The sequence below is a fragment of the Astyanax mexicanus genome, chromosome 14 (assembly GCF_023375975.1).
Source record: "Astyanax mexicanus isolate ESR-SI-001 chromosome 14, AstMex3_surface, whole genome shotgun sequence".
Lineage (NCBI taxonomy): Eukaryota > Metazoa > Chordata > Actinopteri > Characiformes > Acestrorhamphidae > Astyanax > Astyanax mexicanus.
This window is the reverse complement of record NC_064421.1, coordinates 26,199,078-26,442,870: the sequence shown is the minus strand read 5'-3', so window position 1 is coordinate 26,442,870 and position 243,793 is coordinate 26,199,078. Positions and strand designations below refer to the sequence as shown.

General features: G+C 38.1%; 7 protein-coding genes across 12 annotated transcripts; 2 read left to right on the top strand and 5 right to left on the bottom strand.

Annotated features, from left to right (window-relative positions):
• The first annotated feature begins 769 nt into the window (after window positions 1-769).
• Window positions 770-109,810, top strand: asap2a (ArfGAP with SH3 domain, ankyrin repeat and PH domain 2a). The gene is made up of 28 exons (XM_007252207.4): window positions 770-1,278; window positions 42,276-42,348; window positions 61,960-62,105; window positions 63,575-63,649; window positions 70,927-70,976; window positions 77,421-77,550; window positions 79,105-79,190; window positions 80,078-80,153; window positions 80,340-80,426; window positions 83,645-83,748; window positions 83,974-84,043; window positions 85,745-85,832; window positions 89,663-89,711; window positions 89,876-90,042; window positions 91,224-91,357; window positions 91,867-91,961; window positions 93,420-93,609; window positions 94,660-94,745; window positions 95,016-95,131; window positions 97,625-97,692; window positions 97,809-97,916; window positions 100,057-100,270; window positions 102,380-102,526; window positions 103,906-104,035; window positions 105,128-105,213; window positions 105,360-105,442; window positions 106,796-106,915; window positions 108,800-109,810. Exons 1-28 carry the CDS (start codon window positions 1,153-1,155, stop codon window positions 108,872-108,874), a joined length of 2,979 nt encoding a protein of 992 aa, XP_007252269.1. The 5' UTR covers window positions 770-1,152; the 3' UTR covers window positions 108,875-109,810.
• A 2,933-nt stretch (window positions 109,811-112,743) lies between these two features.
• itgb1bp1 (integrin beta 1 binding protein 1) lies at window positions 112,744-124,213 on the bottom strand. Of its 3 annotated transcripts, XM_049463366.1 has the most exons (8): window positions 123,959-124,213; window positions 121,052-121,178; window positions 118,207-118,285; window positions 117,982-118,112; window positions 117,385-117,477; window positions 114,716-114,865; window positions 113,383-113,497; window positions 112,744-113,311 (listed from the first exon to the last, which is right to left on the bottom strand). In XM_049463366.1, exons 2-7 carry the CDS (start codon window positions 121,121-121,123, stop codon window positions 113,426-113,428), a joined length of 597 nt encoding a protein of 198 aa, XP_049319323.1. In that variant the 5' UTR covers window positions 121,124-121,178; window positions 123,959-124,213; the 3' UTR covers window positions 112,744-113,311; window positions 113,383-113,425. The 3 variants fall into 3 exon arrangements, with proteins under 3 accessions (XP_049319323.1, XP_049319322.1, XP_007252266.3); XM_049463365.1 differs by having other exon boundaries at window positions 112,744-113,497; window positions 123,959-124,209; XM_007252204.4 differs by lacking the exon at window positions 123,959-124,213 and adding an exon at window positions 122,173-122,412 and having other exon boundaries at window positions 112,744-113,497.
• Window positions 124,214-124,834: 621 nt separating this feature from the next.
• On the bottom strand, window positions 124,835-126,901 carry LOC125780965 (E3 SUMO-protein ligase ZBED1-like). Its single transcript, XM_049463363.1, has 3 exons — window positions 126,611-126,901; window positions 125,438-126,506; window positions 124,835-125,329 (listed from the first exon to the last, which is right to left on the bottom strand). Exons 1-3 carry the CDS (start codon window positions 126,818-126,820, stop codon window positions 125,004-125,006), a joined length of 1,605 nt encoding a protein of 534 aa, XP_049319320.1. The 5' UTR covers window positions 126,821-126,901; the 3' UTR covers window positions 124,835-125,003.
• A 2,175-nt stretch (window positions 126,902-129,076) lies between these two features.
• Window positions 129,077-133,901, top strand: iah1 (isoamyl acetate hydrolyzing esterase 1 (putative)). Its single transcript, XM_007252202.4, has 6 exons — window positions 129,077-129,238; window positions 129,325-129,377; window positions 129,490-129,638; window positions 130,780-130,941; window positions 131,024-131,145; window positions 133,324-133,901. The coding sequence occupies exons 1-6, from the start codon at window positions 129,176-129,178 to the stop codon at window positions 133,495-133,497; spliced, it is 723 nt and encodes a 240-aa protein (XP_007252264.2). The 5' UTR covers window positions 129,077-129,175; the 3' UTR covers window positions 133,498-133,901.
• An 835-nt stretch (window positions 133,902-134,736) lies between these two features.
• Window positions 134,737-157,845, bottom strand: adam17a (ADAM metallopeptidase domain 17a). 2 transcript variants are annotated; one of them, XM_049463650.1, is made up of 21 exons: window positions 157,406-157,845; window positions 155,513-155,645; window positions 152,891-153,024; window positions 152,686-152,774; window positions 152,152-152,326; window positions 149,652-149,782; window positions 149,452-149,538; window positions 147,608-147,678; window positions 146,323-146,377; window positions 146,077-146,221; window positions 145,897-145,988; window positions 145,558-145,710; window positions 144,456-144,655; window positions 143,857-143,960; window positions 142,528-142,662; window positions 141,740-141,867; window positions 140,214-140,292; window positions 140,039-140,127; window positions 139,341-139,397; window positions 139,022-139,055; window positions 134,737-137,096 (listed from the first exon to the last, which is right to left on the bottom strand). In XM_049463650.1, the coding sequence occupies exons 1-21, from the start codon at window positions 157,524-157,526 to the stop codon at window positions 136,720-136,722; spliced, it is 2,589 nt and encodes an 862-aa protein (XP_049319607.1). In that variant the 5' UTR covers window positions 157,527-157,845; the 3' UTR covers window positions 134,737-136,719. The 2 variants fall into 2 exon arrangements, with proteins under 2 accessions (XP_049319607.1, XP_007252263.3); XM_007252201.4 differs by lacking the exon at window positions 139,022-139,055 and having other exon boundaries at window positions 157,406-157,843.
• A 2,167-nt stretch (window positions 157,846-160,012) lies between these two features.
• Window positions 160,013-225,619, bottom strand: rnf144aa (ring finger protein 144aa). 3 transcript variants are annotated; one of them, XM_007252199.4, is made up of 10 exons: window positions 225,421-225,615; window positions 225,165-225,245; window positions 224,486-224,780; window positions 193,777-193,928; window positions 190,332-190,436; window positions 186,623-186,683; window positions 176,431-176,641; window positions 174,309-174,456; window positions 172,234-172,323; window positions 160,013-165,036 (listed from the first exon to the last, which is right to left on the bottom strand). In XM_007252199.4, the coding sequence occupies exons 4-10, from the start codon at window positions 193,909-193,911 to the stop codon at window positions 164,905-164,907; spliced, it is 882 nt and encodes a 293-aa protein (XP_007252261.2). In that variant the 5' UTR covers window positions 193,912-193,928; window positions 224,486-224,780; window positions 225,165-225,245; window positions 225,421-225,615; the 3' UTR covers window positions 160,013-164,904. The 3 variants fall into 3 exon arrangements, with proteins under 3 accessions (XP_007252261.2, XP_015462093.2, XP_022528564.1); XM_015606607.3 differs by lacking the exon at window positions 225,165-225,245; XM_022672843.2 differs by lacking the exons at window positions 224,486-224,780; window positions 225,165-225,245 and having other exon boundaries at window positions 225,421-225,619.
• A 10,144-nt stretch (window positions 225,620-235,763) lies between these two features.
• On the bottom strand, window positions 235,764-242,617 carry rsad2 (radical S-adenosyl methionine domain containing 2). Its single transcript, XM_022672844.2, has 6 exons — window positions 242,207-242,617; window positions 239,581-239,742; window positions 239,099-239,328; window positions 238,547-238,696; window positions 238,049-238,081; window positions 235,764-237,210 (listed from the first exon to the last, which is right to left on the bottom strand). The coding sequence occupies exons 1-6, from the start codon at window positions 242,556-242,558 to the stop codon at window positions 237,046-237,048; spliced, it is 1,092 nt and encodes a 363-aa protein (XP_022528565.2). The 5' UTR covers window positions 242,559-242,617; the 3' UTR covers window positions 235,764-237,045.
• Window positions 242,618-243,793: the final 1,176 nt, after the last annotated feature.

Below are 243,793 nucleotides of genomic sequence, written 5' to 3'. Positions count from 1 at the left end.
GGTTTTATTTAGAAATATATCACTACTGCTGGGTTTAGATGGTAGATTACTTTTTGTTTTTGATTAAATTTGTGTTCTTTCTCTCATTCTCTCTCTCTCTCTCTCACACCCACAAACAAGCACACACACACCATTCCTGGCAGCTTTCCTCTTTCCAAGTTTTTGTACATTTACATCCATATATATATTATATATATATAATTTTACTGATGTAACACTATTTATTTACATTTACATCTCTCTCTCTCTCTCTCTCTCTCTCTCTCTCTCTATATATATATATATATATATATATATATATACACACATATATATATATATATATATAATTTTACAAAACACTAATTATTTATTTACATTTAAATAAGTTTTAAGGAGAAAAAAATCATTTCTAGCGATAAATCACATAATTCTGTTGTGATTTACCTGATTAATATTTTTTATAACATTTAAATATTATTTAAATAAATTATATAATTATATATTATTTTGTGATAGAAGATGACCAAAATGGACAAAAAGAAATGGTCAATGTTGAATAAAAATGTTGTGTGTTTGTGCGCGTGTGTGTGTGATTCTCCGCCTGGGAAAAACTTTCCTTCTCCACCTTAAAAAATACGCTGTCCTTCCCCGCGTCCGTATACAAAGAGACCACGCCCTGCGAGAAATCCGATTGGTCCGCGTTCAGCCCGCCGCGCTCGCTGATTGGTCGGCGCTGCCCCATTGAATCGCCTCCACCTTTACTTTGTCAAATTCGCTGCGCTGAGCGACCCTCAGAGCGGCGCTGTACCGAGAGCCGAGAGCCCAGAGCGCGAGTCCGCAAACACACACACACACACACACAGACACACACAACACATGCAGAGAACCGGAGCCGGCTCGGCTCAGCGGCGGACTGCTGGAGCGGATTAGCAGCTGAACGGGACAGAGGAAGAGAAAGAGAGAAAGCTGCGGAGAAAGAGAAAATAAAAGACCAGCAGCAGCAGCGCTTCATTCTCATGTGCACCGACTCCTCAACTTGCTCCTGCTCTCTCTCCACTACACCGCTCCACTCCAGCAATGACCGCGGAGCTGCTCCGGGTCTAGGCAGCTCTTTCTTGGTGTGAACGCGCGACCGGGAGCCTTGGCTTGGATTTTAACAAAAGGAATAACATGCCGGACCAGATCACAGTGGCCGAGTTCGTGGCCGAGACGAATGAAGACTATAAATCTCCCACTGCCTCCAACTTCACCACGAGAATGGCGCATTGTAGGAACACGGTGTCTGCTCTGGAGGAGGTAGGTTAAGCTATTAAGATACACGTTATTAGTATCTGGACAGTGCAGCAGCAGCCTCTGGTCTAACTAGTGGTGTTTAGTGGTTATTTATCCATCAGCTGCACTCAGAAAACTTCAGGAACTGCCTAGAGGTCTTTATTATTATTATAATCCCACCCCAAAGAACAGTGCAGCAGCAGCAGCAGCAGTGGGGCTGTTCTTTGTTGCTGCCCCCCTCCCTCTCCTAGTCCTCCTCCTCCTCCCCTCTTTTTTTCTCTCTCTATCCTCACTGCTATACAGCCACAGCAGCTGGTGTATAGGCTCTACATCCATGATCCAAAGTTTGGGTCACAACACTCACTAGTCAAGGGACCTGACTGGGTAGTCCAACTTGGAACCAGTAACTTTCAATGAGTTATCCATGAGAAGAAGCAGGGTGGCCCCACAAATTGCACAAATTTATTTAACAACAAAAAACAGGACCCTAAGCATAACTAAAGCTGCAACGATTAGTCGATATAATCGACAATGTTTGTTGATTAAATTTGTCTACTACAAAATTTTGTTGCTGATTAATCAATCAGGTTACACTCAACTTAAGCCCTATCTGGACGGGATTTCTTTCTCAAGGGGTCTGGAGGTAATTATTAGTTTTATGGGAGGAGTCCTCTTTGATTTTATTCCCATCCGGAACGACCATGTATGTGTTTTTCTCAAACGTACTCCAAGAAAATTACGGGTTGAATTACCTACTGTTTTTCGCTGAACTCTGTGATCATTCGGTAATCCTAGTCCCATCCACACGCACATCTCAGAGTTTCGTCACCTTGCGTTTAATAAAATAGCTATTTGTCCACTGTCACGCACCGTAATTACACTTTAAATGCGAGTTTCCACAGAAATCCATGTAATCACAACATCCTGCTCCATGTGCAAAACCTGATATCACCTGACAATGCGGTGTCATGTGACTGGGAAAGCCAAAAAACTCACTGGTCCTCCTGTTTTTTAAATTGCAGTCCGGATGCAAGAGTTTTAACACTCAGTAAAAGTGTGAAATATTTTTCATGGATGTCCCCCTGAGAAACTAATCCCATCCAGATAGGGCTTTAGTTTGTGTTTCCAGAAGTGCCCAAACACAACAGATTACATAGTTAATCACAAAATATCAGTATTTCCAAGTTTAAACAACATCCAGAAATTTAAACGCCTTTTAAATGTCATGTTCAGCTGTTTTTGTTGTTTTTAGAGATAACCTCTAGTCGATTACCAAAATAATCATTAGTCGCAGCCCTAACCATAACCCTCTAAAACAACATGGCTAGCCCAAGTGGGAACCATCAAGTTTGGTCCATGTTGGCTACAATATTTGGATGTCAGTGATGGGACCAGTGCAGGAAGGGATAAACATGGCCACCTAGCTAACTATCTAGGTTGTACACAATGCACTGTACATGGGTCCCACTTAGATGGAGTCCATGTAAGACTAAGGTGAGGGCTGCAATGATTGGGCCCATTTGGGAAGCCCACCTGCTCTCCACTTGATGTTATCTTCTAGCTCTCAGTCATGTAATGGATGGTTCTACTTGGAAATGTCCTTCATATCCTGGTTTTAGAAGAAACACTGAATGAGTAGGTGTCTACAGACTTTGACATATAGGGCTAGGATAATGCTGGTTTCAGGAGAAACATTGGAAGAGTAAGCGTCTACAGACTTTGACATATAGGGCTAGGTTCCTGACTGGGATCATGCATTCACTATGCCCTTCATTTCCTGTTTTCTGAAGAAACTATAGATGAGCAGGTGTCTTTTATAGTGGAAAAAAAATTGGCACACCCATAGTACCCATAGGCTACACATGTACAAGCCCATTTACAGCCCACCTGTTATCCACCTAGCCCATGTTTCACCTGCATTATGTGAGCCACACATGAGCATGTTGCCAGAGAAAATAAAGTGGGAATTCTGATGTTGTCTATTAGCCAAATGGTGGTCCTCCTTCTCCTTAGACAGGCAGTTAAACAGAAGATTAGATCCCCTCTTTTTCTAAAAGCACATTTCCAAAGCTGTTTTACAGTAATTAGATGTACAGTATCTCAGCAGCTCCAAAGATGCTGATGAGTTACAAGGATGCGAAGCCTCGCCCTGGCAAAAGGCTAAAAATAGAGCTTCTCAGGCTTTCACAGCAGCTTGGTGTGCTTTTCAATGTGACTTTCTGAGGCATCTCCATCCTTCACAGCTCAAGATCAAGGCTGCTGATACAAGCCGGAGAGACAGAACGGGTCACAAATGAAATGAAAGCCTACTGTCTTGCAGGCACTTAATATCAAATGCTGTGCTTAATCCCTGTCTGAGAAATCGACCCGTAGCTGTGTATGTCTGCTACAGTGGAAGCTAGCAGGTCATGCAGAACAATAAACCATCAGATTTATGGTTCTGCATGACCTTCTAGGTCTTACTGTCTCCTGTAGGCTATATCTGAATCAGCAGCACAGACACTGACTGATGTTATCTTCTAGCTTATGGTCATGTAATGGATGGTTCTATGTGGAAATGTGCTTGAGTGGGGTTTTGTTGCAGAGATAAACACTATTATTACGATTATGTACAGTGGTTCCTCACAGTATTGTTTCAAAGCATTCTTTATGTCCTTCTTATCCTGGTGTCAGGAGACACTTTGGATGAGCAGGTGACTTCAGACTTTTAGAAATGTGTGGTCAGTTTCCTAGACAAGGATTAAGCCTGCATTTTCCTTCAGTGATCTGAATGCAGTCAAATCCTCACAGCAATGTTCCAAAGCATTCTCTTTGTCCTTCATATCCTGGTTTCAGGAGAAATTACAGATCAGACTTTTGGATACATGTTGTCAAGTCCTAGACAAGGCGCAAGCCTACGTTTTTATCGAGTCTTCTAAATGCAGTTAAATCCTGACAGCAATGTTCCAAAAAAGTGCATATTATCCTTGGTATTTTCATTTTGGTATTTTGCAGGTGTCTACAGATTTTGGCTACATAAGGGGCACTTTCTTAGACAAGGTGTAAGGCTGCGTTTTTCCTTAAGTTGTCTGAATGCATTAAAATTTTGACCGCAGTGTTCCAAAAGCATTTCCATTGTCCTTGATATTTTCTGTTTTAGAAGATATTTACTTTGGCTGCACAGTTGTCTATATACATTTTGCTATATAGTGTCAGGTTCCTAGAAAGAGATTAAGGCTGTTTTCCTTTCAACAGTTGGAATGCACTCAATTCCTCACAGAAATCTTTATAAACATTCCCCTAAACTGAACAGATCAATAATATAGAGAAACTTTAAATAAGTAGGTGTTTACAGACTTTTTCATCCATTTTAACCTCTCCTCACGCCCTTTTTAACTTCTTCCTGACCAAAAGTCGCATTGCAATGTCCTAAAGTTAACTAGTTAACCAGCAGCTATGTTACTGAACGTTAGCGATTCTGATGACGTATCGGGTGCTTGAAGGGTTGTCCCAATTCTCAGGGTGGAGGTTTTTACCTTGTGCCCAAAGGGAAGGGTTACACTCGAAAGAAGGGGTATGGCTAAGTGATATGGCCGAGGGGCGAACTGGGATTGGGCCTTTGATACCAAATAAAAGTGGCCCAAATTTGAATTCAACATTTTTTGTTTTTGCTATCTCACATACAACAAATCTCATGTCACAAGTGTCACGAATGAAGAATAAATATCATATTTAAGTAGTTTTCAATGCTGTGTGAATGTAGCCTTGGTGACCCCAAAATAATCATCCTTTTTTTCCTTGTGTGCTCGAATAGGTTTCCCAATATAGTCAAATAGTTACTGTACTATCACAAGGAACTCGAATACTGTTTGTGTGCCCTGGCTATGCTTTCCATTGAGGCCCTCAGGAAGTCCGGCTTGGAGCTGGACGATTGTTTTTGCCTTTCCTCCTCTCGCATGCTGTTTTTGCACTGCGGTCATGACTGCGAGAGGGCATAAATGCAGACTGCAGTGAGTCCTACGCCTTCAGAGTTTTACAGAAGCTCTACTTTTTTGGAATTTTAAAGTCTCCCTGTGACCTCTCTGTCTCTCTCTCTCACTCTCCCTGTTTTGGTCCCACTGTGCACAGGGCCAGCTGTGGTGTGCGGTTAAGTGCAGCGTCTGTTTGCGCACTTACACTGTGTTCCATTGAGGACATGGGAAATACTTCCACATATTGTGTAAAGGTGAATGCCTTGAACGCTAAGAGTGACACGTGTGAGTCGGCTCTTGGCTGCTCAGTATTCTCTGGTTTACTGATTTATCTATCACTGTCGGGTTTTTCAGGATATATGCAGGTAGAGCTTGATAATTTTTCTACATTTTATTGTATTGTGATTATTTTTTACAGACCCAAACTGTACATTTTATGACTGAGCGAGTAAAAATTATATTAAACTAAATCATATAAATCACTGCATTATGCCCTAAAGAGTATTTAAACAGGAGTTTTTATGAATCTGCCATTCTTGGTATAATGGTATAATACTGTGTATCATAAGATTATCATTAAATACTGTGATATAATGGCATTTTTTTTATATTGACTGAAATGAAGAAATATATCATGACATAGATTTTGCCGGCTGTAGGATTGACTCAAATCCAGAACAGATTCGATCAAGCCAAAGTCACAAGGCCTGACTTTCACAGCAACCCGTATTTTCATTACAAGCAATGACTGCAGGTGATGTGTTGCTATCTAGTATCAACAACACCCTATTCATTCTCCCATAGTGGCTGTTGTGGTTTACCGCTTTGCCTGCTTTGATGAGGGCTAGCAGGGTCAGAACTGACATAGCATGTCACACTACACCTGTATTCCATTTCTTTCTATTCAGTTAGTAATGGAACACCATGAATGTGTTTATATATATTTTTTTATTTAGATTTTGGCACACAAAGGTTTGTGTGAATATTGAGAAATATTTGGAATATGTAATATTCAAGTTGAACTGGAAGCAAACCTTATTATAGTGATTCGGTTCTCAGTTAATTTTAGCTAAAAAGCACTAATACACCATATATCAACTTGTTTGATTTATTTTTTAATAATGCGATAACACTAAACTACAAGTTAATAGAGGCTGACCTGTAAAACGAATCACTCACTAGAGACACCATTAAAGACAGCTCCAGAATTAATGCCCATTTTATGATCATTTTACGGCCTGTTTCTTCTCTCCTGTTAGAGACGGCGTAGCTCTTTGTAAAAATATATTTTAGGTCTTTTTTGGACTTGTTTCTTTTTAATTCTGTTACAGGAAACTGGGTAGATGTTTGAGACATCAATAAGTAGAGACACTTTAGTAATATTGTTTTGATGTCCATTTTTATTCAAAGCGTTCTCTGAAGATACACTTTTGTCACGCTTTTAAACGCAATGTTCTACCACTGTATGCTCTCTATGCTAACAGGATGCTCTTTAGCCGTCCTCGCCTCGTATCAAGGTGAATTAAGGTTAAGTGGGCTCCAGATCAATAAGTATCTCTACATGATGTGATTTATAAAGCGTCTCTCTACCACATTGCAGCCAAAGAGAACGGCCTGTTAAGTTAATGTCTCTTCGCTTCCCAGCGGTTTTGTTTAATTTTTTTATTGCCTTTAATCTGAAGTGGCAGGTGTTCAAGGTAGCCTCTGTGTGTTTTATTATTTATTAATTTTTGGTTTACTTAAGAGCATGAGGGCTTATGTTAATAATTGCCTTCAAATAAATTGCACAGCTATCCCTTAAGCTGATTTTTTTTGGCTGTGCAAATCATTTATGGTAATTTTTTTGTAGGGATCAAAACACAGCTTAATTTTGATTGATACTATATAATTCTGATTGCCTTTAGTGTTCTGCCCTTTGTGTTCCACTTGAATGCAGCAAACTGATGGCGGTGTCATTTTTTAAGTGTATGTGTGTGTATGTATATATATATATATATATATATATATATATATATATATATATATATATATACATATATATATATATATATATATATATATATACGTATATATATATATATATATGTATATATATATATATATATATATACGTATATATATATATATATATACGTATATATATATATATATATATATATATACGTATATATATATATATATATATATATACGTATATATATATATATATATATATATACGTATATATATATATATATATATATATATACGTATATATATATATATATATATATATACGTATATATATATATATATATATATATATACGTATATATATATATATATATATACGTATATATATATATATATATATATACGTATATATATACATATACGTATATATACGTATATATATATATACGTATATATACGTATATATATACATATATATATATATGTACACATACATACAAACATACATACATCTTGGTTGTTTAAGCTGTTAGACCAGCTAACCCACCCATCATTTGCTATTGAAGAGATAAGCAGATAAACCAGCAGGAATCACTATTACTAGTCACTACTAAACAAGGGAAGAATTGTGGACTAGTGAATGACCCACAGTCCTACAACGGTGTCTCTCAAATTGCATTTTTAGCCTCCACAGGAATTACAGATTGTTTTACAGTGTTGCATCATTTTTTTCTATTTTTTGGCTGCATTGTCATCCTGTGCTAATGCTACCATGTCTCTCACAGCAGGTAAAGTGCAAATAATATTACATTAATGAAAGAGCTCATGTTTTGAAGACAGCATATTGCATATTGCTGAAGAATACTGTGTGATGTTTTAAATCAGTCAAGTCTCAGAAATGACCTCTTTAAATTTTCTTTGTTTTTTCTTGCTGGAACTAAGCAGCTGATGAAGCTAACGGTACTGAAAACAACATTAGCAACATTGCTTTTTGATCAAGGCATAAGAAGAGAGCTGAAAATGGACGACAGCAGTGAGGGAGGTATTTAGTATCAGGATAGAAGATAACAGACCTCATAAATATTTTGACTGATGTCTCTTCTTAGAGTAAATGCACAGGTACATATCGCAATCTGTGTTTTTAAAGAAATGGCTGATCATTAGGGGTGGATGATATGGCTCTAAAATAATATCACGATATTTCAGGGTATTTTTGCAATAACGATATACTTGCAGATATAGGACGCTAAAATAATTCATTAATTTCAGGAATATAGTATAAGAGTATAACAGCATAATCATAATGTGGCAAAATAAATAATATAGCATAAAATAATATAATGCAGCAAAAAATATTGCAGAATATTTAGTGCATGCATATAAACTGCAAACTAAAACAATTATACAATAAATACACTTAAAGCTTCACAATAAATAATAGACTACTTTTAAGACAGAACATCTCTATCACGATATGGATTTTTAATATCATGATATTTCTGTGTTACGATATATTGTATACAATATAATATTGCCCACCCCTACTGAGCATGACTACAAGAAGGCACCAAAGACACAAAGACAAAGATTGGCTGTGGCCGAATAATGCACCATTTGTTAAGTAAGCTTGAAAGCATTCTAATTAATAAATCTAGGTATCTAGAAAGGTCCTGTGATGCTGGCGAACATGAAACTGAAACTTAACATGATGCATTTCTTTTGTACCCATGCCCAGTTTAGGAACTGTTCAGTGTCAATAAGATAAAGATCACATTTTTAAAAAACTTTTTTTTTTAAACCTGTAAACAGTTTTATTCCTGTTTTATGAAAAGCACCAAGTTAAAGACTGTTAGAAACCACATGAACTGATTTAGAGTTTAGGTGAAGCTTTTATAGGACTTATAAAGAGCTTTGTGGCAAATGTGTGAAGAGTTAGACATATAGCTGGCGGGGTTTAAGCTTCTGTTACTTGTTAGCTGTTTTAGCATTTTAGCTCAAGCACAGAATTAAAAAGACACGTTTTAGAGAAGCAAATAACAAAACAAAGTGTTGGTCATTCAGTTGTGTTTCTGAGATTAGAGGAGAAATGTGTAAATCTGTTGAAATCAGTGTTTTTGTTTCTGTAAAACTGCAGCACAGTTTACTAATATCCCTGTCAGTATGCTAACAGAATGCTAATGAAATGCTGCTTCATCCCACTGTATTGTTGTGAATGTGGCATAAAGGTATTATTAAATACTTTGTTTGTTTTGTTGCTTTTGATTTATAAATGGTCAATTTGTGACTTTTTTTGTGGTTTTAGGAATGTTATTCTGCAAAACACAATAAACCTCAATAAGCTTTTTCTTTGGTGAGTTAATACTACTGTTCAAAAGGTTTAGTACGTCCCCATTTTTTTCAGTTTATATTTGCCATTTAAACTCTTCAGGTCCAGTCAATAACCAGAAATGGTAATTCCAGTATAGTGGAAAATAAATGAACTAGAACTAAAAAAAAGTATGTTTAGTAATTTTTTTAGCATGTCTAAATTTTCTTTGGAAGTATATTATTGCATACAATATATGTTGAGATTTTTACCAGATTGTTACAGAAGTCAATGATTCAAAATGTCATTATACTAATAATGCAATTCATATGTCCAGTATTGAAGTAAAATAAATGAAATTGAACAGATATACTGTTTCTTTTGCTAGAAACAACAAAAAGTTGTAATCTGCTATCCCATATGGCCCCAAAATAAAATCACAATATTTCATGTTATTTGTGTGGCGAGAATATTTTTTTAAATGGCGATATTATTGCAATACGATTTAACACACGGATATTGCTGCGGGCCGACTCCGACTTCAGACTCTGTTAAGTTGGGAAGTAATATCATAGTTGATTGTGGTTTCTGACACTGCATGATAAGTTAGGGCTAATATAGTATAGCTAATATGATCTTGAGGTCTGAATTTAAATGTGTTTGTATTTTTGTCCATTTTAACTTAAACAGTCTTTTGAACTAATTTTCACATAAATGTTTTAGCCATGCTTTGTCCTTGGGTGTTATTAAGATGTAGGTTAGACCACCTTTCACCACATGGTGCGGTCACTGGCCTGGTCAGCTGGAGGCAAAAGCCTGGGGTCCTGCCTGCTCCCTGGTGTCATTACAGGAGCTGTTTGCTGGAACAGGCCGGTGGAGGGGAGGGGAACAGCTGCTCCGTGAAACAGGTGGGAGGGAGGAAAGTTTTAATGAGCACCCGGGAAAGGGGATTAAGAATGCCGAAGCAATCCTGAGTCTAATAGCATTAGGACTTGTGTCAGTCAGGCGAGCCGGTGTGTAGCTTTGGAAGCTGGGAAGGCTGATGACCCTGGCCTGTCTTCCCCCTTTTTAAGAAGATTAGCAGTCTCGTCGTGGCCTGCCTAAAACTGTTTGGTGGGAACTAACAGGGTTGTCCTTAACTTGCTGACATCCTGTGTCCTCAGGTATCCATTAGGACGTGACCAATGTTAACAATTTGTTACCAATTTGGATTTTTATCCAGTAATACCATATTTTAATAACAATCCCTGAGTCTCAAATTATGGTTATTTCTCTATTTTTTTTTTTTAACTCAAACAGCTGAAAAACACTAAATCAGAAAGTCTTACAGCATCATAAGCACTTTTGCTGTCATAGCACTCATAGCTTTATGAACGCACAAATTTTCTTTTTTGTTATTTCAAGATCCATATCTGGTACTTTTGGAGCTACCGTATTTTTCTCACTATAAGGCACACTTAAAATACTTTAATTTCCCAAAAATCATCATAATCCGGTGCACCCTTGGTATGAATTTTACCAGTCAGGTTGTAAGGAGCATTAAAGCCACGCTGCTGAAGTACAGCGCTATAAAAGAGTTTCAGTTTAGTTATCCAGCAATTTTAGCACTAGCTGCTAACCGCGTGAAAAGCTAGCTCTTTGGCCATCCTGAGGTGAGTATTATCGGCCTGTACCCTGCTACTAACCCCGGATAGCACTGCTGGAGAAGCATTAGCATGAGTGACACCCCTGTTCCTACTACTGGTTACTAGTGTTGCATAAAATGTGCTGAATAATCCAGTTCGCCTTATGTATGAAAATAGACCAAAAGACAGATGTTTATTGATGTGCCTTATAATCTGGTGTGCATTATAGTGCAAAAATATGGTATGTGAACACACAACAGATTATTAGCTATTTTAGATTATTAGATTAGATTATTAGCAATTTTACTGATTATGGTCAGATTGCACCTTCTAGCGTGCCTAACTGTAAGTAACCATAACAATAATGTGGCAGTAAACATTCCTGAAGCATTACTGTATTTGATCTTGACACATTTTCATGATCCTGCCTTCTGCTGCTACTTACATAACTGTCCTGTAGTCTCTATAGTAGGACGCTGCATTTGTTATGAAATTGTCTTTAGGATTAAGTTAATTTGCACAAACCTCTACTGAACATATAGGGCACTACTGTGGTGCAAAGGCCTGATTTTCGAGACTCACAAAGTACGCTAGGGAGTTGGGAGCCATCTGGATTTTAGCTTTACTTTGATGTGCATGATGCATGTACTGGTTCACTCGTGATGTTATTCATTTGGATTTGAGCATGTAGGTTATTTCAGAGTGCAGGTGATTTCACACTGAAGAAATGAGGAATGGAAATTTTATATTAGTTCAAACACTGCATTCCTTATTATTGGACCAGCTGTTAAGCATGGGGGTGGTAGTATCATGTTTGCCATTATATGTATATTAAATATCCGACAGGTCATGAATAATTATCAGTGTTTGTTTTAATAATTTGTTTTCTGACTTTTTCCAGTCAAGTGAAACATCAGTTGAACTTGAGTTCATTGCTTGTACTGCTAACTTCTTTGCAGGTCACCTTGTTGTGAAACAGCTGCGCTTCTCACACTTTCACAGCTTGGGAGAGGGCAGGGGTAAGGTCATGATCCCGCCCCCACAGATTTGCTCCCTATCAGCTCCTTGACTATAGGCTATAACTACTGCACGTCCAGTGGCATGAAGGGGCCGGCCATAATTGAGGGCCTGAGGAAATTCTATTAATTGGGCGGAGAGGTGGGCATTGATTTGGGACAGGTCAGGAGTGCAAATGGCCTTTGTTGAGAAAGTGTTAATGGGAGTGGGCAGGGAGGCCCTCTGTTAAGGGGGTCTGTCACAGATTGCCAAGGGCAAGTCCTTTTCAGGGCTATTGTGGATAGTAAGTTGTGCCTCTTCATTAATGAACTCCTCATTGATTTGTTGCTGTATCTATAGAGAATGACAAGCCTCCCAGAGGTGCATTGTAATTATCAATACTGTCTATGTGGCTGATGGAAACAGCACAGTGAGCGTGAGAATGGCTAGTAGTGTATGACCTGAAGCTGAAATTTGGAATTGTACAAGCGTCTTTAGGTTTTTTTTTGAAGTTATTAGTTTGGTGGGTTAATTGAACCAGATGATTCTTTGTTAAATGCATTTAAAATCTGTTTGTCATTCCACAGAAATCACTATTGTGCATAAATAAGTATGTACTGAATAAAAAAGAGCAAGTGTGCAAAATGGCTACCAGTGTCCAGTTTTAAAACACTAGAGAGAGATGTTTGCCCCACTCCCTTCTGCCCAGATGCAATACTCTCATTGGTTGTGAAGTTGAGGACACTGAACACGCACAAGATGAGTTTAAGGACTTGACTTGTGTAATCTAAAGTGGTTCTTCTAGGACTGTGCTAAAAAAAACTGTTGATTCACCTTCAGTCAAACTCTGAGACAGAAGCAATCAGATTCTTAATTCCACATATAACATTTTTTATATACTGCTACCTCACTAAAATAGGACCTGATGTTCTCCAGAAACATAAGCTAGTACTGTCTTTGTTTATGCACAGCTTTACTGGGACATTATTGTATTCTAAATTATATTGCAGCTCAGATACAGTCTGTAGGTAGAGCTTAAGGTTCATGTTCTAGTTTTCTTTTATCAGTCAGAGAACTTCATTTGTCAGTCAGTCACTGTTCCACTAGCAGCACACTATTAATGTTGTTAATTGTTTTTTCCAAAACTCCATTCGCTAACAAAGCTCTTTATGCTTCTTTTCAAAAGGAATGTGCACAATATTGGGTTGTCAGTTAAAAAAAAAAAAGGTCTAGCCCCTTTTTGACACTGGACTGCATGTCATGCCACTAATTACTACTTTTAGTCTTTTTAGAGCTCTTAGATCAGCCTTTTGATTCAAACAGCCATAATAAATAAAGGTAAGTAAGTAATGTCTATTTAACTAATTTATTCTATTTTGTAACTGCCAGCTGCGGGAAAGGCTAGTGGATGGGTATAAAAAGCACAGATGTCACCTGCATGTCCCCACTTTGGCAGGCTCCCTGGTGTTTGGCAACAGTTCTATTTTTAAAGCAGCTGAATTTTTAATGGAGCAGAAAGCCTGCAGATGCCCAGCGAGTGCAAAGCAACAGCACTTGCCCAAATCGGGCCCTTCAGTCGGCCCCGGCCTTGAAGAGCAATCAAACTCCCTCCTGACTTCAAAGCCCAGCCATCCGAGCTCCAACAATGCACACTCCCTGATACAGCGCCTTGCTGTCACATGCTCTTTAGATTTCTCATCCCTGATCTTTTCCAGCTGTGGGGAGGGATGGGAATTCTTGTGCGCAATGTAAAAAGTAGTTTAGTAATAAATTTGCATTTTGCACAAATTTCTCTTTTTCAACAATATATTTTAAAATCATTTTAGTCTGCCAAGTTATGTGTCTGAAAGTTGCATCTAAGTTTTTCTTTATATTTTACAGTTTTAATAGGCTAATATAGATGCATGGATGGATGGATGGATGGATGGAGAAAAGAATAGCTTGATGGACAGATGAATAAGTAGAAAGACATTTGGTATGAAATTACAAGAACAAAATCTTACTATTTTGAGAAAAAGTAGCTTCAGCATTTTTAGACTAATAACAATATGATGCTTATGGGCCATAAGTTTGATCGATATTTATTCATTGGTTTATTAGTTTGTTATACTGTTTATAATATCAAACACTCATTTTTCCATCTCATTTAGTGTTTAATAGTAAAGCAGCATCTTTGGGTTCTAAAAATATACCTGCTAATCTGCACAGCTGACAGAACCTTTTTAATCAACTCTAAGTTCTGACTAGCGTCTTCAGGTGCTGTTAATTATTCTAAATGACTTGTTCAGGTGCTGTTAATTTATAGACAATTTATAGGTTAGCAGCAGGCCTAGCCGAGCTTAGCAGCAGCTCTAGCTGAGGTTAGCAGTAGCAGCCCTAGCCGAGGTTAGCAGTAGCAGCTCTAGCCGAGGTTAGCAGTAGCAGCCCTAGCCGAGGTTAGCAGTAGCAGCCCTAGCCGAGGTTAGCAGCAGCAGTCCTAGCCGAGGTTAGCAGCAGCAGCCCTAGCCGAGGTTAGCAGCAGCAGCCCTAGCCGAGGTTAGCAGCAGCAGCCCTAGCCGAGGTTAGCAGCAGCAGCCCTAGCCGAGGTTAGCAGCAGCAGCAGCCCTAGCCGAGGTTAGCAGCAGCAGCAGCCCTAGCCGAGGTTAGCAGCAGCAGCAGCCCTAGCCGAGGTTAGCAGCAGCAGCAGCCCTAGCCGAGGTTAGCAGCAGCAGCAGCCCTAGCCGAGGTTAGCAGCAGCAGCAGCCCTAGCCGAGGTTAGCAGCAGCAGCAGCAGCCCTAGCCGAGGTTAGCAGCAGCAGCAGCCCTTGCCGAGGTTAGCAATAGCCCTAACAGAAGTTAGCAGCGCTTAGCGCTAGTAAATGCCCCCCGACAGAGCTTCACTGAGCAAACCCTGAGTGCTCCGGTAACCCAGGACACTATAAGCTAGCTGTTTGTCTCACGTAGCTTGTTTTAACACTATAAACACACAAGCTACAATCAGATATCCTCACCTCTGAATGGGAGAAAGAAGTAACACTGCGGTTAGCTAATGCTAATAGTGCTCCAGCCTGGAGAATCTTTCCTGAAACTCCTTCATAATGCCGTACTTCAGCTGAGTGGCTTTACTGCTCCTTACAATCTGAATTCAAACATAAGGAGCACCGGATTATTAAGGCTCACTGACAATTTTTTGGAAAAATTAAAGAATTTTAAGTGCACCTTATAGAGTGACAAATACGGCAATGTAAAGTGATTCAACATAAAAGTTGCCAAGATATGATTTTTATGGTTAGGAACAGAAGATTCTGCTCCTCAATGAGAGCTGCACTTAGCAATAGTGTGTGTGTGAGGAGAACTTCAGGCTCTTGTTTACGTCTGTGATTCCTATCAGCCAGACACATTTGGTCTTCATTTCCTCATCGACTGCGTTTTCATCAGCCCCCCGCTGTTTACAAACTTCACCCAGCAGTGACTTCAAAGTCTGGTGCAGTCTCTAAAACGTCTGCTGGCCCTGGCGACCCTGCTTCTCATCCACTACGCTGCAGTTTTCAATTAGAGCTCAGTTAAGAGCTGAGCTACACCGGTGACTTGGACCTCAGATCCAGTTTACTCCTCTTCCCACACACCAGTTTCACATGTCCTTTATTTTACTCATTGTCTCTGATTCAACCTCAACTTGCTGTACCAGTTTCACTGGTGTCATGTTTGTCCAGTTGGCTAAAAGTAGCAGATTGTTTGGGTTACACCCGGTACTTTGGCATGCAGGAGCTCTTCAGATGTTTCTATTCAGCGAGAACCTCTTTAAAGCCAAAGACAAAAGCTGAATCGGCATATGTGAAACAGGCTCAGTCAGCCCGTAAGGCCATTCCCATAATAGTTGCCTGGAGACTAGTGTTACATGATGCTTCCTCTTCTACTAGAATATGGTAAACATGCTATTCAAATTACTAGTATAGATAAGGATGTTGAAATGGTGATTCTGCAGAGGAACCACTTTTGGTGGCATAAATAACCATGTTTCTGCAATGAATCATCAACCTAATCGACAGTGCCGACTATACAAAAACTTGTCGACTAATCTGTTAGCCGCTAATGCTAATGCTGCTGCACCCAGCCTTATTGGAAATAGGAAAAATCTAGAAATCTAAGCTTACTGTGAATAAACGAAAGCACTTTACTCACCCAAATAAACAGTTTTCAGGAGAGAAAATGTAGATTAACATCCAGTGCTTGTTTGACTTTGAAAATGTTTTTTTTAATAATTACAATTTAGTTCACTTGGCTTAGCTTTACTTAACTTCATTAACTACCACGACCACCTAGCAGCGAGATCTGCTGAATTGAAAACATGCCGACACTCCTGTTTCTTACTAGTGTCGCTTAATGTGCCTTATAATCCAGTACATCTTATGTATGAAAACAGACATCCATTGATAGTGCGCCTTATAATACAGTGCACCTTATAGAGCGGAAAATATGGTAATTTGATATGGGAGCTTATGTTGAAGCAGATAATTGGAAGCAATGATTAGGAATGACAGGCATAATCGCTGACTAATTGACGAAACTGAAAAACAATTGTCATATTAGTCAACTACCAAAATAGTTATTAGTTGATGCCCTAGATTGTTATAGAGTGTGAAGAACCTTTTAAAGGTCTAAAAAAACTACCTTTTTTGATACTCCCATATCTCTATTCCAAACAAGGTTCTTTATGCAACCAAAATGATTATTTTATGGTATCATTTCAAGAACCATTGGCCAATAATCGCCTCAAATTGTGCATGCTAGTTTCTGCTATACAATGCATTCCTACACTCAGATAAAAAGCACACACACACACATGCAGCTTGTGTAGTTCCTGTAGAGAAGTACTAGAATAACAAGTAGGGTAGTACTCACTGCAGCAGAGCAATATGTCTCTATATAATGGCACCATGCCTAATAATGTCAGACATGGGCTAAAAGGGTATAAAGCCTTCAGCATTGAGTGGTGAAGCTGAATTGTGTTCTCTGTAACAATTGTTTTTTTTTATCCAGTAATTTTGGGTAAGAGCTGGGAAGGTGGGGTGTAGAGTTTTGAGACAATATTGATGCGTCAAAGTATCGAATGTAAAGATTTGTAAGCCCTAGTGGGGTGGTAACCCCCCAAAATACTGACCTCATTAGTGCTGTTGTCACCGAATTTGATCAAATCCTCACAGCAGGGCACTGTAATCTAGTAAATCCTTCCCTGGACAGTTACTCCAACACAAGCAGGACAAAGCCTTTGTTTTGAAATACTTTTTTTTTCTTGATTTTACAAGAAAGAATGAATGAACAGGTATTCTATTATGTTTTGTCCATGAAAAGTGTATTTCAACTTTGTAATACTCTGTCTAACTTGAGGAAAATGAAAATCAGATGTTAAAAGTTTGGATTTTTGATGCTATAATAGCAGTTGACCATTAATTTTGAATGCACAGTGACAGTAAACATATGTATACAATAAGATGTAAAATATACTCAGTTACAGGGTGTCACAGTAATGGTAAGACAAGCTGAATTTTGCCTGAGCAGCAGGGATTTGAACCCAAAACACAAAAATGGTAGTGTTGTATACTTACCGCCTTCCAGAGAAGATGAGCTGCATCTGTGGATGAAGGAGGTAAATTTAGAACATCCATCCAAATGACCATACATCTACTCTTACTATTTTATGGAGGAAAAACCAGCATCAGAGCATCCTAACTGAGAGAACCAGCTCTGTTTTAAAGCTCTGAAGAAGCAGGCAGGCTGAGTGTGCTTGTGAGGTAGATTAGCTGTTAAACTAGCTGTGAGACTGTCTTCTCCAACAGCCTCACTTTACCTGATGTATCTGTTTCACTGGATTTAGAAGTAATAGAAGGAGATTTCCTCCAGAAAATGGTAAAAGCAGACAGACATACATGGAAATTTGAGTGAAAGTTTTAATTTCACCTTCTTTAACCACAGATACAGCTCCTGTTCTTTAGAAGGAAGTGGGTATAGGTGAGCTAGCTATGTGGTGCCCCCACACATGCCCCAAATAGCTGTAAATAATAGCCTACTGGAAGGTATGGTTAACATTGTGATCAGTGTCACAGCTTTAGCTACTGCAGACTGCATGTGATTCACTTTGAATATGAAATGACCCTAAAGCATTGAATATTATGAAGTAACCGACTGGTAATTCTAACACAATTGCGTAAGAAACTAAACTCTTGAAAGTGGGCGTGGCAGAATAAGGTGGGTAATAATTCATGGGGATTCGGTTCAGCAGAGGAAGCTTATCTTACGTCTAGTTTTGTTTGTCATGACATGCTGAAGTGTGTACCTCACCACATAGAAACCCACAGGCACGTAAAAACAAGAGGCCTCTCTTTGAAGTGGCCATTGAAGGGCAAAAGGTCTTTCCTGACTGTAAGTGCTGTTGTTCAGCCCAAATGGAGCTGGCCATTGAAGTGTGACAGTGTTGTAAGTGATGGGAAAACACTGGGGAGTCACCTTCCTCTGCTCTCTCTCTTTTTCTCTCTCTCTCTCTCACTCTTTCTTTCTTCACAGGTTTAATTACTTCAATTAAATCCCAGGCTAAGTGTGAATACTGGCACTAGCTTCTGGTGCGGGGTGTCCGTGTCCACTGGGCAGTTCCACTTTAGTAGTTTCCACAGAGGGGCTTCAGCTCTGTCTGTCTGTATGTGTGTGTGTGTGTGTGTGTGTGTGTGTATGTGTGTATGTGTATGTGTGTATGTGTATGTGTGTGTGTGTGTGTGTGTGTGTGTGTGTGTGTTCCCTTTTCAGCTCAGACAATGGAGTCTTTGTTGGGATTAACCGTCAGCTAGCATGGTTAGCGTGCTCTACTGACTACAGCCCAATGAGGCTTTAGTTTCGCTTGTTTACTCTCAGGCAAAATTAGCAATATTGGAAGTGTTTGTTTTGTGTGTTTGTGTATGTGGTTATAAATAGGGCTAAGGAAGCTATCACACCTTGCATTAAAAAAAAAACTACTACTACTATTTATGATGACAGATGCTGTACTTCTGGTGTCAAAATTACTTGAAGGTACTCTGTGGACAGTTTAGGATTGTTGGAGATTTCTTCCTGTGGTCTCTTATGGTCTGCTCTTTTGCTAAACTTGTTAGGACAGCTTGACCCAACCATGTTTGCAGTTGTTTACATGTTTTTTTTACTTGTAAAGGATTCTTTCTGAAGGCCTCAGAGACCTACTCTTATTAATCTTGCCATAGTGATACAAATAACTCCTAGTAATATAAGTAATAAAGAGCAAACCAAACTAAAACTGCATCCCAAAGCCCATTAATCAATGTAGGTTGGATTTCTGAGCTGCTTCGTAAAAGTAGATGCCACCAAAGGACGCAACTGATGTATCTTTCCTGGATTTTGGCCTCTCACGTTTCGCTGTGTAAAACAATAATATAAACAGCAACAGGAAAACTGTGAGAAAATGGCAGAAAACTAACTAATTGGTTTTAAAGGAGTTTTGTGCTGCTGTTGCGGGGTGGGGCTTTTCTGGAGATGGCGCTAAGAAGCTTTGTTTGAAATCAGGTGGCACAGTGGCTTAGTAGTTAGCATACTTGCTTTTTAGCACTTGGGTCTTGGGTTCAGGTCCCTATCTGGGTGGAGATTATGTGTTCTTCTTGTGTCCTCGTATGTTCCCCCCCACAGTCTAAAAAAACATGTAGATCAGGTAAACTGAATACTCTAAATTGCCCAAAAAATTGCATACTCTCAAGGTGATTGTTTGTTTCCATGCTGTCCGCGAATGACCCCCTATCTACCTTGTCTTAGCTTAGGTTTGAAAACAGCTTATACTCTTTTAAAGTGTCTGAAGTTCAAATGAAACAGGCTCATCCAAAATCTTTTCTAAAAATGCAAAACCACTTTAGTTTCTGAATCAGTTTACCTGATTTTGCTATTTATAGGTAATGAGAGAGGAATGGCTAAAATAACAACGTAGATGTAGACCTTTCGGACATCCAAGAATGCAAAGAAAACAAGTTCATATTCATAGTTCAAGTTTTAAGAGTTTAGAAATCAATATTTGGTGGAAAAACCCTGTTTTTTGATGCATCTTGGCATGTTCTCCTCCACCAGTCTTACACACTGCTTTTGGATAACTCTATGCCACTCCTGGTGCAAAAATTCAAGCATTCAAGCAAGAAACTCATCATTTTTTTAGTGGTGTCTCTTTTTTTCAGAGCTGTATTTTAAGAAGCTTTTTGAAGGTTGTCCTATGTATTTTTTTTACTTAACTGAATACATGCATACATATAGACATAGATTACATATGGGACACCTGTAGTACATGTGCGTATCTGAATGTGTGTATGTGTTTATGAGCAAGTAACAGCAGTGTGTGTTAAAGTGTGAGAGGCCAGTGCTTTAACCCTGCAAGCACACTTGTTGTTATGGTGTAATTAGAGGCCGTCCTCAGGGAGGCTGTGTTTGTTCACCTCCCGTCAGCTGCTGCTTAGGTCAGTCTCGTGACACTGTGGGAGAATAGACTCTGCCCTTACTCTACGCTGTCCACACACACACACACACACACACACACCCAAGCATTCACACACATACACACACCTTCTCTTCCGCACGGTCTTAATAAAGTGTGTTTAAAACGAGCTAATGAAGCACATTATCCAGCCTTGTGAAATTGCTCAGCCGGGCCCTGCGGTTACTGGTCATGTTATTGTAATAATGCTGTAATTCGTATCAGCAGGCTTATTGACCATCTGTTATATATGACAAATTGAAAATAATGACAAATTCTTGTTCTTTTTCCCCAGCCTATGTCCTTTTCCAGCAGCTAATCTGTATTTCTGTTCTGCTGGAGACCAGCTACAACTGATGTCATCATGTCTTTTGAGATTTAAAAAAAAAAGAGAGAGAGAGAAAGAGAGAGAATGAACTCACAGGACAATAAAACAGCGTCTTCCTCCCTCAGAGAGACACTGGCTTTGTAAAGCCAACTGGCCTTTATTTACAATCCATTAGTGCAGCCAAACCCAGTCTACTGCAGCCCAGCCCAGGCTCCAGTCAGTTCTCCTCCACCAGTCTTACACACTGCTTTTAGATAACATTATGATTCAAGCAGTTCAGCTTGGTTTGGTGGCTTGTGATCACCCATCTTACTCTTGATTATATTTCAGAGGTTTTCAATTTGGTAAAATCAAAGAAACTCTTCATTTAGTGCAGCTCAGCCCAGGCCCCAGTCAGGCCGGCCTACGAGCTCAGCCTCCGCTAGCCGACTGTAGGAGTGCAGAAACTGGAGGAATGTGTTCTGTGTTCTTATTCCTCCATCATATGGTTCTAAATGAGTTGCAGCTTTCCTTACTTCTGTTTCTCCTTCCTCTTGCAATTCAAGGTGGTGTGCAGCTGAGTTGCAGCACCAGACCGTGCCACGTGGATATTGTTTTGCTAACCCATGCTTAGCGCCCCTTTTTAATATCCACTGATCCACAGAATCATATTCATATATCATAGAAGGCATAGGAGGCATGGAAAAGGCATAGAAATGCAGTTGGTGGTAATGTGGCCTGACACGTAAATCCTGTTGGTCAGTGCAGTCCATGTACTTTAGCTTCCATGGGCCATACAAAATATTATGGGACATGATGCTAGTTCCTCATACTTTTAGTCTTATGACTTAAATAAAAAGAATATTAATTTTTTTTTCATGTACTAATTTGAACACTGCAAGTAATCACGTATTATAGTCATTTCAAAATGCATAGTCTTAAAGGAACAATCAGTAGTAAATGCATGTGAATGTTTGAAATGTTCGAACACCGGATAGAGCTTTCTACCCCAGATTCGAAGCTTACGTGGGTTGCCAGATACACAATGATAAGCAGCGACGAGTAATAAGAGACCACTTTAAAATGATGGGTTTCTTTGATTTTACCAAATTGAAAACCTCTGGAATATAATCAAGAGGAAGATGGATGATCACAACCCATCAAACCAAGCTGAACTGAATTTTGCACCAGGAGTGGCGTAAAGTTAGCTAAAAGCAGTGTGTAAGACTGGTGAAGGAAAACATTCTAAGATGCATGAAAACTGTGATTAAAAACCAGGGTTTTTTTCCAACAAATATTGATTTCTGAACTTATACAACTTTATGAATATGAACTTGTTTTCTTTGCATTATTTGAGGTCTTTCAGACATTTCTCATTTTCTGCAAATAAATGCTCTGAATGACAATATTTTTATGTGGAATTTGGGAGAAATGTTGTCCGTAGTTCATAGAATAAAACAACAATGCTCATTTTATTCAAACATATACCTATAAAATAGCAAAATAAAAAAAATGATTCAGAAACTGAAGTTGTCTCTTCCTTTTTTTCATAGCTGTATATGTGACCGTGTCTAAGATGCCTGTCTCTAGTATGCTTAGAAAAGGTTGGCAGATAAATAGCCAGGTTGCCCAGTTCTATGGCTGCAGCAAATTGTTTGTGTGCTGCTGTCTATACCTGGCAATCCAGAGTCTGGAAATGGGTCTGGGGGAATGGCCATGGACAGAAAGCTCTGTTGACAAGAGCTGTTAGTGCTTAAACTCAGCATGTGTCCTTAATATCTGATGACACATTCTTATCATGTTATTACATGAGTTACAACAAAATATACAGAAAATATAACCCTTAATAGTCCTATAAAATGCTTAACAGCTGGCACTTTTATTTCATTGTGGCAAAAAAAAAAAAAAGCGCTGTGACACACATCTCTGCTGTTGGATGACTCAAGCAGAATGTCATCTCTTTTTTTTTCTCTCTAGGGAGAAGCTTGTCTTCCTTGAATCACTGTTGAGTAATCTGGTAGCAGTGCATGTAAATATTAGCTGGATGATATCATAGTTATGAGCTGCCACAGCAGTTGAACAGAGGCAGACAGTATATTGTTTGACAATCATTCATATTCGTATTGCTTTTTTTTTTCTTTTTCCAGTACTGATTTTACAGAAGCATCTTGACCAACAGCTGAGTTTAACATTTTTAGGGCATTTTTATTAAATTTATATTTATTTATTAATTTTTTGCTCTGAGTTTCATAGAATTTTACAACCAATATTTAGCGCAGGTTTACTCTACTCATTTAATTAGCGTCACAAAGTGTAGTAATGAAGCAGCAACTTTAGTTAAGTCAAACTTCAGTGAAATTCAGTGGTGAATCGTAGGAAGTTTATTTCACCTACTCTATGTTTCAATAAAAATTCTGTAAAAATATATATATATTTCATGCCATGTATAAAAAATTATGCCACAAGCAAAAATGATATGATGTATATCAATATTTTTGTCCCAACCCTATACATTAGACTAGCTTACTGCATAATGAATAAGTGAAATTTAAAGTGTGGGGCAGCACGATGGCACAGTGGGTTCAATTCCTGGCTGGGGTGACCTGGGTCTTCTGTGTGGAGTTTGCACGTTCTCCCCGTGTCTGCGTAGGTTTCCTCTTGGTGCTGTGGTTTCCTTCCACAGTCTAAAGATGGCACATTCTTGCGAACTGAGTATTGGTTGAAATTGCCACCTAGGTGTGAGTGTGTGAGTGCCCCCCTGCGACCCTGATGGATAAAGAGGGTATTAACTATGGATGGATGGATGAATGGAAGTCAAAGAGTCAACCAATCACTTTTTTAGGTTTCAAAATTTTACGGAACTTGATATGCCACTGATTGTTCAAATGCAAGCCGTAGTCTACAGTACCAGAGTCATTTCTGAAATGTACCAAACACTGTACAGACTGAACTGACAGTCAATATTCAGTTGCTGGGAGGCACTCAGTCATGTGTGAATGGAAGTGCAGTTTTGTAGCCTTTATGTAATACGTTTCATAGGTTGAGACAATGCTAAAGGCTAACAATTGCACAGCTAAATACTTGTAGCTAGAAATACTTAACTGGTCAATATCTTGTCACAGGGTGGTGTTGTCATTGTGGTTTGCTAATACTGCTGGAGAACTAAACTGAAACTCCTGTATAACTCTCAGTACTTTAGTGAAGTGGCCTTACTGCTCCTTACAACCTGACTGGTAGAATTCATACATAAGCGCACTGGATTTAAAGGTGCACTGATGATTTTTGGGAAAATTAACAGATTTTAAGTGCACCTTATAATGCTAATAATACGGTTAAATACTTAACTTAGTTAAAACAACATGTATAATGAGCTCTAATCACCTTGCCCAGGAGAAAAGCACAAAGCCAAATTAGACTTTGTGAGTTTGTGAATTTGTTAATTCAGTTTATTTCACTTTCACTTAAATCTTTACAGCAGTTTTTGATGTTGGGTGCTTTAGCTGAAGCTATTAATATTTTTTTTTACAGTGTGGCTCAGTCTGTGGACTGCTAGAGGTCGTCGCTTCTTCATTTCTTTGTTGCTGCTCTGCTAAACACACCTGCTGTTGACAGTCCAGTCTCTTCTTATGGAAATTTCTAGGCACTCTTCCTCTTCCTCACTATAGCTGTGTGTGTGTGTGCGCGTGTGTACATGTGTGAGAGAGAGAGAACGAGAGCCATGATGGACCTGGAAGATGGACCCCTGCTGTCATCCAAATCGGCCTGATTTAGCATACAAGGTGCGGCCCCCGGAGCATTACAAAGAGGGGGGGCTCCCTAAGCAATCATGCTAATGGAGCACACCCAGACACTCTCACTCTCTCTCTCTCTCTCTCTCTCTCTCTCTCTGCATTAGAGTGTCTAGCCTTCTTTCCAATCAGGGATTGAATCGTTTCACAAATGTCAAGACTGTGTTTGCCTTTTTGATATTCATGTTAGGATGCTGCATGCTGTGATAATTCCATCTCACTCTTAAAGGGGAGGAGTGGAAGTACTGAAGTGCAGAGAAGGTAGATGTAGACATCAGTCCGGCACTTCACTATAGTCTAAAGGGGTGTGATAAATAGATAAACACATGCAAAAATGCTTTTTTTTGCCATGAAATTTATTCTACTTTTTAGTCAGTAGTCTAAAGCCTGGTTCATACTTATGCCTACACTGTTCTGACCCACCCAAGATGGCGGCGTGTTAACACGCAGCGGCCGTTCCGGGTCCGTTAAATGGTGCTTTTGTGTTACTATTTGTCGTTTTTTCCGTTTATTTCCTGCAAATATGTGCATCGGAACACCCGTGCACATGTTCTACCACCGCCAGACCCTGCTACAGTGGAGAAATCAGCCAGAAAACACGCTACCGGACGAGGTTCTGCAGAGGCTACTTGAGCTTAGCCTGCTAAGAGACCCAGGCCGCCAGCCCGCGGTGTTTCCTGACGCCGGAGCCCAGCGGAAGTGCCATCGCAAGCGATGCGATCGTAAGCGGAAGCGCGGAAAGGCTAAAGGCTAGTCCTAGCCGGCCGGCTATACCATCGCTCTTTCTGGCAAACGTCTGTTCCCTTGACAATAAACTGGACTACATCCGACTCCAGCGAACAACCCAGCGTGAGTTCAGAGACTGCTGTGCTTTGGTTTTTGTGGAATCATGGCTGAACGACAAAATTCCGGACAGCGCCATTCAGCTAGCCGGGCTAACCTCGTTCAGAGCAGATAGGAGCGCGGCTCTATCTGGGAAGACCCGCGGTGCAGGCGTGTGTGTTTACATCAACACGGAATGGTGTAACAACGCTGTGACTGTCGCCAAACACTGCTCTCCGCTGGTGGAGTTCCTGATAGTCAAGTGCAGACCTTTTTATTTAGTACGGGAGTTCTCCGCTGTGCTAATAGCTGCTGTCTACATCCCACCCAGCGCTAGCATTGGTGCTAATGCTAAAGAGGCTCTGTGTGAACTCTATCGGACTATCAGCGATCTGCAAAACAAACACCCAGACGGACTGTTTATTATCGCCGGAGATTTCAACCACGCAAATCTTAAGTCCCTAAATTCCATCAACATGTGGACTTTGCAACGAGAGGAGCGAGCGCGCTGGATCTTGTTTACACAAACATCCCCAGCGCGTACCGGGCGGAGCCCCGCCCCCACCTCACTTTCTCGGACCACATGTGTGTTTGGCTGACTCCAACATACACACCACTCATCACACGCTCCAAACCAGTTCAGAAGCAGGTGAAAACCTGGCCGGCAGGCTCCATCTCTGCCCTTCAGGACTGTTTTCCCATGTTTAGGGAGGCTGCTACTGAAGGCGATTCTGTTGATTTGGAGGAGTATGCAGCATCAGTCACTGGCTACATCAGCAAGTGTATTGATTATGTCACTGTCTCCAAGACCATCACTACACGCCCAAACCAGAAGCCTTGGATGACTGCTGAGGTACGTGCGCTGCTGAGGACCCGCGACTCCGCCTTCAGAGTGGGTGACAAGGTGGCCCTGAGGAAAGCGAGATCCGACCTGTCAAGAGCCATCAGAGAGGCAAAGCGCGCACACGCCCAGAGAATCCACAGCCACTTCAAGGACACGGGTGACGTGCGGCGTATGTGGCAGGGCATCCAGGCAATCACCAACTACAGGACAATGCCACCGTCCTGTGAACGTGATTCCTCCCTCCCTGATGCCCTGAACAACTTTTATGCACGGTTTGAGGCACAAAACAACACGATGGCGAGAAAGACCATGCCCAAGCCGGACGAGCAGGTGTTGTGCCTGACTGCAGTGGATGTGAGGAACACTCTGCGCAGAGTCAACCCACGAAAAGCTGCAGGACCAGACAACATCCCCGGCAGAGTGCTCAGGGAGTGCGCAGTTCCCGTTCCGAAGAAGTACACAGTGTCCTGCCTCAATGACTACCGTCCCGTTGCACTTACACCCATCATCATGAAGTGCTTCGAGAGGCTAGTCATGAGGAACATCAAGACATGACTGCCCTCTTCACTGGACCCCCTGCAGTTTGCGTATCGTCCCAATCGCTCCACGGACGATGCCATCACCACCACCCTTCATCTCTCCCTCACCCACCTGGAGAAGAAGGACACTTACGTCAGAATGCTGTTTATAGACTTCAGTTCAGCATTCAACACCATCATCCCACAGAACCTCATCAGGAAGCTAAGCTCGCTCGGCCTCAACACCCCCCTCTGCAACTGGATCCTGGACTTTCTGAAGGGGAGACCCCAGTCAGTCCGGTTCGGGGGCAGCACCTCCAGCACCATCACACTGAACACTGGGGCCCCCCAGGGCAGTGTCCTGAGTTCTCTGCTGTTCACCCTGCTGACTCGTGACTGTGCTGCAAAACACAGTTCTAACAGCTTTATCAAGTTCGCCGATGATACATCACCAAAGGCGACGAGTCAGCATACAGAGAGGAGGTGCAGCGGCTGACAGACTGGTGTACAGTCAACAACCTTCACCTGAATGTGGACAAGACAAGAGAAATGGTTGTTGACTTCAGGAGAGCACAACACACCCACTCTCCACTCAACATCGACGGGTCCTCTGTGGAGATTGTTAAGAGCACCAAGTTCCTTGGTGTCCACTTAGCAGATAACCTCACCTGGACCCTGAACACCAGCTCTACAGCCAAGAAAGCCCAGCAGCGTCTCTACTTCCTCCGGAAGCGGAGAAAGGCCCGTCTCCCTCCACCCATCCTCACACTCTTCTATAGAGGGACCATTGAGAGCATCCTGAGCAGCTGCATCACTGCCTGGTTTGGGACCTGCACCGTCTCTGACCGCAAGACCCTCCAGCGTATTGTGAGGACAGCTGAGAGGATCATTGGCGTCTCTCTCCCCTCCATCACGGACTATCTACACCACCCGCAGCATCCGCAAAGCAACCAGCATTGTGAATGACCCCACCCATCCCTCACACAAACTGTTCTCCCTCCTGCCTTCGGGAAGAAGGTACTGCAGCATCCGGTCCAGCACGACCAGATTCTGCAACAGCTTCTACCCCCAAGCCATCAGACTCCTCAACTGCAGAGACTGAACTGATGGTTTTTCTGTACATGCACACACACTCTTACCCCACTTACCCCAGAAAATGGAAAGCACTAAAAACCCTACTACCTCACTGGACTCTATTGCACACTGTGTAATAGAGGTAATTACTACCTCACTGGTCTTTTTTGCACACTTTTTGCACACTGCATAATTTGCACACTGTCTTGTTATTTATTATTCTTTGTCTGTATTGTGTTGTATTGTCTGTCTGCACTTTTGTACTGTTGCACTATTGTTCTGTATACACTGTGTTTATGTGCACCATGGTCCCTGGGGGAACGTTGTTTCGTTTCACTGTGTACTCTGTATATAGCTGAAATGACAATAAAAAACACTTTGACACTTTGACACTTGACAGCATTTATATTTGTGCTTGTGTGTGTTTGCATCGCTCTGCATTTTAATCACAAAAGTGGGAATTTGTGGGTGGTAACATAAAGCACTTTGGTCCAATTTATAAGCATATATAGTCCTTAGGGCTACACATAATTAGAGGTGAAAATAACTTAAAATTAGTATATTGCTAAGTGTGTGAACTAGCAAAATATAAGAACTACCCTTACGTATAGGGTTTAATGATATCACAGTAAACTGTATTTCACAGTTTCCCATCTTCTTATTGTTCTTCTTATAAGTATTACTTGTCATAATATTAAATATTTTGGTCTTTTTATTGTTTAAAACTAAGTTAAGTAAAGCTAAGCCAAGTAAACAAAACTGATTATTAAAAAAACACATTTTATCTTAAAGTAAAACAAGCACTGGATGTTAATCTGCACATATTTCTCTACTGAAAACGGTTTATTTGGGTGAGTAAAGCACTTTCGTTTAATTACAGTAAGCTTAGATTTGCAGATTTCCCCTAAGGCTGTATGCAGCAGCATTAGCATTAGCGACTAACTGTTAGCACTAGCTGCAGTTAACACTAGTAAACCCCATCCGAGAGCACTACACTGAGGAACCCTGAGTGTTCCTATAACGGCACCTCTGAACGGCAAAAAAGTTAGCGCTTAGCGCGGTTAGTGGCTAATGCTAATGCTGCTCCAGCCTCGGTGCTGGAAATCTAAACTGAAACTCCTGTATTGTGCTGTACTTCAGCGGAGTGACTTTACTGCTTCTTACAACCTACAACCTGGTAAAATTCATACATAAGGTAAAGTGACGATTTTTTGGGACAATGAAAGGATTTTAAGTACTTAGTTTAGCTATTTTAACATCACACTGCTCGTCCACCTACTGCTGCTGTCTTGAGCTTGCTTTGAAGACACTATTTTTTTTATATCATGATAAATGATCATCCTCATTTATTTTATTTATTTATTATTTGTTTAATTTAATAAAGCAAACTTGGCAAGGATTAGGAAATGGCAACAGGATGTTTTAAATTAGCAATGTGATATACAATATTTGTATATCTTCTGTACTTCAGATTCAATCTCGTGCTTTCTGAGCAGGCTTAGTCATGGCGTGCATTCTCACTAAGCTTTGTCAGTCAGCTTTGTGTTGGAACTAATTAAATGTAAGGATTAAGGCACGCCCATGTTTCTCTTTTATCGCATGTCGCATGGGTCTGTGCTGTAACTGGTGCCTGGAGTCTAGACCACACACTGTAAACCAGCCCACCAGCGTGACTTAATTCATGTCTCAGTGTTCATGTGAGTCAGTTTAACACAGCTTGCTGTAGACTGCTGTTGCTACTGTGCGCTCTGCTACTGCTATAAAAATGTGACAGAGAAATATACAGTAGGTATATATAAAAATGAGAATATGAGGTTGTATGAACAAAGGTTATGGCACATTTTATGCTGTTTGTTTTGTGTTTATTTGTTTTTGTCATTTATAGAAGACGTATTATGCAACACTCACTTATTCAGTGTATAGTATATTCACTTGGGAATACAATAGTGCTGGGCGGTATGGCCAAAAATATCACAATATTTTTATTATTAATATTTTATTAATATTTTTTGCATGACTGGGATTTAATATAGGTTTGTGAGTTACTGTACTGTTAGGAGTACATGTAATATAAAACATTAAGGCTTTAAATTAAGGCTCTGATTAGTATTGGGTTTACTTTGTCCCACTAAATAACACAATATATGAAGAAATCAGACTTTATTATCAGAAAAATAGCTAAAGAATGTAAACATTAGACCTTAAAAATAGATATTTAATATAAAATTAAATTTAATACAGCTCCCTTTAAAAAAATGAATATTTTAATAAGTAGTTCCATAAACACTATAAACAAACCTAAAATTGCTCAGTTTACAGTGAATGGTAAGGCCTTCTGTGACACAATTCTGGTACACACATGACACTGTGGATCAAGAAATGAAATGTCCCATGCATGTGGCACCAACTATCAGGCCTCACTCCAACTGTAATAATTCATGTCGCCTTGCTTTGAGCATACTGGCCAGATTGTTTAATTAAAGCTGTAAGCAGTTGGAGCTGTTTGTGTTTCGTTTTAATGTGGGATCTAGAGGGTAATAATATAATTAAATCCATATAAAAGGGCAGTTTTACAGCAGAATTATTATTTTTTAGATAACGTATTCCTCTCTACTATTTCTACTACAGGTCCCAGCAGTGTCCGATATCACACGAGCAGACTGCCCCAAATCTGCTCCACCTCCAGTCCACTCTGTCGGGGTATTTATTTGCCCTGGCTAAACATCTGGCGCCTCATTGAAGCTCAGATGTTAATCAGCTCTCGCGCTCGCTCTCTATCCCTGCAGTGAAATGCGTAATAACATTCTCGACAGCCTTTCTTGGCTGTGGCTCAACATCGTGTTCAGCGTGCTTTGCGGTTTTGCCCTGAAGGTGGGGAAAAGAGAGGTAGCTACCACAGTTCCATCTGGGGATGAAAGTAAAGCGGCAACATGCATCATCAAGGGCACGTGTAACGTAAGACACCCTCCCAAGCCCCCCCCACCACAGCCCTCTCCATGGGTTCAAAGGGAGTGGTAATGCTGGCGACTTAGCTCGTACTGGGATCCAGTGCAGTGTGAGGGGGAAGGAGGAGTATCTGAAATATGCCTGACTTAGCAGCACAACTGCTTTGTTTGCACTGCTTAATGTAAGGAATTGGAGGAGGGGGAGTGGGCCGCCCCAATGCTAGACGTGCCGTCATCAAATAGTTGCGGATCTCCAAACAATGGAGGTGGGGTCATCTCCGATCCCAGAAGTGCACAGGCCCTTCCAGTTCATGTATGCTGAGGAGCCCTCTTCCTTCTGTAATTAGGAAAGGGAAACCCGATGTTGGTTTTTGTGTAGAGTGAATTCTCTAGATCATGTAAATCATTGTGAGAAAACTTTCTAACTCCATCTTGATTTGTTTTCAGTAGAATATTCAGTTAACAGATAACAGTTAACAGTTCCTTTTTAATATAAAATACATTCTTAAGCAAAAAGAGTGGCATATATTGATGCCAATGAAAAGGTTTTTTTTCATGTCTAATAGTGGAACCATTTTTGGTGCTTTACGGCTCTGGAAAAAATTAATAGACTACTTCTGACCAGTTTCTGAATCAGTTTCTCTGATTTTGCTTTTTATAAAGGTGTATGTTTGAGTAAAATGAACATTGTTGTTTTATTCTATAAACTACGCACAACATTTCTCCCAAATTACAAATAAAAATATTGTTATTTAAAGCATTTATTTACAGAAAATGAAAAATAATGCAAACCTCAAACCTTTGAAAACCTCAAATAATGCAAAAAAAACAACAACTTCATATTCATAAAGTTTTAAGATCAGAAAATCAGTATTTGGTGGAATAACTCTGTTTTTTAATAACAGTTTTGATGCATCTTGGCATGTTCTTCTCCACCTTCTTCTTCTTACACACTGCTTTTGGTTAACTTTATGCCACTCCTGGTGCAAAAAATCAAGCATTTCAACTTCTTCTTAAATATTTTCCACAGGTTTTCAATTTGGTAAAACAAGGAAAAACATCATCATCATTACGTGGTCTCTTGTTTTTTTTTCCAGAGCTGTATTTACCCATTTTAATTGTAGACCCGTCTACAGTAATATTCTAAGTCATGGCATTCTAGTATGCAAATCAATCAGGAAGTGTTCTTTCAGAGGATTGCTTCGAAACACCAACACTTTTATAAACTGTGTGGTGTTCTGATTTGAGTGAGGTTGAACACTTGGCAAAGTTAAGTAAGGTCTATCATACAATGCCTTACCACCCACTGGGCGATGGGTTGTAATGATTGTGACCGACAGTGTCTGGCTCAAACTGACCAAGCGAACAGATAATGTCTTATCTGGGCAGAGCATTTGAGTAGCTCTAAATATAGAGTATTTTCGACTATTTCCACTTGTACTAAAGGAGTCAAATGGTGTTAAATCTGTGCGTTAAATCTGCGTGCGGGCCAACTCTGGCTTGCTCAGAGCCAGACAGCAGATGCCGGACTTGCTTTGGTCAGTCATTTTTGTGCTGATGACTAGTTGTGGTTGGGTACTTAGACCAGGCTTGGTGACCAGAAGTGTAGGCTGAGTGCTGGCAGACGCACAGGCAGGATGTGTGTTGGTGTGTGTGTGTGGTGGTGGCGGCTCTGGATAAGCAGTTTGCCGTCTCTGAGGAATTTAGTCATAAAATCTAAGAATAAGACTTATTTTGCTGCTGTTTGGAGTTTCAGTGCTACAAACAAAACATTTATACTCTTCAAATTAAGAATGAATGTATTTGTCAGATTTGTTTAGCCTAGTCATTCACATACAATTTATAATTGTTATACTTATTTTAAAAAAGGTGGGGAGGGCTATCATGTAAGTGCAAGGAGAACATACTTGCATTTATGTATTTAAGTACAGTGTGTCGTGATAGATTAGCCATGTTCTAATAATCACAGAGCTAAACTGGCAGATCTACAACAGAATATAACAGCTTAACTAAATTAGAGAAGGTAACATAGACATGACATAGAGCACACTAAAACAATGGCATTGATTCGAGTGATTACAGAGCGAGTGTAAGCTACAGGATGACCACAATTTAGGTCTTTATGTTCTCTTTAACCCAAATTTTAATAACCATAATGTTGTTTTAAAAGAAGATTGTGCCAATCAAATCTGTCTTATATACAACTCTGGAAAAAAATAAAAGACCACTTAAAAATGTTGACTTTCTTTGATTTGACCAAATTTAAACCTCTGGAATATAATCAAGAGGAAACCAAGCTGAACTGCTTGGATTATTGCACCATAAAGTTATCCAAAAGCAGTGTGTAAGACTGATGGAGGAGAGCATGCCAAGATGCATGAAAACTGAGTTATTCCACCAAATATTGATTTCTGAACTCTTAAAACTTTATGAATATAAATTTGTTTTCTTTGCATTATTTGAAGTCTGAAAGCTCTGGCCCTTTTTTTTCAACCATTTCTCATTTTCTGCAAATAAATGCTCTAAATGACAATATTTTTTTTGGGAATTTGGGAGAAATGTTGTCCGTAGTTTATAGAATAAAACAACAATGTTCATTTTACTCAAACATATACCTATAAATAGCAAAATCAGAGAAACTGATTCAGAAACTGAAGTGGTCTGAGTGAAAAAGTGGAAGTATGTTCCCGCCAACATACCAGCCCTGAGGATTAACAGGGGGTAATTGGTTGTTTTCTCTTCTCTGTCGAGCAGATCAGACGTTGTTTGTCCACTCTGACATGTGCTAACATCTGCTAGGTGGAAGTCCTCCTTTGCCCCTTGGTGCTAACCCCAGCAGTCCCTGCTGCAGTAAATCATGATTGGACGTAGACGTGTGAATTATCTGCCAGTGGCCGTGGGGGTATGGAGTGACACAGTGACCCCTGGTGAAGGCCTGGCAACCTCTGTGATGCTGTCCCCTTCAGACTGGAACAGTGCAGATGGCGCCTGACGTCATGCGGCCAGGGCTATTCATTTACTTGCTCTCCTCAGACCAGGCGCTACACTAATGTTGGCTTCTTTTAATCAAATGAGTGCCAGAGTAAATGTACACTTTGCAGTATTTGGATTATTTGTTGAATAGTTACGCAAAATGTCCCAGAACATGAGGTAAATCAGCAAGGCCAGATAATGAAATGAAATGCACTGAAATGTGTGAAAAAAAGTCCTTAAAAACGATTGATGTCTCATTTGTCAAATATGATAACAGAAACAAGACCTGAGACCAAATGATCTGTTTTTTTCATTAACAGAATATGAGTAGTGTGTAAATTTGTTTTGAGCTTTTTGTTTATCTGCTAACATCAGAAGAGTTGGGCTTTAGGTTCCAGAACAGAGGAAATGCTAATATTAGCAGTGTGTATGTCCTTCCTTTACCACTGGCTCTATATAAACTCAGGAAGGATTAACATATTTCTGTGATTTTCCTGTTTATTAAAGGAGAGTTAGCCATCATGTTAAGTTAGCTAAGTTAAGCTAAGTTAGCTCATAGCTTTATACAGTTTTTTATGCTTAAAGTGAGTATGGAATTATCTGGCATAGCTAAAGCTAAATATGGTTACATTTTGTATTTTGTTTGTGGTGTCTGTTAGCCTTCTGTTTTTTTTTTTTTACCTTTTTTTGAGTGTATTTTTACTGTTAATTTAGCTAGCTAACTGCTATCTAGCTAGCTAAGCTAACGTAAGTTTAACCCAGCTATACACTGTGGCTCTGTTTTTCTGTAACTGATAGTTAATTACTTTAAGATTTTACCAGTTAGCTAATGTTAGCATGCTAACCGCACAAAAATTGAGGATTTTTCACTGACCTTCTTATGGTTTAGGTCCAGTCGTGCCCATTTCACAAGGCCACGCAAACTGAAAATGTGGCCGCAGCTGAATAAGTAATAAAATAATTTAAATAATAATTAAATAAAAATAAATAAAATATTTTTTTCCCAGTTGAAAATACTGTTATTGCATAATTAATAAAATATGGTAAAAATGTCATATGAATATTAATGTACATTATGGTCTTTTTTTTTTCTTAATTTTTTTTATGTTGCTCTTTTCTTGTGATAATCATATGAAACAAAATTATTTAAAATAAATATCAAATTTATTCAGCATCATTTGTGGCCATGATTCTCAGAGTAAGAATATATAATATAATTTTATTGATTCATTTTAGTAAGAACAGTGGCCGCTGTCACTAAACTGTTTTCTCTGATCAGTTTTTTTCCCCTAGGACAGCACCAAGAAACAAGTATGAAATAGAGAGAGAGAGAGATTAATAGAAATTAGAGAAAGAGATGAGCTCAGTTGCACTTAATTCTGGTGATTGTCTGGCTTCTGTCCATTTTTGACCTCACCCTTAACACACTTAATGGATATTACCTCACCCAGCACACTTAGTAGGTATTAATCATGTCTCTGTCTGTTTAATCTTGCTAAGGGGAAGCTGCGGTAGCTGGATCTGCTTTTTATCTGTGCTTTGACATCAGCATGTTTGAGAGCATGTGTCTGGTATGTTTCTGATCCATTTAACCATGCTAAGAACATGCCGCAGGGACCCTGAAGGCATTTTAGCTTCCTTTATCAGCCCACCTGTGTTCACAGCTGCTTGTCAAGATCAATTTCACCCTGATCACAACAGTATTTGGTGTTTTCTTTTGAAGACTGTTTTATATGCCAAGAAACACGTAAAAGCTCAGCGTTTACTAGTCACAGATTGTAACCTATACCTTTTAGTTCCTTTTGATGTTTCAATGAACATCCAACCCAGCTGCAAGTGCTGCCGCCAGTATACCACAATGCTCAATTGGGTCATGATGACGGACAAATAAGAAAGAACTTCCTGAAAAGACAGTGTTGTCATAACATCGCTTCTGCAGACAGAGCTCAGCCCTCCCATGTAGAGATATTTTATCGTAAGATGATGGGTAGAGTGGTGTGTTAGCGCTAGGATCTTGTTAGTGATTTATAGTACATAATTAAGGAATTAGGAATGAGGTGTTTTATGCTGGAAGTATATATTTTAAGTCTATTGGTGAACTGGAGAGTCACTTTGGGATATGGAATTGATGAGGTTACTTTAAGATAAGGAACTTGATGGGGTTCTTTGGGATGTGGAGCTGGTGGACTTGCTTTCAGAAGTGGAGCTGGTGGAGTTGCTTTGGGATATGTAACTGGTGGACTTGCTTTGGGATATGAAGCTGGTGAACTTGCTTTGGGATACTGAGCTGGTGAACTTGCTTTTTGATATGGAGCTGGTGAACTTGCTTTGGGATGTGGAGCTGGTGAACTTGCTTTGGGATGTGGAGCTGGTGAACTTGCTTTGGGATGTGGAGCTGGTGGACTTGCTTTGGGATGTAGAGCTGGTGGACTTGCTTAGAGGTGTGAAACCTGTACTTGCTTTTGTTGTGGAGCTGTCGAGTTGTTGGTGTTGCTTTGAGTTGCTTTGGGATGTGGAATTGGCAGTCACATGAGGATGTGGAATAGATGGACTTGCTTTGGGATGAGGAATTGTTGGGTTACTTGGGGATAAAGAGCTGGTGGACTTGCTTTGGGATTTGAGTTGGCACAATGTAAAGGTGGTGGATTTGCTTTTGGATGTGGAACCGGCAGAGTTGCTGTACGAAACTGATGGAAATGCTTTCAGAATGTGGAGCTGTTGGTCTTGCTTTAAGCTGTTAAACAGGTGGACCTGCTTTCAGATGCTGAGTTGGTGCACTTGCTTTGGGATGCTGAGTTAGCACACTTGCTTTGGGATGTGAAGGTGGCAAACTTGTTTGGGATGTGGAGCTGAATGACTTGCTTTGGAATATGGATTTGGCAGAGTTTCTTGGGGAGGTTGTGCTGATGGACTTGCTTGCGGATGTAGAGCTGGCTGTGGGGATGTAGGCTTAGAGATGTGGAGGTGGCGGAGTTCGTTTGGAATGTGGAGCTGCATTGAACTTGCATTGAGATCTGGAGCTGAATTACTTGCTTTGGAATGTGAAGGTGGCAGAGCTTCTCTGGGATGTGGAACTCATGGAATTGTTTTGGAAAGTGGAGGTGATTGACTTATTTTGGGTTGTGGAATCAATGGATTTATTTCGGGAGGTGAAACAGGAACTTACTTTAGGTTGTGAAGCTGATGGACTTGCTAGCAAAGCTTTGTCTCATCATCCATCATCTCGTTTGTGTTGATGAAGCTTTTAGCATGTCTGGGGCTAAGTGCCTAACTTAGCTGGGAGATGAAGGACAGGGGATCGGATATCTTTCCAAGTGTCTAAATGCACAGAGCGCTGAGGTCTAAGGTGCTACTAAATGGGGCGGATGGATACAGTTTCAGATTACAGAGAGATGGATCCAGCAATCAGTCTATTATAGCTGTCCTTGAGCACTTACATTGAGAGTGATTACACATTACGCCTTAACATCTATGAGCTATAAAAGCATCAAGCCTGTAATTCAAAGGATGGAGCTTTGTCTGTGCTTCTCAGTTTTATTTTCCCTGGTGCAGGCAAATAACAGATGTTTTCTTTCTTGTTTATTGTAAGAGTCTAGCTCCATGAATAATCGTGCTGCAACTTTAATTAGCTTCCTTGCTTTGCATGGGAGATTTTCTCATTTCTCATTACTTTCATGGTCAGGCTTAAAATGTTTGTGTGTGCTTCATAAAAAGAGAGAAACACTGGCATAACCTACTTTTGCAGGATCATCAAAAAGATCTCAGCTTTGTAAAGTGTTTACTTAAGCATGTTTAAACTGATTTCTTGTGCTGGGATTAGTATTAAATGTGTTAGATTTTAATTATTTTCATAAAGTTATCACAGTGATATTGAAACAAACCCTGTCTTTAAAAAAAGAATAGTTATAATAGAAGAAAGATATGGTATAAAGTGTGTAGGGATGTTATGATGACCCCTATTTTACCCCTGCTACCAAGTTTACTATCCCAATCCTCAAGACCAAACAATATCTGGTAGAAAATAAAAACATATCCAATAAAAGTTTATTGGATAAATGAAACAATTCTTCAGATATAGGTAAAATACGACAGTAACCTAGATCTAGAATGTTTGAAAAAGCCAGTTAAAGGAGAAGGCCAGTGTAAAATTGACTTTGGGTGTAGTAAAACATGATCAAGAGTACTTACTTTTTTTTGAATAGCCCACCACTGCTCTCCCACAGCTTTCTGAGAGCCAGCAGTTTTATTCCGTTTGTCCAAACACCCTTTAGACTAGGTGATATGGGGCATATTTTGGCCCCTGCAGATGAATTGCTTTTTACATCGTTATCCAGGCACAAAGTAGCTCCACACCTCATTAAGACTTTTAAAAGTTCAGAAGAAGTTTATTAAAAACTACTGTTCACAACCCAAAGTGTAACCTACATCTCTGGGTGTCGCCATCTTAAAGTAAAGTCACGATCAGTACCACATCAATGCATTCCTAAAATTTTAACCAGGTTTGCTTACTAACTGGCACAGATTACTTGTGCTGCAGCAAAGGCTGGCACAAACATACATTGTGCTCTGTTGCTATTTGTTCTGTGATATATATTGTGCTCTTAATACAGGCATATTCACCATATTTCAATAAAAATCAGTGGTCCTAGTGCAGATACAATATATTTCCTATATTGGTAAAACCAATATAAAATGTACACAAAACCAAGCTAGATATAGATATAGAAAATGTTTTGATGGGACAGTATTGTCCGCATTGCCTGCAGTGGTTTACACTAGTAGGACATTCAAAGCCTACTGACCGATGTCACACACCCTCTCTGTTATCTGGGGTCAAGTTCAGGTCATCCCTAACCCCTTTCATTCTTTGGCCCACTGTTGCCCCTTCTAGGTTACGCCCTGCCATGCTGAACATCTAAATCTCTACAGTTTCTCTTCCATGACCTTCCAAAATGCAAACAAAGAATGTACAAGAAGCGTGGGCTCAATTTCTCAGTACTCTGTGAGGAATTTATATACGTGATATCTTTTTCTCTCATCTTGAGGCTGTTATTTATAGCCCCCTTGTTTTCTCATAAAGCCCTCTTTGTGCTAGGCTAGCCTCTTCGGATTAGCCACTGCTACGCTGCGGAGTGTGAAGGAGAGCATTGTCCATTCTTGCCCACTCTCCTGAAACGCTACACTGAATAAAATGAAGCACGGGCTGGGCTGTGGACGCTGAGCTGCTGGGTGAAATGTTTGGGGAAGAAGTATCACCTATGCAATAAAAACTGGATTTGGATCTTTGCAATTGACTCTGGGTGTGAGGGCTAATATGAGAAGAAGAAAGTTTAAGCAGGTGAAGTTGGGGGTTTTGTTGCAGATTTAGCAGTGAATTCAGTCAGGAATAGAGAGTAGTGCTTGCAATCTGTTGCTTAGAAATGATGCTAAGAGCTAAAAACATTAGCGCAGGGTCATTAGGTTACTTGAGTTTTCATTTGCTGAGCAGCAGGGTATACATATTACTTTTTAATGGTTTTACAATGTTTAATTATTTATTTATTTTTGGGACCTTCATACACCCTGTGAGAACTAGCTGAATCATTACCAGCTGTGTCATTACCAATTCTCACCCACTAGCTAGCTCTTCAGTTATTCAATTATTAATTTAATTTCTTCTTTTTAATTATTTATAGTATTTTTGACCTACTGCATGTCAGTAAACTCTGTTTCCAGTCTATACAGTTATGCAAAGGAACTTTAGATGATGTACGCTACCATTATTATGGACAACATTATATGTAGGGATTAATATTTTAGGGCCATTTGCAATCTTTTTTTTTATTGTCTATCACTACCCCAAAAACCTCCACAAAACTTTTGGGAGTGCAAACACCCCAAACAGTTTTAGGAGAGCGGTACAGGGTAATTTAGATGGACTTCAGCATTGCAGAAAGTGAAGAATTTGAAACAATTTTGAAAAGCTGAGTGTCATGATTGGACCACTCATAAGGCCAGTCGTTTCATGTTACTGGACACCTGCGCCAACTGATGGTTTATAAGCTGAACATGTTGAATACAATAATGGGTGACCACAGTTCATTGCTGTGCATTAGATGAATGTCAAGCAATAAGAATGAATCTATATTAGTAATTAGGAATAGTAGATTGTATGACATCATTTTTTTATGTAAAAAAATGAACATTTTCCATCGCATTTTTTTATAGTCTGGCAGTAGTGAAAGAGTCAGAGTGTATACTTTTTGCGATATGTGGGGATTCTTTGTTTTTCTATTTTTCAATTTCAAGTTTTTCTATGTGCATTTTAAATATTTGTGAAAATTTGACTGTATGGGAAGCCAGACGCTTAGACAGTTAAGCCACCTAGGTGCCCATTTAGTGTGCTTCAATATTGTGTCACTAAATCATTTTAAACTTTTAATATAACTACCTTTAGAAAGCCTGTACTTATTTTAGTTCTTCTCTTTTTTCCTTTTTATTTCTTTCCTTATTTTATGTTTTAAATAGTTTTTTATTATTGCTTTTTAACTTACTTATTGTTATTATTGTTATTATTATTATTTATTTTATTTTTTTATTGTTGATTTTATTTTTTTAGTTCATTTATTGTATTATGTAAAAGTTGTTTTAGCCCAATTTTATTTATTTTTTTTGTTGTATCAATCATATCTTCTTTTGATCTTAATTTCTTATCAATTAAACCAAGTTTTATTATAATTATTATTTTTATTTTCTATTTTTATTTTTATCTACCGTTATTTAAAAAAAAAAAAAATTAGTTATTATTTTCTTTGTGATGTCAGTTCCTGTTTTTGTAAATGCTCGGCTACGTTGAAAATGAGGGTTGCCTTCAATGTACTTTAGAGTCAAAATAAAGGTTGAATGATTGATTAATTGATTGCATGGTGCACTAAATAGTTTTACAACCTCTGCAACATATGGTCCAAATCATTCTGTTCCACCAAACAAAATGTACTGCTTACTGCACAAATATAATAACTGCCATCCACAGGACTAACATGCACTCTTTCTCTGTTGTACCTCCCTCCAGTCCAGGGAGGTGACATGTAGTGCAGTAATGACATGCTGGCAGGTAGGGATGTGTCCCTGTGTGTGTGTACTGCTGGGAATGTTTCCCCACTGTCTCCAGGTAATTCATTATTCAACAGAGTCCTAAAAATATGCTGAAACAATCCCAGCTCCACAGGGGCGAGGAAGCAGGCAGGCCTGCTCAGATGATCTCTCACTGCAGAGGCAATGCCAGGAGCCCTGCAGTGTGTGTACATGTGCTCACACACTGAGCGCAAAACACTGTTCAGTGAATTAAATTAGCATCACGCAAACTGAACAATGGAAAGAAATACAGATAAAATAGTAGGTTTCAATATACAGTGGCTGCTACTGGTAATGGGTTTTAAAATTCAACATATTTATGATGCTGACTGAGTGAATCACTGTTAAATACAATTATAAAAAAAAATAATAATATATATATATATATGCAGTACCACATTTTAGAACCTTACAGGTTGTTTTTTTAGATTAGGTTTAGGCGGTGTGAAGAATAGTCCGGCCCAAGGAACAACATTTGATCTAAAAGGTGGTCTTGTTCTGAACCATGGTCCATCATCACATATCAATCCTTGAAACACTATTAGTCAGTTATTTATTCTAATGCAAAAACTAAGTGCAGTTCAGCCACTGATCTAGTCTTAGAGTCTCTTTAAAATGCAAAATCCACCGGAGATCCTATGTTAACCTATAGTTACTTACACACAGAGGTAGGTAGTCCAGGTCCAAAAAGTAAAAATTCATCCCGGGGTTTTGTTGGTTTCTATGAAACCAATAAATGCCAATAACTCCATCATTCCTGGTATTTGCTTATTTTGGAGTATTTAATTCTCTCTTCAGTAACACAGATGGTGTGAAGTATCTTACAGAATTGTCTTGCAATACATATTAAGTATTGCAGAATCACAGTGTTGTGATATCATCGATATATTGTGATATTTTATCGTGTGGTTCCCTGTAATTTCCCACCCCTGCCTTTGTCAGATCCTACTGTTCTGATTGGATTGCTTAGAGATACCTTGCTTACGGTATTACAATATATTGTGATCTATTGAATCGTAACAATACGTATTGTATTATCAACTTCTATACACTCAAAACATTTATTATAAAGTATATGGGGATTTAAAACCCATAGGTGAAGATGAGCAAGATGCAGCAATGTCGTAGGTCGCTAAATGTTAGCTAAATTGCTAAACTCCAGTGTGAAACCAAATCCAACTGGACTATGTTTTTATAGAGTGTAAAAAACACATCAGCCTTGGTTTAGACTTTCAGGTGTGAAAACACCACCTTTTTTTCAGCTGTCTTTCCATAAAAAAAAAGTTTCATGCCTCTCTCTCTTTCTCTTTCTCTATGTAGGCCCTGGACGTGGACCGCAGTGTGCTGTACAAAATGAAGAAGTCCGTGAAGGCCATTTACACCTCTGGTCTAGGTGAGTGCTCATCTCTGTCCCCCCATTTACACCCCTCTCTCAGTCCAGCTCTCGAGAGGGCAGACGATTCCCATCTGGCTGCAGTATGTCCCACAGTGATGGAAATGGCGTTTCATTCCGTGAGTGCGGACGGACTGGATGTGGGTGTGGTTTGGTACAGCACGGTTGGTTTGAGAAACACAGCGACTTTCTGCTGACAGGTGTATAATTGTGGGGACGAGTGTGTGGGCACTGGTGTGTATGTGTTGATGGCTCTCCAAGTGTGTGAGTCTTGATTTGTGGAGCTGAGTTTGCGTCTGTCTCCATCTGTTCTTCGTGTGATGAATTAAGTGTGTAGAGGAAGAGAGAAGTGCACCAGTGCCATGGCTGTCTGCTTATATATATATATATATATATATATATATATATATATATATATATATATATATATATATATATATATATACACACACACATACGAACACACACACACACACATTCAGGCCATGAAACCCTATTGTGATGACAAGGCTTCTAATTACGCTGGAGTCCTGGAGCCTGTATTTAGCGACGTCACACCCACTATGACATTTGTGGTGTGTGTGTGAGTGTGTGTAGTGTGGTGACACTCTGTAGGCACAGACACAGTGGGTGCTGGAGGTGTACTTGAGTGAGTGTCGTGCTAGCTGAGTGTTTCATTTTGCTTGTTAAAGTTTTAAAAGTGGCTTTTTGTAAGGGAGTTAGTGATTAAGTTACTGCAGAATAGGGCTGTAATGAATATCATGCTCACATGACGTAACAGTAAGGATACAAAGATGTGGGTGCAGTTCTGGGCCGATGCCGATATCCGATATGATGATATGATGACGATACTGATTGATACATTTATTTCCCCGTTTAAATGTGAGTATTATCGGCCTGTAGCCTACTACAAACCCTGGCTAGCACTGCTGGAGCAGCATTAGCATTGCCTGCTAACCGTGCTAGCTCTTTCGCTGTTCAGAGGGGAGTATTATCGGACTGTAGCCTGTGTGTTTACCATGTTAAAACAAGATACGTGTAACGAACCACTAGCTAATTTTACCGGAACACTCAGGGTTCCTCAGTGTAGCGCTGTCGGGTGGTTAGGTGCTAATGCTAATGCTTCAGCCTTAGTGTTGGATAAATTCTGAAATCTAAGCTTACTGTAAATAAACGGTTTTCAGGAGAGAAATCTGTGTAGATTAACGTCCAGCGCTCATCTGACTTTAAAAAAAGATTTTTTTTAAATTACGTTTTTGTTTACTTAGCTTAGCCTTACTTAACTTACTGAGCTACCCCCTCCACCCCAACACCCCCCAGCGGCGAGACTGCTAAATTAGAAGTTCCTTATAGTGTCTCTTAAAATGTGCATTAAAATCCAGTTCACCTTATGTATGAAAATAGACGTTCATTGATAGTGCACCTTTTAATCTAGTGCACTTTATAGTGCGAAAAATACAGTACTGTCAAACGAGCGCTGGATGTTAATCTACACAAATTTTTCTCCTGAAAACTGTTTATTTGGGTGAGTAAAAAGCACTTCCGTTACAGTAGTTTTTCCACTAAGACTGGGTGCAGCAGCATTAGCATTAGCATTAGCAGCTAGCCGCTAGTGCTAGCTGCGATTAGTGGCTAATGCACACGATAGCACTACACTGAGAAACCCTGAGTCTTCCGGTAAGCCGGGCAATGTAAGCTAGCGGTTCATCCCACGTAGCATGTTTTAACATGTTAAACTGGCAGACTACAATCCGATAATACTCACCTCTGGACAGTGATAGAGCGAGCGGTTAGTACGATTAGCAGGTAATGCTAATGCTGCTCCAGAAGCAGGCTACAGATTGATAATACTCACCTCTGAATGGCAAAGGAGCTCGCACTTAGCGTGGTTAGTAGAGATTTTAAGGCGCTGATGACTTTTTGGGAACATGAAAGGATTTTAAGTGCGCCTTATAGTACAAAAAAATATATATTTCTATTTAATTGTCAACATTGCCAGTACGAACGAAACAGAAACTGTACCATTAATTTACAATATAAACTTGTGCTACGATCCAAAGTGGTGTTGTTTTATGCTTTTTATTTATTTAGTAGATATTCTGGGAGGGGGTTGGGTGCCAAAAAAAGCACAGTCCTTTTCAGTACAGGGCACTGTCAGCTCTGTGGTGCGGTGACGGTGCTGTTTGTTTCAGCTGTATAGGGGGGCGTGGTACAACACACATACTCACACAAAGACAGTGTGGGCCTACTTTGCTGAGCTGGGCTTTTTCCAGAACATTGCATGCACTGTTCAGCCATGGCAGTTGCACTCCATACTCAAGGGCAGCTGTGGCAGGACAGGACACACCCTCTGTGTACATGTGTGTGAATCCCTTATTTACTCGGCTAATGGGGTTCCCAGAAGTGCTGTCATGTCGTTCCTCTCTTCCTCCTCTCTGCCTCTCGATCCCTTTCACTGACTCATACGAGGCGCGGGAATCTCTGGAGGAGCACAAAAAGCTCATTTGATTAGGCAAATGAACGGACCGAGGGACACTGAAAGTCGTTTGCAACCAAGTCATTCACTCTGCCCCAGCATTTGAATTTTACTGGCCTGGTCATGCTCTCACAGTGCGCTGCCATTTATATTCTTGTTGCATTTCCATAACTGATGGCTGTGCTTTAAGCCTTACTGACGAACAAAGGGCCAGAAATCCTTGGAAATCATATTAGGCTTCTAATCACTGCTGCTAAAAAGGCTTGCTGGACTTGTATCAACTGTCTGAATTCCTTACAAACAACTTCAAGATAAAAAAATATATAAAATAACACCACAAGAAGGGGTTGTTGGAAATGAATTAAATGAGTTTTATACATGTACATTTATACATGATGGTAAACAGCTCTGGAAAAGATGAAGAGACCACTCCAGTTTCTGAATCAGTTATTCTGATTTTGCTATTTATAGGTATATGTTTAAGTAAGATGAACATTGTTCTTTTATTCTAGAAACTCAGAACAACATTTCTTCCAAATTCCAAATAAAAATGTTAAATAAAATGAGAAATGGCTGAAAAAAAACAAAAAAGATGTTTTCAGACCTCAAATAATGCAAAGAAAACAAGTTCATATGCATAAAGTTTTAAAAGTTCAGAAATAGGGCGGCAACTAATGATTAATTTGGTAGTCGACTAATCTGATGATTATTTTTCCGATTAGTCGATTAGTCAGTGATTATTTCTGCCATGTGCTCCATCTCTAAAAATGATAGAAACAGCTGAACATGAATTTAAAAGGTATTTAAATGTCTAGATGTTATTTAAACGTGGAAAGTGCTGATATTTAGTAATTAAATATGTAATCTGTTGTGTTTGGGCGCTTTTGGAGACACAGACTAAGTTGAGTGTAAACTGTGTGAGTGAGACATTTACCCATCTCCCATAGTGCTTCTGTCCCCAGCATTTTATATTATGAAATTTGTAGTCGACCAATTTAAATAATCAACATTGTCTATTATATCAACTAATCATTGCAGGCCTATTCAGAAATCAATATTTGGTGGAATAACCCTGTTTTTAATCACAGTTTTATTGCCTCTTGGCATGTTCTCCTCCACCAGTTTTATACACTGCTTTTGGATAACTTTATGCTGCTCCTGGTGCAGACATTCAAGAAGTTCAGCTTGGTTTGATGGCTTGTGATCATCCATCTTCCTCTTGATTATATTCCAGAGGTTTTTAATTTGGTAAAATTAAGGAAACTCATCATTTTTAAGTGGTCTCTTATTTTATGTCTAGTAGTCAATGATTTCTCACCAAGTGGTACACTACCCAAACGTAGCATCTAAGAGCTTGTTTATAGGGCAGTAAGGGAAGCACCTTTATGCCTTTTTGTGGCAAGACCCAGTGTCTGTTTTTTGGTATTCTGAACTCGATAACTAATGATTTGAATAAATTATAGTCATAATCAACATATCGTATCAACATATCAACAGAACCAGTCTAAACTAACCAGCACAGTGCCATAGATCTGTTTCAAAAACTAGAGATTAAGCTTCACTAGTTAGTTAGCTGTTGGCAGTTAGCAACTGTGGCTAAACCTTTTTTCTGGGCTTCAGAACAAAAGTTCTCAGACCAGGTTGTATTCATGAAAATATGTATACTAAGAACAATAAAGAACATCCAACGTGCAATGACATGCACTGCAGGTGGTGTCAGCTTTTATACTGTTCATGTTGATATCAGAATGATATTGTATCGACCAAAATTAAGAAATATATTCTGAAATATATTAATACACACTAGAGCTTGTATATAATTGAAAAGCTGCTTCATTACTACTGTCGAGCTCTTATAAAAAAAAAAGTGCAGGGCTGGCCTGAGTGGTTTTTGGGTGAGCACTTAATCGATTTCTTTAGGTTCTGAAGGCCTCTTTATCTGTTCTGGACGAAGAAGGTCTGATTTGGGCCAGGGCTGGAGAGGCCAAGTAGCTTGGGTGCAAATCTGGACTACTATCAGTCTTAGGCAGATGAATTGACCCTTGCTGGCTCCTCAAGTCTGTCTGAACAGGCATTTAAACACTCTTCATTTTTACACTTTACAAAAAATAACCTTTACACATCAAACTTCGTTATGAGACTCTGTACAGCGTGCAGTGACATCCTGATATTTCAGAGTTCCTTCAGATCATATTCTACAGATCCAGCAGGAAATGAAACAGAAGGACATGTATCAGGTTCAGAGAGGAAGATGGGCAAAATTCAAATGACTCCACTTTGTGATTGTGCTTAGCTTTAATTTGCAGACTAAATACTGTATAATTATAATAATCAAAAGAATAATAAATCTAGGATACTAATTAAACAAGTCCAGTCTATGTAGTCTATAATAAAATGCCCCATTTTTAACTTTTTTTTTTAGAACTGTTGATTAATTTATTTAGAATTTGTTTTTTATTATTGTAGTCTGTCAAAGAAAAACAGATACTATATTAACTCTCATTAAGCTTACAATGTCCATACATCTCAGACAACTGTCTCAGTAATGTCATATAAAGTAAAATAACATTTAACACTCTTATTTCTGACTTTCCCAGGATGTAAATCAGCAGTTTTTATTGTTATCTATGTACTTATGTACTTTAAAAGCAAAGAACTATTTACAATAAAAGTGGAGAAATTTTTCAATAAAAAGAGGAGAAAAGGAAAGATCCAAGTCAGAGATCACAAGGTCTACAAGAAATCTTATTGTTAGGGTCTTATATACACTAGTTATTTAGACCAGATCTGATTAAATTTATCAGTTTGAATTTTTAATGTATAAGTAAGTTTTTCCAATTATACAAATCTCATAATAATCATAGCTGTTGATTAATTTGAAAATGGATAGTAGTTATTTAAATTGTCCTGCTATAACACTGTGAAGAAACAGAAATATTGATCTCTCTTATTTTAAGAAAATATTTATTTTATTTTATTTTATTTTATGAGTGTAAAACTATTAATCATGGTGTAGCCAAGTAACGGGGATGTAAAATTGGCCTGTTTCAATTTGCATACTGTTGCTGTCCAATGAAAAACATGTATCTTCAAAACAGCAACAATTCAAGAGAGATAAAACCTTGAACATTTAAAATAAACATTTTTAAAGAGTTTATTTCAGGTCATTTTGAAGACTTTTTATTGGTCCATTCGTCAAGAAATTTTGATGGGGTGTAAGGGATTGTTTGTGTGTTCAAATTCAAACGTAATAAACTAAAAATCGACAAAAATGGAGATACTTGTTTTTATTGGACACATTATATATTGCCGTCACACAGCTTTGAATGATATTTTAAACTGCAATATTTATTTCTTTGTGATGTTAAACAGTAGTCAGTGACAGCTCTGGTGGAGATAAGCTGAAATACTGGTCTCAGCCAGCACACATGATGTAGTCAGTTTCACAGCGGGAGAGTAGACTGGGCTTTACTGAGATAGTGGGAGTTGCTCTTATCGTTGTGGGAGTGTAGACTGTGCTGGAAAGCCTGTTAGGGGATTGACTTTGAGTCATGGCGTGGGCCAGCGAAAGGTCAGACAAGCCCCTGTTTCGTCTAGTCCTTCTAGAAACTTACTGCTGGCCGGCCTGACTGTTCTTACTGTTTCTCTCAAAACATTTTTTAAATATCTGAAGCAAGCATCTGATGACAAAAAAAGAAAAAGGGCTCAAAGCAAAAGTTTAGACAGTACTTGATAATGCATCACTGTATCACTGTATCTGAGCTTGTAAATGCTTTTTGTATCCAGATAGGACTAATTCATGGTAATCATATTTCTACTAATGAAGGGCTGCAAATGCTGATTATTTTACTTGCCATCTAATCTGATGATTATGTTTTTGATTAGTTAGTGATCATTCCTGCCATGCCCTCAAGTCACTTTAAAAGGGGAAAAAACAGCTAAACGTGGGATTTTTTATATCCAGAAGATGTTGAATAATGTAGTTATAATGTGCAATTTAGTGAGAAAATACATAATCTGTTGTTTTTGGGGACATTTGGAGACACAGCCAAAGTTGAGACTAAACTGTGTGAGTGAGCCTATTACCTTCTCCACGAGGTTTTGTAATCAACATTATATTGATACTATATATATATATATATATATATATATATATATATATATATATATATATATATATATATATATATATATATATATTCTATCAAATTATTGCCAGAAATAAAAATAAAATAGGGTTACAAATGTGAAAGAACTGTTTGAAAAGGTTCCACCAGCTAAAATACTTAATTTTCTGGAAGTCGTTCATATAAAGACACTGATTTAAGTCTGTGATGCTCAAGTTATGAACATTGTTGATGCCATTAAATAGCCAACATGTTGCTGATATGGCACAAAACCCAAACAAACCAAACTATCAAATTATCGTAGACAGAGACACACTGATATTTTTGAAAACATCCGTAATTTCTGTTCAAATGTGAGCAAAACCAAACTGCGTTCGCTTTGATTTCACTTTGAACATGATGTTATGTCTGCTTTATTTAAAAAGTTTTTTTTTTTTTGTGAAATATGTAACATTTTTATATTCTAATTTCATTTTCTGCATTTTATTGACTTACTTAACTTTTTTTTAAATGGAGTACTTGCATTATTTTGCTACTATAGGTGAAAGAGGATGATCCTTTATTAATTTCATATTGAAGAAATGGATATTCATGCGCAATAAATGTATATATTTATTTATGTATATTTTTTTTAACAATTTGTCCACAGCCCTAGTCCACAGCCGCCATTGGTGGTCTTCTGTACGCATCATGAAGATGAAGAAGTGTTGCTTCTGTAGGGGTCCAGCGTCTTTCAGGGTCCTCTGGGGAAATTCCGCTGTGTTGTGGTTTATTTCTGTTCTGTTGTTAATAGATTTGCATAACATTATACATTATGAACTTGAGTCATGTGTATGAGTTTGCATTGAATTGTCTGTGTTGTCTTTTTTTATGGATGTGTGCTGTGCTTTTGCAGCTCGTTCTCGGCCACTGTGAGCTTTTAATTGGCCGACTATTCACAATAACAAAAAAACAAACAAAAAAAAAATCACATATAGTCTTTTGCAAGCCACTATTATTAGCGTTCCAGCTTTTAGACAGAACTGAAACTCATTATTTTTGGGTTAACTTGGAAAATCATGTTTACAGTGCAGTTTTGGGGACTAATAAGTCTTTATTTAAGAAGCATTCACTCTAAGTCCATGAGCACCAACAGGGGTAAAATGCATTCTCAACTGCAGCCTAAAAAAACTCCTGTCTGTCAGTGTGCTATTAGATATGCGCAGGAATATCAGGATTTACTGCAGAGGCAGCCAGAGTAGGGCAGACCGAGAGAGAGAGAAAGAGAGAGAGAAAGAGAGACATGGAGAAACAACGAAATGGAGAAAGAGATAGAGCCTGGCAGAAGAGGAGCACCTATTGTCTTTGCATGTCTTCACTTGTATGCAGCCTGAGGCCTGTTGGAGGTACCTGGCAATCAGCACCGGTGTGAGCCATCATCGTATGTCAGCACCTCCAGCATTTGCCAATTACAGATGGCTCTGCCGCTCAGCGGTAGGTGCTTATCATCTGTGCTACTGTGCTGCAACAACTTCTGAGTAATACCTAATGAGGTGGCTTTGTAGGCGAGCGCATCGGGGACCCGCGGCTTGAGGCGGACACCGCAGGTTTGATTAGCTAAAATTGAGGAGAGCTGCCGGTGCTTCTGGGAAGCGTAGTCTCATAGGGGAATATTGACAGCATCCGTAGTCATACTTTTGTGCATCACACTCTCGCACATCATTACAAACAATCCCGGACCCCCACAACCGGTGAACCCCCCTGGGGATTAGTTCTGCTTTGGTAGGTACTGAAGGGAATTTGAGGTATGGCTGGATGACACTGCAGTTTGTTATAAATGTGGGCCTCCAGGTGCACAGCATCCAGGTGTTGTGTCTACATTACATTAGTCTTTTAGGCAAGCAGCCAGCCTCAGGATAGTGCTGTGTAATCAACTTGCTGTGTTCAGCTGTGTAGGTTTGCTATAAAAGATCATTTTCATTATCGATTTGTATTTAAATTTATGTTCACACTGCAAAAAGATCTGATCTTGTATTTATATTTGAAGCTTATGTGTTATTTTTGTGGCACACAAAATGCATTAAATCTGATTTCTATTCTTAATTTGGGCCATGCTGTATGACTTAGGCTGAACAGCCAGATCAGAAATGCTGTGAGGACAAAGGAAAATGGACAACAGCCGTGAATGAGGGTTTCAGTGGCTTTGTGCTGACTAACAGGCTGATGTCTCTGTTCTAATTCAGTGTTTCCTATGAAATGGCTAGAATTAGTGCTGGGCGATTTTCACGGTTCATTTGGTTAATTCAAATTAATGCGATTTTCAAAATGCAGTCATTGCAATTTTACATACAAACATTTTATGTTTTATGTTTTTAATCTAAAATATCCTAATAATCTAAAAAGTTCCAGCACTTTCCACACAAACACCCAGTGGGATACAGCATATATTTAGCTAGAAATAAAATCCTACTGCAGCATCATTGCTCTCTGGTGAGGATCTGCGATGAATTGTGGAAATCAACAATAATCTTTCCTTCAAAGTTTCTTCTGTGACTTATTTAGTGCATTATTTCTCAATTTTCAGTCACAAACCGGCATTCTAAAGTACAATTATTTGTCATTCAGTGTGTGATATGAACGCATGGACTTGTAAACAATGTTTTGGATCATTGATTTACTCAATGAGTTGACTCAACCCAATATATAATTTATATATATAAAGTATATTTGGTGTTTAGACACGTTGGGTTGTTGATTTTTTTTTTTTTTATACAGGTAAACCTAGTTTTGAATAATTTCTTTGTCATCTCTAGTTTGATTTTTAGTAGGCAGGAAAATAATCTATTATTATTGAAAAGCAGATATTTTGTGCCATATTTGTGCCATATTAGTGCTGGGCCATAATTGCCCAACACTAGCCTTATGCCCCTAGTCTGATCCAAGTACTTTAATTCAGATTATTGCCCAGGCTATTACTGATACATCCGACCGATGTAGGTAATATATGTGACTAATTATTTTTGGCCTATTGTTTTTCTCTTAGTACACTTTTTTAAGATGGATTCGGAGTTGTTTCGATGGTGTTAAATGCATTTTGTGCTAAAGGCAGCTTTTTGTAAGCATCTTCTGACTATCTGCTGACTGCAGATAGCATGTTCAGCTAGCAGAGCTCATCAGCAGCGTATTAGCTCTGCTATGGTTTGCAAATGTTTTTTTAACCACCAGTAAATGAGTTTTTACTGTCACCGGGGGGGCTGTTGCTGCGGTTACTCTGTAAACGCTGTATTATTACATCGCTAGTCACTGGGGTGCAGTAGTTTGGGAATATTGGGACTACGGTAATCTAACGAGGCTGTTAAGCCTCATTTGCTGCCTCTGTTTGCTGCTGCAGTTCTTTATGATTTCATGTATGGATGGGTTTTTTCAAGTGTATGGATGTATTTTGGGGGTGTTTAGATCGGAACTTTATATGTTTATATGTTTATACATTCATTTGAGAGGAGGCTCTAGAAGCGGTTCGGGCTACTTCTAGCCTGGATGCAAGATGAGATATAAGAATGGTGGGCATGAAGGCATAAAGGTTTAGTATGTTATCCAACAGGACTTTGGTCCACAGTTCCTGTACACTCATAGGTTGTTAAAATTGATGTCATGTCTGATTTCTATAAATGCTTTATTGCTGATAAATCTGGCAACCAGGCAGGCCAAGGAAGCATTGCAATTTGTTGGAGACATTCCTGGGAAACTTGTTGTTGTTGTTTTTATCCTGTTGAAAAATGCTAATAATCTGGATTATTGCTAATATGTTGGATAAGTTGGATGTCATTAGAGGCAACACATAAATAAAATATTTCTAATAACTGCAATTTCCCTCTGGGACCAATAAAGTATTTCTAATTTAATCTATTTTAACAAAAGTGGCCGCAGGATGTCTAGCACATATCGCTGAGCTGTCAGTGTCTCGTGTGTCACTACTAGGAGTTTATTGAATTTATTGAAATTGCCATATTTTTCGCCCTATAAGTTGCACTTAAAATCCTTTACTTTTCCCCAAAATCTTCAGTGCTCCATATAATCTGGTGCACCTTATGTATGGATTTTACCAGTCAGGTTGTAAGTAACAGTAAAGCCACTTCACTGAAGTGCAGCGTTATACAGGAGTTTTAGTTTAGTTCTGCAGCACAGAGACTTGAGACTGGAGCAGTGTTAACATTAGCCGCTAACTGTGCTAAGCACTAGCTCTTTCGCAGCTAACCGCGCTAGCTCTAGCATTTTTTACCCTTAAGAGCTAGGACCTCAGTGGAAATCTAAGCTTACTGTTAATAATCGGAATCACTTTACTCTCCCAAATAAACAGTTTTTAGAAGAGGAATCTGTGTAGATTAACATCCAGTGCTCGTTCGACTTTAAAAGAAAATGCTACATTTTGGTTTACTTAACTTAGCTTAGCTTTACTGAAAGCTGAATTAGAAGGAAAACATGGTGAAACACCACTGTTCCTTACTAGAAAATAGACGTTTATTGATGATGCACCTTATAACTAGGCTAAACATCTTTGAATGTCTGCCAGTCAGTGATGTCTCGCACCAAGAGGTTTACTACCCAAAAGTAGTATATGAGAGCTTTTTTAAATAATTAAAAAATATACATTGACTACAGTACAGTTTGGAGACACAGAGACAGCAAGGGATTAAGCCAAGCGCCTGAGAGCAAGGAAGTGTGTCAGCCTGACTGCTATCACTTAATTAAACACAGATAAGTTTCAAACAACCAGCTGGCCTCCCGACGCTTAGATAATCTAAGGAAATGCTTTGGGCAGTATTTGTGCAGTACATTTCCAGCACAGGACACAGTCCTTTAGGAACAGGGCTTTTCTCTTTGTGCCATGCATTGTTCTGCCAGAGCTATAGTGTGTCGACTACAGTGCTGCTGACTTTGAGGGTCGGTTGAAGAAATGCAGACGTGGCAGAAGTCGAGGCTAGCCGTCAGCCGTTCATGCAGAATAACACTAAATCTTGACTGCCTGGCTGGACGCTCTGAAATGAGTGGGCCAGGGCAGAGGTTGTGCTCAGCAGTTTACGGTCACGCATGAGCAGGTCACGCTCGGAGCTCTCACGCCACTCTAACACCGAGCCGGAGAAGCCTTCCAGCCGTTTACATGGTAGAAGATAACATGGCTGTGTTTGCAGTCTAAACAGAGGCGCTGTTGAAGCTGTACACACACCGCAAAGTCTGGAGGCCTGTTTTCATAACATTAGATGCAGACAGACAGTGGACATTATCAGAATCAATCAGTATCAAACCAGATGGAATACGTGCCATCTTCATCCGGACTTCACTAATGCTCTTGTCGCTGATTGAAATCAAATCTTCACAGCAACTGCTCTAATGTATAGTAAAGTAGCCTTCTCTAGACCGTAGAGACAGTTAATCCAACTAAAGCTAAATAAAATGTCTTTTTTTAAATAATGTTCCTTGACTTCCTTGATTATAGATTGAGACAGAAATGTGAAAATTAGCTTATTGACTTGGTTGCAGTGGACAGTGACGTAATATTAAAGCCTGTGGATTTCAAAGGGATGCCACTGAAGTTTATATTCGACTTTAAATTTAAAAAGTTTAAATAGAAAAACATCAAGCAAAAATATAATAAAACACTCCTCAATATGGAATGGAATATAGAGATAACAGACCCCATAAATACGTGGACTAACGTCTCTATTCCAGTCATATTAGAAGGCTTGTGTTGCAGTCACTCTTGTGTTTCCAATGAAATGGCTGAATACTGCAACAGAATGTGGCTGATGTGTCAAAATAAAAAAAGGACAATAAAAAGCTTAAAAGGTTGAAAGTTGATGAGGCTAACTGTCAGCTAATGGGACTTTTTCGTGATTCAGTGCTGTTTTGCACATGCTCATTAGTTACACAGCGAAGCAATTTAAACAAATGTTAGATATGGGTCACATTCTAAAATTAATTTGAATATATTAATTTGTGTGCACCACCTAAAATAAACATAAGATTTGTTCAGAAACTAAATTTAGATCAATTCCTGGGTCGTACTGTATGAATGTGCAGGAGCAACATGGAGGTGAAGTTTCGATATTTAAAAATATGAGTAAGCACAAAGTCCTCCTTCCTCCCTAGAGAAATAAAAGCTTTAGAGCTCTCAGATCAAAGGTTTCATTCAAAGCTTTCCTTTTATTTTCTCAAGCCGTGCTTCAAGTGCTTCAATAGCGAACGCCCACACCGCTGAGGGTTTCATTCTGAACATGCTTACATGACACAAGTCTGCAGAAAGCACAGAGTCTGGTGGCCTGTCTGGACTTTAATGAGATTTGATGAGTCACAACAGAGAAGCAGGTGTTTGGAAGAGAGCAGCACTTCACACTCTTTCACGCACCGTCTCACACTCCCCGCGCTCCTCTGTTTCCTCCCCTGTGCTGAGAACATAGCAGTGACTTGCCTTTGTTTCTCATGTGAGCAAATCATCTCACCCCCTCCGCTCTTAAAGAAGCAGTTTGGCAAAAAAGAATCCAATTCACTCTAGTTTCTATTTTCATATAATGTAAGCCTGGATTAGTTGAATTTACTTAAATAATTGAAGTAATTTTTTTGCCTCATATTAAATTAAATTTGAACCTTTGTCAGATTTTAAGGTAATTTATATTATTTGTTTTGTTGTCAGTTATCAGATTTATACAATTATTCTACTTTGGACTTTTTAGACTCTACTTTATGATTAGGTAAATGAAATAGATTTGCATTAAGTGTTCTTTTCGATTTCAAGTCAAAATATGAATTTGAAATACTTACAGAAAATTGGATGAAGAAAGAAAATGCCATAAAGTGATCAGTGTAGCATGCACACAAAACAGAGTTAGCTGCTCAGAGTTAAAGGCCAGGCCATTATATATGATCTACAAGTTTACCTAAGATAGCCTGGGGATAATCACTAAACACTGAGGATGAGTGTCAGAAAATGAGGGACACACCCAGCATGCAAATATATGGTGCCAGAAGACAATAGAAAAGAAGTGATCAATGTCAACAGATTAAACTTTATTTTTTTTTTTTTAGAAGATTTATTCATTTTATTATAAAAAAAAATATATACAGATATATTATATATATATATATATATATATATATATATATATATTATATACAGAAGAAAGAAAATACAAATCACAAATAAAATAAAAGGCAGCAGAAAGAAGAAAAAAACTTATAATCTTATAATAATATCTTCCCCTTTTATCCCAAAAATAATTTAGAACAATAGCAAATTTCCAAAAAAATCTAAACTAAACAAAAACATCAAATCCTTCTCAAACAACAGTTTATATAGTTACACATTACACTATTTCATATTTTTTTAAACAGACCAGCTTTTATCATTCTTTTAAACACAAACATTGATCTAGCATTTTTAACATCACTCTCCAAATTATTTCAGAATCTTATTCCTTGAGTTACAGTACACCGCTAAACTAAACATTTTGCAGTACATTTTGATAGTTAAAATTATTGACGTACCTTTATTAAACTGGAGTCAAAAGTGTTTGTTTTTAACACTGCACTGATATTACACTGTATGTGTGTGCCTACCGCTCTCTCTCCTGCTCTTTCACACGCTACAGGTCACACCCACACCGAAACCTCATTGGCCAACTAAGTATAAAGAAATGCCAATCAGGATGCTCAGGATTTGTCACTCTCTCACTATGTGTGTGTCTTCCTCTGTCGCATCTTTTTGCACATTAACGTCGCGTCGATAATTACATTTTTAAAGTTGACATTGTCGATTTCACAGACTAATCATTGCAGCCCAAATGTTAAGGGCGATAAGAGACTGGACAATGTGACATTTGCAGATGTGCAGACTTGAGCAGGTGAGGTAAAACATGCATTGGGACAGGAGCCACACCCACAGTAAGCAGTGCTTGGGGGATGGCAGGAATAGTTGTTGACTAATTAACTAATAAAAAAAAAAGCTCTATTGAACAGCATTACCAGTATCGCCTGCATCACCAATTTGGCTAGCATGACTAACATGGAATGTTTTAAATATATATATATGATCTTTTTAAATCAGACTTAAAACAACTTCATTTATTGACATAGATCAGTCTTGTCTTTGTCATTTGAAAGTCAGATTTGAGTCACTTCAGACTAATAATATGAGTGCAATCTTAGTAACTGATCTCTTAGTAACTGAGTGGTATCTGTTAGCATAACCCCTTAAACTCTAAGTAAATTGTTTGTAGTCTCTGGTCAGCATTTCAGACTGCATGCAGTTTACACTGAGTCCAGGCAGACGGATGAAAGTAAAAACGAAAGAAATCTGTTGGAGTGTTTCCTGTCCGGTCTCCCGTTCTACCTCTTTTGTTTTGTGCCATCTCTGCTGTGACTTCAGCTCTGGACCTGCTCCAACATGACAGCTCAATACTGCCTAACTTCCTGCATCTTTGTATCCTGACAATGGAAGAGAAAGAGAGAGAGAGAAACAGAAAGAGAAATCTCTGACACTGACCCTCACCAACTCCACTTTAAGCACACTAATGTATTATTCATCAGAGGCTATTGATTCTTGCCTGGATGCATATCAGCAGGAGTTTTTAGTCTGGTGGTAAGTAACTGTGTCCTGTAAATGGCTACGTCAAGCTCCATCTCAGCCTGAGTCTGCAGAGGTGAGTTAGCTTGGCCTGGTAACTGACCTGGTCACCAGTATCAAGAGTATAGCAATCAGTTAGCTTGTCTTGGTTGGTATTTTTTTTTTTCCTTAAAAATGTTCTTCTTGCCTCTGTAGGGGGTTGAGATGGCTTGTGTCATACTACAGAATTCACAGAATGGTCTGTGACTGTAATATAAAACACGTCCTGTATGACCTTAGTCAGATAATGACGCAAACATTCCTTTGTCAAACTCTCAGTCTTGGTCAGACTAATATGAAAACTGTGTTTAGCCTAATTAAATGTGGTTACTAAGTTCTTGAGGGAGAACTTAGAGAGTTTCAGTGCTTATTGCTACCTTACACCCTGCCAACAGTCTATTTCCACATCTTGGGCCTGCATCGTATAAATAGCGATGGCACTTGTGATTATATCTACGCCAATGGGCATGCTGGTCTCGAAGTGAGGTGTGTTCAGGTAAATTTCTGGTGCTTAACTGTCTGAATTTAATCTAGACAACAGTCATCAGTCAGATGTTCATTGCTGTCTTGGCAACACATATGTGCATTAGGCACTTAACACGAGTACACCCCTGTTTGTTACGCACACATGGACACAGAGGAATGCACAAACTCAACTTTTACATCAACAATAAGCAGAATACAAAATAAAGTAACTCTGCTGTTCCTGTAAGTGACCTGCTCATGCACAGTATGAGCAAGCAGGTCAGTTTTTCTCTGCTGAGAAGTGCTGGAAGTTGCACTGTTAAAAAGTCTGTTTTAAGTCAGAGCGCACTTGGCTTTTAGAGGGAATGACAAGTGACAGGCTGAGTGGTTCATTTTACATTACACTCAAAACATAACTGATAAGTTGTGAGAATTAGTACATACCTTTACAAATTATGAGCTGTGCAAGGTGTACTTTTCCTGTCGTTACGATAGCAAAGATTAGGACACTGACACATTCTAAATCAAGCAAAAAGACATACAACTAGCAGTCTTTTTTTATGCTTGTTATAAAGAATTTGGCCATAAACCTTGAAACTACACATTATAATATGGTAATATAGTGCTAATAGTCACTTTTAACAAGGAAAATACGTACATTTATGTGTTTCTTTTGGTCTCTTGTGCCGCCATCTTACCAGTGATTCTCATACCCCTCGGTTTAAAGTGTGCATCTAAAAAATCTCTGTGTGAAGGGCTAACAAACCCTACCTCTTCCCCCTATCCCTCAAGCCTGACAAGAATTTGGTGTGCACGAGGGGTAGGGGTAAGTGGTAGGGCCAAGAGTGAAATGGTCATACGCAAAACTGTCATACGCAATGGCTTGCTAGATCTTCACACCAGCATTTGAAGCAGTATTTTGCTTCAGAATTGAGGCAGAATTAAAACTCTTGTTATGAGGCCTCCATACTGTAACTTGATAGTCGTCGTATCAAAAGAAAAAAAGAAAAAGGATAAGGGTTGAGTAGCAGTATAGGTTACTAGATTAGTTTTTTTTTTTTGTCAAATTTTGTACAGTCTTCAATTGTTTATTTTAGTGTCCTGATAATTCATCAATAACTGTAAACACACTTTAATGTATCTTGTGTTTAATGATACCAAGGCTTTTAAAATCTACTCTACAGTCAAGCTAAGAACATAAACATAAAAGCAGACATAGCACATATGAGCAAAACCTATAAACACCCCAGGTGTTGATTGCGACCCCCCACCCAACACACACACACACACACACACACGCATTTACAGCTTGCAATACACTTTTAATGGCATGTTTGGGCTTGTGTGTTACACACTTTCCCGGAGGCCAACTGAAAAGGTGGTTAATTGTTAACAACACTGGAGCTTTTCCTGTCAGGTTGGGGAATTAGCTGATTGCATGTTTTGCTTTTGGGAAGCTCTCTCAGTATTATCTCTGGGGCAGTGGGGATGGAGATATAGGGACAGACTAGTCTTATTTTGCTGCTCTTTAAGGAAGTTCTGGATTTTTGAACATGTGTTTAAATTTCCATTCGCTTCTATCAGTGGCATTTAGTCCCATGTCGCAGGAACAATGGGAAGAGAGTGGGAATGGAGGGTTTATAATAATAAACAGGTCCCGTGTGTTCCTGGCTCCACACAATAGGAGTGACAGAAATGAAGCCAAAATCAAGAGACACAACAGAGGCATTTGATAGCGAGAGACCATGCAGACCATGCTTCAACACCAGCAGCATTAAACTAGGCCCATCACTGCTGATTTTATTAATAATTGATTTCATAGACAGTATTTTAAGGTGCATCGTAATATAAGGCACACTGTCTATTTTCTTGTCTATTTTCTGGTTTATTTTAATACATATGGCGCACTGGATAATAAAACGCATTTTAAGTGACGATAGTAAGAAACAAGTAAACAAAACTGTTTTAAATTCTTAAAACAAAAAGTTAAACAAGTGCTGGATGATAATCTGCACAGATTTCTCTCCTAAAAACTTTGTTTATTAGGGGGAGTAAAGCACTTACATTTATTTACAGTAAGCTTAGAATTCCAATATTTTAGCTTGGTTAGCAACAGCGCTAGCCGTGGTTAGTTAGCAGCGCTAGCCGCAGTTAGCAGCACATAGCGCTAGTAAATGCTGCCCTACAGCACTACACTGAGGAACCCTGAAAGCTTTGCTAAGCCAGGGCGCTATCAGCTAGCGGTTCGTCCAACATAGCTTGTTTTAACACTGTAAAAATGCAGACTACAGTCTGATATACTCACCTCTGAACAGTGAAAGAGCTAGCGTTTAGCACAGTTATCAGCTAATGCTAATACTGCTCCAGCCTCAAAAATATGGTAATGATGTAATTTTAGAATTTACAGCAGGGTGTCCAACTCTTTTCAGTTCTCAGGCACATTTTTACAGAGGAATGTTTTACAGGATAACCTGACATGGGTCTGCTGACTGATAAATGACAACTTTCTCTGTCTGAAAAAAGACCAACAGCCCCTTACTGACTGCCCAGCACTGACCCTTAGCTTTACCTGCAAGCTTTTATTTAATTTATAATAAATTCATAAAATTATTAAAATAAATGTTACCTGGCAAAAAATCCTATAAATGACATTTAAAAGTAATCAGCATTTTTTTTTAAATCTAGTTAATTTTGGTAGTGGGCACTCACCCTTAATAAAACAGTAAACTGTAAAATAGTCATTGAAAGTGGAATATACATATTATTAACACCAGCTTCTTAATGTTAATAGATTCTCCTCACTAAGGCATAATAAATATAATTGAATATATTGAGGTCAGCAATAATTATGAATGTAAAGTCATGTAGATTTATTGTAAAATGAGTCAAAATCATAACTCAACCTTTTTTTTCAGCTTATCCAGATCTTTCTATACATTTTCTGATGCTCAGATACACTGATGTCTTCAGTACATCCTCAGTAGTCTTGTGTCTAGTCTCTGTTGTTTCATGTGATAATCATGTGTTTTACATTATGGTATAATCAGTCTGTGTAAAGAATTGGGAAAGGTTTTGCCTGATGACCTCTTAAAAACTGTTCATTGCGAACTTGTATTAACCCTTTTCACCTCATTACTGAATATGTAATTATTGTATTGTAAATGATGTAGCTTGTAGCCTTGCAACGGTTGGTTGTCATAATTGGCATGGTCGATTAGAATTTTTTTTTCTACTGTAGATATCTTTAAGTAGTATTTGCACATACATTGCTCAGACATTGTTCAAATGTACTAATAAATGTCATTTTTTGTTATTTTATTCATTAATTTAGTTTCATTTTTGTTGTGATTACATGGATTAATGCTATAAATATTATAAAAATTGTTGATTAAGGCATTAAGCGTAAGTTTAATATGGTCTCTTGTTTGTGTTTCATGGGTCTTTATTTTAATTTTAAAGCAGGAGATGGGCGTGTCACAAATAATTTCTGACTAATCGAATAATCAAGAAAATAATCAAAAAATTAGTAGACAACAAAATAATAGTTACAGCCCTAGTAGCTTGTTTAATATTTTATTTTAATCTTTGTCTGCAAAACAAGCAAAATGTTTATTATTGTTTTACCAGTTATGCTTTATGAAAAGAAAACACTTTTCCTTTTACTACCTATTGCACAGCCTTTGGCAAAATTTAAATCTGGCAAAATTCTTCATATTTTGTTAAAATATTGTGAGGAATAGAAATTCTTTTTTAATTTGTAGGTATTTGTGTGAGGGCAGTGGTATAGTCCTATAAGACAAATTAATTGAATAGCAAAATTACAGTATAAGAATACATATGGACCTTTTAAAGGTAAATAAATTGCATTGTTCTATAGTTTGTCACTGTTTTGTCCGTTTGCTCCTCAGCTCATGTGGAGAACGAGGAGCAGTACACTCAGGCTCTGGAGAAGTTCGGTGAGAACTGTGTGTACCGGGACGACCCCGACCTCGGCTCAGCTTTCCTCAAGTTCTCCGTCTTCACCAAGGAGCTCACCGCACTCTTCAAGAACTTGGTGAGCTGTGTGTGTGTATATATGTGTGTGTGTGTGTATTTGCTACTCTGCTCTTGAAGAGCAAATGGATTTTGAACACATTTGCTTCCTGCAGTTAATGCGTCAGGACCCTTGAGTCCAAACGTAATCCTCAATCTTCAGTCTATAGGGTGGATCAGATTTCATGAACATCTCCTTATTCAGTTCAATATAATTCCACTCAAGACACTTTACACATTTATAACATTTGGCTCTTGCAGTTTTACTACCAGCAAATTGTTTGAATGATGAAGAAAAAAATGATAAAAGTCTGGCAACAAAAGTGAGTACAACCCTAAAAGAAAATGACCAAATTGTGTGTTTAAAAGGTTTTTTTTGTGTGTGGCCACCATTATTATCCACTCTTGTCTTAACTCTCTTGGCCATGGAGTTTCCTAGAGCTTCACAGTTTGCCACTATAATCCTCTTCCACCCTTCTTTAACCACATCACAGAGCTGATGGATGTTAAAGTCCTTGTAATCCTACATTTTCCAATTGAGGATGCCCCACAGATGCTCAATAGACATTAATGGCTGCATGTTGTTGATTTATTTTGAGGGCACAGCAAATTTACACGGTTATACTGTACACTTACTACTTTACATTGTACCAAAGTGTCATATCTTAAGTGTTGTCCCAGGAAAATACATAATAAAAATTATTTACAAAAATATGAGGGATGTACACACTTTTGTGAGACACTGTATGTCTCTCCGATTTATGTTGATTTTAAGTTTACTAGATAATTTGAACAGACAAACTGTCCTTTACACTGTGCCAAGATTTCATGATGACTGGACCAATAGAAATACTTTAAAATGACCTGAAATAAACTCTTTTTGCACTGACTTCAATTGAAAGTTCAGATGTTTTTTTCTCCCTCCTGTAAAGCAGCTTTTTGAGTTTTGGAGATATTTATTTTTTTATTAGACAGTGACAAGACAATATGTAAAGCATGTTTTTTTTTTGTCAATTTATGATTATTCTGAAAAGTGCTTTATAAATACACCTTCTTTACATATAAAAAAATGATTTATTGATTTGCCAGAAACTGCAGCATGTAGATATTTTACCAGGGTGTTTCAGCTGATTATTCAAGATTTTTAAAAATGTCAGTTAAGAATTGATATTCATACTTAGCAATTCACAGTTATACGCAAGTATGTCATCATTAACAATCAGTTAAAATTTTCGCCATCAAACTCAAATGATGTAGGCCAATAGTATCAGCCTCAGAATCTGCACAGCTGTCTAAGTACCCTGTTAGTGAGTTTGTATTCAGAAAGCGCTTTGTTTAACTGCTAATCACTCTCCCACTGCGAGAAAGCACTTTGCTTCCCTCAAGCTGTGTCTGTGTCTCTCCACGTAATTACGATCTCCATCGAAACGGAAAGCTGGAGCTCAGGGAAGAATGGAATAAGAGTTGTTTAATGCGCTCTTTCTTTTCTAGTTTCAGAACATGAATAACATCATCACGTTCCCTCTGGACAGTTTGCTGAAGGGGGATCTGAAAGGAGTTAAAGGGGTAAGTAAAGTTCATTTTAAGGTTTAAATATTAGTTACATTTTATAGCTATGAGACTTCTGGCCTGTTTAACTGTTCGTTTGTATGGACACTGGGACATGCATGGACCACTGAGTTTTTAAACAAACACATTTACAGTAAAAGTATAAAAGTGAGTATAAGAAAAATAGAACTTATACATTTTTTAGCAGCTACTGGTAGAAATTCCTGGCAGATATTATGTAGTAGAGACACTGGAAAAACATGGAAACTCCACTCAGATAGGGACTTGAACCCAGGACCCCAGTGCTGGGAGGAAATTTAAGCAAATATATACAATTTATTATAGAGCTTTTTGTTCTGCTAAAGACTGAGCATTTAATAATTAAAAATGTTATGTAAATAAAATAATTAGTGGTAGATTTGCTAAATTAAATGATAATTATATTAGTGGTTTAAAACTACTAAAAATTGCATTAATCACAAGCTTTTAATAATTTATGCTTTTAATAATTTAGATAATTTTTTTATGTAAATAAAATAATTATTCATAAAAATTTACACCACTGATTTTTTCAGATTTAGAGGAGAAGAATACAGCTGAATACAAGTGTGCTATGATATGCTAATGATTAGCTTTTAAACATTTTTTTCGGGTCTTCAGGGCTGGGGCAACCCTTTACACATTTAGGGCTATATGTGGCATCTTTTTTTTCTGTTTGTAGTAAAAAAAAAAAAAGTAACAAAGAAAAAACCCACATTTTTCTTATTTTCTATTAAATATCTATTAACAATATGCCATATTATATCATATGCGATTCTACTGCCAAACAAAATGTAATATTCATTGTGTTGCAGTTTATGTATTATTATTTTATTAATTTTTTACAGTTATTGCCAAGAATAAATTTTGTGCAGAAATATAGTGATATTATTTTAGAGCCATATTTCCCATTCTTACTATTGGTCATGGTTGTAAATTAGCATGTCAGACGTTCACTAAAATAATAAATAAAGTGCTCAAGTTTTCATAGAACATGTATTTGCGCTGGAAGCTGTCTAAACAAAAAATGAAATATCTCCATGAATCCAACTGAAATTAATGTCATATGTTAAATCACAGTATGACACGTTTTATTTCTTTTTTTTTTTGTATTGTTACAGCCCTTATTCTGCTGTGTGTACATGCACGTCCTGTGTCATTTCACTTATTGCATACTTAATGCAGAGATTTTAACATCATTAAATCGCCTGAAGGCTGAATAGTCACAGTGCAGTGGTAATTGCAGTGGTAAGTGGTGCAGTCTGGTGCCAGAGTGAATAGTCATGCTGTTATTTTTTTTATATGAGAGAGAGAGAGACTTGAGCAGATGGACAGATTGGTGAGCAGAGTTCTTTTAGGACATCTTCCCCCATTAATGTCTGTCCTGACCTCCTGACCCCTCAGTACCATGTGACTGTGATTCGTTAGCTCCCGCAGGGAGGGTGATGTGATTTTGCTCCTAATGAGGCCGCTTCCCTCCACTCTCCATCTCGTTTCCCTGGAGACTCGCTCCTCCTTCGCTCCCTCCTTCTCCCATTCTCTCTCTTTCTTGGTTTCCCGTGGTGATGGGGCCCCGGCTCCCTGAAAAGTGAGACTCTCTCAGGGAGATGTTCCTCCACAGCCAGACACTCAGCATAGCTCTCTAATTGGGATCTGCTCCAGACTTGACACAGAGAAGACCTTTCAAGCTTTTCTACTTCCTCTCCAACTTCTACAACACCTTTTTGCCCCATGAACAGCTACCTGGACAGTAAAGATGACTGATGACTTTTAGAGATGTGTATTGGCAATGCATTAAATATCATGATACAGCGGTTACGATTCAGCATAAATGATACTCTAAGCATTTATAGGTATATGTTTGAGTTTAACAACTATTAACAACTGACAACTTTTCTTACAAATTCCAAATACAAATATTGTAAATTAGAGCATTTGTTTGCAGAAAATGAGAAATGGTCAAAATAACAAAAAATATGCAGTGCTTCCAGACCTAATGCAAATAACACAAAGAAATGATACAAAGTTCATTCATTCAATTATACTAATTGTAACAATGAAACAGTATTTTTTACTCAGGAAGAGTTTAGAAATCAATACTTTGTGAAATAACCCTGATTTCGTATCTCAGCCTTCATGCTTCTTTGGCATGCTCTCCACCAGTCTTTCACACTGCTTTTGGGTGAACTTTATGCGCAAAACTTCAATCAGTTCAGTTTTGTTTAATAGCTTCCTCCTGATTTCATTCCAGAGGTTTTAAGGTTTTCTTATTATATAACCATATATTTGGGGAATATGTAAGAAATGTTATCAGTAGCTTATAGAATAAAGCAACAATACTCAAACATAATATAAATAGTAAAAACTGATCATTTTAAAATTATCTAAATTTTTCCAGAGCATTCTTACATACTTACAATTACACCTATGTAGCACCTTTTTGCCTTTCTAGGCAAAGAATTGCAATTGCATTTTACAAAGACATACAATTACATTCTACACAGAATCAGTTCAACTCAGCACTGAACCAACCAACTCACACCAGATAGAAGCGGCAATAGCGCACAGTGCACTGTAAATTGGAAACGACTGTCCACCTAGAGGACCGCTTCGGGTACTAAGGAGAAACACCAATAAAACAAATTTCTGAATAAGTTTCTCTGATTTGCGATTTATAGGTCATTCTTTTTTATTCTCCAAACTACGGACATTTCTCACAAATTCTAAATAAAAATATTGTTATTTAGAGCATTTATTTGCTGAAAATAAAAATATTGCTGAAATAACAAAAATATGCAGAGCTTTCAGATCTTGAATAATGCAAAGAAAACAAGTTCATACTCATAAAGTTTTCAATATTTGTTGAAATAACCCTGGTTTTTAATCACAATTTTCATGCATTTTGGCATGTTCTCCTCCACCAGTCTTACACGCTGCTTTTGAATAACTTTATTCAAGCAGGTCAGCTTGGTTTGATGGCTTGTGATCATCAATCTTCCTCTTGATTATATTCCAGAGGTTTTTAATTTGGTAGAATCAAACAAACTCATAATTTTTAAGTGGTCTCTTTTTAAGTACAGCTCTTTTCCAGAGCTGTATTTGAGGTGCATGTCCACCTCCTCAGCTCATCTGCAACTTCCCAACTTATCCGAAAGGTACTGGAGAGGATGGAGCATGATCATTTTATAGAACAAATTTTTCAGTGCTCCACAACTCTTATTAAGCATAATGTCAACAGTGTCATGTTTATCTGCTCTAGAGAATCCTATTCTATTAGCAGTACTTCACTACAGGGACAATACGAGCTTGTACATGCGTGTGCATTTGCATATTGCGTCAGCATAACTAGCTTGAGTTGCCCATTTAACCCCACATACATAAAGACATAAATCACACTTTATTCTACTCCCATCCACAGGGTTCAGGCTAAGGACAGATGTCTTATTTAAGCAAGCCTTACCCTAAGAGCATTCTTAACGGCTGTACTGCGAGCAGCATGCTAACAGGCTAATTCTGCTCTGCTTGGGGTCTGATGTAGTTAGCCACTAATGGATTAAGATTACAGGCCTCTGTGCAGGTTGTCACTCGAGCCATTAACCTCCAGCCTGTGGCTTTCACGCTCCATCCACTGCAGCACTTTTTACATCAGAGAGGAAACCCTGCTTGAAGCAGAATGATTGTGAACGCTGTGCTGCTTGCAGTTGTTTTCTGTAAACACGACACCCACAGGAGTTTGGTTTTAGTTTGGTTTTTAGTACAGCTCTAGGGGGTAATAACCTTGAAGGAAAGCTGGAAATAGAAGGGGTATATTTTATTACAGTTTTAAAGAATTTGATTTGAAGGTTTTGAGTGTGCAGTGCAGTTTACAACTTTCCATTGCATTCATGGTCAGCCAATCTACTTCCAGTAATCTTGTTTTGTTTTCTTTCCCATTTTCTACCCAATTTACACGGCCAATTCCAAAACCCCCTATCACTAGTGATGCCCCAACACCAGGAGAGTGAAGACTAGCACAGCCACTCCTCTTTTCGACCTGCTGCTCATGTAGCATTGCTCAATAGCATCACTGATGGCAAGCTACATGAACAGGATTCGAACCAGTGATCTCCTGATCATAGTGGCAGCGCTTAGCCCGCGTGACCACTCGGAGCCCCTGCTTCCAGTAATCTAACTTTTGCACTACATTGTTTAACCTTTAAGTCAGAAAAGGCAGGGAACAATATGGAAAATTAAATAAAAATAAATAAATAAAAAAACATGTTTTTTTAGGACACTTTTACACTGGAAAGTCTGGACTAGAGTTCGCATCGAGTCAACCTGGTCTATATTCAGTATATTCAGGTAGTCAGCTGACCTCACGCTTTCAGCACATACTGTTGCTGAACCTAGACCTGACCAACTGCGGCAACCTCACATCATTTACTTAGTTAAATCCAGTTGGCGACTTTTTTTTTTTGGCATTTATGAATGTAACTCTGTATTGTAATGCTTGACAAAGGTTTGTCAGTGTAATCCCTTGCACATGTGGTCACACTATTTTCTGATGTGTGGGTGTAAACTGATTTTTCATGAATTCATTACATACTTAACTAACTTACATACTTAACTACTTAATTACTGTCTATTTTAGTAGACAGTGAATGTTTAAAAAGCTGAATAATAGCAGTAATATTTTTTGAACAGCTAAAGGTTAAGGAACTGTCGTATGTGTCCACAAAGAGATGTTTTTCTTGTGTGTGAAAGAATGACCTGGCTGCCCCGTGTCCTGACCCTGCTGCTTATCTGGCAGCAGTGTGAGCCTTGAAAACACACACATGCAGAGCTGATGTCACACTGAAAAATGCTGAAGCTGACCATCCCATTGCCTCTATTGTCTCACACACTTGTGTGTATCTGTGTATGTGTGTGTATGAGATTAATTCTGAGCTCAGATTTCACTCACACATGCGAGTTTTTCCATTTTAGGAAGTTCTTTGGATGAAGGGCACTTGGTTCTGTGTTCAAACCTATTGACTCACACACACACAATCATGAAGTTCTACCTCAGGGGGTGGCTTTTAAACACCCACACCTGTATAAGTGGTGAGGTAGTATCTTGTGAGTGAGGTTGTGAAGACTGGCCAGCATGAACTTTAGGAGATTGAGCATTTCTTGCGCCACAGTGTCATATGGATTTCCAAATGCCATGGGACATAACTGTCCCATGACATGTGGCATGTCCGTGTTAAGCATTTCTAATGCTTGGTTAGAAGGAGACTCTTTTGATTCCATTATAAATTTAAAGCACTAATCCAAACTAAACCAAAACCAGGCAGCACTTTCACAGACCAATTAAAAGAAAAAAAAGCTAGTTGTTGGAATCAGCACAGTTTTCCACTTGCTGCATTGGGATATTACCCAACTTAATCTGTGCCAATCACATGCTGTATAACCATGATGTAATAGGTTATATGCGTAATGGTGTGCATGCTTAGTCACACACCATCACACACTGTTTTGTAGTCTACTTATAGATCAATCTAGTTAATACTTTAAACCATAGGTCGGCAATAGGCAGCAAACATCTGGCCCGTGAGGTTGTTTGAACTATAATGAACGATAAGGGTTCATTATAGTTGGTAATGGTTTGGTTACATTTCTACCCTTTCTCTCGTTTTTGTTTTCCACCTGTTCTCTGGCTCCTTTTTTTTTGGGGGCTCCAGCCGTTTTTGCTGTTTTTAGTGTATTGGACCGTGACCCGCGTTCGATCCTGCGTGAGGAGCGGTGTGTTTATTTATTTATTTTTTCCCTTTTTTCTTGGGTTTACCTGCTTTGAGATCAACTGTTCTGCAGTTGGGTTCAACAACCCTCTGGACTGGAGAGCTACTAGTTTGTAGCATTCCATCCTATTAGACTTTGTTTTGCATTTCTGTCATAAGTACTGTTAAATTATTTACCTTTATTGTAAAGTGTTACCATCACTTTAAATTAGCAGGATTTTCAGTCCAGGCTTTGCCGATATTGTGTTATTTCTAATTTACTTTATTTTTTATTTTTATTTTTTTTAATAGCCAGACCTTGTTGGGCAGTATAGTGTAATAAGAAGAATAGCCTACTGTTGCAACTTCAGTCTTGGAGCTGTTCTTTTGGTGAAGCTGACCGTACAATGCATTTCAATGCTGTGTACTGCTGTGATATCATTAAAACCACCTAGCAACACCATAGCAACCACCAGGAATTTCCTAGTAATTACTTAACAGGAAACCATCCATTTTATAATCCAGTTCATTTATATCAATAAAGCAAAACATTTTATAAAACACACAGTTTTCACACAAGTCAAGCCAAGTACCATTGTTTTAGCATGGTAGCCTACAGGAGTTGGACAATGAAACTGAAACACCTGTTATTTTAGTGTGGGAGGTTTCATGGCTAAATTCGAGCATCCTGGTGGCCAAACTTCATTAATTGCACATTGCACCAGTAAGAACAGAGTGTAAAGGTTCAGTTAGCAGGGTAAGAGCACAGTTATGCTCAAAATATTGCAATGCATACAACATTATGGGTGACATACCAGAGTTCAAAAGAGGACAAATTGTTGGTGCACGTCTTGCTGGCGCATCTGTGACCAAGACAGCAAGTCTTTGTGATGCATCAAGAGCCACGGTATCCAGGGTAATGTCAGCATACCACCAAGAAGGACCAACCACATCCAACAGGATTAACTGTGGACGCAAGAGGAAGCTGTCTGAAAGGGATGTTCGGGTGCTAACCCGGATTGTATCCAAAAAACATAAAACCACGGCTGCCCAAATCACGACAGAATTCAATGTGCACCTCAACTCTCCGGTTTCCTCCAGAACTGTCCGTCGGGACAATAAATTATTGTGGTCTAAACCCAGGTGTTTCAGTTTCATTGTCCGACCCCTTTATTTTGATTGATTGAGGTCTTTTTAAAGCTTGTTGATGTTGCTTTTTTTAAAACACTACATCATCGGTATCAACATCATTATCAACCAGGCTTTATCACACACTTCTGCTGTTAATAATTAGAATTTAAGTCTGATGTTCCTTGTGCTTGCTCAGCAACTGCTGTATTTTATGTAACACCAGTGGCAGCAGACTAAGGCAGCACTGCAGATCTGCAGGCTGGCAATATTGGAGTTACTTGATCTTGATGTTTGTTTACTGTTTGATGTGTTTCTTTAACTACCTCTATAATTTTAGTGCTGTTACTCATTTAATGTCTCTGCTTTTGTTGTTTAATTTCTTGGCAGGATCTGAAAAAGCCATTTGATAAGGCCTGGAAAGACTACGAAACCAAAGTGTAAGTCTTCATTTTTTTTTACCTTTTGTCTTCCTTCATCCAGTGACTATTGTTAACCCTTTCAAATGCGGGTCCTGAGTGTTCCAGAATGAGAGGATGAACCTCGTGAGGAGAAACCTCATGTTTACTCTCAAGGGAGAAATACTGTAAGATTTACAATGACATGTCCTATAGCAAACCTACAGCTTATATGCTAATGAAATGAAGAGTGATGGATTGTTCATTTCCTGTCTTTTTTATTAAATGTCCTGTCAGATTTGTGTGTATTTATGTGTGTTTGTTTGGGATTGCAGATCCATGCTTCACTTTATTAGAGTGATTCCAGCACTTTAGCTAATGAACTGTTATTTTCTTCACCTCATATCCCCCAGTAATATTGACTGTCACACTAATTGTGTATTTTTTCCCCCTGTTCACACTTCACTGTGTAAGCTTTTTTTTTTTATAGCTTTTTTATATATTTTTTCAAGCTGCAAAGGACATTCTTTACTGAAAGGGTAATCGTTTTTCTATACCATGCTGTTTGACCAGACAAACAGAAGCCAGGGTGCTTTTTATGTGCCATTTCTAATGTTTGAAGTCATTATTTTTCATCTTCAGCTGCTTGAAGTGCCTCATTGAGACCCTCTCTTGCCCACTACTACATTTTGGCCACATCGGCTCTCATTGCTTTTTGGGTTTATTGGTGAAAAACACAATATAGTGATAGTTTATCTCTGATAGGAGTTATCTTGTTGCCATTTATCACTGTTGCCACTGCAGTCTGGTTCCATTCTGAACCCCACATCCGTGCAAAAGCTGTCTGGCTATAGTGTTGTTCGTGCCTTCACTTAAGCTCTCTTAATGAGTTGGGCTGTGGATTATTTTGTGCAGATGTCCTACTAATGTATATCTCAGCCCTGGATGTGCATGTGTGAATGCTTCTTGAAAGAGAGAGAGACTAAGACAGAAAGACGGACAGAAAGAGAGCGAGAAAGAGAGATCTCAAATCACACCAACCCAACCTTCCCCAATAAAACACCAGCATTTTAATGTCGCCTATGTGTTTTTAAACATCGTGAAAGGGTGGGGGCCATTCTGAATTTGTGTAACCAGATGAAAAAAAAATCAGAATAGCGTAAATGGAAAAGATCAGGAGATTTGTGAGGAAGCTGAGATATGGAATAAAAAATATAGAATATTCTAGAACACTGAATGGACAGAGCAGTGTGAAAACATTATAAAACAGGAACTTTCTAAAACAATGTGAGAAAATGGAACATTGTAAAGTGTAAATAGAGCAGTGTGGATGAAGAATGCACTATAAACAAGGAACTTTCTTGAACAGTGAGAATGCATGAAAGACTCTAGGACAATGCAAATGTATAGAGCAGTGTGAATGGACAAAACCTTATAAAACAGGAAATTTTCTAAAACAGTGTGACTGAATAGAACATTCTAGAACAGTGTGAATGCATAGAATATTCTAGAAAACAGTGTGAATGCATAGAATATTCTAGAAAACAGTGTGAATGCATAGAATATTCTAGAAAACAGTGTGAATGTATAGAATATTCTAGAACAGTGTGAATGTATGGAATATTCTAGAACAGTGTGAATGCATAGAATATTCTAGAAAACAGTGTGAATGTGTAGAATATTCTAGAAAAATGTGAATGGTTAGAACATTCTGGAATATTGTTGATGGATAGAATGATCTAGAACGCTGTGAGTGAAAAAACACTATAAAAAGGAGACATCTTAGAACAGTAAATGGATAGAATAATCTAGAACACAGTAAATGTGTACAACAGTGCGATTGTAGAAAGCACTGTAAAAAGAAGGAATTCTAGAATAGTGTCAATGGATTAAACATTCTAAAACAGAACACAGTCTAGAACAGTGTGAATGTATAGAATATTCTAGAACAATGTGAATGGTTAGAACATTCTGGAATATTGTTGATGGATAGAATAATCTTGAACAATGTGAATGGAGAAAACACTATAAAAAGAAGACATTTTAGAACAGTGTAAATGGATAGAATAATCTAAAACACTGTGAATGTATAGAACAGTGTGAATGGAGAAAACACTATAAAAAGAAGACATTTTAGAACAGTGTAAATGGATAGAATAATCTAAAACACTGTGAATGTATAGAACAGTGTGAATGGAGAAAACACTGTAAAAGAAGACATTTTAGAACAGTGTAAATGGATAGAATAATCTAAAACACTGTGAATGTATAGAACAGTGTGAATGGAGAAAACACTGTAAAAGAAGGCTTTGTAGAACTGTGTGAATGGATAAACCATTCTAAAACAGAACACAGTCTAGAGCAGTGTAAATTATGATTTGTGTTCTTAAACAATGAGACTGTATAAGCATAATTTATATTTAGGTTGCTGAGAGAGGTTAATATTCTAGAACAGTGTTAAAGGTAGATAGCATTTTTGAGCAGTCTAAACTAATAAAAAGAAACATTCTAGATTGGTAAATAGAAGGGCACATTTTAGAACATTCAGTGAAAGAGAAGAACATTACAGTCATGTGAATGAAGATCTTTACTCTTTAAAACTATTTAAATGAAATCTACAACATTGTCGTGTCTCAGGTACGTGTATGCCACAGCAGCCCAGCTCATTTTTGTTTCTTGGAGAACGTTGGGTGAGTGGGATCTGGTTCAGGTGTGAATGCTGGAAGAAACAAGATCAAATCAAGGCAGTGCGCAGTGTGGCCTCTGAATCATTAAAAGCATAAAAAAATTAACAAGTATTATAGCCCAATGTCTCTAATTTGATTGGGTCTAACGATTTATAAGCCCTTTATTACTCTATTTATTGTCTCCTGGCAGTTTTTCAGCTAATTTTAAGTCTGTTTCAGCTTGTGAATGTAATTTTTACAGCATTTAGTAACTCATATGATAAGAAACAGGCTAGTAGAACTCTCTCCTCTCGTTACTTAAAAGCTTTTTGAATGGCAGCTGCTGTTCTTCCCTGAGGACATATGTGTTTTGTAATATGAGTTGCTGCCAGAGAGAGGAAATTGCCTTTCTGTTGATGGTTACAGTTGATTTTAATGAACCCGGTGTTTTAAAAAAAAAAAAAAAGGTGTCTCCTTTTCTTGTTTTTTTTTTAGCAGAAGTGATGTGGCCGCATGTGTGCGGTCAGCCGGTTTCCTCCTCAGTACTTTGTCTGTGTGACTCTTCTGGAATGAATTATGGCTACCTTGCAGAGATGTTCAACCGTGCCACCACATGCTAACACATCTATCGCCTGATACTCTGTCTGTCTTTTGTCCTTTTACTGTTTTTTTTTTTGTTTGTTTGTTGGTTTTGGTTTGGGGAATGGCTTCGGGTTTTTTGTCAACGTTTTTGACAAATGATTGAACACCCACCAGGCTTTACACTCAGTCACAGGGTCCAGAGGTGGTCATCCTATACGTGGTTTATGAAGTGCAGAAACAGTAGATGTTAATAAAGGCTTTCTACTTCTACTTCTGGGACTGAAGAACACAACATTCACACAGCATTTACAGCAATCAGTTAACATTCTTTACAACAGCTTGTTCGAGAAATGAGGTGACCGAGTGGTGCTCCAGTGACAATCTGGCTCATCAAATAACCTAGTGTTTGATATCACTCAGTGTAGATGAAGTACACTATGTAAAGTAGTTTATTCAGTACAATATTGCATTGGACACAATGTATCGTGACAAAATCTGTATTGTAATAATAGCATTATTCTTTTTTTTAATCTTTTTTTTCCCATTTTCTCCCCAACTTACACGCCCAATTACCCAACGCACTCATTAGGACTCCCCCTATTAATAGTAATTGCCCTAACACCAGGAGCATGAAGACTAGCACATGCCTCCTCTGATACATGTGAAGTCAGCCACAGCCTCTTTTCAAACTGCTGCTGATGATACGGCATTGCCGAGTAGGATCACAGTGCGCTCGGAGGAAAGTGCAGCCACTCGGTTCCGACACATCAGCTCACAGATGCATCTGCTGATTGGTATCACCCTTTGGAGTGATGGGGGAAAAGGGTGCCATCTATGCACCCAGAAAGAGCAAGGCCAATTGTGCTCTCTCAGGACTCTTGTAGCCTATGACAAGCTACATGAACAGGATTCGAACTGGCGATCTAAAAGCACTTTTCCGTTCCACCGGCCACTGTGATCTGAGGATCATCAGCAGCCAGAGTCTGAGAGAGCACAATTGGCCTTGCTCTCTTTGGGTGTGTATATGGCACTCTCTCTCCACATCACTCCAGAGGGGATGTCAGTCAGCACAGGCGTTTGTTAGCTGATGTATCAGAGCTGGGATGTTTCTTTTCTCCAAAGCGCAGAGGAATTAGCAGTTTGAAAAGGAGGTGGAGGTGGCTGACTGCATGTATATTGCAGGAAGCATATGCTGGCCTTCACCTTCCTACTAGTGATAGTCCTAATGAGTAGGTTGGGTAATTTGCCTTCCAAATTGGGGAGAAAATAGGATCGAATTAGCTTTATAACTTCAACATCATATGAACACAAATAAATGTTGTAATGTACCTAATTAAATGTGGAATTTGGTGTATTTTAAATTCCTAGAAGCTACATAATGTCATAGTTTGATATGGTAGCTATGAGTTAGTTCAATAGGTTGGTCTATAGGAGAACTGCATACAGACCAAAGAGAAGTGTGGTCAATTTAAAAAGCCACATTTCCGCTAACTTTAAACTGGTTCTATTGCTTTTAGCTCTGACTTGTTAATGTGCACTCTGACACTGTTTGAACTACTGCTCTCAGTAAAAATAGACAAAAAAACTGAAGTACTGTATAAAAAGAAGCTATAAGTACTTCATCAGAATCTTATTTAAAAGTGAGGTGACAAGAAAGTTTCATTTAAAGCTACTTGTAATGGTGAGCCAATAATAGAGACTATAGTCATTCAAAGATATAATTTTACATGGTTAATTTAACTTTGTTCCTCAGTTAAAATTAATACAGTTTCAGTGTTAAGAATTCTACTTCACGTTGCTTCCATGTCACAGACAGGAGGAGCTGGAGACATGTGACTACACATGCAGTAGACTGTTTAAAAGAGAACTGGAACATAGTACAAGTTAGAGCTGGGCGATTGATCGATTTTATCTATCAATTCGAATTTACAGTTAAGAACGATGTGTTTTTATGAAAATCGATTTTCTCTGAGTTTTAATTTTCACCACTGATGCTCCCTGAGCTTAGCCCCGCCCCTTTCTCCCGCGCGCAGCAGGAAAAAAACTGCTCTTATGATAACATTTAACAACACGGCAAAAAACTGATTTATGTAATTTACGTAAAAATAAAGTTATTTTGAGACGTGACTGCCTATTTAAAAAGCAACAGAAGTTGTTCATTTTTTGAAGTTTATTTGTATCTTGTTTGTATTTCTAACATATTTAGAGTGTTTTTTACTCACTTTTTTCTCTCTCTCAATGTTAATCCTTTACAGCTCCAAAAACATGTATTACGCAAATTAGGCGATGACGTCATTTAGCGACTTCTAGCAACTTTTAGGAGGCTTTAGTAGGGGAAAAATTCAATTTAAATCGAAAATCTGATTTTTTTTTTTTTTTTTTTTTTTTTAATCAAAGATTTTTTTTGGGCCATGTCGCCCAGCTCTAGTACAAGTATTCAGTTTTAGTAATACTTGAGAAAAGTACAAAATCAAAAAAAAAAAACACTTAAATACAGAAATGAAGGTCAAAAACTAAAGTATTGATTTCAAAAAGTACTGATTTCAACTTTGCTGCTAGACTTAAACAAAAAAAATCAGGTAAAAATGTTCTGCTCTGTTCTGGTTTTGTTTTAACAGAAAAAATTGTCCATCCTTTAGCTACATAGGGTTAATATTAAAATATCGTGGCTTTTGTGTCCACAGCATAGCGGTTTAAATTCATAGTGACAGGAGCTCTATCTATTAAGTCTTAAATATAATATTTAACACCCATGCATGTTATATCAATAAAATCTCATTTATTTAATCCATAATCCTATGTTATGTTGTAAACTGTTCATAAATGCTCAAATAGTGCTTTATTAATACATTATTCAAAGCTTAAAAAGTGATTAATCTTAGACAATATGATTTCAAACTAGTCTGAAGAAAAAAAAACATATTTTTTTAAAATATTACGTCTAAAAAAAGTAAATAAAGAGTAATTAAGTTTCCAGAAGGTTTGGAGTAGAAAGCTTTCAGTAAAGCCCGAAGCTGAAGTAATGCCGCCTCTGGAGACCTGTGATTGTGTCTGGCTTTCCTTCACTCGGAGGAAACCCTGCATCCATTACAGAGGGTCCACTATGCTGAATGGAGCATATGGAAAAGAATGCCCTGTTGCATGAGTAGGACTGTTTGAGTATGATCTGTATATACTGTGTATTAAGTGTGAGTTTGAGTGTGTTGGTTCTGAAGGGCTGTTCTGTGTATTTCTGCAGCACTAAGATTGAGAAGGAGAAGAAGGAGCACGCTCGGCAGCACGGGATGATCCGGACGGAGATCAGCGGGGCAGAGATCGCTGAGGAGATGGAGAAAGAGAGAAGGTTCTTTCAGCTGCAGATGTGTGAGGTCAGTAAGGAGAGGGGGGGGGGGAAAGCTGTCTATTGCAGATACGGACTATAGAGAAAATTCCTGCTGTTCTCTTTTTCTACAATACATTACGCTACACTGCAAAATCCATTTAAATCTAATCTAAAAAAGTGAATGACTCAATCTTTACATTATTGTATGAATAATGTAAGATTATTCAAATTATTACTAACTAATTTTCATTGCACTTTATTTGAATGCAACCTACACAGATAATCTTTGAATAAGGTATTAAAGATATTTATGACTAGCTAATGGTATTGCTTGCAACATGACATAAGCTCTATGAATGATTTTTAAGTCCCTTAAACTAAAGTGTTAACACATTTTCAATTTATAACACATTAATAGACATGCTATGGGTTGGAAATATTCTTTTATGCCTTAATTAACTGTTTTCATAAACCATATCTATCAGGTTTTAAATATAATATTGAACCCTTGCATGTAATGTCGATATAATCTCATTTATTTAATCCACAATCCTACAGCTCTGGACAAAAATAAGAGATCACTTAAAAATGATGAGCTTCTTTGATTTTACCAAACTAAAGACCTCTGGAATATAATCTAGAGAAAGATGGATGATCACAAACCATCAACCCAAGCTGAACTGCTTGAATTTTTGCACCAAGAGTAGCATAAAGTTATTCAAAAGCAGTGTGTAAGACTGGTGAAGGAGAACATGCCAAGATACATGAAAACTGTGATTAAAACACAGAGTTATTACACCAAATATTGATTATTGATTTCTGAACTTGTTTTTTTTTTGCATTATTTGAGGTCTGAAATCTCTGCCATTTCTCATTTTCTGCAAATAAATGCTCAAAATGACAATATTTTTATTTGGAATTTATTTGTAGTATATAGAATAAATCAGCAATGTCAAAATCAGGGAAACTGATTCAGAAACTGAAGTGGTCTCTTAATTTGAGACCTTAATTAAAAGCTGTATGTCATGTTGTGAGCATTGGCATAAGCTGTTCATAAATGTTCAAATAGTGCTTTATAAAAAAGCTATGAAGCTTGTAGCTATGCTTTTGATAATGTGATACTCTTCTTTTTATTTGTTTCAGGTCAGTTTTATCCGCTGTTTTATTAGACTTACTTGGCTTGTTTCATACATTATATCTTATCACAAAATGTCAAAATAATCTGTTAATTTTTGAATTAGTAAAAAATAGTCTGGCAATAAAATAAGACACTTTTAGTAGACAAAATAACTTGTCAGTATACATCAATAATTTGTAATAATACTACAATACTTGCCATTTCACTCATTTCTGGTTTCAAGCCCTAATGTGTTACAGGCTGAAGGTCTTGGTCAATGAAAATCTTAATTAAAATATATTCTCACACAGTTTCTAAGCCAAGTTTTACCATATTTCTACCTGTTTTTTTATCACACTTTTCAGGATTAAATGCAAAATTTAATGTAAAACCCTCATTATAATATGTAAAAACGTGTAAATATGAAAATGTGTTTAGTCAGTGGAAGCTATGCTTTACCTCATTTGTGTTTCTGGTTTTCAGTACCTGCTCAAAGTGAACGAGATTAAAATCAAGAAAGGTGTGGATCTGCTGCAGAATCTCATCAAGTACTTCCATGCACAATGCAAGTAAGACGTCAGATCCTCTCTGGTACTTGTCTTAATGCTGTTTTTGAGGATAGACTGCAATAAATGAACACATACAAAGTAATAGAGTGATTTTTACCAATTATTTGCTGAATTTAACATTATCTGAACAAAAACAAAAAAACATCATATTGCAAGAACAAAGCAGGGTGTCTGTGGATTCTTAAAGTCTTAAATATCTTTATTTATTTTCATCTTTCTAAAAATAAGGCCTTATTTGTCTGGAAAGGTCTTGCATTTCATTTCCAAAGGTATTTAAAATTTTACAGACCCATTGACATTAGTATATTTCAGTTTATTTGAGCTATAATTTTGCATTAAAATGTGTAAGTAGTGGGTAGAATCATAATAATTATGTGTCTAGTTTATTGTGCTTTTTGCCCTTTTATTGAAGCGGTAAAAAAATGTCTTGAAAGGTCTTATATAATATAATTTTCTGATACCTGTAGATACCCTGACAAAAGCAATGGCATCTGTTTAATCAGAAAATAAATGGATGTTGTGCAATAAAAAGGCACGAAAAATAAGTTTGCTCACTTATGTTCGCTTAGAAAAGTCTAATTTTATAAATGCTAAAAATATTCCTGTTCTTTAAGTCCAGTGTTGACAGAGAACAGATATTCACCACTCTAAAAGGTTAGATATGACCTCCTCCTGTAAGATTTGCCCAATTATTTCAGAAGGTCAGCAGGTAAATGCTATTTTAGAGATTTTTAGACAGTTGGGAAAGTGCCCTTGTGTGCAGGTGTGCGCGCGTGTATATGTGTGTCTCTCTATATTCTGTATGTGAGAAGATCGGGGAGCTTTTGTTGGAAATGTGACGCTAATTTAATGCTGTTTTTAACTGATTGGACGTCTTTTTGTCTCAGTTTCTTTCAGGATGGCCTGAAGGCAGTGGACAACCTCAAGCCCTCTATAGAAAAACTGGCCACAGACCTGCATACGGTGAGCAAAATGAACAACTGTTTGCATATATTTGATTGTTATTTGAAATGTTATGGTTATGGAATGGTTTTACATGTATATGTGTGTTTGCTGTGTTTGATTATGGAAAGCCTGTGTTCAACCTCACTTACAAGATAACACCTCACTTAATTTACAGGTCTTTGCTGACTTTTATATGTGTTCTAGATCAAGCAGGCTCAGGATGAGGAGCGCAGGCAGCTCACGCAGTTACGAGATGTGCTGAAGACAGCTCTTCAGGTGGAGCAGAAGGAGGTGAGCCCATCTCCTCTCTGCTCACTTTACTTTACATCAGCAACCACTATCTTACTCTTAGAGACACAGCAGGAGTTAAAGGGCGAGGGTTACATTTGAGACTGTGGTAAAAATTATTCTTGCATTTTTGCTGGTCTACATACATGACAAGACATGACAAAAAATGATTCTTGCATTTTTGATGGTGTACACTAACAAGACACAAAAAGACAAGATAAAAAAATATTTTTGCTGGTGGACATGGTCAAGACACATCAAGACAAGACAAAAAAAATATTCTTTCTAGACACGGCAAGACACGGAAAGACAAAAAATTGTTCTAGCATTTTGCTGGTGTACATTGACAAGAAACGCCGAGACATGACGAGATGAGACGAAACATGACAAGACAAAAAAATATTTTAGCTGGTGTACATTGACATGGCAAGACACGACAAGACAAAAATAATTCTTGTACAAGACGTGACAAGACAAAACGTGACGTGAGGACACGACACGACAAAAAATTGTTCCTGCGCTTTTGCTGGTATACAGTGACAAGAAATTACAAGACACAACAGGACAACGAGAAAACAACAAGACAAGAAAAGACAAGACAAAAAAATATTTTTACTTGTGTACATTGACACGACGACAAATTACTTTTACATTGTTGCTGGTGTACATTGACAAGACACGACGAGATGAGACATGGCGCTACACGACACGACAAGACACGACAAGCTAGATGAGACAAGACACGACGAGACAAGACGCTACACAACGAGACAGGACAAGACAAGACAAAAAAATTATTACATTTTGCTGGTGTACATTGACAAGACACGACAAGACAAGACACATGATCTGGGCATAAGAATTTTGCCTTTGCCTTAAACCCATCCATAAAATGAACACACATACACTAGCGAGGGTTAAGGGCCTTCTTTAAGGGCCCAACAGTATTGAACCCGCAACTTTTTCTTCAATGTCCCTGTGCTCTAACCACTGAGCCTCCACTGCCCTCAAATGTAACAGATTATAATGGATTGTAATGGATTTATCTGCTAGTGAATTCCTTCATAAATGAATAGATCAGATGAACCTTCATACCCACTGATTTCTGTTTCTGTACTACATTCATGCCTGCTCCTGCCCTTCTTCCATTCTCCAGCCTTAGGTGTTCCTCTTTACCTCGAGCAAACAGCTTTGTCTCTTGTAATCCCTGCTGATTAAGACTTTGCATTCCATTAATCCAAACATAAATCAATCAGAGTTTAACAGCCTTCTTAACACGTGAGCTGCGGCTAAGTAGCCTGAGGATTGTTTAGCTTAGCATTCGACATCTGTGCTTGCTTTCTGATGCTTGTCTGGCTGTTGTGTTTAAAGTGTCTGACACAATGCTTTCCACTCTTCTTTAATGCTTCCTCCCTTTGCCAATGAAGTCTAGGAGAGTAAGTGCCTTTTTAATGTTAATTTTTTTGTGCTGAATGTTGCTGAATGTGGGGAAAGCTCCTCAGATACTAAATATGAATGTGTCCCAATTTTCTGAATGTTCTGAAACTGATAGAGACAAATCTTGAAAAAAAAAATTCTAATTCCATTGTCCTTTCAATACTTTTTAGTTCATTTGGTTAAGTTGGTGTTTTTGTGTGATAATGTAGGCATACATGCTTTTTAGAAAGCAGCAGTAGAGCGTCAAGAATTTTAATCAGTACGATAAAAATAAAACCCATTACAAAATACAGAGCAGTACCAACACTAACCATTTTTAACCATGATTTTAATTATGTTTTACCACAGAATATTGCTTTGACACAGTTATGTTTTTAAATAATTGACCCCCCTACTATACATTTCTCTTAATTTCTCTTAGAAAATATAACACTGGTTCTTTGCGTTTAAATATCGACTTTTAAGCTTAAGTCGGTAACACTTTACAATAAGAGTCACACTTAACAGTATATATAACGACTGTAATACACATTGTTAAATGGTTAAGTATTGTCTCATTTAAGTATTTATTTCATTTAAATATTTTTTCCTAAGGATCGAATTGGGTGGAAAATATGTGAATCACTAATTTATCAAAAATGTAACACTATGCCAAAGTCTCTCAGCCTCATTCACTCACTCGTTCTCTCTCTCTCTTTCTCTCTCTCACACACATTAAAAAGGCAATATAGGCAGCTACACTAGCATTTATTTCCTCCATTAAGGCCCTGTTAAACTCTTTAGCTCATCAAGTTACAGTATTCTAATTGAAAGCATATAACTTCACTATATTATAATATAGATATTATAATACAGTAAAAGTCTAGTCTAAATCTAGTCTGCCAGTCCGAACCCACACTACACTATTATTACTGTCCCATTAAAAAAATATATGAATCATAATCTTAATTATGATTAATCACAGAATTGTTGTTGTGTGCCCTTTTTTATTTAAGAAAAGATGCATATATGTATAAATATATATCATTTAAAAGTATATGCATATATATTACCTGTGTATTTTCTGATTACTGATACTTGTTTTTTCAATAAAAAATAAAAATGTATTAAAAAAAAAAACATTAAATAACAACTTGGAAGTGTTCTTTTTTTTTTCTACTGCATTGCCAATGTATCAGAGGGTGACTCGGTAATAGAAGATACTCAAAATCAAATTTATCAAAAAATGTGGCCGGTACATCCCTAAATAAAACTACTTTATGTAGAGCTCCTACTGATCTGCTAAAGGCATGAAGATTAAAATATTTATTAAGCTGTTTATGTGCCGAATTTATTTTAGTTTTGTTGCAATGTTTCATCATTTAGGATAAGACATATTCCATTTGACTAATTGGCTCTTCTCATTAGCTATTTTATATTTCTATATGTTAAAAACAAGTTGACAAGGGCTTGGTTTAATTTACTTCCTTAAACTCATGTTTTAATTAACCTCTATTATGTTTAATTGTATTAATCTTTAATTCAAGCTGGTTATTTTCTAAAGTTTCAGGCTTGGCAAGCTTACCTTGCTTTGGTAATGTGTTTAAAAATTGTCGCTAACTGGGGGAGTTCTGGGAAGTCCACTATGGCCATTTCCTCAGAGGAAGTGACCACACTGAAGTGCAAAAACAACATTTTCCCTTCCTCTGACTGCAAGATTAGCCAGTTCTTCCACAGAGTTTAACATAAATTTGCATGTGCCACATACAAAGCACGTCCTCATTTGCCCCTGTGCTTGTTTGTAGGATTCGCAGGTGCGACAGAGCGCCACCTACAGTTTGCACCAGCCCCAGGGGAATAAAGAGCATGGGACAGAGCGCAGCGGAAACCTGTACAAGAAGAGCGATGGGTGAGTTGACAAGGCAGTTGACTTGAGACTTCATTAAAATGCCATTCGCAGTGTGAGAGCATATTCATTAGAGCCCCTGAAGCTCAGGCTGCATTATTCATCACGGAGCACATGGCTCGAAGCTTCATTTAACTGCAGCTGAAGTTAGTTATTGATGGAAAAGAACACTGGGGGCTGAAGGACAGTGAGGATGCATGGTGATAACTTCCTGTTTCCTGTCCACAGCCTACGGAAAGTTTGGCAGAAGAGAAAGTGCACAGTCAAGAACGGCTACCTGACCATTTCCCACGGGACGGTGAGTAAAAGTGCTGCTTGAAGTTCAGTTACATTTATTTTCTCACAAACTTTACAAAACAGCTTATTTACATTAAGTGTAATGTTTATTACAATCAGTTCTATTTTCTGTAAAAAACAAAATAGACAAATCAACATTAACTTTTCCAATTGAAATAAAGTGAAGACAAATTTGGTATTTATTCATTTTTATTATTATTATTATTATTATTATTATTATTATTATTATTATTTTTGCCTTTTGCAAACAGAATTTCATGAAAAATGAAAAAAAAATGTATCTTCTCTTAATTCTCTTAAATAAATGCATCTTGTAACATAAATCTAATGGTATATTCCGAACTTATCTTTATTGCCTTGTAGCAAAAATGGGTAAAATGGATTCAGCACTGCTATTGGACAGTTAAAAAAAATAGGGGTGTTCTAAAACCTTTGACTGGCAGTGTGTGTGGTATTCCTTAGGTTTCCTTAAGACAGTCTAAGAAGAGTTTTGTTGTTTCTTTTCTAATTAAATATAGCCACAATATAAAGGCATTTTCTAATTATTTATGAATAAAATGAAAAAAAAAATTTACCTCTAGGATATGTATGGATATTTTCAGGACGGTTTTTCCAGCTGTGAAGCATGAGGGCGGTGCAGCCAGTGACACTAGCAGAAAGGATTCCTTTTCATAACCAGCTAATTGTGAAAGCAGGAAATATTGTTTATTTTGGAAATAAAGTAATCTTTACATGCTTAGCCAATTACAGTGGTCAGTTTATTTACATAGGGCTCTGGGAAAAACATACGAGACCACTTAATGAGGTTTTCTTTGATTTTACCAAATTGAAAACCTCTGGAATAAAATCAAGATGGATGGATGGATGATCACAAGCCAACAAACCATGCTGAACTGCTTACATTTTTGCAACAGGAGTGCAGGCATAAAGTTATCCAAAATCAGTGAGTAAGACTGGTGGAGGTGAACATGCCAAGATGCATGAAAACTGTGATTAAAAACCAGGGTTATTTCAGTAATTTTCATTAAATATTGATTTCTGAACTCTTAAAACTTGTTTTCTTTACAATATTCTTTACAATATTTTTTTTTGTATTTCAGCCATTTCTCATTTTCTGCAAATAAATGCTCTAAATGACAATAGCAAATAGCAAAATCAGAGAAACTGATTCAGAAACTGAAGTGGTCACTTCCTTTTTTTTCTAGAGCTGTATATATATTATGGTCTCCTAAACATTTTCATGCATTTGCTTTTTAATTGTTGCGTAAAAAATTCAACTGATTGCTTCTGACCTTATCATAGAGTGTCCATTGCCTTTGATGTCTGCACTGGTGCAAGAGTCAGCTAATTAATTAATTGTATCAGCTTGATCTGTTTTCTTCCTCTTGGTGTGATTTTGTCTCCTCTTAGAGAGAGAGAGAAATGTTTAAAACTGTGTCATTAAATGTGTCCATCAAACTTCTGAGGGGATTAAACTGAAGTGAAGCAAATGTGTTCACAAGGGAGGATACTTTTATAGAAATATACAGTTCATAAGCAGTGTGACACTCTCTCTCTCTCTCTCTCTATCTCTTTCTATCCCTCTCTCTCTCTTGCTCTGTCTCTCTTTCTCTATCTCTATCTCTCTCTATCTCTATCTCTCTTTATCTCTCTCTTTCTCTCTCTCTCTCTCTCTCTCTCTCTCTCTCTCTTTCTCTCGCAGGCAAACAGACCACCTGCCAAGCTCAATCTTCTGACCTGTCAGGTGAAGCATAATCCAGAGGAGAAGAAGAGTTTCGACCTAATCTCACGTACGTGACGCCCCACAGTACACACACACCACAGACAGACTTTGCCTGAAGTATCCAAAGAAATATCCCCCCTGTCTCCCCTCTCACTGCTGAACCTGCAGCTCATCTGTGAATGTGATGAAGGCTCTTTTGTAAATTGAATGCTGCTGGGTGCTGTGATGGAATTTCAGACCTGCAGATCTCTACAGTAAGCAGGGGGCCTTTTTCCTGCAGAGTTCATTCTCCTTCATAAAAAAAGAGAAAAAGTAAAAAGAAAAACTGTTTTTGCCTCTGTAGTGCCTACAAAACCAGGGATAAATGTGAAGACTAGTGTCAGGAAACGTAGTCTTCATTTTCACAAAAATACTCACCATATTTTTTACAATTTAAGGCGCACCGGATTGTAAGGTGCACTATTAATAAACTTCTATTTTCTGGTCTTTTTTCAAACATAAGGTGCATTTTGTGCGACACTAGTAGCTAATAACTAGTATTGGAAGCAGGGGTGTCACCATGTTTTCCTTCTAAATTCAGCAGCTAAAGCTAAGCTAAGTAAACAAAACATTTCAGACAAGACAAACAAGCAGATTTCTCTCCTGAAAACTGTTTATTTGGGTGAGTAAAGTGCTTCCGCTTATTTACAGTAAGCTTAGATTTCCCAATTTCCACTAATGCTGAAGCATTAGCATTTGCGTGCGTTATTAGCTAGCGGTTCTTCCCACATAGCTTATTTTAACACCGTAAATGCGCAGACTACAATCCGATATACTCACCTCTGAACGGTCAGCGGATAATGCTAATGCTGCTCCAGCAGTGCTAAAAGGGGTTAGCAGCAGACTACTGGCCAATAATAATACTCACCCCTGAATGACGAAAGACCTAGCGCTCAACACAGGTTAGCAGCTAATGCTAATGCTGCTGGAGAACTAAACTGAAACTCCTGGATAATGCTGTACTTCAGCTGAGTCACTTTACGACTCCTTAATACCTGACCTGATGATTTTATAGTGAACGAAATGACAGTACCAGTTCTATTCTATACATATATTATATACTATACATTATACTTACATTACTATAGAAATAGAATAGAAACTTGGATATAATTTAAGGAGTAATTAGTTTACAGCTTGTAGATCAGTACAGATTTCTTCAACACACAGACATTAATGTCTATAACGCTGGCAACACAAGTGAGTACATTTCACAGTAAACATTTGTTTCATTTTCTCTTTGTTGCTTTGGGTACAGTTTTTGCATACCTCATGGCAAAGAACTCTCTGAGGATGTAAGAAATACAGTTGTTGAGATTGCTGTCTCCTTAAATCCTCCATCTCTTAATCTCAGTTTTTACAATTTTTCATTTTTTGAAGTTAAATCTGGCAGATGTTGTTTTCATTGTCTGTGAAGCTTTTTTTTCTTCTGCTGATGACATTTTGGATACACAAGGTTTTTGTATGACAGTGATTATATTCTACCCTCCAGGGTGGACTAGAGTCTGTGAGGAAGTAGACTGTGTGGGGGATTCCCACTCCTACTCTCATGTGTAACCAAAGGAAACTGGTGGAAACAGAGCTGCAGTGTTCTGTCCTTTTAATTATTAGAACATATAACGTTTTACCTGTCTACTGTATGCTCAGTGTGCTGGTTCTGTAGGATGAGCTCTGCAAAAATCACAGTTAATTTAATTAAAAAATATTGTGCACAACTCACAATATGGAGATTACTGGCATTTCTGTCTCTACAAAGATTTAGTTTAGTTTCTCATTTTGATAATGTTACAGTGGCCTGCACAAGTATTCATATCCCTTGAACGTAAATGTATTTTATAGAGACTTTAAGTGATAAACCAACACAAACTAGCACATAATTGTGAAGTGAAATGAAAATAATACATTGATTTCAAAAGTTTTATAAAATAAAAATCTGAAAAGTGTGATTCGGGCCCTTTACACTGAACCCCCTAAATAAAAGTGCAGTTAATTGTCACTTTACTCTGAACCCCCTAAATAAAAGTGCAGTTAATTGTCACTGAATAAGTTATTAGAGTCCAGCTGTGAGTAATTTAGTCTCAGTATAAATATAAACACCTGTTCTGTGAAGGCCTCAGTGGTTGGTTAGAGAACACTAGTGAACAAACAGCATCACGAAGACCAAGGAACTCACCAGACAGGTCAGAGATAAAGCCGTGGAGAAGTTTAAAGCAGGGTTCGGTTATAAAAACATATTCCCAACCTTTAAGCATCCCAATGAGCACTGTTCAATCCATCATCCAAAAATGGAAAATGTGTTCTACAGCTGCAAACCTACCAAGATATGGCCATGGTCCACCTAAACTGATAGATCGAGCAAGGAGAGCACTGGTCAGAGAAGCAGCCCATGATGTTTCAAATGCATGCAAAAATAAGTATATATTTTTTTTATTAGATTAGATTGGTTCTTTTGCTGTTGCTGCTGTTGTAAGTGAAGCATACAAGTATTCACTTGGTCTGGATGATTATGGGTTAAACCAAGTTTTTAAAGGATTTTTCAAACATTTTTAGAGCTTTATAACATTAGTTTTAAGCATTAAAACATAAGTGTTTGTTTTGGAATCTTTATTTTTGGCTGGTGCTTTTTTTTTTTTTTTTTTTGAATACTCATATCAGTGTGTGCACACCCACCGGGGAATACACTGATGTTCCCAGCCTTTTACAGCATTGCTTTTAGCTTCACAGCCATGTTTGCAAGACACTCTGGTGACCCTTTTGCCTTGACGTTACCACAAAGTTTTTTTTTTTGTTTTTTTTTCAAACCACTGTAGGCCTGCTGAATAATCCCAGTGCGTTTTCGCAGATGCTTGACATTTTTAGAAAGTGGTTTCTTCAATAGAAAACGGATGTGCTGTGGTCTCTTGGCTGCTACTGACTGAAATTACATTTCAGTGCTTTTATAACAAAGGAAATAAGTAACACTCGACAATAATCAAAACAAAACTTTATTTTTTTTGAGTGATTTGTTTGTATAAGGGCAGGAGGGCAGTGAGTGAGGGAATGAGGGAGTTTTATATTACAGCTTTCAAGGACTTCTGTAAATGAATAACTTTCACTTTCCTAGCTAGTGTGAAAGTGAAATCTAAATGATGCTGGTTGTCAAAATATTTAGAGAACTAGCTTGCAGTTTGGATTAAAATAAATAAAAAAAAGGATGCATGCAAAGGCCAGTACCAAAAGTTTGGACTCTGGTAACTGGTAACTAATGAAATGATCCTGTGCAACAGTGGTAACCCTTTGTCTTCCTTTCCTGAGGCGGTCCTGATGAGTGCCAGTTTCATCATAATGTTTTTCATTGTCTTTGCAACTGCACTTAAGGATACTTTCAAAATTCTTGAAATGTTTGGGATTGACTGACCTTCATTTCTTAAAGTATTTTTTCTTTACTTAGTTGAGTAGTTTTTGCCATAATATGGATTAGAACATAACTCAAATAGGTATATTCACTGTATACCTAAACTCTACCTCTTCACTTTACAACTGATGCTCTTAAACACAAATTAAGAGAACAAGAAATTTTAAGTTCAGCACAGCTCTTAACTTAAGGCCATTTCAGGTGACTCTACCTCATAAAACTCTTAGAGCTGTACTCCAAAATCTAGTGGAAAGCTATCAGTTGATATTTGATATTTTATAGATTCACTATTGTGAATAAATTTTTTAAAGAGAATACTCTGCTTAAAAAATTGAAAATGAGATGTTGATATGATCCAGTTTGGCCCCCTATTTAAAGTGCTTGCAAATATCAATTCTGTACTTTTTCCTCTTTTTTTTAATCTTACTTTTCCTCCTCTCTCTCTCTTCTTTTCAATCAAACAGATGATAGAACATATCACTTCCAGGCAGAGGATGAGCCAGAATGTCAAATGTGAGTATGTGTGTGCATGTGCATGTATATGTATTAAGGGATTTCTGCATTTAGGTGGAATTATTAAGTTCCTTTTCCTGACTCCTAATTGCCTCTTTCCAAACCGACTACTCTCCTCTTCCTCTCCACTCTCTGCTCTCTCTCTCTCTTCCTGTGGCCCTCAGTTGGATCTCGGTGCTGCAGAACAGTAAAGAGGAAGCTCTGAACAACGCCTTTAAGGGAGACCAGCACGTGGGAGAGAACAACATCGTCCAGGAGCTGACCAAGGCCATCCTGGGTGAGGTCAAACGCATGACTGGCAACGACGTCTGCTGCGACTGCGGCGCGCCAGGTGAGTGACCCGCAAACTGGCAGGAAGGAAAAGGAAGATTTAGGGCAACAAAGGGACAGCGAAACCAGTCCGATTGCGTAATTCATACACTACATCATAAGCTAATGAGGCTTCAGCTCACTTGTGAAGTGTGGTTTATGTTATGTTGAGATCACTAAGTGAGATGTTTTTATCCTGAATCCCTTGGTCCTTTATTTCCTGCAGCTGCTGTTTGGTTTCTAAAATGCTACGGGGAGACGTATTCAACTAGAAACTTAAGCTCTTAAAGGGATTGAAGATGTTTTTTTATGGATGTAATGGTCACATGATTATATGATTTTTATATATGATATGATACATTTTCACACTCTTTTGTGTGCTGCTGTTTCGGCTAATCAGCTGTACTATTGAATTCCTAGCACAAGCAATTTTTTGGTTAAAATAGCTTCTAGTTCTTTACTTGTTCAGTCAGTCGTTTAGTCAGTTGTTTACTCGTTCAGTCAGTCATTTAGTCATTCAGTCAGTCGTTTACTCCATCAGTCAGTCGTTTACTCCATCAGTCAGTCATTTAGTCAGTTGTTTACTCGTTCAGTCAGTCATTTAGTCATTCAGTCAGTCAGTTGTGTTCAGTCTGTCGTTCAGTCAGTCGTTTACTCCATCAGTCAGTCGTTTAGGCGTTCAGTCAGTCATTCGTTTACTCAGTTGTTCAGTCATTCATTTACGTCGTTTACTCATTCAGTCAGCCGTTTAGTCATTCGTTCAGTCAGTTGTTCAGTCTGTCTTTCAGTCAGTCATTTACTTGTTCAGTCCATCAACCGTTTAGTCAGTCGTTCAGCCAGTTGTTCAGTCTGTCGTTCAGTCAGTCATTTACACGTTCAGTCAGTCGATTAGTCAGTCAATCAGTCAGTCGTTTAATCAGTCTGTCGTTCAGTGAGTTATTTACTTGTTCAGTCAGTTGTTTAGTCAGTCAATCGGTCACTTATTCAGTCTGTCGTTCAGTCAGTCAATTAGTCGTTCAGTAGGTTAGTCATTTAGTCAGTTGTTTAGTCAGCCGTTTAGTCAGTCGTTCAGCCAGTTGTTCAGTCAGTCATTTGCTCGTTCAGTCAGTCATTCGGTCAGTCGTTCTGTCTATCTGTCAGTTCTACTCACTCACTCAAACTCAGTTCTGAATGTTTCTTCTTCGTATCCTTCCTGTATTCCAGGTCCCACATGGCTCTCCACTAACCTGGGCATCCTGACCTGTATAGAATGTTCTGGAATCCATCGTGAACTGGGCGTTCACTACTCCAGGATTCAGTCTCTCACGCTGGATGTCCTCAGCACATCAGAACTGTTGGTTAGTATTTTATTGCACATTTGATTTACGCAACCAGAAATGTCTATTATACATACTGTATGTGCGAGTCTGCTCTCTGTTTCTGGTTGTTATGCGGCATCTTTTGGGTCTTCGTTTCCATATTCTTCATTTTTGTGGATCAGTATTAAAACAGTTTGTCTCAGAGCGAGTCAATCCACACGAGCGCTCTTGGCCCCGTGGCTCGTAGCCTGTCATGCGTAATCATTACTGTCATTACAGTAGACGGCAGAGCTGCTGGCCACAGTGAGTGAGGCTCGAACCGCGGCCTTTGTTCTGTTGTTGATTTCTGAGTGTTTGACTCTTGTTTGGTGTGAGACTGACGGGTGCTTTTGTTGAAAAGCCGTGTGGGTGAAATGAACCGTAGGTAAATGGGTGGTGCTGGGAAGAGCTGTTGGTTTTGGGAAGGGATCCATTGTAATAGACTTGTGTTCGAAATGGTCGGTGGACTGGTCATCAACTGTGTGTTTGTGTATGTGTGTGTTCTGCAGCTTGCCAAGAATGTGGGGAATGCTGGCTTTAATGAGATCATGGAGGCCTGCCTGAGTGCGGAAGATGTGGTCAAACCGAATCCAACCAGCGACATGTAAGTCATGCTCTATCTCTCTCACTCTCTCTTACACACACTCACTCTCTCTCTCTGTTTCTCTCTTTCTGGCTTGCAGTGTCTTTTTCTTGCTTTTAATTCAAACGAGAGAGTTGTCTTTAAAGCAGGGCCCCCTCTCACCTTTTATTGTATCTGTCTGGCCAGATATCCAGGCCTTATCAGTCCATCTGATTAGCTGTCTAATGATATTCTTGTCCTGCTAACTTGCCATTTTAAAGCAGCAGTCGCTAATCTTTTTTTTTTCCTGTCAAATTGAAAGCAGTAGTACTCTTTGTTTGGAGGGAACAAAAAATTCTAATTAATGGTATCAGTTTCCTGGCATGACAATACCTTCAATGTCTTAACATACAGCTCTAGATAAAAAATAAGAGACCACTTAAAAATGATGAGTTTGTTTGATTTTACCAAATTGAAAACCTCTGGAATATAATCAAGAGGAAGATGGATGATCACAAGCCATCAAACCAAACTGAACTGCTTGAATTTTTGCACCAGGAGTAAAGGCATAAAGTTACCCAAAAGCAGTGTGTAAGACTGGTGGAGGAGAACATGCCAAGATTCAAGAAAACTGTGATTAAAAACCAGGGATATTCCAACAAATACTGATTTCTAAACTCTTAAAACTTTATGAATTTGAACTTGTTGTCTTTGCATTATTTGAGGTCTGAAAGCTCTGCATCTTTTAAGTTATTTCAGCCATTTCTCATTTTCTGCAAAGAAATGCTCTAAATGACAATATTTTTATTTGGAATTTGGGAGAAATGTTGTCTGTAGTTTATATAATCAAACAACAATGTTCTTTTTACTCAAACATATACCTATAAATAGACAGAAACTGAAGTGGTCTCTTATTTTTTTCCAGAGCTGTATATATTTTAAAATCAGGTATGTTTGGTATGTTGGTTGGATGTTGGATATATTTTCTCCACTTTTTGACAGTATTACATAAACAAAAAAAAAAAACAATGGTAAAAAAGTATTTTACACAAACACAATTTATTTACATTAACTTACATGTACTCTTCCATATGATCTGTGCAATTAAACTTCTCAGCGCAAATTTAACATTATATATATATATATATATATATATATATATTTTTTTTTTTTTTTTCTACATTGTAGATTAATATTGCTGACCATATTTGCAGTTCCTTCACATCTGTTTGAAAGGCATTTTACCCGTCTCTTAATGACCAGGATATCAAAAGTGAAAGGTTGACTATTTAAAGAACCGGTATAACTGGAAATATGAGAGCTGTATCACTTTTTTTTTTACTGTGGAATTGCGCTGTATGAATTCTTCTGATATGTGAAGTAGAAATAATTTACGATTAGGTGTGGCTGTGATTTTAGCTGGGTTTTTTCATGGGTGTGTGTTATGGGTAAGTATGTAAGGCTTTACTGTTTTTGTTTTATATCTCCTCTGTCTATCAGGCAGGCCAGGAAAGACTTCATCATAGCCAAATACACAGAGAAGCGTTTTGCCCGTAAGAAGTGTCCGGATGCAGCATCCAAACTACACACGCTGTGCGATGCGGTGAAGGCCCGGGACATCTTCTCCCTCATCCAGGTCTTTGCTGAAGGGGTGGACCTGATGGAACCCATTCCCTTGGCCAATGGGCATGTGAGTTCATTTCTGTCCGCTCTATGATTGGCCAAGAAAAAGTACTTCCATGTAGGCCTGTGCCATATCTTATCATTCCATGTTTTACAAGCCACTCTAGTATCTTAGTGTGGAATCTGTCTTTCATATTTTAAACTGTTCTATTCTGTTAAAGGTCTTATTCCATCGATTTTCATTTTATTTTATTCATTTAAAAATGTCTAGTTGTGCTCTCCAGTATGAATGAATGCCATGTGAGCTGTTTTTTGTAAAAAAAAAAAAAGAGCAGTGTTCGGGATGGGGGGACGATAGGTTTTGGTTCTTGCTCATAAATATTCATATATGCAAACATATCACCTCTGATTGCCTAACAGCACTGTGACACCAGCAAGACGGACAACAGTTAGAAATATTTAAAAAATAAAGACTGCTAAGTGCAGTTCAGCCACTGACCTAGTCTCAGAGTCTCTGTAAACCGCAAAATCCACCGGAGATCCTACGTAAACCTAGTTTGAAAATCCAAGAATCCGCATCAGAACCGTCCCAGGCAGTTGAAAGAAAACCTCAAAGTGGATTTTTACTTTTAACTAGTGTAAACAGAGATGTTTTAAACACATACACCTAACTATCTCAATTGTACTTCGCTGGTAGTGTTCCATAGACAAATTCTGACTAACATTTTTACCTTAGCTCTGAATTACTGGGTAAAGCATATAACACTGATGTGTTATTTGCACAAATAACACAGGAACGAACTTGCCATGCTGTTCCTAGCTCTGTTAGCTCCTGTTTGACAAAACGGGCGCTCTAACGAGATGGGCGTTCACGAGCCAAGGTGGGCGAGGCCATGAATACTAATTCACGGGTTGACGTAGACACTGTGCTTTACCTGATCCACTCGTTTGTTTTTTTTATTTTCTTTTACTAGCTACTGCAGACAATGGTGTTAGAGGAACAGTTTCATGTGCAGCGTACATATACCACTTCGAGAGACCTATTGCATTTCACAAAGAACAAGAAAAAGTGGATTTTAGCATAAGGACACCTTTAATTATTGCTCTGTTTTTACAGGAACATGGCGAGACAGCCCTGCATTTGGCCGTCAGGCTGGTAGACAGAACCTCTCTTCACATTGTGGACTTCCTCACTCAGAACAGGCAAGAACTCCACAGCAAACCCACATACATACCTGTACTGTTATTCCTGCACTCTGCTGATCAGCGTAATACTATTCCCAAAGCAGCAGTCAGGCTTATTTTTGTCTGTGCATCTGTGTGTTTATATGCAGATAAAGCCTTTTTAGCCCACTTAACATTTCTTAAAGAGAGTTTTGCCCTTTTAGAAACACTCTTTGAAGGACAGTATAAGTATATAGTACCTCCGGGAAAGTGGCTGAACTGTGTTTTTTTTTTTTTTTTTTTTTGTAGTCTGAATCTGGACAAGCAGACAGTGAAGGGCAGCACTGCACTACATTACTGCTGCCTCACGGACAACAGCGAGTGCCTCAAGCTGCTTCTACGAGGCAAGGCTTCTATAGACATCGGTAAGTTTATGCCTCTATCAGCCACACAGCTTTAGAACCATCTCTTTGAAACCGTAGTTCAGGTCAACGTCTTACCTGTATGGAACAGCCCAGATATGGTTTCCTTTACTTTTGAACTGAAACTGCTTAAAAAAATATAGAGTACAAGTGTTATGAAAGCTTACAGCTCATTAAAGTGACAGTCCGTATATTGTATTTAATGGTACCAGTGTGATGAAATGACCATCCCTGCTAAGCCTAATATATTCATTCAATATATTATAAAAACTGGGGTGTCGGGTCGCTTTTCGCAGCAGTTCTTCTGTCACATATACGGCCTCTAAAAGAGGATCGATCTCAGTTTTACTGAACCCGAGTAGCTGGTGGAGCAATGGAGACTTCAGAAGAGGAAACTCAGACCTCAGCAGCTCATTCACTCATAGTAAAAACAAAGTGTGTAGTTGAAGTGAAGTTTCTGACTGAGTGTGTGCACTCTCTCTCTCTCTCTCTCTCTCTGACTGAACATAACCTGGAATCAGATTCATCCGCTCTGAAAGGAGACCGCATCACACCCACCCAGTTTAAAATGATTCTTCCGCACGCTCTGTGCAATTACCCATTCTCACCAGAGAGGGCCCTAAAATCCCAAAACTAGTACAGAAGGAACACTAAATCTAAACGCTCTTGCCTTGAAACGTATAGATTTTTAAAGTGAGAACATTTTATCATGTCAAAGTTTCAGAAATCTCATAAGCAAGCCAGTAGTTTGAGGCAATAATGGGTATATTGGGTTAAACATTTGCTAAATTTATATATTTTTAGGCTATTTTTTAACACAAAAACCTGCTGTGACCAATACTAATCTGTTACCACTTTTAAAAAGTAGCTGAAAAAAAGTATTTGTTTTAATAACACTTTTAAGCTTTTTTTTAGTTTTGTTTATTTTATATAGTTTCCAAATAATCCATTTGTGTTACTATATTTTACATTATTTTATCTATCCACTATACATTATTTTAGTTTTGTTTGTTTTATTGAGATCTGTTGTTTTTTATGTATATATTATTTTATTGTAAAACACCTTGAGCTGCATTCTGTGTATGACAGGTGCTATATAAAAAAAAATATTATTATTATTATTATTATTATTATACATTCTGGATGTGTTGAATATAATACACAGTACAAATCCAAGATTAAATGTATTTTCAGTAAGTATAGATAAACAAGTGATCAGGTCAGGAGATCAATTCTATTTTTGTTCTATCACTGATTTGATAGTTCAGGCATTAAAGGGTTAACTTTATAAGGCTCTACAGAAGTAAAATAATAACTTTCTGCTGAAGCTTTTGCCGGATGCTTTGTTTTGTTTGCTTGTATCCTTCCACATTCTTGTGCCTGGCAGAGGGCTCTGCTGAAAGCTGTTTTGACTCTGCTGAAAGCTGGATGTGGTGATAAGAGTGTGGAGCTGTAGCTGGCACGGCTCCTGGTGTTGAGTATGAGAATCACACTAATTAATGCTCTTCTAACGAACGCAGAAAACAAAGGAGCTAAGCCAGAACAACGGGTGGCCTGGCACTGGGATGTGTTGGGTGTTTCACTCGTTTAATATGACCCAAATGTTCCAGTTATGATGGGAGGATATGAAATGTATGATGTTTTGACATTTACTGGTTGATGTAGGAATAAAGTCATGATTTGATTTGTGTGTGGAAGTGGGTAAGGCTGTTTTTAATCCCTTAACTGGACATTAACAGGTTAAACGCTTTCATTTATTGCACTTTATTGATGCAGAATGTTTGTGTGGATTAACAGTCATATTTGTGTCAGACAGAAATTAAATAGTCATAACATAATAGACTTTGAATAGGGACTATGTGAATGTGAGTCCGGACAATTCTAGCCAGATACATGTGAAGTCAGCCACTGCTTCTTTTCGAACTGCTGCTGATGCAGCATTGTCGAGTAGCATCACAGCGCACTCTGAGGAAACCGCAGTGACTCGGTTTCTTTGGAGTGATGTGTGGAGATAGCGCCATCTACCCACCCAGAGAGAGCAAGGTCAATTGTGCTCTCTCGGGATTCTGGCAGCTGGTGGCAAGCTGCATGACTGGGATTCAAACCAGCGATCTCCTGATCATAGTAGCTGCGCCATAGTCTGCTGGACCACTCTGAGCCCCAGTTGTAAATATTTATTAGCTCCTAGCTTCAACTTATATACATACTAGTTTGTGTGGTGCAACCTAATAAGATTTAATATGGCATAACTCTGAATTAAGTAAACACTTACGTTACAACTAGTCTACATTTGTACTTATGCACAGCTGGCCCCAGGAGTGTAAACAGCTTTTTTTTTAATACACACTACAGTTCCATGACTTTTGGTTTCTCAGTGTGTGTATGTTGATTTTGATTAGTACAGTAAATTACAGTAATTGCTCTTCTGTTCTAGCTTCTCTAGACATAATTTTATTGTATGTGTTTAATGTTTGCTCTGCTTAATTTTGTGTGCAGCTAACGAGGCGGGAGAAACCCCGCTGGACATCGCCAGGAGACTCAAGCATCTGCAGTGTGAGGAGATGGTGAGCACCATTTACTCAATAAGATAGTATCTTCTGTATTACTATGTAGAACAACATCAATAACAAAGACATGCAAAGGTAATCAACCCCCTGTGTGTTGTTTGTGGTGTCTGTAGCTGACCCAGGCGCTGGCTGGCAAGTTTAATGCGCATGTACATGTGGAATACGAGTGGCGGCTACAGCATGAAGATCTGGACGAAAGTGATGAAGATTTGGATGAGAAGGTAACATCAGTTAAAATCCTTTAATTGTCCCAAAAATTGTCAGTGCATCATATAATCTGGTGTACCTTATGTATGAATTTTACTAGTCAGGTTCTAAGGTTCAGTAAAGCCACTCTGCTGAAGTACAGAGTTATACAGGAGTTTCAGTTTAGTTCTCCAGCACCTAGACTTGAGACTGGAGCAGCATTAGCATTAGCCGCTAACCATGCTAAGAGCTAGCTCCTTAGCCGTTCCAGGGAGAGTATTATCAGCCTGTAGCCTGCTCCTAACCCGGGCTAGCACTGCTGGAGCAGCATTAGCATTACCCGCTAACCACAGTGCTAGCTCTTTCACTCTTCAGACGCGAGTTATATTACACTATATTTGTGAAAACAGTTGCAGAAGTAAGCTGTGGGTGATAATGACCTTGTTGATCTGATCTGGTGCTTGATTACTTTGGTATTTTGACAAAAAGTCTAGGCGTGCGTCATTTCGTATTGTGCACAATATATAGTAATATTAACTTAACAATAGTAATAAGGGTATTTTTTGTATGATGGTGTATGTTTGCAGTTCATATAAATGCACTAAATATTATTTTACTACATTGCATTAATTTTATGTTACATTTTGTTTCTTATAGTGTTACTTTTACAAAATCAGAAACTCTTACTCTTTACAGAATAAACAAAATTTAGATTTTTTTTTTGTTTCTGCTAAATGTTGAACAATATAATCAAATATTATTCAATGTTTCCTCATCACCAAGAATATGAGGAAAACCCGAAAATATTGTGCAGTATCGCCCACCCCTTAACATGCCACATTTCTTTGAAACTCTAGGGAACTGTGTGTTACTGAAAAATACATAATCTTAATATTCATTATTATATAAAATCTGCAGTTGTTTTTTCAGTAGCTATTCTACTATAAAATGAATATGTAAGTTGTGTAATGATGAGAAGGAGGAACTGATATTTAGACCCACTTAAGACTGAAGATGAAGGTCACCAGTCTAATGTTTAAAGCAGTGTATTTTTTTCTATGAAAGAAAAGGGACGAGTTGTATTACTCTGTATAAAAAGGTTGTCTGCGATCTCAGAGAAACTATCTACACTCAGCCTTTTTAATGTGTCTCATTCATATAATGTGCAGATCTACGTTTCATTCACACCTGGCCACTTGAAATCCCCTTGGTTATACAAACAAGTCAATGCTGAGTTTACCCCTTTAAAATGCAAATATGAAATAATGCCAGGTGGCACATAAATAGCTCCTAGTTCTTTGTAGAAATGGGGGTAATAGGCTCCATTTTTTTTACAATGCTGATAGAAGAGATGAAGAGTCAGCGCTGGCTGAGAAATTATTTCTAAGGTGCTTTTAACAATATATAATATTGATATGTAGCTCTGGAAACAAACTAAGAGTCCACTTCATTTTCTGAATCAGTTTCTTTGATTTTGCTATTTATATGCATATGGTTATAAACCTGTGTTTATGTTTATGCACATTGTTGTTTTATTCTATATACTACGAACAACATTTCTTCCTAATTGCTAATAAAAAATTGTCATTTAGAGCATTTATTTGAAGAAAATGTTTGAAGAAATGGCTGATATAACAAAAAGGATGCAGAGCTTTCAGATCTCAAATAATGCAAAGAAAACAAGTTCATATTCATAAAATTGTAATAATTCAGAAATCAGTATTTGGTGAAATAAGCCTGTTTTTAGTTTTCATTCATCTTGGAATGTTCTCCTCCACCAGTCTTACACACTGCTTTTGGATAACTATATGCCACTCCTGGTGCAAAAATTCAAGCAGATCAGCTTGGTTTGATGGCTTGTGATCATCCATCTTCCTCTTGATTATATTCCAGAGGTTTTCAATTTGCTAAAATCAATGAAACTTTTCCAAAGTTGTATTTGAATGGTAACAGCAGTGGATTAGAATATTATATTAAAGTACTGCATCTTTTAATGATGGCTTAGACTGAACTCTGAATATTTTAGCTTCATTTGCCAAATGCCACAGTGCCGAAATTCAGACCATTCCTTTGGGTACTCTTTATGTAATGGCTAAACTTCAAAATGCTTTAATTAGAATTTCCATGAAAGCTTCTTCTTCTCTTTTCTGTATCCGCTGACCTTTCTCTGTGCAGCCCAGTCCCTTGCGGCGAGATGAGAGGCCGGTCAGCTGCTACACCCCCGGGAGCTCGGTGCTGCAGCCCAGTCCAGCCGGCCTGTCCAAGGACAAGCGCTGCTATGTGCCCAACCTGGTCAACAACGAGACATATGGGACCATCCTGAACACGAGCCCCCCAACCTCGGGCCCACTGTCCACTTCTGCACCTCCACTGCCCCCAAGAAATTTAGGTAACTGATCGTGAACTACTTATATCTTACTACATATCTTTAGCATGTCTAAGCATTGACTTATTTTTTTATTAAAATGGTTTTGGTAAAGTAGTCAACAAAGAAAAGGTGGAGCACAAAGTCAATAGAAGTTAAATTACTTGATAATCTTACAGGAACTCCACTAATTATAACGGCTGCTGTATTAATAACCCTCACATATCCCAAAATCCCAAACTGGCAGAACTCTCACTTGACCTGTCCTTTTTCAGAGACTCCTTAGGCCATTTTAGAGAGTAGGGAAGGTCACTAGGGCATCTTGGCAGGTGGCATGAACAGCTGTGCTCCTCTGAACAACTTACTGTACTTGCATATTCTCCAAAATTGAGAAAATGAGTGCACTGAACTGTACACACAATGCTTCTTATATCATATTCAGAATTAGATCTTTTTCTTTTTAAAGATTTGCTTCAGTGCATGTGTGAGTATTCTGAAAGAGTTCTGAAGATATGCAACAAATATTAATAGTTATTAAATCAGTTATTAAATCATTAAAATACACTACTATTGAAAACAGTAATATTCTTCTTCTTCTTCCTCTGAAAAAAAATGAAAATGTGCAGCCTAGACCGTAAGTTGTAAATACATGAAACTTGGTAGGTAAATGTAGGATTAGTGAATTTTGGTGCACAACAAAAACATAATCAATTGCTATAAACAAGGAAAGTTCTTTTTGTATATTTTGCGCAATAACTTAAAAACCATAAGACCTACACTTATACAATTCTTATTTTACTGGATACCAACAACATTGCAATTTGGACCATGGACTTCAGCCCACTTTTTTTCAGCCCATTTTTTTTTTGCTAACTTGCATAATATGAAAACCTACTCTTATAAACTAGTCCTAGGAAATTTGACCAATCTGACATATTTGGCATCAAAATACTTGGGAGATACGAAAAAGTTCAATTTTCTTTTTGCCATATGCAAATGAGTCCTTCTGTAGTGTGCCAAAAGTTTTTTTTTTATTATTATTATTTGAATTAACCACTTTTCATAATTTCATTGGAGCAGAGCAGAACCGTATCAGATTCTGGTTTAGGGACATGGCCAAAGTACAGTCCACATCTATAAGTTCATGTTTACAGCATAAAACAATGAAACCCATAATAATAAAAATACATATAATAATAAACAGTATTTCATAAACAATATCTTTATTTTGTAATAATAATAATAATAATAATACGATTTTTACTGCATGAATTTATGTTTAAAGAACCATCTTATGTATGTATTATGTTTTCTATGGTATTTAGCCGATGTTCTTATCCACAGCGACTTACAAGGTTATTCCTGTTACAGAAGTGAGCCGATGTAGGTAAGGCGCAGCATAGTCACCCCAGTCTCCCACAAAATGTGGTAGCTCAATTGCAGGGAGTGGTGTTATCCACTGTGCCACACCAGCCACCTTCATATAAATTAAGGTTATTTATGTGGCTGTTACAAACAGATATATTTGCACATTTCCAGTTTCATCTCAATAGCATCTCAAGACATTTTCTGAAGTGGCCTTTTCATGATATGATAGCAACCCAATTAGCCTTAGATAAAATAATTGAAAAAGATCTTTTTATTTTGGGATTAGTTGACTGGAAGAAAGTTGAAAATATGCAACAAATGTACATATTTATTAAATATCAAGTGTTTCCTTCATTTTCTTTAGCAGATTTAGCCTTGTAGCTCCAGTGCTAAACAAAAAAAGGCTAACTTCAGACCATCCTAGAGCCTTTAGTTGATAAAAATAAAGGCGTAAGTTGGTTATAGGGGCTTGTTTATTGTTGTTGGGTGAATGGCTGTTGACTCTCTGCTCTCCTGACAACAGGCCTCAGTTCATATTGTGCCGTTTCCTCACAGACTCTAATGTAATTAAAGCCGAATGAAGCTCTGCTGGCCTGGAGCCAAGCCAAAGCCTCGAAAAAGAAACTGACACATTCTGGAACTTTCTCTTCATGTAGAGGATCAGGGAGCGACCTCTTGTGATGCACAGGGACACTGAGAGAGCTTTGGTTCTTCATTTTTTGAGTAATATTAATAGATTTTTGTCTCTCTCTCTGTCTCTCACAGCACAGTTAGCTGGTCTCAGTGGAGCGGTCCAGGGTTCTGCAGGATGGAAGCCAGGCTCTATAGATCTGACAGGCCGTCAGAGGTCATCCTCAGATCCCCCCAACATGCACCCACCTGTTCCACCCATGCGGGTCACCTCCTCCTCCTGTGAGTCCTCATTCCACCACCCATGATCATTAAACCCGATCAGTCGATCAATGAATCTGTTAGGCCCAGTCTTAGGGACCTCACATGTGCACTTGTGCACACACTGTTGCTGCTTCTGTGAATCATTTCGGCATATATCCTCATCTACCTGTTTAATCCATTCATGTGGTTGATAAAGTTGTGTTTAACACTATCTTACACCATCGCAATCTTACACCCCACCAACATATTTCCAAGCCTTCCACCCGCATCGTCTAAATAGCATTGGCGCTTGTGAATATATCTAAGCCGATGGGTATTGTGGTCTCTAAATAAGGCTCATTTCTGGCGTTTTGCTACAGAAAGCACAGGTTACACCACTGACTTGAATAAAACTAGGCAGACATTGACAATCAGACATTCATTGCTATCTTGGCAGTGAATTGTCAATGCAGGCATGTGCCCAATGAACCAGCGAACCACATTTACATCATACGTCATCAACAGAGGGCATTGCACAGCAGCAGTGAACATGGTTTGCGCTAAAAAAAAACCTATTACCCCTCAGTTCCTACTCTGAACGAACATCCCTGGTTCTGGAACCTACATTTTTTTGAAGGAAACGCAGCAAACCGGTTTAAAATTAGGTTTGCGAACCAGAACGTGCCGGTTCCACGTTGGTGGAAAGCGCTATTCTCCTGAAATTTCGAAACACCACATACATAATAAATGCCGCGTTTCCACAGCAGACCACTGAGCACTCTAGAGGATCGCGATTTTGCTTTTGTACAAACAGACACACCGAAGAACCTAGTATTCTTTGGTTCAGGCTGAGAACAAACGTTCCTGGTCCTGGAACCTACTTTTGTTGGTGGAAATGCAGCAAACCGGTTCAAAATAAGGTTTGTGAACCAGAACAGTGCCTGTAAAAGGAAAATCTGTGCTCAAAAGTAAATAGATAAAATGATGTGGCTGGATTTGTGTCTGAAAAAGTGTTTTTTTTTTCCAGCACATGAGATGCAGATATAATCCTGATACTTTAGAAACATGCAGTGACTAGGTGTAAATGTGGACATAGACAATGGTGTTGGTGGCATTGTTAAAGATTGTGGCAAAATTAGAAAGAAAAAAAAATAGGGCTGCTGATTCTGCATTTCATCATTGCCATAAAGCTTTTCTTCCACCAAATCTCATCTTTCACCTGTTCTGGGAGCTAAGGATGACGACAAGTCTAAAATTATAACAGGTTATAATTATTGCAGGTGAAAACAGCGACAACAAAGCGTTTGGAGATCATAATGCAAACTATTTTTAGATCAGGGACAGATTTTGCAATGTCTGTGTTGTGAGTTGTGCTGGCACTTACTGTAACTGTATCATTATTGGTGTGCATTTTACAGTCATAGCGCCGGGCGGTCCCCCTCCTCCTGTTGCCAAGACAGCCAGTGTCATGGAGGCCATGAACATACAGCCCAAAACAGGACAGGCACCTCCAGGCCAGAACATCAACAGGACAGCTACCACCACGAGGTCAGTGATGTGGAATACACATGGGCACACACACACTTATATTTTATATTATGTTATTATATTATCTGGGGATATGCTTAAGCTTGAGATAAACACTATGTATTGTAAAAATGTCTTACTGCAAATATTATGATATAATATTTTTACCATCTTTCCCAGTTCATATCGTATTGTATGTAATAATATCGTCATCTTTTTTGAATATCATGAACTTTATATGAAACTTTGATTATCATGAAGAAGAAAAATTCACACTGTTCTCATTTCCCATTATATACAGTACCTACTAGAGACTGTGTTTATATCTGTCAAGAATCATTTATTTTATTTTAATCCTTGATAAATTAAGATATTTAGAGTGCATTATTAGTATCATGACATTCTGGATCATTGACTTCTGTTACAAATCTGATAAAATTCTTGTATTTTTTTATATCTTAGTTAGGGGTATCAAATAGTATGTAATAGTAATAAAAAAATTATAGCCAAGAGTATTGTAATCGCGAAAAACATGAAATATTGCAATATTAATATTTTAGGGTCAGATCGCCCACCCCTTTTTTTTGGTTCATATCAATATCAGAATTATATCGTATCAACTGGAATTATGAAATATCTCATTATAATGTATAAATTGTGGTCACATCGTCCAGCTCTAATCTCAAGATATGCGACAATCAATCAGAAAGACTGTATGAAAAACGAATGTATTTTGGCACCACCATTCTAAATACCAGAATATGACTAAGCTGGAACAAAGCAGTGCATTACCATCAGCACTGAGCCTCTTTATAGTGCGCCTCTTTCCAGTGAGCACAAAGGTGACTTTGCCCATATAGAATGCCAGGAAGGTGGAAATACCCTACAGGGAAATGCTGCTTTGCCAGGGTCATTAATTCCTATTCAAGGCCCTCTTTCAAGCACATAGAGCCAGAGGAGCTAAGAACTAGGGCACATAGTGTGCTAATGGTCTCTGCATGGTCCTGAGTGTGGATTTATTGGCTGTAGAGTTGAATTAAGAAGCAGGATGAAGGAATAAATAAAGTGAATTATTGTTTATTTTATTAATGTTTTCCGATTTGTTGGTTGCAGCTCTGATAAAGGCTACAGCAAAAGTCCTCTGGTGCGCTCGGACTCTGTGGAGAGACCAGGCAGATGTCAAAGAAACAACCTGAACTGTAAGTTGATGTTTAAAGTACACCAAATGTCATCTATTGACCATAGACACCACAGTATGCGAGCATGAAGGGCTTATGAAGCTCAATCAGTGAGATATGTTTAAGCTGCAGTTACATTATGAGTCATATGTTTGTGTTTATCTTAGCAACAAATGAAGTTCCTGGATGTCCACCAACCACGATAGGTCAAGCCCTGCCCCCTGGCCATGTATCCAGGAAAGGGTTTGCGGTAAGTTCAGTCTAATGAGCATCATCACTGTGTAGTGCTCTAGATTGTGTATTTTTTCCTGCAGTTTGACTTCTGTTGGGTCTTACTTTGGATAACAACAAAATTAATTACTTATAGGTTCAATTACTTATTTTTGGAACTGTATTTTAGTATGTATGTACCCTTCAGACCTAAAATATGTCACAGTGATGGAAAAATATTTCTTATTTTTATAAATGATTTTGATATTAAAAGGATATTTTATAAACCATCCCCTAAACAGTAAAATTCACTCTTAACATGATGACTTGTCTGGAGTTCTGTGATTCATTACTTACTAATGCTAGGGGTGGGGCTAAGCGGATGTAGCAATGGTTTAAAAACAGTGATAAAATAAATGTACTGTATTTTGCACACTATAAGGTGGTCTATTTTCATACACAAGGCACACTGGATTATAAGGCGTAATATGCGACACTAGTAAGGAACAGGAGTGTTGCCATGTTTTCCTTCTAATTCAGCAGGTCTCTCTGTTGGCTTAGTTAAGTAAACAAAACTGTAATTCTTAACGAAACAATTTCTTTTAAAATCAAATGAGTGCTGGATGTTAATCTACACAGATTTCTCTCCTGACAACTGTTTGTTTGGGTGAGTAAAGTGCTTCCGTTAATTTACGGTAAGCTTAAATTTCCAGATTTCCACTAAGGCTAGGTGCAGCAGCATTAGCATTAACGGCTAACCACTTCTGAATGGCAAAAGAGCTAGTGATTAGTGCGGTTAGCCGATAATGGTACTACTGCTGGAAAAACTGAAACTCCTTTTATTGCATTATATGCTGTAGGAGTGGCTTTACTCCTCCTTAAAAATACATACATAAGGCGCACCAGGTGCACTCATGATTTTCGGGAAAATGAAAGGATTTTATGTGCGCCTTATAGTGCAAAAAATACGGTAAACCTTAGGGGGATTAAAAAAAAGGTGTATCAAGGTTAATCAAATGTTTATTTGATTTATGTTTAGTTTTGTTTTATTTGCGTTCCATCCCAAAAACAATACATGTTCATTGTGAATGGATGAAGGAGCTTAAGGCATTTAAATGTTTTTTTTTTTTTTAGCTATATTCTTTTCTATTTTTAAATTGTGATTCAGCAGGCAGTCATTGTACTTTTGTATGGTTTATTTTTTTGCAAATTTAAGAAAAACAGAACAGTAAATAGTGTGTATTTACTATTGAGTACCATATTTTTGGCATATCTTCCAACCTTAAAAAGGTGATGGTGGGCTTACATTGAAAAACAGTTGTTTTCTTTTTCTGTGACATGCTTGTGTAATTAATTGTGTGTGTGTATTGGTTTGTGTGCGTGTGCGTATCAGAAGCAGAGGCCGAAGCGGGTGAAGGCCATCTATAACTGTGTGGCCGATAACCCAGACGAGCTGACGTTCACAGAGGGAGAGGTGATAGTGGTGGACGGAGAGGAAGACCAGGAGTGGTGGGTGAGTATTGCGCGAGTGTGTGCGCGAGTGCATGCGTGTCCTGTGTGTGACAGGAAGACGTCAGCTTTGTAAGTAAGAAGGAAGGATGGCCAAGGTCGCTTTTCTTCACAGACCGGGGGCGATAGAGACAGAATTGTTTTATCAAATTCTGGTTACCATGGCTGCCTGGACACATGTGATGACCTCATTCATCCCCTCAGTCCAGCTTGTTATGAATGCAGTCCAGCTGCTGCTTGCTTTCCCTCCAAATCCACCTCTTTTTCCACTGACTGTATTCAGTCATTAGCCCTGCATGAAGCCAAGTCTTCAAAATCTGCAAATCTCCATCCACCAGATCTCACTGCTATTTACTTACAGATGTGCTTCAGCGACTCAGAAGGACATGTTTCCCCCACGTGGACCTGTTTTGTTTATCAGCGGAGCTAGCTGCGCACATCTTTAGCACAGGAAATGAACAAGGGGTCATTTGTTTCCAGCACACATGCCACAGAGCTCTAGTTGTTTGTGTGTTGACTTTTAACAATCGCTGGTGTTCTTTTGTTGAAGGACTACACTGAACTGAATACTCAAGAAGCTTAGATTCAATGCATTTAATGTAAAGGGAAAATAAATATGAACAAATTGAAAAACATGTTAACCGGGAGATTTCTGGTTGCACTACTGAGTTGGACTTTCTGAGTACACTACTATTCAACTACTTCATTGGGGTTAAATATTAAAATTACTTTACATTTGGTGACTTGATCAGAAGACGTTTAAGACTTGTTATTTGCAACTTAGTGATGTGTTCCCACCTTTGGTAAGCAGTTGAATGCAGTAAAATGAATATAAAAAACTTAATCAAACTAAGCATTCAAACATTTTCATTAAACACGATTTCAAACAAAAATCTTCCTTATATAAACACCAACTACTCTCAGAGCTCTCTTCACTTCACTGGTTTAATTTAACCTTAATTTTAGTCAAACTATTAGAACAATTAATTTTAGTGAGACGGCTTTCGTAAGGTTAAGAAAATGTTTAAGAATGTATTTTTTGGGAATACTAGTTGTTCTTTAAAAAAATTCTAAAGTGAATTGTTAAAAAAGAAAGACATCTAAGAAAGGTTTCTTAAGACATTTTGTAAATCCAGTTTTGTTATTAGTTGTAGCTGAACAGAAAAATCGTCAAATGGGAACTTAACCCCTCAGTCAGGGTTCGTACGGTCATGAAAAACCAGGAAAAGTCATGGAATTTGAAAATAGCAATTTCCAAGCCTAGAAAAGTTTTGAAAAAAACAAAAATACCCAGAAAGTTTTGGAAAAGTCATGGAAATCTTTGTGTTTCAGTTTATCGGTGAAGAGAATTTATTTTGAGCTAACAAATATGCCAGCTCAGATCTGACGCACATTTTATTATTAAAGATTGTGTGTCAACATTTTATCTGATTCATTTTTGACCTAATATAATCAGTCAAAATCATAGTTTTAGGAGATTTTTGGTTTTATTGTCCATGTTTGTACTGATGTTTTAAAAATCATGAAAATTTGCCTTGAAGGCATGAAAAGGTCATTAACAAATCATGGAAATGATGTACTGGTTAAAATGTAAATGAACCATGTCAGTTCCCCACCCACTCCTGAACAATTTCTAAAATATCTCTATCTTTAAATACTTCATGTAAGTGTGCCTAACCAGCAGGGGGTGCTAACACTTTAAAACTTCCCCGTAATAATTTAAAAAAACACTTTCATCCTCATTTTAAGTTTACTATACATTTAAAATGCACTGGTTTGATAGCCAGTGTGTGATGATTTAAGCATGAGGTTTCCATAGTCTAATCATTCGATTGATTGATTGAATAATGGATAATGACCTATTTTCTTTTGCTTTTTCTCCTTTTAGTTGGGCCATATAGAGGGGGAACCAATGAGGAGAGGTGCCTTCCCGGTCACGTTCGTACACTTCATGGTGGATTGACAGTCGGAGATAAGCGACCCTGACCCAGGATAAATTGATCACCTCCTGCGTCTTCATGCTTGGGCCCCACTTATCACCGTTACCGTTATCTCCATTAATAAGCTTGTTTCATCACCTAGTCTCTCACCTTAACCTGTAGATTTAACCAGCCGGCTCCGAGACGTGGTGTTGTGGATCGACTCGTGCAATGGCTGTTGGTGCTCCTCATTCCTGAATATCATATTAGTTCTTAAAAATTGTGGAAGCCTTTTTTTTGTTTGTTTGTTTCGTTGACCAGACAAGAAAAAAATGATTGTAGTCAGCGGCTTTGAGTCGGTAAATGCACTTTTGTAATCTCTCCTGAGCTTGGCACAAAAGTTGGAAAAGAAAAAAAAAAAAAAAAAAAACAATGGTGGAGATGAAGGCTCTGTCCCAGAAGTGCACCATTAATATGTTTTGGAGGTTCTACATCCAGTAGAATAGAGGAAGACTTTTGGGTTTTATTTATGTGGTGCCATTCGTACCTACAGAAAGCATATCTGTGGATTCACATTCCATGAGCGGCGTGGTCAGAGTAAGAGGTTTGACTTTGAAGGACCTTTTGGTGCTGACCCAGGAGAATAGAGCTGGTGCTGCCTCTCCTAGGGGGCGCTCCACTGTCCCCGTTTCTACAGTCGGTGGCCCATTTCGGAACATATAAATAGAACTTCCACTGCTCACACCTGGGAGAGCTCTGGCTCTGCAATATGTATCTGTGTGTGACTGAGAGAAGGGGGAAGAAAAAGCAAAAAATATATATTTGCGAGCGAAAAAAAAAAGGGGCAGATTATTGTTTTTGTGTGTATGTATCGTCACTGTTGTAGCAAAACCTCCCTTCCATTTTAGTGTGTTGGTATTTTACTATTTAAGTAAACTGACTAAGGGTGTACGATACTGACAAAAAAAAAAAAAGAAAAACGTTATTGATGAGAACCGTGATACACATACAATAACGTTATATACAGCTCTGGACAATATAAAGAGACACTTCAGTTTCTGAATCAGTTTCCCTGATTTAGCTATTCATAGGTATATGTTTAAAAAGTAAAATTAACATTATTAATTAATAGTATTATGCTATAAACTACGGACATTTCTCCCAAGTTCCAAATAAAAATATTGTCATTTAGAGCATTTATTTGCAAAAAAAAATGAGGAACGGCTGAAATGACAAAAAAGAGGCAGAGCTTTCAGACCTCAAATAATGCAAAGAATTCAGAAATCAGAAAAGTTCAGAAATCAATATTTGGTGAAATAACCCTGGTTTTTAATCACAGTTTTCATGTATATTGGCATATTCTCCTCCACCAGTCTTACACACTGTTTTGGATAACTTTATGCCACTCCTGGTGCAAGAATTCAAGCAGTTCCGCTTGATTTAATTGGCTTGTGATCATCCATCTTCCTCTTGATTATATTCCAGAGTTTTTTTATTTAGTAAAACTAAAGAAACTCATCATTTTTAAGTGGTCTCTTATTTTTTCCAGAGCTGTATGCAATAAAGTTATTGACAATATCACAGAAAGCTCATATCTTGTGGTACCAACAAAAATATGCTTTATCGTACAGCCCTAGCCCTGACTGTCATTAACATTGTGTAAACATTTTAATGAGGAATTGACTAATAGTCCAAAAAATGGTCCAAACTGACTTCATTATTGTAAATAAAAAAAAGAGCGTTTTTCCCTTTTCACCTTCTTCATCTGTAAATAGGTAGGTACTTGCTATGACAGTGACGATATTTGTGTGACAGAAAGAATGTGATAATGAAATGTGTTAATACACAAGAGACTGTAAAAAAGCGTGACTGTACAGATCCTGGTACAGAGTCCCGGCGAAGACTTCTACGAGTTTGCCGTTTGTCCGTTTGGTCACTTTAATGCCCCTGACCTGCTTCCTGTTCTCTGCTCAGTCTGAATTCACTAGGCCTCCTGCACTTTCCACCAGGTTTCTACAACTCATAGCAAAAAAGAGAAGACAGTGTTTTCTTCCTGTGGAGTCAGCGTCACAAATAGTAAATATAACATAGTGTAAAACATCCTTTCTGTCACTTTAATTACGCTTCTTTCGTTAGAAATCTGATATATAATAGCTTCATACAGACTCACTACTACTAGCTCCACTATCTTAATATGTCCAATATATCCACTATATCCACAAGGTCTTATTGAAGTCTAGAGTAACATACAGGTATTTATGTTAGCTCAAGCATTAAACAATACGTAGGACCAGGCCAACGCCCCCTTCTTCCCCTCTTCTTGTTTTCTCTGTATTTTTCTCCCATCTCCCAGTTGTGGGAAAGGATGAAATCATTCCTCATAGCCAGTAACAGTGCATTTTTTTTTAAACCACACGCTTGGTCACGAGTGGAGACTGCAGATGTAATATTGTACAGGAATATGTTTTACGTCATGGACTTTTAAGTTGGTTGCAGAGCAACTCTTTAGAATGTGTTATATAATGTTTAATTAAAGAGATACGTTAGTCTCTGAGCTTGAAACACGGTGACCTGTAACTTTTAGCAGCCAGAGGAGGCCTGTAATTACCTTCTAGAATATTCCTCTGCCTTTTAACTCACTGGAAATGATGAATAGGAGCTGTCTTATCTAGACCTGTAAATAAGTGAAGACTTTGTATGTGTATATTTAATTGTAAACAAAGAAAACTGAACTGATTAAAAACATCCGTTTCAACGTCATGTTTATCGATCCAGGTTGGGTAGTATGTGTGGAGCTCCAGAAGACACTTCTAACCAAGGCAAAGAATCCACCTCGATTCACCCTCATTTACTGTGTCCTTCTGTTGACTCTAATACTGTACAAATAAATGGAGCAACTGGAATTAAACCAAATATATGAGTCGCCTGCTTTGTCCTTTTCCTAATTTTACATATTTCTATTTTTAAGTAGGTGTGTAAAGTAGGTAATCTGTGGATTCAGAATATACATTGTTTTTTTTTTACTTCTGCATTTTGTATTGCATGCTTATAGTTCTAACTGGATTAAAATGATAAAATTGCCATCTAGTGGAGAACAGTGGTAGCAGAACTGTAATAACTAATCAAATATTAACTCAGGAATCATTTATTGGGCACTGCTGGAACTATAGTGCATCAGTGCACTTTATGAGGAGAAAAAAAATATCTCTTGTAAGTATTTTTATAACTGGTTTACAAAGAGAATGTTCTTTCTTTTTGTTGTTGGTTTTTTTTTTTTTTTATGAAGAAAAACTTATTTTAGCACGTTGCTATATTTTTATTTTTCAGGTGATGACCATGCTGCTGGGCTCTGCTTGCATTAATTATTTACCTTTGAGCCATCACTTAAAGGAGACACTTTACACATGCATTTCCGGACTAAGTAAAAGTATGTAAACTGACGCAGCAGTGTAAAATCACAGAATTTTACACACATATGACTCAAGGTTATGCCATGCAGTTATGCAGTTCCAGGGGCATAGCAACAAATTCTGGGCCCTGTACACGCTCAATGTCAGTGGGCCCCTATCCATGCCAGTACACAAAGAACATGAGCAAAAAAAAAATAATCTGGATTTTCATGGGCCCTACTTGGGCCCTTGGTAGTCAGGTCCACTTTTCCCCCCACTACCACGCCCATGTGCAGTTCTCATAAAAACATTTTCCTGCCCGCTCTACCGGAGTTAAATAGTGCAGTTACAAGCGTGCAGTGCCAGGATGACCAAATACAGCAATGCTCTTTCTCTCAATTTCAATCAGTGGAGCATAACATTGGTGTTATTTTTGTGCTAATTCATTGTGACAATGCAGAATAATCCTTTTACACACTGAATTGTTGAATATCCAGAAAAATAAAAAAACAAATTCCAATAAATTCAAATCAAATCGTTTTTATTATTATTATCCTCAATCTTAAATGACCTGATCACATCAGGACCAGGGATTGGGAGAGGTCAGGAAGGGGGTGGGGTGATGTGTTCCAAACCGCACTGAATGTCAAGCACAGTACTTTTTAGGAAGCCTAAAGGGGATTTACAGCATTTGATTAACGTACCCATCGTACCCATGTGCTCTTCCGTACTATTTGTAATTACTGTACCACCGATACATAGCCTTAATCCCATCAGATGCTCATAAACCGCAGAGTTACTGGGCCATGGTCAGAACTGTGCGCTGAGCTCAATGTATATTTACATTAAATAAAATTAAATTAGGTTATAAAAATAGAGACGCCCAAACTTGGTAGGCAGAGCTTTGGTTGAGAGGCAGCATTGCTATGAGAAAAGGATTCTAGCTAATTAAGACAAAATGAATGAGTGATGTAAACACCGCTTCCTGCAGGGATGCCCTTGCACACTGATCACTGATCAGTGGAGCAGTGGTACTTGATCTTCACCTCAGGTCAGTTTGTAAAGAGCAACTTCTGTTGATACCGTAAACATCAGCCAGGGCTTCCAGAGTTTGAGGAAATTCATCTTACTCTTTTGTTGAGATCTAAAAAAGGCCTGGCCATGATAAAAGTAAGAGTGAGAGAAACGGAGTGAAAAGTGAAGGCCTCAGGATTTCTCTGAAGCGAGAGCACAGTCGAAGGACGCAGACAGCACTTTACAGATGGCCTGGGCTTGCTCCTGTAATGAAAATAATAAATATTTTAGATTTAGATAGGTAATACTGTAATTCCATTACTGCAGTCCATACCATTACATTTGTGGTAAGATATGAGCATATATTATAATACATTAGTCTTTTTGATATTGCCTATTTGATAGTCCCAATGAGTGTTGTCGCAAATCATCTAGCATGCCACCTCAGGTTCCAGGAGAACATTAAAAAAATGCAGGTCTTTCTAAGTCTGTCTAAACTAAGGTCAGTGTTCAATTTAAATCGAGCTGTCAATGCTCAGAAACTATCAAACCTGACAGAACTGGAGATGTTTTGTAAAGATGAATGGCCCAAAATACCTTCAACCAGAAGCCAGACTCTCATTAAAAAATATAGGAATTGTTTAGAGGCTGTTCTTTCTGCAAAAGGAGGATCTATTCTAATATTGAGGTAATTTTTCTGTTGGGGTGCCCAAATTTATGCACCTGCCTAATTTTGTTTAAAGAATTATTGCACATTTCTGTAAATCCTATAAACTTCATTATACTTCTCCAATATCACTGTGTTAACTGCTGTATGATATACAGCTCTGGAAAATAATTGTGACAGAATACAGTTTCTGTTTTACTATTTATAGGTTTATGGTTGAGTAAAATGAACATTGTTGTTTCATTCTATAAACTACGGATAACATTTCTCCCAACTTCCAAATACAAATATTGTCATTTAGAGCATTTATTTGCAGAAAAATGAGAAATGGCTGAAATAACAAAAATGATGCAGAGCCTTCAGACCTCAAATAATGCAAAGAAAACAAAGTTCATATTCATTAAGTTTTCATTTAAGTTCAGAAATCAATATTTGGTGCAATAATAGTGGTTGGAATAATGGTTTGTAATCACAGTTTTCATGCATCTTGGCATGTTCTCCTCCACCAGTCTTACACACTGCTTTTGGATGACTTTATGCCACTCCTGGTGTAAAAAATTCAAGCAGTTCAGCTTGGTTTGATGGCTTGTGATCATCCATCTTCCTCTTGATTATATTCCAGAGGTTTTCAATTTGGAAATGTGGAAATCATTAGGCTGTAGGCAAGAAGCATCTTAATAAATCTTAATAAATTTTGATTTCCAGTGCCTAACACACCTACTTAATGAAAGGCTTACACACATCATTGGCTGGGTTGAAACGCAACAGATTAAGGCGCTTAGGACCCGGATGAACTAAATCGTCTACATTCTTACCGCACTGCCGCACTGGTAGACCCAGATGCTGCACTCCTGCTGTTTGGTGTCAGTGGTGCTGAGTGCCAGGAGGTTCTTCCCAGCACCCAGACCATCATCGTAGCACAGCATGCGTACAATCAGGTAGAGCGCGTGGCGGTGCAAGACGTCCTGGTGGGGAGAAAAGCAGTAACATGGGGCTTTCAGTTCATTATTATTAAACAAAAGTCTATTCAAAAACACTCACATTAGAATGACTGTAAGTGTATAGTACTCTTCTGTACAAGTGAGCATGTAAACACATAATCCAGTTTGTGTCAGTCATGGCAGCCTGACCTAAACACAACCTCTTACTAACCTTCAAAACCATAATATATACAAACTGTGTATACAAACTGACCTGAAAACACAAAATACACAAAATAGTTTTTAACATATTTACTGACTGAGAAATATCTTAATTTCACTTTATAGCAGTCAATCCATATACAGTGCCCTCCATAATTATTGGCACCCCTGGTTAAGATGTGTTCTTTAGCTTCTCATAAATTGAGTTTTGTTCAAAATAATATAGGACCACGATGGAAAAAAAGAGTAAAATACAACCTTTAACTCAAGTGAATTTATTCAGTAGGAAAAAAATCCCACATTAAGAAATAATTATTTAACATCAAATCATGTGTGCCACAATTATTAGCACCCCTGATGTTAATACTTTGTACAACCCCCTTTTGCCAACAAAACAGCACCTAATCTTCTCCTGTAATGTTTCACAAGATGGGAGAATACAGAAAGAGGGATCTTTGACCATTCCTCTTTGCACATTCTCTCTAAATCATCCAACGACCTGGGTCCTCTCCTCTGCACTCTCCTCTTCAGCTCACCCCACAGGTTTTCAATGGGGTTGAGGTCTGGGGACTGAGATGGCCATGGGAGGAGCTTGATTCTGTGTGCGGTGAACCATTTCTGTGTAGATTTGGCCACATGTTTAGGGTCATTATCTTGCTGAAAGACCCAGTGACGACCCCTCTTCAGCTTTCGGGCAGAAGCCACCGGATTTTGTTTTAAAATGTCCTGGTATTTTAGAGCATTCATGATGCCATGCACCCTAACAAGGTTCCCAGGGCCTTTAGAAGAGAAACAGGCCCACAGCATCACTGATCCCCCGCCGTATTTCACAGTGGGCATGAGGTGCTTTTCTGCATACTCAGCTCTTGTGTTACGCCAGACCCACTTAGAGCATTTGTTGCCAAAAAGCTCTATCTTTGTTTCATCTGACCAAAGCACACGGTCCCAGTTGAAGTCATAGTACCGCTTAGCAAACTCCAAACGTTTGCGTTTATGATTGTGAGTGAGAAATGGTTTCTTCTGTGCATGCCTCCCAAACAGCTTGTTGGCATGTAGATAGCGCCTGATGGTTGTTTTGGAGACTTTGTGACCCCAAGAAGCTACCATTTGTTGCAATTCTGAACAGTGAGCTTTGGAGAACTTTTTATTTCTCTTATCATCCTCCTCACTGTGCGTGGTGGCAAAATAAACTTGCGTCCTCGTCCAGGCTTGTTTACCACTGTTCCAGTTGTTTTAAACTTCTTAATAATTCCTCTGACAGTAGATATGGACAGGTGTAGGCGAGTAGCGATTTTCTTGTAGCCATTGCCTGACTTGTGAAGGTCAACACACATCTGCCTCACTTGAATGGTATGTTCCTTTGTCTTTCCCATGTTGAAGATAAATGGCCTCTGTGTCACGTCATATTTATACCCCAGGGAAGCAGGAAGTTGTGAATTACTAATTAAATGTTCCTACATACTCTGATCAACTTCGTAAACTACTGTAGAAGTGACAGAAATACTTTTATTAAATTTATTTCCTAAGAATTGTTAGGGGTGCCAATAATTGTGGAACAGGTGATTTTATGAAGAATAATTATTTCTTAGTCAGGGATTTTATTTCCCCCTTAAAATTTACTTGAGTTAAAGGTTGGACTTTACTCTTTTTCCCATCGTGGTCCTATATTATTTTGAACAAAACTCAATTTATGAGAAGCTAAAGAACACATCTTAACCAGGGGTGCCAATAATTATGGAGGGCACTGTAACTTAGGTAATGGGTACGTACACACTTATCTGTAAATATTTCCTGCAATTGTTTTTTAAATTTCCAATCAAAAGAATAATTAGTTTTCTTATAATATGATATGAGTTGCTCATTGTTTAAAATAGCTGTGACATCAGTTAAATAAGTTATTGCCCTTTTATTCACAAGATTGTATTTATAATAAACATCAAATCATTTGCAGCAAATACTACCCAGTTAATCAAATTAATTTGAAGTTAATCGAGTTCATTTGAATTAGATGAAGCAGGTATGGGGTCCCTGCGTTTTAAAAGGATTTAAAACTACTATGTTACAGTGTTGAGCACTGTACATTCAGTGGTGAAATGTATAATTATAATTAAATTAAATTAACGTCTTTTATCACTATTAATATCTGGGACTGCCCTGGAGGGTTAAATATAAATACATTTTATTTAAATAAATACAATAAAGTGTTAATATGTGTTTAAGCAGTAGCTGTTAGACATGAAATGTTATTGGAGGGCATTTTGAGGGGCACTAAACTGAAAAGTTGCCATTTTTTTGTACAGGAACCCATTATTTATTATTGAATGTGTTATAATAACACTCACACATTGGTCCAAAGATGCCACTTTGACTCCATACTTGGACACTCCCAAGATCATCTCCTCTTCTCCAGGCATAAAAGGTAGCTTTCCGTCTTGCTTTGTAAAGAAATCAACAGATGTTTCAGATATTATAAATAGCTAGGAAGTCATTTTTGTGTCAAGTATTAAAAAGGTGAAGGGGATTTACATTAAGAAGCAGGCCTGTCATAATAACACTGTTGACTCACAGTACAAGATATAGACATGACTGCGATCATTTTTGCTGACATCAATATTGCAATACTGTCCTTCCTGTTTTTCTAAGCAAGGAGAGCCAATTAATGTTTAATGTTAATTAATGAGTCAGTATGTCCAATTTTAATTTGGTCTAAACATTCTTAGTAATAAATTCATTGCTATTTAAAAGTGTGCAGTGGTATGAAAATGGTAGTAAAATTACATTATTTATTGATCATTTATCACAATTAGAGCTGTGTTTGCTGTGCAGACAGTTTCTACACTATGCTTAAGCTGTTTTTATCCATGCACATCATAGGTACTGCAGGATCAGTTAATCAACTTAAAAGATCAGTTTGTCAAAACCTTTAGTATCACCATTACCTGTGCTGTATCAATATAGCTGATTAGGTCCAGAGGCTCCTGGAGAGTCTTGCTCATCTCAAACTCCAGCTTCTCAATTGCTCCCACATATTTCACCCTAAACTCAGCACACGTTTCAGACGCACTATTACCTGCCGGTTAAGTGTGAATAAAATTAGTTTTTTATTGTTCTAGTATTCAAATGACTGAATGATGTGAAATGCTCAGAAGAAATTGAAAGTGAACCTGAGCTCTTGGTGGAGTCCGTATCGAGGCTGGCTACAGTGCTGGACCTGGACAGACCTCCCAGACTGGAATCCACAGACTAGACAAGAAGAGGACAAAGAATAACCCATTCATTTACATTCATTTACAACCGTACACATTAACGTCTGTAGTTAAAAAATGAAGAAAATAAAGAGATATGCCTAGAAATATCATATCTTAATATGTTTAAAAGAAACAGAAGTTTGTGACATAATTCAAAGCTGTTACGGCCCCCCAAAAAAGGTCCTGGACCTACCAGACACCCTGTTTTTAAAAATGAATATGTGTGGCTTTGCAGGACTGGTAGCAGAAGCACACCGATTAGACTATTTATTATATTATTTCCCCCCTCCTAACTCAGCAACACCACTAATTTCTATTTTTAAAAAATGTTGCTTTAAATAGTAAATTAGGGTAACAGTTCGTTTTCCGACTGTGTATATATTTACTTTGGATGTATGAACTCTTTTCGTCAAAGTGGACCAATGAAGGCTGGGCTGACTGCTTCATGAGTTTAGTTGAGTTGTGAGCAGTTCTGTGAGAAAATGGTGTTAAATTTCGGACCGCTGGGTCTTCCCGGAGAGATACTCTTTCTCTCGTGTCATTCCTGTGCTGCGGAGTTAGACTAAATTTGATGAATTACTATGTTGTAGTATGGACGAGGTGTCTGTCTGCGACATTTTAAATAAGTTGAATGAAATTGGGACTTTTATGTACAACCCCTGGCAAAAAGTATGGAATCACCAGTCTTGGATGAGCACTCCTTCAGACATTTCATTCTGTAAAACAAACTCTGATCAAAAACATGATACAATAATAAGGTCATTCCAAAGTGCAACTTGTTGGCTTTCAGGAACACTCAAAGAAATGAAGAACAAACATTGTGGAAGTCAGTGAATGTTACTTTTATTGACCAACCACAGGGGAAAAAAATATGGAATCACTCAATTCTGAGGAAAAAAGCATGGAATCACTCAAATTGAAGGTAGAAAATAAGGACACACCCAGTCAATTTCCTTTCCCTAAATGGACACCTGCCTCAGATTAGATCTGCTCGTTAGTCTGCAGTTAAAAACACCTGCAGTCATGACACCTTGGAGGGCTGCTGGACGAATTAGAGTGGCAAGAACCATGGCTCCAACAAGAGAAATGTCTCTTGAAACAAAAGAGAGGATTGTGAAACTTCTTGAAGAAGGTAACTCTTCACGCATGGTTGCTAAAGATGTGGGCTGTTCACAGTCAGCTGTATCCAAGATATGGACCAAATACAAACAGCATGGAATGGTTGTTAAAGCCAAGCGTACTGGTAGACCGAGAAAGACATCAAAGCGTCAAGACAAGCAACTTAAGGCCATTTGTCTTGAAAACCGAAAAAGTACAACTAAACAGATGAAGCATAAATGGGAAGAAGCTGGAGCCAATGTATGTGACCGAACGGTAAGAAATCGCCTAAAGGAAATGGGATTTCAATACAGGAAAGCTAAAAGAAAACCATCATTGACACCTAAACATAAAAGAACAAGACTGCAGTGGGCTAAGGAGAGGCAATCATGGACTGTGGATGACTGGATGAAAGTTATCTTCAGTGATGAGTCAAGAATCTGCATTGGACAAGGTGATGATGCTGGAACTTTTGTTTGGTGCCGTTCCAGTGAGATTTATGAAGAGGCCTGCCTGAAGAAAACAACCAAATTTCCACAGTCCTTGATGATATGGGGCTGCATGTCAGGCAAAGGCACTGGGGAGATGACTGTGGTTAATTCTTCTATCAATGCACAAGTTTACATTGACATTTTGGACAGTTTTCTCATCCCTTCAATTGAACAGATGTTTGGAGATAATGAAATAATTTTCCAAGATGACAATGCATCGTGCCATAGGGCAAAAACAGTGAAGGCATTCCTTGGAGAAAGACACATTCAGTCGATGTCATGGCCTGCAAATAGTCCAGATCTCAACCCAATTGAAAACCTGTGGTGGAAATTGAAAAAAATGGTCCACAAGAAGGCTCCGACCTGCAAAGCTGATCTGGCAACTGCTATCAAAGAGAGTTGGCACCAAATTGATGCAGAATACTGTTTGTCACTCATCAAGTCCATGCCTCAGAGACTGAAAGCCAAAGGTGGTGCAACTAAATACTAGTGATGTATTTTGAATCATCTTTTGTTTATCTGCTTTTCATGATTCCATACTTTTTTCCTCAGAATTGAGTGATTCCATATTTTTTTCCCTGTGGTTGGTCAATAAAAGTAACATTCACTGACTTCCACAATGTTTTTTCTTCATTTCTTTGAGTGTTCCTGAAAGCCAACAAGTTGCACTTTGGAATGACCTTATTGTTGTATCATGTTTTTGATCAGAGTTTGTTTTACAGAATGAAATGCCTGAAGGAGTGCTCATCCAAGACTGGTGATTCCATACTTTTTGCCAGGGGTTGTATATACACAAGGGTGGGTAACAGTATTAGGGCACTTTAAGAAGAAATTGAGGAACATGTTGAGGGTTAGTAAGTAGGAACTGAGCAATGTGTTTGCTAGCTTAAGCAAATGTATGATTAGAATGCCACTGCTGAGGGAAATTTATGAGGAAAATAGCACTGTTGCAATAGCTACACATTTGACTAGAACAGCAAAGCCAAAGCAAATGTGTGCTTAACATAAAAATATAAAAGTTAAATACAGTATAATACTTAAATCGCAAACTGCTGAGTAGAATAAAATGCTGTTTTCAAAAAGTGCCCCTATGGATGAATGTGAAAAGGCTTCCATCACAACCCTAAAGCATCATTCACCACAGCTGAGAACAGTCATTCTAAAGCTCTTACCTTGCTCTTGGTGCTAATCTCACTGCTTTGGGAGCTGCTGCTGCTGTGGCGCTTCTTGACCTTGCGAAACATTCTTCACCATGACGCCAGCACTCCAGGCCTCCAGCTTTCCAGCAGATGGCAGGACCTATAAACGGTTGAATGAACCATTGTGAAAGAAGACTCTTACACATGATCTGAATCATCAGGTAAACAGATCACATTTCTGTCTGACGTGGTAAAAGAATAGGCAGTGCTGCTTTACACACACTCTTCCAGGTCTTTACCTGACCTAAAAACACAATTAGGAGATTATTAGATAGTTAAAGAGAATAAATAGAATTAAACTATTACCTCAATAAAGCCCTAACAAAAAGGACTTAGTCTAATATAATCAGTGTTACTACAAAACACTAAATCCTAAATCAATTACACAAAGCAGAACAGAAAATGTCTACCATCTACGCCATCGTTACCTTCATTTGCAGTTGTGTTGTGAACAATAAAAGCTGGACTGCTATAGACTGGACCAATATATAAAAAAAATAGTAGAATGTCTGGTAGCAAAAGTTGCCAAACAGTTACCATAAAATTACAGAAAGTTACTGTACCTAATTTAACAATGAAACAGCCTTTCCTTATATATGTTCTTGCAATTAAAAAAAAAAAATTGTAAATCACATTAGAAGTCTGTTATCTGAAGGTTGATGTCATTTAAATAAGTGTAATTATGTTAATTGATATAATTGTTCAAGCAAAAATGTAAAATTAAATGCCTTTTAAAGTGCAATTATTCAATAAGTGGCTTTATTCTTTAAATTAACAGATAAAAACAAATGTTTAGGAGACTCACTTTATTGTATTTTAACACTTTAAATGAGGTGGCCCAATAACTTTAGGAGCCACACTATCAATGTGTGCTTTAATCACCATGTACTGTTGCATTAATCAAACAAATGTTGTGATAGACTGCATGATCTTTTCTAAAAGCTCTTTATTAACTGAATTAGTGCTTACTTTCAACAATGTGAAGAGTGAAACTACATAGCCACGCAATCTAAAACCCAGCCAGGTGGACAAAACTGCTATGAAACTACATCACGGTAATCTCTAAACTAAACATTTAATTAACATCCACTTACCATAGAAGCTTGCTAAACTTGGTTAGTAGTTTTTCCCATAGACATCTTATGGTTTTTCCAACAAAAACATTATTGGTCGTTGACGGTCACGAGTTTTTACTATGCGTAATGTCACCAAAGCGCCGAGTTTACGCTAGTTACTGTGAGCTGTGCGGTGGAATTAGTAGCAACTTACTTTTATAGTTAACGTTTGGATTTGGATTTTAAAGCAATAAAACGGGAGAAACAAAAGTAAAGTACAAAAGTGTTCTCACTTTACCTGTTTCTCCCGTTTTATTGCTTTAGCGCCTCCTGACGAGCTGAGAGAGGATACTCTACTCGGATTAATTATCATCTGTTAACAGCTATCTGAAATGCGATTTCTGCTGCATGCAGATTATTCAGCTACAGCATGAATGTTTACACCTGTAAATAATTCTGAAGCTAGGCTTTAAATCCCACAGAGTTTTATTTCATACGTGCGGGGGGTTTCCATTTCAGCTAAGCTAAACTCAATAACACAGCCCGAATGTCCTAACAGTAAAGGTAAACTGCTGCTGCTGCAATAAAGTAAAAGTAAAAAAAAGCTTGTGCTTATCGCTGCAGATTTCACTGTTTTAAAAATATCTGGAGAAGTGTGGACGGACGGGTGTTTGGAAATTAGTATTATTATTAATATTTGGAGAGCATTTATTCGCACAAAGCTCTGCACGTATTTTTTCTAACGCTTTAATGATGATTGATTTTAAGAACAGGTTTTAGACCAAACATCTTTTTAAAACTCTGGTAAAACAGTGTCTCGGGCAGCCTCAGATAGCGTATTCACTTTTATTTTTGTGTAATAACTTTCTGTGAGGGAGTTTTAGAGGTTTAGAAACGTGTGCTTAGAACAGCAGACTTCACTTATATTACATTAGCCTCCCATTAAAACAAAGACTTTACTCATACCTTACACATTTAAGAGAGGAGATTAACCTGTTTCTACTCTCCTAAAAGAGAGAGAGAGAGAGAGAGAGAGAGAGAGAGAGAGTGAGTGAGTGAGCGACAGAGAGAAAGTGTGTGTGAGCCTGAGTAATTAAAAAAACGTGTGGATATGATGGTAGTTTTAGCATTAGCTGCTACTTTACAAGATGGGAATTCAGCCAAAGCCACATTAGCGTACACTTATAAGAAAGTCAGAAAACAATAGTTTAGCAATAATTACTAAACTTAAGAACCTCGCAGTTAACAAATTATAAAAACATTACAGCTTTACCTACTTAGATCTACTTGGTATGAATTTGTCAATTTACAAATCCACGCCCACCACAACAGTACCCCAGTGCTGGTTAATAGTTTCTGAAGTTTGTAAAGTTACTGTGTTTTTAGAGGATGTTAGTTTTGGGGAGGAGCAGTAAGAGTTAACTTATCGAGCTCCTGAACTCTTGAACTTTAGTGTAAAACCTGACGATAATAAACCGCAGCCTCGGGATGGAGACGTGTCGACACCCTTCTGAACACAAAACTAAAACTTTTATTAACTTCGTGCCTTTACCTATCTCTCTCTCGGTCTCTTTTTCTAACACTCTCTCATTCTCTCTCTCTTTCTCTCTCTCCTTCATGAAACCCACTGTCCCTCTACCCCGTTAATATAAACTCCGGTGAAGTAAGTTAACGGAAAGCCGTTGCTATGATAAACACATGGCCCCACCCACGGCCCCGTAACCCCACCGCCAGCTCCACTGATCCAGAAAGCTCCGCTCCTGGAGCCGGTTTTCAGCGCGCAGACGAACCGCGGGCTCGGTAAGGCGCCGCAGTGTGGCCGTACCTCCGGGCTGGGCGCGGTGTGTCTCTCTCTGTCGCGGACTGAGGGGCAGCAGGGTCGCGGCAGCAGCAGCGGAGACTCCGGGTTGTGTGTTTTGGCCGAGGCTCGCGGTGACACTTCACTTCCTCTACAGCTCCACCCTGCAGCGCTTAAAGGAGCCGCGCGCCCTTTAACTCCTACTTTTACTATTGACTAAACTGTTATCTTACTGTTTTCAGATACTCACTCATTATAGTGAATTACTGAAAGTTGTTACTTTGAGATACTAAGTTGTTATTTTGAGATACTAATATGTTACTTTGAGATACTAAGTCATTACGTTGAGATACTTAGTTGTTATTTTGAGATACTAAGTTGTTATTTTGAGATACTAAGTTGTTATTTTGAGATACTAATGTAACACCAGGCTCGATATCAGTAAGTTGTCAACACCACAAACGAGCAATGAGGCAGATCAACAAATGATAGGTTTATTAACACAAATACACATGAGACAAACGGGAGGATTAGAGGAGTAGCTGCTCACTTACAGGGGTAATACTGCAACCAAAACACCGCAAAACATGCAAATTAACTACCGAATACACTACAAAGCCACACAATATATTATGAAAGAAAAGGTTGGAAATGCTTACAAAATCAAGACTAAACCACTACAAACCCTGAAATAAACCTGCAGTAAACAACTAAACTCCCCACCCCAGCCAGCAGCCCACATGGTACAAGCTTAAACCCAACCAATTGAAAATAGAATTAACCCCATGTATTATCTTTATTAATTAATAAACTATTTCTATAAAAACATACACCCAACCCACATTACCCCAAATCCACACTACTACCTACACCCGGCCACTGGCTAGGGTAATTGGTGGCGTACAGTAGTGATGGGCAGATGAAGCCTCATTGGGTGTATGGCACATTTCCCAAACTGTATCGACACTGTGTTGAAACTGTGTTGCTGTATCACATAATGGCGACATCTGCTGGACTAAAAAAGTCATTGCAAGCAACTTCAATAAAGACTGGAAAAAGACTGAAGGTTCAATCACACATTTTTATTAAGAAACATCAGCTGCTTTAATAAATTTGGACCGAGGCGATTGCGCCGTTTACAAACAATTTCTCCTGTTTTGGAGAAAACTCTTTCACAGGGCACTGATGACGATGGTGTGCATAGATATTTTATTGCAAGTTTGTATAAGGTAGGGTAATTTAGTCTCTGTGTTTTCCAGTACTGCAAGGGATCTTGTGATCTTGGTGTGTTCACCTCGGAGAGGTATCTTTGTACCTCGATAATGGCATCCGTGGTGACATTTGAGTTGGCCTTGCTCTCCTTGACTTCCATGTCCAAGTGCTGCCACAGGTTGTCATCTTAGGGAAAAATAAAATGCATATATGTTACTAATTCATTGCAATCACATGGAGTGATTTGTAATTACATTAAAATACAAATAAACACAAGTGACAATCATGACATACCTGAACTGGGAGCATAGAGAGTTGAAGGACCAGCTTGGGCATCTTCCATTTGTGTCGGTACAGCACTTTTCATTTCTGCCACACACTCAGATTTGAGTCTTTTCACTGCATCATTGGCTTTTGACACACTTAAGAATGCCATCGTCTTGAACCGAGGGTCCAGCAGTGTTGGTATTGTCATTACACTTAATGACTCCAGGTTGCACAGTGTTTCTAGCAGTCTTCTTTTAAGGTTTTCCACAAGATTGATAGCGATTTCCGTGGTCACGTTTGATGCATTGCGTAGAAGTGAGTGGTGCAACATTTTAAGCATTGGGATTACTTTTGATCCAGATACTCTTTTTTCCTCAGACAGCTCCACTGTCGCTTGATTAAATGGAGCAAGCACACCGAGTGTCTCCTCTATGATTTTGTAATCATCTGTAGTTAGCGGGGGTAGATCACTTTTTAAAGAGGCCAGAGATACCAGCACCGACTCCTTCTGTTCCACAATGCGTTCCAGCATCAAATAAGTGCTGTTCCATCTAGTTGACACCTCATTAATTAATTTCTTCACTGGTCCTCCCATCTGTAGCTGGACTCGTGTCAGCTTCTCTTTGGCTGTAGTACTGGTTCTAAAGTATGTTACGATCTGCCTTGTTTTATGTCGGATATCAGTGAATGTCTCAATTTGGTCACATGATTTTCGAACTGTTAAATTTAATGAATGTGCAATGCAAATTGTGTGTCTGATTTGGAGCTTTCTGACACATGCAATCATGTTTGCAGCCGCATCTGTGACCAGACATGTCACTTTCTCTGCTATGGCCCACTCCTCCATTAAGTTTTTTGTTACTTGGGCCATATTTTCAGCAGTGTGCTGTTGAGGAAAGTGTTGCACTCCCAGCATTGATGTACACAGTGTATGGTCCTCACTGTCAACGTAATGACAGGTCACAGCCAGGTAAGCCTCCATGTTGATAGATGTCCACATGTCAGCTGTTAGGCTAACTGCAACTGCACTCTGCAGTTCTTTTTTAACTTGCTCCTTTTTCTCCTCATACCTCTGGCTAATCATGGTCTTGATAGCCTAAAATTAATAACACAAGTGGAGTAGATTAATGAGTAAAAGCACATAACATTCATATATTTTGTTAACATGTATAACACTATTCATCAGATTGTTTCACTTACCTTTCTGCTTGGCAGAACATATGAGGGCTCAAGGAGTTGGAGCAGGTCTCGGAACCCCACGTCTTCCACAAGGCTAAGCGGCTGACAGTCTGTAATGATCATATTCACTACAGCCTCATCAATCGCCTGCTTTCTGGAAACACCAGGGTTGATCACAGGAGGGTTAACCGATTCTTCCTTCTCATGCCGGGCACGATAATGCCTCAGCATTGTGGAGGTGGACCGGTTACAGTAAGACAGCTCCTGGGAGCAAATCCTACATTTAACCTACAATAAAGTAAATAAATAAGTAAGTATGTAATTAAAAAATAATAATAATAATAATAATGAACTTTATTTATATAGCACCTTTCATACATGGAAATGTAGCTCAAAGTGCTTCACAATAACATTAAATAAAATGTCAAAATGTAAAAAAGTAATATAAAACAATTAAAAATTAACAATTGAATAAAATAGTAGTAAACAAGACATTTCTATTAAAATAAAATATAGAATAAAATAGATTTAAAAAATGATGAAATAAAAATAAGAACAACAAAATTAATCAAATAAAAAATATTTGCAGAACAGAAGCTAATAGAAAGCTAGGCTTAACAGGAAGGTTTTTAGCTGCCTTTAAAGCTAGTAACACTCGATGCCTGACGAATATTAATTGGTAAAGAGTTAATTTTGGGCCATAAAAACAGAAAGCTGCTTCACCAGTCTTTTTGTGAATTATTCTGGGAATGTTTAATAGAGCAGCTCCTGGTGATCTTAATACACAATTTGGAACATATTCTGTCAGACAGTCAGAAATGTATGTAGGTTTTAACCCATTAAGAGATTTATAAACCCGTAAAATAATTGTTAAAACAATCCTGAAAGACACAGGCAGCCAGTGAAGTGAAGCTAAAACAGGTGTTCTAAAAGAAATTGGAACAAGCCGAAAGACAAATTATAAATTATAAAAGACCAGAATAATCATTTACCTTATTCTCTGTGATTAGATCAAAATGATCCCACACGGGAGAAAACTTCCTTTTCCTTTGTTGATCCATGGTACTTGATAACAAGCCAAAAAACCAATGCAAAGTAAAGAACACAAACTATCTCCATCCAACAAAACCCACAAACGTGTCGACATATTGTCTCCCTTATAAATACAATTTGGCGCATTCACAATCAAACGATACAGGAATTGTATCGGTCACGTGGTTTTCCTTAAAGTGATACGCGCACCAACACGGGGTTTCGTCTTGTTTGCTCGGCGCATGCGCCGAGGTTTCAGTGTCGTCAGACCCATTGCTACCAAACGATACAGGAACTGTATCGGTCACGTGGTTCTCCTTCGTTTGATACGCGCACCGACACGGGGTTTCGCCTTGATTGCTCGGCGCATGCGCCGAGGTTTCAGTGTCATCAAGCCCATCACTAGCGTACAGCGTCCCAGCACAGGTTGGCCACCCTGTCGGAGACAACAAAATCAAATTAAATAATCACACACACACACACACGCAAACGTATCCCAATCACACATTGACTGCACTCACCCCATATATTCCCCAACATCCACCAGACACAACTTCCCAACTAATAGGTCACAAGGGAATTAACCAGGTAAGTAAAACAGTTCCAATACATATACACAATCAATCCCTCACCCACACAACACATCCACTCAACAAACATAAACCTGCACAAACGGGAGACCCAAGAGAGCCGACGCCTCCAACTTCCTGTTTTTCAAGGGGACGCCATCATTGCAAACTGGCACTTCCTGTCACTCAGTGCCACAGCTCCCCTATTGTCCTGGCCCAGTCATTACACCCACCCTAAACACAGTCCATTCTGTTACACTAATATGTTACTTTGAGATACTAAGTTGTTATTTAGAGATACTAAGTCATTACTTTGAGATACTACGTTGTTATATGTACACATCTTAACAACTAAGTATCTCAAAATAACGACTTTTTTTCTCTAAAGGAGATATTTTCTCAAAATATTTATCCCCTTCGGGAATAAAGACCCATGTCAAGATTGTGACTTATTATGTCTAAGTCAAAATAAAATGTGACGGACAATTTTAATAGCTTTTCAACCTTCACTGAATAATTTCCACAATTCAGAGCTTGTTCACAATTTTTACTATAATTTAAAGTTTACTTCTTATTAATAAAGGCTATAAGTATTGCATATTTGTTTAGTGTTTTTATTAGTCTGCTTTTTAGTGAGAAATAGCTAATACTCCATAAAGCTATGCTCTGCAATTTGTGCCTGTTAAAATGATAACTGTATTCTGTCTTTTCAATCAATTTTGTGTTTCTATGAGAAACTACCCTCTTAATGCATTGCTAATTTTTAAATAGCCATTAAACAACTGTCATTGGTTTTTGGTGTTTCTTGATTTTAGGAAGGTGCTGAAATTGTACTATAAAGTATCTACTGGAGTGACTGTGGATATCTGTAGGTCTGTCGCCTCCATACAGCAGGGGGCGTCAGACAGCAGGACTGGAGCTGCTGGTTTGGTGGTGAACTGTGAAGAAGACAGTTTGAAGGAGTTTGTGGTGTTTATATTTCAGAATGTCTAAAATAAAGAGCATTGTTTGGCCGCAGGTCGTTCTGTTCGGGGATTCCATTACACAGGTGGGTGTGGTGTTTTCCACACACATGTCTGCAGTATGTTGTAGTGTGTTTGGGTGTTAAACGGAGCCGCTGTGTGTATGTTTCAGTTCTCCTTTCAGGTGAACGGCTGGGGCTCTGAGATAGCGAACAGACTGGCGAGGTGAGGAGCGGGGGACTGAGCGCGGTCAGCGGGGTCTCACCCCCGGTCTGACAGGGTCTGTTTAACTGTGTTTATTTGTCTGTATTCACTGTAAAAGCTCTGCTTCCTTCAGGAAATGCGACGTGGTGAACAGGGGTCTGTCAGGGTACAACACGCGCTGGGCTAAAATAGTTCTGCCCCGCCTCCTGCCGGCCTGCCCCCCGGCCTGTCCTGTGGCAGCAGTGACCGTCTTCTTCGGAGCCAACGACTGTTCCCTGCAGGGTAAGAGCGAGAGTACATATAGCATGGATTTAAGTGTTTCACTTTTTCCGCATGAAATTGCACACCAAGACCTTAACCGCAGTCACCCCAACTACATTTAGGCCCTTTCAGACCTGGAGTGTTCCTGCTACAAACTGAGCGTTTTTAGAGGCACAATAGAAACAGAGGAGTATGAGACTCACTGGCAAGATGGCGGAACAAGCGATCAAAGAAACACAAAAGTTTGAGTTTTTCCTGTGTTAAAAATTGGACATTTTCTTCATAACAGCAATTCACCTTAGTAGCTAACTAGCTAACTTTCCCTTTCCACCTTAAATAGTGCAGCCAATAGCAGCAGGGTTGCCAGGTCCAACAAAAATATACAGCGCAAAGTCAGTCAAAAACTCGCCCTTTAACAGCACACTAGCAAAAAATATGTCTGTCATACCTTTGAAGCAAATGTCAAAACAACTATGAGTGTACCACTTTATCCTAAAGTCATTAATAATATATTAGAGTTGTATTAGTTCTTTTATAACAGTTTTATATCCCAATCAACAAGCATAAAAAATTGACTTACTTACTCATTTCTGTTCTTGCCCCTCCTGAACACTCTTCTCTCCTCTTTAACATTTATTTTCTTTGCCTTGTGATTTCTGTTTAAATTGTGATCTCTCTCTCTCTCTCTCTCTCTCTCTCTCTCTCTCTCTCTCTCTCTCTCCCTCTCCCCCTCCCTCCCTCCCCCCCCCTCCTTTAATGCTGTCTTTTATGTCGTTATGTTCTCCTGGTTCAATTTGTACACATTTGCTGTGTTGACGTAACATTCAAGGCAACACATACACTTGTTTTTTTGGCGGCCGCTGTCCTTTCTAAAAGTAGTCTAAAACACGCTCCCCATCTTGGAGTAATTAAGGAATGGACAATGATAATTAATTTCTGCACCACCTGCTCCCTTTCTAAAGTCATACCATACCCTTAAGTTCACTAGTTAACCAGCAGATAGTTATGTTGCTCGACTTTAGTGATCCACTGCTATATATCTATATATATTGACTGTGTGTGGGCCTGCTGCCACGGTTTAAAACAAATGCTTTCGGAAACAAGATCTCTAAATGCCTTTGTTTTGAATGATCTATCAACCTAATGTTCTCTTCTCCCACAGATAAGAACCCCCAGCAGCACATACCCTGTGAGGAGTACACTGAGAACCTGAAAGACATGGTTAAATACCTGGCCTCAGCCGGAGTGTCTAATGACAAAGTTATCTTCATTACCCCTCCACCACTTCATGAGCCATCATGGGAGAAAGAGTGCATCCTGAAAGGTCTGTTTCTGTCTATGATGTGGGCATGTGTGAATGTTAAGCTTTGTTTATTCTATAATATTGTTTTTCTTTACCTTTTCAGGTTCCTCTCTGAACCGCCTGAACTCTGTGACTGGTCAGTACGCTCAGGCTTGTGTCCAGACTGCAGGTCAGTGTGGGGTGGACGTGCTTGATCTGTGGTCTCTCATGCAGAAGGATGGACAGGTGCCTGACATGCTTATTGATAAATTAGACACCACACAGTATGAACACAGGAGATACACTGACATGCCTAAAGTCATTGGAAAGCATTATATAAATTAAACATGCCTTAGTGGGCAGCTTGTGAATGAGGCTGAACATGGCCAGCAGTCATTCCTCCAAAAAAGTTTTGAGATACCTTAAATTATTTCGGTGTTTTCTTATTTAAAAATGTTATGAATTCTAGATTAACACTAAATTCGTTTATGCTATACTATTTATATTTTTAATGTAGGCATATCTTATTTTTAGATGACAGCTTTGACATCAACTTTAATTTTCTCAGTCAGCTTTATGAGGTAGAGTCACCTGGAATGGCTTTCAGTTAACAGCTGTGCTGAACTTGTCAAGAGTCACTGGTAATTACACAAAAATTCTTGCCTCTTAATGTGTTTAAGTGCATCAGTTGTAAAGTTGTGAAGAGGTAGATTTACAGGTATACAGTGAACAGTCCTGTTTAAGTAATGTTCTAATCCATATTATGGCAAGAACTAAAAAAAATGTCTAAGAAATAAAAGTCAGTCATTTTGAAAATTGAAAGTATCCTTGAATGCAGTCTTAATAATATAACAAAAATGTTATGATAAAACTGGTTCTCATCAGGACAGCCTCAGGGATGGAAGACCAATAATTTCCTCTTTGGCACAGGATAAGTTCATCAGAGTTACCAGCCTCAGAAACCACAAGATAACAGCACCCAGATAAGAGATTCACTAATGTGGAATGTCAAATATGTCAGTAAACCCAGCTGTTGTATTTGTCTGTTTTTTTTTTAATAGCAAAACATGCTTCTTCTTGCCAGATGAAAAAAAAAAATTACCAAACATCAAATAGGAGTCATAATTTCCTTAGGAATGTTGCAGCAGCATGATGTGGGCAGTGTATACACCCACGTTCATCATGTCACATGCACACACATACACATTAAATATGTACTAGACACACTGTCATAGTGGATCTATAACCATATTCAGTCGTGCAACAAAAAAGGCTTACAGTCCAGAAGCTAATAATTAATTTTACATTCCATAAGCTAATAATTCATTTTACAGTCCAGAAGCTAATAATTAATTTTACATTCCATAAGCTAATAATTAATTTTACAGTCCAGAAGCTAATAATTAATTTTACATTCCAGAAGCTAATAATTAATTTTACAGTCCAGAAGCTAATAATTAATTTTACATTCCAGAAGCTAATAATTAATTTTACAGTCCAGAAGCTAATAATTAATTTTACATTCCAGAAGCTAATAATTAATTTTACATTCATGAAGCTAATAATTAATTTTACATTCCTGAAGCTAATAATTAATTTTACATTCCTGAAGCTAATAATTAATTTTACAGTCCAGAAGCTAATAATTAATTTTACATTCCAGAAGCTAATAATTAATTTTACATTCCAGAAGCTAATAATTAATTTTACATTCCAGAAGCTAATAATTAATTTTACATTCATGAAGCTAATAATTAATTTTACATTCCTGAAGCTAATAATTAATTTTACATTCCTGAAGCTAATAATTAATTTTAAGCTAATAATTCATTTTACAGTTCAGAAGCTAACGAATAATTTCCTCGTTTGTCAGTCTTTGACATTGACTAAACAAATTACACAAATTCAAAATAAAAAAATAGACTGTTGCAAAATTAACAAATTAAATACTTTACACTAAAACTACACTGTTACATAATGCTTCTAACTGTTCAATTCTATGTAGGTCTCTGTATCTGGATCGGCAAGTACAAAAATATTCATACTCTGTTGGGGAAAAAAACTATATCGATGCATCTCAAGACAAAAGCTTCTGTGAGCCTACACCCAGAAATGCAAACCAGCAACTATGACCTTAAATTTTTATGCTTTTCAATTTTTCTGCTTCCAACACATTTTCAAGAACTGACTGTTCACTTACTGCATAATATGTATATTTATTTGGTATCTAACCATGGATGGAATAATGTTATAAATTTTGCCTGTGAGTGGTGTTAATGATATGGCTGTGTATCTGTCAAGAGTTGATTCTGATGCAATACGAAGACCATTAATGTTTTTAACCTGAAGTTACTGTTAGATGTGACAGAAGTTGGAAATATCATGGATCATCTCTTTGAGCACCATCTGCTTGTCTTCCCTCAGGATTTCACAGTCTACCTCTCTGATGGATTGCACCTCTCCGAGAAAGGCAACCAGTTTGTGGCCGAGCACCTGTGGAAATTGCTGGAGAGCAGAGTGGCTGACCTTCCCTTCATCTTGCCTTATTGGGCAGATGTGGACGCAAAAAACCCAGAGAACAGTCTCCTGTGTGATTAGACTCAGCAGGCCTGATATTCCACAGAAGATCTGAACTACTGTAAACCACTGCACACTGACGTTTGGTTACATTTGACTTGTTTCAGTCTGGGAAGGGTGTTTTTATCATGTGCACACAGGCCCTTTCTCATTTCATGGAACTTCTTGGGAAAACCTGTCTGACAGCACAAGTAAGGAGCTGCTACAAAATATATTTGAGTCCCATAGGAACTACGGACGTAAGGTTCTGAGACCTCATCCACAGGTATCTGCCTTTTTTAAAAACATATGGACTCCTCGCCACACAGCTTTGTGGATTTTTTTTTTGTGAACGTTGATGTCGCAGTGCACGCCTGACTCTCACATACCTCCTTACCTTGTATATACAGGTTCATCTTAATAAATTTTAATATTAAACGCAAAAAGTGAAACTCATTTATGTAGATTAATTACACACAGTGATACGTCAAGTGTTATTTTTTTTTTTCATTTAATGTTAATGAGTGTGGCTCACAGCTAATGAATCCCCAAAATACTAGAACAGTTACATCGTCTCAACCAAAATTAGGAAATACAGTTCTGGAAAAAATGAAGAGACCACTTCATTTTCTGAATCAGTTTCTCTCATTTTGCTGTTTATAGGTTTATGTTAGAGTAAAATGAACATTGTTGTTTTTTTCTATAAAGTACAGACATTTCTCCCAAATTCCAAATAAACATATTGTCATTTAAAGCATGTATTTGGAGAAAATGAGAAATGACTGAAAAAAAAACAAAAAAGATGAAGAGCTTTCAGATCTCAAATAATGAAAAGAAAACAAATAAAATCAAATTGATATTTGGTGGAATAATCCTGTTTTTAAAACAGTTTTCATGCAGCTTGGCATGTTCTCCTCCACCAGTCTTACACACTGCTTTTGGAGAACTTCAAGCAGTTCAGCTTGGTTTTATAGCTTGTGATCGTCCATCTTCCTCTTAATTATATGAAAAGGTTTTCAATTTGGTAAAATCAAAGAAACATATTTTTAAGTGGTCTCCCATTTTTTTTCAGAGCTGTGTATCATGATACAATTTTTTGCCATATTGTCCAGCCCTAAATGCACTCCCTAATTGATCTTTGTTGGCTTTTGTCTGGTACATATAGTACATATATCCAATTTATCATGGTTTCAAAATGCTATCATCAAATATTTAGCTCTCATGTTTATTTTTCAGTTTGAATTTTTGTATTGTCCTTATTCAAAAACAACACTACAAATACCTGGTGCAAATACAGTTTATTCGTGTGGATTCAGTCGTCACAAAAAATGGACAAAACACAAGGCTGTTGCAATATACGTCCATACAATAGTTATATTGCGAATTTCAACATTTTTAAATAAGTGATGTCTTTTTAAACGCACTGTTCTACTGTAGCTTTACATAGCAGGATCATTCATTAGTATTATGGCACACAGTAATGCTACAGACTGCATAGCACGGTTATTACCAAGCCATGAAGTTGAATACTTGTGTTAAGGGGATCGAGTTTTTGAACATATAAAATTGAAAATATAAAATACAGTACAGCAGGCAACAAAAAAGGCACAGTTGATATGTTATAGCTGTGTAGGTAAAGAAATGCAATATAGTATCATGAAATCATATCAATGTTATATAAATGAAATCATAAATAAGTACTTCAACATTTGATTCCAAGATTTTGAGAGTAAAAAAAAAAAACATGCACGTTATCAGATTTACACCATTCATAGTGATTGATCATAAATATACAATTGATAACAAAATAAGTGTTTGGTCATTACAGACCAATCTTAAGATTAATATTAATGCAGTTTAAGACCAAACCAGCATCAAAAAAATACAGTGTAGAACAGAAAATATCAGCTGTAACACTTACACTCCTGATATGCATATGTGGATTTATATTAATACTATTCAACAGTGTTTCATTTATGCATTCCAGTTCTTTAAAGAGTTTCTCAATAATAATTTAGAACAAAGTAACAACATCTTCCACAGAAGAGACGGGCCAAGAGTCCACAGAGATTCTGGAGGCCCAGGACTTAAAGAGCACATCCACATTTTGTTGTGCATTATGTTTCCAGTCTATACATTCTTTTCACATACTCTGTAGAGTTACAACTGTTCGTAGACTTATATTAACTCTACTATTTAATATAAAGTCAACTTAATCTGTCTGGAAAGCGGACCTTTACTGAAACATTGTGCAACCATTTACAAAACAGACCGGAGTAGTAGGACACATCTAAGTAGTGGTAAATAAACCAATCTTCCATAACATTAAACACTTATTCTTGAGTAGGTGCCTCTCGTGCGCCGTGTGGTGTGGTTGAGCTTCCATGGATCACATCAATTAAGCCCTTGGCTGCCCGTGACCTTGGCTGCCCGTGACCTTGTTGCCGGTTTCTGGTGGGTTTTCGATTCTTGGATGACTTTTGGTAAGTACTGAACACTGCAAAACACATCCAATTTTCTGACCTAATCCTCTAGTTATCACAGTTTGCTCCTTGTTAAAATGGCTGAGATATTCACGCTTGCCTTGTTTACTTGCTGCCCAATATATTCATCCCGACTGATAAAAACATTGACGTCAGCTTTTTCACAGTAGATTCAAATGGTTACTTCCGTGCCAGAACAGACCTGTTAAACCGGTTACGCTTTCGTTTTCCAGTTGCTGTGTGCTAAATCAATACCAGGAACTGCACAGCATATCTTGTAATATTTGAGACGGTTGAAGTACTATTACACTGGCTAAAGAAGTCTAGAAGTGCAGTCTAAGCATGCTGGCTACCAGCCTTGAACTACAATGCTACTAGGCAACTAGACAATGCGTTAACTCGGTGCAGAAGTATATAATCCAGCCTGAAGCAGACTTTCAAGTGTTTCATTTTCAATTACAGGAGGAGAAGGCACTTTTTATAAGTCTCTTTACGACTTTGATCAGAGATCAGCAATTAAATATCAAGGTCCCCTCACATTTACACTTACTGTTATTGTTACTACATCTATAATTGATTTTCAAGTGAGCACAAGTCGTGATAAAGCAAGCCACAATATTCACCTGTGCTGAATTTGGATTTTCTCCAAACTAATTCACAACAAAGGCCTATTTAAGAGTGCTGTGCAGAAACACTGATACTGCATGAGGACTGTGCGCGAGTTTATTTAGGGGATTGGTAGATGCCACGCCCTCTCTCTCAGCATTCCGTTTCCTTGCTGTCAATGCGGGCCTGCCTCTGCAGCCGTCTCTTGTCCAGGCGATTTGATGGTGACTGTTCGGTGAGGTCCTCGAAGGACCTGGTGGCTGACGAGCTTTGGGGGAAGTCTCCCGGCTCGTCCCGAGGGGAGTCCCCGCTGGGGTCCTCGTCGATGGTGTCCATTCGCTGCGGATCCGCTCTGGGTTCGACGGAGGCCGCGGTAGGACTGTGGGCTGTTGCTGCTGCTGCGTGCGGGGCTGGTGCCTGCGAGACAACGATGCTGCTGCTGGGTTGTCCCTGCTGGTGCTGGGAGGGCAGGGGTCGGCTTGCCAAAAAGACAGGCTGAGTTGGAGGCCCCTTGACAATGCGCATTGGAGCCCCTTCCAGCATCTCCACGTTCTAAAAAAAAGAAGCAAAGAGAAATTTTGTTTGGCGCCATTTTTAATCAGTTAGTAGACTGTGTTGGATAATATTGAACACCAAATATAGTAATTAGACATTCATTAATAGATGAATAAAGTCAAAGATCTTCAAGTCAAAGTTCAGAAATTATTCTCTTAACTCATTTGTTTACTTAAATAAATACATGCAAGTAATGCATGATTTAAATGTTTAAATTAATACCAAACCTGTAATACTGACAGAAATAATAATACACTGGAACACACAAGAGGAAATTGTAGACAGAAGAAGATCCCAACATCTAAACATTTATAAAAGTTAAATAAATGTATAAACTAAATATAATGTAAAATCAAGTAAACATTCTGCTCATACAAAGAAAAACAAATATTCAAATATAGCTTCTATTTAATCTTAATCAGTCAGATGCTGATATTTGTTTGCTTAAATTGCCTGTTTTCTCTATATCTCTTACATCTATGTATTTTTCTTAAAGCAAGAGTAAATAAAGGGGTAACTAGGCACACCAATAATTGGGCCATGTTTTTACAGTCCTGTAACTTCCACAGGTCAGGATAACACATAATAAAAACGCAAACTGGTATCTAAAATAAAGCACCTATTTAGGTCCACTTCATCTCTAGTGAAATGATTTGAAAATTAAGAATTTTGTTGATATTGGCCAGTTTTTAGCCCATATATGTGCTTGGCAATAGGACAATAATCATAATATTTTTGGTAAAAATATGATCCATATTTTGTAAGATGCTGCAGCAATAATTTTTGCAGTATGTGACTCAAACGTGTATTTGTACAGTACGAATATTGTGTGTCTTGGGGAAGAAGAGTAAAGACATTTAACAGCACTAACCAGATACCTCTCTCAAGAGTATCTCATTTAGCCCAGTACAGTCAAATTCAGCAAAACTAGAGAGACCACAAACACCACTGCATAGTGTACTCCATAGTGCAGTACAGAATATCATGGTCATGAAAAGGTTAAATGTGATTGGTATCAGTCCCAGAACACTGATAATTATTTTTTTACCTCTTAACACATTTTCAAACTTCATTAGATCTAAATGGGCTGTTTTGTTACTTTTAAAGACGAAGAAAAATGAGCAGAAAACAAAAAAAAAACTAATTTGAAAATTCAAGTTATCTTGCAAGTGTTTTTTGTTTGCACCAAAATTTTGATTAACAGAGGTAAGATTTGGTAGGTTCAATAGGCAGAGATACATAAATGATTTATTTCTTCTAATATGAGACTTTTACTATATATATATATATATATATATATATATATAAATTCCAAAATTATTCAGATTTTTGTACTATTTAACTGTGAAGAGATCAACTACAATCATATTTGCTTAGAACACCAAATATACTGTTGTAACACTTGGAGGAAAAACCAGTGAGCATGCCAGATTAAATTAAACTGGTTCCAGTTCCTCCACAATGAACATTTTTTGGTAATGAGCTAATTGGTTGGATTAAGTTTTAAGAAAAAACATTTTCAGAGCAAACCCAGGGTTGGGAACCACTGCTCTAGAACGGGGTCTACACAACCAGACTACATCAGGCATATCTCGGGTAACAGAGATGAGCACATAACCATGCTTTAGGTAGCATTCATGGTATGTGTAGTCAATTCAAAGCCATGCACATGCAAAAAAAAAAAAGCAAAAAAAAAACCTTGCCTTCACTTTCAACAACTTCACACAAACACAAGCTCTACTACAACCGTGCGTCTGCATCAGACAAGCTCTCATTATACCACACCTCACAGGACAACTAACCACCGAGTGTGCAGCAAACCAACACACTTCTGCCACCCCATGCACCACCATACACTCTAGGGCAGGGAGGCAGGAAGGTGAGGCCATGGGACACATATATACACACCCACCCCCACTCACCTGAGACTTTACTACACACTTCCACCATCATCTGCTGCAGTTCCACGAGGCCCAGAGCAAACAGTGGAGCCACAGGTCATATCCAAGCTCACCCACAAAATGTTAACACGTTAACCGTACTGGAGAGGCCCATGCTGACTGCAGCTATGTATGAAATGTTTTAGTCATGCACTGTGTGGATGGGCTAGCTGGCTTTTTTGTTTTTGTGAGTTTCAGGGTGCTCCGTGTTTTAGTATTAGTATGCTAATGACTCTGGTCTCTGGAAAAACAGCGTGCATGCTGTGAATCAGGTTTCGCTTAATGAAGCAAAGAGACTTACACTGGGATAAATTACAGACTTGGAGCTTTCCTCATACTGTCGGTCCAGCTTCTTGTCCTACAAAGCAAGAACAGAACAGTTATTAGACTTTATTACAAGCTTTCTTAAAGGTGCACTAATCCCTAAACCATATATTTTTTTTATTAATATCTGAAATGTGTTCCATTTGAAGTTGTGAAGCATTCCAGTCCTTCTTAAAATTGTAATAAATATTTTCTAACCTTTAAAAATTACTTTTATTGGGGTCATTTTAGCCTCTGCAGCGCCCTCACAGTTTCATCTGTGCTATAGGCAAAGATTGTGTGTGCACATACTTTAATTGACTGGTATGAAGACACGTCACAATATGCAAATCAATGACACCGCCCTCCTGGTGATGCCTCACCGCCCTGTCCCTAAACCCATACATCACTACTACTACTTCCATTTTTTTATTTTATTTACTTAGGGCTGCAACTAATGATTAGTTGATTAATCAACGGTTATTTGTGTCATGCTTTTCACATCTAATTCTTTATTCTTCTGATCGGCCTGATTTAACAGTGATCCACTGGTTTTTAACTCTTATGTCAAAAACATCATTAGTATTTGTTCTTTTTTTATTTTTTTTAATCTAACTTTGTGAATGAGCTTTTACTGTTTTCATGGCTTTTACTAACTTTCCGGGGCTGAATAAACAGAGCAGAGTGTGTTCTTACCACACAGTGCACAAAAATGCTCAGAGGGATCCAGAAGAGAAGAGAAAACACCAACACTGAGCCCACTATATTATCCGCCAGGAACTTTCCTAAAGATAAAACGAAAGAAAAATGGGTTAGCCATCATTGTTTTCTTTGTTGACTTGTGCAGAGTACAATGGCCATCAGTTATTACCAAATGTGTTGATGTCCAACTTGTCAATGAAGTCCCACAACCTCTCCACAACATCCTGGACTTGCTTCATGCATTTTCCCTGCAACAGAAAATGATCAGCGTGACCTACTGTATTTTGGAATTAATAGAACTAAAGAGGTCATGATATTTGTTTTTGGTACCATGACAAATAATACTAAGAACTCTGTGTCTGAGCTGGGTTTGCCTGTGGGGAGAAATTAGGAGCTTTTTGCTACTGCATTTCAAGCTACCAATTCTGTTCATTAAAGCATATTGTTGCAGTCGCATAAAGATATTTTTTCCCCTTAATTTTTGTTTCAATATTGTTATTAAGCTTGTTTTTTCTTTACACAAAGGTTTGTATATTTGGATAAAAATGTTTTGGAAAAAAAAAAAAAAAAAAAAAAAAAAAAAAAAAAACCTAATCACAGTTCTATGCCTTAGCGACCATATAGCAAGACCATAGAAACTATTAAACAACTCCTTAGCAACCAACAGCTAAGCATCCATAACTGCCACTGCTTCAGAGGTGGGAGAACTCTGAGCCTCTCAATTCTGCTTTTATAGAAATATAAAACCTGTCCAGCACCTTAGGAACCACCGATGACACCTTACCAACAAAGGCCTATACCATAAACACACTTTGTAGTTGTTTTTATGCTGACTAATACTGAAAGTTAAGATTTTCTTTTTCAAATAAGTTGTAATTTTGGAGACTTCTTTGTGTGATTATATGCTAGTACAACTCTGGAAAAAAAGAGATCTCTTAAAAATGATGCGTTTCTTTGCTTTTAACAAATAAAAAAAAAACTCTGGAATATAATCAAGAGGAACATGGATGATCACATGATCACAAGCAGTCAAACCAAGCTGAACTGAATTTTTGCACCAAGAGTGGCATAAAGTTATCCAAAATCAGTGTGTAAGACTGGTGGAGGAGAACCTGCCAAGATGCATGAAAACTACTATCAAAAACCTGGGATATTCCTAACTTCCTTAACTTTATGATTATGAACCTGTTTCTTCACATTATTTGAGGTCTGAAAGCTCTGTCCATAGTTTATAGAAAGAATAAGTGTTCATTTGACTTACACATATATACTATAAATAGCAAAATAAGAGAAACTGATTCACAAACTGAAACGCAACTGACTTCTGTAACATCAGCAACTCAAACTGTAACCTACTACTCTCTCGCTTCAACAAATAACATGGCAGTCAGTTTAATAGGTTAAAGTCATGACCTTAATTTAATACACAGTAATGTTAGCTTGCATGTAGTAAAATTTGCATTTCAACCCCTTGACCTTCACAGAGAACAATAGCAGCTCCTTTCAAACATGAGCCCTGTATACTACTGTTTGATATAGGTTGAAATGGGTTCCTCACCACTGCATCTCCACACTAAAGGATGAGGAAAAATAAACGAGACACACTGCAGTGCCTACTGAACTACTGTTCTTTATCAGGAACCAAACTATTTCTACAACATGCATCATGAAAACAGAAAAAATGAGAACACTCACATGTCCATCGCAGAAGCCCACAGTGCAGGGCTTTCCCTTGCGCAGGTACAGAAAATCTCCATTCTGAAAAACAGGCCTACAGAGACCGTTCTGGTCCTTACAGCACACTTTACACGAGTGGTCGGTCTCTGGAAGATAAGTCATGCATGGCAAATCAAAACTTCAGCGATGGATTTTAGAACAAAGCTGTATAATAAAGAAAAGAAGTCCTTATATATGTAATTGCTGTATTTCCAGTGAAAAAGTACATTATGTATCCTGATTATTGATTTAGACAAAGCTATAATATATATATATATCGTAAATAAAATTCTTACATTCTTACATACTGATAAAGATGTTTGGCAGACACCTGATCAATGTGGATTTACATGAACTTCATGGAATTTCTTCTGGCCACGTCACGCGACTTTACGTTATTATGTCATATACAGCCTCTAAAAGAGGATCAGGCTCAGTTTTACTGAACACGAGCAGGTGGTGAAGCAATGGAGACTTAAAAAGGGGAAACTCGGAGCTCAGTAGTGCATTCACTCATAGTAAAAACAAAGTGTGTAGTTGAAGTGAAGTTTCTGACTGAGCTCTCTCTCTCTGACAAAACATAACCTGGAATCAGATTCATCCGCTCTGAAAGAAGACCGCATCACACCCGCCCAGTTTAAAATGATTCTTCTGCCTGCTTAGTGCAATTACCCATTCTCACCAGAGAGGGACCTAAATCCCAAAACGTACAGACATCAGCTTTAATGAATTTAGCACATATGATTCAATTAAGTCTGTGCACTTACCATTGCAAGCACAGGAGCGACTGTTTTTATTGGCTTCACAGAATGGCACACACTCTCCCCGACGGCACACTCCCTTGTCCACACACTCTGTACCATTAGGCAGGTTACCTGGGGGTGGGCACTCACTGCTGCTGCCTGTAGAAACAAGCATTCCTTAAGTGAGAACAAAGATATCTGACTCATCAAATCATTGTTTTTAAATCATATATTTTGAGGGTTCAAGCTTTGATTTTTTCCCTCCAACTTTCCTATTCAGAAACATTTTTACAATTAAAAATGCATATGAAAAAATATATTCGGCTTTTATTGGACTGTCTTTACTTTTCAGAAAATACTTTCCAGAAGATTATAAAGAATTGTTGTGAGGATTTGATTGCATTCAGTGCCAAATGTCAGGTCAGGATATTGGATGGAGCATAATCATTCCAAAGCTCAGTGCTGAGGGGCTTTATACCTCTCTAGTCCAAACCTTACTAACAAACCCTATTCTATTGGCAATACTTCTCTATAGGGAATAGACAAGCTGCAAGAGTGTGCATTAACACATACAGCTCTGGGGAAAAAATAAGACACTACTTAAAAATCAAGAGTTTTTGATTTACCCAAATTGAAAACTTCTGGAATATAATCAAGAGGAAGATGGATGATCGCAAGCCATCTAAACCAAGCTGAACTGCTTGAATTTTTGCACCAGGAGTGGCATAATGTTATCCAAAAGCAGTGTGTAAGACTGGTGGAGGAGAACATGCCAAGATGCATGAAAACTGTGATTAAAAACCAGGATTATTCCACCAAATGTTGATTTCTGAATTTCATGAATGGGAACTTGTTTTCTTTGCATTGAGGTCTGACAGCCATTTCTCATTTTCTGCAAATAAATGCTCTAAATGAAAATATTTTTATTAGGAATTTGGGAGAAATGTCTGTAGTTTATAGAACAAAACAATGTTCATTTTACTCAAATATATACCCATAAATAGCAAAATCAGAGAAACAGTTTTAGAAATTGAAGTGGTCTCTTAATTTTGTCCAGAGCTGTATGTCAGCAATAGATGCAAATTAAAGTATCTCCATTTTGGAAAGACCAATGGTGAGGTAACTGTGCGATCACACACTGTGACTTAATGGAAACCCATGATACCTTAGTCCAAATGACCTCATTGTCCACTGAGTGGACAGTCAAATTGAATGTCTTCTTGATGCTCAGCTATGGAAATGGTTTTCAATGCAGCTGTCTCTACTGAGAGCTTTGCTTGTGGAACCTCTAAAATCGGAACTCTGAACCCCCCCCACCCCCACACCAACTACCTCAGAACAGTGACATCTCACCTGTGCACCACGACATGGCTTTACAGGTGGCATTGATGGACTCCTGACAGACCTTCCCTGGTTGCTGGAAGTGACAGTTGCTGCAGCAGGGACTGTTCCGGTCACTGAAGTTAACACAGAGCACAATTAATTAAACAGGTAGGTATAATGTATTTTTTTAAAAGAGAAAATAACTAATGCTTATAATACATTTATTTATATAGTGCTGATGATGTCAGTTAATGATGTGGGAGTGGGTGGACCAAAGTGTTTTTTTCTTTTTAATATAAGCAAAATAATAAGCAAAAAAGGAAGGAGATGACGGGGAAAATCAGAGAAACAAAATCAGAAGACAAAAAAAAAGGAGGAAGAAAAAAGATAGCTTTACCACATTTACCACATTTCCAGCTTGGCTGATTACTATTTCTGCTCTGAATTCAGTACTTTAACATTTTTAGCTACAGTTTTAATTGTCACTCCAACCATATTAAGCAACGGTCAAAGATTAGTGAAGTTTGAGAAAGAATATCAATCTATATTCTTAAAGAAGTAAAAGCATCTATCTTGTAGAGAACGCAAATCTGCAGCTACATTGGCCCAGACATAACACGCATGCATACCTGCACTGTGCATTCTTTCTGAACTTGCATTTGCCCGTGCAGCAGGGGTCATCATTAAGATGAAGCAGCCCAGGGTCACACTCCTCTCCCTCCTCCACACGAGAGTTGCCACATAATTTGCTGGTCCTCGGCTTAAAGCACACTGGACTTTTAACCCTCAGGGTCCTGCTAACGGAGGCCTTACTGCAGTTGGAGAAACGCTGGATAAAGAAAAATGAAAAAAATTAAACATGGAGTACACAGTTTTCCAAAACAAGGTTGCAAAGCAAATTTTTAGAAGGTTGCAACAGCTTTATAGAATACTGTTAAAATATCAGTATTTATTTGTAACACCAAAGGTACAGCATGCTGTATATTTAAATGGTAAATATATACAGTGTATCTAAGTTGTATGGTATTTATGTTAATAAATATAAGCCAATGGAGTTAAATTGCACACACATGGTAACCTGAAGCAGGTGTGATGTAATGTTATGGTCATTATAGGCCTCTATTGTTACTACTGGTTCAAAACAGTATGTGGGCAATATAAACATTCATTGCACTATATAAACATTGCTATTGTCTTACATACAAACATACGTAATAAAAAAACACATAAATCTGCCAACCCTGGTCTGTAAATATAAGATAGCATTTCTAAGTCATTCTGTAGAATAGGAGCATTTATCCATTACCCCACATGCCACAGGTTTTGGCTACAGCAGGAAATGGCCTAGTAGGAAATAGCCTGGGGAATTTAGCTGAAAATTGTGTCACACTATCAAAGTTTAAAGTTCAGTTAATCATCTTTCCTTTGATCCAGGCAGCAGCAAGTCAGTTATGGTTGCTTTGCATGTTATTTGAGTTCCTTTACTAACCAACAAAATTGTCCCTAATGCAAATATATATACACACACACACACACACACACACACACACACACACACACACACACACACACACACACACACACACACACACACATACACATACACATACACATACACATACACACACACATACACACACACACACACACACACCTCTGCATCAACCCAGTCTAAATGAATTGTACAGAAATAATTAAAGCAGCAAAAACATGAAGAGCAGACATTGATACCTTGTTGTTGACATGGTCTCCACTAACAGCAATGGGGTACATAACAAACTTGCCCCCCTGGTCATCACTTGGTGCGCAGTAGGGGATGTTGTCTGGGTCGTGCTCTGCTCCGAAGTTATGCCCAAGCTCGTGAGTGGTCACCAGATCTGCTTCCTGAAGATTAGAACCAAAAATTTTGCATTTTGAATGGAAAATTATTAATTAAAGGAAAACACATAAATCCCTGTCTGAGAAACTGTCTGAGCCTAAATAAATAGACCTTACTCACTATTTCTAGTATCAAAATAATTACTTATATAGTAATATGGTAATATGTGTGATGCAGTAAGACATACAAACCTTAGTGAGGATGGTCTTTCCGTAATTCTTTGTGCTTGTTAAACCAGTGTTCAGATAGCTGGCTTTCTTGACCGACTGTGATGGATAATAAGCTGTAAACGTAAAAGAAAACAGCAGCCTGTCAGTCCTGCTGTTCTGCTTTATGATATATGATATATGCAACAACAACAAAAGTCATACGTTTAGAGCAGAGTCCTCCTAAAGCCTGGTCTCTGGAAGAGGCTACGTATGCCAGGCCGAGAGTGCCCTCATCAAAGTCTTGATAAGTAAAAAGATGGGCCAGGCACACGCTGGAAGCATTGTCCGCAATGTCCAAACTGAATTGCTGAGCAGAGCAGAGAAACAATATATAAACAATATATCATAAACAGTGCTATAGCGTGTGTGTTTGGGTGTGTGTGTGTTTAGTAGAGAGAGATCACTCACTTCTAAAAGCTTCTTTACATCCCACACTTGTTCATCCTTTTGCTGAGAGCTCGGGCTGTAGAAAAAATTAAACAAAAGGTATGCCAACTGATCATGAAATGTTACAGGGGACAGTCCACACTTGTGAGATGCTATCTTGTAACTGGCCAGCATGTTCATGGCAATGAAATGTGAATTATCAGAGGTCGAGTGAAGCCCGATAGTAGGTGACAGATGGATGGGACATTAAATTTCAGTTGTGCATGCATTTAACATTCTTCGATCTATATTGGTCACACCTGTACTGGAAATAAATACACTGTAGAAGGCAAAACCCACAAAGGACAGCACAGTGGGTGTTATTGACAGTGGAGAGCGGCATCTGGCTAGAACTGTCCATGTGGGCAGACAAGCAAAAATCACATCCACATTTAATCCAGGTGGCTTGGTCTTTCACTTTTTGACACACTGTGAATCTGGCAGTTGTTTCATAATGAATGGATCAATAGAAATGCTCCAAAATGACTACAAAATTAAAAAGCAATGACTAGGGGTGTGCGATATAGATCATATACAATACTATCTTAATTGCTGTATTGCAGAAATACACCCTCTTGTTAAAGGTCTCTACTAAAGCTAAACCAAACTACAGTATTATTATTACTGTCTCCCTCCCAGATTACAGGGTAATACCAGTTTATTAACATCATCATCATTTTAACCAAGATTAGCCACAGATTATTGTGGTGATTACCAGAATACATTTGTAAGTGACTGACAAACTAATACAAATATAATTCTACTTTGCCAATCTAACATTAATTATTTTATCTACATTTATATTAGTATTAAACGCTTAAGAAAATCTGGAACGACACATGGTTTACACATATGATATTTGCACTGGTGATTTGAATGTATGTTTGTTTCAAATAAATAAAAATGGCCTTAAATATATAGTTTCCATTAATAAATTTAGTAATTATTATCCTTTAAGAAGTGCAGGCTAGTACAACATACACAATTTACACAAACATTTTTAAATAATGCACAAATTATTAACGTTATCCTCAAAATGAAAGAAATTATAGACACTGTTTTTGTCTACAGTCTACATTTCTCTGCAGACTTTTCTTTCAAGTCAACACTATTAAATGAGAAGGCTCACACAGATGCTAGTTTAGATAAAAATGTTCTGGTTAGTTTAGTAATTTGGCTCGGCATTGATTTAGACATATTCCTTGCAACTTTACACACAAAGGAAAAAAACTGTAGTTTAATTTAGAAATTAAGCTGATAATCCTACCGTGGGCTGCCTTCCATGTTGTAGTGGATCTGTCCTGCAGACACTTCAGTTGGAAATTTGTTAATGATGATCTGTTGGAGAAGAATTACATACACAGTCAGTCACACATCAGGAAAAATGGCCTTGTATTCCAGACACAATGCTAACAGATACTTTACTATAAGGGGTTATTCATCATGTGTGGTAAATCCCTACCACACAGCCATGACCTCATTCCTGAAAGAAAATGACTGTATTCTCTGAGTTTAATGTCATGTGGTGGTTGACTCAGCCAGGCTGGGTTATCACCGTTCAAGATGGAAAAAACAAAGGGAAATCCAGAGCTATGACACAGCAATGAAGAGACAGATAGCAAGGAAAGGCCAAATGGCAACAAGGGCCTGAAGGAAAGGAAATGTGTGCCATTCAAGCCTGTGGATGGAATTCAGAAAGTGCAAGAAAAAGCATCTAGATATCCAGACAATCCAGTTTTTCACAGGGATCCTACACATTTAGAATGTCAAACAACTGTTTGGTCTGGTTACACATATGCATGTGCACAGCGTGTGTTCATAGCTGTGGTATTTAGCGTTATCTGGCAAATATATAATCTTAAACTGCACCTTTTTAGCAGTTTTGCTCAAACAAAAGGATTATATTTGAAAGGCTGTGCCCCGCATGAGAAACAGCTCTAGTCCCTAGTAAGCACATCTAGTGGTGGTGATAAAGTACCTGACTGAATTAGCTAGCCAGTTAGCTTACCTGTTCAGGAGAAAAGTAGCAGCACTTGGTCGGTCTTGTAGTCTTTTTGAGCTCTAAGTCTCCAACCTTCAAACTCACTGCCAATAGTCACTCTTTTTATATTCCTTCTTTGGTCACTGAGCTTTTTTGAGACATGCTGAGGCTTTTTAAGCTGTGTAGCAGCTGAGGTTTAACTGAAGCAACTCTGCTAGCTCCTTTGCTGAAGCACCAATCGCTGAAGTGTAGTGTGGGTGCTGGCAACCTCGGGGGGTGGGGTTAGTGTTAGGGAACGAGCAGCAGGTGGAGACAGAGGACAAAACTGACACAAACTCCGGGACGGACTGCAATGCAATGTACTGCTGAAGCCCTGCTGACAAGAGCTGCCAGTGCTTTCACTCAACATGTTTCCATAATATCTGATGATACATGTTGATCATTTTATCATTTACTACTGAAAATTTGTTACATATTGGTCTTTTAACATGCCATACCATATGTCTGTCTTTGTTTAAGAGTATTTCAGCATGAAAGCACATATTTGTAAAGTGTGACAGCGTTCTGTATCACAACTACATCTCGGCTGTTTGTAACAAACTAAACCGTGTGAAAACGGGGTAAAAATTGATAGATGCTGTGATTACTACAGGTGTATTAAACACCTTCCTCAGTGTAAATAAATACGCCAAGAGGTATGTATACATATGCGTCTATGTATACATATTCATTGTCATGATCAGTACAGTGATGGCGGCGCCCGAAGCTAAAGCTACGGGTTGTAAACAGTGGTTTTTAATACATTTTTGTGCACTTTTAAAGTTATTAATGTCTCATTTTAAATGTCAGAGCACTCCAGATTCTACCACTGAAGTGTGGAGCTACTTTGAGCCTGGATAACAGCGAAAAAAGCAATTTATCGTGGCAAAATAAGGCCTGATAAGGCCGTTGTGAGTGCTGGGCAAAAAGCACAAAATTACTGAATCCCGGAAATATGGGGGAGCAGAGGTGGGCTATTCAACAAAGGTTAGCACTCTATCATGTTTTACTATACCAAAAGTTAATTTTACACCCGAGATTTCCTTTAATGTTTTTTTGTAAATACTCTAGAACTGAAGAACTGAACACACCTGGTGAATCTGTACACCGTAGCCTTTATACTCATCATCCCATGACGTGTTCCGGTAGATGTCGTCTACCCGGTCAATTAGCTCGATCTGAAGAGGAGGAAGAAAAAGAAGAAAAAAAACAAAAAAAACTTTTAAACCAAACCATATTGTCAGGTAAATCAAACCATATTCAGGAAAAACATTTGGCGTTCAGGACTTACCAGATAGTTCAGGGTGGTGCTCTCCTCCCTGCGGCCCATGTGCCGAAAGAAGCGGTAATCTGCCACCAGCAATAATGTGCAGGTGTTCTTCTTGGGATTATTGGTTTGCCTCCTCACTCTGTGGCCGGGTTCTGCACAGAATCATCAGACGATTTGATGCTAACTGTCTCCAAAAAACACAAACATCACAACACTAACAAATCTTAAAGCAGCTGTCCCTAAGATTGTTCCTTGAGAAAAAAATGTAATGCTGTAGTTCAGAGGGGACAAAATATTATAATTAGTAGTATAGTATTGTGGCACAATCATTCCTGAAACATCTAATATATTGATTCTAAACATGTTCTAAGCAAATCCCCTAAACTTACAGAATGTCACTTTAACGTCATAAGTCAGAGATGTTCTAGAAGTTATTCATGCATTATGATTTTCATGACTACTGTCCTAGTGTGTGCTTGATTTGTCAGAACATATCAGATTCACATACAAGACTAGAGGTCTATATAAAGTAGGTTTGCCAATGGTTTGTGTATGATGATGGAGAATGTGAGGAATGAGAGAAAACCTGTGTTTATTTCTGTCTCAGCATTTGAAAGAAGAGTCCTGGATTGATTGATTATTTAGATGAATGGAAGGTCTCATATTTCAATATTTCATTATTTCATCATTGGCCCTATTGAGAATCTACGGCAGGCATTCTAAAACATGTTTGCCTAAATAATGGCTAAAATAAAAAAAATAAAAAAGTATCAAATATGTACATTTTGTTACCAAACAACCTCAACACCATCACATAACCTTCTGACAGAAGCTATATGAAAACCAATTGTCAGATTAGACAGCAGTTCTAGGCTGACCTACATTTGAGAGGTATGGTGCAGACAGTGTTTGCACTGTGCAACTGCTCAACTGTTCTATTTTGAGAAGATAATAAACTCCCACATGCAAAAGTATGTGCCACTGTTTTCCTTTGCTTCTCTCTCTCTCTCTGTCCCTCTCTAAGAAACACAGCAACAGATCATTACAGACACAGTTTTCACTACAAGCATCTTTCTTTCTGAAGCATCTCCTTTAATTGACATTAGCAGATATCCATTCATTAAAAAAATGAAAGGAAGGAAATAAGCTTCTACCTAACTGAGAGATCCACTAATAAACAAAAGTATTGTGACACTCATTTACTGTTGCTTCCAAAATCAAAGGTATTAAAAATAAAAGGTTTGTCTGCTTTTGTTGGAGTAACTGCCTCTACTGTTTTGTGGAGGACTTCTAATAGAAGTTGGCTCATCTCTGTGAGAACCTGATTGCATTAAGTGAGGAAAGGATGTGAGAAGATCACAACCCTACCACATCCCAAATCCACAGCTAAATTCTGTGGTGCTTTACACATTTACATTTAAGGCATTTAGCGAACACCCTTATCCAGAATGACTTAAAAAGAGCTTAATTATTTACTTTGAAAAGGTCATTAGATAGAAAGGATGGAGTCAAACAAAGTTAGTATGGATACCAAGTGCTAATTTATTAATTTAGTGAATAAATGGGTCCGTAGTCGGCGTATAAAGACATCTAGAGCTTCTGCTGTTGATACTTTCAGTGGATGTTTGTTCCACCACCTTGGTGTAAGACAGAGAAAAGTCTGGATGACTTTTTCTTCCATAAGTCTTGATGGATAGTGGGCCAGGCCATGCCTTACTAGAAACTCAAAGAGCTCTTGGTACAGATCTGGGTTGGACCACTGCCATCAAGTATAAGGAGGCTGGTTCATTCTTGGCTTTGTAGACCAGCATTAGGGTTTTTAAATCTGATGCACGCAGCTAAAGAAAGCCAGTGAATGGAACTTATACATCTTTAGCCCTGGCCTGAGATTAGACAGAGTTAATGTGTTCATATTTATCTTCTCAATAGAGTTCTATTTTTTATAATCTAAATTTTTATCCCATTTTCTCCCCAACTTACAAGGCCAATTACCAAACCCACTCATTAGGACTCCCACTATCACTAGTGATTCCCCAACACCAGGAAGGTGAAGACTAACACATGCCTCCTCACGTGATCCAGCCACCACCTCTTTTTGAACTAGTGCTGGTGCAGCATTGTGCACTCAGGGGAAAGCACAGTGACTCGGTTCTGATACATCACACAGCACACAGACCCTAGGAGTGATGTGGGGAGAGAGCACCATCTACTCACCCAGAGAGAGCAAGGTCAATTGTGCTCTCTCAGGGCTCCGGCAGCCGTTGGCAAGCTGTATGACCGGGATTCAAACCAGCGATCTCCCCATCATAGTGGCAGTGCTTAGCCTGCTGGACCACTAGGAGTCCATCAGAGAGTCCTATTCTAACAGCAATACTTCTCCACAGCGACTGAAGAATGTGCGTCAACAATGGATGTAACATGAAACAGCTGAATGCATCCATTAGAGAAGAGTGTCCACAAACATACAGTGGAAATACAGTGTATCTCTTATCTCAAAGCTCAAACAAAACCAAATGCTCACCTGTATCTTGCTGTGTTCCTGCAGCTGCCCCGGCCGCAGGAAGCAAGTCTTCAGCCAGAGGACTGGCATAACCACACACTTTGGGGGAGGTCAGACGGCTGATATTCCTGATGTCCTCAGAGCGATATACCAGCATGCGGCCATCTGGTTCTGTTTCTGTGACTCTCCATAATGGCTAACAAAGAAAGAGTGTAGATATTTGAAAATATGGTTGAAATGTCAAAGCTTAATTTTTAATTAAAGGCTAAATGCACTTCAGTAAGAGTCTACTCAAAAAGACAGATCTGCTACTTTGAAGATACAGCTGTATTCCCAGTACATATGTGACACAGTGCATCAAGACCCATGCTATGTGCAACATCACAACCTGTGGACATTCCATGCTGTCCCCTGAGGTAACACTTAAAAATCAATTTACTTACTGCTATTCCATGACTAATGACATGCTCATGTACTGCCCCAGGAAATCTAAGTAAATTCCTCTCAACTGGATAACAGCCAAGAATGAAGGCAAATGATAATTCTGATAATCACCTCCACGTTGTACTCTGCTTCATCAGTGAGAATGTGGGCTGAAAACTCGTCCCCATCCATATGAGCCTGCACCCTCGAGTTCTCCTCTCCTGAGAATAGCAAGACCCAAAGTCAAATTACAAAAGACATGTTCACTAATCAGGGAGAACTTCTGAGACTTCGATTTCATCCCTTAAGAGAGTTCGACTTCAACAGCGCAGCTTACCTACTACATGTCCTTTGAAGTAATTTTGTAGTGGGACCTCAAAATTCTCCTCCTTGCCTTGGTTGTCTACAAACACAGCTTTGAAATCTTCAGTGAAAAGCTCTGTGTTGCTTGTGAGGTAGAGCTTGAAATTTCTTTAGAAAAAAACGAATAAAAAAAATAATTTTAATATCAACAGGAAACCTTTGGATGGAAACAAAATAAAAAGAAACATTTTGACAAAATAGTGAATACAGAATAATAAAAGTAAGCCACTTTTTAAAAGTAAGCCACTGAATAAATGATATTGTATAAAAACAAAACAACTTAAAAATATATGTTGAACACTTTAACTTTAACATGCCAGCAGACATACAAACATAGTACATTACATATACTACAGCAGTACAATTCAAATTATAAATTTACTTCGGCTCGGCTAACAGTATTATCCTGACTAGTTCTAGATTAGTAGTACCGTATTTTTCGGACTATAAGGCGCACCGTATTATAAGGCGCACGATGAGTGAACGGTCTATTTTTAGTGTTAGTCCATACACAAGGCGCACTGGATTATAAGGCGCACTAAATTAAACTTAGCCGCAACGCTCCGACAGACCATAATATTATGTTGAAGCACAGCAAGTACGTATTACTCCGCGACGCTCCTGACAACGGTAGCCGCAACGCTCCGACAGACCATAATATTATGTTGAAGCACAGCAAGTACGTATTACTCCGCGACGCTCCTGACAACGGTAGCCGCAACGCTCCGACAGACCATAATATTATGTTGAAGCACAGCAAGTACGTATTACTCCGCGACGCTCCTGACAACGGTAGCCGCAACGCTCCGACAGACCATAATATTATGTTGAAGCACAGCAAGTACGTATTACTCCGCGACGCTCCTGACAACGGTAGCCGCAACGCTCCGACAGACCATAATATTATGTTGAAGCACAGCAAGTACGTATTACTCCGCGACGCTCCTGACAACGGTAGCCGCAACGCTCCGACAGACCATAATATTATGTTGAAGCACAGCAAGTACGTATTACTCCGCGACGCTCCTGACAACAGTAGCCGCAACGCTCCGACAGACCATAATATTATGTTGAAGCACAGCAAGTACGTATTACTCCGCGACGCTCCTGACAACGGTAGCCGCAACGCTCCGACAGACCATAATATTATGTTGAAGCACAGCAAGTACGTATTACTCCGCGAGGCTTCTGACTGTAATAGCGTGTTGTGCCGAATTCGGTGAATAAAACGGTTTTAAAACAGAGATAAAGATTGGATAAGTTTCATTTCTGGATGAAGTGATTTCCAGCGCTGTTTGGATATAACTGTGGATTACAGGAGACTGGATTGATGGATTCTCTTTAGTCTGGACGCGTTTTGAAGGTAGGACCTGTGGCTGAGCGCGGGTGTGTGTTCGGGGGGTGGCGGCAGTGACCGGAGGTTACCCCAGGACAAAAGGAGAGCCTTTTATTACTGGAAACATGCGCTCTGACGCAGCTCTAATTCATGAAACATACATCCTACAGTAAAAGCACAGTTCTGGAATCCGGAGAGCCAGACGGTTCGAATGGTGTATGACATGACCGCATTCGATGAAATATGGACGAACGATAAATGCAAATATGAGAGTTATGAATTATTAAAATCATAACCAAGGCATATTTCGCCCTAAATGTTTATTTTCTGAAAGGATATTCCGCTAAATAGGCTAAATAGCTCAAAAGCAGAGATTCTAAGCTTTAAAATGGTATATTGGATGTCTATATTGAACCTGTAACTGTTCATAACTATTCAGAAACACAGCCAGTTATGAAATATTAAATATTTCTGGCCCGCCGGTGGGCCAGCGCGTGTTAAGAGGTTAACTTTACTTAGAAGTGGGCGCTAAAAAGAAACAGTTTGTGCTATTACCCCAGAACGGGTGGAAAGGAAAGTTTACCGGCACCTTGTTCTGGCCACGGAGCTACAGTGGAAACTAGCTACCCTGAGCCACAGCCGAGAGGCAGTACGGCAGTCAAAGGTAACCTCTGCACAACAGAGCGCCGTGTACCACATAAAATCGAGGTCAGTAAACACAAGCAAAATCCATACACAAGGCGCACTGCATTATAAGGCGCAATGACGATTTTTGGGAAAAAATAAGTATTTTAAGTGCGCCTTATAGCCCGAAAAATACGGTAAATTAATATCCAGCACAATATGTGACTCAGTAGACCCCTCCAGAGGAACACTGAACTAAGAACAAAAAAACATTCCAACAGCAATTTCAGGTCAGCAACAGCAAGATAAAAAAAAGGGGGAAGTGAATATTACACTGAACAAAACAGGCTTTAAGTTCCTACAAATTATGACCTGCCTAAAGTAATACTGTTTGACTGCACTTGCGCAATCTAAAACCATAAATCCAGAATTCAGCAGCAGACTAATACAGTCTAAAACCACGTACTATCAATCCAGCATTCAGCAGTAGTCTAATACAGTCAAAACCATGCCTGCATTAAGTTGTAGGTCTGTAATCTAATCAAGAGGTTTGCTTGCAATATAGATTACATTCATTCATCTTAACTTCAATAATATTACAGAGCATGCAGTGGATTTAAAATACCTCTGTTTTACCTTTTCAGTGCTGTGAAGCTGACCAGACGTTCAACATGAGACTGGGCATCAACTTCTCGCTTTCTTACAGAATGCTTCTGGAGGCTGGACGCAGGCAGCACCTCAAAATCTGCCAACATTGAGCTCAGGGTGTCTGAATCACAGTGCAGAAAAAAGAAGAAATGTTAGGAAAATCACATGTTAAAAGCAAAAGTAGTCTTGACTAATGTGCAATGTGCATTTCAGATACGAGCAGTATTATATCACTGTGATAAAACTTTACATATCTACAATTCAACATTTTACTAGAAATAATATATATTTTTTTATTAGTCAGGTTAAAGTGTATATAAGCACAGTGCATGTACAGTACCAGTCAAAAGTTAAGACACACCTCTTCTTTGACTGTTTTTCTTTTCTTTGATTTATTCATAAAAAAAAAATTTGGGATGAGCTGGAGCTTTACAGCGTGAAGAAACAGCAGCAGCTAATGTTTAACTACCACCTTCAGGATCTCATTCAAGACGCTGAGAAAACTATTTAAAGTGACTGACATGAATCTCATTAAGCTTGTGTGTGTAACTCTGTCTACTTTAGAGCAATCTAAAGTATAGAATCCTGGTTTGTTCACAAAATCATTTCATGTGTTTTTGTATAGCTTTAATGTCGACATTACCAAATTTACAATGTCAAAAATTAAAAAAAGAAATAAAACAGGTTGAAAAAGATGGTGTGACCAAAACGTTTTAATGGTTCTGTGGACAGTGAAAAGTAACCGTAGATATCTGAATCTAGAGTTGTTACTAGTGTGTCTAAATGTAATTATAGATACGAGACTGAAATTCATTGTAAATCAATCATAACATTTGACTAGTCAAACTTATATTAAGGATACGTGGGTCTGGAATTTTTTGTCAGGATAGATTTATAGATCTGTAGATCTCATAATGTCATTTGTGTATTTACTGGTGAAACCTGAATTAGAAAATTGTATCCCTTAACTCACTTATCATGCCACAGTTAGTTCCGACCCTGCAATGTGATTGGCTAAGAGGCGTTCTATGAGTGCCATTATCAGCTGGTAATGCACTGTAACCGAAGCTCTCCATGCATTAAGCTACTCCGCCACATACAGGTGACCTAGAAACGATGCAGCGCTTACAAGCCAAACTGCGCAGCTACAAACAGAGCAGTAATGGAACTATTGCAGAGCATTTATAAACATACAGATTGTATTTTCACATCTTCTTTAATATATTATTGTTTATATTTTAATAAACAGTGATAATAGAACACTGCTAGAAAATGTGCGCTCACGAGAAGTTAATTAACAAACGCAAAATGTTAAAAAACACGCTGGTTAATTTCATTCACCTGTTATTTTTGCGCCCGACTTTTGACATTAATGTGACGCCATACTAAGTTCTCGTGGAGATTTAAGCTAGTTAACTGTTAGCTTAGCCTGCGTTAGATACGTTGTTTTGGGGTCAAAAGAGTTGAACAGTCAGTCTGAAAGCGATACTATCTGTAGAGGAAATAACTTCAGTAAACCAGCAGCTCAAATTAAAACTCCCTGAAAGTCAGTTAACGAATGAAAGCACGTCTATATTAATTAATAACGGCGTTTATTAAACAGTGAGACAGCTAAGTTAGTTAACTAGCCAACTAGCGTTAGCTAACCTAGCTGTCAATATAGTTAGCTTAGTTTAAAAAATAGTATTTTTAATAATACAATCGTTATCTGCAAAAACAAAGCTACAGAGCAAATGCAGCGCTTTTCTTCTTGTTTTAATACAGCAGCGTTGGGTTAACTATCTTAGCTGTTTTTTAACAGATAGGTTAACTTAGTTCAACTAACGTTAACCGTTAACAGTAAGTTAATGTTAGGTTAGCTGTTTATCTCGGGTTACTCACCGAACTCCTCCTCAGTCTCTTCCTGTTTTCTCGGGAGCTCCTCCGCGGACCTTGGCTGTACCGCACAGTTCACCCACAGCGGGGCGAGTATCACCGGTAAAATCACCAGCCACCTCATCATCTTCACCCTCACACAGCACGGGCTCTCAGAAACAGGTCAGTACAGCGATAATACCCCGAGCTCCGGGCTTTTACCGAGCAGTACACCGACGGACAGCGCCACACCCATCCCCCGGGCGGCCGGAGAGTCAGTACCGCGCGCTCAGTCAGAGAGAAAACAGCATATAGAGAGGTAAATAATCCTGAAGCATCCTCAGACACAGTCCCGCTCGCTCACACACACCCTCACACACCGACACACACCACCGCCGCCTCACACCGACGCTCTCTCCGTGTTTCCGGATGAAATAACCTGGCAAGGAAGCGCGGGGCTTTACCGTGATACAGCCTCAACAGCTCCACCACACTGCCCTCTGCAGCCCGGAGCTCTGTCCATCAACTACACCCTGTCAGAGTATAATACTGACTTACAGTCACAGGATTTTATAAAAGATACGCTGTGATATAGTTTAAGTTGGGTAGAAAATATAAATATAAGTATATACGTGATTAATGCAAAAATGTTAAGTCACTTATTCCTAAATTTCATACATTTCCAAAAAGGTCTTCTACTGACTTTGATTTGTTCTTTAGTTACACGAAGAGAAAGATAATATCTTTCCCCGCGTCCACATTTGTCTTCTTTGGGTACACAGTTAAGAATGAGAGACGGGGAGTATATAAGACACGTTCTCTCCATATTGTATTTTTTGTGGGGAGTCCTTAAAATTAAAAAGCTAAAAAAACACCAAGCCAACCACACTTAACATCTAGTTCAACACTATGTCACCACAAATCCTGCTTAGCAAACCTCCAAGTTCTTTGTTATTAACTAAATAAAAATCGAAGGCAGCCCCAAGGCATTATGGGAGCACTGACACAAAACCATTTATGGAATATTAGCTATTTTTCTGACTATTATTCACACAAAAAAATCAATAATAAGGCTATATGTATAGGCTTTATTATTAAAAAAAAAAGAAAACTCTATATTAAAGTAAAAATTGTGCACGAGCCCTGCATCGTGGAAATTAGTTCAGTGAAGTTCAGTGCCGCCATCTTAAAAAGCTATTAAAACTGCCTACGTAGGCATGATAAATTAAATAAATGATAAAATAGCTTTATTTGCGACCCGCATCCGCTGTGGCATTGTTTCGACAAGCTTTTGCAATGTCACAGCATTTATTTCTGTCTGGGGTTGGCTTAATTTTTTACCACAATCTTGTATTGATTGCAGTTTTGGACCACTGCGCGAAGTCTTCTCCAGCACATCCCAAAGATTCTCAATGAGGTCTGGACTCTGTGGTGAACAATCCATGTGTGAAAATGCTCCCTGAACCACTTTTTCACAGTTACAGCCCCATGAATCCTGACGTTGTCAGCTTGGAATATGGCCGTGCCAGCAAGGAAGAAAAAAATCCATTGATGGAATAACCTGGTCTATATTCAGTATATTCAGGCAGTCAGCTGACCTCATTCTCTGGGCACATAGTGTGTCTTAACCTAGACCTGACCAACTGAGCAATCCCATATAATTTTTGTACAGTAGCACTAGGCATGATGTGTACATCACTTCAGCCACCTCTCTTCTTACCCTGATGCACCCATCACTCTGAAACAGGGTAAACCTGGACTTATAAGAACACATGACCTTCTTCCAATCTTTATGATTTAAAGCCGTTTTTGCTGATTAACCTCACGGATAAGTAGTTTTCTTAAAGATACACAGCTGTTAAGTTCCAATCCCTTTAGTTCCCTTGACATTGTGCATGTGGAAATGCTCTTACTTTCACTATTAAACATAACATATCCCTGAGTTCTAGTGTTGTTTGTTTAAACTGTTAACAGCCAAAATGTAGTTGTCGCCTTAATCATTACATTAAAAAACCTTAGTAATCAAAAAGTAGTATTTGATGTGTTTAGTATTGTTTAACAATGTTTCACATGTATTAGATTTTACCAAAAAATAAATAAATAAATAATAATGTTCAGGTATAACATAATAACATTCTACATTTTGTAGAATTTTGTGCAATTTAAGTTAAAACATTAATTTGACATTCAGCTCTGTTAATATTTAACATCACAATGGATAAGCCACAAATCATGTTAGTTATGTAATTTCTTAAGATTAGCTTTTTCTGCCGCATTGTAAATAAGATGCATTTTCCTGAATTTGCAAATACAAACATTTACAATAAAGGAGGCACTATCTGACGGTCTCCTGTTTCAAGACTTCAAAAAATAAAAAAATAATATACATATTAATAAATCTATTTCAGCACTGATACCAGATATACAGGCAGCTTCAGTGCCCTATAAAAAACTGTATGGCTGTACTCAATTTATGAATTTACATTTTTACATTTTCTGTGTCTGTCCACAAAAAAAAGCATTTTGGTGTATCCCTCCCTATGTACTTTAGAGATTTTAAAGTTTTGCATGACAGTGATGGCAAACTATACATATTTCATTTCTAAGTATTAGTGGCACAGAAAACTATGTTAATTCTGAGGGGAAGCAAAATGTGTATTTTAGTATTTATGCAAGACTTTACACACATGCAAATTTATTAGATTACAACTGTACAGGTAGGATTTGTTTCCTCCAATATACAGAAAATACAATTAAATATTTCTTTTTTTTATCTATGCAGTATAAAAACCAAACAAATTACACATTAAAGGCCATCTAAAGAAGAAAAAAAAGGCAAAAGGAGCAAAGGGTACAACACTGCCAACGTCACCAAAGTTACATGGCAATGCACATACATTCTGTCATTTTTAAAGCAAGTATACAGTTCAGAAATGATATTTGGAATAGCAAAAGCTGGGGAGTGACATACAGACAGACATCGCCCTCACAATTAACCTTCTGAAGTATACAAGAAAAGGCATGCATTTAAAAAGATTAACCATAGCTGTAAAACTATACAAATGCACTCTCTATACAGCTGTCTTAAACCAGACAGATGTCAGACAGCAGAACAAATAAAAATGACCTACTTCCCCTGTGTAATTCGTCTACAAAGGAGGAACATTACTTCTGGCTTTTTTTGTGAGACAGTGTAATAGTGCTTCACAGCTACTCTCTTTTTTTTCTTGCAAATAAAAAAAAATGAACAAGAACTGACCATGTAAATGTGGTCAATAGGTTCTATCCCTCAGTATAGAGCTAAATAAACCAAATGTGGACTTGCAAATTAATCCCTGAAGAAGAGTTTAAGGAGAAAACAACAATACATGAATTCACAATGAAACCAAGAACTGTTTACACACGTACTGTACACAGAACAGGCCCTTTAAAAATAGATCATACAACAAAACTGAGGGGCAAATCTACTACAAACCTATAGAAGAAGTAGGTGTTTCTTCACCATGTCAAAAAATAAAAATAAAATAATGCAACCCCCCAATCAGCATCTTAGAAACCTGCTTGGCACGATTGTCATCCATAGATGAACTTCAAAATGACATCTACTGTTGATACAGATAAAAAAAAAATTATATATCAATAGTGACAAAAAATGCTAATCCGTGAGGACCTGAGTTTATGAAGGGAAAAAAAAAAAAAAAAAAAAAAAAAAAAAAAAAACAAACAGCTACAACTGAAGAAACAGTGAAGTGAGGTACTGAAAACGTAAGGCAAAACCAGTCCCAATGAAGATAGCTACTAAAGAAAATGGTATTAAACTAATTACTGACCACAACAATATTAGATACCCAAACTAAAGAACCATACAATTATTGTGATGACAAAAATAGACATAAAAAAACCTTAGTAGAGACAGATAGATGCTTATCCAATCATATCAATCCCTCAGTATGGCACATTTTCTGTTATTAGGTATAAATGTAACAGGAAAAGTTGTAAAGGACTCTAGCGAGCTACATCATCGTCCAGCTACATCAACACAACCTTCGCTTTTCAAGATGTAACAGAGTCAGCACTGCTGATTGAGATTTTTTCTTGTTTTTTTTTTTTTTTTTTTTCGGATTTAGTGATATGATGGCACAAAAGCATCTAATAACACATGCACCATTTAAAACACTGTTTACACCTGGTCACTTAATGCATCTTAAGTATCAGGATTATATCTGGATAAAGCATAGCCACATGTAAGTCAAGTCAGACACAACTTTGATGGATCACTCAAAACCACGTAAGGAATAGATCATTAAACTGAAAACAATGTTCCTGGGTTGAGCCTGGAAAGTGAACGGTTTAATGTAATGCTGGGGGTTCTAAATGATGTGAAACAATAAATGGTTCTCACACTTTCGTAATGATCTATGAGACAATGTATAGGACTATTTGAGCCAAATGGGAACTTACTCTGTTATACTGAGAGAGAGAGAGAGAGAGAGAGAGAGAGAGAGAGAGAGAGAGAGAGAGAGACTGAGAAAGAAGACGAGATCCTAAAGTAGTAACTACTCATAGTAAGGGGTGTGCCATATCATATTATACTCAAAAATATTGCCAAATCTTTCTGATTTTATATAATAGTTATTAATAGTGTACATTTTTTTTGCTATTTGTAGCAACAGGGAAATTCAGACTGTTCTCATTTCCATTAAATATTTACTAAAGACAGATAATATCTGGATCTGGATATATAAATGCATTGTTAGTATATCATGACACGTTGGACCAGTGACTATGAAATAACACTGCCAAATTAAATGTAATGTTCGTTTTGCTGCAGTATTGTATTCTTTTTTTTTTATCAGAGTATGCTGTTTACATGACTACTTGAATAAATAGATAACTGCAGATAAGGTGCACATACAAAACATATATGAGTAAATGCAGCCATCTCTCTCCTAGACTCAGAATTGTTGCACAACTAACAAATTCACATATTCCACACTTTTGACTACAAAGTGTAACGTTAAATGCATGTGGCTAAATTCTTATCAAGATACAATCCAGATACTATTCACACAAAGTGACCTGTTGTAAACAAATAGGGTCAGTCTAAGTGCTGTAGGCAAGCCTCTGATATGAAGACAGGATAATACGCATCTAATATCTCTGTAAAAAGCTCAGACTCATATCATTGTCCTTTTAGTTACAGTTTGGGTAGAAAGTTACAGATAGTTACAGAAAGTTAAAGCCCAAGGCAAGCTTGACAGTTCTGGACAGAGTAGCTGTGGCTGCACTGCATCTTCATGCCCCAAAGAGGGCGTGTTTTTGCCTACAGCACTTGTGAATGCACAAAAGGACAGCACAAACCACATGTTCTGCAATCTTCAAGTTGTACAAACTTGCATAGATATAGTGCTAGACTTAAATGAGCACAGGCCGAACAGTCTTGAAATCAGCCAGAGTTTAGGACAATCCCTGCCAGAATTACAGCGACTGTAGTTTTTTTTTTATTTTATCTTTTTTTTGGCTCCTGTTTCCAGTCATAAAAGCTGACATGTGAGAAACAGACATGCAAGTTTCCAACCATCTGACATAGATTATACAGGATTACTGTACAGTACGTCGTTGTGATATACATAGGCATGGCCTCCAGATATGCTTACATGAATTAGGCTTACATGAACTTAGACATGTGGATATCATTGAGATTGATGGTTGTTCTTCAACAGGGTGGGCAACAGGGGCTGAATTCCGACACACTTTATTGCCAATTATGCTCAACTGGATCTACCAAACATGGTGAAATTATCATTAGAGTTGAATTCGGTGTGCTTGGAAAGGAAAAGCACAAATCTGAGCAGGAATCACGCAATCCAGGACTGATATTATTCACCCCTGGTCTACAAGCTGGTCTGCGAGCATGACCAAAATCAAATGAAACATATATTATGCTTGTGAAGAGCTGGTAAACAGCTAAAGTATCAGTAAGCCTGTCACGATCATTATGTTATTGATTTATTGAACAATATATTGCCTGTTCTTTTAACATTAATATTGAGTGGCCAGGATGTCGATTTTGTTTAAAAAGAGTGGTTTTATTTATTTATGCCTTTAGGATATGTTGAACATTTTATGTATTATAATTCTAATGCCTGCATATTCTTAAGTATTTAAAGTCCATTACTTTTGCACCAGGAGTGGCATCAAGTTATCCAAAAGCAGTGTGCAAGACTGGTGGAGGTTAACATGCAGAGATGGATGAAAACTGTGTTTAAAAACCATGGTTATTACACCAAATGTTGATTTCTAAACTCTTAAAACTTAATAATATTAACTTGTTTTCTTTTTTGTTATTCCAGCCATTTCTCATTTTCTGCAAATAAATGCTCTAAATGACAATATTTTTGGGGGGAATTTGGAAAATGTTGTCCGTAGTTTTAGAATAAAATAACAATGTACAAACTGATTCAGAAACTGAAGTGGTCTCTTATTTTGTTCCAGAGCTGTATGTTTTCATCTAGTTGCCCAGATTTTTTAACCTTGACCATTATAGACCAGCTTGTTTAAGGTAAATTGGATCTCTTTGTTAAGAAGCTTTAATGAAAGCAATAAAGCTTTGATTAATCAAATGTAATTTAAAAATGGGATTGTTAATGCAAACATCGAGGATGCTTTAAATCAGAAAGTTAATGCTCAATACTAACTTAATGGTTAGATTTACAAAGTGTGCAATTTAGTAAACGTAAAAAAAAAAATCCACATTGGTAATGAACTGAAAATGGCCTCAATGGCCAACACAATCTGCAACACAAACTAAAGCGCAACCTTAGAGAGCTGGAGAGCTTCGTAACCTTGTACAAATAAGTAGTAGTAACATCACGCATCTTCAAACAAGATATAGTAAGTTCAGCTGTTGAGATAAAAATCACACTGTACATTTAAACAAAGTCCCTGTTGACACACTGCAGACCTTAAAGTGACACAATTATATAGTATAGCCCCTTGTGTGTGCGCACACGAGACAGTGTGAACCAGGGCAAAGTGTTGAGTGACCCAAGTGCTACTATGCACACAGAGCTACATGAATTGCAGTAGTCCTTTTAAAGAGAAGTAGAAGAAGAAGAAGCAGCCCTCCATAAGCAGCTCTGTCATTCCAGAAACCGCCTCCTCCCAAGGATATAGGCAAAACGTCCAACAATCCACAACGAAACAACCACCAGGCCCTTCCTCCTCCAAGAGTCACACCCACATTGCTGAGAGCGTGGTTCACCGACTCCGCCTCTCCGGCCTTCTGCATAGCGGCACAGTCCCTCTTAACAAAAAGCCTGACCACAAACCACTCCCTCCTGAGCCAGAACTGAGCCAGACCATGGCATGAGATGGGTCGTGATGCGGCTACAGATGCGCAGGCCCGCCAATGAACAGCTCCAGCCTGGAGGGTGAGTGGGGAGAGAAAGAAAGAAAACAAACAAAAGCTACGAAAGGAGTTGGCCAGAGTAGCCCCTGCAGCATATCCTCCGTGCAGTGGGTGGTTAGGTGGGTAAGGGGTCATCGTCCCCTTTGCTGCATTTACATTTGCAGCACAGGACGAACGGTGTAGCCAGCAGCAGGAAGGGAGAAGCTACTAGCAACAGCAGGCCAAAGCCAGCAAAGATACCAACAACCTGGAGAGAGTGAGAGAAAGGGAGAGAGAGAGAGAGAGAGAGAGAGAGAGAGAGAATATGACATGTTAGAAGAGGACATAATAGCCAACATACACTATATGGACAAGTGTAATGTGACATCTGCTTATATACTGTTTCTTACAAAAGTTTATTCTGCTTTTGTTGCAGCAACTGTTTCTGGGCCATTCCATCAAATGAGTGCCATTAGCTTGTTGTAACTCTTCCAAAATAAAAGGTTTCTATGCCGAAAATGTTTACAAAACTCATGTAACATTTAAAAAGCATGTTTAAAAGCAAGTCCACTTATTCCCTTGACTTTCTCTCAAGAAAGTCTTTATTTTAAAGAAATGGTCGACCGCATTTTCAAATAATTGATATTTATGACAATAAAATCACTCTTGTTACTGGCACTCATCCTGTTACTGGCACTCATTCCTGTTACTTTTTATGTTTCGAGTTACAGGAATAAAAGTAACAAAAATGAGTTTTTAGCTGAGAATTAGCAAAAACATAAAAAAAAAATGCCAGCTATGCTAACAGAGTGAGGCCACTGAACACATTTTTGTGATTTTCCCAAAATAAGATCTAAGAATTAATTTAGGTAACAGGAATGAGTGTTGAGATTGACCTCCTCTGTCATAGTCACAATAAGATCAAATATACAGAAAAACAAATAAGGGAACTTAATTTTGGTCTTCCCATTATCTTCAGAAGAACCAACTGAAGTCACTTCCTGTTGTAGCTGTGACTTTTAGAATGCTCCAAACGTTTCAGATGGGGTAATGTGTTTCGGTAACAGGACTGAGTGAAACCCAGGGACACAACTAAAATGTGTATTTTAACTTAATTATTTTGGATTTATTGTGAAAAAAATATTTTTAAAGCATAGATGGGATTTGGAGTCACACAACAATGCAAAAATGCACATTTATATATGTAATTTTCTGGGGACAGAAATGGCACCCATTTAGTGGAATGGCCCCTCTACTCTCCAGAGAAGAAGATTTTCTACTAGATTTTGGAGAATTGCTGTAAAAAAAATGATTATATTTAGCTGCCAGAGTGTTAATTAAGCCAAGATATTAAAAATACTAAACACTGCATGAAACTTTCCCATTATATACTGCACACATATTGTATAAGCACATTTTTTAAGCATATACTATTTAAAATTCCATGAGGAACTTTTAATGGTTCTTCCCTTAAAGTGCTTTAAAGAACCTTTGTGGAAAGCATAAGGTGCTTCAAGAAACATTTTCTTCTAAAAACCTTCTTTCTTAAAGGTTCCTCAGAGCTCCTTACCAGGTTCAGCTGAGTTGTTTAAGTTAAAGGACCCCAAAAAGAACTTATGATTTTAACAGTGGAGACCTGTAAAATAAATGGAATCATTCATCACAAGTTCTTTCATGGACCTCAGTCTACACATGCATGATCCATCAGAGCATAGAATTAAGCCTAGCAAAAGTGTTATACATGGTTTGAGCACATGGGGGCATCAAAGGTTAAAAAAAATAAAAAAACTATTTCAAACCAGCTCATAGAGAAACACACTGTTATTAAAGGATACTGCAAAAAGGACAGTCCACTCCTCAAAGATGATACAAGGAGTTCTTTGAGCAGTGTCATAGAAGAAACACTTTGGTTCCATAAGGAACACCATGTTTGTGATAAATGTGTGCTAGTGTATCTATTCTAACAGAGAAGCCTCACAAAAAAGGTTGTTCTGTTGCAACCATACTTCATTATGGAACCAAAAGTAGATCTTCTATGGTACAGTTCAAAGAACAGTTTGTAGCCTCTTCATTTTTAAGGATGTACATGCTCCCATTTTGCTGGATCACCCTGGGAAACACTGGGTTGTGCATGAGCCATTCTGAAGTTACCACCTTGTATGATCTGGCTTGGAAAAAGAGTTAAAAAACTGTTGGTCTGTTGGTCATTAGGGGTGGCCCTAAAGTAGTATCACAATATTCCAAGGTATTTTTATATCGTTATATTGTGATAACCATATTCTTGGCAATATGACAAATCACTAAAAACTATTTAATAATTTTAGGAAAATACTAAAGCAACAAAATAAATGCTGCAGTTTTATAAAGCACAATTATTTTAAAAATTCAGTAGAAACAAACATGAAAAAAATCTACCACAAAACTAAGGTCCAGAATATTTATTGCCTGCATACAAACTGCAAATATCAACATACATCAAAAATACATTTAAAGCTTCATAGTATATAGTAAAACACAAAAAATATATACTTTTAAGACAAAATACCACTATTATCACAACAAACTCAATTCATAAACACAGCAATGGAGCAGAAGGAATCTTGGACTCTCTGTTCCAGGTTTGTATACAAAGCACATTCCCCCTACTTGTCTCCATCTCTGGCCATTAGGACTGGGGGGTCTTAATCATCTATCCTGCTAAGAAAGTGAACCACTTTCTTCACATTATATACTGATATGACAAAGGTGACTGTCTATCAGTATATGAATTAATAATGAAGTGTTTCATCAGGTAGCAGCTTGGTAACACCCATACCTGTATAAAGTCTGGTTTATACTTCTGATTTGAGTCACTTCTGTGTTGAGAGAATTATGTGTCTATGGCATAGTCTACACAAGTGCCCAACCCAGCTGTGCACGTTTATACTTGTGCAAAAAAGGGAATGTATGGGCGGGAACACAGGGCTGAGCAGCCCAATCACTGCTGCTGTTATATGTGTTGGACAAAGGGTAGACACATTTCTGGGGAGGTGTGTGTCAGACTAGGTCTTAGGGCTAAGGCGTAGGGCTAAGGCATAGGGCTAAGGCATAGGGCTAAGGCGTAGGGCTAAGGCGTAGGGCTAAGGCGTAGGGCTAAGGCGTAGGGCTAAGGCTTAGGCGTAGGGCCAAATCGTAGGGCTAAGGCGTAGGGCTAAGGCGTAGGGCTAAGGCGTAGGGCCAAATTGTAGGGTCAAATCGTAGGGCTAAGGCGTAGGGCTAAGGAGTAGGTTTAGGAGTAGGGTAAAAAGGGTAAGGCTAAAGAGTACGACTAAGGCGCAGGGCTAAGGCGTAAGGGTGCAATCCTCTCCCTAAGAATTGGGACAACCCTTCAAACACCCGATGCGTCATCAGGAGCGCTCAAGTTCAGTTACCTAGTTGTACCATTGTATGGCTGCAGAAACTAATTATTATTGTCCATTCCTTAATTCCTCTGTGATGGGGAGCTGAAATGAGCTTTTATTGGTCTTTATTTTATTTTTCCACATCCGCCTTAAATGCTGCAGCCCCTGCCTTTGTTGCACCATTTAAGGTGGGATGGGACAGTAAACTAGCTAGCTAGCTACTCAGACAAACTACTAGCGATCTTTTTTACACTTGTTATGAAGAATTCAGCCATAAAACATTAAAACTATACATTAAAGTATAGTAATATTTTGCTAATCATCACTTCGAACAAGGAAACTAGTTATATTTGTGGGGGTTTTTTTTGGTCACTTGTTCCGCCATCTTACCTATAATTCTCATACCCATCAGTTTGAGGTGTGCATCTGAATAATCTCTGTATGAAGGGCTAACAAGCCCTATCCCTTCACCCTACCTCTCCAGCCTAACAAGAATAGGGACATCCCTACCACCATGCACTTGGCGTGCATGTACAAACCGGATGCGCAAGATGACACAAATTATCAACATGAGTTTGAGTAGGGCCTAATTGTGAAAGCCAGATGGATGGGACATTCCATTTTGCATCCGTTTGCATGAATTTTCAATTCCTCACTCTTTAATATCACATGTACACTATAGGAGAAGGCATTACCCCTTCACAGTGGACATCAGAGCAGTGGATGGTAATGATCATGACTGGCGGCATCTGGCTAGAACTGTCCATGTGAACAAAAAAAGGTAATCCTTCAATCCACAAAAATCACATCCTGATGCCTTACATACACAGTGTCAGTGTAGTGATGTTTTGCTTAAATGATACATGGCAAAAGTCATGGGACACAATACTGATTCCTGCTCCATTACCTTTGGCATTTAATACATGACATTACAACACTGCTTTTAAAAAAAGGAAATTCCCTGTTGCCAAGTAAACAGAAATATTCACTCCAACTATGGTAGATAACTGATTAACTGTTCTTTTTCCCCCCCTCAGTACAACTTTAAACGTTCATAGTCAGTATCTCTCACAGCACTGCATGGCTTAGCCCGAAGTGCCCTTGCTTTATTAATTCATGAGGGGGCGTGGTGGAGCTTCTGTAGGCTGGATGCACACCGCTACTGGTCTGACTCAGCCCTCCCCCATTGAGCAACAGATGGCTCTGAGCAAACCAAAGACAACCCCTTCCTCCAGGATCAGACTCAACTTGTACCAAGTTCAAGCTTCATTGTATCAGTCAGCTGGGCCTCTATTGTCTGTGGGACATTCCGTCCCATTACTGGGACATTCGCAGGGACTAGCAACATTCCATGCTTGTCCAAGTGCACTTGAGAAGGGTATTTGAGGCTATGTGGTGAGGCAATGCTAAAAATGTTGAAAATCTAATTAGTTCACTTCCATTGGTTGCCAAAGATTCACAATTAATGCACAAATAAAATAGAACTGCTGATGTAAATGTATTGTGCTTTATTGGTATGCCTGCTGAGATATTAAAAATGTTAATTGTTCAACAAATACTTCAGTATTTCAGTATTTAAATGGTACAAACTTAATAAATATCTGTAAAAATACTTATTCAGTATTCCCAAGTAGGCCTTTGGCAAAACCTTTAATTTTGTTTGTCTTTAATTGTTTCATTTTGCTTGTTTGTTTGTTTGTAAGATATACATCATAGTGCACACCAAGACAAAAACATTATATGCATATTGTATAAAATATTTCAATAACAGGCATTTAGCTTTCACATATTTAGAACAAACAATACTGCATAGTGAAATGTACTCAACCTGTTATTAAACAGCATGTCAACAATGGTTATTTTTCTGGACATTACAAATAAACAGGTTAACTTGTTAATTAGATATCAAACACGTATCGAGGCCAGCACTGGCATATAACCATAAGGTGTGATCTAGTGATCATCATAACTATGACAGTAGCAGCGTCTTTGTATAAAACCTCAGCAGTTTTTTAACTGCAGAATTAAACTGCACTATAAGTAGATAAAACTTGGTGCTTCAAGTTATAAGTAGGTCAGACAAGATCAGCACTTGTAGTATTAAGAAATTAACAGAGGCTGCTAGCGGTCGATAAAAGAAGTGCAGCTTTCTGTTAGTAAAGAGCCGCTATAATAAGCCTTTTACTGATTTACTGCAATCCTTGCCTCACAAATACTGTATGATCAGCTCTCAGGATCGGTTTATATCATTTGAGAATCAAACACCAAATCTTTCCATTTGTCCCTGACGGCACCCCAAGTGTTACTGTTATGGTTACTTTTCTTCTGCTTCTTCTCAGTGCTGCCCCCATCAAATCCATAGAAAATCACAATCTATGACAGTTGTGGGAGATTTGTTTCATTCTCAAAAGAAGACAGTTGCTAGTTACTGAACTACACTATATTCCTAAGTATTTGCTCAGGCATTTCAATCATTAAACTGGGAAATGACTGGGAATTAAAGCATCGCTGCAAAGGGGTAGGCCATATCAATTGCCACAGACCTCCAAACTTCATGTAGCCTTCAGATTAGCTTCATGGAATGGGTTTCCATGGCTAAACAGCTCCATCCAAGCCTTACATCCACTTGGCAGAGTTTTAACACCACTATTCTAATAATTCTTCTATTTGCTTTCTTTCTGTTTTCTCTTCATCTCTTTTAAATGTACGGAGATACTTCCTGATATTCCTGATGTTGGCCAGCCTGGCTCTCCTCAGCTGCCCACTGTAATGCAGTCCTGCTTTGAAACCCTGCACTGTGTTCAGCACCTAATCACACTTATAACTCATAACCTATTTCTATTTTAGCTATAGCTCCCCATCATCTCTTTGCACAGAAGTTTTTATTTTGTTATTTGTTAGGGGTGTGATGAGACACTAATATTACGAGACTAGACGAGACACGATACTGGGTTCAGAGAACGAGATGTGTTCTCTCACACATTGATATTATAAGAAATAGAAATAAGAATAAAAAATAAAACTTTTCTAGGTCTTATATAGTGCAAACAATAAGTGCAAACCACAACCAGTCATATTAATACTATGGTTTGTGTTTTTTTCTCCGAAATCTCTTGTAACTTAACTATGTATAACCATAACCAGTCATATTAAGACTATGCTTGGAGTGCAAACAGAGAGAGAACTTTTTTTTTAAATACAGTACAGAGCTTAGGGATTAGTACTGCCTATGAAACAGTCACGTGTAGGATTTACTTACAGTATTTACATATGGTTTGTGTCTTGTTGGTCACTCTGTTACTGTTTATTGTTTCCACTGGAGCCAAAATGCAGCCAGACATACAACTTAAAAGTAGCAGAAGCATCTTCTATGCAAATGCCCGAATTTTCCTCTTTTCTGAGAGCTGCTCTCACTGCTCAGCCACCACACTCGCTGCTATCGCTACTGTGTTGCCAGATCCCTCTTTTACAAAAGTCCACACTAAACTGTTTTTTTGCAATGAGATTTGTTGCTATTATTTGATGTTTGTGCTGTCCGGGTCGACCAGAGGAGGATGGGTTGCTCTCACTGAGTTTTGGTTCTTTCCTTGCCACTGTTGCCACTACCAATGTGGTGGTTACTCATTGCAGGCTGGGACCTGTTTCTCTGTAATGCTGCTTTGTGACAATATTTGTTGTAAAAAGCTCTACATATATACATTTTGAATGGAACTGAATTGAACATTATCAAGCAGTATGCAGGCCAGCGGATACGTCAGTCAATATAATGTATCAAACTAAGTCCGCGTCACTTTTATGAAAGTGCTAACATCTATTGATTAAACTGAACAGTGCAGTTGAATCAGTGATATGTTGAATCCAACAATTTTCATCTGTCATTGTAAGCAGAACAATAAACTATGTATCATACTAAATGAGCAGCTTTACTCCTGCATGAACTGTAAACCAATGATTCACAATCAGTGGATGAATGAAAGGTGTTCACATCCGTCACGAGTGCATGTGCATGTGCACGTGCACACGCACACGCTTGCTCCACAGTCAGACTGCGTAGATGCAAGGAAATGCTGGGGGCTGATGCCTACCTGTGTTCTGTGCCAGATTACAGACGCTCTGGAGTGGCCCAGCTTGTTGCGGCAGGGTCCTTTGTCGTAATGGATGAGGAGAAAGTCGTCCTGTCAAACACAGAATGTTAGAAAAAAGCGCTTGTTATCTTGAGAGGGGGTTGGCCGCACAAAAGAACACAGCTGTAGCAGAATACATGACTGTCAGGCACACGGCCATGAGACGGCCTTTAGAGCAGCACTCTTACCATCTTCACAGAGTGACAGTGGACACCAGATCTGAGCAGAGCCAGCCTGTTGGTAATGTACCAACACTTTATGTAAGAAGGTGTATACAAAAAAAAATATCCTTAGCTGATGTAAATATAGTTTAAGGAGTCGTCAAAGCTGACTAGATGCAAAGATACACAATATCTGATGCTAATATTTATAAATGCCCAATTTTAAGATACTAGATTTTACAAAGAAAGTTTGTTCCAAGAGTTTATTGGTGCCAGGACAGTGAAGAGCTCATCTTGGAGCTCATCTTTCAGACATCTTAAAAAACGGTGGGCAAAGCAAAACAGTGTCTGAAGATCAGAAGGTTTTTAGACAGGATTAAACAGTTACATAAAAAAGGAAGTGGAATTCACATTGGCTACATCAGGATAACAGCTCCATAACTGTTAGATTTATAGTACAGGACAGTAAAACTTAGATTCTAAGATAAAACATTAAATATTATGAAAATTATGCAGACACACTGTTTTGTTGCACAATTTGCTAAATGTTCTATTTTTGTGGTGTTTATTTTTGTTTGTTCGTTTTTTTTAAACTTTATAAATTGCTTGACTTGGAGAGTGAGCACAAGCAAATTCCAATCAACCTGTGCTACTTGTATCTGTGAAAATGGCAATAAAGTAAAATACCAATAAAATATGATCTAATTGTAGTTCGAGACTACATTTACAAACACAATCTTACCAAAGCACTAATGCAAAAAAAATGTACTGTCAATTTATCTTTAATTCCTATTATATCCTGTTAAAAATCCATCCCAAGAAATGAATAAATAAATAAATAAATAAATAAAAAGATAAATGGTATCAGAAAACATTTGCCAAAACATAGAATGGAGTTGATATGGGCCTACTTTTTTTTTTTTTTTTTTTGTAAATGTACAACAACATACTGTGTGTATTCAAATCCTTTAGAATTACTGTATTATTGTCTCTTTAATGATTATTTTTTATTGAACTGAGTAGGGGTGGGCGATATGGCCCTAAAATAATATCACGATATTTCACTGTATTTTTGCGATAATGATACTCTTGCCGATATGACAAAACACTGTTTTTTTTTTTCCTTTCTTCAAGAATACACTACTGCACAATACTAATAATGCACTCCATATATCTCCATCCATCCAGTACTGCAGTAAAATTAATGATATTGTACAGATATAATCTGTCTCTAGTAGTGGGAAATGAGAACAGTGTGAATTTTTCTTTTTTGATATGGCGCACTCCTAGAACTGAGCAGGTATTCGAAAGACAAGCATCAAATAACATTTTTACATTATATTTTCATTATAAAATAAAGTATTATTGTCTCCGAAAACAAGAATAACAGCGTCTGATGTAAAGCACTACTTCCTTACATATCATCACTACCAAATTCTGTAGACACAAACCAACTTCAAGGACAAAGGTCTGGACTGAATACAGGGGAGTGAGTTGAACGTTTATATTGGAGATCATTTAGGCTCATCTTCATTCACAACATGTAGATATTGTTTGTGTTTTAATAGCACTTCTTATAGTTGTTGGTTTTCCATGAACTTATTACTCACTCACTTCGTTCTGGTGCTAAAAGTAAAAGCCTATGGTTTGCCTTGTTTGCAAATATTAAACAGGAATTTAAGAGAAATACAGACTGAGAGCTAGTGGGCCGAGTCAAAGTCCAGCTATTACAGCCGTAATAAATTACACTGCTTAGCTAATACATAATCTGAATCATGTTTTACCAAACCAGTATATCTAGCCCTGATAAAAGGGTGTTGTATTCAATTTTCTTTTATTTATAACAGGAAAAAAAGAAGGTAAAGAACTACTTACATCCAGAGACTCCAGACAGTACCAACAAAAGGCATGCTTGCAGTTCTTGCACATCATCTGGGCACAGCCTTCATCTCTCTCAATGTACACTTTACATTTGGGGCAGCGCTTGATAGGAGCATCATCCTCATCACTTTTAAAGAAAGAACTGTGCAAAAGAAATGATAAAAAAGATAGAGAGAGATTATTAGTCCAGCAACTATCTGTCCATCTGTAAATGGAGCACTATTTATTTTCTGATATAGGATGTCGTGCTAGAACTTCAGAATCTTAGACCAAATCAAATTCTTCGTATTTAGCCACGCCTCCTTTTTCTCGTTCATCCAACACAAGTCTGTTGAGCCCCATTGCTGTGTTTGTTAGCATTTTGGCTAACCCACTGCCTCAGTCATCTAATGTGTCTGTTAGCACTGTAGCTCAAAAACTGCAGTCACCTAAACATTTCACACTGCACTCTGTCATTGTTGTTTGCTACTATATTACTGATTAAAATGTTAGATTTGGCATTGCCACCAAAAACACACCAAAGCTCTCTGAAACTTTTTTCAATTTTTCAACTGATCCACACAATATACACAGTTCTGATTAGGTCTAATTCACTGCAAAACCTAATAAAGGCTGTACTTTCATTAGAGACACACAGACAACCCACAATTCACCTGGCCTGAGCAAAGTACTCAGGGCTCACCTGCCCTTGGTTAAGACAGATGAAGACTTTCTACATTTATATTTAATGATAATCCTTACAGGAGAAGGAGGAAAGGTAAACATAACATTGCTCTTAAATAATTCTAGTCTCTTGCTGCTGCTAAAGGCTGGATCAAAATATAAAAATAAACAAAATAAATGAAAAGCACTGATTACTCATTTCTTTGCTTTAAAAGACATAATCAAAGATGCTTGTTTTTCACACCCAGACTACTGCAAAACACTGTTCTTAGAACTGCAGAAACCATAATAGGCGAACTGCAGCTTTCTTAGAATAAGTACGCATCAATGGGTACACATGTACTAGGATTATGACATTGGCTTTCTTTAAGAGCTGATCTTAAGATTCTTTAATGTTTTTTATGATCTTAATGGGTTAGCACCTTGATATATTTCTGAATGACCAAGTTGTGATCTAAGGTCATCAAATGGTTGCCTGCCAAACGTTGAAGAAATAACTATATTATAAAATGACTGATATTCATAAAACATCTACCATTACCATTTTTAAAAAACAATCACAAACATATTGTGACTAGAACAAAATCCTCTAAATATATATCGACTTATATCATATCTTTCAATCTATTTTGTTTGTTTATATTGTTTATGTTTATTTTTGTTTTACTATTACTATATTTCTACTATTTTCTAGCTTTAAAAAGCAACTAAAACATATTAATGGTTGGTTTTAAACAGCCAGATTTTCGTCTGTCCTGTTCAAACCTATATCATATTTATTTATTGTATTATTTATTTTTATTCCCTTTATAAATAACAGTTGTATTACTACTTACTCACTAATATTTTATTACTACTTATTACTTTTTTTTGTCTTCTTTAGTTTTTTTCTTCTTGCTGTTTTTATGGTCTATTTTTTTATAGTTTTTTTAATTCCTCATGTTGTAAAGCACCTTCTGTAACATTTATATAACAAATGGCTACATAAATATTATATATGCCACTGTCTTATAATTGTTATATTTGTTAGTGTTATTTCCCCACTTCCCTACAACTGCATTATGGCACTTTCCAGGTTGTTGTTGTAAATAAGTTTGGCTCCTAATGCTCTTAATGGCCTTCTGTCTAAAATTTGAGACTAAAATAATGAAGAAGGCAACTAACTGTGATGTAAAATACCATTAAACATCTGAACACATCACCTACTAAAGAAGTGGTTTTACACCATATAATAAAATCAGGTTAATTGTATTTAAATTCAGTGATGCTTACCTATAGCATTTGATTGTTTAAGAATGCCATTAACATGACGCTACATTAGCTAGCTACATTAGTCTTGCAGCCTTAATACAAACATATACAAGCAAACTTCAGGAATTAAACTTGATTTGGGGTAAAGTGTACATTTTTTCTGAGGCATTTTTTAAACTGATTTCAGAGGCAGAAATGGTACCTGGTCTCCCCTGGCAGGAAGGCGGTGATTGGGGGGTTCTCCTGGCAGTCCTGGTCTGGGTGCCAGCTGGCCTTGCAGGCTGAGCAAAACTCCAGGGTGCAGTTGCTGCAGCGGACCAGCTGTGGCCGAGTTGCGTCGGCTTCTTTCAGCTGGCAAACAGCCTGGCAGGATGATGATGGGCACCATGTCCGGCAAGGGTCTAGAAGCACCTCTGTGTGGAGACACATGGAGAAGAAAGAGGTGTGGGAAAGTGTCCCATCTGTGTATACATTCCACCTAGTTTATGGCTAAATTCTTGAATGTTTAAGAGAAATCTGAATACAGAAATTGTTAAGTAGTGACAGAAGTTGTAGTCACTGGTAGTAGATTATCTATAGCTGGTTTTATATAGCTCCTTCCTAGCAAGCTTTAGACTTCACGATCAAATGTGCGAGTGCTATGAAGAGTCTGTATGCAAAGAATGTTAAAGCAATAATACACTCAAGGTTCGTGCTATAACATGTAATATTGGCACTGTTGTGCTGCAGTCGTAGGCACGAGGCTGCAAGCTAAGTTACAGTGCATTCCACCCAGCTACATGTACCAGCTGATAATGTCACTTATAGAACACCTCTCAGCCAATCACATTGCAGGGTCAGAACTAAATGTGGTACAATTAACATTATGGGGAAACAAATGTCCCAAATGCAGATCCCACCCAGAAACCTTAACCTGTTAACTGTTAGCAAGAAAGAAAGATGCAATGCTAAAAGTTGCTTCCAACGACTAAACGGCAGAGAGCACCATTATCTGAACTGATCATATTGTTTCGATCTCTGTAGTACACACCTTCACCACTTTGACTACAACTTGACCTACGGTGAAGAGTCCATGTCTGCAGTAGGTATAAATCAAACTTTAAGCATGGCTCTAAAGTGTCTTGACTATGGCAAGAGCAATGACAAACAACTGCTTGCTTCTTTTAAATGAGCTGGGTAGACCCTTGAGCAGGGCACTTAAGTATGTATATTTATTGTCTTTTCAACCCTTTCTACCAAATTTGTCATCCAAAATGTGGCTTCCATGTAGCGATACCTGTTTGGCAGGGAGTCTCAACACCTAAACCCAATTGAGCACCTGAGGGGCAACTTTTTTAAGCATAAGGTGGACAAGCACAAGATTTCTATTATTTATCAGACCTCTGATGTCACCATGGAGAAGTGGAAGAGAATCCCAGTAGCAACCTGTGTAGCTCTGATGTACAGCATTTATTATCTGATTAATATCTGTGCATAGAGATGAGACGAACAACTGTAGAACTGTAGAAGTATCTTGAGCTAATTTGAAAGCCAAATTAAGTTTTGTAGTGACTGACGCTTCCACTTTGTTGGACTTTTGGAATGGAATTTACTGAGCTCCTGAGAGCGACCCATTCTTTCACTAATGGTACATGTACATTGGTACTTAAGCCCTGACGCATCCTATTTATTTAAATGGAGAGAGTCGCCGCATGCTGTGGCGCATGCTGGGTTGCGTTGCGTCAAACACAGACCCGCACACCAGCAAAAAAATTCAGCAGAGCTCAACGTTATTCAAATAAATCTGGCCGTTGCGCTGGGTCCAGCCAATCAGGGAACAGCAGGCTGCGACGCCCACACAGACGAGCCAAACACTCACAGAACAGGATACTTTTAATCACAGAAGAGAAGCTGAAAATGGTGAAATATGGATTTATAGAGCTATAGATTACAATGAGGTTTACTATAAATGTCAAATATTAAACTTATGATTGTTTATTTCTGTTGCGTCACGGACACACCCACACCTATACTCACACGCGAGCCAAGAGATCCGGCACGGCCAAATGCATTTCAGAAAAGTGCCAGTGGACACATACCGTAATATTTTTAAAAGCAGTCTGCTTGGTTTTAAACAACTGTGACCATGAATCTGATTTCAATTACTGGAATGAGTGATCAAATACATTTGGCAATATAGTGTAGCTCTAGAAATACACAGTGCGGTCTAAACTGAACTCCCAGAATGCACAGCAGTCCTACTATTTACCAGCCTTGCTCAATCGTAACATCCTCACACTGGCAAAGTGGAGCCAGCCACTTTCAGTAGTGTCACAGTGAGGTATGAACTTGGCTTTCACAATGGCTGTTTACTTCAGACATGCTACTTAGCCTGGGGTCAGATGGTACGTTGGCAACCCACCCACTCTTTCACTCACTCTCACATCCATAAACCACCCACATTCCAGACAAATGCATCAAGCAATGCACAATTCTGTTTTATGGGTATGCAGACTTTTCTCCTTCAGTGCTCAGGAACACTAGATGAACTAGATTAATGCATTTTAATTTGGCCCTCTCTCTCTCTCTCTCTCTCTCTCTCTCTCTCAGTCACTCACTCTCTTCTTCTCTCCCTCGTCTGACTCACTTATGAGGAGAACAGTCATGGCGCTTCTCGCATGTGGGTGCGAAGACCTTCAAGGCAGACGCTTCGCCCTGTGAGAGAGACTGACTCTCACCACATCGCTTTCACTGTGTGGGAATAGGTGCCACACAAACACATCACACTTTCTTCTCATCCTTCTCTACACCTTTTTTTTTCTCCACACAAATGGGTGGAAAAGCAATTAGCTTAAATTTGTGTCTGATTTAACTGAAGCATCCAAAGATTCAGTCACGAATCCCAGACATCACCAGCTGTTCAATGAGACTCAGTTGTGCTCTTTAAAGGTATAATTTGCAAAGAAATACATAATTGTCTATTTTGTCCCATGAGGAGCTGATCAGGCAAGTCATGTTCTGCTTTCAAAGTTGAACTCACTTTGCACTGAAGCTCTGCCGCTAAACTGGCTAAATCCGAAACTCTGTCTTGTCCTCGGTTGCTCTGCCCACACATGAACGTAACGTCTGATAACTGTAGTCCTCTGAAGTTGTGAGTCACTACAGTGCCCTCCATAATTATTGGCACCCCTGGTTAAGATGTGTTCTTTAGCTTCTCATAAATTGAGTTTTGTTCAAAATAATATAGGACCACGATGGGAAAAAAAAGTAAAGTCCAACCTTTAACTCAAGTAAATTTTAAGGGGGAAATAAAATCCCTGACTAAGAAATAATTATTCTTCATAAAATCACCTGTTCCACAATTATTGGCACCCCTAACAATTCTTAGGAAATAAATTTAATAAAAGTATTTCTGTCACTTCTACAGTAGTTTACGAAGTTGATCAGAGTATGTAGGAACATTTAATTAGTAATTCACAACTTCCTGTTTCCCTGGGGTATAAATATGACGTGACACAGAGGCCATTTATCTTCAACATGGGAAAGACAAAGGAACATACCATTCAAGTGAGGCAGATGTGTGTTGACCTTCACAAGTCAGGCAATGGCTACAAGAAAATCGCTACTCGCCTACACCTGTCCATATCTACTGTCAGAGGAATTATTAAGAAGTTTAAAACAACTGGAACAGTGGTAAACAAGCCTGGACGAGGACGCAAGTTTATTTTGCCACCACGCACAGTGAGGAGGATGATAAGAGAAATAAAAAGTTCTCCAAAGCTCACTGTTACAGAATTGCAACAAATGGTAGCTTCTTGGGGTCACAAAGTCTCCAAAACAACCATCAGGCGCTATCTACATGCCAACAAGCTGTTTGGGAGGCATGCACGGAAGAAACCATTTCTCACTCACAATCATAAACGCAAATGTTTGGAGTTTGCTAAGCGGTACTATGACTTCAACTGGGACCGTGTGCTTTGGTCAGATGAAACAAAGATAGAGCTTTTTGGCAACAAATGCTCTAAGTGGGTCTGGCGTAACACAAGAGCTGAGTATGCAGAAAAGCACCTCATGCCCACTGTGAAATACGGCGGGGGATCAGTGATGCTGTGGGCCTGTTTCTCTTCTAAAGGCCCTGGGAACCTTGTTAGGGTGCATGGCATCATGAATGCTCTAAAATACCAGGACATTTTAAAACAAAATCTGGTGGCTTCTGCCCGAAAGCTGAAGATGGGTCGTCACTGGGTCTTTCAGCAAGATAATGACCCTAAACATGTGGCCAAATCTACACAGAAATGGTTCACCGCACACAGAATCAAGCTCCTCCCATGGCCATCTCAGTCCCCAGACCTCAACCCCACTGAAAACCTGTGGGGTGAGCTGAAGAGGAGAGTGCAGAGGAGAGGACCCAGGTCGTTGGATGATTTAGAGAGAATGTGCAAAGAGGAATGGTCAAAGATCCCTCTTTCTGTATTCTCCCATCTTGTGAAACATTACAGGAGAAGATTAGGTGCTGTTTTGTTGGCAAAAGGGGGTTGTACAAAGTATTAACATCAGGGGTGCTAATAATTGTGGCACACATGATTTGATGTTAAATAATTATTTCTTAATGTGGGATTTTTTTCCTACTGAATAAATTCACTTGAGTTAAAGGTTGTATTTTACTCTTTTTTTCCATCGTGGTCCTATATTATTTTGAACAAAACTCAATTTATGAGAAGCTAAAGAGCACATCTTAACCAGGGGTGCCAATAATTATGGAGGGCACTGTATGTGGTTGCTGTCATATTAGGAACTCTAGGGGCTGAGCTAGATTTCCTTTCCACTGAAATTATTAGAATTTTTGAAAACAGCTGCAGTCCTGCCCTGTGTTAAACAAACATGTTCCAAAATAAGAGACCACTTAAAAATTTGAGTTTCTTTGATTTTACCAAATAAAAAAAACTTCTGAAATATAATCAAGAGAAAGATCATCATTCCAAGCTGAACTGCTTGAATTTTTGCACCAGGAGTGGCATAAAGTTATCCAAAAGCAGTGTGTAAGACTGGTGGAGAAGAACATGCCAAGATGCATGAAGAAAACTGTGATTTGAACAGGGTTTCTCCACTAAACTGAACTCTGAATTATAAATGTGTCATTAGTTTACCAGACACAGCTGGTCACAATCATTACCACCCAACTGCTCTGTCCACTGTGGTGGGCAATGCCTTCTATGACGTATTCCCAGTACACCTTAAACTGTGGTACACTAAAGCAGGGTTACACAATACATTTCTACCTTTGTGCAACAAGCAATAAGTGCAATAAGCTGTAAATCTGATGCATCACTGGACTATTCTTTTAAATTCTTAAGTGCTAAATGCTATCTTCATAAATAAAAAATTATATTCACTCCATTCCCCGAACTGGGATTAATTTTAGGCATGTTCTTACAAACCAGTTTCAGATGCATCAGTTGCAAGACAGATACAAGATAAGGCCTCTGAAAGGCTTTTTAATACAACAACCCCTAGATCACTCTCTGCAATCAAAACCAACGGTATCGATCCGTCAGGAGGGCTCCTGTGATTCAGCAGTAATGGAGGTGTGTGAGTGAAAGGCTGGCGCGTGCTCCTGGATGACATTGATACAAGGAGGCAGATGGCAGGCTGCGTGTGTGTGTGTGTATGTGTGTGAGCTGTGCACCAGTGAAATAGACTGCACTCTGCCAACGTGACCTCCGCTAGTTGCACGTGCAACGACACTGGACCACCACATCTCTCTCCCTCCCACTCGCAGACACAAACTGACCTGCTCACAAATGAGACTCATTCAGAGAGACCGGTGCAGAGCCAATGTGATGTGCTCATGCAGTCCACTGCTGGGCTGTGGAGGTAACAGGCTGCTTTATAATAGGATCCCTACTGAAATCTCCTCGAAATGTTGTGCACATTTCTGTTATTTAATAGCAGGGCTTGAACAAAAGAGGTAAAATTTAAGTCATGATTTCTCATTTAAAGTGGCAGACCATATTATTTTGTTTCTAAACTGAAAGCAGAAGCATTTCTGAGTGGAGAAGGGACAGATTATTATGATTAATGGTACCAGTGTGCTGAAACGACCATCCCAGCTAGGTAGGGGTGTGACGAAACACTTATATCACGAGATGAGACGAGACGAGACACGATACTGGGTTCACGAGAATGAAACGAAACGAGATTTAAAAATAAAATTTTAAAGAAAACGTCAAAAATTAATATAACGCAAACTTTACAAACTTTTATATAATATTTTATTTCATAAGAAATAGAAATAAGAATAAGAACAAAAAATAAAAATAAAAATTTTCTAGGTCTTATATAGTGCAAAGAATAAGTGCAAACCACAACCAGTCATATTAAGCCTATGGTTTGTAATTTTTTCTCCTAAATCTCTTGTAACTTAACTATGCATACCCATAACCAGTCATATTAAGACTATGCTTGAAGTGCAAACAGAGACAGAATTTTCTTTTTTAAATACAGTACAGAGCTAAGGGATTAGTATGCCTATGTCACGTGTAGGATTTACTTACAGTATTTACATATGGTTTGTGTCTTGTTGGTCACTCTGTTACTGTTTATTGTTTCCACTGGAGCCAAAATGCAGCCAGACATACAACTTAAAAGTAGCAGAAGCATCTTCTATGCAAATGCCCGAATTTTCCTCTTTGCTGAGAGCTGCTCTCACTGCTCAGCCACCGCACTCGCTGCTATTGCTACTGTGTTGCCAGATCCCTCTTAAAAAGTCCACACTAAACTGTTTTTTTTCCCCGCGAGACAGGTTAAAGCTTGACGAGAAATATTGTCACGTTTTAATCTCGCGAGATCTCACGCCAAGAGATCTTGTCACACCCCAACAGCTAGGCCTGATATATTCATTCTAAAAACTGGGGTGTCAGGTCGTTTTACGTGTTCTTCTGGGCACGTCACACGTCTTTACGCACTTATGTCACACATACAGCATCTAAAAGAGGATCCGGCTCAGTTTTACTGAACGCGAGTGGCTGGTGGAGCAATGGAGACTGAAGAAAAGAAAACAATCAGAGCTCAGTAGCTCATTCACTCATAGTAAAAACAAAGTGTAGTTGAAGTGAAGTTTCTGACTGGCCGCGCTCTCTCTCACAATGACTAAACATAACCTGGAATCGGATTCATCCACTCTAAAAAGGAGACTGCATCACACCCGCCCAGTTTAAAATGATTATTCCGCATGCTCAGTGCAATTACCCATTCTCACCAGAGAGGGCCCTAAATCTCAAAACTTACAGACATCAGGGTACCACTTTAAAATTAGACTACCTTTATAAAGGGTTTATAAATGGTTTACAATTAGTCTATTAATGGTTCCTAATTACATTGTAAATGCCTTATAAATCATTAATAATCAGTTATAACACATTCAAACTGGGTAGAAAAGACAACAATGACCTGTTGTTTGCCAAATAGTGAACCCACAAACATCTATATTGTTGCCCTTTCTACGTATGTTTTATAGCTGATTGTTAATGATTTTTAAGGCATTTACAACCTAATTAGTAACCAGTAATAAACTAATTGTTAACCATTTATAAACCCTTTATAAAGGTAGTCTTATTTTAAAGTTTTAAAGTTTTATTTATTTTCTTCCCACAATGTAAACGAATATTGAGGTCATCCAGGCTTTGAAGAAACACATAAGGAATCATGTAGTAATTTAAAAGTGTTAAACAAACCAAAATACTCTGTGATGCATTTAGATGATTCTTATCTGGATTGCAGTTAACATGCGTTTTTGAGGCTGGTTACTCTGATGAAAATCCTGTGCAATAGATGCATCTCTGGATCTTCCTTTTTACTGTGGAAGCGTCCTGATGAGTGCCAGTTTCATTATTAGCTTTTTGCTGTTCATTTTTTTCTGTATTTAGTTGACTAGTTCTTGCCATAATATGGATTAGAACATTACTCAAATAGGGTTATTCACTGTATACCAACTCTACCTCTTCACAACTTTACAACTGATGCTCTCAAACTCATTAAAGATGTAATTTCACTAGAGACCATTAAGTACTTGCTCTTTTTGAAATACAGTAGGTCAGTCCGAGTTGCATGTGCCATTATGACATTTTGGCCAAAACAAAATGCTAAATAAATCATGCTTCTTATGCTGTTAGCAAAATCATCTTCACAGCCATTTGCAATATTTTTTTATATTGCTGTCAACCATTCAGAAAGAGCAGAGGCTCTAATGAGAGCTAAAAAATGTTGTGCCACCCCAACAATGTCCACTAAACGCCTATGAATAGATCTGCCCCAGTTTTGCTCTTCTCCACCTCCTTTCAGACACATTGTTGTGATGTATTTTTAGAGTCTAAGGTTGGACAGAAACCCTGTGCAAATTTTTCTTCAGTTTTGGAGAAAATGTTTTACTGTTTACTCTCAAATGCAAAACGTTCCAGTGCGGTGTGTAGTAGTGGTGCTCCAGGGCTCCAGACTTACATCGTCCCACTGCAATGGGAACAATAAAAATAGCACATAGGACAGGACTGAAGCTCTTTCAAGATGCTCACAAAAAGCACTTTTAAGGAAATTGCCTGCTGAATCAAATATAACTAGGAATTCTCCTCATGCAACACAGCGTCTGTTTACGGATAAAGTCCCACCATTCAACATAGAGACAATTAGCTTGGTGATCATAGTGCAAGAGGAGTGATAGCACGGTGTTAGTGGGAAAAGCCTCAAAATAAAATGACTGTGCTTGGTGGACCGCAATGTCAGTCAACTGGGGAGCTTCAAAAGTGGCAAAGGTAATCAGAAGAATTGTGCCACTTGCTGGATACCTTTATCTAGCAAGTGGCACAGTTCTCCTGATAACTTTTGCCACTGAACTGAGCTTTTAAGATGAGCAGACCGAGTAATGATCTCTTGTGTTCTATATCTTTCCTATGGGTAAAAATAAATTTTAGAACTGAAAATAAAGTATAATTTTGTAATTGTATCACTGTTCTCAATACATGTAATACAGTCACAAAAGTACACAGTCCAAACATATTCAAAACAACTATAAAATAAACAAATAAATTCAATATACATTATGGGACAGACAATTTTCAGTGATTTTAAGACAATCGTGGAGTCTGGAGCCCTGGTCCTACTTTCTCTTTATATTTATTTTCTTTAGCTTATCAAACTCCAGGTTTGAAAACTTATTGTTCTTATGCAATCGAAATGCATTGATATAATATGATCAAATATAAAAAGGTTCAAAACTAAGTCCGATTTTTGAAAGGAGCTTAAATTGATATCATATAAAGACACAAAACATATACACTGTGATCATACAACCTATTACATAATCTGAATCATAATCTGAATCTGAAGACAGTTTCCACATGTTTCTGCTTCACAAACCCTTAATGTATGCTCGTCCCTGACCACCACACACACCGCACACTTAGCCAGTATATTTAGCCAGCGTGTCATTTAAGAATGTTTTCTAGTGAAATGCTGGTCTTGAATTCTTATTTTTTGCAGCTTAGACCAAGTAGGCTGCACTTGTTCTTTTGAGGTAAAGTGAATCATTTTAAAGCATTTTGGAGATATTCAAGCACCTTGTTTCTTATTTGTATTGCAAATTTGTTTTCTTAGCTCTCCTCAGCCTACCGCAAACATCTCATTGTGGCCTACAGAGACAAAATGTTCAGGCACGCCTAGTCTAGACTGTTCAGTTTTCAAAAAGTTACGTGATGTGAGGAGTTGCCCAAAACCTTTAGGACATTTGGATATGTTCCACACAAATTCTGTTTCTTTTTTATGGTGTTAAAGAAATAGAAATAAGAAATAGCATAAGAAATATCATAAGAGCTCACAATGATGCTTCCATCCCAGCATGCTCTGTGGTCATCATATTTAAGTGGGATTAGGGGTGTGCCATATCATATCGTACATGATAATACTGTCAAAATTTTTTATATCGTGAACGATATTATACCCTAAAATATCGTGCCATATTACTCATCCCATTTCCCATTATATATCTACTAGAGACTATATAGAGATTATATCTGTCCAGTATAATTTATTTTACTTTAATCCTGGATTTATGCAGATATTTGGAGTGCATTATTATTATTAGCATCATGATATTCTGAATCATTGACTTCCGTTAGAAATCTGATAAAATTCTTGTATTTTTTAATATCTCACTTATAATAGATGGCCTGGCCTCGTTACTCCACCCCAGGTGATGCTACAGTACAGTACAGTACATAGCACTGTATTTACCCCACATACTTGTACAGCTTTAAAAGCTTGTATAGAGACACTTTTCTACCATCCTCAAATGACATTTGCATTTGGTTTTGTAAGGTCTGCTTTTCCATCAAAATATATATTTGCTCCAATAAATACACACTTACCTTTTTCAAACTGCAGCTTCCTGTATCTCTGCATGATCTCTGTCGCCACCATGCACTCAATCTGTGAGACAGAGGGAAGCACAGGAAGGTATATAACAAACAGAAGTTCGCTGATGAAGCAAAGATGCAACACGGCAATATAAACAGGCTCTGTACGCAGGCACAGAGGGGCATATGGTAAGGTTAGTAAACCACCTGGTCAACCGTACAAAGCTACATGTGTACTCTGCCTTCATAACACAGTGCTGGACAGACAGTGCTTCATTGTAAGCAAATCTCAGGAATCTCCCTAACACACTCACACGCACACAACACACACACACACACACTTGGCCGAAAGCACAGAGGGCTCTGTCCTCAGAATGACCTCAGAGTGAGAGCATGTAGACTGAGCAGACCATCCAGTCAGCAGTGTCTAACGCTGTATATCACAAGCTCTACAGCGCTAATGCTGCACTGTGGTCAGTTTTAGCCCTTTAAATGCGACTATAGGTAGAAATAGCTGCTGTTCAACTGGGAGTGTGTGAGAGAGAGAGAGAGAGAAAGAGAGCATAAACTTCAGCATTAATAAAAAGAAATTACCTTCCTAACTCAACAATAAGTGTTGCAGTATAATATCGCTAAATATAACTGCTAATGTGTCACCAAGCTCTGTCAATTTTGTCACGTGATTAATTTGCATACAACAAAAAAAACAATATTACTAAAGTTTTCAGATTGACTGCATGCATTAACTCGTCAATTTTAAGAGTCCTACATATGATATATACAGTTCTGGAAAAAATAAATAAGAGACCACCTAAAAATTATGAGTTTCTTTGATTTTACCACATTAAAAACCTCTGGAATATAATTAAAAAGAAAGCCGGATGATCACAAGTCAAAAGTCATCAAACCAAGTGGAACTGCTTGAATTTTTGCACCAGGAGTGGCATAAAGTTATCCAAAAGCAGTGTGTAAGACTGGTGGAGGAAAACATGGCAAGATGCATAAAAACTGTGATTAAAAATTTCACCAAATATTGATTTCTGAACTCTTTAAACTTTATGAATATGAACTTGTTTTCTTTGCATTATTTAAGGTCTAAAGTCATTTCTCATTTTCTGCCAAAAAGAAAATGCTCTAAATGACAATATTTTTATTTGAAATTTGGGAGAAATGTTGTCCATAGTTTATATAAAACAACAATGTTCATTTTACTCAAACATATATCTATAAATAGCTAAATCAGAAAAACTGATTCAGAAATTGAAGTGGTCTGTTTTTTTTCTTTCCAGAGCTGTATGTATATAACCAGTACTTTCACTTATGATATTTGATAAATTAATTCAGTCTTATGTACTACTTCATATTATAGAAATAAAACTGGGCCAGTTTGATAAATCTGGACTTTGGGATGAGCCTCAGACGAATCTCAAACATTCTCAGAGAATATAAAAACAGACAAGAAAAGGGAAATACAGAGCTTTCAACAGAACTGTGATGTAGTGTCACATCAAAGTAAAACGATGTGGCAGAGGTAACATAAAAGTATGCACAATGGGAGCTAGGACTCAGCCTGCTAAAATATTCATTAAATCATCTCAAACAGCACTACCCATAATTCAGTGTTCACCAGCTGAGGGTCTGACTCTGACTGGTGGAGTTGTGGAGTATACACAAAGTGGTTTAAATATCAAGATGGCAAAAAAAAACGACCGGATAAAGAACTGAATAAATAAACTTTAAAAGAGTCTCTATTGAGATTCTAAACCACTTGTTCATAGCAAAGCTTCCTCTAAACTGAGACTCCAGCTGTGAAACACTGAATTATGGGTAGTGTAGTTGAAGTTCATTATTAAAGGGGCACATATTCTTTATTTCAGCAGGCTCCCCACAGTCTATTATAATCACCATCACAGATCTGAAGCCACATGTGATGCTGTTGTTAAACATTCAAATGTGCTCTAAATGTTGTATTCCACATCACTTTATTAATGGGCCAAGTCATTAAAACTTTTTAAATGGTTACCATATCTCATGAAATCTTTTATGGAATTTTTTTATTGGGTTGCAAATAAACTTTAGTACATGGGAAAAAAAGTTTCCTGTAATAATCTTTTTTTTACTGTGCCTTATTATATTATACACATTCTACAGACTTTATTAGAAAGAATTCTGGGTATTGTCTCGTTAGGCTTAACAGTCTCAATTCTTTATGGCATGGATTCCACAAGATGTTGGAAACATTCTCTTCTAGGTCAAGCTGACATGATTGCCCCACACAATTCCTGTTAATTTTTCAGAGCAATTTCATGTTGTGAATGTCCTGCTGTAGCACATCCAAAAGATGTATGGTAAGGTCACTAAAAACAATAAACTACTAGTCATATTTATGAAATCAGTCTGAGATGGGGTAGCTACCTAAGTTAAGTAAAGCTAAGCTACGTAAACAAAACTGTAATAAAAAAGACTTTCAAACAAGCCAAACAAGTGCTGGATGTTAATCTACACAGATATCTCTCCTAAAAACTGTTTATTTGGGTGAGTAAAGCACTTCCCTTTATTTACAGTAAGCTTAGATTCCCGAATTTCTCCAGCACTAAGGCTGTAGCATTAGCATTAACGGCCAACAGCTGAGCGGCTAAAGAGCTAGCTAGAGATGTCTCATATGATTAGGTAGGTGTACTGCATTTGACAGAAACACTGATTGCAAAAGAGGCACTGGCGAAAGGTAACATATCTAGTGTGGACGCTACTTCAAGCCTACTGTGTAAAAGTGTTTTTGTACTCCTGTAAATTTACAGTAGCCTTTTTGCCAGCTTGAAGTCGGCTCATCAGCAGAACTGCGATTCACTACACAATTTTTATTCCCACCAAGTAGCATACAGATGTTCCTACTAAAGTTTGGTAAGTCTATGCCGTTTGCTGTTTCTTTGCAAATGAAAAAAAAAAAAAAACTGTGCTAAATACACTGGCTTTATCACTGCATTGCACTGCACTGCACTGAACACCTCTCATTAACCTTCAATCACCATAACAATTATTATTTTTAACCGATCATCAAAAAACATTAGGGTACACAGGGCAATAAAGCTCTAATACAGTAGCTCTATTATTCCTTCATCATCACATAACTTCTGGTCAAACTTTTTAATGTGAAAATACTCTAAATCATACAGAACCGAAAGGAGACAAGGAAAGGTGACCAAGTATGAAAACTGCCACACTGAAAATAATTACTTGTAGGCGATATATCAGCTACGAGGTCTGGGTTTAAAAAATGTCTTTCTCCCAAACTTCAGTAACAGTATGACTATTTTATGCTCTCCCAGGAGAAGCGTGAAAAGTTCACAGTAGAGTGTACGTCTGAAGAGAAGCCAGCAGCGCTCAAAACCAACATCTCCAGCAGAAAGCCCAATATTCTGGGCAATAAATCTTTAGCTTTAGCTCTGAGGTGAAAATATTTTTGGAGGAAGTGGGAGTAGTGTCTTCCGCTTCCACATGGCCAAGACTGAAGCTGGGTGTCTGCCACGGAGGATTTCTAAGCAACAAAAATACATTTTTTAATCACGGACTGGCAAAACAGCTTGCCTAAAAAGGAGTGTGTGATTCCAGGAAAAAAAAGGTTCTGACAACTGTGACTGTTTTAAAATAATAATAATAAAAAAAGAATAAATGAATCAGAGTAAAAACTTCATTATTTCAAACAAATGAACTGTTTTGTTACCTCATTTTCTTGTAAGTGCCCTCGTTTTGGGCATGCAGAATCTGGGCAGCTAATAGCGGTTTCAAGGCCTTCTTTGATGAGAAGTTCCACATACTGCTTCAGGCACTGCAAAAAAGACAAATTAGAGCTCAGAGGTGAACTCGTGACAGCCTGACATCCAAAGAATTTGCCTTAGCTTTCTTTCTGCATATAATATGCAGTTTAAAGTCCTACACTCTCTCCCTTAAGAATAAAGGTTTTTTTTTTTGAGTGATGCCATTAAAGAACCATGTCTGCATAGCAGAGTTGTGTGAGGGTAAAGAACCTTTAGTAAATGCAATAGTTTGCTACCAATTTAAAGATTCATTACACCTCTCTGTTACAAACGTGGTTCTTCATGGAACCTCAAGTAGTTCTTCCCATAGGAGGGCAATATGTCATTATTTTTTGTATTGTGATATACAATATACATTTCTGGGTATGTTGTGGACATTAGCAATATTTATAGGCGATTAAACAACTACTGCATCAATAAAAAGAACATAATTAGTCCTGTTTAAGTGCAACATCTCTGCCATCTTGTCTATTGCGATACACTAGCAGCTCTGCAACAGTAGTTATCAGATCCACTCTACTGACTGGATTACCTGTCTGGTTTCTAGAGTTTTTACTGAACTGCTTTTAAAAAAATTGCTTTAGCTACAGTGCACCAGTGGGCTGAAATCACTACAAGAATCCCTGTAACTCAGCTCACTAATGTCACTCAGGAATTTTACATTTTCATCTTTTTTATTTGAGCTTGTTATTTTTATTATTCTAATTATTATCTCTTAATTTGACTCCTTTAAATTTTAGCCCATCCTTTAATTAAATCGTAACCTTTTGTGTTAAATCTTTTTTAATGCTTTTTTCTATTTAAGTTTCGATGTTTTGTTTATGAAACTCTTTTTTTTTTTACCTGATTAAAAAATTTGCTTTTAATTTAATTTTTATTCTTCAGTCCCTTAAGTTGTACATTTTTGGCATGCCAATATCCACCAGATTACAGATAGTGACTACCAAATACCATTTGTTACTGTAATTATTGCTTTACAGATAATATATATAATTTTATGATAATTAATGTATTTACTAATATCACACTGTTTTATTACTTTCAATATCATGCAGCCTTTGATGTCATGATATTTTTATTTTTACTATAGTGCCCAACATTATTCTTCCATGGCATCTTCCACAGCTCAAAGAACCACTTGAGACACCATTTATTTTTAGGAGTGCATTACATGTAATCTGAGCTCATTCAAAATAAAACCCCATTAGAAAGTATTCACAGTTGGAATTGCATAGACACTTATTTCTACAATAATAACTCAGTTAGAACAGAACTGAAGGACTGCTCCAAAACAGCCACGCACAAATCCACAGTAACAGCATTTGAACAGCATGCAAACAAACAAGCTATTATGCACCAGCACAATGACAGAAGTGTATGGGTGAATAAGTATTGCCTCATTATCTTAACAACAGATATATAATTCATATATTATTTTGCTTCTCTGACCAAACATGCATCTTATTATCTGAAAATTGTCCACAAACAAAACAGCGTTTCAGCTTCCAGACAACATGTGGAATCGCTGCCTGAGAAAAACTATTCCACGCTGCTGCCCTAAGAAACAAAGCCAGCCTGTCCCTGAATAGCCCACACTACTGAACAAGGCTCTAAAGTGCATGAGAGGACAAATACTACACCCAGGGTAGAACTTTTCCTTGGCCAAGAATCCAGTTTCCCTGCCTTTAGCCACTACAGCAGGAGCAGAAGCATGAAACAGGTCTCAGATCAGATCAAGGCCAAGCCTCACCAACAGTGTACACCACAGGGGGCATGAGAGAACAGAAGCTGCTTCCAATGTTTATTCCTGGGTACTGAATCACACTCAACCATGTTGGCATAACAAACAGTCCATTTGTCCTGTAAATGTTGTTTCTGTCATAGCAAACAGTGCTGTTATACTTGGGCACACTTCAGAATGAGCCAGGAGAACTACTGTAGGCTTCAGTGCAGCAATCTTTTGAGCTTATTTTAAGATCTAGCTTGTGAATCTTAAAAAAAGAAGATGGAGTAGAGAAAGCACGGAATAAAACTGAAATAAAAACAAGATTTAATACAATAGATCAATTTCTCCCTTAAGTTAGAACTCTCCGATAAAAAAAAAAAAGCTAAGGGGCTTTCCAATTGGACAATCATCCTCTCTGGGCTTTAGTTTGTTTGATATCACTGATGTCCTAATTTGGAAAAATGGAAAAAAAACCATAGAGATGCCGAATTAACCACAAGCACTCAAACTCAAAAATAGTTGCCATTGCTGTTATCCAGTGCTATAGGTTTTATTCACATATGTCACCATTGTCTACCAAAATGAGGCTGTGAGGAACGGAAGTAGCATTGGACCGCTGTATACTAGCAATGCCGCCTCACTAAATGCACGTCTTCAGAAGGAAAGAAATTTTATAAAGATTAAACCTTCCATAGTTTCCCCAAAGATCCCGTACTTCACTGTGACTGGATTCACAAAATCAGTAGAGATTGCCATTTCAATTTAAGATGTATGTTTCTCTGCTAGTTAGCTAAAGCTAGCCATAGTAATATTACCCAGTGGTAATATTAGCATCAAAACAAGTGGGGGGTAACCTTAGTCAAGCCATAGCTCTTTAGAGCCTGCTTAGCTAGCTAGCTAGTTAATATGATACCGTGGGGAACCTGGTCTTACAAGTGTGTACACTTGCATGCTTAGCTGGACTGTATTAAACTATGTCATTAATTCTATGTCTAATTTGAAATTACTGATTAATGTGGACACAACAGTAAGTTCAGAGCACTTTACAAAAGAGTGTTTCTTTAACACACTGTTTGGAATGTGATAGATAATGAAGGATGCTGTGCCCACGTTATTTGCATGGACAGATGAGTTCAGAGAAGCCTGTAAGGAAGACTGTGGTTAGATGAACTACAGGGTAACCAAGTTAGTTACTAAGTTAGCTAGTAACTAACTAGCTTGCAAGCTAGCTAACAAACATTTTTGATACAGCAAACACAGGCGATTAACTAGCAATAATAAAGAGCACTGGAGCCTTAGCACTGGAGCCTCGATTCCAATTTATATTTCTGCGTCAAATCTACGCCGTAATCTTTGCGGACCTCCCCAGAAAGCACAGCTGCTGTGATGTGAACAGCTTATTGGTCCGCCAAGCCTTGTGTTCCCTGCACGTTAGCATAAGTACAAACATGCACTGCTGTGTAGGGCACTAGTACAGGCCATGCCGCAAGCAACGCAATGCAGGAGTATAAGTTAGCCTTAGAAAATTACAAATGATTGTTTGACCAATGACACAAATGTACTACACTTTGAACATGCCATCATTGATTTTATCTTGTGAAACTAAGAGACTAGCTCATACTCACCAGAGTGCAGAAGACACATTGGCACTGTGTGATGGTGGTCATCTTCTCCAGAGGGAACTCTCCTAGGCATAGCTTGCAGGAGACCAGTGGGTCCAAAGCCAGGTCCCAGGTGGGCCGGTACCGGGCTGTGGTCATGGCTGCTCACCACGGGGCTGAAACACAGAAGGACTGCTGTTAGCAACTCGGATCGGACAGTTTATTTAATTATTTACTTCGTATCATTTTATTTTTAATTGTTATCCCATTTTCTCCCAATTTACACAGTCAATTACCCAACTCATTCATTAGGACTCCCCCTATCACTAGTAATGCCCCAGCACCAGGAGGGTTCAGAATAGTCTTCTATGATGCATGTGAAGTCAGACACCGCCTCTTTTTGAATTGCTGCAGAGAGACAGCAAGCTAGATAAACCGGATTCTCCGACTATGACTTGATTAACCATGAACTGGTTATTTTCTCGGTTTAGCGTCAAAACGAGTGGGGGGTAACCTTAGTCAAGCCATAGCTCTTTAGAGTAGCCTTGAATAATTTTAGCATCACTGGGCATCTGTAGGAAAACACAGCGACAGTTCCGATACATCAGCTCACAGCTTTCAGCCTTGTGCTGAGCGACATCACCCTTTGAATTGATTTTAGGAGAGAGCGCCATCTACCCACTCGGCAGCAGCCGATGGCAAGCTACATTAACAGGATCCGAACTGGTGATCTCCTGATCATAGTGGCAGCACCTTAGTCTGCTGGATCATTCTGAGTCCTTCAATCGCACAGTTTAATTGACACTAACACAAATAGGAAAAGGATGCTGGCTTGAGGATAACCGCTTTTGTAATGCACGGACACTAACATTACAAACAAAAACACAGACACTTCAAATGTACATTAGACTGGAAATGGGCTCCACTGTTTGTAAGGGAGATGTCTAATGGATGCAATCGTTAAGGGTCAAAGAAGCTTTGCTGCAGGTTTATTATGCAAGCAACAGCAAGTGGGGTCATGAAGTGCTTCCCAAATTGCTTTCAAGAGTTCATCTTTAATGGAATGACACGAGAGCCCTGCCTAAAAACAATCAGTCAGCCGGTCAATCAGTCCCATGCCACAGCTAGTAGGACTCCTGTCTAGCTGCAAAAAAAATGCCTCTGAATCTCCTATGCAGATTGAGGGAAACATAAAAGGGGGAGTAGGAGGAGGATTATTTTTGGCAGGCGTCTCTCCGTGCTTTCCTGTTCCTTATTCCTGAGCGAGAGCTCCAGCACACAGGCTCGCTTGTGTCTGAAGTGTTTACAGGAAACGCTCCTGCGAAAGTCGACGTCACCCAGCGCTGTCAAACCCGCTCCTTCGGCTGCTAAGCAACTGGAAGACGGGCAAGAAAGATGACGCGCTCCGCCGTCTTGGTGAGGTTGCACCTGTACCATGTTCTCCGCAGCACAGCTGGAGACTGAGAGAGCAAATATGCTAGTTATCTCTGAAACTATTACTTTGTCTCTGAGGCAGACACTTCAGCTGTTGAGGAGCAGACGGTAAGCACTGGCTCGATTGACCTGGAGGAAGCTATTGTCAGCTTTGCTCTCAGACTTGCACAGGAAGACAGTGGGAGGCCTGCCAAAGGTGCCAAGAGGCACTTCAGACCAATCAGTGTGAGGAGAAGCAGCATCGACCGACTACTGAAAGGAAGCTTGGCAAGGACATACAGACAAACAAACAGAAGAAGAGCACTGTCTGGAACTATCTATACATGAAATTTAAGAGTGTTGGCAGACACCCTACAAAAAAAAAATACAGCAAACCACTTGGACTGTAAACTCACGGCAATACTGCAAAAGCTGAAGCAGAACAAAGTGTCTGAATGTGGTCACAGGAAGCGGCTGCAGCGCCAAAGACAAATGATGTATGATGTCAGCCTCCTTATATCCTTAAAATCTCTGTTTATGCAGGTGAAGTTGAAACTGATGAAGCGTTACTTTTTCCAGTATAGGTTTTCAGACTAATGTCTGACATGGGTTACAATAAAAAGGTTGCTAACAACCTAAATACAAAAATAGTCGTAAGAAATTTTTGACTTTTGGTTCAAATCCTGTTCATGCAGCTTGCCATCAGCTACCAGAGCCCTGAGACTTGCTCTCTCTGGGTGGTTAGTTGGCGCTCTTTCCCCACATCACTCCTAGGGTGATGTCCACAGCATAAGGTGTCTGTGAGCTGATTTATCGGAACCAAGTCACTGTGCTTACCTCCTAGCGTGCTGTGATGCTATTCAGCAATGTTGCATCAGCAGCAGTTCAAAAAGAGGCAGTGTCTGACTTCACATGTGTGTTGAGGCATCACTAGTGACAGGAGGAGTCCTAATGAGTGGGTTGGGTAATTGGCTGTGTAAATTGGGGGAGAAAACGAAAAAAAAATAGAAATAAAATTTCGGATTTGGGCCATTGGGCCATTTAGAGCATTGACCATTTGTCTTGTTTTAATATCATTACTTGCAAGAACTGACTGTTTCATAACTTGCTACCTAATAACTCCTACTACGTAAGAGGTGACACAGTAGGTGAAGATGAAAAATGTTCTGCACTTCACCTGTCAGTTGTGTTAACGCTTTCTATGTTATGGCTGATTAGTGTATATTTGCATTATGTACCTGCCTAGGTAGGCAAACATAGTGTTAGAGGAGTCTTGCATAAGAAGTCCCACTGGTGTATCAAGACAGGACAAAAAATAATGAATGCATGATTATGTCAACATTATCATGTCCAAAACAGTAAAAAAAAAAAAATAGGCTGAATCAAATCAACACATCAGTTTAATATTCAGTGCTAATAGGATGCACAAGCATTATGTAAAATCCCCTGATGAATCAGGTATCAGGAATTTCTGTCTGTGCTTGCTTTGGTGGCGTCAAGCTTCTAAGTGCATTCAAATGCTCTGAAATTCCATCATCCGACTGCATCCTGACTGCAGGTTAAAGTGGTTCAAATCCAATCTTCATCACAGATCAATCCCCAGGCGTGTCCAATTTTACCCAGAAAGGGCTGGAGAGGTAGCAGGTTTTCATTGCAGCAAAGCAGGAGTCACTCGTTTGAAGAACCCGGCTGAGTAAATCCAGTGGAATATGGTATGTGTGCTCTGGATGTGTGGATTGAAAACCTGTAACCACACAAGCCCTCGATCTGCGAATAAGACTGAATAAAGGGCTTGGCAGTTTTATCAAAACTAATTAAAAAAAAAAAACTTTTAAAGAACTATAAAACAATGTTGTCTATCCATGTTGGTTATTTAATATTTTTTTGTTTTGTTAAAATAGAGCATATTTTTTAAAGATTTTTCCAAGACTGTGACTGACACTTAACATTATGTTGTAAGTGGAAAAAGGATATGTTTGTGCATCACAGATAGCACAAACACTTAACACTGTGTTCTTAGCAAAAACAGGCTGTGTCTGTGCATTGCAGACAGCACAAACACTTAGCAATGTTTTGCTAGAGAAAATAGGCACAAACACTTAACACTTTGTTGTTAGCAGAAAAAGGATGTGTTTGTGCTTTACAAACAGCACAAACATTTAGTGCTGTGTTGGAGCCGGGAAAAAGACTGTCTTTGTGCATGACAGACAGCACAAACAAGTAACAATGCGTCGCCTAGTGTTTGTGCTGTCTGTAATGCACAAACACAGCCTATTTCTGCTAACAAAACAGTGCTAAGTGTTAGTGCTATCTGTGATGCACAAACACAGCCTATTTCCACTAGCTGTGTTTGTGCATCACAGACAGAACAAACATTTAGCACTGTGTTGCTACTGGAAAAAAGACTGTGTTTGTACATCACAGACAGCACAAACACTTAGCGCTGTGTTGCTAGCAGAAATAGGCAGTGCTTGTGCATTACAGATAGTACAAACACTTAGCGCTGTGTTGCTAGCAGAAATAGGCAGTGCTTGTGCATTACAGATAGTACAAACACTTAGTGCTCTGTTGCTAGTGGAAAAAGGCTGTGTTTGTGCATCACAGACATGGTCTTTTATGAAATGTACAGTTGGGTCAATGTTCTTTAAGCACTGATGATATCCTCAATATTCTTATTAATACATACTATCGATACAAATAAGAAAATGTATGACGATACACTAAAATATTGATTATATTATATTACCCAGATCCACAATAAAATCTCTAATCATCTTAAACAAATGCATTTGTTGGAATAGAAGACTATGCGAATGATCAAACAAAACAATTGGATTAGGGCCACTTTTACCCATAGAGTGAATAAAGCCTAATAGATACAAGCCTCAATACCACAGACACACTGCTGAAAACTGTATCCTCCGTCACTACGGCTGCTCAATATCCTGTTTAATGGTATTAGATATTGGCTTTTGCCACACAATAATGCTGAAAGCTGCAATATGCAAAAAAGGCTAAAAACCAAGTGCAGTGCTATTTCTTGTCCAATCAAGTGCACATATGTAGAGTCCTTTGATAAATCATGGTATCATACAAATCCATGGATAAACACACAACATAAATAATATGACATTTATTCAAAAGAGTGTTTTAATATGGTGCAATATGTCGCAACCAAAATGCACCATCTATATTTTCTCACTACGTAGCTCTACTGAGTGCTGAGTCAAAACAGAGAGCCCAGATTTGATTTAGCATGCAGGGCTCGCAGTCTTACGTCACCCCTCAGACTCTCCTCGTTCTGCCACATCCTGCCGCTCTTTACCACTTCATCTCTCCCTGACACGTTCCTCCCCAACCTTGGCTAGCAGCTTTATCAGTCTCTCTGAGCACCTCACACAACATTCTCACATGTCTGCAGCCTCGTCAGGCATGTAGATAAAGCTTGGGCTGTCAGAAATGCAGATAATTTGCTTTGATCTTGAAACTTTTACTATCATTAAATGTTGTTAGCATTATAATATTTAGCTTGAATGTTATAAAATCCCATGCACTTGCACACCTGGATAATATAATACTAAAATTATAAATCATTTATCCCTATTTATCAAACATTAGATAATTATCTGCCCCACATGCTAATCCCCAGACGCGAAGCTCACACAGGTTGCCAGATTGACAGACAGTGGCTAATCAGTGAATTTATATTCTGTCTGTCTCTACTATGCTAGTGGTGGTAATAAATAACCCAGCTATGGTTAGCAACTTTACTGAAGTTCAGTGATTACCTGTTCCGCAGATAAATAGCCAGCTCACCCGTTTCTATTTTTGCAGCACACCGTTTGCATGCTGTTGTCTATAACTGGCAACCCTGAGATTCGAAAGCAAAATCCTACACAGATTTCTATGATGTACTGCACAGTTAAAATGAAAAATACTATCTAAAGCTCTGCTGACAAGAGCTGCTTAAACTCAGCATGTTCCCTTAATATCTGATGATGCATCCTGATCATGTTATAAATTACTATTATAATATAATCCTTAATAACCCATTTATTTATAATCCTTAATTAATTAATTTATGAACCATTTTTGTGAAAGACAGGCCTTTAAAATGTTTAAAGGTTCATTACTAGTTTAGTGGTTCTCCTTTACAAAAATGGCCATAATCTGTGTAGATTTTCATCCAGCACTCGTTTGTATTTTTAAGAACTACGGTTTTGTTTACTTAGCTTAGCTTTACCTGCTGAATTAGAAGGAAAAAAATGGAGACACCCCTGTGCCTAAAAAATATGTTACTTGGATATATATTATATATCCAATTGTCTATATGTAAATAGCAACAACAAAGCTTATAGAATACTATCTTTTACAGTACAATAATTTATGTATAGTATAAGTTGTGTGTGAAACTTAATATTTCTTATTTCTATTTGTATTTATTATTGTGTTTGAGCAAAGTATGTTTTACTAGTGTAAAGAACATGCCACTTACATTTTTCACTCATTTATACCCCTGAGGTACTGTTAGGCTTAAGTAATTCATTATCACTGGATCTTCAATCTTTTGTTTGTTCTAAAAACTGTCTGATAACGATTAACAGCAGATTGATACTCCCATCTCTAATAATGATACTATTCTGACCCTATGTGTGTTTTTGATGGCTTTGAATTGTCTAACCCCCTGGGGAACACTGCTAAGCTGAACAGTAAGGAAATGACTGTAGAAAAAAAAAAAAAGACATTTCATATTTAGCTAAGACTTTGGCCTATAGCGGTAAAAGAGAAATGTAATAACCTCAGCCTGGAGAAACAGGCCATTAAAGAGCACTTTTCATTTCAGAGCTGGAAAAAGAAGGGGAATTCAGAGCCTATGTGGTGCAGTGCAAAATTGATGGTTCTGTGTGTTGCATTATTTACAAGCAGACTTATTAAGCTCTGCAAGATATCAGCGACAACAAAAGTTGCAAAATGTCAAATGCCACAGGGAGACTTTGTCTACATTGAAATTCTAGCGCTGGATCAAATCACAGAGAAAGGAGAAAACAATCACCGATGCAGTGATCATTCTAGCTATGAAATGAAATGCCCAGCTGCAGACTAGCACAAAAATGAAGCATGTCTCAGAGAAGCAATCATTACCTTTTCTATTGGCAATCATGCTACATTCTCATCATCCTCAAAGTAATTTCGTAGAAAAGAATCGAAAAAGAGAGGAAAACTACAACTCTACAAACAAGCAAAGTGTCCCATGACTTTTGCCACGTTCCATGGAAGCTAAGTAACACTGCACTGACCTGCGAGATGTGTGTGGGGCCATTTGTGAGGACAATTCTAGCCAGACAACACTGGTGATAATCATTACCACCCATTGCACTGTCCACTATGTGACTTGAGGAACGTTAATTTCAGCAAAAAATTCAGGAAACAGAAAGTCTTCGCCTCACTCACAAGAAAACAACTCACAACTTATACAGATGTGAGAATTTCCAAGCAACCCCTGAGATAGCACTTCCTGATCAAGTTTCACATTGCTAACACATGGCTCTTGGCAGTGATTATCAGTGTATATCTGATAAAACATTTAAAAAATACGTAAGAAATAAAATAGCAACTGTGTGCAAAACTCTGAGAACAATACTCAGTAACAACCCCTTTAACATCTTTATCTTACAGCTAGCTGTCACACTTGGCTGTGATTCTTCCAAGCAACATTAGAGCAAAATAAAAGACCTTGAAATTAGCTTTACATTTATTGTAAAAATGATTGATGGATTGATTTGATTTTCTTTTACCTTGAATGTAGTTTATTGAAATCTCGCTAAATGAGACGCATCTTGTTTAACTACTCTAACAGGCTGCAGGAACATTGAGTTAGAGGAAAAAATAGAACTTGTCACGAACGTTTGCTTAATTAATCTACCTCTTGTTTTGGGACAGCTGGTGCAGTGGTCACATTTAAGGTGGAATTTAAGGTGGAAGGGGAACTTTCACCTTAAATGTATGTGTTAATGTACGTGCTTCTATACTTGTGATGACTTGGTCTGCTAGTGCTAACCAGGGGTTTTCTACACAAAATTTGGCTAGTGAAGGCATTTGTTTGCCTAACTAATCGTTTTTTTAATGATTCAACTACGTATATAATTGATTTTAATCAATTATTAAATTTATTGCTGCATCCCTAATCATAATATTCTATTATTAATTGTTAAAAAGAGTGAAATACAGAAGGAAGTTGTGGACAAATTGCTAATATGATTTATGTGCATTGGGGGAAAAAAAAAAAGCATTAAACTTTCCATTAGGGGTGTGCCATATCGTATCATACGCAATAATATCGCCAACATTTTTGAATATCGTGAACGATATTATACCCTAAAGATATCATGCCATATCACCCACCCCTAATGATCACATCAGGGTACTATTTTTTTTTTTTTTCTGTTTTTAGCAAAAGAAAAATTTACACTGTTCTCATTTTCCATTATATATATATATATATACTAGAGACAGATTATATCTGTCCAGTATCATTTATTTTATTTTAATCCTGGATATAAGGGGATATTTGGAGTGCATTATTAGTATCATGACATTCTGGATCATTGACTTCTGTTACAAATCTGATCAAATTCTTGTATTTTTAATATCTCAGGTAGGGGTGTGACATAAATTGTATGCAATAATAAAATATAATTTTCATTTTGTTGCAGTAGTGTATTCCTGAAAAGAAAAAAAAACATTAATTTATATACCAAGAGTATTGTTATCGCGAAAATACCATGAAATATTGTGATATTATTTTAGGGCCATATCGCCCACCCCTACTTTCCATTTCATTCATCTCATGCATTAACCTTTTTATCACTGATAGCTCTAGTTTCTGCACATTGTCTTTTGCATTCTTGCTTCCAGTTCTACCTTCTAAAAAGTGCTTTATTTGTAAGCAAACCTAGACATACAGACACGTGAGGCACATGAACCACGTGAACCTGCAGCAAGTTGAGTGGAAGATCAGGGTGTACATGCAGAGTACAGAGAATGAGTCAATCAGATTCAATGAAAGGACCAGTCTGGATAATGACCGGATCTGATTCTTTTTACATTTAGTAGTGAAAACTCCCTTAAAAAGCATCACTCTCGTGACCTCCAAGAGACCATGCGAGGACCACCTTGTGGTATCTTCACTAGAAGCCCGAAAATACCAATAAATTGAGTTTATATGAATAACGTCTGTCGGAGATGACGAAGCGTGAAGAAATGGAAGACAGAGTTTGATGTGGTCTTCCGCAAAGTAGGCTAATCTTATAATAGTTGTGACGATTGCATAAGATTCATTTCGCAAGCTTTCTTCAGCTGTTAAATTAAAACACCAACAACAGCTGCAAGGTCATACAGAGAGATGGCTAAAGCAATACTAGGTTGATACCAGAGCAACCAATCACTCCCCACTTTCAGAGACAGCAATAGCTCTGATGCATCCGAACATTAAAGCAATCATAAAAATGGAAATATACTTGTAGATCTTTCAACCATGAGAACTAGTAATGTAGAACAACGGGAGGGAAAGAAAATGCACCTATTGTAGCCTTAACGGCCTAGAAACACCTCCAGTTATACAGGTCTACTTATCATCCTCATTCCCAGCCTATATATAGACTTCTCACTGGAAGTCCAATTAGAGGAGTCTTAAGTCTAATTAGTGCCATCTTCTCTCACTGGTCAGTGCTTCCACTGGCTTGTGCTGGTCGCTCTGCCAGTCTCAAAGTTTTTTTAAATCAGCCTACTGAACTCTCTTCTCCCTGATTCTGTTTAAACCCATACTCAACACTTTCAGAAGTAATAAAGTTCAACCTTGCTGTCCCATTTGTTAAACAGCTACGGAAAACTTAAGCTTTGGAGGCCAAGTAGGCCACGTTTCAGCAGTAAAACAACCACATTATTTAAGTTCTACTCTGGTGCAAGGACTTTTATTTTATTAAAAGAGAGCTGCACTCCTCATAAAGTTTGGCATGCATATCATGTATACTTCACAGTATACAGACAGTCATCCTGCATCAGCAAAAGGTTTATTTCCCATTTTTCATGACTGGAATTGACTGTATTTATGTTCCTTTGGTCGCAAAACTAAACTATCTAAAGGGCAGCAAAAATAAGGAGGATTCTCGCAGCTCGGGAGCCGAAGGTTCGGTTACTGGGAGGGAACCACAGGAAAATCTGCAAACTGTATTATCTAACTGTAACACTGCAGCACTAACAATCAGCTGGTTATAAATGTAGATAACTGATGGTGATTACAGCAGCCCTGTAACAGCTCATGAGAGGAAAATGCTTACTCCCCTTTGTGCTCCGCTCTTAAACTAAACTTAAGTATCCTACAACTTTATACTCTCCTAATATTACAACTTTAATCTCGAAGTGAACCTTTTTTATTTGGATTTAAGAGAGACCCTTAAACGCTGTCGTATATGCGGGATAATTCAACATTCCGATTGGGGATCTAATCAGGTGCAGGTGTTTACAAGGCTATTATGTATCAGATTATTTATTATAAGGGATTACACACCTTATTCAACTGGATAGAAATTGTATTCGGAATGGCTTTAATCAGACTACTGTATTCTGATTGAGGTGTTTACATGGACATGCTCTATTCCGATTGAGCTATTAATCAGATTGTTAATGAAATATTAGGCTGCATGTAAACGTACCCAATGTGGAAGCTTAGTGGAAATCTGAGAAACTCCAAATATGTGATGGTATTTCGCTGACATCCATGATGTCCATGATAACACAATTCTGTGTATTCCTTCATATTGAATGTAGGCACATCTATATTAGAATACCACGTACTTAGGGTTCTGCAGATTCTGTAGATTTAACTACCCCAGCTTGTCATGAAGATAGCCTTGCTTTGCAGTTAAAGCCAATGCTTTCACCCTCTCCTTCTCCAAAAAACACAACAAAAAAACTCGGCATCTCAATCTTCTCCATCTAATTTTAAAGAGCAATATTTAAAACAGGGCATTGTGTCAGTCATTTTCTTTCAGTGAACACATTTTCCACAGCAGTGTGGCTACCATCACTGAAGCTGCTTTTCTACATTTATGACAAGCCCTACCCATCTCACTCGTTCAAGCATCAATAAACAGCCTGTTCAGTGAAGAGGGTCTTGACATTTCTGTTGTCAAGTAGCAAATTAGAACTTGATTACAAGTTGTAGCAGCAGCAGCATCATGACAAGCACATATGTTCACGCCTCCACATTACAGAATAAACCTGCATAAAAAACAGTCTTAGAGAGCACTACTGGTTTATTACAATTAATAAAACACCTCCCTTCTGACAGTATTTATATAATTAACTGATACTTTCACCTTTTTTGACCCTCAAAACGACTCAAAATGACACTATAATGCACAAAAAGAACAGCTCAATGGCAAAATTGAAAACAGACAGCACTGAGTAGATCCAATAGCCTTAAAAGACAAGCTCATGCTGCTTTATTATACTGCTTTAAAAACTGATCTGAAAGCACAGCTTCCCTGATAGCCTTCGCTGCAGGAACTGTCTTTTCTTTTTATACTAGGATTAAATTAGTTTATCAAAAGGATGTCTATTAGGGGCTCTGAGTGGGCCAGCAGGATAAGCACTGCCACTATGGCCACTATCAGGAGATCGCCGGTTTAAATCCTGTTCATGTAGCTTGCCATTAGCTGTCAGAGCCCTAAGAGAGCACAATTGGCCTTGCTCTCTCTGAGTGGGTAGATGGCGCTCTCTCCCCACATCACAAGGGTGTGAGCTGATGTATCGGAAACGAGTCATTGCGCTATGCTCCGAGTGTGCCGTGATGCTACTCGGCAATGCTCAATCCGCAGCAGTTTGAAAAGAGGCGGTGGCTGACTTCACATGTATCGGAGGAGGCACCGTCCTGGTGCTAAGGGCATCACAAGTGATAGGTGGAGTGCTAATGTGTGGGTTGGGTAATTGGCTGTGTAAATTGATGAGAAGATGGGGAAAAAAAATCTAAAATAAAATTATAAAAAAGGATGTCTGTAAAAAAAAGGATTACCATATCTTATAATAATCATGCAAATATATATTTTTTTTAATTGGTCAGAAATGCTAAGAAGATACTCAATGCTCTGTAACTTTCTCATTCTTGACAAAGAATTCTAACCACTAGCACAGGAATCAACATGACTAAAGTCTAAAAAATTATCTTTATTTATTGGTTTGGTCTGGCTCATATTGTCGCTGTCCAATGAAAAACAAGTATCTCCATTTATGTTTTTTTTTTTTTCATTTCCACATAATTTGAACACAATAACTGTCCCTTAAACTGTGTCACATTTCTTAATAGATGGACCAATTGAAAGTCGCCAAAATGTCCTGAAATAAACTCTCTTCACTTTCTATTGGTCCATTCATCAATAAATGTGACAGAATGTAACACAGTTTGTGTTCAAATTATGTTGTAAACTAAAAATCAACCAAAAAATGGATATACTGTTTTTTCATTGGACAGTTACAATATGAGAATGTATTTTAACAGGCTGGATAACCTGATTGGGTAAAATTAAACTGTTGACCCAATCCAAGCTTCCATCTCTCTCCTGTAAAGCTGCTAATCTAAACCCAACTGAGATGGTGATTTGGGATGAGCTGGACCACAGAATGAAGAAAAAGCAGAAACTTTTGTTTAGCACCTTTAGGAACTCCTTCAAGACAATGAGAAAACTATTCCAGATGACTCTCCCTCATAAAGACACTGAGAAATAAATACCAAGAGTGTGTAAATCTGCCCTCAAAGCATAAAGCATATTCTGTTTTTTTCAACACTTTTTGTTAACAGAGTAATTCTGCATTTGTTCATGTGGAGCTTTGATGTCTTTATTAAATTTACAATATTAAAAAAAAATAATAATAAAAAGAAAGAAAACGCATTGAATGAAAAGAGGCTCAGAAATTTGGTCTAACCATTTTTGCTCCATGTATATGCTGTGAACCCTTAAGTTCTACTGATCTAAATGTGAAAACTCAACTGCTCAACTTTTTTTCCCTGAATAGGTCATTGGCTGAAGCATCTCCCTCTGCAGCAGTGTGTCTTTGAGCTTTAAAATTAGCTGTGGAACACAAGGGCTGGTTCAGGCCAATCATGGTTCTCCCTGCAGCTCCACAGAACTCCAATCGTCTCTTTTTTTCTCTTTCTCTCAAAAGGTCACTCTTGACCTCCTGCTGAAAACTGTACCCTCATTATACTGGTCGGTTGCCAGAGAACCACAAAATGACAAACGGTTCTCTCAGTCTAGGTGTAATGGGAGTTTAGTATACTGTAAATGTGTGTGAGTGAAATGGTGTGGTGCAAAATAAACTACATACTCTCAAAAAAAATCCAATGTAAAATCCACTGCATTTGGATCCACCGGCATTTGGAAGATTTGGGCCTGTTAAAGTTAAAGTGTTAACGGGCATTCAGATGATACATTTTTAGCAGCCGCAAATTTGTAATGCCATTTCTGAACTTACATAATACACTTCATATATCCATGTAAAATGAAGTAAAAAAATATTGTGGCGATATAATCAGTCTCTGGTAGATATTTAATAGGAAATAAGACCGGTGAGAAAAATATTTTGTTTTAAACAGCAAAAAAAGTTGTACTCTGATATGATACTGTATTTTTCCCACTATTAATGAATGTCTATTAATGAAGGTCTATTTTTATACATAAGGCGCACCGAATTATAAGGCACATTTTAAGTGACAATAGTAAGGAACGTGTTGTCGCCATGTTTTCCTTCTAATTCAGCAGGTCTCGCAGCTAGGTGGTTAGTAAAGTTAAGTAAAGCTAATAAATAAAACTATAATTCTTAAAAAATAAACTTTTCTTTCGAAGTCAAACGAGCGGTGGATGTTAAACTACACAGATTTTTCTCCTGAAAACTGTTTATTTGGATGAATAAAACGCTTCTTTTTATTTACAGTACGCTTAGATTCCTGAATTTCTCCAGCACTAAGGCTGGAGCATTAGCATTAGCCGCTAGCCGCTAGCTAACCACCCAACAACATTACACTGAGTGTGCATTTAGTTTGTGCAAAAAGAGCATAAAATGGAATAGAACAATGTCACTGCTGAAAAAAATCCAACAGGAAACAAACATTAGAGAAGCCCAAGCACATAATACGTACAATACGCATGATATTATATAGTCAGAAGTTGGAAAATGAGGCCTAAGATGGCTATATTCCATAAAATCCTACTTTTGTTCATGGCACTGTTGTACACATCTAGGCACACTTGCAGTTACTCCAAAGCTGTTTTACCTTCTAAGTCACCCACATTCATCACCCAGATGCACTCATGGGGCAGCCATAGCCTAAAGGTTAGAGAAGTAGGCTCAGAACCAAAAGGTCATAGTTTAGTCCTCTCGACCAGCAGGAAATTGGTGTGGGGGAAATGATGGAACAGCGCTTTCTCCTCACTCCCTCAACATTAATGGCTAAAGTGCCCTTGAGTACCTCCCCTGGTGCTTAGGTGACTGTCTGCCGTTCCAGGTGTGTGTTATTACTACCCTCACACATCTGTGATTTGTGTGAGTGTGTGTGTGATGATGTACTCCTGTGGTACAAAGCTGTTTATTAGCAAGAACCTGCTGATTCAATACATATCATGATAAGGAGCTTGCAATTCAATACACTGCAGTATATTGCAATACTGCAAACAAGGCTATGTACTATTTAAATGTATAAAAACTGCAATAGCATTACAAAACAGTACAGTAACAGTAACAGTACAGTAACAGTACAGAATGTCTCAATTAAATAAAAATTGACACTAGCTAACACATTAGTAACTTTGTAACTAATGTCCCAATTAGGGGTGGGTATCTTTTTCAAATTTGGAGATTGGAGAGCAAGCGAGCAAGAAGGAGAGCGAGCGAGCGAACGAGAGCAAGTGTGTGCCAGGGTGCTGTGGCAGCTGTTTTGACTGCATAGCGTGCACGCTTATTTTAACTTATATTAAGAATTATAACTTAGTTATATTTAATAATGTCTTAACTAGTGTCAATTAATAATTTGTTAATGTGTTTATTACTGTACTGTTACTTTTGACACTTATTTTAAAATGTTACTAAAATATTTTTCCAATCAGAACAGTGGGATTTGAAGACAGAGTCTAACACTGCTGTCTATAGGTCATGGTTAAAACCCAACACAAAATTAACCATTATATTAAACTATTAATAAAATTTAAATAGTTTGACAGTATTGCAAAACATACTGTGAAATCAATCGATATATTATAGATACTGTGTTGCACGCCTATTCCATATCGACAACAATGTGTTTTTCCTTTCTTTTCCTTTCTATCTGTTGCACTTGTGTTTCAAAAAGGAGCTCATCCCTTAAAGCTGCAGTCCGTAAGATCTTTTTCTTTTAAATTGAAAATAATGTTCGTGAGTGGGGAGAGTGCAAAATATTACAATGAAGGGCATCAGTGTGCTTTTGCCACCATTCATGCAAAGCCACATTTATAAATAAACAAAAAAACAAGGGTGTCTGGACCATTTTCAAGCTAAAACAGCATTTGCTTGTTAATCCTCGCTAAAATGACCAGATTAATTCACTCTGAATAGAGACTGCAATAAAATGCATGTTATAAAAGTATTTTTATCATGATCTGTGCAATTCCATCCTTGCCAAGAACTTACAGACTAAAAAAACGATTGTCAGCAGATTTAAATGCCACACATTAAATGTTAAATAATATTAAAAAAGTATTAAAAAATTTCAAAATCATGATCTAACAGTATGTTACTAGTTACTCTAGGGGTTAGTTTACCTGGAACAAGGATACCTACAGTATATAGGTTGTGAGGTGTTATCTACTGACAGACCAGCATGCTCATGGCAAGGCGACATAAATTACCCAAGTTTGAGTGAGGCCTGATAGTGAGTGCCAGAACGATGGGATATTACATTTCCCAGAAGGCATTACTATCCACAGTGGACAGCAGTGGCAGCTTCTGGCTAGAATTGCTCATGCAACCAGACTCTGAAGTGACTCTGGAGAGTGGCAATGTAATCAAGGGTTCATCCACTGTAATTGTGCGTACAACATTTCTATTTAAAAAAAGGTAAAAATGGTGTGATAAAAAGGCAAATGTGTGAGTGTAAGTGGCTGTGCACGTAAAACCACATCTTTGACGTAGACGACTAATAGCCTTCTCTGAGAGGAGCCCATTTCTTGAATGCGTCACTGGATAAAGCAGAAGAGGTTGAGTCAGCACTTGGGCTAAAACAGGTAGGCTAAATGGACAGGCTATTATTTTCTGCTTCTGACATGACCTCCTATTTGACTGAACACCTCTGAACAGAAATCTGTGTATGAAATAGACTACAGTTACAGCCTAAACCACACTAAGAGCTACCACAGTCTTCAATGTAAGTACAGGCCACATTTACTTTTCCAGGCAAACTTGGTCATTTTAGCCACCACTAAACAAACAATGGAAATTTAAGATGACTGTAAACAACTGTATTTTTGTATTCACCAAAATAAACAGTTTTAGGAGATGTCCATGTGTAAATTAATGTCAAAAACTCATTTGACTTCAATATGACATAGATATCAAAGTTTTTACTTTAATAAAAACAACAATAATCCAATGTAACCTTTACACACATGGACAATGCTGTAGAACTCTGGCTGTGAGCATCTGTGAACAGAAAAGAGCTGCTCATCAAACTTAATCATTTTAAACATGATTCCTTTAGCTGACTGCTGTTGCTTCACTTTTGGTCGTAGTTAACATGGTCTTAGACCATGTGCTGTTCAGTCTGGTTAGTGGTGTTTGTTAGCTCTGCTACTCACTGTATCTAATCTTTCCTCCACATTTCTTACACATTCTACACATATTTACAGCAGAAACGATAAAATAAATCAGACTCCATACTGTACATGCCAAGTCTGTAGCCATCTCTGCTCCAGCTCTGGAGTTGAATGAGGCCATGCAGATTTAACTCACAAACTCGTTGCCGATCATGTATTTTGGTTGAAAATCGTGAAAAAAAAGGCATTATGGTATTTTTTTCTGTACAGTATTGCGATAAAATATTAATAATACAGGGCCAGAAACCTCTATCCAGTGTTTGGAAATTGGACTCCTTCAGCTATTTCACACATTTGCTCTCATTTATTACTTATTGAATTTTGGCCTTCTGCATGAACATAGTCAAAGTACTGCTGGGCGATTTTCACGATTAATTTGAATTACAGTTTTAATGCCATTTTTAAAATGGTAATCGCTTAATCGTGTAATTTTTCATCTTTACATACAGACATTTTTTTAAATCTAAAATATGCGAAAACGCTACTCAAGTCTTACCCTGGTTACCGGCACCTTCTACCAACAAGCAAGCACATATTTTCTGAACAAAGAAACAAGGCAAACACTCCAAACGCAGCCAAACACAGCCGAGGACTGTATGGAAAAACACTGGAAATATTACTTTAGCGGTGTGGAATTCATAATCCTACCGTTTCTAAAAACTGCAGCGTCAGTGCTGTATGGTGACCATCTGAGATGTATTGTCAAACAATAATGCGCACTCCTGTTTCTTTTACAGTAACTTTCTGTTAGTCTTTATTGCAGTCAGAAACTCGCGTTCTGAAGTTTAATCCACTGTCTGAGTTTCTCCGCGACTCTGCGGCTTATCAACGCATGAGCTTGTAAACAATGTTTTGATTCACTGATCACTGACTTGTGAATAGATTCACTCAGTGAGTCGACTCCTCACTCAACCCAAAGCATCTGAACACACTAAAGGAGAGATTAAAGTGAAACCAAAATAAAGGTAAACATAGTTTTGAACCATTTCTTTGTCATCTGTAGTTTGAATTTTAGTAGGAGGAAAAAAAACGAATCGAAATTGAAAATCTGTTTTTTTTTGTAAAATAATCTAGATTTTTTTTTGGCCATAATCGCCCAGCTCTAAGTCAAAGAAAAGATTTTAGAGAGAGGCAACAATAATCTTGTATATGTGTGTGGCAACTTGAGTGCTTTGTTTTCATTGATTAAATGACTGATTCACTACGACTGTACAATGATGAGGATATTGGACTTTTCACAATGATGCCACATCCGTTTATTCAGGCCTTACTGGCAAGTATGAACATGAGCATACAGGCTCTAAATGTGAATAAAGCAAATGCCAAACAACTACCAATAACAGTTTTGAGTGTGAAAAAGACTTGAGCAGTTTAAATTGGCCAAAAACAAAAAGACAACTATTACATTACATAAAATAATAACCACAATAAAGAGATGAATTATGCAACTGCTTGTCTGTATAACATTTGACAACAATAAGATATAAAAGGAGGAGTAGTCCTTAAAAGCAGAATTTAGGAGTACAATATTTAAACATGATTTCCTGCAAAGGCCTTGTTGGAATGGAGAAAAAAACATGGGTGCCCCGCCATTTCAGACTGAACTAACGGCATTTAAAGAGACGTCCTCCTCTCCAGAAGCCTTGTGGCATACCATTTGTGTCTAAAAAATTAAGAGAACATGACATGCATGCTCTACAGCGCTTATTCCTATTGACATGTGCAGAGAGCAGGAGCCCGCGGTCTGCTATGAATGCAATCTGTTGTCACTCGTGGTTCTGCTCTTTCAAAAAAACACACACATCTTAAATCTAGAGCCATATTTATTATTTTTCTATTAATTTACCAAATTCTGCAAACTACCCCTATCATTTTCATTATGGTTGGATTTTATTTTTCCCACATTCAAGTTTTGACCGAAACAAAATAATATGAAGCTGAACACAAACATGTTTCCCATTTCCTTCTTTTCCCCCACTTAAAAAAGAACATAGCCTATATGTATTTTCCACTTGCTTTTTAAAGAAAAGGTATTTACAAAAGTTCAGTTACAAAATATTCAAAACATTTTTAACATCCCAACAGACAAGCCAACAACACCAACAAACCAACACATTTACCTCAGTAGTGCTAGTCAAATTTACGCAGAAAAAGGCAGACATTTTGTAAACAACTACTAAGGCAATATTACTATACTAGCCCTGTACAGCTTTGGGAAAAGGTAGGAAACTCAGTAAAGGTATGCTGAGCATGAAAAATGATGCATAACACAGTATTGAATTTAATTTATGCAAATAAATCGAACACATAAACTTAAAGATGCTGCCTCTTTCCCACACCTCCCTTGTCTTGTACACAGCACTGCTCCAACACATAATATTGCCTGAGTAACACTGCAAATAAATGTGTCACTGTTCAGTATTAGTTTTTATATTTTTATCTTATTCAGCCCAACACTGCCCTTTTCAGTTGAATATTTTCCATGTCCAAGAATTCTTATATCCCTTTAGTATCCTCAATATCTCAGAAATCCAAAGACCAGATCACTCTCATGCTTAAAACATAAGCTCAAATATTAAAAACAACTTAACAATCTTAAGCAAACATTGCTACTACTGAACCAAATATTAAAGCATTGCAACACAAAAAGCCTGACTATTAATTATGGCAAAGGAACATCAATTTGAGAGCTCTGTCTCATCCTGTCTAAGATGGCTATGCTGGATTTGGTGAATTCAGCTCAGGCCACCAATCAAAGAAGGCCAAAGCTACTGGCTAGGAGTACCGTCATTAAAAATAAGCCCTGCTTTAAACCTAAGTGTGTAAGCAGTGTCAGTCTGATTGGTCATGATTTAGCATAAAACCAATTCTGCCATTCTGAGTAATCCTGGGATAATTCCTTCAACCCCAGTTTGACACAGGTCAAGGGGCAAGCTCTCTCTCGATCCTTTAGGTTGAAAACAGAAAACAAAATAGCTACAACATGCTACATCTGAATGAGTAGTGAGTGAATCAGTGTAGATGAAGTCAGCCATTATACCAGTGTGTGCTGGTGCTCCGAGCCCTGCTCATCTATGCGAATGCTTGAGCGAACAAGCACTCATCCACAACACACAGCCAGCATCATGTGATTCACCTAGTGCCTCAAGACTCCATGTCCTCACTCAGCTTGGCTTGGCTTTTCAATAGACACACAGTATGGACAAGATAGTAGTAATAAGCCTATAGTGCTAATTTATATATTTTGACTGCAGTACCTAGTACAATACAGTATATTAAAAATTCATTAGTAAATCTATATTCTGACATATACTGGGCAGTGAAATTTAATACTCTGGAATTTGAGCACTGAAAAATTCCATGCCATACTATAAGCCCAAGCAGTTTGTCTTGTAATCTATTAGCCTAAAACCATCTACACAATTTAGACTACTAATTAGGTAACTAAAGGCCATCTATGGCGTCACATCAATGTCAAAAGTCAAGGGCGCAAAAATACTAGGTAAAAAAATTAACCAGTGAATTCTAACATTTTGCATGTGTAAATTAACTTCTCGTGAGCGCAAATGTGAAACTAGCGAGCAAAAAAAGGGAATTGTGTGTGCACTGAAGAAAATGTTGCACTCGAGCTTCATTTTTCTCCTCTCGGGCGCTTTTTTTTCCTCGCGGGCTGTGTGAATTACCTGCAACCATTGTTGAATAGCCCACCTCTACTCTCCCATAGCTTTCTAAGATCCAGTATTTTGTGCACTTTGCCCAAACAGGCTTTTAGACTGGGTGATACAGGGCATGGTTTGCCCCTGCAGATAAATCGTTTTTCCACCATTATCCAGGCTCAAAGTTGCACCACACTTCTTTGGTAGAATCCGGAGAGCCCTGACATTTAAAACGAAGCATTCAGAATTTAAAAACTGCACCAGAAGTTTATTAAAAGTCACTGTTTACATACCATGGCGTAGGTAAATCTCTGGGCGCTGCCATCTTAAATTTAAATCACAATAAGTCAACCGTCAAGCACGTATAGTAAAAAAAACTTTATAAGCAATGTTTATGTAATTAGTTGTTTGTTGTTGTTCTTTGCATTCTGATATCGACAGTTACCAGATATTTTTAGCAACAGCTGGAATTCAGCCATTTCCAAGGAATTAATTTTGCAATCTGCTCAACTACCCTACCTATTCGTTCTTGCACAAGACATGTCCGGTATCATCCAGTCTAAAAGCCTGTTTGGGCAAAGTGCACAAAATACTGGATCTCAGAGGTGGGCTATTCAACAAAGGTAAGTACTTTTTAATCACATTTTATTACACCCAAAGTCCATTTCATGCTGGAGTTCTCCTTTAAGCTATACCCACCTTTAGTATCAAAAATCCCCAGAAACACTTATATTTCAACCTGACATATTAATATTGCCAGAGTAGAGATCAAAACAATTATATAGTAAACAGTTTTTTGGGAAATCCTTACACTTTCTTGCACTCTTTGTTGCAGCATGGTAAAATATCACTAGTCTAGGATCAGTTAGACGTTTTTTTTCCTATTTTCTATGCAATTTTCTCCTAAATGCATTCATACAACGCAAGAGTGGCCATCACTGAGGGGCAAAAGAAACAGATAGCGGAGGCAGATGCCTAAAATTGAGAACGCATGGCATACTATTTTCTTAAGTGACGGCAAGATGGGTAATTTTGGAGAATTGCAGAGAGGAGACCGAGAGTCTTGACTTCCTTATTACCGCCTTGTGGCACAATATCCTGTTTTTCACGAATAAACAATGGCATTACAAATATGCTGAGAGAAATTGGCCTACACAATGATGCTGAAAGGAGAAGAAATGATTAGCTTATGACAAAGCTGCGATTAGTTTATTATGGGGAGCAACCACACTGTTATTTCTTATATACTGACAAGTATCAAGTCCCATGACTTTTGCCATGTCCATTGGAGGCTAAGATTGAAAGAACTGACCTGTGGAATATTTATGTGTGGCCTCCTGGACTGAATGTGGGTGTGATTTTTGATTTTAGCAAGAGGTACTTGTCTGTTTGCGTGGACAAATCTAGCCAGACCCTGCTGGTCACAATCATTACAAAAACCACTGCTCTGTCTCCACTGTAGTTCAAATGCCTTCTGTGATGTATTCCGGGTACATATGTGAAACTGTGGACAGAAAAATGTTAAATTCCCCAAATAAAAATTCAGAAACTCAATGTCCCATCTATCTGGCACCCACTATTAGGTCCCACTCAAACGTGCATAATTCACGTTGCCCTGCCATGAGCACGATGGTCAGCATTCAGCCTCACTCACAACACATCACTTATAACAGTGTGAGTTTTTTTAAACCTTTTCCAACATAACATTAGCAGATACTAGCATTATTCTTTCAAAGGTACTAGGAATGTAACAAAGCATCATCACCTGACAATGGCAGCCCCTCACAAGCCAAAAGGAATGACAGATTTCCAATAATGTAGTTAATTGAAAAGGTACAATGCTTTGACTTTAAAATACAGCCAAATTTAAGCAAAAAGTCACCAAAAATGAAAATAATTTAGTAAAGATACACAAAACCATATTTAATTAAGAGTAATGAATTACATTTACTTTCTTGCAGTCTGCTCAGACAATGAAAACTTTACTCTAGTTTGCCTAAATAAACAAGTGATTAATTGAATTAATTAATTAATTGATTAATTAATTAACCAATTATAACAGTACAGGGAGCATATGTAAGCAGTAAGGTTTTCATTGTTTACTTCACTTAAAAACTAAAAAGAAAAAAAAAAAGTCTCCTTATTTTTTGTCATTCCAAATTTGTTTCAAATATTGTGAGAAAATATGATCATAAATCCAGAATTGCGAATTCAGAATTGTGAATCCAATCAAATTGTAAGTACGGCGCATCGTAACTCCCCTAAAAGATACTCATGTACTCACATTTAAACATGTATACATTAAGGATTTCTGTTTTTAAAACTATTACACTCATGCAGTAATGAACATTGACACCATTCAAAAGTATCGAGACACCAGGTCATTCACAGTTTGAATCAAAATTAAAAGATATTTTAAAAAATGATCCTGTTTTATCCTGTTTATCCTGCTTTTGTTGGAGTAGCTCTCTCTACTATCTAGAAAAGGCTTTCTTCTACATTAAGAGGCATTACAGTGACGTTTTGACTGCATTTAGCCCCAAGAGCATTTATGAGGTTACGTTGTTGGACAATTTCGCACTTTAGCACTGCTAACATAATATCAGCAGAAAGTAGCATTAATTTAGTGTTATTTTAGAGATGGTACAGCCTTCATAGCAAGGTTTCATAACCAAAAAAAACGCATCCAAGAATATCCAAGAAAACAAACATGTCAAAATATTTCCTAAATAAAAGACTATGCTTTTTTAAAAATCCACTGCTATCTCCTGTTCTAATGGCTGGGAAATTTAAATTGCTGCCACTCTGCCCTCATCCCGGGGCAGACCTGAGATTACACCTTACACAGCACTCTGACCAATATCCATCCAGGGCCAGCCGTCTAAGCTGAGCCTTTCTCCCTGCAAGAAAAGCTTCCCCAGCATGATGACCCAGCACCTTTCAGCCTCTCCTCTTGCCTCACAGCGGCTTACGTTGTTCTCTTCCTGACCACAGATGCTGACTAACCCAAGCTGCTCTGTCTGGCTGGGTACAGTCAATGACGGGGTACAGGAGAAAGCTGGAGCTACCTTAGGAAGGACAAGGATGTGAAACTGTAGAAAAACAGGCCGAAGATCATGTGTCTCTGGCGTGGCTCTAACAGAAGACAGCATAGTAAGTGACTTCATAAAGCAGGAGTGGCTCCGGGGGCTGTTGTGAGTAATGGGCTTATCTAATCACTGCACGCTTCATCCTTCTTCAGACTAAATTACGTAAGGATGTGAGCCACACAGTTTGTACAGTTTATGCTCCCTCCCAACTTTCCAAGTCACTGGACATACCCACCCAGATTCCAAAGACTTAGGCCTGCTGAAAGTATGCAGTAACAAGCACAGAAACAGCCTGAATCATGGCTTAAGTACAGACTGAATACAATCAATTTTATTAATAACAATAGTTAATGTTTCTGATGGCTTACATCTTCTAATAATCTACTGCATTCCTGTACAGACAGTTTAGATATATTTTTTAAACCAAACTGGTTTTATTACACATTTTTGGTTCATACATAGATATGGACTTAATATAATATAAAGCCTATTTTTCCACAAGAGGCCATTCTCCAAATACTATAAAAAAAAGAGTGTTCCTATTTTTAATAGTGGTGCAGAAAAAAAAACGATTTGAGCTCGAATCACGTTTCTAACATTGAACGATTTACAATCGATTCTCATTTCCAAAAAATAGATTTTTTTTTTCTACTGTCGCGCGGAGCTCGGCTACTGTCGCGCGGAGCTCGGCTACTGTCGCGCGGAGCTCGGCTACTGTCGCGCGGAGCTCGGCTACTGTCGCGCGGAGCTCGGCTACTGTCGCGCGGAGCTCGGCTACTGTCGCGCGGAGCTCGGCTACTGTCGCGCGGAGCTCGGCTACTGTCGCGCGGAGCTCGGCTACTGTTAAAGAGCTTCGCAGGACAGTAGACATATTTCGCAAGTAGTGTTTGTTGTTGCGCCGCTAAAGTATTGAGAATGAAGAAAAAGAAATCCAACCGATTTGAAAGAATCTGAAAAAAATCTAATCATGACCCCAAGAATCAATTCTGAATCGAATTGTGGGATTCCCAAAGATTCACAGCCCTAATTTTTAACTATGACATAAAAGAAACAATATAAACTAAAGGACCACATGCATGAAAAATGCCTACAGAAGTCCAATTTCAAAACACTGGAGAGTGCTGACTGGTAAAGCTCACATAGGTTGCCAGGTTGAGAACACTGAGCCTACATAAAAGAACGCAACACAAGTTCAAGAATGTGCAATGGCAATGTAAAATCACATCTGCAGCTAATAAGTTAAAGTTTCAGCTCCTGTTCTATTATTTATGTCAATCTGTCTGCTGCGGAAGTGGTAAAAAAAAAAAAGAAATGATCCATTCTACTTATTAGTTGTATCTAAAAGCAATTCACTTTAGCATAAACTAAGCAGAGGTTCAGTGCTTACACAATTAGCCATATCAGCAACTGTCTTGTAGTCTTTCTGGGCTCTAAGCTGTCTCTATCTATCAAAAGCTTTGCCTAAATGTTCTTGCGTATTACTATGTCCCTGGACAGGGAGTTTCAGAAAGATGCAGAGTTGGCAGCACACTGTGTTTCCCTGATATTGTGCTCCATACCTGGCAACATGGGGTGTAGAAATAGGACTCAAACTCAAACTAATTTCCAGTCTGTTACAGATTAAACTGGTTGAAGAGCTGCTGTTAAGAGATGCTGGTACCTAAGCTTGTAAGTAGGGGTGGGAATCTTTTACTATCTCACGATTCGATTCGATTCCGATTTTGGGGGCCACGATTCGATTCAAAATCGATTTTTGATTCAAAACGATTTGATTTATAAAAATTTATTGAAAACTTATTGAAAAAAAAGCCTCCAAAATATACACTGGTCCTGGAGAAGGTAATGTGTTACAAAAACAATAAAATGTGCAGGAATGTGGGTCTTCAGTGACAGAGGAATCACTGGGATATCACAATGACGTTAATGAACAATAAATAAATAATAAATAACACTGCTTTATTATAAGGCTACTAGCGGTGGTGTGTAGGTGACGCTGCTGGGCTGATGTGATGATAGCAGTGGAGCGCTAAAGTTCAGGAGCAGCTGCTGATTAACTAGTTAATTTTAGGCCGTTGTATTTCTTCAGAAAGGGGGCAGGAGGTGGAGAAATTAATTCATATTGTCCATTCCTTAATTCCTCTGTGATGGGGAGCTGAAATTAGCTCTGATTAGCTTATTGTTATTTTTCCGTTCCGCCTTAAATGCTGCAGCCCGCTGCCACCTGTAGCGTTATTTAAGGTGGAACTGGAAAGTTAGCTAGTTAGCTAGCTAACAGAAACTGAAACTAACTACTAGCAATCTTTTTTATGCTTGTTATGAAGCATTCTGCCATAAAACATTAAAACTACACGTTAATCTAAGGTAATATAGTGCTTGTTCTGCCATCTTACCGGTGATTCTCATACACCTACGCTCTGTGTGGGTCTGACGGTAAGTTCAAACTGCAGCGGCCACGGTCGCTTTGGGCAGTGGGAGGCGGAGCGAAAAACGCTTCGTGCCGCTGCAGTGTGAACTTACCGTGAGGGGTAGGGCCAAGGGAAGAAATGGGATTGGACCTTAGAATCGATTTTGGGACATTTTAAATCGATTCTGAATCGTAGTAAATGAGAATCAAGATTCTTATGTGAATCGATTTTTTGGCACACCTCTACTTGTAAGCATGTTTAACTGAGACTGAGTTAAAAATTGAGACACAAATGGTAAAAAAAAAAAAATGTACATCTTCTAACAACTAAAAATGATTCAAGCCTCATTTTTTTCATTGTGTTCTATACCTGACAAACACTGGGTGCAGAAATAGGACTCAAACTAACTTGAACTAATTTCTGGTCTGTAACAGATAGTACTAGTTAAAAAGCTGCAGTTAAAAGATGCCGGTGCTTAATCTTAGCGTGTTTAACTGTAGCCAGAAATTGAGAGGAAAAAAACATAAAACTTGTCATTTTTAGAGAGCCCTGCCCTTCTAAGCACATCCTCTACTATTAACATTCAATATTGACCTCCTTGCCTCACTGCCTGCGTGCCAAACCCTTTAATTACGCCACTGATAAACCACAATCACACCCTACAAAGGCATCTCAATCTGGATTTTTCCTGCAGTAGTGGTCACTGAACACACTAAACACCTTTTAACTCCATCATTATACCTTTCAGCTAACGATGTTGAAACATTATGTGGAAATTACATGATTACCTGTGAACCCAGGCTTGATTTCCCCAAGGCATATTAGCACAATAATGATTCTCCAAATGGTCAAGTGAACATCACTCTGAACATACACTGAACTCTCTCACTCCATCTACCAGTTAGGAGGATATTAATACCACAATGCTACTGTGAAAGGAGGCCCTGTTAATTGACAATTTATAATGACAAAAAGTCTGAAATTCAAAGCAAACTTTTAAGGCAAGCTAAAGAACAAAGCACTAAACTATAGGATATGTGTGTAGGTCCCTCTGTAATAAATACAACTTTGGAAAAATTAAGAGACCACTTCAGTTTCTAAATAAGATTCTCTGATTTTCCTATTTATAGGTATATGTTTGAGTAAAATGAACATTGTTGTTTTATTCTATAAACTACAGACAACATTTAGAGCATTTATTTGCAGAAAATGAGAAATGGTTAAAATAACAAAATAGATGGGGAGCTTTCATACCTCAAAGCAAAGAAAACAAGTTCATATTCATAACGTTTTAAGAGTTCAGAAATCAATATTTGGTGGAATAACCCTGGTTCTCCTCCACCAGTCTTACACACTGCTTTTGGATAACTTTATGCCACTCCTGTTGCAAAAATTCAAGCAGTTCAGCTTGGTTTGGTGGCTTGTGATCATCCATATTCATCTAGGAAAAATACCATCATTAAGTGGTCTCTTATTTTTTTCCAGAGCTGCATGTTGGATGTTTGTCAGTTTTGTCAGTCGCTTTTCTGTCTGCATGGACAATTTAAGCCAGATGCAACTGGTCACAATCATTACCATCTACTGTGCTGTCCATGTGCGTGGTAATGCCTTCTATGATTTATTCCTATTAACAAATAATATTTAATTGGCTAAACAACCTGCTACCAGGTTGCCTTGAGCATGCTGGCCAGTGTTTAACATCAATCACGAGGGAACACATCTTATCTCCTGAGATAACATTTCATGACCAATTTGCATACTGCTATCCCATTACTTCTGGCATGTCAGTGCACATAAATAATCAATAACAACCTCAAGGTTCTCATTAACATATACGTCATCACAACATAAATGTTCTAACCAACAGTTTCAGCCTATGCTGAGCCGAGCATTGCACATAGTTCTCTTGTAAAAGGATAACAAGTCTAAACTTATCCCAAAAATTTTCCCTGATAGTCGATGAGTTCTTGTTTTCCCAAGTACCAAAAACAAAAGCAGGATTAGTTTCAGGCTCTGAGAGCCACAGCCATTCTTTTCCTGTCAAGTGAAGGTCGCTGACTCGGCCTCCTGTGCAGCGAGAGTAGCACAATACTGCAAAATAAGTGGCCTACTACTGCTTGGAATAAACCCTGCTGAACTGGAGCAAAACATTCGCACGTACACGCATTCAAGGCTTTTCAGAATGCTTTACGATGCAGAGCACAGTTAGCACTTATCACACATTATACCTGAGCTCTGCAACTGCAAAAAGCAATGCATAATACTTTCTCTACAAACCATATAATTAAATGTTTATGAGGTAAGCACAGTTATTCAAAGTGGTGTAATCTGTATTCAGTTTAACAGGAATCAAGACAACTAAACAATGCTAATTTATCTTAGGTTTAAGCGGTCTTTCACAATAATCACATAACTAGATTTCCTATTCCCACAATTATGTAAAAATTCTTAATACAATGACCATTCAAACCATTCTGAATGACTTGAATTGAATTGTCTTCAATACGATTGCCATCTCATAGGTATCTTAATCTGAAATAAAACAGCAATGGAGAGAATACCATTTTCAGGTCTACTTAAATGCTACAGGCACATAGCAAGTGATAACCTGCTCTGGCTTGTCCAGGAAGTGATACCATGTTGAAGACTTTAAGATTAAAATGCAAATGTATAACAGTACTGCAATGACTGCTCACCTGTAGTACTTAACAGTGAGAGAAGAAGCGCAACATTTTTTTTTTTTACAGAAAATATCTAGGATAATTACAAGATGTCTACAGGAATGGTTCTCAAAGGTCTTCACTCTCAAAACAGCTGTGCTACAATTATTTATATCAGTTTCACAGTAGAACCCCGTGGAACACCTCAAGATATGCTAAACCAACAGGCAACCAAATGATATCCAACTTTTCTTCAGTATTATTAGTTATTAATTATTAGAATAATTAGCCTAGGAATCAAGGGGATGTCATGTAGACAACAATGCTCATTGCATTGTGTTATTGTTGTTTGTCTTAGCCTTAAGCTAACAACACTGATCAAAAACAATAACATCCTACCATGCTAGCTTGCAGAGTGCAAAAAGCATGCAGGCAAGCTACTTACAGTTGGTGAAGAAACACTTGCACATATGTTCAGATTAATAGTAGCTAGGTCGTACCCTTTGTAGCTTTTTTGGTATTCTGAAATACAGCACTTTTAGCTGATGCTCCCAACAGGCTTACAATGCTAGGGGAATAGGGAAATAGCATTGTCCATGCAAATACATTTTAAAGTAGCTCCACACCTCATCAGTAGATTTCCGAGAGCACCTAGTACCTTGAGGTAGCTCTTTTGAAATTAAGTCACAATAAGTCGATTAACGAGCATAAGCTTTGGACTTGATATAACACTGTGGACCATCTCCAGCAGATAACATGACTCTCCAAACGATTACTGTTTGTGGAAACTTCACACTAGACCTCAAGCAGCTTGGATTGGTTGATGATGGTTTGTAGAGCTGTCATCTGCTGGTGTGGATCCACTGTGTTACATCAAGTCTAAAGCCAGCACAGTGTTTTCGCAGAAAATCTCTGATGACAACTTGTATGGAGATGAGGATTTCGATTTCCAGAAGGTCTTGGCATACTGCCCACACTGCCAGAAGTACCAATTGGTCTTATATAATGGTTTTTGGGTTTTCATCAGCAATAAAAACAAATAAACTTTTTAATGATATTCTAATCTCTTGAGATGCACCTGTACATGTATTTATATATTTTGGCACATTTCATGCCTTCTCATTAGTTATATACCTCAAATACAGCTCTGTAAAAAAACAAGAGACCGCATAAAAAAAAATATTAGTTTCTTTGATCTTACCAAATTTAAAACCTCTGGAATAAAATCAAGAGGAAGATGGATGATCACAAGCCATCAAACAAAGCTGAACTGCTTGAACTGTTGCACCAGTAGTGGCATAAAGTTATCCAAAAGCAGTGGAAAAAGACTGGTGGAGGAGAACATGCCAAGATGCATGAAAACTGTGATTAAAAACCAGGGTCATTCCACTCTGCTCTGCATATTATTTGTTATTTCGGCCATTTCTCATTTTCTACAAATACATGCTCTGAATATAGTGAACATATTGAAATAATGAAATAGTGTCTGTAGTTTATAGAATAAAACAGCAATGTTCATTTAACTCAAACATATACCTATAAATAGCAAAATCAGAGAAACTGATTCAGAAACTGAAGTGGTCTCAGATTTTCTGCAGAGCTGTATGTTCAATTAAAAACTGGACACACATATTGCCTTTTTGCTGGGTAGGTAAAACAACATTATATAGTAATGCTAAATGCCACATATTCATATTTCTTAAGAAGCAGTAAAAAAAACGAGCTAGCTTAAATCTCTCATACGCTACCACAACATTTAGCGAGCTTAGCTAATAGCTTTAGGCAGAAAACATGTACATTTAGCTTGTAGCTAGTTTAAAAAAACACCTGCAGCCAACAGCTGGATATTTAGCTAGTTAAGCTAGTTAGGTTAACTACTTACTGTACTGACAGCCAGTCCTTTAAAGCGTTACAGTTGAGTTAGCGCAGGCGTGTCCAAACTACGGCCCGTGGGCCATTTGCGGCCCGTTTCCTTTTTTGGAGCAGCCAGCGAGGTATTTTAGAAATAGAATGAAAGTTGGCCCGCTGTTAAGCAAGTTTTTATAATGTTCAAGTTATAAATTACTCAAATTAATATTCAAAGTTTGAAGGCTAGGTGTCAGAAACAGGCAAAAGAGTCTAAAAGCGGAGAGGGTGCGCATTTCTAGCGCAGAAAAACGGGCCAAAGAGTCTAAACGCGGAGATAGTGCGCATTTCTACCGCAGAAAAACGGGCCAAAGAGTCTACAAGCGGAGAGAGTGCGCAGTTTTAGCGCAGAAAAAGGGAAAATGAGTCTTAAAGTTGCCGTAATTAAGGAGTTTGATATTAAGAGACATCATGAAAAGAAACATCAATTTTAAATCTTAGTTTACACAACACTGTCAAAGATAAAGATAGTAAGTCAAGTAAAATGGTGTGTACATGAAAGTAATCAGGAAAATGTATTATTTAAAGTGGTATATTTCATTATTTGTTTTATTACAGAGTCTTTGGCCCGTGACTTCAAATATATATTCTCCTTCTGGCCCCCAACAAAAAAAGTTTGGACACCCCTGAGTTAGCGTTAAAAAGCTAACCCGTTAGTTAGCGTTAATACGAAAATAAACATTTAGCCAAGAAACCCAAGGTACTCACCTAACGTTCAGAGAAGCGGTCCGAGTTTGGCTGAACTTCCCGAGCTACAAACTGGCTGTGTGTGTTTGAGTGCGTAGCCCTCCACAGATTATTGCCAAAAGAGACTGGAGCTCAGCCAGTTAAGAGCAGCTTGGCTAGCTAAGCTACAGTGCAGCGGCCAGCTAGACTGCTAGCTAAACATGTAGCGTTAGGGTGGATGGACATTTTAGCTAGCGAATAAACCTCGCACAGACTGCGGGGAGGCATTGTCCGCCTTGACAGGTCCTGACCTCACGGAGACCATCTGAATTATGACCTGCAGAGGGTTTAGAGAAGACAACAAAAAGAAAAGGCAACAGCTCAGCGTAAACAACAGCACTGTTCAGCCCCAGCTAATAACGTTACCACACAAATCCGTTAACGCCGTTAACAGCTAACGTTAGCTTAGCTAGTTAACCGAGGTTTCGTTAGCTAACTAACTATTACTCCTTAGCAACGGTATTAACCAGCTATACTATAGGTTAGCTTAGCGAATTCGCTAACTGCCAGCTGTTAACGGCTCATTTCTCGTCTGTCTTTTCTCAGAAAGCATCTAAAATCAGACGCAAAATAACGTCAGATCAGTCCTGTATTAGCGAAGCTGCAAAACAAACATGACTAGAGAGCGATAACAACACTGTCATCTGAATTACTAACCTACCAGTCTATTTAGCTTAAATAAGCCCATCAAGCTGAAGCTCTGCTCTGCTGTGCTGTGCTGCGTTGTGCTGCTGCTGGAGAACTGGATGTGCAGCGCAGCAGAGGATATTTTTATCGCACCAGACAGAAAAAAACAACATACCTGTTAATGGAACGCATCTGTAAAACACACACCTAAATAGTTAACTAACCTACCCACTCCCGAGCTAATAAAACGCCCACGTCTTAATAACTCAGCCACGAGTCGTCATATTTACCCCAGGTCTCCGTGTAGTTGTGAAGAATCAGCTGATTTGTCCGATTTGTTGTGAAGACGCCATTAGTCTGAGCGTTTCCTACTTCAGGGCTTTAAACGGAGCGCCTCAGCAAACCGAGCCAACAGCTCCACTCACCGGATTAAACGCGACACTACTCGAGCGGGTTACATCACGGGCTCTGTGGCGAGACGCAGCATATGTCCCTGCAGTCTGTCACACTAATGCACTAATAATGCGCTCATATGGGCTGTGAGAGAGGTCCAGAAAAAGAAGAAGAAGAGTGGAGAAAGTGCAAGAAGTGTACGCGATGTGCAGGGTTGCCAGGTCCAACAAAAACGTCCAGCCCAAAAGTCAGTTTACCACCCGCCCTTCAGAAGCTTAAACTAGCCCAACATATCTGTCTGTCACACGTGTGAAGCAAATGGCAAAACGACTATGAGTGTACGACTTAATATTTTGTTTATAAGGGAATTTTTATTAGTATTGATATTTATCTTAGTCATTAACAATATTGTGACATTGGTGTTTTTATACATTATATACATTAGTTCTGTTATAACAGTTTTATATTCCAGTCAAGAACATTTATTTGTAACATAAGTAGAAACTGTATTTTATTTACTTATTTCTCTTTTTGCCCCTCCTAAACTCTCTTCTTTCCTCTTTAACTTTTTTTTTCATCGCCTTGTGATTTCCGGTTAGATTGTGATCTCTCTCACTCTCACTTTCACACTCACTTTCTCTCTCACTCACTCACTATCTCTTTCTCTTTCTTTCTCTCTCTCTCTCGTATGTTTTTATGTTCTCCTGCTTCTTATAATTGTAATCAATCTTCCAAGGACTTAACATCCAAGTCAACAACCAGTTTTTTTATTTTTTTTTAGGCGACCGCGGTAATTTTTTAAAAGTAGCCCAAAAAAAAAAACGCATCCCACCACCCCTGAATTTACACCCAATTTGGCGGGAACACCGCGAGACTGGCAACTCTGGTGATGTGGTAAAGTTTTCCCAATCACCAAAACCCCGCCGGGAGGATCCACCGTTGGAGAGAGGAGGGTTCATTTTTCTCAGAGAAACCTGTAGAATGCAAAATAAAATATATGTATGTATAAATTATAGAACTTCGCCAATTTTACTAATACTTTCCAGTAATATTTGTTTGTAATAACCTAGGTTAAATCATAATATACTACTGTGGTTTTGTTGTTTAAGTGTATTTGTGCTAATTTACCCCCACCAGAAAGAATGGAGTCTCTGGGGGTGGGGCTTGGGCTTTAAATGTTCCGGGCCTTCAGGGGCTGGGTGCTTTTTCTCCCCAGTCTGTGTTATACCAACGTGCTGACGTGCTAACTAATAGAAGTGGGAGAGTTTTGTTAAGTTAAGAGCAGCCTTGTGGCTGTCCATGCACATTGTCTTCTAAATACATAGGAACCGTATGTACCATTCGTCTCTTTTAATATTTTTTTCAGTGCTTTTGTTTGTTACCACCCAATCTCAACTACACCTTATGGTCCACTTCACTCCCAGAGACCTAGCTATTTAGCCTCACATAAACCCGAAATCCCCAAGCGGGATAGCAACAACATTAAAGTGTAAGAAATAAATGAGCTGTGATGTATGCTCTAAACTGACTCAGAGAGCAATGGGTTTACAATTATTTACAATGCACATATACTTTACAATAGGAAATGGGATATATAAGGCATGTTCTCTCAATAGTATAATTTTTTACGGTGAGTGCTTCAAACTTAAATAAAAAAAGCCACACACACTAAAACATATTTTTAACACAAACTTACACTGCAACCTAACTCCAACTTAAAGTTTGTTATTGATTAAATAATAATCAGTGACAGCCCCAAGGCATTATGGGAGCACTTTCATGTCACAACATCACCATGTCACTGTGTGGTCAGTGTTTCTGTTTTTTTTTTTTTTTTTAAGGTTTACTAGGCAAAAAAAAAATCACAACACAAAACCAGTCTGTAAAGGCTATTTTATGTAAGGAAAAGTGTGTTTATTTAAGTCAATATTTAGGAAAGCTAAGTAGCATGCTACTTACGTGTAATGCTGTCGCTTGAGCAGTGTACGTACCTTAACTTAGACACAAACTACCTGACCAATAATGAGCCAGGCAGAAAAACGAAACGAATGCTTATTAACTTGGAATGGTATGATCCACTTTAGAGGTGCTTGAAAGAATAGATATTGCATTGTTTTTGTAGTATTTAACATTATATGTAAAAAGGGTTTTTTAATGCTCCAAGGCATTATGGGAACACTGCCATGTCACAATATCACCATGTCACTGCACTCAAAAAGTGATTTTATGTTTAAGTCAGAAGAACTAATATTATGAAGTTGAGTGAACTTACTGACCAGTACAACTCAATAAAATGAGTTCTGAGAACTTCAACCTGAAAAAATGCTTGTTGAGCCAATGAAAAAAATGTGATTTAAACCAGCTTTTAGATACTACATGTGTCAGTGCTTATTCTACAGTGTTGGTTCATACAGCTTTCCCATATGATCTGGCACCATGTATTTGCATATTGGGTGTGGCCTCTCCCTTACTTACCATCTTTGTATTGTCTGTTGCCCAAAGCTACCTTATCCTAGGCATGAATTGATGCAATGTTTGTGTTGGTTGCTAGGCCTTAGTGTTGTAGTCTTTCAAAACAAACTTTTTCAGTTCTGTGTTTCTAGTTGTTGCTATTTGTTGGTGTGGAGCTAGTTAAACTGCTGCTATGAGACCAAAATTTAGTTTTGTCAAAAAACTAATTCAAGTTATTATCTAGCTTTAGCTCAGTTAATAACTTAACTGAGTAAAATCTGCAGTTGTAATATAGCTGAAGCTTTGTGAAAATAAAATGTATAAAGTGATGAATGCAGACAATAAGCTTAGAAATATTTTCCTGAATTAGACCTTTTCCCAGAGGCTTTCCTATAAACTTTGACAATATTTTTAGACTTTAAAAGCCACAGAAAGCAGGGTTTTTCACCGTGTCTACAATCATTTTCCCAGAATACAACAGTATAGGAGACAGGGGCTATATAGGGGCTATACAAATCAATGGCAGCACCATGGCATTATGGGAGCACTGTCTTGTTACCGTGTGTCTGTGTTTCTGTTTTTTGGACAAGTTTTACTAGACATAAAACACAAAACCAGTCTGCAGAGGCCTTGAATGTTGGTGAACACTTTTGGGAGACTGAGTGTCAGTATAAATACAAATCTCCCTCCTATCAACCACTCACTAACTTAGTAACAAGCTTCTGAAAAAGAATTGCTGGCAAATCTGATTGAAGTTGAAACATAGCTTAAGTTTTGTAAAATCAAAATGTATTAAGTGATGAATGTGGAAAATTTCAGTAGTAAAATTTCCTTTTAGTAGACATATTTCCAAGATTTTTTTCATTGACTTCAACAGTATAATATTTGAATAAAAAAGACATTTCACAGTGTTTACCATTATTTTCACTGAACAGACACTGTAGAGAGGGAGACGGGGCTATATAAGGCACGTTCCACATTAAACTTCTTTACGGTGAGCGCTAAAAATAAAAAAAAAATAAAAAAGCTGAAACATCTCTTTCAACACAAACTCACACTGCAAATCCTGCTTAACAAACATCCAACTTAAAGTTCATCGTTATAAATAAAATGCGCACCAATAAACAAGCGAACAGGCTGTGTCCTGTGATTGGACAGAGTGTGGTCTGGCATGGAAGTAAATATACATATACAAAAAAGTAAATATAGCGACAAGATTATGTGTTCCAGCGCATACGTGTGTTTTTACACTGAACGCTGAAAAGTTGCGCTTTTAAACACAACGTTTCTATGTGCAGTGCAGATGTAAACATAGTAAACAGAGTTACACGGCCGTGAGCAGTGAACGCAACACGGCCGTGAGCAGTGAACGCAACACGGCCGTGAGCAGTGAACGCAGCACGACCGCGCGCATGGACACAGCGTTTGTTCTTAGCTGTGGTAATTAGCGTTATCTGGCTAATATATCAGTTTAGACTGCGTCTTTTCAGCAGTTTAGCTCAAATAAATGGACTATATTTAATAGCTGGGTTGGATCGAGACCGGATCACGTTCTCACCAAAGCGAACCGCTCCAGAGTTCGTTTGGTACCGAACCGAGACCACCTTCTCTAGCTGGTCTCGGTCCGGTTCTTTTGATCCGCACCCGAGTGCGATTACTGTTTTCACACCTGCTCAATCGAACCGCACTAAAGTTACAAACGGACCAGAGTTCGTTTTAACCGGACCAAATAGTGCTGGTGTGAAAACCTAATATTATCAAGTTAAGTGAACGTACCGACCAGTACAACTCAATGAAATGAGTTCAAAGAACTTCAACCTGAAAACTTAAAAATGCTTATTCAACCAACTTTTAGATACTGCATGTCAGTGCTGTGTTGGTTCATACAGCTTTCCCATAGGATCTGGCACCATATATTTATATATGAGTTAAGCTGAGCCAATAAATATTTTATTTTTCACTGTGTGTGTCAGTGTTTCTGTTTTTGGACAAGTTTTACTAGACATAAAACAGAAAACCAGTCTGCAGAGGCTACGACACCAAACTGAACTGGTTTAGTCTTGAATGTTGGTGAACACATTTGGGAGGCTGAATGTCAGCTTTAAATATAAATCTTCCTCCCCAAAGAAATAAATAATGTCTGCAACTAACATCAGGCACTCACTAACTTAGTAACAAACTTTTGAAAAAGATAGGCTGGCAAATCTGACTGCAGTTGTGGGGAGAGAGCGCCATCTACCCACCCAGAGGGAGCAGGGCCAATTTTGCTCCCTCTAACGCCGTCAGGTTGATGTCAAAGCTGCATGAGCATGCATGCATGACCTCCCGCTCATAGTGGCAGCGTTATAGACCGCTGGACCAGTCTGCGCCCCTGTGTTTTTACATTTTCCTCCTCAAACAAATCTTGTTACTCATTTTGATCAAGACTCAGAGACACTGGAACTTATTTTTCTGTCACAGTTTCCACCACAAATTGGCGTCACGTAACAGTATGAGCGTGGTTTTGCGGCGTAGGTTGGAGAGAGTAGCATCTGCCGAGGACGCTCTCTAGCAAACAGCTGGACCCAGAAGCAAGGGAAAAACTCCACAGAATAAGGACAAGTAAATGCAGTTTCTTACCCCGCCCCACTTGCAATCCAGGCCTCATAAGCGAACATTGGTGGTCAGTGACAGGTTAATTAATTTAATCATTAGGAACAAAATTTGAGACAGTAATTTATTTAAAATTTATTTATATCCCTCCATCCTTCCTTTAGCACTCCGCCCTGGATTAAGAACAGTTACATGACTGTGTAAAAACACTAGCCTGGTCATAGCGAGGCCTCTATTGATAAATGTGTCATTAGAGTAGGTCCCGGGACCGTGGGAAGGAGTGCATAAAAAATACTAATAGTACTGGGTACTGATTTAAGTATTAAACAGGTGAGAAAGAAAAAAGGTGAGAAAGGATTAATGGGGTAAATTACTCTGAGTCATTTAAATCAAATGAAATAACAAAAATGGGATCCCAAATAACTAAAGAATTACAATTTAATCCAAAAAATTCATGATGCAGCTCTTTTTAATTAAATGAGCCATGTATGGAGTTGATAGTGTAATGTATGTCCCACTGTGGATAAAATATTTTGGATTTCCTACTACTGGGAGCCTCAGTGTGAAATACTTAGAAAAATTTAAGGTTAGAGTGGGAAAGCCACCAGTAGGGTGTCCCAAAGGGGTGATTAAATACTGGACAAAAAATAAAAATGCCATATTACAAGCAGTTGGGTTCTGGATGGAGGAAGCAGAGCGTAGGCAGACAGAGAGGGAGAGAGGGGCAGTGGGTACTAACCCAGCCTCTCAGTACGTCTCAGAATCAGTGTTTGCTGAATCTGACCTCAATGCCGCCCCACCGAGTAGACCCAAGCCAGCTGCAAACCAGAATCTAGCTGGACCACCGCCAGAAGGGCGGGACCAAGTGGGAGCAGCAGCGCCCGAGCAAGCAGCCAAACAAAGACAACCAGCTCCACATAAAAACCTTTTACGGGGAGAACCGCCCCTACAGCCTGACATCTATGCTGCATTTAAAGAACGGCTGGACCAGAGACTAAAGCACCAGCTGAACAAACTGCTTGAAACACTTGGGGAAACGAGTTCAGATGCAGATCCAATGGCAAAACGCACCCAGAAACATGACATCAAGCCTGAACCAGGGGAAAGGCGGACTGCAACTCAAGCCCAGAGTCGCTTCTCTCCCATGGTCAAAATAGATGGATCAGAGGGTTCCATGCTAGTACATCGGTACTGGACAGTAAAAGACATTCTAGAAGCTGCCTCTGACCTAACAGACCCCCGCCAAGTGGGGGGACGAAAGTTCGGAGAAGAGTTTGAGAACTTTTGCAGATCATGCCAACCGACTGAGAATGAAGTCAAACGCATCCTGATGCGGAAACTGGGTTCCAGTTACTGCAAGATAGATCGGGGCTGGACAGGAAATGATACTCACCTGATTAACCCAGACTACGCCACAGGACTTGACCCGAATGGGAACCAAGGGGGTCCTAACGGTCCCTACTGGATTATGATTAGAGACTTGAGGGCTCGTCTGGAGGCTGCTTTTCCCTTACACGTAAACACGGAAAAAATAGCAGCGTGCAAGCAGGAAGATGAAGAAACAGTTCAAGACTATCTGGTCCGCCTCACAAGAGTACACACAGACTTCAGCGGATTAGAAGCGCCCCAAGCGAGAGCGGCTGATGCGGACCATGTGAGCCTGTGGGAAGCGTACTTGCGCAACAGCTTCCTGCTAGGGCTGAAGCCTGAACTTTTTAACGCCATAAAGCAGCACTGTGTGGGCTACAACAAAAGCCCCCTGAGTACGATTGAAGACTACGCCGTGCATCATGAAGCCCTCCTTAACGCCAAAGCCAAAAGAAAGGAAAAGAAAAGAGCGGACATGCTGGACCAAGCTATTTTAACCATAGTTGGACAAGTTGCAGCCCTCCCTGTGAGTGTTTCGAGAGGGAGGGGCAGGGGGAGAGGACAGTGCAGAGGCAGAGCTCGAAGCAGAGGCAGGGGGAGAGTATTTGCTTGCAGTGGGCAAGCCTTCCAGCCGAGCCAACAATATGAGAATGCACACTGGAGTAACCGTTGCTACAACTGCGGAAAGCATGGACATTTTGCTCGGGACTGCTGGGAAGCGATCACACAAGAGGATGAGCACATGGGTCAGCAGTAGCAGTGAGGGGCAGAGGAGGGGCGGGACGGTGGAACTGGAGACACTGTGGCAGAAAAAAACAGAAGTGTCTTTTTCTTCTACTTCTTATCTTTATCTCTTATTAGTACAACAGCCCCATTAAACACGCCAAAATAACTTTAAAAGCAGTTTCAGATTTTTCCCATTTTCTCCCCAACATTGCACAGCCAATTACCTAATCCACTCATTAGGACTCCCCCTATCTCTTGTAATGCCCCAACACACCAAGAGGGTGAAGACTAACACACTCCGATACATGTGAAGTCAGCCACCGCATCTTTTCGAACTGCCGCTGATGCAGCATTGCCAAGTAGCCTGCACGCTTGGAGGATAACACAGCGACTCGTTTCCAATATACATCATAGGAGCCGATCATTCCGATGTGCGCAGTGCTGCAGACATCACTCTTTAGGGATATGGGGAGGGAGCACCATCTACCCACCCAGAGGGGGCAAAGCCAATTTGCTGTGACCCAAATTGGGAAAAACAAAAGCTCTGATGTGTGAACTGGGGTGTACATTGCTTAGCTCTCCTGAAGGGTTAGCTGTAGATTTTCAGAACAACCACACTGTAAACCCATACATTGTTTAAACTTAAATTATTTAAGTCTGTTTTACATAAAATTGTATATTTCTAAACAATACTCAATTATTTTGAGTTAGTTGAACATTTGTGGGCACATATATACATTCAAACTGAGATCTTTGAGTTGAACCAACTTATAATAACTGAGTTTAGTCTGTTGCTATTGGCAGCTTCTTATCCATTGGCTTCTGTCACTATCTATTTGCATACTGGTTGTGTCTAACAGTTTCTGACTAACACTCACCATCAGTGTGTAGTGATTCCCCCCTGGGCTACCTTAGAAATAAATCAAGCTCCTTTTTAGTTGTAATGACCTGATGTTTTATTTACACTAACTCAAGTTTTCATTCCCCATTACTCAAAAAAATTGAGCAAGCCTTAAAAAAGTTAAGTAAACTCATCTAGTCTTACAATATAACAAAAATAAAAAAGTTAAAGCAACTTCTCTTTTAGTTAAATTAACTTGATATTCTAAGTTATGTTAATTTCAGTTTTCATTACCCATTACTTAACTTTTTTAAGGCAACCGGTTTCCTCAGTTTTTTTAAAGTAAATTCAACTTATCTGGGCTTACAGTGCGTGCATGGTGCAGATAGCAGCTGGGGGTCCAGGGTTTGCTTATATGTGGCACAGTGTTGATAAAAAGGGAGAAAAACAGACATCAGAAGCAGAAAAGATAGTGTCAAACCCACTGAAGTGGAAAAAGAGTGGTTTACATTGCACTTCACATATCAGCCAGGGCCCTGATTATGACTATGAAAAACATTTTCTCACACCAAAAGCAGAATCCATCACTCTAAAAAGTGTTTCTGTGTTTTAGTCAGAATAAATAATATTATCAAATTTAGTGAACTTATCGGTCAGTACAACTCAATAAAATTAGTTCAGAGAACTGTAACCTGAAAACTTAAAAATGCTTATTGAGCCAATGAAAAAACGTGATTTCAACCAACTTTTAGTCACTACACGTGTCAATGCTCTTTCTACAGTGTTGGTTCATACAGCTTTCCCATAGGCTCCTGGCACCATATATTTGCATATTGGGTGTGGCCTCTCCTTTACTTACCATCTTTGTGTTGTCTGTTGCCCAAAGCTACCTTATTCTAGTCGTGTATTATTTGTATATGTGTGTTAGTTGCAAGGTGTTTGTGTTTGTAGGCTGTAAGAGCAAATCACCATTATTCTGTGTTCCTATAGTATGTTGGCTTGGAGCCACAAAGTTTACTATTATGCTGTTAATGTTGGCAGATCTAAAAAAATATACTAAACCTGCTGAGAATACATATATATGTTAAATAAACTAAAATCAAATATATATAGAACTATATATTTAAATATATATTGAAAAAAATTACATGTTAAAAAATTATAATGTTGTGAGGTCCTACAAATTGCAGAAGACTCAGCAGAGTTAGACACTACACTTGGGCTGGAATGTTTGTTTGATGATTTTAAAGAAAATGATCTGTAAATGTTATTGTTTTAGAATCAAAGGGGGGAGTGTGATGGAATGTGTTTATTGAGATGATTCATAATCAATGACGGCTATTATGACGGCTATTTCTTTTTGTTCCATACGATGATAATGTGTTTTCAGTGAGTAAAGCTGTTTTTCACCCCTCAGTCTGCCTATCTGAGAAGCAGTGTGTATGTGTGTGCCAAGGAATGCGCGTCACTGTTCTGTCTGCTATCTGGAGTCCAGGGTCATTTTTCCCTCAGGCTGCAGAAAACCACAATTTTGAGAACTGGACTGATATGATGAGGAAGGAGTTATGTTATACCACCTGTCAGAAAAAGTTGATATGCCACACTGGTGGCACGTATACCCATATTAGGTAGTAAGGTATCAAGGGTTGGGGGAACCAAGGGGTATAAAAGACACCGTGGCACTGTTCCAAATGAGGGATTCTGTATTTTACATTGTCTTCTCAAATAAATCTTGTTACTCATTTTTATCAAGACTCAGAGACTCTGCAACTTATTTTTTCTGTCACTATTTCCATCACAACACTTTTGGGAGGCTGAATGTTAGTTTAAATACAAATCTCCCACCCCAAAGAAATAACTAACTTCAGCCACTAACTAATTTAGTAACACACTTTTGTAAAAGATATAGCAAATCTCACTGCAGTTGTAATATAGATAAAGTCTTGTAAAATTTAAATGAATAAAGTTACAAATTTCGAAGATTTTACTAGAAAGCTTGTTGTAAATTAGACATATTTCCCAGACATTTTCCCATTTACCTAACAGTTAATTTAAACATTACAAGACTTGGATAACAAGCCATTTCACAGTGTTTACCATTGACATCAGTGAACAGATATGGGATATTTAAGGCATGTTCTCTCCATATTATACTTCTTTAGGGTTTGTGCTTAAAACTTACAAAAAAAAAACCCCTCAAAAATACCAAGTCAACCACACTAAGTCATCTCTTTCAACACAAACTCACACTGCAAATTCTGCTTAACAAAACAAAGTTTTATTAGACATAAAACACAAAACCAGTCTGCAGAGGCTACGATACCAAACTGAACTGGTTTAGTCTTGAATGACAGCTGAATGTCAGTTTAAATACAAATCTCCCTCTCCAAATAATAACATAAGCCACTAACTAACAGACTTTTGAAAAAGATATGCTGGCAAATCTGACTGCAGTTGTAATATAGCTAAAGTCTTGTAAAATTAAAATAAATAAAGTTATGAATGTGGAAAATTTTACTAGAAAAATTTCCCAGAAGTTTTCTCATTAACTTTATCAGTTTATTAACACATTTCTAAACTCAGATAAGAAGACATTTAACAAGGATGGCCATTGCTTTCAGTGAACAGACACTGTTAAGAGGTAGACGGGGGCTATTTAAGGTGCGTTCTCTTCATATTATACTTCTTTAGGGTGAGTGCTTAAAACTTACAAAAAAGCTGAAAAGACACTAAGCCAACTGCACTAAAACATCTCTTTCAACACAAACTCACACTGCAAATCCTGCTTAACAAACCTCCAAATTAAAGTTTGTTTTTATTAACTAAATAAAAATCAATGGCAGCCCCATGCCATCATGGGAGCACTTCCATATCACAATATCACCATGTCACTGCATTCTAATAAGTGATTTTGTGTTTAAGTCAGAAGAAATCATATTATCAAGTTGTGTAAACTTACTGGCCAGTACAACTCAATAAAATGAGTTTAGAGAACTTCAACCTGAAAATTTAAAAATGCTTATTCAACCAACATTTAGTTTATATTACACGTGTCAATGATCTTTTCATGGTGTTGGTTCATACAGCTTTTCCATCGGAGCTTGGCACCGTATACTTGCGTATTGGGTGTGCCCACCACATACTTACAAATAAATGTCACATAACTTACCTATTCTAGTACCTAGTCTCCAACAAACAGCCACCTAACAACTTCAGTCACATCATTTATCACAGTTCTTTATTAAAACATGTTTTGTCAAAAATATAAATCTTTGTTTATATATAATATTGTGTATATATATATTTAAAAATGTGCAAATGTAAATACAAAGTGCAATGTAATTTTTTTTTTCAAGCTAATTAGGCCATGGATTTAGAGATACTGATTTTTAGAGATACTGAAGAATGCACACACAAACACATTTAAAATTTCCATTTAAAATAAATTAAATAAAAAATAAAAATGTAACGTAAATAATGTGGCTTCCACACTGTTTAAAAACAGGTTACACTGTAATTTTAAAGAGAACACACACACTGAAGATCACCATTCCAGCTTCATATCGGCTTTACTCCATACGTATTTGCCTCCTCTTTTCAGGAACATCTTCTCATCGAATCCACTGAACTGAATGGCCTCCTGCACCCCAACATCCAAAATAGACTTTGAGGGGTCTTTTCTTCCTGCTCGACAATCCAGAAACCGCATCTGCAAAAGCACAGATCGAAGATCAGTGATCTCGATTATAAAAAAGTACTAATAAACCCTAGTATTGTGGTGGAAATACCTGTGACAAATAATAAAGACAAATATTAAGTTCTGAGTCATGTCAAATGAGTAACAAGATTTTATTAATGCAAGATATTGAGAGTACAATCAGTTCATGAAATCATCACGCTCTGAAGGTGCTCAGTTTCCCAGAGGATGTTATTTATCCTGCTCGGCCTTATTCCAAAGAGATGAACCAAACATGGGCATAGGGTTTCCTCCTGCAACTGCATCCTTTAAAACTCCCTTCTATCCCAAGACAGAAACTCCCTTCTGTTCCAAGACAGAGTTGCTTCTCGTCTAAATGTCAGCATAACCTCTTTCCCTTCACGTTCATATCCTGGTGTTATCAGACAAGATTTCTCTGCTAGTCAGCACGTACACTTAAAGTCAGACTAACCTACGAGTAACTTTGCAACAAACTAATATGAGTGAATTACCACTGTGAATAATAAGTGTAAATGAGCACATCTAATAAAACAAACATGAAATGAACATGCATAAATGATTACATTTATCATAATAAAATGATTATAATGGTGATAGTTAAATTTTTTCCATGTCAGTATAAATGCAAATACAACACAATGTGGAAAGTTCAGAGATGCATGTCATTTTAACCATCATCCTGTTGAATAACACATAAACTTCACAATGCAAATATGCTTTATAAACCACTGATATGCTTATATACCTAATAATGTATGCAAAACCTGATATGATTTATGAATAGGACTGGGAAATTTTACAGTTGAATGGATAATTGAATAGTACTTACATATTCATCCAGAATCAAGTAGGAGTCTCTCATCTATAAAGAGAAAACAAAAACAGGTTAAAAAAGACATAAATTTTAAAGTTTTTAAGAACTGCTACATAATCTATTCAATGGATTCTAAATAGATACTGTCTTAAAATTATTTGGAGTGGTTTAATATAAAAAGGTTAAGTGCATCTAAGGTAGAGAGAGTGTTTATTGTGATACTAGCTCGGCCATTTATTTGTCATCTGTACGCAAAGATGCTTTAAAGAATACTAGCCTTGACTGTATTGATGTTATAGTAGTGATAACAGGAATCAGAAATATATATTTAATAATATATAGGGTTTATTGGTAGGAATCATATAGAAATGGCGAATCAAAAGGCTACTTAAATTAACACATAAAATAATATATATATATATATATATATATATATATATATAAAAGTTATATATAAACAACTAAAACCTAAAGATAATACTTTAAAAACTACTTTAAAGAAATTTACTTTACTTTTTGATTAGACTCCGGGACCAGGCATTCAATGCTTTTATGTCGGTCCAGAAAATCTTGGAAATCCTGTTCGGTGATGACAAATTTTTCCGCCTCCCGAAGGCTGTTTCCACCTGTGTTTTCACCCTCTATCAGCAGACACTGAAACACCTGAAACACAGGACCAGTGGGAAACTTTAACTCACAGCCATATACAATAGAACATCTGTATACATTAAAGAATAAAAAAAATACATTCTGGCTTAAAAATAACTCAAAATGAATCACTTCTAACATGTCCCAGTACTTATACAATTAGTTCTTTTTTGTATTTAAATTTCAGTATCATTTGCTGCAATTAACAAATATTATACAATACTTATTATACAGTACTTATTTTTGGAAGTTCGCAGAAAAGTAGCTGTTTAATCATATTCTCATTAGCTTCCCAAGGTGATTAAAATTATTTTATAAACTGCTTTAGGTGTTGTTAATTAAAAGATGAGATTAATTAAAAAAAACTGTTATTTGCTGGTGTTTTTAAAATTGTTTGTATAAGTTTGAGACCCCTACCTTCCAGCGCACAGGATTAAGGGCAGTGATGTGCTCCGTCATGTCTTCATGTACGTTGAAGGTGTTGATCACTGAGTTGATTTTGAAGGCCACCTTGTACTCTCTGCACCAGTCTCGCACTTTCTGCAGGTTTTCTATGTGGCTCTTCCTGCCCTGAGCTCGACCAATTGTTCTGTTGGTGTCCTCATCAAAGCTGTCACATGATACTGCGAGAATGTCCAAATACTCTCCTGCAAAAGTCAGATAGTTTGTTATTTTTAGCATTTATACTAATGCCAATATGATACAGTATACCGTATGTTACAGTACTGAAGATTTCTGCTGATTTTAATTGTAACTATTTTCTATTGTAGGGGAGAAACTATATTAATTAGTAGGAAAATAAGGACCAGTTAAGTGCTGTGTAAGTATAAAGAGCTTAGGGCAGTGAAGTTGATGAATGTGCCAATGCTGTCCCCTGCTGTTCCTCAAGCGTATCTCACCGTAGCTCTGGAACCACTTCTCCTTAATCATGCTGCCGTTGCTGACGATGCTGACGCTGGGCAGCTGAAGCTCCTGCTTGCAGTATCGCACCATTTCTCCCAGGAACTCACCTCTCTGGTGTAGGAAAGGCTCCCCACCTGAGAAGTTTATTTTTTCCATTCCTAATAAAAATATAATTATTATTAGTAGTAGTATCAACATCATTATTAGTATTTTAATATATACTTACAGGATGTATTTGTTCTTGCTTTTAACGCACTGCCATAACATCAATATTAAAAAGACCTTTGATTGTACAAAAGTTGCTGTGGCAAATTTAACATGGAATAAACAGAAAAAAATACTATTTCTGTCATTTGAAAGTGTTTCATTATAATTTTAAAGTATGTATTGTTATAGTGCACCAGTAATAGCAATATGGATAGTGTATATACCGGTATTTATATTATATGTACATAAATTAAATAATACATAATCTAAATTAAGTGCAATGTAAGTGTTTAATCGTGGCCAGCTGAAGTCCATTTGGTTAATGCAGAATAACAGTTTAGCTCTTGCTCAGCATAGAAAATGTCTGAGGTTTAATGATGATATAACTAATTACAATAATACTACTACTAATAATAAAAAATGGCTGGCAGCAAAAGAAGCCAAAATATTCCCATAAAAATACAGACAAATACTGTACCATACCTAATCCAGTAATTAATTACAGTCAAATTACAGCCTTTGTTCTATTTGTTTTTTTGTAATTTACAGCAAAAAAGTAGTACATTTCTAAATTTTTTATTGCTATAAAATGTTCAAATGTGTAATAAAAACTCCAAATTGTAACACGGGGATGAGACGGGAGGCGGATTTAAATGCGGGTAAGACCAAACTTTTAATAAATAACAAATAAACAAATAAACAAACAGGGGAATAACGAATATAAATATGTACATAAACAAACAACAGGGAGAAACGTAAAACAGATAATAACAAACAGGGCTAACTACATGAATATATACAAAACAAAGAAATAACGTGACTAGGAAATAAACGTAAATATAAATAAGAAATAAACAAGTAAACCAACCAGAGAAATAAACAGAAAATAACTACTAAACAAAGAACTGTGGAACGTGGCGATAACTAATAGAAATGTGGCAAGACAAACGACAGTGGAAGGTGCAAAGACCGACCGATAAACAAGGACTAAACTGTGCTATAAATAGTAACAAGAAACACTGAACACCTGGGGAAGGGGCGGAGCTACAAATTACACACACGTGATGGAAAAGTACTAGAGAAACACACTAGGAAACGGGGAAAACACAGGAAAACATAGCGAGGGCGTAACACAAATCTGTGGAATACTGCAGAAATATTGTTAACGTCTGTAATCTAAAGGTTGCTATCTTCAAATAAAGGTGTTTGTTACTACATAACATTGTTCATTGTAAACTGCTGACTGACTGACTAAAGTCTCTTTATTGTCTTTTAAATCAATTTAAATAATTGTCAGAGGGAGTAACCTGTCAATGATTGTAATTCTACAAAAGAAAATATTGATTGATGTGATCACTAACTATTAGTATGTACTGTTTATCCACAAGCTTTCACTGATACATTACTGGATTCTGCTGGTTAAATATAAAACATAATGTAACATTTTGCATTATTTACTTTTTAGTTACGTTTTTATCCGTCAAAAAAGTCAAGATGTAAATTAACAGGTAGAAGTGTTACAAATACATTATATATATATATATACATATATATATATATATATATATATATATATATACATATATATATATATATATATATATATATATATATATATATATATATATATATACATATATATATATATATATATATATATATATATACATATATATATATATATATATATATATATATATATATATATAATAAAATAAGAAGAAAAAATATTTTACTGTTCATTTATTGCTATAAGATTTGTACAAGAGGAGTATTATGATATTAGGAAACTTTATTTTTATTTAAAAACACTTCATATGAGCTCATTCATTTTGGACTCACTGAGGAGCGCTCTCTAGTGTCTCTAGTGTGTTAAGTGAGTATTATCCTCTTTAGAGATTATCTGCTGTCCACCACTGTTTATCTTAGACTTCTATATTCACTCTGGATTGCTTAAAAGAACCCAGTGGTGAATTGAGAAATTAAACAGCACAGTATTTTAGCCTAAAATAGGAAATATGAAATAATAAATAGTGCATATTTGGAGGTGTTGACTTACCTTTGGACTTTTTTTTATCTAACATTTATTATCTGTCTCCAGCTCTGTAACAGTGAGAGCTTGTGGGTAAACAGTAGCTACACTGTAATATGTATACAGTAAGCATTTATACAGAGTATAGGGTGCATTTTGCATGATTTATTCACGTAATAAATATTAATAATAATAAAAAAACACTAAGCCACTGTTTCAAATATTGAAACACTCTAGTATTAGTATTGGTTGACCAAATCCATCAACCTCAATTTAAATGCTTGTTAAAGAGCTAAACTGTCCATCCTTTTAACTAGCTCAGGTTATGTAAAACATCTGTCCGTACTGTAAGCAGCAGTGTTGGATGTCTCTGTTTAACTTACCTGCTTGTTTGAGGAGCAGTAGTCCTCTCTTCGCCTCCTCTATGGGTAACACGAACGAGGTTTTGGCGGTGTGGAAGCAGAAGCCGCACTTGTAGTTGCACTGGCGCGTGAAGTGGTAATTCACACTTCTGGGACTTGTGACCAGAACTCTGTCCGGGTCCCTCCTCTTCTCTGCTCTGGACCCTCTGAGCTGCTCTCTGGGGGTCAGCTGGCTCTGTCCGGGTCCGGGTCCGGGTCGTACTCCCATCCACACGGTCATCCGTACGAGCAGAGCAGAGAGCAGCGCGTGCACGTTAGTGATGCAGAGCTGCAGGAGCAGCCTGACTAGAGCCACCTGATTTGCGAGCAGCATGCTGACTGTCTGACTAACTGCGCGCGCGTGAGTGTGTGTGTGTGAGGGAGAGCGCGAGCGTCTCTCTGTTTATAAAGGGCGGCTGATGCTGTGCGGAGGAGAATGGAAACCGAAACGGCTCGAGCTTTGGGTTCGTTTCACAGAAGCTGATATAGCACTTCGGATGTCAACCATTCCACATCAACACACACCCACAACAAATACACCCCCTCTCTAAACACACACACCCACTACACACACTCGTGTTTTAATCCTGAAACGAAACCTAGAGACCCGATCAGGCTGTGTGCTCTAGAAATTGCTCTGTCTGTCTGTCTTGGGTATCCGTTTGCCTTTATTTGGCAAGGTTGCACATTTATGCCACTCATTAATTTATTTGTTTATCGTCATACAAAGCATATCTACTAGTGCATCTCAAAAAATCTGAATATAAAATGTGAAACTCATATTATATAGATGTATTACAGTCAGAGTGATCTATTTTAAGCGTTCATTTATTTTATTGTTGATGACAATGGCTTACAGCCAAAGAAAACCCAAAAGGTACAGTGGCTTGCAAAAGTAGTCATACCACTTGAACTTTTCCACATTTTGTCACCTTACAACCACAAACTTAAATGTATTTTATTGTGATTTTAAGTGATAGACCAACACAAAGTATTGCAGAAGCTGAGTGGTATTAAGGTCAGGACGTTGACTGGACCATTCAAACACATGGACATTCTTTGATTTAAACCATTCCACTGTAGCTTTGGCTGTATTAGTGTTTAGAGTCATTGTCTTAAATTTCCTTCCCAGTCTCAAGTCTTCTGCAGCCTCCAGGTTGTCTCCCAGGATTGCCCTGTATTTAGTTCCATTAATCTTTTCATCATTTCTGACCATCTTCCTTATCCCTGCTGAAGAAAAGCGCCCCCACAGCATGATGCTGCCACCACCATGTTTCACTTTGGGGATGGTGTGTTCAAGATGATAAGCATTGTTTTTTTTTTTAGCCGCTCAAAGCATTTTGTATTTAGGCCAAAAAGTTCAACATTGGTCTCATCTGATCACATAACTTTCTACCACATGTTTGTTGTACAAACAGCACTTCTTATGTCTTTCTTTCAGCAGTGGCTTTCTTCTTGCCACTCTTCCATAAAGGCCAGGTTTGTGGAGTGCACCACTTATATCCTGTCGACAGATTCTTCCACCTGAGCTGTGGATTTCTGCAGCTCCTCCAGAGTGACCATGGGCCT

Bases quoted from the DNA above. Each gene is read 5' to 3' on its own strand.
- asap2a (XM_007252207.4), top strand. From the start codon at position 1,153: ATGCCGGACCAGATCACAGTGGCCGAGTTCGTGGCCGAGACGAATGAA. The intron at 1,279-42,275 runs GTAGGTTAAGCT...TTCTCTATGTAG, and splicing joins CGGTGTCTGCTCTGGAGGAG to GCCCTGGACGTGGACCGCAG. The intron at 106,916-108,799 runs GTGAGTATTGCG...TTCTCCTTTTAG, and splicing joins AGGAAGACCAGGAGTGGTGG to TTGGGCCATATAGAGGGGGA.
- itgb1bp1 (XM_049463366.1), bottom strand. From the start codon at position 121,123: ATGTTTCGCAAGGTCAAGAAGCGCCACAGCAGCAGCAGCTCCCAAAGC. The intron at 118,113-118,206 runs GTTCACTTTCAA...CTTAACCGGCAG, and splicing joins GGACTCCACCAAGAGCTCAG to GTAATAGTGCGTCTGAAACG. The intron at 117,478-117,981 runs GTAATGGTGATA...TTCTTTACAAAG, and splicing joins GCTATATTGATACAGCACAG to CAAGACGGAAAGCTACCTTT.
- LOC125780965 (XM_049463363.1), bottom strand. From the start codon at position 126,820: ATGCTGAGGCATTATCGTGCCCGGCATGAGAAGGAAGAATCGGTTAAC. The intron at 126,507-126,610 runs GTAAGTGAAACA...TATTAATTTTAG, and splicing joins ATGTTCTGCCAAGCAGAAAG to GCTATCAAGACCATGATTAG. The intron at 125,330-125,437 runs GTATGTCATGAT...TTTTTCCCTAAG, and splicing joins TCTCTATGCTCCCAGTTCAG to ATGACAACCTGTGGCAGCAC.
- iah1 (XM_007252202.4), top strand. From the start codon at position 129,176: ATGTCTAAAATAAAGAGCATTGTTTGGCCGCAGGTCGTTCTGTTCGGG. The intron at 129,639-130,779 runs GTAAGAGCGAGA...CTTCTCCCACAG, and splicing joins CAACGACTGTTCCCTGCAGG to ATAAGAACCCCCAGCAGCAC. The intron at 130,942-131,023 runs GTCTGTTTCTGT...TTACCTTTTCAG, and splicing joins GAAAGAGTGCATCCTGAAAG to GTTCCTCTCTGAACCGCCTG.
- adam17a (XM_049463650.1), bottom strand. From the start codon at position 157,526: ATGATGAGGTGGCTGGTGATTTTACCGGTGATACTCGCCCCGCTGTGG. The intron at 155,646-157,405 runs GTGAGTAACCCG...ACTGTGATTCAG, and splicing joins AGAGACTGAGGAGGAGTTCG to ACACCCTGAGCTCAATGTTG. The intron at 146,222-146,322 runs GTGAGTGATCTC...TGCTCTGCTCAG, and splicing joins ATGTAAAGAAGCTTTTAGAA to CAATTCAGTTTGGACATTGC.
- rnf144aa (XM_022672843.2), bottom strand. From the start codon at position 193,911: ATGACCACAGCCCGGTACCGGCCCACCTGGGACCTGGCTTTGGACCCA. The intron at 190,437-193,776 runs GTGAGTATGAGC...TCTTTTTTGCAG, and splicing joins AATGTGTCTTCTGCACTCTG to TGCCTGAAGCAGTATGTGGA. The intron at 186,684-190,331 runs GTAACAAAACAG...TCTGTCTCACAG, and splicing joins GGCACTTACAAGAAAATGAG to ATTGAGTGCATGGTGGCGAC.
- rsad2 (XM_022672844.2), bottom strand. From the start codon at position 242,558: ATGCTGCTCGCAAATCAGGTGGCTCTAGTCAGGCTGCTCCTGCAGCTC. The intron at 239,329-239,580 runs GTGAGATACGCT...TGACTTTTGCAG, and splicing joins GAAGTGGTTCCAGAGCTACG to GAGAGTATTTGGACATTCTC. The intron at 238,082-238,546 runs GTAAAGTAAATT...TTCTCTTTATAG, and splicing joins TCCCGGAGTCTAATCAAAAA to ATGAGAGACTCCTACTTGAT.